A 252,011-nucleotide genomic window follows, 5' to 3' on the forward strand; every position below is an offset into this window, starting at 1 on the left:
TGTATATGTGTGTATGTGTGATGGAGGCGAAACGCAAAAGGCGCCCGTGTGCTGCGCGATGTCAGTGCATGTTAAAGATTACCAGATGGTCGAAATTATTGCGAAGCCCTCCACTACGGCACCTTTCACCCTTCTTTCTCTCATGGTGTGGTTGCGGTGTCCACCAAGAACTGAGGCAGTTACTGTGCCCTTTCCATTCCTCAAAACCATATTTTCTCTTTGCCAGCGAACCCACGTGTTTATATCTGCATTGGATCCGTGCGGTCGCGACAGAGAAACGACAGTTAGCCTTACAGGCTCTCTTACACTTTTGTGGTTAAGGGGTATGCGGTGTGTCCCGTCGTCGTCCGCATGTTATGTACTGTTGGTTCAAACCGACTGGTTTTTCAACAACTTCCGGCTTCAAACAAACCTTGCATAACAACATCAGTCCGTCCTGGTCCCCAATTCAGCCGAGAAGATAACAAAGCCAAAGAGTTATGCAAACGCTTCATTTCCGGGTCTACAAAACTTTGGCAACCTTCAACGTCACGAGCCCAACATTGCCCCCACTTGAGTGCTACCGCTCCAAGTGTCTGAGCAACGGGAGCGATGTCAACTAGAGTTACGCCGCATAGCGATAGGACTGCTCTACAAGGGCATAGCGATGAAGGCAAACAGTGAAGTTGCCTCATCTCCCTCTGTCAAAGATCGTACGAATCGCAGTCTCTAAGCTGAATAAAGAAGACAAAAAAGTTTCAGCCACACACACGAGAAACGCTGGACGCAGAGCTGCGGAAATACATTCCCAACCGATTGCCCAAACAAGCCTCTGTATTCCTATCGAGATTATTGTCTTCTCTGACGACCACTTCTTCGGTTACTCAAATGCTTGGTTCCACCCCACGTGTGTTCATTACGGTTGGTCTGGGTGCCCGGGCACAGAGGAATCCATTTGAATGAGGTTGCCGATACCCTGGCGAAGGCATCTCTTCAAGGCCCAGTCGTATCTGTGCTTCCACCCAGCGCATATATTACGGCGGCCAGGTTTCGCAGGTATCTGCTCTTGAAAGAATTCGCAGCATCAGCTCTGACCTCCTCTCCCGAATTCCGGCATCTCCTTTACCCGTGGTGCAGTAAAGGATGGCGATCACGCAAGCTTGAGGTTTCCTTCACGCGTCTACGTTGTCGCGTGCCTCACTTAAACTTCTACCTTTATAGATCTGGTCTGGCGGTCTCCCCATTGTGCCCGTTCTGCGGAGAACCCGAAACGATAGATCATTTCTTGTTGACCTGCCGCCGTTTCTCATCTTTACGGAGCCGCCTGCTGGAGCTTCCGTTACGACAGCTTGGTCTAAGTCTGTCAGCCGGGGTTGCTCTGTCTCTTGGCGCTTCCTCCCTTGGGCACAGCAACTGGGGTGTGCTCTCCGCCATGCAAAACTTCCTTACAGACACTAAACGGCTGCCGTCTTAAGCTCTGCTCTTTCTCATGATCAATATTTCTCTGGAACGAAAGCTTTCTGAAACGTGGAATATTTAGCCCCGTTCTCTATTTCAGTCACCGATCTCACAGCATTTGTTTAGCCTATTTCAATTACACATCTGAGAACCTTTCATTTATTTCCTAATTGCTATTATTATCACAATTATTTTATTTTTCACCACCATTATTTTCTTGTTTAACATTTTGTGCACCTATCAGTTGCCGCCTGTGTCTTGGCCAATCCCCCGCAGTGGGATTGGCCAAGACAGAAACCACATGGATAGAATAGATAATCCGCCCTCAAACCTATGCGGCCATGTATGATGTGCATTTATACAGTTTACGGTTCTGAAAAAATTGGCGGTCATTACTGTTTTCCAGGTGATTTATGCAGTGCGAACGTAAAAAGCGGTTGAAAACGTAGCTTGCATGCCTTAGAATGCTATCAAAAACCTGCAGCACCACTACTTCATTCATCTGAGTCTGGCTGAGAAACTAAAACTTTGCACGCAGAATGCAAGCCTCAGTTCCCTACGCACTCATCTCTTGAGGAGATGGACTTAGCTGTCACGTCCTCGCCCTTGTAATGTGTGGACGCATTGCCGCTCTGTAGCACCTGGTGTGCATATGCGTTATTCAGAGACCACCACATCTGTTTACACCACTCAGTTAGCATATATTGGCTTTAGAGCAAAAACGGCGGCCGCATTCCACGCCCTCTGCACACTTTTTCTCAGCATGGTGGCAGCCATTTTGTATTACCTCTCTAGAGCCAGCCGCTACTCTGCGTACCAAATGCAGGGCGTCATGGAAGGAAAGAGTCTAGGTGAGGCTGTTACGTCACATTTTTTGAGACCGGACGTGAGAGCTCCCTCTCACTAGTTGGCCTCCGTCTGAGCGCGCGTGCGCAAGTGTAGCAGACAATGTAGCAGACGACGCCACTGTGCCCAACGTTACTATTGGCTGCGCCCTCGGCCAAAGATTCCCAGTTGTCTTTGCGAAAGCACGTGACTTGCGGCACACTTTTTGGAGTGCAGCTTGGATAGCGAGGGCCTCTCCTAAGCTTTCCTTCCTCCATGCAGGGCGTATTAATCGGGTAACATTTATCTTTGTACACCCCATGATTCCAGCCGGTGCCGTGACGGCCGCTACTGCAATACATGTGAAGCGTACAGACCGCATTCCTGTAAATTTTTTGGAGATCAGAGTGATTGAAAGTGCAAAAACATCCTCTTCAAACAAATGACACGGCTTTTTGAGCCATTAAGTCTTCGTCTGCATCTCTTTTTTTGCAGACGCTCTCGGCGTATAATGTCGCCACAGAGGGTTAGCAGCAGAGCTCTTTGATCATACCGCCTGCGAAGCTCCCTTCGTGTAAGTTAATACACGGTGGCGCCGCCTATGAGCTGGGTTCTCAGCTACCGGTGGCGCCTCGCAACTTTCATTTCTCTGCTATGGCGACTATGGTCGCATTTTGAGCAGAGCTGAGCAGTTCGTATGAACGCCATAAGTGGCGCTACTATCCGCTAACCTCCGGGTTTTGGGCCAATCAGACCGCCGGATTTCAATACATGGGTTCAGTGGGCAGCTTTGCACTTGGTATTAACCAAAGAGCTCTGGGTAGGCACGACCTCACCCTCCGTGCTTTTCCCATTCGTTCACAGACCTTGATGGGGAGCCTCCCAGTTCTATCATGACTGAGATGCTGGGGTCAAGAAAGAGAAAAAAGGTGTCGTGCTGTTGAATTGACCAAAATGCGTGTTCGCTATCGCCAAAATGATAACCACAACATACGCTGCCTGCCCCGTAACCTACGCCTGCAAAACTATATTTGTGCTACACAGCTCTCGTAACTTCCCAGTGGTACTGAAAGTACTTTATTCTTAAGTACTCGCACAAGTTTGCAACGGCGAAGTGCATGCGTGTTGGAAGTTACCGGTACAAGTTCACAACAGTATACATTTGCCCATGCAGCGACGCGAGAACAATAGCACCGTTCTACACGCCCGGATTTGACGCCATTAAACTCTCGGAAGCTTCTGTGCCCTACTCAACGGTGCGGCTCTAGCGACTATAGAGCGGGAAATTCAAACTGTCAGCGCTTGGAGGACTACGCTCCACGGCCTAAAAGCATACCGCGAGACGAGTTAGATCGTTCAGTAGGCTTATTTTTCTTCTTCCATGCGGTCGACAAGGAGGGTACACATTCACAGCTGAATTAAGGAACTGTAAAGGAGGGGGGGAGGTTGCACGGAAACGGCGACGACAAAGCTTTTTAAAATAGGTGGCGAAGTCCAAGCCCATCGACGCCTGCAATAAATGGCGAATCATGGACTGAGTTGGCTCTCAGCCCGACTTCGTTTCATCGCAAATATATCTTTGGCGAGATTTGACGCCGTAGTGAAGGGCTCTGGAAATTTCGACCACCTGGGGTTCTTTAACGTGCACTGACATCGCACAGTACACGGGCCTCTAGAATTTCGCCTCCATCGAAATTCGACCGCCGCGGCCGGGATCGAACCCGCGTATGTATATATATATATCATTCGCGACTCAAAATAAATGTCTCAAGGCACTTGCAGAGTGTCCAGGGCGCAACAGTCGTGCACTGGAGGAAGGTTAATATAATGATAACGGGGACGATTCACATCTCTCATCTCTAACTGAGCATTGCACAATGTTCACAATTGCCAACGGTAATATTCGCAAAGTATCAGCATGAAAAGTGCGAACAGTTAAAGTGATACCATTATTTTTTTATGATTGTTCAGTGAACTCCAAGGCTTCCTCATGAAGATACAGTACCATCCAAAGCTTAAATGCGATAGGTAAGAGGACATCAGTTAGAAGTAAGCCAGTTTCATAGCGTCTTAACTGCTGGGCATTGCAAAGCCTTGCCAAATGTCATTATAAATGGACGGCTGTTAGCATTGAAACATTTTAATCGTTCGAGAGTCGTATAATATACTCCGGTTGGCGCGCCACTGCTAGTAACGTTGTCAAGATCTAAGCGCGTCGTGAACATTTTGCAACCATCGAAGAAACCGAAACTCAATTTCCTGGCACGCAACTTTTATTGCACGGACTTCATTCGTTGCCAAGAAAAAAATGGAGAGACGCGATACAGGTTTTCCCCGACTGGGTGCTATTAATATGTCAATGATAACGTGACCTAACAATAGCTCAACTCAGCCGCAAAGCTTTGCAACCTGATACGTGCAGAAAACCACCAAGACAGGGCTGAGTTAAACAGCAGTTTCACAATAATGCGAAACAGGACCGATATTTGCATAAACTGTCTGCAAAAAAAAAAAAAAAAAAAACAAGAAACATTGTACAATTGTATCACAGCTGGAACAGCATGCCAGACAACCAGAGTTGGCAGAAAATAAACGTAATAAAACAGCCCGACTAACCTAAACTCAGGATCCTGACGAAAATGGTCTCTCCGCGGTCATTACTTCCCCGTTGCTGTCATCCAGGAAGACCATTACAACCAACACACACCTTTATTGCATCAGCTTGAAATATAGATGTAGCAGAGGCCATATGCAGCTTCATCTATGTTGTAATGTGCGTCTTCGGGTGTTGTCATCTAGCGCAATTAATAACTCGTGTATAATAGAGTAGCGCTGGCACAGTAAAAGCTTGATTTTTTTTTTTCAGAGAGTTTACTTCTTGAGCGACTTGACATGAGCAGTATTGCGGTTCACCGCTGGACTATAAATTATGAAATTAGCGCTCGGTAAACAAGATCCTGAATAGTCGGACAGTTAATATGCATACGTGACAGCTGACTAAAGCAGTCGCACCCGCCTGCGAACTGCGCAACCAGCTCCGTTAACTTTCTTTTCGGAGTTTTCTAGCTTCGCAAGCCGCGCTCGGACGTCCCGAAGCGGCAGTCCAGGAATTAGCTCGAATACGGATCGGAGAAATGTCGCTCGCGCAGAGCCGCACGTTTATTTGGCACGGTCGGCAGCGTCAAAGCGCACGGCGCCGTTCTTCGCGCGACAAATACGTCCGCTGACACCAGAGCCGTCAACGCAGACGACGCGGTCGTTTTCGTCTGCTGGCGGCCGAGTCGCCGCGTGCGAGAGTGAGGCACCGAGTGGAGATGCACGTGCGCCGCACGTAACTGTTGCTGCGACTCACCTCGAAAGGGGCGCCGGCTTCCCCGAAAGGAAAGCGTCGCGACTTGAGGGAAAACCGCGAGCAGGAGGAGCAGGCATGGGCCGCACGCGGCGGCCCGGCATCGCAGCGGCAGTCGCATCGGAGACGCCGGTCCAACGGTGCGCGACTGAACGGGCGCCGGCCGGCGGGACGCGCCGACGCCGGCCGGGAGAGGGTCGCGCCGCGGACAGAGCCCGGCCAACCCCACCCGGTGGTGGGAGGGGCCGCGCCGACGCAAGCCACTCGGGTCCCAACAATGGCGTCTGTGACGTCACAGCCGCCGAGACACCTGTCGGAGGCGGCGGCCGAGCGGGCGCCCGCCCGTGGCGCCGCCGTCAATCAAGCGGCGCGAGGGGTAAACAGTTTCGGTTTCATGCGCCGCCGTCTGCGCGGAGCCATGGCGGTCGCCATGCTGCTCCAGACATTCATTACGAGCGTGCGCAAGGGGCGAGAGAAGCAATTTCCTGCGCCTGAGCGCGCTCCCGCTGGGCCAAGTTCACTCATCCGCTCAACTGCTCGCCAAAATAAACGCGGTCCAGTCCAGACGGGGCCGCGGCAGCGTCGGGGACCGACGACGCCTGGCCCATTCCGCGGCGGCGGCGGCGGCCGCCGCCGGCGAGGGCCGTGCAAACATCGCGATGATGACCCAGTCGGGCACCCGCAGGCGCCTACGCGGCCACTCGTGCGGCGTCACGAGTGCGCCGGCCGACGCAACGCCGATGATTCCCCCGCCCCCCTCGGGGCAATCGGGCTCGATTCGGCGCCGCTCGCACCTCGAGTCACGTCCCGCACATTCTTGGAAAGGCTCCCCGCCAGGGAACCGCGCGTCGCCAGTTAACTGCGTGCTCGGACTCGCATAGCAGAAGCTGGCCCGCTCATTATACGCACAGGTGCCAGCCCTGCCCGGCGATAAAGTTCTCGGGGTTAACCTAGTTCAAGGCAGAACGCAACCGTGCCGAAGCCAAAGGCGCCGGGATGGCTGATGAGGGCACTTAACTGGCGCCACTGAAATCGAAAGCAAAACCTGCAAGCTCCGGTGGGCACCCTTTCTCACTAACCGAAAATCCCAACATGCGCAGAAAAACTATCCTTACGTGTGCCTACGCTGGTACCCCATTTACATTTTAATGAGATTTCAGCATACCGTTTTTTTTTTTCTGAGAATCTAGCGGCGCATTTAGACTTATAATTTTTTCTTCATAGCCCTTCCATGCCGATGCTCGTATTTCCCCCATCTTATTCTCTGATGCGCTCGGAATTTCAATGGAGTGAATTTTCCCATTGGCACTGCACATATCTACTTCCGCAAGCACATATTACAGAATCTCGCATATTAAAGTATGCACGAAAGGTGCACTTCTATCCAGGAACTTCCACTTTTCAAAATGTAATGCTGAATACCACAGGTTTCCAGAATTATATGCAGACTGTATCAATCAAGTGGTTGGATTATGAATCAACTACGTTATTAAAAAGCAGCCATGAAGCACTGAACAGGAATCTCAAGACCCTTCGAGCTGCCTCTATGGCAGAGTGAAGACTTTTCTCACATGGAAACAAGTTCACAGGTCCATGATGTAAAAGTAATGAAAGCGTTCCAAGCAGATGTGCAGTTATCAATGCTTGTTGCATGCAAACGTTGCAGAGCTTGTTCCTCTACCGACTCTAAGAAGTCCAGCGAAACGTTACCACTACATATGCCACAAGTGCATGTTCTGAAAGATTTGATCTGCACAAACTAATTAGCTGTCTGCACACTGTACTTTCAGGAACTAAGTGCAGACTAGTAATTCGTTTTCAACCAAAACGGTGCAACAGGATCATCAAACATGTCACTATGCCTCGCAACATCCTGCAAGATTATTCAAAAGCAAGGCACGTGGAAAAAGTGATCCATTGCATAGTTAAGATGCACGCTCATTTCATTTTTGGAGGAGCTCATGATTGCCCTCCAACTACCACTAATGAATGAAACATGTGGGATGATCTAAATGAGAGTGCAAAAAAGATTTTAGTTGGAGGTCAATGACACAGCAGTCCTTGCTCACCAACTGTAGTTGTTGCACACTGTAAGAGAAAAGCAACTGTGCCAACACATGCCTAATTATAGCTTTTTGCTTCTCAGCTGCATGTGCCTAGGTGAACAATGTGATTTAATTCCATTAAATGTAAAGTTTACTGAAAGATCACAATGACACTGAAGAAAAGATTAAATAATGACACTGCAGCGCACAACATTTCATTCTTGTCAACAATCTCATAATCTTTGAAAGCTGAAAAACTTCGGCTGAAGAAAGGTGCTAGAAATTGACTGGGCAGTAGCTCATAATTGTTCTCAAGCAATGAAACAAGTACTAGCACTTCGACACTAATGCTGGTCGAGGTCTTATTGTTGAGAAGTCTGCTGTCGAGAAGTGTTTTGGTATGGGCTAATTGGTTCACAGCTAAAAATGACACTGAGGATGGCGCAAATGATACAGGGACAAGGAAGACACATGAAGACACACTTTTATGTGTCTCCCTTGTCCCAGTCTCTTTTGCGATGTCCTCAGAATCGACTTTAGTTACTTGCTGTCGAGTTATAATTCTCAACGTACCCTAAAATTCTACCATGTAACACCATTCCAAAAGAGACCCTGAAGGCAAATGTGTCAGGCAACATTTTCCATAACGTCACAGGCGTTCTTCAAGAATTATTTGTTTTACAGGAACAGATAGCTTAACAGTGGAGGAAATTTAAATCCCATGTAAGTTCCTTGTAGAGCATTTGTGCCCCTAGCAAAACTCGACAGATGTCATCTGAGCCCAAAGCTGAGAGATAGTATTCCCAAAAGCTTGCACCTCTGGGTTTGAGCCCTGTGAGCTGAGCTAGTAGTGCACCATGCCAGCCACAGTTTGCACTTCCATATCACACTAAGGTTTTCAATGGACTTACTGGTTCTACTGTAGTATGCGATATCAACCCCAAAATTTAAAAAGCTATTTTGACTTCAAAGGGGCCTCAAACTCGTTTTACCATGCGGGCCGCGCTGACAAACTTTTGTCACCCATGTGCCATTAGCCAGAAAGGGGAGAGGGGAAAGAAGAGTTCTAGGCAAAAATAAAGTAACAAGTGCAAAGTGAACAAAATTATGAAAAACTAAATGCTAATGCAAGATATTAAAACAAATAACCACAAGCAGTCAAAGAAGGCAACTCAAAAACTAAATTTTTTTTCATTTTCCCTTTTAGTTTTCTTTTTTTTTTCTTGCTGTCATACTGAAAATTGCTAGGCCCTTCATACAAAAAGATTAGTGAGGTAGAACGGGATAGCTCAAAGTCGTACAACTGTCATCAGAAAATAAAAAAGGGTGAATGAGTGACATTCTTTCCTAACAGGGGAAGTATGTATAGGGTCAGTAGGCTGTATACGGCATTTTACTATCACCGGCATAGAGCAATAATGCCCCTGATGGCAGGGTTTTGTTTGGTGTAATTAAATAGGTTTGCCAGCCCATCAACCAAATTTAAGTTAAAAGCCGCATGCATTGTAATTGAGCAACATTTCAGTTATGCCACGAGCAATCTTGCCAAAACCTAGCTTGTACTGCGAGATAACTATACACACACAAACCCAATGTACCCTTAAGTTCAGCATTGCAGATAAACAGTACTTATTATGCTTAACTGAAAGTAGAAGGAGCACTTGCCACAAGACTTTTTGCAGAAGGAATATGCTTGCTCGAGAATGCGGAGAAATCAATAAAAATCATGATAAAGCGAATAATTCGCCTCAGCATGGATGAGACGATGCCCGTCAGTAAGTTTGGTGCCATAATTCAACTGTCATGGTCCAGTTAAGTGCACTGCTATGGTTTAAAAGGTTTTCCACAAAACCTTCAGCACCCCACAACAGAGCTCAAGGGCTAGGCAACTTAATAAAAGTTATTTCCATTTAAGTAACCTTGTAGCCAATGCTCTTATGTCTTTTTATAACCAGTTAACTGGCATATGTCACAAACTCAAATCTGCTATAAGTCCACTTTGCATATCTTGTACATTGAAAACTCCTGTATTGTGTTAACAAAGCCCATTTCTGATTGCTGGTAGAGTACTAACTGCAGTTTACTTGTTTACTGGCAGCTTCCTTGAAAGCCTTGTGCAGCCAAAAAGATATCAATATTCTTCCTAGTGCAAGCTGTATTTCCTTTATTCATACAAAGGCAATGGCAGAAGCCAACAGGCATCATTAATTCATTGAATTAAAGGGTGAAAATAATCACGTCAAAATTTTGAACCGCCACGCAGGCCTGCTACTCTGTCTACATTTTCAAGTAACAAAGAATGCAAAAAAAAAAATTGAACAAGGAATCTTCAGAGCGCAGGAAAATAATAGCTGTATGTATGCCCATTTATTCCATCAACCTTGGAGCACTACTCTGCTTTTAATACTGAACTCTTTCTAAACTCTCTTCAAACACAGCAGGTATCACTGCGGAAGTAGTGGGTCTGCAAAACCATATCACTCCGCCACGTATCATTCGTTCCTCTTCAAACTCTGGTGAGTGTTTGAACGAAATCCGACAGCGGTAAAAAATGATGTGGCAACACTGAAAACCACAGCTGAAGCTGTGAGGCACTGAGTGTTCGGGCCCTCTGGCCATAATTTTCAAAGAGCTGGAACTACTTCGAGCGCGGATTGAGTAAAAGAGATCCGCCCTACCAGTCACATATACTGCCACATGCAATTCTTGCTTCGCGAGGTCTCGATCAGTCGCGGGATGAAAATGTGGCAAAACTTAAACGAAGTCCAGGAGGTGCCGGTCACGGCACCCAAGGGTTGTCGCAATGAAATATGCTTGTTTACTTTGGTTGTACGACGAACTACTCTTTGGGTGCAGGCTTAGCCTGAGCAAACAGGCGCACTACCTTTGGCAACGTTGCCCATGTGTGAAACGACAGTGCAGAGAAGGCCTGAAAATGTTTCTACGGAAATGCATCTGCGACAAAAAGTGTTCTATAAATTTTTCATATTTTTCGCAACCAGCAACTGCTTTTGCTGTAAGAGTATCCATGAAGTCCACTTTTCCAAGGCTAAGACATATATGTAGCTGGAATAACCACAGGAAACGAAGAAGTAACATGCATATACCAATCAGGTGCCTGCCTTTGTAACTTGTCATGCAAACCAGCAATTGCAAGTAGCTAATGACAGCCTAACTGCTATTTAGTACTAGTATGCATACATGAGAGCCCCCCCCTCAACGTGGGTGGATGAGCTCCAGTAAAGACACACAAAGGCAAGCTGGCATATGGAAGAAGAGGAGCTTTAATGGCCGCTCAGGCAACGAGGGCAGAGGCCGTGGAGGACTCGTACCTCCAGGTGGGGGCCAGGATGCGCTTGGCCTTGTAGTAGCGCACCAGTCTGTGGATACGGCTCTCCACCAAGATGAGACGGAACTTGGAGTCCCGGTCCTTGCGGTTGCGCTCAAGGTGCTTGCGGATGGCCACTGCCTTCTTGATCAGCGAGTACAGGTCCTCGGGAAGGTCGGGGGCCAGGCCCTTGCCCTTGAGGATGCGCAGGATCTTGTTGCCTGTCACCCAGCGCACCTGCAAAGGAAATCGTATCATTGTAACTACCGTATTTACCCAATTCCAACGCGCCCCCGATTCCAATGCGCACCCAATTTACGGCACCAAAAAAAAAATTTCAAGCCCCGATTCTAACGCGCGCCCGATATTGGTAATGAAAAAAAAAAAATACTAGCCCCGCTTCTAACGTGCATGTGACTTCCATGAATGAATTTGCAACCGTTTTTATATTTTAAGGAGAGATGCGGGTGGAAAAACCGCGATTTTTTTCGATAAGTCGATTGTGTATTTTGTTGCGTTTTGTATTCCCCCAAGCCTCTTTTATGTGCAAAAAAATCAAAGCCGATAATCAATGGGAAGTTAGTAAAAAATGCAATTAAAACACTCGCGGTGGCTCGCGAAAGTGCAAATTTGACAGAATTTCGGGAACGCGGCATTTCGCTCCACGGCGTTGCCCGCTCTTGAATATTCGCGGGGAAGTAGGCCTACTCATCTTCTGCGAGAAGCCACTTCGGCAGCGGCGCATTCTTGATAAAAATACGAAAAAAAAGATCGTCGCGCCCGAGTCTAGTGTCGCGACTGGCCCTTCAAATCACGTGGTACGATTGGAGCCCTTCCATTGGCTACGAGCATTCCACCGCACGGTCGGGCGCAGACGCTCTTCGTTCTGCCGCCACCGAGACGTGAACCAACGCTTCTGCCCTGGTTTTTCTCCTTTTTCCGCTATGGATGTGACTGAGAAACGAGATCTTCGTTCACGCAAGTTCCTGACAAAGCATCAGTATAAAGGAAGACGACCCAAGCTCAAGCGGAGAGCTCCGGCTATGGGAGGTTCGTCTGCTGCTAGGCGTAACTGCGGCAACGGCGATGCACCATTTGGATCCTTCAAGCTTTTTGCGGAGCATCCATGACTTCGTCAGTGCATCTCAGCGAAAGATAAAGATCTTCGGCGGCGAAAACAAGCGTAAAAACGAGCGCGGAAACGCTGTTATCTGTGAGATCTGCATGATGCACGACCTCGTCAGCGGCGCGGCGTGCCCCGCCTGCGGATGATGTAATCTGTGTCAGAATCGGCCGCAAAACAGAAAGGAGTCTCATTGTTTTTGGAACTTTACCGCCGAAATGATGCGTTTCCGACAACCGTTGTTTCATCAACATATTCTTCGAGCCGCGTATCTCGATCGTGCAACGGCAGTGATGAGGCGTCCGCCCGTGGCAGTGCACGGGATACCGTCGCCGTCTACGTGGTCGTTGAGCACGCGACCAATGACAAGCGCCACACCGGTTGAAAACGGCTCCTGCGACGCAGAAAACGACGAGCAAACGTGCTCCCATGTTTACTAGCAGTACCAGCAGTTAGTGAGCTCCCACATCGTATAATGGCGATGACGATGGGCAGCTATGGGGCAGTTTCGGTTTGCACTCGAATCCAACGCGCATGCGATTTTGAGACGTATTTTCCCCGAAAAAAGGTGCGCGTTGGAATTGGGTAAATACGGTACTATTCGGAGACACACAGCATCAGAAAAGTGAACTGGGCAGTTGACAGAATGCACCATACCATTTGCTCTTAGTAAAAATCAGCTGTTTGGCTCTTGTGGCTATACAGATGGCATCAAAAGAATGCATTTATTGGTGAGAGAACTGAATTCCTCAAAATAGCACTTTTTTCTTCCTCACTACTGGATTAATACCCCTGTCACACTGGCATTTCGAAGGTCCTCGAACCAACAGTCTATCGACTCAAAGGCCATTCACTAAGTGCTGCTACACAGGCGGTTTCAACAGCCATCGAGTCAACGGAGCAGCGAAGGACTCTATCGAGATTTTGAGTACCTTCGAGCATTGCCCAATGTTGCTAGCGTTGCTTCGAGCGGCATCAACGCGCACTTTCGTGCAAGGTACAAAAGCATGAACAAACATTATATTCCTAAATTTTAATGCAAGCATTAAATTAATAGTTAGTCCAATAATTTTAAAAATGTATCGGTCTGGTTTAAAGCGCATTAATTTTATACTCTCCATCGCAGAAGACAGAAACACCAGTGGCATCAGTGTAGCCAACGTTTTACAAACTGCGAAAGCAAATCATACTAAAGGCAGTCTCTTTCAAGACAATGCAAATGGCCTTTGATATGAAATCAAAACATCCTATGAATATAAAAAAGTGCATTTTGACATAATGTTCAGATTCATAAAAATATTTTTGTTAATTGTGCAATATCAAAAGTAGCGATTGCGGCGCCACACAATCTTGGCATAAAACATGAGAACCATTTCAATGGGCACTGAGATTTGCCGTCTAGCAGCGACACAATTCCTTCGAGTTCGATAGTGATTACAAACCTCGAAGGCTCTCGACTGAAACTGGCCATGCGACAGGGCTATTAAACTCGCGTCAAGACAAAAAATTTGTAACCACTATTTGAAAGAAAAAAAGCTCTGCACAAAAAACAGCCTTGGTATCAATACAGTTTACTTGTAAAAACAGCCAGCGACAGTGGAATGTGCATTCATTTTAGTGCGAAAGCACTAGTTCACGAGGTCCAATCGGCTCATCCGAGTCTATGTGAAGCTTCACACCTGAGGCTTGAACGTGGCAAAACCTAGAATAGCAACAGCCCATGCAGAAGTAAAATAAACATTGCCGCGATTGGGTTTGGATCCCGTGGTGGAGCGAATAGGTCAGCTTCGCTAGCCACTGCACAAGGGCACTATGCTTATCGCCGCAGCCGATTACGCTGCGTGTTTAACTGCAACACACTCTTGCACTGCTCCAAGCACTCCTCCAAGGGGGGGGGGCAAGGGGGCCCCCCATGAAACTTAGCTCATCACCCCCCCCCCCCCCCCCTTTTCACATTTATATGGGGCCCGCACAACAGCTACGTTTTCATGTGCTTTCCGGAAAGATTTCAGTCAAAAAGCTACCCACAAGATCAAAACCATTATGTTGCACAGGCTGTAGTTGTTTCTCAAAGCCTTCCAGGTTATTACTCGTATCAGGTGCTGCTTTTTACTGTTACTGCAGTGGCTCAGTGATTATGGTGTCTAGCTGCTAGCTGCTGACCCAAAAGACGCGGGTTCAAATTCGGCCGCAGAAGTCGCATTTTGACAGAGGCTCATGTATTGTTCAATGTCAGTGCACATTAAGGACCCCAGGTAGTCAAAATTATCCAGAGCCCTCCACTGCGGCGTCTCTCATAGCCAGAGTCACTTTGGGACATTACACCCCATAAACAAACAAAACTGTTGCTTTCAGGTTTACTTTGCATGACTTCAGCACAAGAGCAACAAAACCACGAAAGACTTGTGTAGGAGCTGTACAAAATGCCAAAGTTCTGCTACAATGTAATGCACTGAGAGCAACAGCAAAACTGTGCAAAAAGCTAAATACAGCAACGCTAAATGTAAAAATGAAACCTTATTCTTCCTATGAAAGGCACCCCCCTCCCCAAGAAGGAGAGTGCATCAAGACATAGTATACACAGTTTTCACTATGTCATAGCTCCTGCCATCTCTTGGTCCAGAAAGCACAGCGAAAGCCTCGGCCTTTTGTTAACCCGCCCATCGCAAACCGGTTCCCGCATACACTGTGGAAGCTAGCCACAGTACCCAAAGATGGCGCCCTGACGTCACATGGAAACTATCTATTGAGAAACCATGGATCCAAAATAATAAGTTTTTGAAGTGACATACCGGTGCCAGCTGCATTAGCCTAGTGCTTCCAAAACAACCGAGAAAATCAAAGAAAAAAAAATGAGCGGGGATTGGAAAGTGAACAGTGGGGTGCGTGACAAACTAAACTTGTCAACTGATATCGACAGACCTCAGCCTTTGACTGCAGTGCAGTCAAGAGAGAAAAGTACCCAGTCGTCAGCAAGAAGGAAACAGCAGAATAAAACTAAGCTGTGAAACAAGTTGCCTGCAATGCTGACCTGTGTAGAGACATGCCCCGCAATAGATGCCACACAACCTGAAGCAGTCGCTACTCTTCACATGCTGGAAAGTGCATGACACTGCTTTGTTGCCTGCCAAGTTACGAAAAATCCAATAATGAACCACCCTGGACAATGTGCCAGAGTTGTGGACTGGTGAAAAGACAGGCCAAGAGCATTTGGGAGCAGGTTTCACAGAAGGCAAGACATACTAAGTCATCTGCCAAGCGTGAAAATGCGTGAAATGAGAGCATGTGGCCACCCTCTTCAGAATGCCAATGCGACCATCACAGCCACGCATTGAAGAGGAAGTGGCAGCCCTCACAAAGCACCACCTCCAGGTCCATCCTCACCTGCTACACATTTCTTCGATTCGTGGCTGTGTCGAACGTACTGGCACTCCACAGAGCATAGCCACGGGCTCACACCTTTACAGTAAGTGCTGACGACCCTGTACATATGCAGCAGCTTTCTAGTGCTTGGAACCACAAGCCCAATACTGAGGTCGGGATGAAAATATGTTTTTATACTAGAACCACAAACTCAAGTACCCCACAGCACACAATATGCAAAAAAAGGAAACCTAGGTGCCCAAACAGAAACTGAAAGGAAAATAATGCGACAAGGAGCGTATCAGCTGCAAGCACCCTGCCAGTCACATACTCTCTCCCCCTTTTCATTGCCGCTGCAGGTCAGTACTTATCAGCCAGAATTGAAAAAGCAAGGGGTTCGCGCCCTTGGGCCCTGCTGCCCTGAAACTAGTCATGAGGATATGGCAAGAGAGTGAAGCTTGCAACGTGCTGCAAATGCGGGACCCAGAGATCAAGAACTAAGTGTAGTGGCAGTAGTGAATGTTAGATGGTAATGAAATGCACTTGGCCCACAAGGAGATAAAATTGTGAACGCATGAAGTTTGGGGGGAAAGCACAACTTCTGGATGCAGAAGCAACAAGAAAGAGAGAAACCCACAATGACAGGGAATGGACTCAAATCTAGCGCAATCCGAAGGTTAACTTCAAGTGGCACACGAGGCAGTGAGAATGGCAATATGAATGTGACAACCAACAAATTAAGCTCCTTTTAAAAGTATTCAAGTGGGTCTATCGCGGAGACCTTTTTTTTCCTTCACACATGTGCACTTATGTTTGTTCTGGATAACGATGTCTGCTCAAGAGAAGCAGAGGGGAATTATGTGCATACACTGTGCAGACCTTCAGCAAAAAAGTGTGCAAAAGTGGAATGGGGATGGAATCTGCTGAGCACACCCTTCTTGTCATACATAGGAATAAGCCAATGGACCATGCACATACAATAAGCAGTAGCCCTCGCAACCTGTCTGACTATGGCTCCTGTTGGTTGTTGGATCACACTTTAGCAACACGGCTGCTACCTACTGCCACCACCACCAAACATGGAGTAAATTAAAACACCGGCCCGGAACACTCGCGAACCATACAGGAAGCAAATGTCTTGAATATAAGCTGTGCACACCTGTGCCACTCCGTGGGAATCCCTAAGGATGACGCCGATCTGGGAAGGTGTGAGGCCCTTCTTGGCGAGCTTGTAGATGTGCTCCTTGACGTCGTCAGGGGTCAGCTTGAGCCATGTGGGCACGCTCCGCCGGTATGGCAGCGCTGACTGGGAAATACCCTTGCCACTGCAGTGCATACGCCCCATCCTGGATACCTTGTGCTACGCAACCCTGCAAAACCAATCAGAACACACATGTCAAACGAGCGCTAAAGCGAAATCCAGCACCAAATCGAAGACTAAAACATGAAAGCCTACGAGCAAAACCAATTGCAAGTCAAGAAAGCAAACATCTGTTGAGTATCCACATCTGGGTTCAACGCAAGCTTTAATCATTCCTCGCAATCGTAAAAACCGTGCCACATGGAAAGGAAAAATGTCTGCAGGGTTTACAATGTTTCAAGAATAACGAGATTCAAGCGACATGGTCATCAAGAAACTGCTCACACACGACCGGGCGGGATCACAAACTAACTCAGCAACCTTGCAGACTGATCGAAAGCAAAAATGCAAAGTTAGGCTGTTCAGGACAGCTTTCCAGCTTTACTTTCAAAGGTGGCGGGCTGCCGACATGTGCAACACGCAAAAATCGTGCTAGTCGGCGCCGACGGGCCCTTCAACATTTGCAGCTGCTAAAATGAGCTGGATGTTCCCTTTCAGATAACATTATCGAAAGGTTTAGTTTAGCTGAGGAGCTAATCGAACGGAGGCTTGTCACAAACGCGGTTATGGTAAGAAACCGGCATTGCAGCGCAAGTGCGGCCGGCGTGAGCATTAGGGCTAGCTCAAAACACCGACTCTGCAGCTCAAGCAAGGTAAGACGCTGTTAGAGCCATTCCACGCCAGGTATTCACAGTTATTCGATGTCTCCCTTTTCAATAACCACATACTAGCTTCAGACTCGAAAAAACTAGTCCAGCACCCGACCACATGTGGCCGTATTAGCTCCGGACATCACTACCAGGCCGAGAGCCCAATGCTGCTTAAGCCTACCCAACAACACGTCCGTAAAACAACTAACAACATTTAATACACAATGCCTTTGGTTTTAATGCGCGCAGGAAACACTAAAAGCAAACCACCAATATTATTTTATGCTTTCGATGAGGTTCATAACATGCAAGAGGCACACTTACAGGCTCCTAAAACACGCGTGGCCGCACTCGCGAGAGTCGGTGAAAAAGGAAGTTGCCAGACGAGCAAACTGGACAGTGCCAAGTTGACCAAGTTTAGACCTAAGCCGTCCAACCCATAGAAACTCTATGGTCCAACCAAAGTGCCGAGCACGGTGCCGAGCTTACGGGTATTCTTTTTTGTCTTACGCTCTAAAACATTACCAAACTTGATTAAAAATATATTTATTTATTTGTTTACAAAATACTGCGGACACTAAGTTCAGCAGAGTGGGCGAACAAGTCAATAAAGCCACAAAAAAAAAATGAACTGTGAGCACTTCGCGTGACATTATCATTAATTAGTTTCATATAAAATTAACGTTATGGCACTGCATAGCACACAGCCACCTTTCGCGTTTAGCTTCGCGTTTCGATGGAGGTAAAACGCAAAAGGGGACCGTGCACTGTGCGATATCAGTGTACGCTGAAGATACCCAGGTGGTCGAAATTATTGCGGAGCCCTCCACTAAAGCACCTCTTTCTTACCTTCTTCTATCGCTACCTCCTTCTATCGCTACGACCTCACACCTCAGTGCATAGAGTTTCTTAAGAAACTCTATGCCTCAGTGGACACCTAAACCGTGCCGTAAGGTACGGAGGAAGGTGGGAATGAGTAGTGTGGAGAAAACGAAAGATGTAAGAGGTATCTTTCATTGCCGCAGTTACTCGCGTAATTTGCGCATTCCTAATTTATTACCCGGGTTTATCGCGTATTTTACGCTCCCTGCTGCGCCAAACCACTAGCATTCACGCAAGGCAGGCTTGGGAAGATGCTGCCGCTGCGTGCATGACGTGGCTGTGGGGGTAGAGGAGTGGCGAAGGAACGCTTCTCAAAAAAGAAAAAAATGGAAGGACGCTTTGCTTCGCCTTAAGAGTAGACGCGATAGCCGTTACCGAAATCACGTCTCAATTACCAGTCATCATCATCATCAGCCTGACTCTATGGCGCCCACTGCATGACCCAAAAGACGCGGGTTCGATCCTGGCCGCGACGGTTGAATTTCGATGGAGGCGAAATTCTAGAGGCCCGTGTACTGCGCGGTGTCAGTGCACGTTAAAGAACCCCAAGTGATCGAAATTTCCCCAGCCCTTCACTATGGCGTCTCTCATAGCCAGAGTCGCTTTAGGACGTTAAACCCCATAAATCAAACCTAAACCAAACCGCAGGGCAAAGGACACTCCCATGCCTCTCCAATTAACCCTGTCCTTTGCAAGCTGTGGCCAACTGCAAACTTCTTAATCTCATCTTTCTGCCGCCCTACGCTTGCCTTCTCTTGGAATCCACTCCGTTACCCTAAAGGATACGCGGTTATATTGACTTCACAATCATAAAGAGCATTTGATTACCAAGTACCAATTCCAATTATAGACTACAATCATCGATCCCCAATCATTAATTACCAACCACCATTAGATATCACGGTCATCGATTACTGTCAGACTTACCGATTACCAATCACAATTATCAATCACCAAACACCAATCACTATCTAGGTTATGCTGCACGACATACTCATACATATAGACACACCACTTGTTTCAGTGCAATGAAGCACCATAACAGTGCCTTTTCATTCCGCACAATTTCTGATGCTTAATTAGTATATTTATTCTTTTTTATTACTGTGCACATTAGTACACATACAAAACACGTTACTAAGCCATACACACCACAACACATCCACTAGGTGCCCCTCCAACACGCTTCACCCTTCCTGCGTCGAGTGGCCACCTGGCACGCAGAGGGCCTGGGTTCAAACCCCATTGTCGGGTAATTTCTTGTAACGAATTACTTCTATATTTTGAAATACTCTATTAGAGGAACTTCCTCACCAAGTTTGGGTTCATTTGTTTAATTTGTTAGCTTTATTTGAAACTTATGGGATTTTTTCGGACTGACACGGGATAACGGGCTATGCCAGGTTTTCAGCAGAACTGAGCTCCTTACACTTTCATGCAAAAATGCTCGAAGATCCAAGGATGCGTGCATACCGAAATGGTGCTTGTCGAGTTCCGAAGGAGGGCTAAGTGCCAGCGAAAAGCCAAAAGCTATCGCATTTGGCTTCCTAAGGGCTGGTTTGGAGTTTGCAATTTTGTCTCCATTTATCCGACTGGTGCCTTTGCAATTGTATAGATTTTTTGCCAAGCTAGTGGCAAGAGCTGAGGGGTCGACGTACAGGTGGCAATATATGGCATGTATTATGTGTTATGACCTTTGCAGATTTTATAAGGACACGTTCGCGAAATCTCTGCGTAATTTGTGACCCCCTTTTTGAAGCCTTAATTTAAAGAAAAAGAGTGTGCAAATTATGAGAGTAAATACAGTAATTGGTTGTATTTCCACATCCTGTATTGGTACACAGTGTATATTGCTGCCCTACCCTGATCCTTTCTTACTATCCCTCCCCGCTTTCTTTCCCTCTGCTTGTCCTTTTATTCCCGCTAGCCGCAGCTCAGGTGCTTCAGGTTTCGATGGTACATGCCACAGCTAGCACCATCTGTTCCTCCCATTGTTGTTTTTATTTTAATAATAAATAGCCACTAACAACATAACAGCAATTGGCACACCTGTACAATATATAGCACAGGTCATTATAAAACAGGACAATGAGCAGCAGTGAAGATGGTTCTTTAATGATTCCCTCAGGCACGCAATGCAGCAAATTGTTGGAAAACCTCCAGCACGTGGGGGTCAATGTCGCTGGTGAACAAGAGTGATTCCAGTGTGGTTACATATTTGAAGACATGTTCATGGTGCTGCAAGAAAAGGAGACACACAACCAACTTCAGTAAACAAGAACAGACGGCACAGAACGCTAGTTAGCACACAAGCCGTAGACTTCAAGACGCCAATTAGAATTGATAATGAACAGGAACTTGAATAAATCCACTCATACAAGTGCTAAAACAACATCTGAAAGCGGAAAAAGGAAAAAAAAAACAAAAAACTTGCATGACGCTTAATCTATTGCATGACACTGGATTGCATGACAATGCAATAGCAATAGAGATCCCTCCCATGAAAGCACTCCTCTTTCATAGAATCACAGATAGTGGGCAGTCCTCATACCACTACTCGTGCAGTGGTGCAGTGGTTGAAGGGGTATGCAGGGCGAAAAATGTGCTTAAAATAAAGAAAAAAAAAACTTCTGGATTTTCATCAGCAAGGTTATAAATTAGGGACAAATCTTTCAAGTTTGGTCATGATCTGCACAGTAGAAATTTAGAAAATTTAGTCTTCTCTGCTGAAGGGTGCCGCGTAAGGTGTCGCCGGCAGTGCATAAAAACGTTTCTAACACTCTGCACATTGGCAAACAGGCACATAACAGTTCATTTTTGCCCTTTGTGGACTTTTTCAGGTGTTTTGCAAAACTGAAGGAGAAAAGCAATAAAAACTTGAGCATAAACTACATAAACCTGGCCTTGCTAGCCGTAACTGGTAGGCAAAGTGAAGCTAACTCAGTGATTAGCGGAACCACATCACGTGACACTTGAAGGTGAATTTCTAGCCTTTACTGTTCATAAGGCCTCTGTTTTATGGCTGCCTTAGCTGCCTATATTTACTAGTGTTCAGCGTATCTCTGCGGGTTTTTGAGCACAAAATCGCCCACAGTTCAAGAACAGAAAAATAAGCCATAAAAGTGGCAAGTGCTTGCTACTGAACCGCATCACATCGAAGGAGGGGGCCTTACGTATACAGCATGGGTTTTAAAAAAAAAAAAAAGCGCGTCAAACAAAAGCACAGGTGCTCACCCTTTAAAGTCATTTTACTCAGTTCACAGTTTTGGGCATAACTGCAGATTTAGGAACTCTTGTTTTCAAACTGTGCAGGCAAAATTTACTTTCAAGATTCTTTCTGAAATCGCTAGGCCTTTATGACAAAAAAAAAATTTATAAAGCAGTGAGTTCAAAAAGCAAAGTTGCTTTTGAGTTGTGGGATATTTAGAAACACTGGCAAAAAACAACACTGTCATCCCTTTATTCTGTACGAGAGGCTTTTCTGGGGTCATTTATGCAAAAAAGTTAGCAAATTAAAGAATTTTTAAGTCTTCCTAATCTCCCAAGTTTCTTACTAGTTTTCCTAATCTGACGCTCTCACTGGCTTATTCTGTAGTCAACAACTTTTGTCACACTCAAGATACAGCATTAAATTTCGGTTCTGTTTTAATACCGTAAGGATGCAGCATCCCTGTAGAGTCAAACCAAGTGGCAGCATTATCAATGAAGAGAAAGAACAAATCTTAAAGCAATAATGGCAAAGTTGGCAATTAAACTTGCATGCCTTTCATGTTCCATGAAGTGACATCCTCAGGCAGTGTGAATGACGTCGCATGAGTGTGCTCAACAAAATTGAGCGGCTTCAATTGAGCATAAAGGGAGGCTCAGGGAGTAACAGACTTACGGTAATAGACTTAAGTGATATAAGCAATAGACATGAGTAACAGACATTGTAATAATTGTCTAATACTCAGAAGTAAATTTCCATTACCTTTGAAGAATTCAAACCTTGCCATGTTTTTGATCACACAAATTCTGGATGATGCAGACATTTTGCAACAATGTGAGAAATTCACACCACTGAAATTTTACTTTTGCCAGGTGAGTGAAAACCATGCAATCTTTAATACATAATAACCTGGACACTGAGTTAACAAAGCATAAGCATTCACTCAAAACATTCATCCACTGAAATCAGAAGTTCAAATTACCAAAAAATTCCACACTCCACTCTACTGACTGCCTGCATGAGCAACCTCACCTGGAAGAATACTTCCTGCAGGCGACCCAGCGTCCAGCGAAACCAGTACGTCTGGAAGTTGGTGCCTTCAACTTCACACTGGCCAATGTGCTCGGTCAGTGTCATGATGAATCTCTGGAGAGAAAGAGGGGGGCAAGCAATGATGCAGACTTGATTACGATACTTGTGCCACTAGCTATCAAAGCGGACATGCTAAAGTAATAACTCCAGAGTGCAGGGGTCCTACATCACTTTAGCCTCGGGGAACCCCAACAGCTTTCACAGGAATCTCGCATGTTTCGGCTTTTGACCCTTCCTACCTAACATGCGTGCAAACGAGCATGCAAATGTACGGCCCATGAGAAAATGTGGCCAAATTAAAAAATTACGCCTGGCTCTATAGTAAAACAGCCTGTGATGAGCAAAACAGTATGCTTAGTCACAAAATTAAGTGGGTAAAGCAACAGTGGACCTGAAGGCCAGGAGAGCATACTGCCAGCATGCATGCATACCGGGCATGCAGGGATTTAGGTGCTTGGGGAACCAAAAAAGTGCTTCAAGGAGCCCAACGGTTCTGCAGAACTCTGTTTAGGTTTGGTTTATTGGGGTTTAGCGTCCAAAAGCGACCCAGGCTATGAGGGACAGAACTCTGTCTAAGGGGGATACTGGTCTTAGACCTGTTTTCCTTATTTTTAGTCCAATCCTAATGAAACTGTACCACCTTGCTCAGTTTTTTATACTGATTTCAGCAATGAAATTACCTTTCTCATAAATTAGTCGGCTCCCAAGATAATTAATTTTAATTAGTCGTTCATTAGTACCTCGGTGCAAAAAGAACTGCTCAATAAAAAATCATTTTTAATCCATGGCTACATAGTATGGTGAGTAAAGAGTGCAATAATCAAAACCATTTATTGCTGTATTTATTGCACTGATCTGAGGTATTGTTATGCCACTTTGGTTTTTCTTCCTTGCGATTTAATCTGATGAGGATTTTTTTTTCCTTCATGTAACATGAGTCTTGTGTCTATTTTGTTCTCACCGTCATACTAATTTGATGTCCGTTATTTTGAATGTGTTTTTTTTTTTGCCTGTGTGTATGTCTGCGCGGTTCCGCTGCCTGTCGGGCTCTGCCGCTCAAGCCCTATGAGGCTTTGGCAGGCCGGATTTCTGTACATTTTTTTAAATATTTGGCGCAATAAAGAATTATTATTATTATTATTATTATTATTTTTTCATTTTACCCTCATTAGTAATTTTACAGCACTTGGAATATCAGTGTTCAAGGTTCGAAAGTAATGCATCGATAAACTTTGCGAAATTGTAGATTTTTAAAGTGCGATTGAACAAATCTGCTTCGATTATTGCACACACTGTGCCTTCAGCTTCCCATAGCAAGCAATATGACATCTCTGTCTGTCCTAGATGTTGAGATATCGACATATTAAGACAGCCAGATATCCGAAATTTTCATGCCATTAAATTATCTGCTCCTGCATAAATTCAGCCCACACAATGATCTAAATCGAATATTATGGTAAAAATGTTGATTTCTTGAAGGAAAAAATTGTTACAGTTGGAAAATAATAGCTGTAGATTCCACAAATCTCATTTTTTGAAAATCGATTTTTTGGTCTCAAAGACCAGTGTCCCCCCTTAAGAACCACTGCTTTTGCAATAGTAACTACAAACTATAGTAGGAAAGGTTTTTCATTTCACATTGTGACATGGCCAAACACCCCAAGGACAGCAACGATACCAATCCTATCTGATCAGCTTTCTGAATGTCAATGTAATAGCAAGGTGGTAGTAATGGGTGAAAAAAGTTCAATCAGATGTTTCTGATTAAAAGGGCACCTGCCCACATCGCACCTGGAATATGATGAGAAACAGGTTCTTTAGGTCACTTTGGGTTGCTTCCAGCTTCTCTTCCATCCTCTCCACCATCTCGTCTGTGGGCTGATCCTTGTCACCTGAGTCACCCTGTGCATAACACACACACACACACACACATCACCAGTTTGCTCGATTTACTAGCTTTAACTACAAAGCAAGGCAGACAGGAGCAAACAGCCAGTGGCGTGGCAATATATGTCAGCACTCTGTAAACTCATCAAATGGTAATGTGCAAGCAAAAAGAGAAAAGAACAGCACCACCTTGTAATGGATAAATGCAATCGTAGTCTATCTACACACAGAGAAGTTCTAGGTGAAACAAATAAGGTACGAATGTCATGTCAGCTTGAGCTAATGAAGTAGCACGAATTAATGTTGGAACACCAACCTTGCTGAGCTTGCTCTTGGCATCCTCCAGTTCATACTCCAATTTCCTGACATGCTTGATCATCTTACGAATCGTGAGGTGGAGGATTTCCCATACGTAGGGCCTGAAAGAAGAGACAAAGAAATAAAAATGTAGCATGTAAAAACGCTAAGCATACACATACTTCTATCACTGAGATAAGTGATTACTATTGCTGAAAGAGGCTGCTGTTTAACAGTAAACTTGGATGGCGACGATGAGCCAGCCTCATTACAAGAGAGTTGCAATGTTACAAGTCAGCTGCAAAGCTTCTTGCAGCAAATGAACTGTAAACTGAATGCATTGACGACTGTACAAAGCACATAGCTAGGAGAAGTGACAGGTTTGCACAATGCTCGCATCTGAAGCAACTAGCTCACCTGCACTAAGTGAAGCTGAACCCCATAGAAGGGTGCAGTAAATTATCTCACACTGACATGAATGGACTGCCCACAAGTGTATTTCACTGCTACTAATATACCGAAATTTGCCACAAAAGGATTAACTACTATAAAAGAATGGGGAAAACTGACAACAGAGACTTGCACCTCTTAACCATTAATCCGTCCGCTCTAGCATGCACGTAAAGCAGCATGGAAAATGTACATTCTACAAGCAATATTGCCAGGAGTCAAATCAGCAATAGCATATTGTCACGTAGCAGTTGGTACAGGTAGCGCCGCGTCCAGACGGCAGAGGAACGCCAACACCGAGATGATGCCAGCGCACACCGAGACGGCCAGGATGGAACGTCGAGCTTCGTCTTCTTCAGCAGCGAACCGTGTGGCGCACGAGCTGCGTGCCGAACAGCCGCCGAGTGGCTATTGTTGTAGACGCGGCATTACCCTCCCTCTCGGAAAGAGCATCGGCCCGATGCTTTAACAAGAAAATAGAGAGAAAGAAATAAAAAAAAACACAGTAACACACAGCACTTAGTCACTGAATGTCTCGCGAAAAAATAGGGCTTCATCCGCACTACATGAACAATCTCTGGTCTCTGCTGACGGCGAGTAGTCTGGGAAGCCCCATCCGGGAGAACTTCATAGGTTACGTCACTTAGCTGACGGAGAACTCGGTAGGGGCCGAAATACTGCTTGAGCAGTTTTTCGGAAAGACCACGGCGTCGAATGGGGGTCCATACCCACACTTTGTCGTCCGGGGCGAACGTCATCAGTCTGTGGCGGCGGTTGTAACGTCGGGCGTCACGGTCTTGTTGGTTCATGATGCGCACTCTTGCAAGTTGTCGAGCTTCTTCTGCGCGAAGCGTGAACTCCTGGGCGCCAACGTCGGGGTCGCGGCCATCAAGGGGCAGCATTGCTTCCAACATTGTCGACACTTCGCGGCCGTACAACAGACAGAAGGGCGTCTTCCGCGTTGTTTCCTGTTGAGCCGTGTTGTACGCGAAAGTAATATATGGCAGGATATCGTCCCAAGATCGATGCTCAACGTCAACATACATGGACAGCATGTCGACGAGAGTTTTGTTGAGGCGCTCGGTCAGGCCATTCGTCTGGGGATGGTAGGCGGTTGTTTTCCTGTGAGTAGTGCCACTCAGCCGCATGAGGGATTCCAAGAGTTTGGCAGTGAAAGCGGTGCCTCTATCTGTGATAATTAGTTCTGGAGCGCCATGGCGGAGGACGATGCATTCCACGAAAAATTTCGCAGCCTCGGCTGCTGTGCCGCGCTGGAGGGCCTTGGTTTCAGCGTAGCGCGTAAGGTAATCGGTGGCAACGATAATCCACCGGTTTCCCGAAGATGATGTTGGAAAAGGGCCGAGAAGGTCCATGCCAACTTGCTCAAACGGGAGTCTGGGCACTTGAACGGGATGCAAAAGTCCAGCTGGCTTGACAGGGGGTGTTTTTCTTCGTTGACAATTACGGCACGTGCGCACATAGTGTCGTACAGTCGCTGCAAGCTTAGGCCAGTAATAGCTCTTTTTGATCCGAGCCAGAGTGCGGGCGTAGCCGAGGTGACCTGCGGTGGGCTCGTCGTGACACGCCTGCAAGATTTCTTCACGGAGATTCGCTGGAACGACGAGGAGGTAGTCGCTTCCGGTTGGAGAAAAGTTGGCTTTGTACAGCACGTTGTTGCGCAGACAAAAGGAGGACTGGGTTCTTGCGAAGGGCTGGGGAACCTCCTCGGTACGTGCTTCCAGGAAGTCGATGAGAGGTTTCAACGCCGGGTCTTCACGTTGCTGACTGGAAATAGTCGCTGTGTCTACGGCTGCGATGAGAGGAAAGTCCGGTTCGTCGTCGTCGAGCGCAGCTTCGACTGGATATCTGGACAAGCAGTCGGCACCGTTGTGCTGGCGCCCTGATTTATACACGATGGACATGTCAAACTCCTGAAGGCGTAAGCTCCAACGCGCAAGGCGGCCAGAGGGATCCCGTAAGTTCGTCAACCAGCAGAGACAGTGGTGGTCGGTTACAACTTGAAAATGCCGGCCGTACAGGTAAGGTCGAAATTTTGTCACAGCCCATACCACGGCAAGGCATTCTTTTTCGGTCGTGGAATAATTAAATTCAGCACGAGACAGAGTGCGGCTGGCGTATGCTATTACACGCTCAGCGCCGTCCTGCCACTGGACGAGTACAGCACCGAGACCCACGTTGCTGGCATCTGTGTGGACGAGAGTCTCCGCACGAGAATCGAAATGACCAAGGACAGGCGTGGATTGCAAGCGTCGCCGTAATTCATCAAATGCCTGCTGCTGCTGTTCTGTCCACGCGAATGGGACGTCCTCTCTTGTAAGATGCGTCAACGGTGCAGCAAGTCGGGAAAAGTTGGCAATGAACCGCCGGTAATACGCGCAAAGGCCCAAAAAACGCCGGACCGTTTTCTTGTCCGAAGGAGTGGGAAAGTTGGCGACGGCAGCTGTTTTAGCAGGATCCGGCCGGACTCCACGATGGCTGACGACATGGCCCAGGAAAAGGAGCTCCTCATAACCAAAGTGGCATTTCTCGGGCTTCAACGTCAGGCCGGCAGATCTTATAGCCTGTAGCACGGTCAAGAGGCGCTGGAGGTGTTCTTCGAACGTTGGCGAAAATACAACAACGTCGTCCAGGTATACCAAGCATGTCTGCCATTTCAGGCCCGACAAAACAGCGTCCATCATTCTCTGAAATGTTGCCGGAGCTGAACACAAACCGAAAGGAAGGACCTTGAACTCATAAAGGCCATCCGGCGTCACGAACGCTGTCTTCTCGCGATCCCGCTCGTCAACTTCGATCTGCCAGTAACCACTTTTTAAGTCCAGCGAAGAAAAGTAGCGCGCGTGCCGCAGCCGGTCAAGAGAGTCGTCAATGCGTGGTAACGGGTAGACGTCTTTCTTGGTAACCTGGTTAAGCTTCCGGTAGTCAACGCAAAATCGCAGACTACCATCCTTCTTCTTAACCAAAACCACAGGCGAAGCCCACGGGCTCCTCGACGGCTGAATAACACCATCCTGCAGCATCTCTTTGACTTGTTCAGCTATGGCTTCACGCTCCCTCAGTGAGACACGGTATGGGTTTTGTCGAATTGGTCGGGTACTGTAGTCCGTAATGATGCGGTGCTTAGCGAGAGGCGTCTGACTGCCGACGTAGACGAGAAACAGTCTTGGAACTGATGCAGTAGGCCGACTAGGCTCTCCCTATCGGCTGGGGGTAAGTCTGGGTTCACGTCGAGGATCAGCTGAGGTGTGCAAGAATTGCACGTTTCGCTCTGGAGGGCAAGGCAGTCGTTAATTTCAGCGATTCCCTCGAAGTATGCGACCGCAGTGCCCTTGGCGATGTGTTGCCGTTCGGTCCCGAAATTCGTTAGAAGGACATCTGCCAGGCCGTTCCGTAGCGTGACGATACCCCTCGCGATGCAGACCCCATGAGAGAGCACAAGCGCAGTGTTCTGTTCTGCTACGCCGTCAGCACTGCACCGGTCGTCACAAATGACAGTAACGAGGGCACAGGATCGCGGAGGCACGGTCACATCGGCGTCGATTATGCGCAGGGCCACTCTGCGTGGTTCGGTGTCGGCTGAAATCGTTCCAGGGGTCGAAAATGTTACCAGACGATCAGGAAGGTTTATGATGGCACCATGCTCACGCAAGAAGTCCATTCCGAGGATCAGGTCTTTGCAGCAGTGCGGCAGAACAACAAAAGTGCAAACAAAAGCAGAATTGGCAATGGTGACTCGAGCAGTGCATCTTCCGACAGGCGTCATGAGGTGACCGCCAGCAGTACGAATTTGAGGTCCATCCCATGCTGTCTTTACCTTGCTGAGGCGATCCGCGAGGTGCTTGCTTATTATCGAAAAGTCCGCGCCTGTATCAACTAAAGCAGTCACTGGGTGCCCGTCAACGTGAATGCGGAGGTCGGCGCTAACTGCATCGGTGTCAGGGAAACTCGGGTTCACAGAATCGGGCTGCGGCGGCATCGGGATCTCGGCATCGCGCTCCGGCGGCGTTCGGGGGTCTTCGTTATATCCGCTGTCAGCAACCTTCCCCCCTGAGGTCGCCGCTTTCAGTTTCCCCGGCGCGGGCTTGGAGACCGGCCCCGCCGTCCATCTGGGAAAGCCTGGCGGCTGGGCGACGTGATGCGTGCGGGAGACGGAGATCGGGGTCGGCAGGTAGAGGTGGTGTCATGGGCAGCAAGGTACTCCTCTATTTCGTGGGGTCGCTCACCGAAACGGGGACAGGGAGCGTCACGTGGGAAACCCCGGAGGCCGATTTCACGGTAGGGGCAACGGCGATACAGGTGGCCGGCTTCCCCGCAATGGTAACAGAGCGGCTGCTGATCAGAAGTGCGCCAAACAGCCGCCTTCCGGGCCGGTGGACGCATGGCAGGTCCTCGCTGAGGCCGCTGGTAGAATGACGGTGACGGAGCGGTTGGCGGCGGCGGGTGGTACGGCAAGCGTTGCACAGGTGGCAACTCGGAACGGAGAGCCGCGGCGTAGCTCATGGGGCGTGGCTCCGGCATGACTGGAGGAGGCGGTGAAAATGCTTGGCGAATCTCGCCGCGCACAACCTCGGTAAGAGCCGCAGCCGTCGGATCAGAAGAGGCAAGGGTCAGGTTCTGCAGCTCTTCACGGACCACCGCGCGTATGAGCTCACGCAGCGACGCATTGTCGCTGGACACGCTCAAAGAAGCCGCACTGGCGCTTGGCTCACCGCACAAGGAGTCATTTCGGCGGCAGCGCTGATGCAAGGCCCGCTCAATGGCGGTCGCCTCTTTGATGAAGTCGGCTACCGTCTGCGGGGGATTGCGGACCAAACCAGCGAAGAGTTGGTCCTTCACACCTTGCATCAGGTGGCGGAGCTTCGTGGATTCCGCCATATCTGGGTCAGCGCGCCGACAAAGACGGGTCACGTACTCGGCGAACATGGCAACGCTCTCATTAGGCTTTTGGACGCGGGCGTCCAGGAGGCGCCGCGCACGATCCCGGCGGTCCGTGCTAGCAAAGGTGTCCCGGACCTGCTGGCGAAAGGTATCCCAGCTTTGGAGATCGGCCTCCCTGTTCTCGAACCAAATCTTGGCTCCGTCTTCGAGGGCGAAATACACGTTCCGCAGCTTCTGCGCAGGGCTCCATTGGTTGAAATCGGCAACCCGCTCAAACTGGTCAAGCCAGTCTTCAACGTCTTCGAAGGTGACGCCATGGAAGCTGGCTGGCACGCGGGGTTGCTGGAGCGTCAAGTGTGAAGCGCTAGCCTGCGCCATGGTGGTATGCTCACCAGGTCGATGAGTGCGTGCCTCTTTTGGGAGAAGACCAAACTCTGGGACCAGTCCCAGGAGGCGGCGGCTGCTGCGGTGAACGGGCGTGCAGACAAGGGGTAGCTGGTCGGGACTCGATGAGCGGCTGTCTGAAGAGGTGTTGGACATGGGACGTCGAGCCCGCAACCTCCACCAGTGTCACGTAGCAGTTGGTACAGGTAGCGCCGCGTCCAGACGGCAGAGGAACGCCAACACCGAGATGATGCCAGCGCACACCGAGACGGCCAGGATGGAACGTCGAGCTTCGTCTTCTTCAGCAGCGAACCGTGTGGCGCACGAGCTGCGTGCCGAACAGCCGCCGAGTGGCTATTGTTGTAGACGCGGCAATATTCACTAAGGGTGTGCGAATAGTGGTTTTCTGGTTCGAAGTGAATTTGAAGCAAACAGTAGATTTCTTAGAATATTTTGGATACTTCTACTGCGCAAAAAAAAAAGTAGAATGGCACAATAAGCATTTTCAAAATCATGTACGTTTCTAACGCATAAGGCCATTACACGAAAAGGAAAAAAAAAAGTGTACTGAAGCTTTGCAAACTCACTGAAGTAATATTTCTTCCAAAAATTGCGAATCGGAAATTGGGGGGGGGAGTTGATCTACTTGCGGTGCTAACATATATACTACTATTAATGGGGTGTAAGATCTGTCTGTGGGACCTTCAACTGCTGCTCTTAACTGCGAGTGCGTCACTGCGCAGCTGTTGACTTTAAGTGGTGACTGGACACCTGCAAGTTGTACACCACATGCCCAGTGCACTGGCCAGATCATTTGGTCTCAGTAACCGTGTGCGCGTCCAGCATTCCGGCTTCTTGGAAGCACAGCTATCATGTGCGCAGCAACACTACGTCATCTAAAATTATGCAACAAACTGTGGGAAGAACAAAGAGCCACCTGACCTCATGAACTCAGGTGCCAGGTCTTTGGAGAAGATCCAGTTTGCCACTGCAGAACACTCGACGATTTGCGTCTTCAAGTACTTGTCCACAAGCCCAATCATCATCTGGCAGCACAAAAAAGTGGCACTCAAAAGCAGCACTTCTTTTCTTGAAAAAGCTTTAAAAACCATAAAAGTCACACCAACTCATTATGTTGATCCAACCAAAGCCACAAGTCAGCAGATGCTTTCATTGTTCTTTTTTACTTTATCACCCTTCGCTACAAGTATTTGCTTGTTTCAAAACTGTGGGCTACATAGGCTTCCACCCTTGAACTACCAACCAGCATCTACAAAAGAGATCAACCACGCTTAACTATCACGGCTAACCTAGTTGGTGAATACACATAGCATACGGAAAAGACGTCTGTCACAATATACTTAAAAGGGATGCCAGTGAACCAAAGTGCAAAATTTCATCAGCCCACAGCACTGCACAATTGTGTTCAAATTATAGAGGAGCTCCCCAGTACAGTCGGGGACAAAAGTCTCCGGACCACGTGTTCCTCAAACGAAGCTTATAGCTCTACTATCAGACAGCGGCTGGAGACCGCACTTGTAGAGATGAAAGAGGAAAAAATTAACTTTTACCTCCACAAGTGTGGTCTCCAGCCGCCGACTAATAGCAGAGTTATCGGCTTCGTTAGAGGAACACGTGGTCCGGAGACTTTTGTCCCCGACTGTACATCTGGTCTGGATGAAACGTGCATGCATAAAGTGTGCAGGGATAGCACAGAGAGCAAAACACAACTAATAGCAAAAGTGCAGAGCAGTTTGACCCTTAATTGGCCTTAATTTCTTGGTCTTCTGATTCACATTAGCAAAGAACGGGCATGGCGCCCAGTAGAATTACACTGCAATATGTCTTACCACAAAAATGTCATTAACACCTCTATCGAGGTCTACCACATGCTTGTCATTAACATGAGGTACACTGAAGCCAACAGTGCAACCCATACTGTGACATCATATTCTTTCTGGACACATAAGCAAACACGCTGCTAATACAGGTTCATCAGCTGCTTCAGTTATTCATAAATGCCTAAGTTAGAAGCCATCAGGTCCCAGCAAGTAAGTTATTCTCAGCAAAGAATGCTCTTAAAGGGATACTGAGGCGGTTTTCGAATCAGCTAACCTTCTAGGGTTTTGAAGTAGTATCATTGCTGATCACGTCTGTGAAATTATTTTTTCGATTTTGGCTAAAACAGTGGCGCAATCACCAATTAAAAACGCGATGTTCAAATTTCCCGCGCCCCGCGCGAGCGCAGGAGAGGGGAACAGCGGAGAGGGAAACCTCGTCCATGTCGGCCAGCGTGACGTCATGTTGAGGAGCCGGGGATGCTTCGGCGCACCCGAGCGCGCTTTCAGCGCGCGTTGTTTCTCGTGCTGCGTGCGTTGCGACGTACAAAACGTGTCAGCCGATCTTGAGAATCAGATTCAACAGGTACTACTCTGCGTTCGTGTCCACGAACAACTACAGCCGTTACTGTGTCGTCTTCCAGTGTTTTCCGCAATACCACAAGCTCGCAGCACAACCGCTCGCTGCTGTGACGAAGAATTCAAGCCGACTAAAGCAAGCTTACTCTGCTCGAAACACTGTCGTAAGAGCGGCTACAGGCAGAGCTTGTCCTAGTGTGATCTCTGGAGATTTCTGTCGAAAAGGCACGGCTGAACCATGACACAGTTCCATCGATTTCCTCGCTTATAAGAGGCGTGTCACCATTCCGAAGAAGCGCCTCTTTTAAAAGTAGAAACATGCTCACTTAGCCCCTGAAGAAACCTTATAGAGGCTTAAGCATGTGTCGCTCTCCTCAGCTTAGGTGCGGCCAGACCACCTGAGACGTGCTCAGCAAGGCTCGGTTAGTGATTTTATACTCGGTTCGACGTGTCCAAGCAAGCAAGCAAGCAAGCAAGCAAGCAAGCAAGCAGAGCAAAGCACAATAAAGCAAAGCAAGCAAGCATCAAAGCTCTTCATATGCGGCATCTCGTTTAATCCTAGCTAAGCAATTAATATGAAATATGAAAGCGTTCCACGTTGATTTCGGATGCAAATTTATGAGAGAAATGAATGCCAACCAAGTTTTTGCAAAAAAACACCGCAACCTTACTCGGTTTCTTCATCAAGTTGTGGCAGCGGGCGAGTTGCAGCTAGCTTGGCTTTTAAACATACATATAGTTGGCAACTACTTCACTGAACCTAAACTGCAAATCTAGGAAGGGCAAACGTTTCCGAGGCAGCGATTAATATTTTCTGGCATCTAGGGTGGTATTCTCCCGGTGTCGCCTTTTGCGACATGTCGCAGTCGCACTTCGCTGATTGGCTCGAGCCGCGGTGACGGCGGCGTGACAACACGGATCCGCCTTCCTGCTACGTCGTCGTGACGTCGCCCCAATTTACTACGCTTAGTCGAACAACGGAATGCGCTGAAGCGATTCGCGCGGGCGACGGGCTACCGTTAGCGTACGAACGCAATCGGCAGTTGCGGCTTTTGCGCCCTTGGCGTGAAAACATGGCGACGTCCTTTCAAGCGAGAGCCGCCCGCTTCAGCCAATTCAGCAGTCCTTGCGATTCCGGTCGGCATGTTTACCGGCAACTACTGGTGTTGTTACTTTTCGCTATGACTTACCTTGCTTCGACGATAAAGTTTAAGCTGCAATTCAGCCTAGTTTTTTAGATACGCTCTCGATTCTGGAGCGCGCAAGCCTAATGGCACCTCCAGCTATACTGCTACCGTCTGCAACTGCCCGAAACGCAGCCTGAACCTAGCACAACCGTCCGGAACGAAAGAAAAATAGATTTGGAGCTTTTTCGCGGTGTTTTATAGACTTAAATGAAGTAAAGCGAGTTTATATTAAATTTGCAAATCTTTTTTTGAACATTAGACGTCATGTGATGGCAAATATTCTTGCTATAAAAGATACGAAACTACTGCTGCTAGCGAATCAGCAGTGGTAAATTGTCGCTTCTCGGAGTGAATGAATGCACCGCAGACGAAAGTGCCGGCGGCTTTTTCCGTTTCTTCGAGCATCTGTAAGCACTTTTTTAGGCCCCGCCCATATGCGACATGTCGCAAAAGGCGACACCGGCAGAATACCACCCCTGCTGAACGCGCCAGGAGTGAAGCGTATTTGTGCGCGTATTTGGCTTGGTTTCTAGCGCACCATGATTGCGTCACAATCTTGTGGTCACATGCCTCGCAGTGCTTGGCCACTGCGCTTCGCTAATTTTGACACCAACTTTGTGCTCCTTCATCGTTCACTTGAAATACTTTCTTGCCCCAACCTGCAACGCCGGGCACTGAGAACAGGATTTACACAGTGCTTTGGGCCTTTTCTTTAGGATGACGCTCTTCCGGGCGAGCCAGGAGGCGTCCGGTGGTGGTAATTGACTTGAGTATTGTTCGCACCCCTTCCTTTCCGAGAATACGAGCCGATGTTGTGCTGGCACCTTTTACGCATGGTCTGTATCGCGTCTTTGACGCTGGCGTATGCTTGTGCTAGGCATAGAATTTTTTGCTTGTGTCTTTTTTGGTTTCAGGCGATACGTGGAATGAGCAAACTGTAGTATCCTTTACTTCGGTGGTCAGTAAAAAAAAAAAAAGTCGCCGTATTCGCTTTTACAACGACATGGAAAGCTGCGATCTGCCCTCAACGCAGCGCCGGATCCGCATCGGCAGCTTCTCCAGTCCTCAAAGTGACGTCACGACCTCTCTTGACCAATCACGGGCGGCGGCGCGCCGCGCGGCGTGCCCCGCGGCACAGGCAGCATGTTTCGGCTAAAAAAGGCAATTCGCGCTTGTTTTTGCCTTATTTGGATGCAATATTCCAGTATACAGCATGAAAAACTATAGGATGCCGCTGCCAGCCCGATTTTCAGAAAAAGTGCTTCAGTCTCCCTTTAATGCACACGTCAGAGCAAAGCAAAAGGTTCAGCTGCAAAGAGCAAAAAAGGTGAGCACCGACCTGCTGATGGTTGTGCCAGAGGTCATAAGTACTGCGCAGGACACATATCTGGGCCTCCTCTGTTGAAGCTAGCGTCTTGAATGCATAGTGAAATCTACGCAACAGAAAAAGAAGTTTTGACTTGAGAACAAAAAGTTCCACATCAGTACACAATAATACCCCTGTCACACGGGCAAGTTTAGTGACACTTTAACGAAGTGCACTTCTCCAGAACGAGTGACACTTTCGGGGCGTGCTGCTATACGGAAAAATAAAGTGTCATTCGGAATTGATGGTGGTGACGATGGCTTTTCAAGTAAGGCACAAAAAATATTACTTTTCGCGCTTCAAAGCTTTAATGTACAGTTAATGTACAGTAGATTGCAAACTGCAAGCATTTTTTTATGATTATCAAGGAGCTTTGTGCAATATTGTGACTGTTGCACCGTCACACCGAAACGGTTGCAGATGGTTGCTACGGTCGCCATGCTAGCCGCCATAGCCATACCGTTGCGGCTGCCTAAAAAATTATTTCAGCTGAAAACAAGAATGTCGGAATATGTGCAGTATATATATTTAATGGCAACGCAAATAAGTTTACATGAACAAGAGGGCAAAAAAAATTAGCTGCATTCAATAAAATGCCATTTTTATTGCCGACGTTGTATATTCTAATTTCGAAACGCTGCTACCGAGGCTATACACTTCGCCCCTCGGGAAAAGTGAAGTGAGTTCCCCAAACTCACTTCTTGCCGAGTGCGTTCAGCAGCGAGTGTCATTAAAGTTCATCGTGTGACACGATGCGAATGACACTACAGGCAAGTGTCACTCGTTGAAAATGACACTAAACTTGCTCATCTGACAGGGGTATAAGGAATAATGTAACACACAGCCTCACCCCTGCTAGGGTGGGTGATGCAGGCGAGGCTGAAGTGACCAAGCCAAAAACTTGACATTTCTCCCCTGACAATACCACACAGTGCAAAGAAGGCCGAACTTTTTTCAAGTACTACCGCTGTTGCATGTCCCATCTTGACACACTCTTGTCGAAAGAACACACGTTGGTAGCAACACAAAACTAAAACCAGAAAATCTGAACACAGACTTGTCCGTTTTATATTTCACCAAGCTGCAGTGAACTGAAATTCACTACAAATATAGAGGGCTGGTCAGATATGACATCAAGTTCACAAAATCTACATGCAAGAACAAACGGCTCAACTCAGAAACCAGTTGTTCGGTATGCTACATAGCATGTATGAGAAGAGTTGCTTATCCATTTTCTCCAAATCGTCAGCAAAATATATGCGTAGAGAAACGAAGAATTTTAAAATTCGCCTCCACACAAATGGTGAAAGCAAGAATCGAAAAAAGAACAGCAATACTTACTTGGCAATGCCTGCGAAGGAATGAGAGAAAGATTTGCTTGCTATGAACAGCAAAGTCTCCACAAAAACTTGGATCTTGAGGGGGTTGTGCGCAGGCTCCACTGCAACCACAATATGGAAACAACAGCCCCATTTGAACCCTGGTGCGACAGCAAGCACTCAAACAGCGCCAGGAAACATGTCACTACACCACAGACGTATTTATCACAAACAGGCACTGTTCTGTGTCCCTTTGGCACAGGAAGTTTCAATGATTATTAAACCTGACAGGTATCAAACACACGAAGCTCACCTACAGCCTCACTATACATTCAAATTCAATGGCCACTAAAAGTTTGCAAGACACCAGATGGAATTAGAGATGCAGCAAGAACAATGTGGAGTCTTGGCTGCATCGCTCTGTATGGAAGACTGAAACAGCAGAATGTCATTACAACACGAAGTTGTACGAACGAAAGCTCTGTTAAGCATGGTCTCCACTGTCTCAAATCAAAGGTCAAGGTCAGGTACCCAATGGTCATAGTCATATGATCACGTGGTCATAATACCATAGCTTAGGCCATACCACCACGCAGTTAAGTTCGGATTGACCACTGAAGGTCATTCTCTCATCTACATTGAAACTGGAAGTTGTACCCCGAGGAGCAGAGCTTTCACTTTAAAAGGAATAAGGCAAACACTCACATAGGCATTTGGTCCAGAGACGGTTGTCAACAGTCAGAGAAACACTACTCTTCAAAGCAAAAGCTGCCTGATTCCCAAAAGTCTGTCACATATTATTATGCTTATAGGCGGCCGTCACACTAGGTCTTATCCAGCTTTTTTCTTTCAAAATGCAGTTTACCTTATACCAGGTGTCCCAACTTAGTTTAGAAAAAAGATTAAAAATATATTGAGGCAAGACTGTTGCAGGCAAGTTCAACAATGTTGCTGACCATTGTATGTAATCACTCAGTATTTCTGTATTTTGTTCAACTAAATAATGAAATAATGTAAAAAAAGTAATTGAAAGCGCCTGAAATATGTAAAAAATCCCATTTGGCCATGTAAGCGCACTCTCAAATGCGGAATCCACGAACGTAGCCAGGTTCGATAGTGCCATGAATGTGACGAGGCAGAAACAATCAAGGGAGCGCTGCCACCAAAACTGAAAGTAACACTTGTGACCTCGCCACGCTCAGTGCAGAAATAACACCGGGTGCGCTAGTTAACCGCAGCTATACACAGGCTGAAACCCTACGCTGTGCTACATTTAGCGGACAGCGTTTTGCGTCTGGTACCTCGCATATGTCGTCTCTGCATTCCAACACAGTGCTGTGCTCCTGAAAGTGGCAATTTTACTCCACAATGACAAACGAAACACCCAACCAATGACTAGGAATGCTGCTTCGCTTTGGTATGCATATAACTACCAGCAACTGGCGCACCCACTGTTCTCTACACAGAACGTGGTCCGGTCATAGGTGCTCCGAAATGCAAAAACTATAAAGTTAAATTTTTTCAGCTTATTTAAAATAATTATTCAATTGAACAACAACATACAAGAATACTCTGAATAACCCCATATAATGGTCTACAGCATGGTTGAAGTTGCCTCCACCTACTGTGCCTCGGTATATTTTTAATCTTTGGCTAAAGTTAGTTGGGACACCTAGTATAAAAGTGAGACTAAACTATAATAACAGCCAGAGCATGACAAGTGCCACGGCAACACCAGCGAACAAAGGCACCGACAGATTGGTTATATGCAAAAAGTTTAATTTCTTGTCTTTCTTTACAGCTGTCCGGCAGGTGTTTATCCTTTTTTTTAACACAGCTTGCAACATGCAAAACTTCTGCAACATGCAACATTAAAACTTCGGTTGGGCCTAGTTGGTACATGTTACTGTTAAGGTGAAGGTTGCGCAGGTGAAGGAAGGTTAAGGTGAAGGAAGCGCCTGTGTGTGTCTCTATGTCTCTTCACTGTGGATCGTCCTGTATTTGTGCAACCTTCACCTTAAAGGGGCCCAGAAACACAATCTTAGTTGACTGTTTTGCCCGTTGATCGCATACAGTGAGTTATAATGGTGCTATTAGCGTCGGTAATACCGCGTATATTCTGTATTTTAATATTTTAATGTCCTCCCAAAAACAAATTCATGGCTCTGATGGCGGGTCTTAGCAGCGGATATGACATCACCTGGCGCGAGCTTGATGATTGGACAAACAGTAAATATACTGCAAATTGTGTGAATAAATAGACACATATTCTGTCACCTGTCTGCGTTTTATATTAGATCAACAAAAACAACTTGTTTGTCTTAGATAAAAGCCCTGCAAAGCAAGCAAAATAAAAATACGCCACCAGGGGCTCTGGCATGGAAACGACGCTGCCAGTCTCAGCAAGAACGAGTTACAGAGAGCAGGCAACCTTGGAGTGGAAACTTCCGCGACGCGCTCTGGCAGGCTGTTTTGATTGGTTGCGCAAGGTGCCGTCATTGGGAGAGCGAAATAGGAGTGGGAAGTCCCACCAAAATCGAGTTGAGGGCAGCGTTTTGTTTGCTTGTATTTTGAAATTTCTTCATTGAGTAACTCCCGTTCCTGTGCATCGATTCCTGTAATTCTTTTTTAGTCAGCATCTGTGTGACATAAAGAATCCACCTGAAGTATAGCCGGTATCCCCCCCAAGCAGTGTTTCGCAGCCCCTTTAATAGTAACATGCAACATGTGTGGAAACAAAATTTTTACAAGCAACCTGCACGAATGCAGGCTTTTTCCGATGTTCAATGGACTTACTGACATCGTCCTCCTGAAGAGGGTTGGGTAACTCAGCAAGCACTTCGAGGGCTTCCTCTGGGGTGCACTTGTTACGAATGCAGCTGCTGAGGCGAGCTGCCACCGCCGCTCCTGGTAGGCTGTCTGTGTAGCCATAAGAAGTGTAAGAATCAATTTTGTTTCGTTACCACCCTCTGCCAGTTCTGGCAGTGGCATGACATACCGGATATTGAGGCAATCCAATTGTAACTTTCTATACAACACAATGCACCTTCTCCATTCATGCAAGACCACCCCCCCCACTTCCCCCCTTCAAGTAAAGTTGTAACAAATCTTTTTCATCCCAACTTCTTGCTTTTGTAGTCTGCTAACCCGGACGCTATGGGCTGCCACAAATGCTTCCACAAACAAAGTGGTCAGTGGAAACATCCTTTACATATAGCACTTGCCACTGGTGTGCCACTCTCACTGTATGAATGCAGCCGATCCCTCAAACATATCCCGTTGATGTTGCTGCCTTCCATCAGCTCTAAATGCAGCGCCCTTTTACTGGTAACACTGCCAACAACACAGTTTGCAATGCTAAACATACAGCGGGCAGCATCTTGCCAGATCTGCAAAGCAGGCAGCCACCTTTCTGAAAGTGAGTGCGAGATGAACCGGTTTTCAAGCATGTGCTGCAAGATAGCACACGTAGGTGAAGCATTGCACTGTTTATTATTAGTTAATTTCAGGTTCATTTCCTAATTAACCAATTTTATGCTACTTTTATTGGCTCTCTAAAAAAAAAAGGAACAGTACCTCCTCTAATAGCACGGTGCAACAATGCAACAGCTTTCTACTTGCATTCACGACACAGCCATGGCACAATGGGCATGCCACGGGCTATCTGGTTTGATTTCAGCTACAGCCAAGTAAGCTGCGCTTTAAAACACTAAGTGCTGCCTCCCTAGCAATGTGTGGTCTGCCCCTCGTTCTTCTACGGCACTAAGCATTTTCTGTTTGGAAATTTGGAAAAAGCAGGTGCTGATCCTTAGTCAATCTCTTCCAAGGGCTTTTTTCATTGAAGCTTCTGGCAGCTTACAGCTTTCATATAAACTGATTTTCATCTGGAGGTGCAACTAGTCAACGTGACAATAGATAAAAATCGGCACAAAATAAAATATTAGAGCAAGCAGGTTGGCAGTTTATTAAGTAGAAACAGCTATCCCCATCTTTAGCAGCTATAAAAAAATCAGCATGGCGACAACTAGTAAGCCAAATATATAATGATACCTGGCATGAGGTTGATGTTTACATGCACTAATGTGCTCACACCAGTCAAGAGGCGGAGTTGTGTTGCAGCATTCTGAGATTGATAATCACCTGCTCCTTCCTTGTCGTAGCGGTAGTCGGGAACTGGCTTTGCAGGCAGGAAGGGGGCAAACGAAGGGGGCACAAGTTCCACCACACGCTGGTGATAGGACAACCTGATGTCGGATGAAAAATATTTTCAGGAATTTTAGACACACAATAAAGCAGTGCCCGTCAACACTAGTTCCACTAGGATTTGCCAGCTTGTAGGCAAGCCAAAAAAATCAAAATCTGTTTTCAAGACCAACTACAGAACAATGAATGTAGGAGAGGCCTGCAACAGTCACACTCCTATCTCGATCCTTCACGATTATGTGCAGTTAAAATTAACATCACAAATGATGAACAACACAAATTATGCACAAAAAAAAAAAACAGCCCCTTCGCTCCTTGGCTTCGCTGACTGTTGGCTTCCGTCATGTACAGTAATCCCTCGTTATAACGAAATCGCTTTACTCGAAATATCGCTTTATTCGAAATTTCTTCCGGTCCCGACCCAAACGCATGCATTTTAAGCCGCATTACTCGAAGCGCACGAAGAGCTTGACCCGCTTAGAGCGAAGTGGCGAGCGGAGGCATCGCCGCCGTGGCGGCGACCCTTTGCGCAAGCAGTGCCAAATATATGTCAACAACGGGCCGCCCGCGGCCGGTCTCGACGCGCTCGCTCGCGTCGAAGACCAGCCGTGGCCTGCCAGCCTTGATGCCGGCCGCCGGCGTTTGAAAACGCGATAGTATTGTTTGTTCAGTTCATAGCAAGCTTTGGGGGTAGAGGTGATAACTGCGATACAAGCAAATTTCATCCAATAGCCGCTTTGGTGCTGCTGCTACTTGGTACGGTTTGCCTGCCGTCTGCTAGCTCCGTTGCTGAAGGCGTCGCAGAAATCTAACGTACCTTTTATTATGGGACTGGTTGACAGTAAAGGGATGCCAAGTATAGCGCCTTTATTTGAGTGCTGGCCAGTCCCGAAGCGCTAACAGCTGCAGCATCGATGCGAAACCGGCTAGGCTTAGCGGCGACCAGGGCAGTCAGGGAGCAGCGCGCAGTCACCCGGCGTTCCTGCAGGCGGCGTCGTTGCCGAAAGCTCCACTCTTGCACAGGCATGCTGTCGTTGCTCGAATCTAGGAGGCAGACTTTATGGTAGCGTGGCTGCTTTGTATTTTTCTTGTGCGAACGTGAAGTAAGCCGAAACTGCCGGCCTGTCGGTCAGCCTGGATCCCGTCTGGATCACAAAAATGAGCTAAAGCTTGTTCTTGATATAGATAATAAACTCTGGTATAAGAAATTTGAAAACTGTATCACCTTTGAGGTTCGCTGACCATTACTGAGTCGGTGGTAGAAGTAAAAAATGTGCTACGAGAAAATTTTGTAGCGAAAGCTACATTGGCCATGAACTTGCGATTTCGCTGTGGCAGTGCTCCGAGGAGGCACAGAGACCGACCTTGAGCCGTTGCCTAGCAACCGCCGCAGCTGGCGGATGCCGCGCGGCGTCATCCGCCAGCTTCCTCGCAGTTGTGGCGCAATTAAATCTCAACTGTTCCAGTTTTTTTCCGAGCGGTCGCTTATATCGAATTATCGCTTATAACGAATTTTTCCGCCGTCCCGCTGACTTCGTTATAACGAGGGATTACTGTATGTCATAAAGAGCCCCTCTTTTTCCTTCCCTTGTCAGTTAAAATTAGGAGGAGCATTTTAAATATCCCTGATACTGACAAGACAAAACTGTCAGTTCAAATAAAGCAGGTCTTAATTAATAAAAGTCTATTGCAAGAACCTTTCACTTCGCCACCCTCATCAATACTCAACGAAGAAAAGTCAAAGCTGGTGCACATTTCTACCTATGCTTGCATCAAGAAATGAGCATACAATACTGTACATTAGAGCTACCCCTTTGTTTGAAGCTGATGTCATCTTATCTGTATACCACTTCAAATTCAGCAGGTGCTAAGAGGTTCCAAACTCCTTGCCTGAGGCAACGATGCAGTGCCTGTCTCAAGAACACAGCTTTGGGGTGAAGAAGATCCAGAGAGACGGCATCAGCCCAGTCGTCCCATGTCCACCGAAACTGGAAGTTGCTCAGATGATAGGCAAACCAGCTGCAGAACCTGCAGGAGGCAACGAGAATGAACAAATCCTTGTTTGCCCGCCTAAAAAAAGCAACTTACAGAAGCCAAACTCTATCACGTACTAACTGACTGGTGTACACACCATGCTGTACTGTGTGCATGCACATGTGCACTTCCAGCTGAGTTGATCTCAGAGCTACTCCTGCCTTGTGCACAATAGAATCCAGAAGAGGCTGATCCTTGATGTGCTCCTGACGAGCCCATCATGACAATAGGCGATGTGGGCAGGGCACTGTTATTTTTCTTTCTTTTTCTAACCCTCTCCAACGTATGTTCCCCTGATGTGCACAGTTCTTCTCTCCTGAGCATCACCTGCTTTGCTAAAAAGCTATGAGGTTTCCTCAGGCATTTTTAGTACATTAGATTCCCATATCAGGGCCAACACTGTTAAAAGTTGACTGCCAGCTCAGCGTGCCCAGTTAAAAATGCAAAGGACGGTAGCAAACAGCACAAACATTCCTAAAAGGAGCCCACATTACCCCAGGAAAGAAAAAGAACATATAAATTTGGGCTACACATGAGGCACAGTAGAATGCAAAGCATGCTCACCAAGCCACTTCGCCTGTTACTTTTCAACATGTTCAAGTGTCAGCAAACATTTGGTAGCAAACTCCGCAATGTCCAAACTATTTCTTCATTTGCCCAGCATCAGCCGCGAACCGTAAACATCAACAACCCTTCATAGCAGGCACTGCCCTCATTCCATATTTGCTTGCGTTCTGAACACTATGTGCTATGGAACAAAGGCTTGTTCACGGTGAAAGAGAGGCCTCTTGCAACATGCCTGGGAAGTAAGGGAAGCATCAAAAACTGGCTCACCTGTCTAAGCAGTCAGTATTCATTGTGTCCAACTGCTCATAAAGAAGCTCGACAGCCTGTGCAAGCTGAATGCCAATAGCGTTAAGTGCAAATAAAATCTCACAATGGACAAGACACAGAGCACACACACTGCACACAAAACCATCGTCCTTCTCGGAAATGAACGAAACAGCTTGAGAAAGAGGAGGTTGTTAAAGGTGGGCGACTAGCCATGCAATGCAAAGCCAATGACTGCTCCAAATACAGTGGAACCTCGATTATACGACGTTCAGGGGACCGCGCGAAACCGTCGTATAATCCGGGTGTCGTATAATCGAAAATCAAAGAATGCGGCCAGTGGCGCTCGGCCTTGCGCCGAAAACTGTTGACCGGCTTCAAGCCCGTGGCAAGTACGCCAATCAGATTAAAAAAGACAAAACCCAGCATTTGTTTGAAACAGATTTGCAAAAAAATCTTTATTACCGTTTAAAAAAAATCGGTAATTTTTTTTTTGCACCTTTGCCCAACCTCGGCGCATCAACTTTTTTCAAGGGCTGCCACGTTGGGCAGTAGGTCGCCAACATCGTCGCGCGCGCAAGCAAAGCGCCGGATGTTGTCGGCGCTCTGCAACACGTCCGCGTAACTAGGAATGGGAGCGCAAACCTCTGCATCGTTGTCCACTTCGGAAGTTTTATCGTGGGGCACAAGCATCCATTACTTCCATTACAAAAAGCGCCGTGGACGCCGCTGTCCTCGCTTGGGCGAGCGCGGCCTCGCCCGCTTATCTGTTTTTTCATCAGCGTCGGCTCCTGCAGACGCATCTGTTGCTGGGACCCGCGTCTTATCTTTTCTCTTTATCTTTCCTCTGATCTTTTAACTCTCCTCGGCAGCGGTGGTGGCTTGGCTCACGCCAGTAGGCGGGCCCGTGCGCTTTCCTTTTCATCCTTCTCTCAGTCACAACGACAACACGCAGGCCGCGCCTCCTTGGGACTCCGACTGCACAGGCTCGACGAAAAAGAGAGCAAGTACACTTGGCGGCCTCGGCAACGCTCTCTTCCGCGCAAAAACGGGGGTGCTTAGATTCGCATGCAAAGTTTTTTTTTTTTTCAGAAATTTTTTTCCGAAAATAGGGGGGGTGCTTAGAATCGCGAAAATATGGTACATCCCGGCCTGCGTTTGCTGACGACCTTTTTTGACGGACGGTACGAGCCAGCCGTCGTACAAGCGGGGTCCTTCTAAAATTTGCGTCGTATAACCGAGGTTTTTAATGCATTGTCTCTATGGGGGTTTTGCCGGGACCGCACAAATTCGTCGTAAAATGCGGGTCGTCGCATGACCGGGGGACGTATAATCGAGGTTCCACTGTAAGCACAACAACTTTAGCCACAAATTATTATGTGGCAGATGAAGCAGATGCCCACACTAAGAGGTGGTATAAAAAAGTTTTGGGACAAGTTTTGTAACATGCTAACAGAGGGAAGCACAGGGCTGCATACACAGCCACAGAAAGCACCCACCTTCATAAGCCAGTGTGTCAAAAGAGATGTCCAATCTATATCGGGAACTGTGCAACTGTTGCTATCCTGACCACGTGTATTATCACGTCTACAATTTCATTATGAAGAGCATGTTAGAACAAAGAGTGAACATGAAATTCTGTATGAGAGTGGGCAAATCTCCCACATAGACGTCTGGCATGATTCGGCAAGTTTACGGCAACACTACAATGGGTCATGCAAGGTATTTTGAGTGGGACGCGTGGTTCAAGTACGGCAGAACATCGCTGGAAGACGACAAGAGGTCAGGAAGACCTTCATGTTCAATCCTTGGAAAAGTCGAAACCATTCAGCAACTTGTGCATAAGGATTGCCGGACAAAAATCCACAACACTGCTGCCATCTACGAGGTGTCATACCGAACAGTCCTGGCAATCCTCACACGTAATTTGAACATGCACCGTGTTGCTGCCAAGTTTGTCCCCCGACTTCCGACCCAGGACTTCAAAAAGAAGACTTCGAGGGCACATTCCAACAGTGGCAGAAACACTGGGAGCATTGTACTGCTGTGCGAGGGGGTAAATGCAGATAAATAAAGCCCTTCCTTGTAAACAGAGCTAGTCTCGAAACTTTCTGACACCACCTCGTACAAGAAGTGGTTTGGTTTGGTTTATGGGGTTTAACGTCCCAAAGCGACTATGAGAGACGCCGTAGTGGAGGGCTCCGGAAATTTCGACCACCTGGGGTTCTTTAACGTGCACTGACATCGCACAGTACACGGGCCTCTGGAATTTCTCCTCCAAAGAAATTCAACCGCCGCGGCAGAGATCGAACCCGCGTCCTTCGGGTCAGCAGCCGAGCACCATAACCACTGAGCCACCATGGCGGCACTGACGCATATTATATCCAAAAGTTATTATAAGTTAGTTATACCAGCGAACCCTTTCATTAATGATGCAACGAGGGACCTAACTGTAATTGGAATGAGGTATTAGTTAAGCAGTCAACTAATCAACGCGTCTTGCCGCTTTCACCCTTCGCGGTGGCGGTGGCGGGATCGAACCCGCGTCTTTCGGATCAGCAGCCGAGCACCATAACCACTGAGCCACCATGGCGGCACTGACGCATATTATATCCAAAAGTTATTATAAGTTAGTTATACCAGCGAACCCTTTCATTAATGATGCAACGAGGGACCTAACTGCAATCGGAATGAGGTATTAGTTAAGCAGTCAACTAATCAACGCGTCTTGCCGCTTTCACCCTTCGCGGTGGCGGTGGCGGGATCGAACCCGCGTCTTTCGGGTCAGCAGCCGAGCACCATAACCACTGAGCCACCGTGGCGGCTCGTACAAGAAGTGAAGGCTGGATGAAACCCAAGCTAATAACTTGCACTTCACTCAGTCCAATTCCTACCAACTCACCAGCACGTAGATCCATTCAAGCAAGCTAATCTTTCCTGAAGCATCTCATGATGCTGTACAGGCATCCACTTTGAAATGATATTTGTTTACAGTCACCCTCTCAGTGGATGTCACACCGGCAAGAGCTGCAGGCACTTCCTGCTTTCTTTCAAAAGGATACCACTTGGGGCATTGTGCTCGGTTGTAGCTTGCACAACTCCAGCAGAAGCGAGCCGTAGCAAATCTCCAAGTGCCTGGAGGTGGGAAGCCGTAGTAGCTCACCGAAGATCACCTGTGACGTGGCGACAAAAGAGAGGACATTCTCTGATTCACTTACAAAGAACTCCAAGCAAAAGATGAGTTTTTATAAGGCGGGTCATTCCGTGCCAAGTGATTCAGCGTTTCCTCAACCATGATGGATTTCACTGGAATAAATGTCGCAGGTTTCCCCACACTTAAAGGGATACTGAACCAAACTTTTGGAGCTGCTCTTTTACATGTAAACAAGAGCTTGACTGCTAAAATTGATAAATGCGACAAGCATTTTAGCGAAAAAGGCGGATAACACATTTTTTTTCGCGATTTATTGCCGTATCGTTGCACCTGGCGGCCGCCTGTGGAAGCTACGACTTGACGTCATTACACCCGCGCGCCCACTATACCCGCAGGAGCGCGATTGCCATCGCTACTCGCGGTTGTCGTCTGCTCACGGCGCACACAGATATGTCAAGTTGTTAATCGATGCTGTCAACATACCATAACCGTATGCACGCTTACGTCCGCTAAATGCAGCTATTTTCCCAGACTTTACGCCATTTCTAACATTCTTACTTTCAAAACAGAGGCATGACGATATTTAGACTGGTGGTGCCATCTGGTGGTTACGTGGGGAACCATTGTTGTCAACAAACCGACGCCCCTCTTAGCCATAAGGGGGCAGAATCGTCACTCTAAATCGAAAATAAAGCAAATTTATTACTCCTACATTTTCTTATGGGCGACAGGAGACGAAGCGAAAGACCGGTGGCCTATTTATAGCCACTGAATGCGTTGAAGAAAGCAGTAACAACGACGAAACCAGTTCGAAGCGAGGCTTCATGCATCGATGGACGCCGCCATATTTGTCGCCGCGGGAGGGTGCCATGACGTCACGCTCCTCACCTCGCGCCGACGGGAGGGCTTGGTACGCGCTCATGAAACATCGAAAATAAAACCATCCGCTGAAAAATATGCGCAGTGACGACTGGATTTCGGCGTAATCCCATTCCGAGAATGTATTTTCAGCGTTTTCGTTCAATTTTAAGATTTTGCTTCAGTATCCCTTTAAAGATTGCACTTACCGGCTTAATATTTTTAAAAAATATTTTCGCATCTTGATGGCACTTTTATTTTTCGATTTAACTGGTAGAGGGTGCACTGAACAACATTTTTCATATAAGTTTTTTTGGATAGCTAAATACTTTTATTGGTTATTACAGAAGGCCAGAGGATTGTAGAGGCTGTCGGAAAACATTTTATGTCAGATTCGGTGATAACACAGAATATACCTCACATAAAAGCATTAAAAAAATTGGAACTTTGAAATTTTTTGCTCAAAAAGCTCCAAGGTGCAGAGGCAAAATTTTTTACATAGGCTATGGTGCATGAAAGAAAGAAAACAAAGAACATGTTAAAAATATTTCTGGTTAAAAATAATCAACACGGTACCAAGGAAAAACTTCCAAACCATGTAAGGTATCAAAAATGTCGCTTGGTATTCGAAGCAAAAATACATTAAAAAAAAATGCCTTCGCAAACCTTAGGCTTTTCCCAAGAATAAGAAAAGTTCTGAAATGGCATCAATTTTTGACTGTGAGAAATCCTTTATTGTTAAATTTTGCAACACTGCCGCACACAGAGCACGCCACAAGTAGTCTGCACCCCGGAGACCACAGACTAAAGTGAACTAGAATTAGAGGTAATGGAAAAAGTGGAAGCTGCGGGGAACCAGTAAGATTTTTCCTAACGAAATCTGTGGTGTGTGTGGTCACAAATAAATCTCGTCAGCTGCAAAAAAGTCTCTGAGAATGCAGTTCCTGAGCTTCTACATGCGGATTTTGCTTGTTTTGGATGATGCGAATACTGTATAAACTCATGTAAAGGCCACACATTTTTTAATTCAGGCGTGAATTTTGAAGGTGTGGCCCCTACACAAATAAAAAGAAACAACTTATAACCATACTTTTCTTACTTACCTAGTCCAAAACAGGGGGCGCAGCACATACACAGAGGTGGCTCTTACATGAGATTATACAGTATTTGTTGGGACCCTGTGAGATTCATATCATTGAAATTTCACTGTATATAAACCTAGTCGTGACTGATTCACTGAGTGCACCATGAATATCTGAGAATTGTCATAGAGGGTGCTCTGCAGCTTTAGCAAAGCGTCTCATAATAACAGCTACACTTGCCAATATTCTTGTTCTTTCTACCTACACACCAATAACCACTCCCACATGTGGCGCATTCTCAAAGCTGTCCGCTATGCTGTCACCAGTTTTGTTTCTTGTGGCAACCACATGGTGGTGCCACAGGGGAACACAAAAGGGCAGCACTCAAAATACGAACGCATGTCTAAAACCAAGGAGTGACCTGTGCTACCAAATGCTGAGAAGAGTCATTACTGTGCAGTGCTAAGCCACACGCCTCTATATGACACCGCACAGCCTAGCAAGCACTCTTCAACTTTCAGCCATAAGATTGTACCGATGTTCCTCCCATCAAAGCAGCCAGACTCGAGAGCTTCTCTGCCAAGGTTCACTCACCTCAACGATCATGTACTCCAGGGGCACCTTAAGCTTGCCTTGGAAGCTCAGCAGCTGTGCGGCGCTAACAAAAGGGGTGGGAGAGAGAGTCATGAATGGCAAAACTTGATGCAAACCGCTTGTGGTAGGATAGGACAGAAAAAAACAAAGGCCAAAGAGAAGCCAAGAAATAAAATAGGTTCAAATAAAGGTACAAATGGGCAGGTTTTCCAGATGCCGCAAACCTACTGCGCCGAGCCCGAGCTCGAACCCGGATGCGGCGGTTGCGTTCCAATGGACGTGAAACGCTAAAGGCGCCCGTGTACTGTTCAATTTCAGTGCATGTTAAAGATACCGGGGTGGTCGAAATTATTCCCAAGCCCTTCACTAAGGCAAATCTCTCTTCTTTCACTCCCATCTTCATCACCACCCTTACAGTGGGCCCCAAGATGTGAGACAATTACTGTGCCATTTTCTTTCCTCAATAACCAATTTCCTGGATTATGCGTGCATGTTTAATTTCTAGCGGCGGCAGCAATACACTTTTATGGTGGCAAAGCTCAATAGCATTTCAGTGCGCACTTGAAAAGCCCCCTTTCCCAAGTCGCAGCAGCATTAGATTTCATAGCCGATGAACTGATGACTTGATGTGCTTGTGCTGGAAGAGCTGCTCTGCTATGTGATAGAAGTGCGGAACAATGGCTACACGTCGACAGCGGACATGTTGCACGACTTCTTGTGGGATGAGCGTGCACCCATAGAGTTTCTTACTATTACCTAGAGGGAAAGCTGGCGGCGCTGCACTTCAGCCATCATGGACACCCAAAGCATCATGGGGCGGTGAGCTACTTGTTGCGGCACAGTCGTAATTTTTCGGAAACATGGAGTGGCACTACTAAGACGTTTCATTCCGAAAACTCTGTTCGTGTGTGCGCAGACGACTTTCCCGCGAACGCAGTGTGCAAAACCCATAGTAGTGAAAACGCGATGACACACGATGCCAATAAAAGGTTTCACTTTTCCAAAATGCTATTAAAAAACCTCTTATAGTATTTAAGCAACAACATCTTTTTTGAAAACATATTTACTTTTAAAAGTGCGCCTGTTAATTAAGAAATATTAGTTTTTATAGTGTTCATTGCTAGGCCAATAGGAGAGCGAGTCGTCTCTTATTTTGGGCAAACTTTGCACTTAAATGCTTTTCTGCTCGTTTGTTGCAATCATTAGACAAGATATTGAATGTTAGGACGTTTGTAGTTATCAAACAGCTTTATTTTTCTATTATTTTTTGGCCAAAAGTTGCAGTTCCGCAACAAGTAGCTCACCGCCCCATGATGCTTTGAGCGCCCATGGTGGCTGAAGTGGTCTCGAGGGGTCGCCATGCAAACTCCCATAGACGAGCTGCCAGCTTTCCCTCTAGGTAATAGTAGGAAACTCTATGCGTGCACCAGAGCACAGCAAAACCTCGGAGTCAGAAGACCGCGAATGACGAGTGGACGTAGAATAAATGCCATTTTTTTCCTGATCGCTGTGTTTTTACATAAGAATTTTGTTTTTCACACATCGCGTGCATAAGCTGCACCCCGAAATTGGCCCTCGAATACGTAAAAAAAAAGTGCGACCCTTACACGCGTTTATACGGTATTAGCAAGACTCTGCTAGCAAGTGAAAACTTGTACTACCACACACATGTCCTACAGTAGGCAATACATTGCCTAAGAACAGTTCCTGAAGCAGTGCAACCTCAGCAGTGCTGAAACGTTACCCATTCAGACTATGGCTCCTCCTCGAAGTGTGTCTGCATGTTATGTGTTGTGCATCACAGCGCATTCATAAGCTTGAAGACCAAGGTGTTGTAAATTGTAAACTGTTGGGTTTAACAAGACGAAGCGATACACAAGCTATTACATATGCCATAATGGAGGGCTCCGGCTTAATTTAGAGCACCTGGGGATCTTTGATATGCGTTTACATTGCACGCACAGCAGTTGGGCACCTTTTGTGTTTCACGTCCATCAAAACGCGTCAGCTGCAGCCGAGATTGAACTCTGGACCTCCAGCTCGGTAGCTCAGTGCCCTAATCATTGTAAGTGTTGCAGGCCATATTGGTCTTACAATAGAGTACACTGTGAACATTTAAGGTATCTAGAATGTGTAACAAAATCACTATGAAAGTAAGCATTTTTGCCCCTTGAAATCAGATGTCAGCATCTTTGGCTTTGGAATCTCTAAATTGATACTCAAAACTGAGTGCAAGAAAACCTGGCCCATTTTATGAGGCAACACTTTACCTTATATTCACTTCTCTTATATCTCTGGTGTAAATTGTCAGCAATTGTGAATAATTTTGAAAATTTACATCTATTTCTGAAGGAGTTGCAAGGACTTAGGCACCTGATGTTAGACAGCAACGTCTTCCTTATAAAACCACTTTCAGCAGCAGAAAATTTTCTAAACACCTGTGTGAACTTATTACAGCAAACAAAAACGAACATGCAAGAGCCTAGTATAAATCAGTTCAGCTTATCAGAACAACCCCGAAATTGCGCTTGTGCTAGAGCACGTGGATGCTATTAATATTAATCAGTAATAGATGCTATTAATTTACCAGTAACAAGAAGTAGCTTTTGGTGCAGGTACTCTCAGCACAATAACTGTCATTTAGAAAGCAGGAAACAAAAAGACGGTCGGCTTACCAAACTTTGCGGTCAGCATAGTTGCGGTCAAGAATTTGGCGCAGCTGTTCTTCAGCCAAGAAGCGCTCAATGGAGTGGGAACCAGGTAATACAGGGCCCTGAAAAACCACAATAAGTGAGCAGAGTTACCTTTGTTTGATATAGTATATATAAAAAAAGTAACAACATTCTGCTGTGCTTTCCTTGGTTTCAAAATTTTGTTGGCTCCCAAGTATACATGTCCTAATAACATCTGACTACTTTATTGATACTGCAAGCTTTCACAGTCTAATTCAGTTGTAGGCCACAAGAAAACAAGTGAAGCAATGGTCATATGAAACAAGAAAATATAACACAACTCATCATAAAGCAAACACAGCAGACACTCAAACGAAAACAGTGCAAAGGAAACAAAATGAATGATATGAGCAAAAACAAAATGCAAGGAACTACGGCACACCTCATAGTCCATAAGTTGCTTCTGGACAGTTGTTCCAACTTCTGATATAACCAGTATAATGGGGGAAGGGGGTCAGTAGTTATGAGCACATTCTGAAGCGTCACATCACTCAAAACCTCACAGCATGTCATGTGCACAGACGAGGGGCAGTGATTGCTTTCATAAATACAGCTTTAGATGTTTGTACTGCTGTTGGCAAGTTACAGACGAACGCACGAGTTGGGACAAATTTCAGACACGAAAGAAAATATACTGCTACAGAATTCCGCTGTGCCTGCCGTACGAAGGACCCAAAACGAAAAGGAGAAGATGGCAATAAAGGTAACAAAAAATCAAAAAACGGCCAAAGCAAGCATTTCGCTGGCATTGGTTTTCCCTATAACAACTTGAAAATGCAGAAGAAGCTCGGCTTTCCAATGCGCCTCAAAGTGGCATACATTTGCCAGCTAATCACAACAACCCCACGAGGTGACGCTGCACGCCAGTGAACTTCTTTCAAAATGGCTGCTCACACTTCACAGTGTGCCGTTACCTTGACTACTTGCTTAGCGTCGTGTTACACTGCACTAGCTGGTCTCATCGTGCACCGAGGCCTCAGCGGACAGTGACAACTGGGCAGCCATGCTTATTATTTCGTGCCATTTTTTTTATAGATGCCAGGTGGGGTACACATGGCCAGTCTATATTAGCACCATGTGTAAGCGTGCCCTGCGTGTCGATGTCACCAATAACCCGCGTTCACACCGATGACACTGCACACAGTGACACGGAAGTGTCAAGTTCTCTAAAGCATGTCGCGTACTTGGCAATGTCTTGTTACTTCTGATATAATGGTTGAAATAACAGCTTTAATTCCATTGAAGATAACTAATTTTATTTCAGCTGATGATGCAAACCGTGCGCGTTCGATTTTTGCCAGGAGTTGATCGCTCAGCTGTTCCACACCAAGCTTTTATGGAACGAAACTTTGTGTTTCTGTTACCAACGACATACGCTCATGAAAGCATTCTGTAAATTCTGCAACTTCCCACTTGTCATTATGAGCACCTTCCAGGCATGGAACTTTTTCTGCCTAGCAGTTGTTCAAGAGACGCTTCCATCTGTCGGAGAGCCGGAAAGGTAGTAGAAAGTCCGTGGAGGCGAAGCCTCTGCTGCATTCACAAGTTGTAACCGACTATGGATAGTGGAGCCAAGAATCAACCTTGGAACTAGTAATATGTTTCATGTATCCACGCTACGGTGGCTTGTTTGTACTGAGAGGCATTTTTGCCTGCAATCAAAACGCCAGTTCTGATGGTTTGTGACAGAAAAGTCAGGGCTGCGGTGAATGTGGTCATGGGCATGAGCTCCTAGTTTTGAAGAGCAGTGCCATTTTCTTCTGCTTGCAGTCTCCAGAAGCTGTATGCCTCCCAAGCACTTCACTGCGGCTTCTTCACTAATTCGGGGCAAAAGGACTCAGAAAAGGTGAGCTATGTGAACTATGATCACTATTCCAAGTTTGTGCAGCGGATGATGTCCGCAAACAGTACAAGCTCTCAACAACGAGTCCACAACGTGTCACACTGCAGAGAATATCAGCTGTGCCATTTAAGACACTTTTAGCCTGAATTCTGATCCATTAGACCAAGTTTTAACGTGATAACTTTAAGGAGCTCATGTCGCAGAAAATCCGGCGTCGCCTTTGACCACGAGTGAAAAGTCCAAGAAAAATCCACGGAAAAGCAACCCAGGAGGTAGGTGGGCCATCTAGGTCACATGACCCTGTGGCATCATCGCAACCTGTTCACTGGATTGTGAGCAAACTGCGCACCATGGCAGGTGGCAGTTAAATTAATGACTGGCCATAAAAGGTTGCTGGGAAGAGCAACATAGATCGCACAAGTCTCATCATTGGCAGCACGTGATATCGAGGGCAGTGACGCATTGCACCTGGAGCGATATGAGGACCCCGATGGATCAATGAACGTTAATTAAGTGAAAAATGACCAATTCTCCATATACGGACATTAACCCATTAGCTATTGCGTCATACCCTTAAGGCGAAGCTAAGCGCCCCCTCCAATTTTTCAAACCCCCTTAGAATTTGAAGTAACATGGTTCTACTGTACATATTTCAGTGCAGAAGTGAGGTCTGAAATATTTAATTATCGGTTGCAATGCGTTCGAAATTTCGGTTGCTCTTATACACTGGCTTTATGGGGCATGCCATGGTGCCGCAAAAAAAGAAGTAAGAATAATCAACCATGTCCAAAAAATCAGGTGTCTGAATGTTTGCTCCACAACATTAATCACATGCAAAGCTATTCGTGCAAGTGCGCACAAATTTTATTTCTAAATAAATTAAGAGTCAGTATTCTCAGCTTTTGGAAGGCGATATCATTAGGCAGTATTATGGTAACACTCAGCTCATAATCCTGGCTCAGGGCCAGTGGCTATAGGCAGTGGCCTAGTATATACGGTTCAAAAGTTGGGTTTTGATGAAGGCGAAATTCTAGAGGCCCGTGTACTGTGCGATGCCAGTGCACGTTAAAGAACCCCAGGTGGTCGAAATTTCCGGAGCCCTCCACTACGGCGTCCCTCATAGCCTGAGTTGCTTTGGGACGTTGAACCCCATAAACCAAACCAAAAGTTGGGACACAGCCTCCACTAGTAACCGACCTCGGGACAGTCTGTGTAGTCGAAGAGGCGGAACACGACGGTCGGGAACGGGTAGGAGAAATGTGGCTGGTGGGGTGGCGGGCTCAGAGTGGGCAGGTTGTGCTGCAGGGCCTCGCACAGGACCCCATCAAAGGCCAGGTAGGGCCGCACCAGGTGGCGCTCCACCCACTTCTCCGAACGCAGCTTCGACACCTGCGCCCAGAGGCAGTCCAGACCCTGCAATGCACACAGAGAGAGAACGATCAGACCAATACGGCACCCATGCATGGCACAGGGGCATTTGCTTCAACAAAGCCTAATATAGAATCAGAATTTCCTTACAAGTCAAAGTCCCAAAGACCTCCTGTACAAAGAGAAGGAAATTAACAGCAATTTCAAGCCAGATAATACAATTTGATGAATTGGTAATAACAGTCCAAAATGCCTGTTACCGCGAGTACTGATATTGATGAATTGAATTTAAGGGGGGACATGGGTCTTAGAGCATTTTTTTTTTTTATTTACAGACCAAATGCAATGAAACCGCACAGACTTATTCAGTTTTTTTCCACTGATTTTAAATATGCAATTTGTTTATTTCTAGGCCAATTAGTTCCTGAGATATTAATATATATATCATGCCATTGTCTGCTCAAACAATAGAAAAAAAATAGGCCACCAGAAATTTAATTTTGATATGTGGGTAGATACTACAATGTGTGAGGAATGCAATGCTGGAAGCAATTTTCAGTTTTTTGTCCGTGTGGACAAATGGGCTTAACAGTTAGTTTTCAAGTGAGTTAACCAGACATACAGTGCCAGAAAACACATGACACACATGAAACTAACTATAAGCCCATTTGTCCACACGGACAAAAAACTGAAAACTGCTTCCAGCGTTGCATTCCTCACACATTGTAGTATCTACCGACATATCAAAATTAAATTTCTGGTGGCCCATTTTTTTTCTATTGTTTCAGCAGACAATGGCATGATGTATATTAATATCTCAGGAACTAATCGGCCTAGAAATAAACTTATTGCATATTTGAAATCAGCAGAAAAAACTGAATAAGTCTGTGTAGTTTCATTGCATTTGGCCTGTAAATAAAAAAAATGTTCTAAGACCCATGTCCCCCCTTAATGGCGCAAGGGCAGCGCAGACATGGGAGTCAGTAGCCCATTTTTCCAAGCATTTTAGCTAACAGAAGGCCAAGGGAAAGCTTTTATCCCCTGACAAACCCTACACTTCCCTGGGGAGGGGGGGCTGAAATGCACTCGAACCACTAGCCCCTCCACTGCAGACACTACTACTGTAGAAGTGCAGCCTTGAATATTCATAAAATAGTCACTTGTTAGCTGCCATAACCCTATACTATTTACAAAGAATGGCTGGGTTCAAATTTTCCTACAGCATCAGGTAGGCTGAATTGGCTGCAGTGCCTTAGAATACCCCCCGATGTCGATCTGTGCCAAACCTGAGAGAGAAAAAGAAGAGGGCACTAGCTGCACTGCCGCTCCCCTATACTACTTGCCTCTACACGTACTAGTCAATAATACATCCCATCAGCACACACGGTTGGCAACAATGGCAGCTGTTGTCCACATGCAATGACCAACACAACACTGTCCATGCCAGCATACTAAGATTATCTGCAAAACATGCAGGCCAAATGACGGAAGACCAAAGAGAAAAAAGTCAAGCAAGTAAAGACCAAACCTTCACTTGAGCATCGCTAGAGGGCTACAGGAAAGCTAAGCAACTTTCTTAAATACACTTTTTTAAAAGACAAACTCATCCTACCAATTTGGGACTCAAAACCCAGCACCACCGCCTCACCAGAACAGTGAGGCTGGAGTAGCCAGAAAGTGGCCGGGCGAAATTGCACTGATCAAAGTCTTCTTCATTCCAACCAAGTAGAATAAAAGAATGCCTAGCTTTCCTTAGTAGTTGCCCGCACCAATAACTTTAAATATTCTTTCTTTCCTCGAACTATAGCAGAATGGAACAACCTACCCCCTCATGTGTTTGTATCAGAAAATGTGCTTTCCGCCACTGAATAAGTACTTGACCGTTAACTATTGTCTGTTGTTTGTTGCGACTTGTTTTATTTTCACGCTCCGTATTTACTAGCACATCGCTTCTACTGAATTCAGCTGTTGGCGTCGTCTTCTGCTGGTCGTCGGAGTTCTCTGTATGTTTATCCCACTCCTGCTTGGGCCTTAACGGCCTGCAGTATTGTATAAATAAATAAACAAGACAGAGCTTTGTTATTCCCCCACCAGCTTACAGGATTTTCCAGGAACACGATATCCTAAGTTTGGTAGGTGACCGCTACTGGCCTTGGCACAGACTCAGCAACCAGCAGCGGTGATCCAAACAGAAAACACTGGCATGCGGGAACTGTGGGGCCTGCGACTCACCTCTTCCTGGGCATGAGGAACTTCAGCTTGCCAGACACGCAGTGCTGGGGCATGCCTCTTCTGACGCTTGCTGCATTCACATGCACACCAGGTATGAAGTGAGGCAAGCCATTAAATAAAACAAGGATACAAGTAAGAGCTTCCAAATCCTTGCATTGAGTAGTCAGGTGCAACTAAAACAATGCAGCATGATGAGCATAGAAATGACACCCACTTCTTCTGAGATGAATTTTAAATAGGGGTGTAAGGATATTGAAATTTTCAAATATGAATATGAAAAAAAAAATTCCTTCAAATATTCAAATATCTGTTCGGTATGAAAAATATCTTCAGAAAAACATAGTCAAATGCTGTTGGCCTTATTATTTTTTTTTTTAATATTGCATGGTCTTTGCAACCAAAGTATACAAAAAAACTAGACTGACTCAGTACGAAATAAAAAAGTACACAAGACTTGCGCAGGAATGTACACTGATTAGACAGAGTAACAACACGCTACTTGCAATGTGGTCATGCAAAAAGAGTGACAAAATCAAATTCATGATTTGACGCTCATACTGGCAACTTAAAATACAATGACGGGTAGTAAAGCCTCATTAATTTGTACTTCAATGGACCAGAGAAATATGCCCGAATTGTCCGAAGGTCGAGCTGTAACCTGTCCCTTTCCCTCAGAAAAAAAAAATTAAAAATAATAATAAAAATGCAAAAGAACCTTTTAATAATCATTAAAAAAAAACCTCAAACTGGTGAAAAAGGAACACAAGTATTATTTTCGTTATGCTATGTTAAAATATGGGCCAAGGAAACAAGCGCCTGCTGTAGAATCTAGTATTTCTTCCATTTATATAAGCTGACAGAAAATGCTTTTTAAAGTGTGGTGAACAAATTTCTCCAGAAAAATAATGAGCACAAATTAGTGCAGCACCACAGAAGCATTTACTTGTCTTTTTTCATTTCTTTTTGCCAAACAGCATCACACTGCATTGAACATAATACATAAAATGCTATACTTAAAGGAGTGCAATACTGTTTGGCCGAAGGAAATGAAAAAAAGATAGGGAAATCCTTCAATGGTACTGAACTAATTAATGTACTACATTATTTCTGCAAAATCTGTAGTCTATCTCGTCCTCCAGAGTTTAAGCAAGCATGAAATGCATTGCACAAAAGGCATAGCACATTCCAGGACAGCCGGTGATAGAGCGCCCAGATATTGGCCAGGTCCTTTGGCAGCTGAACACGCCCTTTTCCTGAACACGTCACTCAAGAGGCTGCGGAAATGGCCCGAGTTGTCTAAGGCACCAGGAAACAAGGTTGCTCTGCCTGTGTTGCCCCTGGCTCAAAGCCAGCTCAAGGATACATTACGGTAAGCTTTTTCCTGCTGGATACTAGTCAGATGTGTAAAGTTTCACAATGTTTGAGATAAGTTCTGCTTCACGTTTGCACTCATGTTTGGCTTGAGCTTCACCACGGTTCCTGGACAATGTTCGCCTTAGTTTGCCAAGAATGGGAGCTACAGTTATTTCATGCTTAAAATGCTACGAAGTATGCCGACTGCATAAACCTTCAGCCTAAAGTTCCTTCACATTTTACACTTAGCAAGCTACACACCTGATATAGTCATCAATGTGACGCATGATTCTGTCCAGTTCTTGGTCCTTCTTCTCATAGAGCTCCCGTCCAACCTGTAGCAAAAAACAAGTGAAAGATGAACAGAATGAACAGCACGTTCAAGATTATTTTGAAGCACAAAATACGTCACTCGCAATTCTTAAAATGGGTACAGAAGAATGCACTTTAACGCATTCATTGCTGACATGTACTCAGCAGATGTTGTGAGAGAGGAGCGCCCAAGAAAAAAAAACACCCCCAGACCCCCAGGTAGTATTCGATGTACAGTCAAACCTCAATATAACGAATAGGGATAGGAGGGTTGATATCGAGGCAGTAAGCCCACATTCACGTCTCTCACACCCATCAAAAGCGCCTGGGAAGCAGTGAGGTGGACAGCTGTAGCCTTGCAGTAACCATCCTTCGCTTGTGTTGGCTGCTACACGGAGGTGGTGAAAACAGCGATAGCTTTTGCTGCGACGCCCTATTTCTCACTCAGCCAGGCTGTTACGCTGGGAAGCCACTCTAGCAGATGCGTGGCCTGCCATCATTGAGCGCCTGCAGTGCTGTGCGGGGAAGAGAACCTAACTGGCGCTCGGCCTTTTACAGCTTCTCAAAACAGCACTAAAAATTGAAGGAGACACTGAAGATCAACCTTAAGTGCATGACGTGAAAGCGTAATGGGTTAACGCAGGAGGTCATTCTCTACTTTGCATTCATAGATCCCTGTGAGTCCTCATGCCCCTCCTGGTGCAGTGAAGCACCATGTAAATGATGAGTCACTGCCCATCGATGGCAGGTGCTCCATGCTGTGGACCATGTGTGGTCCAGGCTGCTCTTCTCAAGCAACCAATCATTAACTTACGGTGGGCAGTCTGCTCGTCATGCTTGTGATTATTCGCCCACAACACCAGCGCTAGATTTTCTGGGTAACGCCTTTAATGCTGTCACGTTTCTTTAGTCCCCTTAGTTGCCATCCCTTCACTGAGTAAATTGCACTGCTCTTGCATATCTTTTTGATAAAATTTTGTTCTTCGAATTTCAGCTATGCCAAACTGTTTTGCAATTTTTACCTGTTCACTATAACAAGGTCTGACTGTACCCTTTGATACGTCATTTTGACACGATGCATTTTTGAACTTTGAACAGAGAAATCAAGTTTCAGAAAAATAAAATGAGTCACATAGTCTACAAAGAAGGACAAATGTCTTTGTAGACTCAACGCAAAGCTTTAAATGATTACTGTGTTGGTCACACAATCATAAGAGATTGCATCTGTTGACATTCAGGCTGCATGCTTAGCCACGTAAAAACTCAGCCTTTTCTCGATTTTGCACTTCTGAAAGGTTCCAAATGTGGCATAGGCACACACTTTCACAACTTAAGTAATTACTTTAAAAGACCAATACCAGTTAATATTCAGATAATCTGCATAATTCTCTCAGTTCAGCATCACACACAGCAAACAATACTATACAATAGCAGTGAGCACTGCCCTAAACTTAGTTGAAATCAATTTCGAAAAATCTTCCGTAACCAAAATATTCACACAAGCCAAATTTTACTGTTTGTACTCAGCCAAATGACATGTAGACAAATTTGTAAGAACACTTACCCATGGCAAAGCAGTCAGCACAGCATACACATACCAATCTGAGCGAACCTGCATTTTTCCAAAAAGAAAGTGGCAATGAGTCAATAAATGAGAATGATGACTGACAAGTTGGCACACAGGAATGAATTAATGTTCACCTGTGGCTACAACCATGGCGAGCAACTTGAGCATCCCAAATGCAATGCATGTCGTGATGTGCCAAGCAGTGTTTGAGTGGCTTACCTGAGGTGTGTTTTCCTCCAGGGTGACCTCCAGCATGCTCTCAAAGAGACTGACGACTGAGCCAACCGAAATGACATGGCAGTTAACAAGGTCGGCAAAAACTCGTACCTAGAACAATGAAAGCGCATTGTTTTCAGAACGGCTTTCAATAGGGAAGGGAGGTAAATCCACAACTTACGATGATCCTCGCATCTTCAAACTTGCACTCCTTGAGCCGTTCCTTGTAACTCTTCACCAGAAGCTCCAGAAACTGCACGGCACACAAAGGCATTTCAATGCACGCATCTAATAAGACAAACGCAGTATGGCAAGCCACAGGCACATAGGATTTGACCATCTGGTAAGAACCATTCAAAGATGAAAATTTCCATTGCGGCAACTTCTTAAAGGGACAGTGAGGAGAGCACTATTAATATTTTTTTATAGCAAAATCCGATAGTTCAGCATGTCATGGCTTTGTTGCCACTTGGCCGGCAGCGAAAGATGCATTTATTTCTAAGAAATTTGGATTCGAAGTTGAAAAAGTTTTTCCCACCACTCTCATTCAAACTTGGGATTCTCCTATGACGACACAGGACTAAGTGACGTGAAACATGACGTAACACAGACTCCCTGATTTCTAGCGGCCAGCGCTCCCTAGCAGCAGCCGAAACGAAAGCTACCGCAGGCCGCACGTTGAAGGCATCTATCGGCTATTGCGGCCATCGTTACAGTCGCTTCGCTTACGTTTGCACTGGCGTTTTGACAGCGTTACGATGGATCTCGTTCTCGAAGTCGTCAACGAAGTTCTCGCAAATAGACACCTTTAGCATACCGTGTACCTTGTTACTGCTAGCGGAATACCGGGAGCCCCCCTAACGCCGGTGAGCAGGCGCTGATTGGTCCCGATGCTTCAGGAGCGCGCGCGTAGCTGCCGGGCACGTGGCGCCATCTGGCGACGTCAAGGAGATTTGCGCATGCATTGGCTGCGCCTCAGTGATTTGTGGCTTCTCGGGTCCTAGACTTGCTAGAACCATTGGTTCTAGCAACACTGTTTTGTCCTATGACGTCATCACGCTTGTACTTGCGAGTTTGGCCTGTGGCGGCGATACCTGTATTTTGGTTCTTGCTCTTTTCTACGTTACAAGAGCTTTGTTGTCAGTATCAGTGGCATTTCTGTAATCAGGAGCTGGTATTCTGCCGATACAAGCCAACTTCAATTTCTCCTCAGTGTCCCTTTAATGTCTTAAATGACAAGGCAGTGCGGTGAAACAGATTCCATGCTGACAGGCTTCAGTGGAATGACAAGTACCAAAGGACTAACCACATAAAACACTGGCTAAATTATGTTCCATTTCATGCCTGTTCGCACTCATGATTGAAAATTACTGGAAGGCACCACCATACACAGAGGAAACAAACCAGAGGGTTTGTTAGTCTAAGCAATTTTATGTGCCACTTAAACGCAATAACACAACATCAGCTGATGTCCACTTACGCCTAAGCAGGCTGAACATTGTGCAGTGCATGCTCACCTCTCCTCCAAAGTTGTAGTTTCGAGCATTCAGCAGTCCAATTAGTGTTGTATAGATTGTTGTCTTCTCTGGCATGTAGATGGCACTGCAGATGGAAAGTGCGTAAGCATCAGCCATAAGATTTTCCTCCATAATGCACACAGTCTTGGACAGAAAATAAGCTGCAAGCAGTTGACAACTGAAGCACTTTTCAATGTGATACAACATGCTGCCCTGAGCTAAAATTCCATCCCTCAGAGCAATAGCTGACATGCACAAGTCATCAAATCTTGATTTTAAAGAAGCAAGCTACTTGGTGGACCTTATTTTCTCTGTGCCTAGTTACACAAAGAAAATGCAGGGAGTGAAATAAAACTACTGACTACACAATTTCCGAAATGGTGCACTGCTGCGGCAACCGCTTCGGAGTAGCGCAGGAGCTATAAATACCTAATATCAACAACTGTAGATTCTGAGCAGCTATTCAGGAAAAAAACTGAGCACTTAGGTGTGTACATTAAAATTCAACAGTTCTATGGAATATCTGCCACTGCAGGCGTTATCAAACAAAATCACCTACTATCCCAAGCTTGACAGTCTGAAAAATGAGGAATTTCCTATTTGACAAACAATGCCCTCACTGTTCAGCTTAGCTGTTCTAACATCTCAGTGAACCATAAGACTAGAAATGCAACGCCAAGCTTAGGCCAAATAAAAACTAACTACTAAGATATCAGATACTAGGACAATGAGGCCTAGATATACCTTTGAAGGTTTAGCTACCATTTGTGCACAGCTATGCAATAATGAATAGACGGCTACTTGCCCCTCAAAGATTACAGGTTGATTGCAAAGCATGCCCTTGCACAAATAGCACAGGTTGCCATAAAAAAGAAAACTCCACCTCTCAAGCAAATGCAGCTGATGTTATTCATGCTGATGTTATTCAGCCAGACGAGCTCCCATTAATGCGCATATGAATGTTAGCCAAACGATGAAAACAAACACAAACAAAAGACAAAACTGTGCAAAAACCACCAGAACTGCTACAGAACCAAAAAAAAAAAACAAGTTTTTGTCAGCATCAGTTTTGCATAATAGAAAGATTAGATAATGTGCTTGGGTTGAAAAGGCAGCAAAGGCTAAAAAAAATTTAGGGGGGCATTTTGTTAACCTAAAGTGTGGTGAGGCAAAAGCGTTTAGCGCGGTGCTGCTGCTTATGTCACTGATGTGCGGTTAAGATGTTAATTAAGTACACAATTGTTTGTGAATCTTAAATGCTGAGACACTGGAGGGCGTTTGAAAGGCATCCGTCTGATTCAACGCCTTTCTGCAAACACTCACCAGCGACCTAGACAAGGAGAACAACGTATGTGTTGGTAGGAAGTAGCGTAGCCATTAGCACGCTCGGCTGCGGAACGGTAGGATGGTGGTTCGAATCCGATTGTGCACAAAGATTTTTTTTCTGGTCTGACAAGAAAAGCGAGACACCTCTGCTGACAACCTTCTGTTGACAACAATGAGGCATTAAAGGTTTTCGCCTTAATATGCTGCACAGATAGGTCTTAGTTATTTTGTCGTGTTTGCAACCCACGTTCACTGTAGGCAAAGAGGAAAATACGTTCGCCACCCTCTACTCAAAGCCTGAAACACCTCTTAAGCACAGGTAGTAATGAAAGCTACCCGTTCACAACATCTGCATTTGTTCCCACTTCGCACAGCAGCGTTTTAAATAGGGCCAAATATGCAATCAGATCGAGCACATTAATTACATAAAAACAATGCTTGTACCATTCCACCAAAATGTTCAAGATGTTTCCCTTGTAACTTGGAAGGTCTGCATCCAACACTCCCGCCAATCCTTCCAGATTGCTCTCCAGTGATGATGTGCTCTGTGAAGTACAAATATATATAAAAAGAATGACCACTGATGGTCACAAACACTAATCACATCCATCTGTCACCAGAGGCAGTAATTCCCAGTGTAAAGTTGCTTTTAAGAAGGCAAATACAACTATAGATATGCAGGCAGTTTTCAAATATCAGTGCCACAAGAATTGTGCATGCACTGTGCCAGTACATTTTTAAAGGAGCTCGGCTACTGACCCGAAAGACACGGGTTCGATCCCGGCCACTGCAGTAAAATTTCTATGGAGTGAGTGAGTGAAAAACATTTATTGTCCAACAGAATGAGACTAACTCATCCAGACCTCCCCCATCCTATACCCTCAGTTGAGGGAGGAGGATCAGGAGAGAGCCGGCCGCATGGGGTAGTTGCGTCAGATGCTGGCCAGGATCTCTTGTATCCCGGCGGCCTCTTCAGCCAGTCGGACGGCGGTGAGCTGGAGCTCAGGGTCCGAGCTCCGGAGCAAGGTCTCCCAGGCGTCTCTACTATTATTGTTGTTTGCCCTGCCTGGGGATTGGCTACACTCCCATATTATGTAGTTGAGGGACCCTCTCGCTCCGCACTTCTTGCATTTATCGCCCTCTATTTCTGGAATGATATTTTTGCATAGAATTGGGTGTGGGTAGATATCTGTTTGTAGACGCCTCCACGCCACCGCCTGTTGATTGTTGAGTGTTATGCTAGGCGGGGGAAAGTACCTGCTATGTTGTCTGTAATATTCTGTAACTTCCTGACAGGAGATTAGTCGCCCTTCTCTCCCGTGATTTGCGAGCGGTGGACCGTCGTGTGCAGCTCGGTGGTAGAGATCTCGAGCCACCTCGTGGGCCGCCTCGTTGCCACGGACAGATTCGTGCGCAGGGGTCCAGATTATATTGATTGTTCTATTCACTGTCGCTTGTCTTAAAATTTTGGCAGCGAGGGGAGAGACTCTCCCTCTACCAAAATTTTGGAGTGCAGCTTTGCTGTCGCTTATGACGTATTTAGCTTTGGAACCGACAAAAGCTAGTGCTATTGCGACCTCCTCCGCCGTCTCAGTGTTTGTCCCTAGGATAGTTGCGGCCGTAATGAGGCTACCAGCTCCGTTCACTACCGCGACGGTCGTGTACTGACTATGTGTATCACCTGCTGCGTCTACGTAGGCGACCTCCTCCTGAGGCTTGTCACCGTAGATGCGGTCTATCACCTCTGCCCGTTTTTGTCTTCTTTCCTTGTTTATTTCTGGGTGAATGTTCTTGGGTAAGGGGGGAATCCTGAGATTGCTCCTAATCTCCATGTCGATATCCTCCCTCTGTCTAGCTCCCCTGTCTGTTTTGAGTCCGACTTTGGCTAGTGTGGCTCTTCCCGCATGTGTTATGCTGAGTCTCTCTAGCTGTGATGTATGGACTGCTTCTGCGAGCTCTGTAAGCGTGTTATATATGCCCAGTGATAGGAGTTTTTCCGAGGATGTGCACATGGGCAGGCCTAGAGCTTTCTTGACGCACTTCCTTCTGAGAGCGTCGATTTTGTTCCTCTCTGCTGCTTTGAGATTTAGGTATGGCGTGGCGTAGCTTGTATGAGCCTAAGTAGGTTTTTTTCTTTAAGACCGCCTCTTTTGCTCGATACACGTTTGATGAGATTGAGGGTCTGCATCACGTGGCTCTCAAGCTTTTTGATGGTTATCATGTTTTTTCCATTTGACTGCATATAAAGGCCTAGGATTCTGATTGTGTCCACTTTGGGTACCTCCTTTCCTCCTACAGAAATCTGAATTTCCGAGGGTGGTTTGTTCCTCAGAGCCTTATCGTTATATATGAATATTTCAGATTTTTCGGGCGAACATTCTAAGCCCCTTTCTTCTGCATACGTCGAAATTATATTGGCAGCTGCCTGTAGGGTTTGATTAATCTCTGCATCACTTCCTCGGTTGATCCATAGATTAATGTCGTCCGCATACAGGCTATATTCTAAGTTTGGGTTGCCAATTTTCTCAAGTTCGCCCAGGAGTTCTCTCATGGCCATGTTAAAGAGAATGGGTGATAGCACCGACCCTTGAGGGGTTCCCTTGCTTCCCAGCTTTATTTCCCCGGATTTAATCTCCTGGAAGCTCATGCTCGCAGTTCTATCTGTGAGGAAGTCTCTTATGTAGCGATAGGTTTTGTGGCCTACTCCGACGTGGCTGAGTCCTTTCAATATTGCCTCATGTTTGACGTTATCAAATGCCTTTTTGAGATCGAGACCTAGGAGGTGAAATTCTGGAGGCCCGTGTACTATGCGATGTCAGTGTACGTTAAAGAACCCCAGGTGGTCAATATGGCATCCCTCATAGCCTGGGTCACCTTGGGAAGTTAAACCCCATAAACTAAACTAAACTTTTAAAGGAGTATAGACACCAGATTTTGGCTGCATGTGTTCTTTGCAATGATGCATAAGGCATTAGTATAGATGGATCACCACATGGTATTCACCTATGACATCTAAAAAATTTATAATTGAATTTCTTCTGCCATGCTATTTTAGTTACATTTCAATAGCCGAATGATGGCTGCGACATCAATGCTTAGCAACAGTTCACGTTAGGAATGAAAAAACTACGACAGCATCGCTGCTTCTTCATAAGTTGTCATTATGCCCCTTGGAGCAGGCTGGTTTTAGTGTTGTCATGAATTAAAACGACAAAGCAGTGATTATATCGCAGTTTTTTACTTCCTCACGTGACCTATACTGAACACTGACATCATGGCCATCATTCGGCTGTCGAAAGGGAAACAACACAAGAGAACAAATTCAATTATGAATTATTTAGCGGTTGAAGACAAATACCACATGATGATCATGTACACCGATGTCTTACATATAATTACAAAGAAGAAAACACTTAACGAAAAATTTGATGTCTATACTCCTTTAAAGAAGATTACCAAGATCCACATATTCCAAATGCTGATGCAAACAAGACATGATAATCAGGAGCAAAACTAATCTAAACTAAATAAATGGTACCCACATTTTTTTTACAAACTAAGCTTCTTGTTCATGCTGTAGCTGCACAGGTCAGGCTACAAGTTTTTTGCACCATCAATGATGCAGAATGACTGTGTCCCCTGGCTCCGTCCTACGTATCTACGTGGTTCTTTTATATGCCTCATTGCAGCTAGGCGTAAGACGGCCCATCTTTGGGCCCCATACGCGGCTGCATGTGCAAATGCAACTACCAGATAACGACCCCAGACAAAGAGTGATGAACTAGGCAGCTGACAGAATTTGATCACACATCGTAACACAGCTGTAGGCTGGCACCAGTCTTCGAGTCACGCTTTATGCATTCAGCAGCTGCAATCACGGGGATGAATATAAGGTACCTCGTCTTTTCAACGTCACAGCACGGCAGGCTGTCTAATGTCTGTCAGCTTCCACTTGCACTCAATGATAGGTACCCTGCTTTATTCTAACGCACTCCGAATCGACTACACCCAGCAGTAGACGGCATAGCTCGTTAATTAAGGCTGACGTACTTTAATTATAATCCATCACAATGGCAGCCTAATCCTAATTTAAACGTTGAAAGGAAAGCGTAAGCGACCTGTCGCTCGACGTTTAGCTCACTATGTTCCGGTCAGAAAATATAGTCCAGCGCACTTTAAAAGTAGTAAAGAGTAAAAGAATACACAGGGTGAAAACTGAACCGAACTGCAGGCACGGTGAAAATGGAGCACTCACCTTCTCACCGACCCTCTCGATTAAAGATTTCAGCCGGTCCTCGATCTCCCTGGGCTCTGAACTGACCCTTCGTCGCTTGCGAACGCGGAAATCTGAAAATCAACGAGAACTTAGTAGCGGCAACCATGTTCTGAACCTTGAAGGGACTTGAGAGGAATAGATGAGCCACTGAAATAAGGTATGAGTTCAAAAGCTGTTTGGCAGAAATAAACACACGATGCCAAAGGTGCAGTGAGCGACGGTCAACACATGCCGGCGTTTGCACGTCAAATGAGCACGATGGGCAAAGACGCTAGCGACGGCCCAAATGGCAAACCATTAATCTATCTTTTTCAGGACAACTCTTACCATCCTCATCGTCGTCTTCATAGGCTCTTCTTCGGCTCATACTGAAGCTGCCGCAGGTATATTAGCAAAAGCAGCTACTCTGCTAATGCTCGTCCACGCAGGAGACCGAAATAAGCGACGCCATAGTGACCCAAGCCGGCTGCGCAGACTGTCAACAAAACTGGTTTTGGATTGATGCTCAAAAATTAGTCATTTTACATCTAATAATTAAATAAAAAAATTAAACAAAATTAATTATTTTTTGCATAATATGATTTGCTGAAATGCTTTGAAACTCATAAATGTTGCTCTCTGCACGTCTAAATGTAACCAAAACCAAAACCATTCGGACATGTGGCCGGCTGCATGTCGTAGACGCGTAGTGATCACTTGTACCCATATGCAACAAACGTGGTTAACCGGGCCAGTACATTAATCACATCTTATTAATGCGTAAGCATTAATTAGGTGGCTCATATACGCGAAAAGCCGGCGTCCCTCCGAAAGTGACGCCACAAAAGAAGGGAAAATGCGAAATATCCCCCTGAGTGGGTATGTGCCATTCTGTCGTAGGCTACAACCATAGAGTTAGTAGTAAGAAACTCTATGGCTACAACTATCGACTGTTGCGGAAATATACGCGCCCCGTAAAATGATTCTTTCAGCTAAACGGGCGCATTGTTCGAGCTCAAATTTCGCACAGAAATGGCATTTGGTCGGCAGAATTGTTTAATACCACGTTTGCTTGGGGCACTTACCTGATTCGAACAGAATAAGTCGGATATTCACATCGTCTGCGGCGACGACGAAGGAAATTAAGCCGCTCTGTCAGCGATCACACTGGTGGCGCCATCTCGTTTGTTCGCCGCGAAGTTTAAGCAAATGTGGGGGATGTTTGCGGGAAGTTTGAAGGCTCTCTTTCAAATGTTTTTTAATTGGTCACAAAAAACGCAGTTTGGCAAAAACTGCGCGAAATTCGCAACGTTTCGAATGCCTTTAGCAATAAATCTTTTCGAGCTTCGAGTGTCGTCTGCTTTCGTCTGTTCGCTACCGACTGCAGCTTCTGAGTCTGTGCTTTCAGTCTTGCCTTCTTTCGTAAAGTACGGAAGCTTACTACCGACAAATGAGACCGTACACTGACGAAGAGAAGGCCATGGCCGTGTCATGGATGTGCGCATCCAATTCCATGCGCTTCGTGCGTAAGAAGTTTCGTGCGGAGTTCCATCGTCGACCGCCGCATCGAGAATCTCTGAAAAGGTGGGTCGACAAGTTTCTGTCAACTGGAACTGTCGGAAGAACGAAAAGATGCGATGTTGGAAGCTCCAGGAGTTTTATTGCTGATGCAATTGAGGGCGCTTTCGACTCAAACCCACGGCTTTCCTGCCGACGCGCAGGTTTGCTATTCGGCACCACAGCGTCAACAGTGAGCCGACACCTTAGGAAGAAAGGGCTGCGTCCTTTCAAAGTTCGCGTGCTCCAAGAGCTTACCGCCCAGGACCTGGCACAACGATTGGAGTTCTGTCGCGCAGAACAGAGAAGAATTGCTGCAGACCCTGGACATCTGCAGTTCATACTGTTCACTGATGAATCTATTTTCCATCTTGACGGCGCAGTGAACAGGCAAAATACGCGCCAGTGGTCCCGGGAAAACCCCAGGTTTTCAACAACACGTCCTGTTCACTCTCCAGGTGTGGCAGTTTGGTGCGGGATTTGGAGAGAAGGGGTCGTAGGACCATTTTTTTTCAGTGATACTGTCACTGCCGACTCTTACCTGTCGCTGCTGCAGAACGATGTTCTGCCTGAACTGAACGAAAGACACATGCAGCAAGAGGTGTGCATTTTCCAGCACGACGGTGCCCCAGCGCACTACGCCTCAAAGGTTCGGCGTTTTTTGGATGAGAATTTCACGCGCAAGTGGATGGGCCGCGGGTCCGAAAACATGCCCTGGCCTCCGAGGTCACCTGATCTCACCCCGTGCGATTTTTTTGTTTGGGGCTTCATAAAATCTCTTGTATACAGCGCCGGCACACTGACGAGCATCGCTGCGCTCAAGGCCCGCATTGAGGACGCGTTTGACCAGATCACTGATGAAATGCGGGCAAACGTGTTCAGAAACTATGAAGAGCGCCTGGAGAGGTGCATCCAAGCCAACGGCGGCCACTTTGACGTCTGAGCTGCACAGGATCTCAAGAACAAGTCGCGAAACGGCCCTTATCAGGGCCACCAAAATCCTGCCTGGTGGGAGCTAACGCACCGCCGCTACTCCTTACCCGATCCTCTGCAAATAAAGGAGAACCAAATGGTATCTACACAGATAGCATAATGCAAAAATGCTTTCAGGAGGGTGTCAGAGCGCTCATAGCGTTTATTCTGTGGCAGTGTACGACATCAAACCGCACCGGTAGCGAACAGACGAAAGCAGACGACACTCGAAGCTCGAAAAGATTTATTGCTAAAGGCATTCGAAACGTTGCGAATTTCGCGCAGTTTTTGCCAAACTGCGTTTTTTGTGACCAATTAAAAAACATTTGAAAGAGAGCCTTCAAACTTCCCGCAAACATCCCCCACATTTGCTTAAACTTCGCGGCGAACAAACGAGTTTATTGCTAAAGGCATTCGAAACGTTGCGAATTTCGCGCAGTTTTTGCCAAACTGCGTTTTTTGTGACCAATTAAAAAACATTTGAAAGAGAGCCTTCAAACTTCCCGCAAACATCCCCCACATTTGCTTAAACTTCGCGGCGAACAAACGAGATGGCGCCACCAGTGCGATCGCTGACAGAGCGGCTTAATTTCCTTCGTCGTCGCCGCAGACGATGTGAATATCCGACTTATTCTGTTCGAATCAGGTAGGTACCCCAAGCAAACGTGGTATTAAACAATTCTGCCGACCAAATGCCATTTCTGTGCGAAATGTGAGCTCGAACAATGAGCCCGTTTAGCTGAAAGAATCATTTTACGGGGCGCGTATATTTCCGCAACTACAACAACAACATCTTTTTCTTTCCTCCATTGAAATATCCCTTCCCTTACGGCGCGGTTCAGGTGTCCGCCGATATATGTGAGGCAGATACTGCGCCATTGCAATAAAGTAGAACTGCAGCAATAAATAAATTGAAATGGAATTTGAACGCTTTCGAATTATTCGCGCGTAAGTTCGTTAAGTGCCCCTGGTAATTTCTGAAGTGATTGCTGATCAAAATGAAAATGGAAATCATCTGGTTCTTTCGCTACCATATCCGCTTGTGAAGGTGTCGCACCAAACCCGAGAAAAGTTCGACGTAATCAGCCAGCTGGTTCAGGCTCGAGTCTCGCACAAAGGTAGAATTTGTCAAAGGGGTCTACTTGCCGGTCTTCTGGGGGACAAAAAAAGTGAAATTTTGCAGTTGGCTTGAAAATGCCCAGGTATGGCACTGTACTCATTAACTATAATGCTAAGCAGCTTCCAGGAGCCAAGTTTTTGAACAAGAAACATCTTGCAGCGCTCACAGGAGCAGCCATAAAAACTGGCAGCAAACATTCTTGCAGCTTAAAATTAAATTACCTTCTGATGTTTTGAACAAAAAGGCGAACAGGATGGTAAGTGAAGTGCTCCTCAAACTCAATGCAGTTTTGAATCTCTTGCAGTATGGTACACACACAAAAAGAAACAGCAGCTGGTCATTATCATTCTGCTGGCTTAATTCCTTCATTGAAAACACAATTAGTAAAATATCTATCTGTATTGATCAAAATGTAAAATCTGCATTCAGTACCATTGATACATTTTTTAAGCTGTTGCGCAAGGCTCAGGAAAATGGCTCTACATCGAGTTCTGACACAAACTGCCTAAGACAAAATAATGTGCAATATGACAGAATTGCAACCCTGCCAATCTTCCTTGTACCTGTACTAAGCACCACTTTATGATCAATATTATCTGCACTTTGGCACAGTTATGCTTAACTCGAACACATAGCAGCACATCACTCATGCTGTATTGTACCTGTTTGCCAAAAAGACCAGCAAGTTAAAAGGTAAAACGTGATAGGTTATACCTTTGCTAATAAACCAAAGAACTTGTAAGCAGAATCACAACACTAAGACAATAACGCACTGTATTTATTTACAACAATCGAGGAATGGGCATGACAGAAAAACATGTCAGCTTGCATACAAGCACCGTTCTTACATTTCCATGAAACCACTTGACAATTCAGGTTGATAACAAATGAGTGGATGTGACAAAAAAAATATAAAAATTAAAACTTTTCAAACAAGCAAATCCACGCGAGGAACCAGGTAACCACAACAGCTGACCAGTGAGAAATGTTATAATACACAAACAAGAACAATGTTTTGGCATCGATGAGGACCTAAGAGATGATAAAGTATTTCATTGCTCTATTTACAATCAGCAGAACATAAGAAGAGTAGAAATAAAAGTGACAAAAACACGACTTCACAGCACAAAGTCGTGTCTTCACAAGGTGAAATGGTAAACTTAGAAGACTCTTACATCCACGAAGTACTATCTGAGCAAAATTAAGAGACCCCTTGCCTGCGCGTGCTGACCCATGCCAAACTGCATGCGAGCACCACCTGACGACGTAGTTCTGGTTTCGAGACCAGCACACTGGCGCACGCTGATCTCGAGCAACATGAGCGCTGCGCCGGTCTCATAACCGGGAGTGCTTCGTCAAGTAGCGCTCGCATGCTGTTTGGCGTGGATCGGCGTATGACGGCAGCGGTCTCAATTTTGCTCTCGATAGTGCAAATGATGCCATTTGTGTTATTGTCATGATACTGGTTCGCTTGAGCTGATCTTCAATGGAGGAGCTGAAGTTGCTCGTATTGCTCTTGCTGTGTCTCATCCCAATATGAATAGCTTTAAATTAAATTTCACTGTGGCCAAATGCATTTTGTATGCCTCTGATGGCACAGCTTTGCAATCAATTAAAGGAGACAAAGAAATGAAGACAAATTATGCACACAAATGCCACATTGAACCTTCGATGGGATCTATCCAGAGCTCGTCACAGTCCAAAAGGTGAGGCAAGAAGATCTGCTGCCAACAATAAGATGGTGTTACTCTAACAGGTACAAGAGCTGCACAGGAAACCAAACTCAGCACATTCCACATACTCCCATAGGGGCACCCCTGCCCCCACTGCACCGCCACGCCTGCGCGGCTGAGAAGCGAGATCTTTGATGAAGGGACAAAGAGTGGGCATTCTTTGGTGATGAGAGGAGATCCAAGACTGCATCGCGTGGTGCTTGAACAAGAAAGGCCATTTCACCTGCCATTGAGACAAGCCTGTAGCCTCTCCAAAGTCATTCTATCCAGTGCACACAGGTCAAAGTCAAAAGATTCCTCGGTCATCTTGTAGAGACCGGTGCCCTCTACGAGGTCCACAACTGCCTGCAGCCGGCGTGGGTCGTCCAGGGTGAGAATTTGATTCTTGAGTTCGCGCAGCTCCTCCAGATGGTCCGTGGCAGGCGCTGGTGCTTTTGCGACAGGAGCAGGGAGTTCCCGAGTCGGCCTGGGTGATACTGATGGGCTTGACAGTGGTGAGAGCAGATCTTCCTGTTCCATTTCCAGCATGAGGGCATTCAGAGGGCCCCTCACTGGGGCTGCTGCCTTGGGGCTGTTCGAATCCTCAGACGGGACGGGTGGAGGGGCAGCCTGATTCATCGTATGCACGGGACTTGATTCACAAGTTGGCAGCACGGGTGGTGGGGAAGCAGGCAGAGGCAGCAGTGGTGACGGAAGCTTCTCGGGCGGCTCAGGCGGCTTCCGATCGAGAGGTTCAGGTGGCTTCCGATCAAGGGGTTCGGGTGGCTTCCGATCCAGCTGCTCTGGGTGCTTCTTGGGCGAGTCCTTTGGCCGGTGCAGCTTGGAAGAGTCTTTTTTCTTTCGTTCTGGCTCCTGCAGTCGTGGCTTCTTAGGAGGAGGTGGTGATGGGGGGCGGCGAGGTGCCGAAACGCTCTTTGAACTTTTTGAAGAGCTAGCTTCCGCAGGTGCAGGTGGTGGCAGTGAAGGCGCCTTGTGGGATGTCTCTTTCTGTGAATTATGCTCCTTCACAGAACGCTCCTTAAAGCTTTTGTCTTTGGACTTATCCCTGTGTTTCTGAGATGACTTCTCTGTTCGCCTCGACTCTGTCTCCGACGGCCCCTTGGCATCAGGTAATTTAGGCTCGATAGGCTTTGCCTCCACCTGTTTTGGTTCGGGAGGCTTCGGTTCAACTGCCTTGCGCTCAGTCTTATGTTCAGTTTTGTGTTCAACTTTGTGTTCAACTTTGTGTTCAACTTTGTGTTCAGCTTTATGTTCAGCCTTGTGCTCAATCTTGTGTTCAACCTTGTGCTCAGATTTGTGTTCTGCCTTGTGTTCAGATTTGTGTTCTGCCTTGTGTTCAGCCTTGTGTTCAGCCTTGTGTTCAGCATTGTGTTCAGTCTTGTGTTCAGTCTTGTATTCAGCCTTGTGTTCCGCCTTGTGTTCAGCCTTGTGGTCTTGCGGCTTCTGCTCTGGTGCCTTGACATCAACCTCTCCTGTGGAAGGAAGTTTGGTGTCCCGTGACTTATCTCTCTCCTTGTTTTTCTCCCGTGAAGGGTCTTTATGCCGCTCCTTGTCCCGAGAGCTGCTTTTGTGCTCTTTGCTGCCAGATGAAGACAGCTTGTGTGAACTGCCACTGCTGCCACTGCTGCTATGACTTTTACTTGACTTGGATTTAGACTGGCTGCTTTTTTGCTCCTAAAGCATAAAAACAAAAAACGAAAAAAGAAACAGCATTAGGAAAATGGCAGCCAAGCTGGCATTCCGTAAAGTGCCAGTCGATGCCCATCATAGAAAAAAAATCTATTGGACACAGTTGTCGTCTGAGGCACACAAGAACTGAAACATCAGGCTTTTCTTGATGCTAAAAGCAAACAGAAAAGAATTATTACCTGTTGTCCTACAACAGTCTCTTATTTTCTCATTTCTCCCTCTGATCTCTTATTTTAAGACAAAGCCCAAGTTTCTCGAACAATTTCAGCGTCCTGAGCAAGCTTTATGAGAACCAGATTGAAACTTGAATTCTACCGGACAAGACGCCTTGGCAGAGTAGTGAGTTGGCAATGTTTCTGAGGGCAAACAGCTGAACAGAGGGCATAGAAAACAGCAGCTACAATTAGGCCTACTAACAGATATCTCCTCAGATATTGCACATGATTGCGCACCACTTTCACCTTTTGTCAAAATGAGTTAGTTAGCACTGCTGCATCAAGCATTACCCCATGCTAGCAAACACTGTCTTAATGCCATTTTACAGAGACATTTGTTAGAGGCTCACATCATCTGATTCCACCCAGCACTGAAGCAGGAAAATCTTATGAACAGTTGATCGATTCTCCTTCACAATGGAGAGAGAATTCCACTGATAAACAGGACCATACATAATGCATGGGCTTGTTAGCTGGCGAGTGACAGTGCCTTTGCTGTTCTGACAGCCGTTCACACAAATTGTAGGCAGCAGTACCTCAAGCAAGCATAACCGTTCATCATTACACGTTTATTTTAGGCTTCTTTCAAGTGAAAAGAACAAACACCATGTACAACAAGCTCTGTAATACAGTGCACACAATTACTGCGCCTTCCAAGAAGAGTGCCGAGTGCTCAACACGAAGAAAAAGCGCTGCATTGTTTGAGAAGCAAAGAGCCACAAAGTCAACCTACGTATGTTGTTGGAATGCTAAAGAAAAACGGCACCGCATCACTAAAGGAGTGGAGGTGTGAATTAAACACTCGTCAGAATCCCACTGATGCGACCAAGGAGCGGTACAGCCAAGAGTAGTACTCCCAAGGTCACTGGCCGACTTAACCAGCAGTTCACGAGCAATTAATTTGAAATTTGCAGATGTTGACCAATTGTCGGCATTATTTTTGTGTGATAGCACATGGTGAATTTCAATTGCTGATTCAGAGCGGTGAGCCCACCCCACAACAGAGCACCTGAGTCCTACAAAGAGCACCTGCCCCAAATCCACGTTAGGAACACCTCTCTCTCCGTAGCAAGCTGGGAGCGCTCGCAAAGTAACCAGCATTCCTTGCACTCTCCTGCATGCATCGCCTGCTACGGAACATTGAATCCGCCATTTTCGATGGAGCAGTCTGGTCTGCTTCATGGAGCCATCTTGGCTTGACAACTGCTCCCAATCTGCCGCCAGAACAAATGATCCCCAATCCCAATCTACCATTGGAATAGAACGGCTCTGAAATGAGCCAAAACATGACCTTGAAGCGTTCCAAACCTGCGACTGGAATTTCCCAATATTTTTTCATTCCAGATGGCAACTGCAACTCTGAAGGAATGCTGACAAGGTTAGAGTATGTACAAAGGCCTGACAGGGCAGCAGTCGTACAGATATGTGTACAATGAAGACGGCAATGTGTACAAAAAAGAAACGGTTCGAAATAAAGAGAAAAGTGTAAAAGTTAGAAGACGTTACCTCAGTGCATATTGTCCTTTAAAGCGCCCTTGGGAAAATTAAGTATTTTATGCTCCACAAAAACTAGTTCTCGTGGGCAATTCTTTTCTACACCACAAACTAGAAAACAGTAAACTCTTGCAATGGCTTCTAGAAGAATTCAATATGTACTTTAATCTTGGGTTGGAAGAAAAGCGCCCAATTTCTAACCCCTGAATTAAAAAAAACGAACAATAAAACTGCAACTGAAGGGTCCCAGTAAAGCAACTGAGATTTAATATGCCATATTTCCTTGGCAAGCCTGTTTTGTTTGCTACAGTAAGTGCCTTAGCTTGGGTGCCCCAGCCAGATTATAACTCGAAAGAAAAATTAGTAACAGAAGAACAATCCCTGTCTACACACAAACTACTAAAACATAATAAATCAAGGATTCCCAGGAAATCAATGCTAATCCATGCTACCTTCATCAAGAAGTGTGCATGCTAATAATGCAGAAAAGGCTGGAAACAGCACTCATAACTGTGCTCATGACTGTGCTCGTAGGCAGCGAATGTCTAAATAGCTACTTGAAAGCAACAGCCACATGTGTAGTGTGGCAAAGTCTGCCACATGCTATTGGAGCAGGCACTGCTTGGCACTGCAGAGTTCAACATACCCCATTCTTTGGATTGGTTATTTTAGGACGAAAAAGTCCATAATATTAGTTTGGATCCGTTTTTTTTTTCCTTAATGTGGCCAAGTAGTTTCTTTTCAACGGCATCATGAACACCAGGCACCAGAGGGCAGGCATCGAGTGGTACGCATGTTTCTATCATCCACCATGGCTTGAGAAATTGTTCACATCACCCTGAACCTTAACATACAGTATAAAATGCACTCTGCCTGCGACATATTTAAACTTCGTATCATCCCGAAATTTGGATCAACCGAGACAGTACCATCGAGATTCTACTGCATCACTCCTGAAGAATTACAATATCCATTCACCACAGTCCTTATCAACGATTTTCATGATCTAGAAGAGGCGTCTCAAGTGGCCAATTATGGAAGACTGCTTGAGAGGTCGGTGTAAGTATAATTTCTTGTTATAAAATTGCATGTTAAACTCGTGCTTCTTTGCAGATGCTGGCAACCTCACGTGAGCTAGGTGGTCTTAGTTTTCTCAAGGGTGTTAAATGCAAGCTGAAATGCTTTTTTGAGGATTCGAAGAGATTCACGGATGCTGCTTGTAGGCTAAGCATGCCAAGTTGTTTGCTTAGTTGTTTAATTAAAATCACGACAATCTTCAAGCTTTTCTTCAAAGCAGTGGAGGTGTGGAGAAGCCTGAACACCCCCACAGGCTAATTCAAATATTACGTCATCACTTTAAACGTTAACACAAAAAGATTTAAAATTTGAAAACCTCTTCAGATGCCCTTTAACGAATAAATGAGAGAAGAGGAAGAAATCGCTGCATGGCGTTCAAAAATGAACAGCATGAAAGCAGAGTGAGAGACTGTCCATACGCGTTTTGGAGGGATTTAAAATTCTCTCCCAATGACATCGACGATGACAACTTTTGTACACTATGTGAATGATGAAAAAGAAGCGCGATTTTTTTGCATTCAGCATCAAGAGTAAGCAAGACATAAGCAAGACGCAGCATATGTCAGTTTGTCAGGTTGCTTTGCAGAAAAGAACTTTGTGAGTAAATTTCCCTTAATTTTGAAATTATAAATATGTGCTTTTTCATGTTTTTTGCTGGTGGTAAATTTTTTTACCCATAAGCAACTATGAGGGGGGAAGCTGATCCTAGAAAAAAAATTTTACGCAACAGTGTATACAGCTCCTTCCATCCAAAACTCGCCGTCCTAGTATTCATGAGCACATCATGTCGGAAAAAATCGTATCATGCCAACTGTTTGCCGCAGAATGTTCCGGATGGTGTCATAAGATTCAGCGTTTCGTGCAACATAAACGTACTAGCAAAGTTAGAGCCTAGCTCGCAGCAGGGATTTGAACCGGCGACCTATAATCTGACCTATAATCCGGGGTTGCTTATCATGTGCAGTTCCATTGTCCATCAAGACAAGTGAGACTGTTACTGCGTCATTTCCTTTCCTCAAAAAAACAATTTTCGATTTGTGCAAGGGCAAAGCATCCTGCCAAATGATGATGGCGTTCCATTCCGTGGACTTTCTGGTGTTCCACTCTTACAGCTTAAGCGTCCTCGAAATTTTTTTATTAATGAAGGCACAGTTATGAAAACATCGGGAAATATGTATGTTTGCACGCTGATTTTAAATATGTAATTTAATCTTACATAAAACAAGTCCCTGTGCACTTATATAATGTATTATATAACTTTTTACCGAAAGCTTTCAAGAAACTTTGCTGCAGGGAACTTGTTAGAATGCATTCCATTGGCTCCTCTTAACATCAAGCTATGCAATAAGCTGCCATTTCACAAACAGGAAGAAAAATTTGTATTCCTGTGCAGCAAATTTTCTTTTAAGCTCTCAGCAAAAAGTTACACAACATATTGAATAAGTGCACAGGGACACGTTGTACATAAAATTAAATGCCACATTTGAAATCAGCACGAAAAAATACACATTGCCTGAAGGTTTCACAATTGTGACTTCATTACTAAAAATTTTTTCTAAGACCCTATTCCCCCCTTAACTATGAATATAGCTTTCTAATCGTGCGTACAGCAGGCAAGCGAGAAAAAAATTATGTCTCCTTTTTTCGTGCACTGTCTTCTCAAAGCAATTAATGGCACCTTGTGCTCTGAGTTTATTTGTAAGCAGTGGACAGAAGGCATGCAATGAACGTAAGACCATTAGATACTATTCTTTTCGCCCAATTCTATTCGATTCTTGTCATCCTCCTATCTGCCCGACTCAGACAGTGACTCAGTGACACGGCAGCGTGGGCATGAGGCAGTCAAAGTGAAAGAAGATTCAGAATGAAACAGAATTCAAATAAAATCATTTTATCACCTCGCTGCCCCGTCTTCATTGTTAACAAAGCACCATATCACTATACAGCATGCCGTAATGAGGCCTCCAATTACAGACAGTCAGGCACAAAGCACCTTGCATTCAAAATGTGCTTGCTAGTCATGCATGCTCAGCTATGCTGCTTAACAAACAGCACTTGGTATTTGCGTAGGCCCCGCTATTCCAGGTGAATCATCTCTTTAGAAAATGCAGAGTGGGTGCCTGATAAGAACTGAACTGAAATGGTCCTGCAGGCTGCAGCATGGAAACTTCCTGCTCCCACGATTTCCCGATTTCCCTGTACTGTTGGCAGCAGGATACCTCGTTAACAAGCAAACATCCACGTAATAGTTAAGATGTGTTTCTACTAAACTCTGATAACAATGACTGATGTGCTACCAAACCATTCAAGCAACACACAAAAAAAAACGTGATGCGATTCCACGCGCACCAATTCTTATTCGACTAGCTCACAATGCTGTCGCAGCATGGCTTCGATTTCATGAAAAATTCAGGGGGGCACTTTGATGACCTAAAGTATGGTGAGCCTTAAGCGCGGTGTTGAAGCTTGTTTGGTTTGGTTTACGGGGTTTAACGTCCCAAAGCGACTAAGGCTATGAGAGATGCCGTAGTGGAGGGCTCCGGAAATTTCGACCACCTGGGGTTCTTTAACGTGCACTGACATCGCACAGTACACGGGCCTCTAGAATTTCTCCTCCAAAGAAATTCTAGAGGCCCGTGTGCTGTGCGATGTCAGAAGCTTGTGTCACTGATGTGTGGTTAAGATGTTAAGCTTCACCTCTAAGAGTGGAATGCGACAGCGTCTTGCAACGCTGCCAGGGAGTCCACAGAACGTCATCGCCCGTTGGGCTGTATGCCTCGCTCGTCGGTAAACTGGTTTTTGAGGAAAGGAAACGTATCTTGGTTTGGTTTGGTTTATGGGGTTTAACGTCCCAAAGCGACTGAGGCTATGAGAGACGCCGTAGTGGAGGGCTCCGGGAATTTCGACCACCTGGGGTTCTTTAATGTGCACTGACATCGCACAGTACACGGGCCTCTAGAATTTCTCCTCCAAAGAAATTCAACCGTATTTGTCTGGCATATCTTGGTAGACGACACAACTGGAAGGGAGGAAGATGGGAGTGAACGAAGACACCATATTCACTACACACGCCTTAGTTCATTCCAACCATCAAGCTGGCATGGCGGAGTGGTTAGCGTGCTCGTCTCGCATTCCAGAGACCCTGGTTCGGTTCCCAACTCGATCAATTTCCTACTCGGTTTTATTTATTTCTCTGGTCTGACTATAAAGGTTAATTAGGCTAATTGGTTAATTAACCAATCAACTAAACTCTGTCCCACTTACTTGGAGCATCACTATACGATCCCTTTAATTGGTTGCATGGTTACTAGCCAAAGTACAATTAGCCCCGTTTGAAATTCGCGCACTGTGACGTCACAACCATTTCGACCAATTGAAAAGCGTGACATTTCTGTCTACAACTCCTGCTTACAACGATGAGGCATTAAAGGCTTTCCGCCTTAATATCGCCAACACCTGCCGCCCCCACAGACAACATCCAGTCCCCACTGGCAATAGCCAGTCCCCAGACTGAAATAAGACACAAAAAGAAAGATGGGCACTAGTAGCAACCCACACACCTTTCCTTTGGATGGCTTCTCAACTGGTGCCTCCTTTTTAGCAGCCGGAGCACTGAATAAGTCGGGAATGGGGCTGTGAGGTGATGGATGAGTGGAGGACGGTCCTGGTGGGTGTTCCATGGGTGGGCTTTTGACCATATCCTGGATATAAACCAAACAGAAGAACACAACCCCTAAGCAAAGAGTTAATCTGATCACACACAAGGCTTAGCCACTAAATGCACAAATACGTTTAAGACCTTCCAGCTCAGAACAAAAACCCAAGTGGCTGTAGGATACATGAAGACACAGCACTACAATTTTGCAGCAATGCAGAACAGAACCCGCTTTCTTCGTGGAACAGGATTTGACGCAAGTTCTGCGTCTTTCAATGCTTCTATGGTCCCGATAGAAAGGCACAGATTAAAACAACAAAGGACTCCTGCATCATTACTGCAAACTATATTTCACTTCAGTGAAGCCCAGATGTATGGTTACATACTTGGATAATGCAAGAGGGTATCGTCGAGCACCAAGTCCAATGACCATGTGTGTTCCGCAAGAGAGAGTACACTTCGACTACCTCTTCATCTATGTGCCACCTGGCAACTCATTCCAGAAGAAAAAGAAGAACATCAGCATAATATTCATGGAACGGGCTCCCAATTACCCACCATAGGTATGTGTTATTCTTTCAGAGGCAACAACAACGGGCTCTCAGAATAGGGCGACCAACCACCAATTTGAAGTTCAATAAAGAATGTTATCATCATCATCATGGAACTAGGCAGCTCAAGTAGAAGAGGAAAACGAGGAAGGTATAAAGGAAGAAGCAAGCTTAACTGCCCCACAAAGAAAAAAGAAAAAGATTGGTGTATTGCTTAAGAAACACTGTTTCAAAAGTACAATATGCACAATCTCGGTGAGGCTGTATCAAGCTATAGGCTATAAGGCACCCTCCATAAGAGCTTCACGATTCCATCTGCTGATGTGGTGCAAGATTTGTGCGGTCCAAAATAGCCGCCAAGCAGGTATTCAGACAAGCCTGCGAATAAATGACGATCTACACCCTGAACTTGCACACCTGGCTGATAGTCAGTTCATTCGCAGGGACGGTTATAGTGATGCTGATCTGCATCTCAATGCTGCATGATCATAGTTTATTTATAGCGCATTCTATATTCATTAAGTCCACACTGCACTATGCCTGTGCGATTGCCCAAGCTTATCAGTAGCACCTTGTCAAACGTTAAGGGGGCCAAATCAATCCACTGGATTTGTCAATAGTTACTACAGTTGACTTGCAAATATCTCAGAAATAAAAACCACATCAAGACTGAACTCAGACTGAAGCTTCTCCATCAAGTTTATTATAACAAGCCTGCTGTCAGCTGTGGCCACTATCTGTTGAAGCCAGAGTACCTGTCATCTTGTTGAGACAGTACACAAAAAAATCTTTGGACAGCAGTACAACCCGAATACTGTTGCTTGTTTATTACAATGAAATACTAGAGGAAAAACCAAAGATCTGATTATTATAATCTACATTAATTTCTCTATTTTTTCTATAAAGTGGCACTTCACAATTTGTGCTGATAATGAGTTATTCTTCCCGAATCCTATTTTTGTTTGTACACACTGTACTACTTATTAAGCGATACTTTTGCACTGTTTCCTTTAAATTGTAGTCTACTTTCTCGTGCGTAACCTAATGTAGCCTGTTTGTTTAACACCCCTTGTGCAACGTTTCTGAGGCAATATAGGCAGTAAAAAATTAAAATGAATATGGGCAATCTGACAAGCTTCCTCAGCAAGCTGAGCATTTTGCTCAGTGTGTACGGTGATGACAGAGTAGGTTTCACACGGAAAGACAAGATGAAATGGTGCGAAGTGCTGCACCACGGCCATGTTACAAGGAAATCTGGTGTACAATAGGACCACATCTGAAGCTTCGTGCGGGGCACCAACATACACCGAGAGCACACCAAAGACGGTTCTATTTATAGTCTTTCTGTCAGTGTGTTTATGTTGAAGTGACAGGCCGCTGTCCTGAAATCCACGCAGCCCAGCTTGAAGGCGTTCGCCAGCTGTCTGTAAAAGCCATCCGTCTGTCAGCTGTCATGTATTATGAGCATCATGCTGCAAGACAATGTTGGCACTTAAAAACTGCACACACTGGGATGTTGAGCCAAATGGTAACACTTTAGCCTTTGCTGAATGAGGAAAGTATAGTCACTCATGGATATATTATCCACATATTCACAGCTGGCGACAAAGGAAATGGTCCCAGAAAGTCCAAGAATACGAATGCTGGAAGCAGCAGCCCTTGGCATATTGTTTTGATGGTTGCAGCAAGTTGACATCAGCAGCACGTCCAGTGTCCATGAAAAACCCCGCTGCCAAAGATGGGCTTGTCTTGACAAAGCAAAGCATAAAAAAAAAGTAATCACAGACGTTCGTTGGTATAACTTGAAGGTAGGCTTTGTTGTCTGAGCTTGCTTTTCCTTGTAATATTAGTTGCCCCTTCTAGGAGAGGAAGAGGTCATGTTTAGAGGCATTTTGGCCCTCTAAATGATCGATCACGAAGTGCATTTCCATGTCAGCTAACAGCTTTGTAATCAAGTCTGGTTCTCCCATTGCTCCAAGGATGCCACTGTTGTCCTCCGCATTTCGAACACCAAGTTCAAGAGGTGCGAGAGATAGCATGCTCGTGTGTTCGTGCTTACGCCCTCGGCAATGGCTGCCATTAGCTGGTACTCTTTTTTTTGCTGCCAGCTGCACAACGCATGAGGTGATGTATCCTCTCTGCTTGCTTGAAAAGGTGCATCATGTCTTGGACAACATCTTGAGGTTTTCTTTCTGCACCTGAACACTCGACTTGATCACATGCTCAGCTTGTTCACAGCAACCTGTGCAGGCGTAGGCTGCCAGAAGTTTGAGCACCGTCCTCAAGGCTGAAGTAGATATTCATCCATTCTTGCCGCACGTCCCGATGGATGAATGCAGCAGCACGACCAAAGTGATTCAGCCAGTTTTCAAGGTCCTTAAGAAGATAGCCGTGGAATGCCCTCGGGATCTGCCAACCCTGGGGAACGTAGCGGGCTAGCATTGCACTGTCCACAGCTGTTCAACCAGTAGTCGACATGGTCCCTGGGAAATATACCAAGCTCAGCGAACAGTCCTGAAATTCTCTGACAGGTGTGATGAACCTGGCTGTCAAACGGCGCACGGCTGGCATTCTTGACTCACTGAGACGCAGCCAGCAATCCCACCAGTTCTTTCATGCACCTGGAGCACACAAAGGGATAATTTAATGCAGAGTACCAAGCACGACGTTTGCACCCATTTGAAGGTAAACAAATGCACACTATTGCTACCTCTTCTTCTAGGCACCATCTGGCAAGACCACATAGCAATATGTGGGCAGATAAAACGCATAAAGAAAAACATGATAAAAAAAAAGACTAGGTAAGGCAGAGAACAGTGCTCCATTGCCTTTTCCAGTATTTATAAATACTGTGACCTTGTACAAAAACACTGCAGGGTGGGTGCATAACAAACATACACACATACAATACACAGGTGAATTCATCAATTACACTGCAGCTGCAGGCATTTTTCAAGAAATAAAAATGTATTCTGTGTAACAGCCCCATGAATAAGGTTATGTCAACCTACAATTGCCCTCTGAAAGAAAAAAGAATGCATAAGACAGTTATTTCGGGCATTTAACATGCCTGTGTCTCACTTTATATCTCGACAAATGAGTAAAAATATGCGAAGTAATAATGCTAGTATAATGACTACTGGCTAAATGACAAGCACAAATGCACTTAAGACACCACAGATAATTCAGTGCATACAAATAGTTTCCCTACAAATGTTTAAGATGTGCGAAGTTGACAAGTTTCAGACAAAAAAATTCACACCTTCATAAAACCCTGAGCCTTTCGTCGACCTAGTAGTATCATCCACAAGCTCATACAAGGTGGGACATGCTGTCATTTCTGCCACATGCCATGGACCTTGAGAAAAATTATTTTTGGGTGGTTATATTCCATGACCTTTAAAAGCAGCTGAAATGAACTGCAGTCAGTAAAAAAATAAACTAGCATGCCATGAGGGATGCTGCATCATACATAACACCTGGATATATCAGTGCGAGACTGAATAACGCGGCAACGCTCATAATTTGAGTGTTTCTTAAGAAACCAAGAGCAGTGAATGTTGAAAGGGACAAGAAGCATCAGGGGAAAAAAGGCAAATGGCAGCTTTCACAGAGTGAAGCTGCTATGCAGAGCCCTCCCAAGTGGATTTAGGGTGTAAACCGTCAACATCCAATCACTTGACCGTCCATATGAGGTCACCTGTCATCCCGTGACTGCACACCTGTTGCGACTGTTGTGGTAACCCAGGCTGCCACAAAGTCTTTAATCTTAGCCACCTGGCAAAAGATAACTAGGAGCACAGTGAGAGCTCTCGCTGAGTTTAGTGCGTTACACAACAGAGTGTAAACAGTTCGCAAGTTTTTTTCTTGACAGCAATTTGTGCAGCAGCGGCTACTTCAGGAAATCAAAAGAACGAGTACAGTTCGATGTACAGCAAAACCTCATAGCCTTAGTTGCTTTGGGACGTTAAACCCCATAAACCAAACCAAACCAAAGTCATTGAGACCACGAAGAATATTTAAATTAACGGAGCGAAGCGCAGCAAAACAAAATGGGACCCAGGAAAAATATTTGGTATAGAGAACGTGCTACCTTCAGTGGATGAACTTTGTGATTATTTTAGGAAACATAGATGCCGGCAACCTACCACTACAACCATGCCGCACCCCACAAAGAAGCAGCACAAGGCAGCAATGCACGCAGTCAACTTCTCAGAGGCACAGCGCAAGAATGGTTGCGTCGTGAGACATGCACTGTCGTTGCTAGAGGTGGGAGGCACTTTAGCATCGGCATTGCTCTGCACTGCTGCCTCGTGGGAAAGTTATTAGAATTATCCAGGATTTCGCATTAACCAAGTCTGAATAATTGAGGCTTCACTATATATTTGTTTACTTGCCAGTTAAGTGACTAAGAACCACAACATGACATTATCCCATATCACCCTGCCGACAAGAGGGGAGATGTCATCAGGAGAGGACTTGTGTGAGGCTATTCACCCACCTGACTGTAGGTAAAGCAAGGCAGGTACAGGACTATGGGTAAAGCAAAAGCGGTGCGCCAGCAGCCAAAAATGCGTTGAGAGCCTACAAAGGGCTTAAGGAGGAGGTCTGTTAAACACACTACTAATGCTGGCTCACTGCATAAAATACCAGGAGAGCACTTGAAAGAAGATGCAATAGTCAAAAATGTTCCTTCACTGATGAGTGTGCTCAAAAGTTATTCGACCGTCGCACAGTAGGGTATACGATTTCGTAACCTTGTGTCTGCGCATGCTTAACAGTCAGCGCCTGAACAAGCAGCTGAGAGAACATAACAGGAAGGCAGCAAAAGGAGCTAATCATTACTTGGAACTTGGCACAAGAGTGAGTGATGTCCATTCCTCACTCAGAGTTCTCTGAATGGTGCACAGGAGTCCTGCAGCTGACATCAATCCCCATGTCAGGGCTCCATTGGCTTTTATGCTGGCCCCTGTATCTTCCTTTACTTCTTCTTTGCACTGCGTGACCGTTTCGAGCATTTGACCCATAAAATGTTTTCTTCAGCTGTTTGTGTGATCAAAAATGTCCACATCATTACGAGTTAAAAATCACTGCTTTTAAAGAAGAGCAGCGTTGAATCATGTTTACTACTCTAAGCCGGTAGCAGGACAGATTACTGCACCCATCACTGAAACGGTGAAATGGTGTGTGAAAAGCCTGCAACAGTTCTGGCCCACTACTTCTCTACAAGTATAGTAGTTTCTTTTTTGCCTATAAGGTTCTGCAAGTAGAGCTTAACACTACCTGAATAAAATGATTAAAATTTTCAGTACAGCACTTACCACAGCCTCAAAATTGTCGCTACAGTATTAACTCCTCAGCACACATGCTGTAGAACTTTACAATTCACTATAAAGGAAAAAAATGGTTCTAAAACTAGCTTTTCCACGCAAAGCACATGAGCACCCAAAGCAAGACGAGGCACACATATAACTGCCTGGCCCGCTCAAATAACCACACAGCTATGCCCTCAGAGAGAAAGCACAATAAACTGATTGATAACCCAAGCCAAACAGGTACTCATAAACTACCCATCACAGTCATAAACAAGGGTGATGTAGTGGGGCACATAGTGTGTACTGAAATGGAAGTGCCCTGCTAAGCTACACATCAGACTTGGCCATACGTCAAACTCCGAACAAACCTAAGAGCTGAAGAATTAAACTTACTGGACTGGATATTGACACAAAATTTGTGGAGAATGAATGAGCCTGGGAGAGGCTGTGTATCGTAGGCTTAGCTCAATTCTGCAAAGCCTTTTTGCGCGCAGCTCTGGCTGAACTTGAGACCAAAAAAAAAAAAAAAAAGAGAAAGTCAGTCAGTGTTTGCCAATTTGCAATGGCAGAGTCTGTCTTTTTATAGAAATGCTTAGCATACCTTGCATTGAAACTGCAGCATCTGGGCAATGCACCCAACAAACATGAAGTAGCCATGGGTGTAATGGCTTACGAATGACAAAAATTCAACACTTTTATCGCAGAGTTCAAAGCGATATAGTCTTCGTGTAACCGAAAATTCATGGGGAGAGGGGGTCATCGCGATTTTCTTTATTTGTCCACACAACTGCAAAGCACGTTTCCAAAGAAGCAGAGAAATACTGGGCAGCTGGACATGAATGGATTCAAAAAGGCAAATCTGTACTTGCACTAGCACAGGCAATCCTCATACCTGCTCAGCAGAACATATTCCACTAAAGATATTGAGCATCACGCATTGAGCATGCCTTACCAAAGTTGTTTTATTCTGAATTTTCATTTAGAAAGCTTCATACTAGCTGCTCTAGTTTAACCAAACTGAGACTCCTCGTTCCTTGAACAGCTACTGAATAACCCGTTTAAATTCAGGCTAGGTCAGAGACAACTCTCCAGCATTGGAGAGCTATATGAGACCAACCCCTTACATGTTATCAACAGTCCACTTGCTGTTAGGAACATTCAGCCAATAGTTCGCACAATTGGTCACATAAGTTTAGTTTAGTTTAGTTTATGGGGTTTAACGTCCCAAAGCAACTAAGGCTATGAGAGACACCGTAGTGGAGGGCTCCGGAAATTTCGACCACCTGGGGTTCTTTAACGTGCACTGACATCGCACAGTACACGGGCCTCTAGAATTTCTCCTCCAAAGAAATTCTAGCCGCCGCGGCCGGGATCGAACCCGCGTCTTTTGGGTCAGCAGCCGAGCACCATAACCGCTGAGCCACCGCGGCGGCGGTCACATAAGTTTGAAAACTACTTGTTAGGATGCCATTCTACAACCAACTTTCCTGTCATCAGTCAACCATACAGAACATCAGTATGATTGCACGAAAATATATAAGCATAACTACATACAAAGAACTAGGACCATTATGAGAATTAGAATGTTATACACACTATTCACTGCACGATAGAGGGCAAAGGGTGCTTACGCTTGCCATCCGTGGTTTCTTGTGGCCTTCACTTTTTGACCGGGCAGGTGGACCACTGTTGCGTGTAGGACTGCTGGGAATGCCGCTTGGAGGTGCGGGTGATGTGTTTGCGCCAGCACGGTTGGCCTCTGTCTGGGAAACCAAACCAACTCTAGCATTAGTTTAGTGACAAGTTAAGCCAATCACATTTTGCAACACGATAATCTCCATGAGGGTCGTTGATCGCATTAGTTGGTGCTCAGTCGACACCAAGAGAAATGAAAAAAAAAAAAGATTTGTTCAAGTCTGTCATCCTTTAGTCTATAGCAAAAACAAAAGGCGCATGCAGCAATGTACAGACAGTTAAACCATCTACCCATCACTGCTACACAAATGCTCAATTAATAAATCGAATTTTCTCAGTAATAAGTGTCTTTTGTTGCAGAACAAACATCAACATAGCTACAAATAGCCAAACAAGCAATTTCTACTGAGATCGAAAATTGAATGCAGTCGTCGTCAGTGTCCCTTTACGCCAGGCCAGTAACTGAAAGGTACAATCATAAGCAGCACAGCGGCAGCAACACAGCTTATCAGTTGGTGCTCACCCCTCCTGCTTTGAGCAGCTTGTGACAGAAGTCATCCGGTGGGTTGTGGAAGGTGAGCTTCTCGCACCGAATGTTGGAGATGGGTGTGCCATCCATGGAGAGGTACAGGTCGTACACAAACTTGACCTTCTTGGGGTCTTCCCGAGTGCGGAAGTACACCTCCACGGGCATGTTGAAGCCTGCATAGCCGCTCTCGGAGACTTGGTAAGGTGGCTCCTTGAGCACTGCGTAAGGGAGAAAACAACACAAGTGTTTCATCTTTCTAGACCATTTTGCTTACTTTGCAAAGACTGCGTGCAAAACTGTTGCACTTGCAATGTTCAGAGCCCTACTAAAAGCAAAAGGGAGAAACTGATGCCCACTGACATGAAAGGTGTGTGTCAACACTACCTCACTCTTTTCACAACAGCAACTAAGGCCAGTTAACCAAGTCAGTGTTATCATGACACTCTGCTAGCACTGAGACAATGGCCAGGTACTTTCAGAAACAGTCATTAAAGCTATGTGCAACCTTTTTCCTTCGATAACAGAATGAATGACAAATGCAGATGCTTTATTTATAATTCTTTAACAGATGCATTCTTTTTTTTACTGTCACTAAGTGCTTCACTCGGGCAGTATTTCAATCTTCACTGAATTTGAGACAACTACACACACTAGTTTATGGATACACAGCTGCAGCAGAAGCAAAGGAATTCATAAAGGTGCATTTTTCTAGATTAAAAAGAAATGTGGGCAGCTGCTGCTTATTCCACTAGTCCTCGTCTCTTCAGTGCCACCTGACTGATAAATTAATTGACCGAACACTCTAGAGTAAAGCTCTCAGGCGGTAAAGTAGCTGCGGTGGCTCAGTGGTTATGGTGCTCGGCTGCTGACCTGAAAGACATGAGTTCAATCCCGGCCGTAGCGGTCGAATTTCGATCGAGGCGAAATTCTAGAGGCCTGTGTACTGTGCGATGTCAGTGCACGCTAAAGAACCCCAGGTGGTCGAAATTTCCGGCGCCCTTCACTACGGCATCTCTCATAGCCTAAGTCGCTTCGGGACGTTAAATCCATAAACCTAATCAAACTAATTTCAGTCTCAGTTCATGTGAGCATGAATCAAACACAGTGAGGCTCCTCTAAAGGAATATTTACACCCAACTGTTCCAAAGCTGCGGCTATAGTTCATAAAACTTGAAACATGTTTTGGTGAGGACACCATGTTACGCAGTGTTCCAGGAGGCAAGAAAATATCAGGTACTCTGATTCAAAGTGTTTTTTTTTTTTTTTTCGAAGTTCCGGACTTATCAGTGGCAGTTGTAATTCACTTTTCCAGTGATCACAAAACATGGGCTCTGGTCACGTCGGCTGGGAAGGAGCAACCAGCGCGAAGGAGATAAACGAAACGGCCAACATAAACAAGAGTGACGCAGGCCATGAGGAGATAAGGCTAGGTGAGAGGAGAGCAGAAGCAGGCGTACCTCGCTTGGGCTTCGGGAAACTTTCGTGCAGCAGGAAGACAACTTTGTCAACGAAGTGCTGGATGTTGCAGCCCTCGGGTCCACGCACGAACACAGTCCAGTCGTGGGTGAAACCCTCGGCCGTCGGGCGAGCACGGAGCACGGCCCTGTGACCCAGTTCCAGCTTCACCTCGATAGACTGCAAGTTGGAGAGCGCGCGCTTAGTTCGGCCCGCTCTGACGCCATAGCGGGGCGTCTGCATGAGCTCCACTGGATGCCGCCGCGCCGCCTCGGCGTCTCGGAAGCGATGCAACGAGAAACCGCGCTACGTGAGATGCGCGCCGGTGCTACGAACGGAGAGAGTGAAAAGGTGGCGTAGCCAGCAAGCACTGAACTGACGTTTCAAGGGAGCAGGTCTGAACCGATGTTCGCATGCAGGTAGCGCGCATAATACCAGGCATTAATTACTTCACACCAACGTATCTTAATTTTCTTTTTCGACAACAAGTCATGTTTTGCGGGAAACATGCGAAGCACGATAACGTGAAATCTTAGCCGAGATGGGCGTTTCATGTAACGTTTTGGCAGGTATGCATCCGGGGATCTCAGATGCGTTAATTTAGACAGCGGAAATTTCCCGCGAAAAACCACTATCCGACTGCTGCACATAACTCATTCATCGGAACTCTGAACAAAGCGTGCAATGTTTAACTCAGTTAAAAACCGGCCGGTCTCTACTCATTCTTCGAGAAAAGTAGACGTCGGCTCTGTATTAAGCAAGGAACTCATTTTAGGAAAGCGGTGCCGCCAAAATACTGCACGCGCCTGATGAAAAAAAGCTTGCAGTCAAATTGTGCAAACAGCGATTACTACAACCAATGATATATATTCCGCACCATTTAAACGAACGACTAAAATGAAAAACGGCTAACTGTCGAAACGGTTACCTTCGTCGGAGATGTCATGTTGGCTGCAAACTTACGCTCACGACGCGGCCCGAGCCGACTCACATGAGGAAATGAACAGCCTTCTTTTTTGTTTGTGCGGTTCAACCCATCCGGGTCCTCCCTAGGTTTGACTCCGCCCCTTAGAAATCCCTGTCCCTAGGGGTAATTCTCTTCCCCTGTCTACGTTTGTTTGTGTTTTTTGTCTAGCTGAAATAATATTTTTTTTTTACTATATTTACAAACAATGCATGTCCGAACAATGCTTATTACTTTTATAGAAGCTTTTTACAGTTTTTTTTTCATGTAAATTGAATTTGGGCTTTTATTTGTGCATGATCACGTGACTTCATTGTTTTGCACACTTCGATATTCTAACGGTCCTCTCGTGTCCGTTGTGCGAGCGTCTTCGCTGGTCTTTTAGGCTGTAGGGCTGATTGCACTGTTTTATTACCTCTTTCTGTCGCAGCTCCGTTGAGCTTTCTTTTGGCCGTTGCCATATTCATAGTTCCTAGTTGTTAGCGCAGTTGCGCGTTCTCTGTTTCACGCTGTTTTATAACCGCTTTGTTCAGTAGCAGCTCTGTTGAGCTTTCTTTTGGCCGTTGCCGTATTCTGTGTTGCGCTGGGTGCGCACTTTTCTAATTGTTAGCGCCGTTGCGCATTCTTTATTTGGCAATGTAAATTGTGTTTGTGTCTGTCGATGAGGTGCCCTTGTAGGAATGGAGGGACCAAGTGCACCACCCGCCGAGTCACCTGCGCCTGATAAGTATCTGTGCCCAGTGTGCCAAGCTAAGTTTGCTTTTGAGAGTTCTCAAAGGAGGCATTTGCGAAACCAGCATCCCGAAGCTATAAGCGCTCTTTGTTTCGCGAAAGGCTCCTATTCTTGTGACCAGTGTACTAATGTAAACTTTGCCCGCCGTGGCGAATTGTTGCAGCACCACGAGCAGAACCATGGGTTCGTGTCGAGGCTAAGTACGCTTCAGTTTTCTTCCTATTCAGGTGAGGAAGATGCACGCGTTCTTGGCGTTCTTTTTTTGTGCATGCACGAATAAATGTTAGCTTGCGTAGACCGCTCGCGTAGTGTTCTGCGGAGGAAAAGGGAGCGAAATTTTGACAGCTTAAAGCGCTTCCAGGTACTTACATGAACGACAGAGGTCAGTGCATTGCGAATTATATTGCTGGGTAAAGCAAGGAATAAGCACAGCAAGCGCAGGACGACTCCTGGTTAATGCTATTTGCAGGCACAGCAGAAGCACAGGATGCGTAAAAAAAAATATCGTGAGAAATGCATACGAATAAGAAGCATTATGCGCCTCATTGCTTCTGCTTATCTGTTGTTTATAGCTCTCTCCTCTGTAATTTTAATGCGCAATGTGGAGCAACAGTTTACCTCTTCTTTCTGCTTCGGCAAACGTGCAGTATTCGGGGGTGAGAACTTGGACACAATGGAGCTACAAGCTTGCACGTTCTTGCTTAGAACTGGCGAAATGATTATCTTTTCTTTCTGTGAACAGTTCACGTAAACTGTATTATTCACTAAGAAGTCATCAGTGCTGTCTCTGTGCTCTCAATAAAGGAGCATGGCTCCTTTCTGCATGATATTTATATTGCATGTGCAGGGTACTAGTGCAAATACAAAACTAATTTTAATGCGCAAACCTTGCTTGCCTCATTGAGCGAAAACTCGTTTGTGTGTGTGTGTTAACATTCAATGGTACCCGTAAAACATGGCATTCTCATGCAACCTGGCAGGTAGCACTTAATGATTGGCTGCGGGAGCAACCTACGAGGCAGGTGGCCCACCTACGTCACACGACCTTGTGGCGTCCTCAAACCCACCCATTGCAAACTGTCCAGTGGGAAAGGTCCCAGCTAAATGAAAGACTGGTATTTGGGAAGAGCAACGTGGGTCATATAGAGCTGCCGCTGGGGAGCACCTGCCATTGCAGGGCAGAGGCGTATGACTTATCCGCTGCACCACTGCACCAGGAGGGGTATGAGGACTGTCAGGGATATAAGAATCTAAAATAGATAATGACCTTTTGCATATACGGGAATTAATCCACATGCTATCGCGTCATACCCTTCTGGTGGAGTTTGTTTCCTCTCCGATTTTTTGTACTGTAATTTGAAATGTCTTCGTGTGCAGCCATTGTTAAAATTCCTTATTGTCTACAGTATTGTGACCGTCAACACAGCATTTCCTAGCCTGGGGTAGCCCGCAGTTGTGTCATTCCAATAGTCCCTGACTTCAACACCTGTATTTGTGGGGCTTGCTTCGCTTCCATCAAGTACTGGTTCAACTGCTTGTAAAAAGGGTCTGCACCGGTCATGAACACGGTGTAAAAATAGTTTCGGTGTTGACACTGGCTGTCTGCCACTGCGGAGAGCACGCACAGATCATGTTTGCCCTCTACTATATGCGCACACTAGCGCGGGGGCTCAGCGCAGTGGTGGCCATTCACTTGCAGAGTGGCGGACGCGGGTGAACGGTTTGCACGGCTTTCGGTCCCATTTTAGGTTTTGTTTTTCGGTGTTTTGCACTGCAAGAGTGCATCACAAGGTGTGGACGTTTAGGTTCATGCCTTCGATGTTGTCGTAGGCACTGTGCGCGAACAAAGTTTGGTAGAACTAGCTTTTGTGTTGCGGTTTGGGACCAGCTGCAGTGATTGTGCAAACCCACGTGGTGGTGTGGGCTCACACCTTGGACGGCTGTTGCGGCCTATGTACATGGCAGCAGAAGCTGACCATACGTGATTATACTTAGTATCCAAGTGCAGATCAGGCTACCAGAGTTGTCCAGACCAAGTGTCGCTCTTTAAAGCTGCGTTTGAGCCCGATCGCCTGGAACTTTGGTTCTAGGCGAGGATAGGAAATAAATATCCCATCTGCCCAGAACAGGTAGGATAATTCGATCTAGTGACCACATCTGCGCGAAGCATTTTCCCGAGCTTACACTATAAAATCGTACTATGCCAAGTTTAATGGCAAGGCACTTTTAAATGCACCCAAGAAACCGATCCTTCTGGCTGATGCTGTGCCCAGTATTTTTCCCAGATGTCCCAGTCTGACAAAAGAGGCAAGTTCAAGAAAGCCTCCTAGATTGGATTGTTAAAACGTTTATTTGGGGCCTGCAGTAGAGCGCACGCGCGCTTCGGACGGGGCCTTTGTCATCCTCTGGGCGCCGGCCGCGCGGCCTGGGTCCCCGCTCGCCGTTGCCGGCTCGCTGGGTCCCTGCCGGGCCAGCGCCTCGATGACCTGCTGGACGGCCCAAAGTTGTTCCTCTTGTTTGTCGCTCCCTGCGGCTGCTTCCAGTCGTGGCGGGATCCTCCCAGACTTAGCTTCTTCCTGGTACTTGCTGCAATTCCACAGAATGTGTGCGAAGCCGGCCGTCTCCGTTCGGCAGACTCTGCATTTGTCTGTCGGGTGCGTCTCGGGATACATTCTGTGCAACAGCGACAGGCTGGGGAATGAGCCCGTCTGTAGCTGTCTGAATAAAACGGCTTGCTCTCGACTGAGCCCCGAGCAAGAGGGTGGAAGGGTTCTGCGAGCTAGGCGGAACGCCTTGGTTATTTCGTTGTATTCGGTCATTCGGTCCTTGGTGCTGAACCACAGCGGCCAGTCGACCAAGGCGCGGTCCGTTAGCGCGCGCGCCTCGGCGTGTGCCGTCTCGTTGTGGTTGGCGTTGCGGTCTGACGCCTTGCCCGCGTGCGCCGGGAACCACTTGATTCTCACTTGTTTGCTGCCATCGTCGTTCTTGGTTTCTTGCAGTATGTGCACCGCTTCCTTCGCTATCCTGCCTTTGGCATAATTTCTCACCGCCTGCCTCGAGTTGCATAGCACCGTGTGGCAGTCGCGGTCGGCGATGGCCACCTCCTCCGCTTGCTCTGCCTTGGGGCATCTCGTGCTGGTGGTCATGCGAACGGTGCCTGTGTCGTCGACGACGACTGTCGTGAAGCCGTGTATCTTGGCGTACTCAGCCGCGTCAACGTAGCGTGCGTGTGTGTGTCGGCCGCGTGCTGGTCTATCAGCGCCTTGGCTCTCGCTGCTCTCCTCCCTCTATTATACTCCGGGTGCATGTTGTTCGGTACCGAGTCCACTCTGATGTTGCGCCTGATCTCATCGGGGACGGGGAGCTGCGTCTGCTCCCTGCCTTGATATCCAATTCCCAGGTTGTCCAGGATTTTCCGGCCGGCCTTGGTCATAGACAGTCTTTCGAGTTGTGCGGCGCGTTGGGCCTCCGCTATCTCCTCTAGAGTGTTGTGCACCCCCAGCTGCAGGAGGCGTTTGGTGCTCATTGTTTCGAACAGTCCCATTGCTGTCTTGTAGGCTCTGCGGATGAGTATATCTATCTTGTTTCTCTCGGTCTTCTTCCACTTGTGGTAGGCCGCCCCGTACGCTACGTGACAATGACGAACGAGTGGATCAGTCTGATGAGGCTCTCTCCCGTCATTCCGCTTTTCTTGTTCGTGAGTCGTTTGAGTAGTCTCGTGGCGTTCGCCGCTTTCGCAATGAGTCGGGTGACGGTCTCGCCGTTTCTGCCATGCGTCTCGATCGTCATTCCCAACACTCTGATCTTGTTGACTCTTGGGATCGCGTTTCCCTCTCTGGTCTTGACTTTGATTGCCTCGCACTCTCTCGGGCTGCTCTTTGGTTTGCGGTGCTTGACGGGCGGGTAGACGAGGAGCTCCGACTTACTCGGCGAGCATCGGAGCCCCGTTCCGTCGAGTTGGTCTTCGATCGCATCAACGGCCACCTGTAGAGTGGATTCGATGTGGGCATCGCTGCCTTCTTCCACCCACAGCGTTATGTCGGCGGCGTATATCGTATGTCGGACTTCCTTGATGTTCCTGAGCCTTTCGGCCACTCCTATCATCACGAGATTGAAATGCACCGGCGAGATGACCAATCCCTGAGGTGTGCCTGTGCTTCCCAGCTTCTTTTCCTGTGCTTGGAGGTCCCCCCGCTCTGAGCTTGGCCGTTCTGTCCGTGAGGAAGTCTTTGATGTAATTGTATGATCTCTCTCCCATGTTGTTTCGAGACTTGGGATAGGATCGCCGAGTGCTTCACCTTGTCGAAGGTGCTCTGCAGGTCGAGTCCCAGTATTGCTTTGTTGTCGCCGGTGTTGCCGTCGATGATCTGGTGCTTGAGTTGTATCATGGCGTCTTGGGTACTTAAGATGCTGCCTGAAGCCAATGGTTGTTTCCGGGTAGAGATCTTCTTTCTCGAGGTATTCTTGCCACCTGCTGAGCAGGACATGTTCCAACACCTTGCCCACGCAAGATGTGAGCGATATGGGTCGGAGGTTATCCGTGTCGGATGGCTTGCCCGGCTTGGGGATCAGGATGATCTTGGCCTTCTTCCACTGCGTCGGCAGCGTTCCCGTTTTCCAGCATTTGTTGTAATAGCTCGCGAGGCTTTCTCTGGATTTGTCGTCGAGGTTCTTAAGCGCCTTGTTGGTGATGCGGTCCAGCCCGGCCGCCGACCTGCTGTTGAGGTCCTGCAGTGCCGTGCGATCTTCTTCTACGTCTATATCTCTGTCGAGATGGGCCTTGGGCAGCCCCCCGTGGCACTCCGTGGGCGTAGTCGGCAGGTATCTGTCGCTGATGCGTTTCGCCACCTCATCAGCGCCGTGTTTAGTGACTTCTCGATGGATGAGTTTCGCCAGTCGGTCCCTTTGGTGTGACTTAGTCTTGGTTTCGTCGAGCAGATGCTTTAGCAAGTTCCATGTTTTCCTCTTTTGCATCTGGCCATCGGCGGCGTTGCATATCTCGTTCCACTGTTGCGCACATAGCGTGCGACAGTGGTCCTCGATTGCTCTCTTGAGTTCTGCGACTTTCTTTCGTAGCCTACGATTAAGGCGTTGTTTTTTCCATCTGTTGAGAATGGACTGCTTGGCTTCGATGAGGTGGGCCAGTCGGCTATCCATTCTGTTCGTTTCGAGGTCTGTTTCTATGTCCTTGGTTGAGTTTCGAACGTCTTGGAGGATCTTGTTGGTCCACGTGTCGATGTTGTCGATTTCGATCTCTTCCGCCTCCTGATTTCTGTTATCTCTGAAAGCGGTCCAATCGATCCACGTATGTTTCCTGACGTTGGTACTGCTCTGCTCCGGTATGCCGATTTCCACGATCATGTGGTCGTTGCCGAGGTACACTCCCGTGTTCCTCAACGTGATCGTAATCGGTTCGTTGTTCTTGACAAACGTGAAGTCTGGGCTGGTATCTCGGGACACAGAGTTGCCAATTCTCGTTGGGTAAGCCGGGTCGGTTATGAGGGTATAGCCGAGTTCTGCCGCGTCTTGGGATAGGTTTCTGCCTTTCGCATTGCTCTTGACGTAGCCCCACGCCGGATCCATCGCATTAAAGTCGCCGCATGCGATCAGCGTGCTCTGGCCGGCCGTCGTGCTTGCCTTGTGAAGAATGGCTTTCAACTTCTGCAGTCTCTGCGATGGGTTACTGTAGATGTTCAAAATGAAGATGCTGTTTTTTCTTTGCTTGGTCGGTATGAGTTCAGTGAGCATGTGTTCGATCCTGACGTTGCTTAGCCGGTGTTCGACGAAGGTGTGTCCCTTCCTGACCAGGGTGCACAGGCCTCTGCCGTCGGGCGGGCCCGCGTGCACCCTGTAGCTGGGGAGGGATGGCTTGTCCGTTAGTGTTTCTTGGAGCAGGAGCACGTCGGGCTTGCGCGCCGCGTGCTCGATGTGTTGCTGGACGACTGCCCTCTTCTTGACGAAGCCGCGGCAGTTCCACTGCCACACTGTTATGCCTGTGGAGTTGGAGGCCATGATTGTCCTGTTCGGAATTCTCCGAGTTGCTGCGCTTGGTTGACTTGCTGCTGTACTGGCATGAACAATGGGTTGCTTAGTGTTAGTTGCACACTGCTTTCCAGATTGCTGAGTCTATTGACGTTCTCCGTTTGGAAGGCTTCGATGGCTTCCTTCATCGATTTGATCATATCCTCGAGGCTGTTGAGTTTGGCCTCGACGTTGTTGTTGCTGCTGTCGGTGCTGCAGTTGCTCATGTTGTTCTTGGTCTTGCGCGATTCGACGGCCCTCTTCTTCGTTGGCGGCTCCTTGTCTGTGCCGGCCGTAGTTTCTTCGGCCTTGTTGTTGCCGCTCGGGCTGGATCTTTGCTGTATGACGTTGCGGAGGGCGTTGCGGATCTCCGCGATTTCCTTGGTGAGGTTGTTGATGGTGGCTTGCAGGGTCGCGTTCTCCTTTTCCAGGGCCTCGTTGATCTCTCGTTCCTTGGTTGAAGCGTTGTCTTCTGTTTCAACGTTGTCGCTCGGATTGGTCTTCATACCTCGTGCGGCGTTGACCCAACAGACTCTCTCGCGCGACGGTGATCTTTGGGTTTTCGTTTTTCGCGCGTCTCTGCTCTGGCTCCTGCAGCTGGTATTTCTCGACTGCGCGCGGTTTCTTGATGGCGTTCTTGACTTATGGGCAGCTGGCTTATCGAGTGACTGGAAAACGCTGTCCGACGGCAGCTGGTGGCTGACCTTTCGGCGCTCCCACTGACACTTGCGAACGACGTAGGGAACCTTGTACCTGGCTTTACATTCTGTGTTGGCGGTCGGGTGAGCGCCGCCGCAAAGTTTGCATTTGGGGGTACATTTGTGGTCTTCCTTGGGGTTCGCTTGGCCGCAGCCCCTGCAGATCCGGTTGGTTGGCGTTGGGCACACGTCCTTGCGATGCCCGACCCGACCACACTGGTGGCAGACATCGACTTGCTTTCTGTACAGGTGGCACGGTATGAGCGTGACACCATATCGGACAAAGTTTGGTACCTTTGGTCCTCTGAAGGCTACTATGGTGGTGGTCGTGTTGCCACCTAGAAAACGAAATGCCACCTAGCCTCCTAGAAAACGACAGTCTGCGAGACTGTGGTGAAGCCCGCCTGACGCTGGCCATCCACTGACGTCCCTGATCCCCACTTGTAAATAAACCCGTTCCCGTCGTCACAACTTCGTGACAATATTTTAGGAGTCAGTATAGTTATTATATATGCTCTGAGCATTCGTGTGGATGGATGGGAAAAACTTTGCAGTGAATGCATTTCGTTAACGAGCTCGGAAGGATTGCACGGCATCGTCCTCGCTGCTGCTTCACCCATTCACGCAGTCCCAGCAAGTATAACACGAAGTTGCCCAAAATTATTTGGTGTCAACAGCAGTTTCAATCCTTCGGTGCCTTGCTGCACTTAAGAAAGCGCACATACTACATGCCGCGGCACCAAACGATTGCTCAGCACCTGCATTGTAGCTGCCGCAGCTCGGCGACTAGACAAGCCTCCATCGTATGGTGCCACCTGCCTGCGTTCGATAGAAGCGCAAGGAGCAGCGAACAAGGTCTGGCCGCTCCGCCGGGCGCAGTGTCAGCACCTTAATATATTCTTACACGTTGGTCACGGAAATCAAGATGTCGGTAGTCATTGGATGACTGACTCAGCAAGCACTTCTAGAGTAGATCCAGTACGGCTGTCAACTTCAATAATGTTAGATTGTTTTCTTCGTTGTCTGTCTAAGGGCATTGTAGTTCAGAAATCGGGGGAAAATCACGTTTCACCCAATCTTTCAGGAGCATATTCGAGGTGTAAAAATTTTAATGTGGTAAAGTCCGGTTTCACCCAAACACGAAAAACCCTATGTGTACAGGGTGGCCAGTTTTTCTAGCACCATCTCCCCTCTCACCTTCCCAGCATATATGGACCTGATCCTCACCAGCTGATTTCCTCCTTTGCATTGCTCCTAAGGCTTCCTTCACTTCCTCGTTCGCTACTGGCGGGATGTCAGTGCTGTGCACTACTGCCTTTCATTATTGTCCTGATTCCATTGGCTACTATATAGTAGAACTCTGTGCCTACTTTGGAAATGACACTGCCCTCTCTCTCTTAATGAATACATCCGATTTTTCTCTCTGCCTAGTTTCCTCTTCACCGCTTTTAGGCTATCTCCATTCTTGAGAACTTGCTCGATTCTCTTGTTGTGACATGCTTGTTGACGCAGGGTGCTTTAATACCTGGTGTTGGGCAAGACTGTGGTCGATTGGTGGCCGATGCATGACAGCGTGAGCGCTGCATCGTCGTCTTCCAGCTCAGCCACGTGCCACCTGGCAATACTATAGTCTGATACAACTCAAGTCTGGAGTGAAGCTTCGCCCACATTCAGGACCTTTGCAAAGAATTCTTCCACAACTAAAAGTAATCTGTTAAAACTTTTCTTCTCACCTAAAGAAAAAGCCGCTTACAAGAGAAACAATTATATGCTCTAGAATTTCGATCCCTGGCTTGTTTGCTGTACTCAAATAGTAAAAAGTTGTTCCACTTTTTACTACTGGGATTGGCCAGTAGAGTCGCGGATCGTGGCCCACTGCTAGCTGCTGCTTTTTTTTTACATTTTGTCGGACTGTATGTGGCATTATTTCCCCTTCCGAAAAAGAGAAGCATTGTTGTGATGCCGACAGCCTCGCGGTCAACGTAAGTTTAATACCGAAAATAAACGTTGGGGGGGGGGGGGGGGGGGTTAGCAGAGCATTCCAGCTGAAGCACGTTACGACTTCAACATGTTTGCCATTACCGTGTATAGAACGGTTTAAGCCATACACAACGCGCACAATGTCTGAGCTGTCTGCATCGCAGTTGCACTGCATTGTCTGGAAGCATTTCATAGTCGACATCGTTAACGCACTGTAACATTCTCTAAGGGCCAAAATAGCGGCATAGCAGTTCTTCAGACAAGCCTTGGCAGCTGACAGGAGTCCATGTCGAGATTTGGTCACCGGGTTTGTTGTCAACCTGGCAGTGGCGAAAGTTGCGCTTAAACTTCGCATTACCACCAATTGCAACCGTCTGTAAATTTTTTGCCAGTGAGTGCCCGGATGTGCGCCCACCGAATTGTGCACACGTGTGCATACACATGCTTAAGCGCCCACATGCATGGACACACGCGCGTGCATGTACACACACACACACCACGGAAATTTTTGAGAAAGGAGACTAAACTGCTAACGCAGTAACGAAACCACCTACAATGCTTTAACCGTAAGTGGGAATCGAGCCAGTGGCGGCGGGCGCAACAGAGAAGCTTCGTTTACTGATGCCGTAGGCTACTCGGCCATCTTCAAAGATTCTTTTTATTGTTGCCGCATGGAATATCGGGAACCTCCCTGACCTTGTCTTGCTTTACTTGATTGGGTCGAATTCCGCGACCTCGGCACACGGCCTCATGCCACTATCACTTCCTTGCTCTGCCCGCACATAAAAATTCCTGAAGGTGCACACGTCAAGAAAGGGCGATCAGTCAGGAGGTTTAACTTTCGCAGCATAAACGTTCCGAGCTAAAATGAGAACTGTTCTGTGAACAGTGACCTCGCCGAAAGTGGCGATTGTGCGTGTTTATCAAGCATAGAGCTTCTTCACACGCTAAGCAGTCTTATTAGCAGGAAATGTTCACACGGAATTCTGGTGTCCTTCATTACTGGCACAAATCTTATAGTGTAAGGCATGACCTCAGTGTCCTTTTTAAGAGACTGCTGAAGTGAGCTGTGTCTCAAACGAACATAGCGTCACAAATAATTTCTTTGTTCAATAGTTCCTCCTTGCTTGCAGATGTAGCAATTCACTGATCATGGCACAAACGTCCGCTTGGCTCGATGGCATGTCCTAATACGTAAAGTCGACGTTTGAGGTCTAAGAAAGGTTTTTGGGGCCTATTGAATGTACATCCTCTGAACTCGTCTTACTTAATATAAGACCGTCAGCAAAGGCTAGGTAAGGCTGCACGTAGAGGAAGTAATAACCGATCAGAACCTTTGTCAGCTGCCTTCTGGAGAAGCCGTACAGGTTCTAAGAAAAAGCGAATATTTAGGAAATCGAGTGTGTCAGCACAAAATTCCCTCGCGACTATGTACATAAAAGACAGATGAGCATTTAGTCACCTAATAATTATTAGCACAGCTGCCAGGAAGCGGTGGCTTTTTGGGTTTCGAAAAATAAGTCATGAAACAGGTTAGTGGACAAAAACTGCACGAAAGGCTCACCATACTGTATCAAGGTAGCATAAAATTCTGTCCACGCATGGGCTCCCTTTGAAAGCGACCCAGAAAAGTAACAAAGATTCTATTTAACGAATTTACGATCGTCCCCTTGCAATGCACCAATTGCAACATCTTCACAGCGCAACGTCGCATCTAAGACGTCGCAAGTTTGTGTCCGTACAGACACGAAGAGCCCCCAACCAATGCAAGCCTGCTTTTTTATCATATTCTTTTCGTCAGAGCAAGAGACGGAGACGACATCAGCATAGGACAAAATCTTAATTTTACACTGTACTAGCGACATGCCACGATTAGCTGTGTTTTTGAAGAAACTGAGCTATAGGTGGTCGAGATAATGCGAGTTACAAAGGCAATGTAGAGCAGGTGATGAAAATAAAATATTTTTGGTAAACTCTCAAGATGTATGCTGCAGGTGTGCCAGAGTGGGTGGGTGGGGGGGTGTGACTGGCAAGCCGCTTTTGGGGTGACAGAAAGATGTCTTGGCTTTATACACCTGCAAATACAAGGCAACTTCCGCTCATAGTGGGCACATGCAGTGGTCCTGACGGCGCCTGCTTAAGCATTTTGGGCTGGAGAAATTCCCGATTGACACGAGCTTCAAGAGAGACCTATTACTCGCCTGACGGGGACTTCGAAACTGCTGAAACTGAAAGGTTTTGTAGATGAATAATCCATCACCTTTTCTTTTTATGTAACTCATCAGATAGTCTAATATACATAGCTGGTGTACACTAATTCTGAGTTCATTTGATTTCGCGGCTCTTGCGTAAATTTAGGTCTTTTTGCCGCGAACAGTAAAACATCTCGCAATGAGCAAATTTTGCAGTGCTGTTTTATATGCTGATATCACAAAGAAAAGTAAACAGCAAAACAAGGTTGAATAAAAACCTACGTTCAGAATTTTTTATAGCCTGAACCCGTTTGAACCGGTTCGACGCTATCCGGAGCGGTTCGAACCGGAACGAAATGTTGCTCCGGAGCCGAACCCGGAACTGAACTGAACCCAAAAAAATTCCGGTTCGACAACCTGGGCGGAATTATCTGGTGAAGCGCTGCATAGGCTTCCTTCTGTGCTCCTATATTTGGCAGCAACGGCGTGGCTACGACGGTCGACTAGGTTGACTTATAAAATGAAACCGAGAAAGCACGAGGTATACAGGTCTGCAGTCTCAACGTTTGGGGCGATACAGCATAACCGATCGCTAAGTCCAAGAAGAAGGACGGCGGGATGCAAGACTCGAGGCAGCTTTCTCACATGACGAACCTTTGTGATGTGCCTGCTCTCGTCCAGCCACTTCAGTGCGGAGAACGCCGAACACTACTGGACATTGAAGCCATGCAGTTACTTTGAATGAGTCATGCAATTGCGATCTTCACTGGTAATGTCTGAAAAAATGCTTTTTTATTCGCTTGGCTTTAAGAGAGGTGCACAGGCGAATGGATAGAAGTTTACGTCGAGCTACAACGAAGTTACGTTTGCTCTGCAGAGCTAAATATTTTAAGTCATTGCAGGCCTTATTCTGCTTGATAACTGGTTTTCGGTCCGGTATTAGCTGTTTTCGCCAGGTTCTGATTGACCAGCAATAGTAAAAGTCAGGTAATATGAAAAGTAACTGCATGATTTTGCCGATACCTTAGCGACGTTTTATCCCTTTCTAGGATAGGTGGTGAAGAAAATGTACATGTTGAAGCTCGTGGAAGCGAAAAATAGAAAAAAAACGACTCAAACGCTCAAAAACGCTCAAGCGTGGCATACCCAAGGCACACGGTACCGGCTCTTGCCTACATAACGAAAGCCACTGCTGACTCCAGCAACGCCGCATCTCCGTGACGTCACGGCCTGACGCTTGTCTATAGCTTGCATTAGGTTGCTAGCCTTGTGGAATATATGGCAGCCATGCCTCACAAAACTGTATTGAATCGCTTTTAAAGGGCAAGGTAGATTAAATTAGTAAATATTAGAGCAGTTACAGTGCGTCATCCATGAAGTGTTAGCAGAACTTGGGGCAGGTGGGCCTCATGCACTAAGAGTGCTTTACCCTTGAGCGATCACATTTGAGAAGTCTATAGCTAGTCCATGTTGCTCTGATGGCTGCCTTACATCTTGAAAAACTTCAGTTAAATTGTTCGAAACATAGCAAAACAAGTTTGACCATTGTGTAATATGTCTCCATTAAATACGTGCATTTGTATTTTTGTTTGTAGATTTTGCAGCATGGAAGGAAATAGAAGAAATGAAGGAGCAAGTCCAATTCACAGCCACTACTGGACCAAAGCGTTTACCCTCAGGAGCAACGAAGAGGTACCTGTTTTGCCACAGGTCAGGAATGGAGGTGAAAACTGGAAAAGGTAAGCGGCAGCCAAAGTTAGTGGGCAGTGGGAAGTGCAACAAGCACTGCTTTGCAACTATGGCTGTCACGCAAGAAGGAGAGAAAGTAAGTGTTGAGTATTAGGCGGAGCACTACGGCCATGAGAAAAGTGTGAAGCATCAGCGCTTGACATCCACTCAGAAGAATGCCATAGCAGCAAAACTGAGCCTAGGAGTTCCTAGTAAAAGAATTTTGCTAGATGCACATGCAACTGGTGGAGATGAATTGAATGTGCTCCACACTTTGGACAGGCACGATGTTTATAATATAAAGCGAAAGTTCCATATTGGAAATGAGGAGCAGAAAGACCCAGATGAGTTTGTCAGCATGAGTATGTGGATTAATGAGCTCCAAGAAACCTCAGTTTCGCTCTATGCTGATAGAGAGTTGCTTACGGAACAAGGCATAGGGAAGTTTAAAATGGCTCTCATGAACAGCACTCAGGGAATTCCTGCTCGAATATGGTAGGAAAAGTGTTTGTATTGATTCCACCCATGGAACGAATTCGCACGATCTTCATCTGACAACACTGCTAGTAATTGGCGAAGACTTGTCAGGCATTCCATGCGCGTACCTTCTTTCAAAAAGTACTACAGAAGAAACTATGGTTGTTGTTTTTTCAGGCAGTCAAGGAGAGACTTGCTCAGGCACTTTGCACCGAGCTCTTCATGTCAGACGATGCGCCAGCATATTACAATGCTTGGGCAAGGGTAATGGGGAGCCCCTAGAAATGCTTGCTCTGTACTTGGCATGTCAAGCGTATTTGGAACTTGAATGTCAGTAAAGTTAGTAGGAGAGAAAATCGGAAACTTGTCAGGGAAACTTTGCAAACTTTGACGCTTTGCCCAAGCGTAACAGAAGTTGAGGCTGTCCTTGCGAAACTTCTGCCGTCAAAGTCTGTGGAGGAGCTCAGAGCCTTCGTTGAGTACTTTGAGAGGGTGTTTGCAAAGCGCCCACAGCAGTGGGCACTCTGCTATAGAGAAGGCAGCGGTCTCACTCCTAATAACCATTTGGGGAGCTTACATAATGAGCTCAAGACGGTCTACTTGGAGAGGAAGCAGTGCCAGAGGTTAGACAAGCTGTTGATTACTTTGCAGAGGTTCACTAATGACCGGCTCCTGAAAGCAGCTTGCTTCTGAGGTGAGGCCCAGGACAGACCACTGCACAGCTGATAACTTCAAGAAGCACTGTGCAGGTTCCATAATATTGAAATCCGGTGTTAGCAAAGCACCTCATGGTGGCTGGCTTATGGAGTCTGAATCTTTGCGGCAACATCAGTACATAGTTGTCAAGGGGAGCACAGCATGCACAGGTTGCAGGAAGAGCTGTCATGAATGCCGAATTTGAATCCACAGGTTCCATTGTACATGCGCTGACTTCAGGAACAGCTTGAATTTGTGCAAGCATATTCATGCTGTTGTGCAGTGGGAACTAGAACAAAATTCTGGGTTTCAGAGCCCACCTCATAAAAATGAAGCTCTTCCCTCCACTTCAGTAGGTCATTTCCATTGGGTGAGCCTGAGGCGCTTCTTGCTAGCATTCAGGCTGGTTCTAACCCTCAGTCACAAAGTTTGGAAATGGAAGGCTTTCGCACTCTGACTGCAGCTCTTCTGCAGGACCTCATGAACGTAAAGGACGACTCGGCTGATCCATGACGTCACAGAAGTGGTGGCAGTCTGTAAATTACTTTTGTTTGTAAAAAACTGATGCGTACGCGTTTCTTTGTATGCGTCTCGGGAAGTCAAAAATACATGCACGCTGTTTCAGTTATTATTTATTTATTTATTAGAGATACTATCAGTCCGGTCAGGACCAAGATAGGAGTGATACAAGGTACAGATTACGAAAGCAATAATACGGTAGGTTTTGAGCCTTCAGCGTGGCACTGCGGTAGTTACAGTTGACCTTTCGCGGAATGACGTCATACCAGTTGCGAAAAAAAGGGCCCCCAGCTCGATCAGTCGGTGCAGGGCGGCGGTAGTCACGGCGGTGAGCCTCGCGCTCCTCTCACCAGTGGCATTACAGTTGTGGGAATCTGGCGATGTGGGAATCCTGGCTTTGCGCCGTCGCCTTTGCGCGGCTGTGCCGGCCGCCCGCGTTGTTTCTCCTCTTTCCCTTGCCCCCGCCTCAGGCGGTGGAGAGGCGGCTGGGTGACTAATCACTGTCATTTAGCCACAGCTCCGCCCCGGCTCCCCAAGGGCCTTTGCCATTGGCGCCTTTTGGCGGGAATTCGGGACCCCGCTTTGGGCGGCCGCGCGCCGCGCGACCGTCCGAGCGGGGCCCAGAGAGAGAGATCCCTCCGAGACAGCGTAAGGTGCGTACGTTACTGTTTGTCCGTGCCGGCTTTGCCGCTCGGACCAGTGCTTACTCGAGCTCGCCCGCACGTGTCCTCTGACCTGCAGCGGCTCGAGCCTGTCCAGCGGGGTCCAGCGACCTCTGACAGGCGTACCTTGCGTTGAATGCCCACTCTCTCTCGCAGCCGGCCCAACGGTCGACACGAGAGAGAGATCACAGCACTGCCGCGGGGACATTCTCCTGCAGCGGCGTGCTAGCGGCGCACATTGCTCGAGTCGCTTCGTGCGCGCAGCGGAGCCTTGCTCCTCGCGCGCCCCCGGGACGGGGTGACTACTGAGTGCGTGTGTATCAGCTGGAGGACGACGTGAATAAACGTCTCCTTTGTGAACTTGGAGGCTTATTTCTTTGCGGCGAATCGCTCTCCTCCCACCGGAGGTTGAGTGCGCTGCAGCGGTGTCCCAGTGTGTGTGTGGTGACGGCTGATCGGGGCCCTTGGCTCGCGCGAAGCTCGAACCCGCGGTGGGTGGTGGCCTGTGTCCACTTAGAAACCCACAACTATGTGGGTTTCTAAGTGGACACAGGCCACCACCCACCGCGGGTTCGAGCTTCGCGCGAGCCAAGGGCCCCGATCAGCCGTCACCACACACACACTGGGACACCGCTGCAGCGCACTCAACCTCCGGTGGGAGGAGAGCGATTCGCCGCAAAGAAATAAGCCTCCAAGTTCACAAAGGAGACGTTTATTCACGTCGTCCTCCAGCTGATACACACGCACTCAGTAGTCACCCCGTCCCGGGGGCGCGCGAGGAGCAAGGCTCCGCTGCGCGCACGAAGCGACTCGAGCAATGTGCGCCGCTAGCACGCCGCTGCAGGAGAATGTCCCCGCGGCAGTGCTGTGATCTCTCTCTCGTGTCGACCGTTGGGCCGGCTGCGAGAGAGAGTGGGCATTCAACGCAAGGTACGCCTGTCAGAGGTCGCTGGACCCCGCTGGACAGGCTCGAGCCGCTGCAGGTCAGAGGACACGTGCGGGCGAGCTCGAGTAAGCACTGGTCCGAGCGGCAAAGCCGGCACGGACAAACAGTAACGTACGCACCTTACGCTGTCTCGGAGGGATCTCTCTCTCTGGGCCCCGCTCGGACGGTCGCGCGGCGCGCGGCCGCCCAAAGCGGGGTCCCGAATTCCCGCCAAAAGGCGCCAATGGCAAAGGCCCTTGGGGAGCCGGGGCGGAGCTGTGGCTAAATGACAGTGATTAGTCACCCAGCCGCCTCTCCACCGCCTGAGGCGGGGGCAAGGGAAAGAGGAGAAACAACGCGGGCGGCCGGCACAGCCGCGCAAAGGCGACGGCGCAAAGCCAGGATTCCCACACAGTCGAGGTGACGTCATACCAGTTGCGAAAAAAAGGGCCCCCAGCTCGATCCGTCGGCGGAGCATGGCGGGTAGTCACGGTGGATCTTTCTCACTGCGTACAAAGATAGTTTGCCATGCCGTCTACTGCCACACAGAAGGAGAAGGCAGCTCGCCAGTGTGAAGCCAGGAAGAAACAACGAGCTTTCGCAACCTACCAGGCTTAACCAAGCTAAGCCTCTGCCAATTTTTTAGACAACCCCCTCGCATTGCGAAAGCAGAGGCGGCTCAAGGCCGGCCCCCATACTGCCGAAGTCTTGAGCTGACCATTAGCAGGAAAGAAGTTGCGGGCGTATGCGACTCCCTTTTTTGGTTGTTTTAATTCTTTGTGGTTCCAAGGTCCCCGAATCCAGAGTCGAAGCCTAGGGCTTCTTTTTAGTCGTCCGTTAATTTTTTCCTCCAAGATGGCGGCCATGCAGTGTCAAAAGTGTAGGTGCCTACGTGTTCTTGTTGCGCTTTTTGGTGTTTGCTTTCTCGACACCGACTGTGTGGCGCCGTGAGTGCCTCACCCGCTAGTGGCCGAGGACTTTAAAAAGGGGGCCGTATGGGCACGAACTTCAGTCCGCTCGTCAGTGGAGACACTGCCGCCGCGAACACCCGGGACTCCGAGCCGCCGCACCGCATCCGCGAAACCGCAAGCTGCCCTGGAAGGACGTCACCTTCGGGGGGCCGCACTGACTGCGTGCTTGAGGATGGACTGCAGCCGCGCTCCCCGATTGACTGTGTGTTTGTTCCCCTTCTGAACTTTTATCGACTGTAGCTAATTGGACTCTCACTTGTGTTCTGACCTGTGTAGACATATTCAATGTATAACTTGAGTGTATTTAATGCTATTTTTTTTCTGACATTGTTTTGTAGAATGTATATTACGCTTCTGTGAAAGCAGCCGCATTCTTCAGTTGAACTATAAATGTTGTTTTGTTGTTGTTACCTCGTAGCACGCCTCTGTCTCATTCACTACGTTTGCTTACCGGCTACGCCGGGCATCAAACGGCCACCCCCTCATTGTCAGGACTCTGTAATGACGTCGCGTAATATTTCTACACATCACTGGTACAAGTAGTCAAAAAGAATGTTCATAATGCTACCCAAGCTGCAAAGCAAATGTTAGGCAAGCAGCCATCACTACTGAAACACACTGCTAGTACGAAAAACCTGGAGAAGCAGCCAGATTATTGACCCAGAAAGCACCGCACCTCTGCATCTGCTGCGTCTACGCGCTTTCCAGCACCTGCGGTTTTGCAGCAGGACTACTTGAAACACATTTCATTTATTTTAGCCTCAGGGCTTTCGCATTGCAGGGCTTTCGCATCATTCTGAATGATGCGGAGGTTCCTGTCATTCATACCGATAGCAACCATAAATTTTAGTGTTTGGTGCAGTTATCACACATGGTGCAGGAAATGTAGTCCATTGCTTCTCCTGCAGGCTGCCCTTGTTAAATGTTCTGCATAGTGTCATGCATAGTGGTGGTCTGCTCTGGATGCTGGTAGTGTGTGTGTTGCTAAACTAGTCATCTCCAGGTCTTCAGGTAGGTGGCTTCGGTGTTAGCTACCATTGCAGTATTTTTTCTGTTGGCAGAACCAGGCATGAAGTAATAGTGCAGTGTGGCTCTAGGCTTTCTGTTTCGCTCTAACCATGAACCGACTAGCCCAACATCATGTCTTACTAGGCTTTCTGTTGCAGTGGTGTGCTCTGAACCGTAGGTATTCATGTGTGCTGCTCGAACAGTCGTCTCGAGGTCTTGCTGTACCATGTACCTGGATAAGTGCTGTGCCTGGCACAACCAGATGCAGCACTTGTAGTACCTGCTGAAATCAAAGGCACACAAGTATTTTAGACGCCTTACTGAACACAAATGAGGTGTCTCCGTAGCTTCCTGTGTGGCGAGGTATGATCATTGCTGTTCAGTTATTCTCGAAAGTGATGTGCTTTTTTTATAGCAGGAGTCCGGCACACTTCTGGGGGGCTTGCTGTCCACCCGGCTGCAGATAGTTGGACGTGCCCAGACATGTATCCTTTGTCCAATGGTCAGCTTGGGAACCAACATCATATGCAGAACAAAGACTGATTAAGCCAAACCAGCACACATTTTTCTCTCGGCAGAACCTGCCTGCTAGAGAGCGCGGATCCCAGGTGGCGGATAGGGAAGCGCCTATCGCAGTCGGGCCCTGCTCCTCTGCATTTTGTAGTCACTTGCAAGACGCTGTTAGCAGGAAAAACCTTGAAAAAACTGATTCATTATGCCTGCAGTTAATTCCCCATGACTGGCATAGGTGCAGTTGAGGCTAGTGTGATAAGAATGGTGCTTGCACCCGCGGACCAACAGGTGTTGATTTCAGCAGGATCCCGCCTACTTGCCAAGCATGCACCGGGAGGATTCTGCAAATACACCTATACAAGACAATAAACTGTTTTACAACTGCTATGCTAAGTGGCCTTGTGCATCTTTTTGTATTTTGCCACAAGGGTGAAATACAGAGCTATATGTTAAGTTGTGAAAGAGCAATGAAGCCACCAAACTTGATTTTGAGATGTTGCTAAGCAAATATATTTCCTATGATTCAGTTGTGTATGGCAGTTCGATGAACTGCAGAACAAAACTTTGTGATGCAATTGGAAGGTTCATACCTTGAGTTAGCTGCAAGATATTCGTAACCATGTCAGTATGTTGATTCACACATCAGCAGGGTAGTTGAATTCTGAAAGTTTTGGTCCACCACCGCAGTTCTATAACCCTTTTAAACAACTTATAGAGCAGTTGAATTGCAAATAAGCCGCTACTACACAGAAACTGAAGCACATTCCAAAAAAGTGGTCTGGATGCATTGCAAGCAAAAATGGTCCGAGGTGGTACAGTACTTTACCCTGCCAGTGGCAAGCTGAAATGCTGTTTTGGTGCACGTGATGTTTACCTTTGGTCACTTGGACGATGCACAAGCTTGTCCGTCAGGAGAGACTTTGTAACCTTAGCAAGGCAATGTTGTCAGCAAATCGCAGAATACTATGATATTGTCCATTAATTGTTTTCCCTGAGTGTTCCGACAATAATTCTTGCATGCAAGTGAACAATGGAGAAATTGTCTTACTGTACACCATCATTCTTTATTCAACTTTTATTGCTTTCTCTATGGGGCCTATTTAGTTGCACAGCCAGTGTAAATATCTTGCAGTACTTTCGCATATGCCTCTTCTGCACCTTGGTTCCACAACGTCTTGATGACTGCTGGTTAACAGTTAGCTTTCTCAAAATATATGACTGCTATATAAAGGGGTTGGTTTCACTGCATCTCTCTACCAGCCGGTTGATAGTGCAGACATGATCTATTGTCAAGCAGTGTTGTGCGGTACATGGCTACAAACCGTGGCATCCTACAAGAACGGTTTGCTCAACGTGCTCTCTTCACCTTCAAGCCTCGTCTCTCAAGTTCTGGGATGCAACCCGGGCACCATACTGCAAGAGGCAAGTACCTCAATACATTGACAACAGCAGTGCAATATTGGAATGCTTCCATGCAAATCTGGGCTACCACGACGGGCAGTAAAAGACGCAAAATATCAAGCGCCAAAAACTACTCAATTCATGCAGGCAAAGCAAAAACGGCCACACGATTGCAAAGAACGAGAGAGGTGCCTCTTTTTTTTTTTTTGCTGCAATCCATAAACTGCAGAAGTTTAGCATATTGGGTAGCGGTCAGACCAGATATGTGCAGTGCTTCAACGCTAAACAGGCATCGTAAAATGATTCCTTCGGTGAACCCGCTGCATAGGCGCGACCAAAATGCAGAGCACACTTCGACATGCTAACTCTTCTCATGCGTTCCGCAGTCTGCTTTCAGCACTCGCGCCAGCTACGGCGGCCGCACTGGTGCTTGAATGAAGAATGATAACACGTAAGGAATTCAAGTTTGAATAACATAAGCAGTTACTAAGAATAAGCAGTGCAAACGCATCGCAAAGTTGTCAGCATGCCACCCAAGGATTTTTTACGTTCTACATCACTCACGTTGACAGCCGCCACCACCGTCATCACAATCGCTCGCATTCCATCCTCTCGGTGCTCTAATCCTGAGCCACCAGCTGGGTAACAGTAGACACACTCGCTCAATACTCGCAAAGTCCACGACAGCTTTTGCTCTTAACCAGAGCAGTTAATGCAAATAAAACTCGGCGCCGCTACTGCTCCGCCATATTTGAATTCGTTTACCGGATTTGTGCTAGGCTTGTGGCCAGTCTTGACCCTCGATGGATACAGGCTCGTAAATTCGCAACGCGGAAGTACATTTTTTCTTTACAGTGATTCCGAAACTGCCTTATTTTATTGAACAGCACAACTCTGAAGGCGCACTGCAAGGTTTTTTTTTTTTGCATTTTTCCACTGAGATACGCTGGTTGTTGCCTTTACTACCTTTACCTATGAATGAAAGTGATCCTTGCGAGGCGATATAGAAAAAAAAAAATTTTTTCCCCCATATTCTTCCTGAGCGATGCAGCGTTGGCCCGTCAGGTTGATGCCAATTTTACAGGTCTAAATTATCAGCTAGTGCTTTTGCGCACCTCGAATTCTGCAATTCTGTGGTCCTGCTACCTCCACGTCATTTTGGTAATAAGACTGCCGAAAAACAAAAAGCAGATTTATGCAGCTGGTGCCGTTCATAAAGCTCATTTACAGAAAATCACTGCTGGTTCCGACGTGACACGCTATGTCGCTGCGTAAAATGAGACGCGACGAGGCCGGCAAGGAGGGACGAGGCGTAGCCTGCAAAGTGTCACTTAGTTTATTAGGTGTAACTGACCAACGCCAAACGACACAAACGGCAAAAATGGGAGTCCTCGCACGTCAATTCTGGTGGTAAGGCAGCAAATTGTTGAAAACACAAGCCATGTGATGGCGGCACATAACACTTAACACAACACAGAACGTTTGAAGAAAATGAAAGAGATAGCTTTAGTTTACAGCCATACTTTTGCAGGCTGTGTACGCCCCTCATATTATCAGGGTAAAATGAAGAGTTACACACAGGCACTGCACGCTGTAATACTGACTTCAAGGAGGTCAAAGGAACAGCCGGGACTCCATGTCAGACTTGCAGCTAAAACCTCATATAGTAAGATATAAGTTAAAAAAAAACAGCAGTTCCCAACACTGGGCCGCAGTCCGCGGCGTCCTGTATTACTCCGGTGGCTAATTGCAACAGTAAACGAAATCAGCTTTTTCATGTTTGACTACGTCAACCAATCCATGTATCAAAATTTGAGTCAATTTTTTTGTTGTGATGAGCTTCTTGTTTAGAAAACAAGAAACATTTATCCAGTGGACTACTTTTTCATCGTGGAGGAATTCTGTGGGCGGAGGCTGAATGTGGGCGGAGCTTTACTGCAGACTTAAGTTGCATCAGACTATAGTTTAAGTTGTCCTCAAATGCCTCCACTGACAACTTCTCCGAAAGGTGTGCCTCCACCACTTATCTGCATATGTTTGGACATACCCATGCTTCTCATTTTTTTTTTTATGTTCACCTACAACATCCTGTTTCCAACATATCCTTCATCCCTCATTATGAAACCAAACCAATGATGCGTCAACTTGTGTGCTTTACACCTGCATATGCCACCATAACCATGCCCCTTATTATGATCTCAATTTATCATAGTCACTCCACAGATCTTTCTGAGCAATCACACCTGACATATGCTGAATACGTGATAATTACAATACATCGCAAAAAATACAATCGCACATTGCACCACCGTTGTTCCTTTGAGGAGCTTGGTTGGTTGGTTTTGGTTTATGGGGTTTAACGTCCCAAAGCGACTAAGGCTATGAGAGACGCCGTAGTGAATGGTTCCAGAAATTTCGACCACCTGGGGTTCTTTAACGTGCACTAACATCGCACAGTACACGGGCCTCTAGAATTTCTCCTCCAAAGAAATTATAGCCGCCGCGGCCGGGACCTTTGAGGAACTGGACAAAATTATGAGCAGGTACAGTGAATTACCAATTCATTTTAGAAAACAAAAGACATCTGTAGCCGAACAGGAAAAACTAAAAAATGTTGAAATTTTCAAGTCTTGTCATGCAACAAAGTCACTGCAAATACAAAGCATTGTATAAAAATATGCATCTACATGAACAAGCACCAAAATAAAGTTGACCATTCATGCCACTTAAGAAATTACACTTCCATAAACTCAATTTCTAAAATTTGCACACTGTCCTCACAAGGCACACATTTCAGTTTACCTCCAACTAAAACTATTTGAAAGTATGTCAAGCCATCTAAGGTTTGACTAAGCTGACAAAGGCTTCCAATTGGAACATTTGCTTGATTTATTCATGAAACACCCCCAAAATTTTGCACCTTTTGAAAACAAGCGAACACAGAGCTGTCAATTTCAACACATCACACAACAATGTGACTGGGAACAAATCATAGCATAAAAATGTGCACACACATGACAGAACAGCAATATGAAGATAATTCACACTAAGTGACAGGACCCATTTTTATACACACAAGTTCTAAACCATTTCACATTGGTAGCACCAGGCACACACTTCAGTTCGCTACCATAAATAACCTTTTAAAGAATGTGTAACCATTCAAGTTTTACTAACCTTACACAAGTCATGAACATCTTAACATACCCAACTTTTCACTTTTTTTTTAAACAACCAACGAAAGGACCACTGCAGTTTGTCCATTTTGGAGACAGTATATCTGAATGCTATGCCCCAGTAAAATGTAATGGTCACCAGAGTGAGCAGATGTTGCTTCCCTTGGAGCCTTACAGTTGAAAGACAGAATTGAACAGTATGCCCTAAGACCATGCTTCCATGGTCCATGTGGCCCATGCTCCACTACATGGGGCCGCACGCATGAACAGTCCTTACATTAGGGCCATATCAGATTTCGAGAAGGCATTCACCGACCACTTCGTACATGCACTCAAGCTATATGAATATGCCTGTTCCTACCGCCGGATGGAGCAACCGGACGAGACCGTTTGTTTTTAGCACTGCTCTCCATACCATGGTTAAACACTGAGACTACGCACCACCTACTACTGAAGATATGCTTGTTTCAAGAATGCTTCATCATTGGTTTGATTGACTGCAAGCTTTCAGACCAGCTCTTTTACAGCCCTAAGTTAATGTTGTGTGAGGCGTTCCTACAGGGCGCTGCTCAGTCCCACAAAAACGAACGCTGGCTGAAATAAAGGCTCTTAACTTCTGGCATTGAGAGTGTCTCGGTTGCTGTGGCTCCGTCTGCTAGCCTGGATCACGGCTAGGCTTGGCTAGGTCACCTCCTCATGGTGTTATAATTGCTTGGAATCCAGGATCAAGTTCCTTCAAGGCACGCTAACTCAAGACCATCTTCGTTGTGAACTCTCATGCTTCTGAGACACAACCTCAGTTCGCCAGTTTGGTAGGCCCAGCGCCACCACCAGCGTTCAACTTGTATGAGCTGGCTTCCTGGTCATCATGGGTCGAACAATTTGAAGATTTTTCTGTCGCTATGGCAGAGTCTTTGGCAATGGATGAAGTCAAGGTTCGTACGCTGCTGTAGTGTGTGGGAGCTCAAGTGCGCCATGTTCTCAATTCACTTGCGCACTCGGAGGTGGAATGTGTGTCGTACGCATAAGTCAAGCAACACCTCACAGCCTAGTACATCCATCCAGTGAATGAAGTTCACGAAAGTTTTCGCTTTCATAAGCACATACGTAGCAACTTTCATAAGCACATAAAGAGCGAAGGAGGCTTCGGATGCAGGCTAGGCCGTGCTTCGCATTGAACTCTGTGATCAAGATGAAAGTATCAGCCGATGGCAGCTCCTTTAGTCTTGGTGCCATCCTGCTAAATGCAAGTCTAAATGCAAAAGTCTAAATGCAAAAATGCCTCTGTGCTGGGCAATATCAGTGAACAATAAAGAGCCCCACGTGATGCTGCAGACTCAATGGAGCAGATACAGCTCAGAAACACATAAGGAACAGGTCTCACTGCCACCAAGTTACTCACCAAAACCTTACAATGATTGCACTGTCCATTGCTGTAAGTACTGCAGACTGTAGTGCAGGTCCTATGGCCTGCAGTACTCGTCCCCAAGCTGGTGGCCCTTGGACCCGCAGTGATGGCACTGGCGGATGATATACCTGGCAGGCACACCTGAGAACGGTGCCAGGATGCCCACTCCACAGAATCTTGCGAGGCCCCTGGCGAAGACCTCTGCCAGCTCCTGGATACCTTCACCAGCCGACAGGTGACAGCCATCGGTGGCGAAAAGGTGCCTCTTGGGTGTCTTTATTGCATCCAGGAAGCGATGCTGAAAACAAAATGCGATATGCTGATAAATAAGGTAAATTGAGCAATAAATCCCGATAGCATACAGCTGCAACAAGTACTTCAGCTTTCTGGCAGATCTCACCAGTAAACAATGCATAAAGAAGGCAGAAAGAATGCATCCACACAAATGCAGTGCTCACTGAAAACCAAATTAAAATGCCTTAATTATATTCAAGGCAGGTAACCAAGCACACAAGGATAAGAATAGAGACCCGGATGTCCCCCTGTGCTAGGAGTGCTTTTTGGCAAGATACTGGCATATATTGATACCTGTATCTTCTCCTACTGCAGTCTTCTCAGCTACTATAATTTTCTTTTTTTTTTTTCAGAATGAGTCTGTGAACAAAGGTTCACAGGAGTTGTTCACAGGAGCTACAATGTGCAGCCGTGTCCTACGTGCACCGGTTTAGCTGAGAGAAGCATTCTACTGTGGTCGTTTATTTCCGCAACAGTCGGTACAAAAGCATTTACCCTAGTTGTCACTGTGGCCACTGCCGTGCCACGACACTTAGCTACAATCTGAGCTGCCAAGAGATGTCCAAGGTAGCTGACCAGACACTGGAGAATGTGCAGTACATAACAAACAGTGGCATGTTTGCGCATGAATGCCTGCATATCTACACGTTACAACTTGCCTACCTGGCCTTTTGGAAGACAGATCTGCCACTGTTAACGTACCAGAGACTCACAGGCAACTGGACGCTGCATGCTCAATCATATGCTATGCATATACACTCCCTAGGCTCTTGCGATAATGTCATGCCCCACTCCAGGTATCAGTTTCGATGTTTGCTTGTCTTGCAATAAACTCCGCATTGTGTTTTGTGCAAGCTGTAAACAAACTGCTTTTAAAAACAGCAATGTATGTGGGTGATATGTGTGATATGTGGGCACATATCGCCCACACACATAGCTGCTAAAAATGTTTAGTATTTTTTTGACAAATTTCTTCAGATAATCCAAACCATAACATACATTTCACAATTTTTCAGTGGTAAAAGCAGCCGTGCCAACGCACATTAAAATTGGCACCATAAAACTACTGGAACTCATCGCATCACTCAAATTCTCGGTTTGCCAAAAATTTCGCTCATTCATCGCCCAAAAGCAACTCGCAAGAGCAGCCAATCATAGAAGCATGTGCTGATTTGCAAAGGAAGTATTTTAGCAAGGTTTCAGCGAAGAAGCTGCCAATGCTCGCCTCATCTGAGCTATAGCTCGTTGAAATAGTCAAGTGAAAGCTTGGTAGGCATTGTCTAGTGTCTGACAGAAACCCGTCTGGTCGGGACGGTACATGAAGAAAACAGAAGGCACCGACCAAAAGAAAGGATGGCATGACGTTTTGGCTCCCCCACGGGAGTGTAGATTGGGGGCAAGTTTCCGTCATTCCGATTAAGCGTATGCGCTGTCGTGTGAATAATCAGCGATTCCAGATAAAGCCGTCACTTCTCGTCCCTTACTTTTGTGATCACACGTGCTTCTGCCCAGTTTATGTTGTGTGCGGCGGACACCGAGTGCTCGGCAAGCACATTTTGATCTGCACACCGGTCTCTGACATCACTCTGGTCATCACGTGTTCTTCGCTCAAGTCACCCAACTCGCCGATGTACACAGATGAGCAGTCCGCACATGGGATCGAATACACAACACATGGGGAACTTTTCCTTCTTCAGCTTGTCTTTGGTTTACACAAGCTGACTCCTCAATTTTCGAGCTGGCACATGTGCGGTCTTTACATCATAGGACCGCAATATGCGCGCCAAAGGTTCGCTGATGCCAGGAACTTAGGGAATTAAGACCGAATGCTGAAGATGTGCGTGTACGGCGTGACTTGTCCACCTGTGGCTATCCTGTACACGTCATGGACTCTGTACAGCATCAAAAGGGACGTCCCAGGCTCCAAGCTGATCCCGCTACCCAGAAACGAGCCGTGATTCCCTATGTTCCTGACATCAGCGAACCTTTGGCGCAGATATTACGGTCCTACGATGTAAAGACCGCGCATGTGCCAGCTTGTCACATGTAATAAGAAATTGGAAATAGAAGTATGAACTAAAGAAGTTTGGAGAAGACGAGGATGACGATAAGCATTACTTTTATTAATCCAAGAATAACGAAGATGAAGAAGCATTTGGTGAGGTGGGAAGAGATGATTGGTGGAGAAGAGAAGACAATGACGACGATGACAAGGATGGCGTGTAGCAACGCCAAGGCTATAAAAGCGCCAAAAGGCTACTTGGAAGAAGCTTCTCCACAATCAGTGTCCCAAAAACTGGATCGATTACAAGTTCATTGCTGCTACGTTTAAGCGCACCGTATCTCGAGCAAAGGAGTTGTACGATACTGAACACTACGAATTCCTTTCGAAATCAGGTAATAGGCGTGCTTTATTCAATTACCTAAAATCCAGAAAAGTAATCTCGACCACCATGAGCGCTGTCTCCCTAGTTCAGTCTCCGACTGAACTTGCTCAATCTCTAGAAGAGATAGGCAGAGGCCTTGAGCGTCGGTTTACAGCTCTTCTTCCTTCTCCTCCGAGATTTCTTGCCACATTGGACGATTTCGAGGACGTCACCCTCACTGAGCTCTCGAACACTGTATCCTGCCTTCCACCCGTGGCCCCTGGCCCTGATGGTGTCACTTCTTCTACGATTAAAATTTTGTTCGAGGAATCTCCCACCGACTTACTGGCACTTATAAATTACTCTCTTAAGGGGCCATGGATTCCAACTGAATGGCGTCTAGCAAAGATCATCCCTTTGCTTAAAAAGCTGGGACATGGTTATGTGTTAGACAATATAAGGCCAATTTCTTTAACTTCGAATCTCGTAAAGTTAATTGAGAGGGTGTTGCATGGTAGAATAATGTCTGTTATTTCAGAGACTGGGTTGTTGAACCCTTGCCAGATAGGTTTCAGGCCAGGATGCTCTATATGGTGTGCCCATACTGATCTGGAGAGCCGCATACAGTTAGCTCGTCGCCGAAACCAATACGCAGCGCTTGTTACTTTAGATGTTTCTAAGGCTTATGACAGCGTTCAGCACAGGACGCTTTTGCAAAGACTACAGGCAGTAGGACTTCCGAGATACTTTGTGGCTTGGGTTGCTGAATTTCTTGCTGACAGGGAATTTTACTGCTTCCAGAACGGTATTTCATCAAGCAGGTTTCGACAAGCGAGAGGAGTGCCCCAAGGGGCGGTCCTCTCCCCTGTACTTTTCAACATCTTACTCAGCAGTATTCCGTGCAGTACCAAGGTGTCCATCTATGTGTATGCTGATGACATCGCCTTTTTTGCTTCAGAGAACGACATTTCCTCTTTGTACCAGTCCTTACAGTCCTACTTGAATGTCCTGGACCAATGGTTAGGGGTCATTAATCTGTCCCTTAATGTCAATAAATGTGCTTTATTGGTTTTTCCACTCTCTCGTCCAGTTAATATCTCTATTGTTTATCAGAACCATGTAATTCCTCAAGTGCAAAGTATCAAATACCTCGGAGTAATTTATGATCCTTCTCTTTCCTGGCGGGCCCATATAGAGCACATCACTGCGAAAGGAGTCCGAGCAGTCGGTATGCTGCGCAGGCTGAGCAATGTTCGTTCTGGCATGAGAGGACACTCGCTTCTTATGATTTATAGAATGTACGTCCGTCCTGTCTTAGTGTTTGGCTGTGCTTTATTCTCTGGTGCGCCAGCGTATAAACTTCGCCCCTTGATTCTCTTGGAGCGGGAGGCGTTGCGCCTCTGTTTGGGCCTTCCAAAATTTGTGACGAATTCCGTTTTGTACCTGGAAGCGCGTATTCCATCATTGCCTTCAAGATTTCGGCTCTTAAAGGTGAAAACGTTTCTAAAAATGTGTGATTCATCGCTTCATGCCGCCAATTTGATCTTCCTTCGTCAGCCTCGGCCATTTTTCAACGAAACCTGGTCTCGTTTCCGCACCCCTCAGATTTGTTGTGTGCAATCCCTCCTTGACACCTTAAACGTCCGCATTTCGGACATCCTTCTCCTATGCGCCAATTCTTCATCTATCCAGATTGTCTTCGATGACATCTTTCCTAAACATGCAAAGTTAATGCCTTTTCATTTACTGAGCGGTTTGTTACAGGATTACTTGCTGCGTTTTAAATCTCATGTGCTCATAGCAACAGACGCCTCACAGTGTGAAGAAAAGGCCGGTGTTGGCATTTTGTCCATCTCCCTTGACTGGCCATTCTCTCTCCGCCTTCCCGATTACACCCCCATTTATTTGGCCGAATTTCTAGCAGTAGTCTTGGCCTTTCGCAAATTAAACAGCTCTTTGTCTTCTGTCATAATTATGACAGATTCATTATCGTTGTGTTCCTCTCTCAACGCGCTTACAACATCTCAGGCTCTACACTTATTCAAATGCTTGATTCCTCCCCACGTGTGTTCGTTACGGTTGGTCTGCGTGCCTGGGCACACAGGAATCCATTTGAATGAGGTTGCCGATACCCTGGCGAAGGCATCTCTTCAAGGCCCAGTCGTATCTGTGCTTCCACCCAGCGCATATATTACTGCGGCCAGATTTCGCAGGTATCTGCTCTTGAATGAATTCGCAGCATCAGCTCTGACCTCCTCTCCCGAATTCCGGCATCTCCTTTACCCATGGAGCAGTAAAGGATGGCGATCACGCAAGCTTGAGGTTTCCTTCACGCGTCTATGTTGTCGCGTGGCTCACTTAAACTTCTACCTTTACAGATCTGGTCTGGCGGTCTCCCCATTGTGCCCGTTCTGCGGAGAACATGAAACGATAGATCATTTCTTGCTGACCTGCCGCCGTTTCTCCTCTTTACGGAGCCGCCTGCTAGAACATCCGTTACGACAGCTAGGTCTAACGCTGTCAGCTGGGGTTGTTCTGTCTCTTGGGGCTTCCTCCCTTGGGCACAGTAATTGGAATGTGATCTCCGCCATGCAAAACTTCCTTACAGACACTAAACGGCTGCCTCTGTTCTTTCTCATGATCAATATTTCTCTGCGCCGAAAGCTTTCTGAAACATGGAACTTTTAGCCCCGTTCTCAATTTCTGTCACCTATCTCAAAGTATTTGTTTAGCTTATTTCAATTACACATCTGAATTTCTTTCATATATTTCCTAAATTCAATTATCATTATAATTATTGTTTTTAATCCATCATTTTCTTGTTTAACATTCTGAGCACCTATCAGTCGCCGCCTGTGTCTTGGCCAATCCCCCGTAGTGGGTACGTGCCATTATTTAGAGGACAACAACAACATAAAAGCGCGAGGTGGGTCATGAACCCGATTGGAAGACAGCAACGCCGGCTACTGCTTCTCGAGTTCTACGGCGTCGCACGGTAGACTTCCTGCCGTTCCTGAGCCCATTCCGGCAGCTGACTTAATCACCTGCTATGGCCAGGGGAGCTCGAACGACACCACCAATAACGCTGCCAGTGACGCCAGCCCAAGCACTTCGAACGCCACCTCGACGCCGGCTACCGAAATGCCACTGACCGGACCTATAATGCATCTTCAGCACTGAACCGTGAGTACGAACACCGAACGCTAGTAGACTGGTTGTTCCCGGGCCATGTGTATTGATAGTCTTTGTGTTTTGTGCTAGTTTTGTTAGTTTCATGTGCTATTGTTTGTGTCGCATAGGTGTATTAAATGTGCGTGTGTGTGGGTACATCAGTCGCCTAGTCCATTCTTTCGGCCCGAGTGTCCTGGGGGGATCCGTGACACAGCTCGAAAACTGAGGAGTCGTCTTGTGCAAATCAAAGACAAGCTGAAGAAGGAAAAGTTCCCAGGTGTTGTGTATTCGATCCCATGTGCTTACTGCGCGTATGTGTACATCGGCGAGTCGGGTGACTTTAAGCGAAGGATGCATGAACACCAGGGTGACGTCAGAAACCGACGCGCAAGATCAAAATGGGCTTGCTGATCACAAAATAAAGGGACAAGAAATCACGGCTCTATGTGGAATCGCTGATTATTTACACGACAGCGCATACGCTTAATCGGAATGATGCAAACTTGTCCCCAATCTACGCCAGGTGCCTGGGTTCACTCATGCGCCGTGTATAAATAACCGACCCAGCTATGTTATGCCTCATTGTGAACAAGGCTCCCGTGGGGGAGCCGAAACGTCATGCCATTCTTTCTTTCGGTCGGCGCCTTCTATTATCGTCTTGGTAGGCATAATGGAGCAAGGAAGGTCATTTTGGTTGGTTTGGTTTATTGGGGTTTAACGTCCCAAAGCAGCTCAGGCTATGAGGGACGCCGCAGTGTAGGGCTCCGGAAATTTCGACCACCTGAGGTTCTTTAACGTGCACTGACATCGCACAGTAGATCTAGAATTTCGCCTCCATCGAAATTCGGCCGCCGTGGCGGGGATCGAACCAGCGTCTTTCGGGTCAGCAGCCGAGCGCCGCAACCACTGAGCCACCGCGGCGGGGCGAAAATGAAAGTAGCTATATTATGCTGGCGCCAGACCGAAGACACGTTGGCATACTATTTGTCCTGTCAACTGCGCTGAGCCAATATTTCACTTTTTTGTTCCTCGGCACACCGCTCCAGCGCTCGGCAGGCTTGCTGACTGCACTTGCCTTCCTCTAGCTGAAAGGCGCACAACAGTTAAGGCAAGCATGAATCGGTACTCACGTCTGGGTTCAAGGTGCCTACACACCGCATCCGCTCAAGTGCAGCCGTCAGCTTGCGGTGAAGCACGCGACGGCTTGCCTCGATCGGGAGTCCGTCGTGGCAAAACACCGCGGCAAGACCTTCGCCACGAACACGACGCGCAGCAGGTGCAGGACAAGGGCCTGTGACGTGAAATATATGAGAATTCCGTACAGAAATGAACCGAAATTGAAAGCGTTGAGCAACCACGCACCTACCTTGATGTTATCGCAAATCGCTTGCGGAGTGGCATTAGGGCCCGTGAGGTCATTACCTCCGACGTACACCACGGCAAAATCACTATGCTTAAAATTAAGTCGCCGCACAGCGCTTCGCACGGCGTCGTAGCCGCCGAGGCTAAATGTGCACGTCTCAGCCGACGGCCTAAAACGCAGGCGAGTCCTGCACAATCGCTTCAGTTGGCTGTTGCCGACCAGAACGCCTGGTTGAGCCATTGCTAAATGCACAAATACCGAGGCGAATACCTGCGAACGACCACTTTTTGTGCCTAGGGACTGTTCAAGCGCTACGTTCCCTAGGTTTAATAAACTGGCGAACAAAAAGCTCTACTTTTGACGCGCTAGGGACATTACGGGGGTTGGTGTCCCTAGGTTCATTTTCTCATTTCAGTCGGACCCGACGCGGCCATGTTGTTTTATGCGATGATTGTTTGGATTGTATAAGCCGCCTGAGCGTATTTTAGCACTGCGGCTTGAAGCGCGTTGTTCAAAGGCGGTTTTGCATTGAGTGAGGCGTTTAAAAAAGTATCGTAATTTTAATTTATCTCACAGCGCGTGCCTTTGCTCTGCAACATTTTTCATGCTCATGCTCTCGAATACACTCATCGCAGCCGCGCAGTCGCATCAACCTTGGCATCACGGCCATAGTCACCGGTGGTCGTGATTTGTCAGGCCGGATTGGCCGCAGTCTCCTGCAAAATCTCGCCGCGTCTTTCCTGCACAACGCAGGCAGTACGATGCTCTTGAGCTCCGCACGTGTTCCCATCTTTCGGCTAGTGGAAACCACGCGAGAAGTCTTATTTCACCATGGCCGGACGTGGAAGGGGACGCGGTCGTGGCAGTGGAATGTCCTTCAATGTTGAACAGCTGGGTTTGACACGGCAAGAAGCAGCGCTGACACTGTGCCAACAGCCGCCGCCAGCATTCCCGGTTTGTCTGAAGAGCGTATCTTGTCTGTGCCATGTGATTGTTGTTTGATAAGGCGCCTGTGGTGTGCCAGTGCTGCTCTGCGAGGCGCTCACATTTAGCTTTGGTTCACTCTTTGCAGCCTTTGGACTTCTCCCCGGCACCGCTAGTTAATTCGGGGGAGAACACTTACCTGGCCGTCCTCCTCCGTGAGCAGCGCAAGAACTTGCGCGAGTCCAGCTTCAACGTCGCACCTTGCAAGCCGCCTCAAATTGTGGAGAGGTACTCTGACCGTTACCAGGTGCCGAAGGCGCCTGATGTTGTATTTGGTAAGAATACTCGCTCGCCAAATGTGATGTTCAGGCGTGCGGCCATCTATGCAATCTGTACTTAAGCTTGTATGCATGCAGTTTACTACGCTTTTAAAGACATGGGCGCAGTGCTATCTATTGTTGTCTACCAGAGGTTGGGCTTCCATCGTTTACCAGCTCAGCGCTGCGGTGTGGACGCAAAAGTGGGTGAAAGTCTGGCTTACAAGCCGTAAGGTTCATTTCTACATTGTAAAGATAATCTGGATTAGTATAATGCTTTCCACGGTAGCCTGTTCTTCCGAGTTAATGGTTTATATACCAAATCATACTATCTGTAGTCTTTGTGTGACGCTGGTCACTGCATGACCATTCTGATCAGCGGAATTGCTGGTTGTATATATATATATATATTTTTTGCAGACTTCTCTTACTTCCCGTCTGAACTCAAGGTCGCTAAAAAGGCTAAAAAGACCAAAAAGCCAGCCAAGGCTTCCAAAGGACGCGATGCCATTGCCACCGGACTAGACATACAGAAAAAGCTGCAGGTATGTGCTGAGACGTTAACATATAGGTTCCTGACTCACGACCAATGCAAGTTCCTGCTTGGGAAGCACGCTGATAAAACAAGTGTTTCATTCCAAAGGACAGGTTATCCAGCTCAGTGAGCCCGTAACTTATGCACGATGTATGTAGTACAAGACAGGAATCCAAGCACTACTGTGCCGCCGCGGTGGCTCAGTGGCTATGGTGCTCGGCTGCTGGCCCGAAAGACGCGGGTTCGATCCCGGCCGCTGCGGTTGAATTTCTTTGGAGGAGAAATTCGAGGCCCGTGTACTGTGCGATGTCAGTGCACGTTAAAGAACCCCAGGTGGTCGAAATTTCCGGAGCCCTCCACTACGGCGTCTCTCATAGCCTTAGTCGCTTTGGGACGTTAAACCCCATAAACCAAACCAAACCAAGCACTACTGCAATCTTCAGGTTAGCGCGCTATACTTAAGCACAAGGACTATATTTACAAAGAACAGGACAAGACAGATATGTGCACGAACTTTCAACTGTTTAGCCGCCGTGGTGGCTCAGTGGTTATGGTGCTCGGCTGCTGTCGGTTCGATCCCGGCCGCGGCGGTTGAATTTCTTTGGAGGAGAAATTCTAGAGGCCCGTGTACTGTGCGATGTCAGTGCACGTTGAAGAACCCCGGGTGGTCAAAATTTCCGGAGCCCTCCACTACGGCGTCTCTCATAGCCTCAGTCGCTTTGGGACGTTAAACCCCATAAACCAACCAACCTTTCAAGTGTTTATTAAATGTACTGCCCTCCTTATACTCACATACAAAGTACAAATGTGCAAACACGTATGAAAAACAAGATGGAAAACAGACTGGGTGGGTATCGAAGAAACTGTGGCAAAATCAACAATCCAAACAATCTCGCCAAGCTTGTAGCTCGCTGCAAAGAATGCATCCCAAGATTCGAGGAAACCACTATAATCGGGAATTTTACAGACCGGAATGAAAGGTTAGTCTTTGAAGCATACGAAATGGCACGGGCCGGTTCCGCGGAATGCGTAAGCGATCTGTCAATAGTGCTGACACACAGCGAGGTTCACTGGTTAACAAGCAGCGCGATGGACAGCGGTGATACACGGGTTACGGTTTCATGAGTAGCACTGAACATCTTGTATCTCATATGTGTTTGTACGTTTGTACTTTGTATGTGAGCATATAAGGAGAGCAGTGAATTTAATAAACAGTTGAAAGTTCGCGCACATACCTGTCTTGTCCTGGTTTTTGTAAACAGTACTTGTTCAAATATAGCGTGCCAGCCTGAAGATGACAAACCAACTAGCTGCCATTACAGCATTGCTTACTACTGCAATGTTTCATTTTTTTAGTGTATCGATGCATTATGCCACATTAACTCTAGGCTTTTAAACAGGTTCACCTTAATTATACGAGTCTCTGAATAGGCATAATTTAGTGAATGTCATACTTGAATCAACACACAGCTTGATTGGGTCTTGTGGTCTATACAAGAAAATGTAAAGGGCTTCAGTAAGAAGCAGCACCTTTGGAGACCCTGTAAATGTAAGGATCACACAAAGTTCTTGGAACCTCATTTGAGAACCTGTGTGCTGGATCACTGCAGCTGGTAAGACACATGGTTGCAAGTCGCAGGTTGAAGAGTAGGCCAGGGAGAGGTTAGAACTGTGTAAATATTTGGTTATTTCTAGTGCCAAAAGACATTAGTACTGATTAAAAGCATGCTATTTGGTATTGATGCAACAGTACCGCATAATAGGATGCTCTGAGTGAAAATTTGGTTTGTTCTGCGGTGACCTGAAGCATTTCAAATGAAGGTGCACTTTCATGGCATCCTTAAGTGCAGGTTTGAGGTAATTTATGAGGACAGAGAAAAACCTGCGAGACCAGTATCGCATGAGGGTCGAGAAATCTTTCTGATATTTTGCCGCCGCCATGGCATTTGAAAAATTTCTTCACTGATGTGAACTGGTTGGTATGCCATCTCCAATATGGAACTTTAGTTGGATACAACTCAAGAACAAGGTGACAGATGCCCCTCAGAAGAAGCCCTCCAGCCAGTGGGGTGGATGGATATTTTCATAGCCTCGTAGTTAATCTGTTTAAGTGTGATTAAGCCCCTTTCATCTGCCACCCCCTGGGATTTCGTGTTAGCAGGCCTAAGGGGATTGACCGTGATGTCATGAGAATCCGTCAATGCTACTGGCTGGACAGCCTCCTAAGTTGACACTGGGTGAACTACAGAATTTTTTTATTTGTTAAAAATGTCTGCACTTCTTGCTTTGTGGATGTTTTATGCCAATAAGCAGTGGAGAGCTCATTGCATACCCTGTCGTCCTGGGGAGGTTAATGCATGCACTTCATATGCCATTACAGGCTCTGGAAGAGACGGAGGCAGGTGGTGAAAGTGGTGAGGAAGGTGATGAAGAGCCTGGTGAGAAGAAACCCAAAGAGGGTGAGGAGGAAGAAGAGGAAGAGGGAGCTGAGGAATTGGACGAAGAGGAGCTGGAAGAGGTAAGGCGCTTATGGCCTCGTTTCAAAGTTGCCGTTACGGGCGTCATGCCTTGCAGCTGTTGCGTGTGCATGCATTCAGCGCGGTGCTGTCCGTAAGATGGGAAAGGCAGGCTGCCGGCGCTTCAGAAATGTTTGCATCAAACCAGTCCCTGTGCCACTTGGTTGGTGGTCATTGAGCATGCACATCCTTGAAGTAATTAAGCTAATGCTTTGCTTCTCGCTGATGGAGTATCAAACGCATCCGAAATGTTGCATGGCTACTAAATGGCTGCTGTAGCACTTTAGCATGAATTGCTTGTCCATCTTTGATTGTTTGTGCTGCATTCAGGTAGTTAGTTTCGTAGAGCATCCCATATGTGCATGCGAAGTCGCACTGTCAAAATGTACAGTCAACACTGGCCTGATGCCCCTGCAAGCAGTAAGCATACACAGACTGCAGTTGTGAGCAAGGGGTCAGGAAGGGGTCAAGTGGGGTCAGGTTGAAACTCCATGCTGTCCTGAGATAATGTTAATTAACCTATATATAAACAACCCAGCCTTCTCTCACCTTTCTACACCCCAAGGGGCCAGCTTTATGTGAGGCATGATACTTTCCCCTCAAAAAAAAAGATAAAAACCTAGCTACACGACTGGTTGGGAGTCGTATCGCCATTTGTCATGTTTCCATGTAAAGATGCTCTGTTTTAGGTTTCTGGTAGTGTGAAGAGAAAGAAAAGCACACCTAAATCACAATTTACTCTGGAACCTTGTGTGATACACCAGCCACACTAGCTTGTTATGAAAAGAGCCCACAGAATGTATCCATGTTTTTGAAATTTGGTGTTCTCTTTTGCCCAAGTGCTGTGACTTTTTTATAAATTCAGCTTATGAAGCCATTGTTTTATACTTCATTGCTGTTCACGTGCAAAGCACATCTTGTGTTAGCCCTCTATATTTTCTGCTGTCATGCTTTCAGAGTTGAGTGGTATGGTCTTCTTTTCATGTCCTCCATTGCATTTAGCCATGCCACTTAAGACATCTGTGGAACTAAATAACAGGCATGGTCATGTTCTCGACTTCACAGGCTGTGTTGAATGACATAATATGGAGCTCTGAACCAGTGGCCTAACCTAGCGGTCAACCAGTCGTCACTTTCTTGATATAAGTTTCGTTCATTCACTGTGTACACAGAAAGCCAGTTGATGTTTAGCTGAGAAACTCATTTTTACTGAAACTGTAGAGGATTTTGCGGGGTCGCAGCGGAGCACCAGACAGAGACGACCAGCGTGGCAGGCTTCTAGTTCCGGACTGCGCGTGCCGGGCGTGCGCTCCGAGCACGCGCTGTCGTTCTTTATTTTCTTCTGTCGCGGGAACGCCGATCGCAGCGCCTGCGCTTTATAGCGTCGCCGGGCGCTACAGGGCCCCCCGCCTAGACGGAACGTCGAAATATACGCGCCGACGGGGCAGAGATGGAGTAGCCACGGCAGGCAAGCAGGCAGCTGGAGTAACAGTGTCCCCACGGGGTCGCTACAAGGTCCGGTAAGTTCATGTCGGGGGCCAGGAAGAGCTGCCGGGTGGAGTGCACGGGCTCAGGTGGACGAGCCTGGCTGCTGCGCAACGGGCGAATGAGGCAGAGTGCCGAGCTGACAAAGCATATTAGGGCAATGGAGGCCATGGTGGGGCCGTCACCGACTGTAGTGCTGCCCGCTGGCACAAGTGTCATTGGTGCTGGACCGTTGCAGCTGATGTCGGCGGGAAGCTGGCACACAGAGTACGCCGTCACAAGCAAGGGAGCGGTCGAAACGGCTCCGTGGACAGATGTGGTCTTTAGCGTGGTGTCGTGTCGCTGCTGTAGCGCCAGCTTCAAGTCGTCCAAATAGGTGGAAATGGCTGGCTTACATGGCTCAGGTGCCCCTGATGTAGGGCGCGAGCAGTGCGGTCCGGCCACTAGGGTTGGCACAGGTGTGACCGACGAGACAACGGTGACAGCTGTGGTGATGACGGAGGAAGTTGCTGGGTTCAATTCCAGGTGTTGGGGTAAAGCGGGAGTGGCCGTCAGGAGCGACTGGCCAGTGCTGATGCGCGTGTGGGCATGGGCGGGCTTGAGAGCAAGCGCTGACACTGGGTCAGGAACTGTTTCAGGCAAAGTGGGGCTGGAGGCGATCGCCGGGCTTGGTACTGCTGTCATCGGGTTGGCTTTCTCATCCTGCTCCTGATGACGAGTAGTGCTCTGCGGACCTTCTGAGGGGCTGGGAGTGTGACAAGCAGGTTGGGTCGTTGTCGAGGGCTCTTTAGCATCAGCAGGCGACGGCTTCAACCTCACAGAAGAGGCCTGCAGAGCTGTTGGCGGTAGTGACGAGGTAGATGGAGATGCCGGAAGCCTCGGCACGGCTGCTGCCGCAGAGTCGTCTTTGGCTGCAGGAGGCTCTGGCGACAACGCCACTGAAGCGCAAAGAGGCAGGGCCAGAGACGCGGGTACGATAGTAGTGGGAGAAGGACGCGAGGCGAAGCTCGTGCGGATCCCACCTGGTGTGGCGTCGAGAGAGACAGCCGGGCTGGAGACGCTGGACGGGAGTGGCGGCGATGCGGCGAGGGGCTGCTGAGGCGGGCCGGGTTCTGATGAAGGCTGCGTGGGCGCGAGCGAGGCCGGTGCAGGGCCAGAGGCTGGCGGCGGCGAAAACGGGTCCGCTGCGTCGTAGAGCGGCGGCGGAACGTAGTAGGCGCCGAAGAACGCCAAGACGGCCGCACGCAGCTCATCGTATGGCCGGCCGCCGAAAGCAGAGTAGGTGAGCCGACGCAGGAGGTCGGCCGGGAGGATGTCACAAAGGACTTCGTGTTTGAACGGCTGGATGGTGATGCCGTTCAGGTACATCGCAGCCTCCAGTTGGGCGAACCACCCGCCGACGCCTGCAGGCCGGAACGCCGGGAGCGGCGGGTCGAAACTTGGGTGCTGCCAGTACGCCATGCTGGAACGCCGCTGAGATAGAAGGCACGGTTCGCCAGGTCACCACTGTAGAGGATTTTGCAGGGTCGCAGCGGAGCACCAGACAGAGACGACCAGCGTGGCAGGCTTCTAGTTCCGGACTGCGCGTGCCGGCGTGCGCTCCGAGCACGCGCTGTCGTTCTTTATTTTCTTCTGTCGCGGGAACGCCGATCGCAGCGCCTGCGCTTTATAGCGTCGCCGGGCGCTACAAAACTGCCCTGAAACCAAACCCCTAAAAACCCAAGGTTGTAAATTTTGTCTATACAACACTTGCCAACAAGGTGTGTGTTCAGTGATCAGTGTGATTAACTTTTTGCCAAAATGCTAACTTATGAGCGAATGTGCTGTTAAACTGTCACTGTTTTCTATTTTGTTTTTAGGAGACAGATTATGCGTTCAGTCATTTCGACAATGGTGAAAGTTATCTGACAGATGAAGATGACAATCTGGATGATGGTGCTGTGTACTGACACACACCCGTCTGCATTATTTATTGACATAGTACTTGTAATATAAAGTCTTGATTTCTGACGCAGCTGCCTTTGTACAGCATTAAAATATTTTCTCATTTAATTGTGTTGTGTGCATTCTTATCTGGTGCAGTCATAGACAAATGTTTGTGGGATGTGGATTAAAAAAAAAATGATTTGTGTTGCCTCGCTAGTCAGTCAGCTGGTATTCATTCTATAGGATGTAGGTGCAGCATGCTTTTCCCTTCGAGCGTTTATGCTTTTTGTTTACGTGCCTTGCCTGATTACGCAGAATTTTTATTTTTTTTTTGCAAACCCACATTCCCCAAATTTGTCAATTGCGTGAATGTCAAGAATCTCAAGTGACAGCGTCACATTCAGAGTTTAAGACTGTTAGGCATGGTTTACAAACTTCTTGACACAAAGCAAAATTTTTTTTCAGAAAAATTAGGTGAAGTTAAACAAGGCCTGACAAGTACCCATGTGCTTTTCCTATGCACATAAAAATTGATATTTTGAATTAAAAATGTAGAACATTGGAACAAATGAAACAATTTTTTGATGCAAGCTGTTTTATATTATGCATGATTATTTCAAGTTTATGATGCTTGTTTTTTGTTGGAATCTTTGTCCAATTCATAAGAGGGATACCCCTTGCAGTTTTTAATTTTGAGACCTCAAGTGGTATTACAACCCATTCACAATCGTATGTAAATCCTGATGTATTGTAGACTCTAAACCAAACTTTAAGGGACTTGAGATTTTTGTCTAAATTATCAGAAGTGCACCGTAGTAGTATTATAAACTTTTTTATTGATGGCAAAATAGTGTCTCTTCAGGTGGTGTCGCTAGTATAAGTCAGGGCGAAATGTGTTTTGCTTTATGCACATCTGAGTATACAAATAGTAATTTGGACCATTTTCTCTACACTGTAAGTGGTAACACAACATAAAATAGTGAAAGCCACTGATTTGTTTAGTCAGCCAGCAGTCACAACATGGCTGAAAAAAAAAAAGTTACTATGAGTTCCCGCTAGAATGAAATATCATTATAAGACACCTGAATTGCCTGAAAGTCCAACTGTAAAATGTCCATAAAAATGCTGCCAAAAATAGTCTCACATCATAAAAAATATATAGGGGTGTGCGAATATTCGAAATTTTCTAATATATTTCAAATATTATATTTTTAGTATTAGATTCGAAATCCAAGTATTCGTGTTCTTTCGAATATTCGACCCGACGCGAATATTCGTACCTAGCCGAATATTCATTGTGAGTACCGGCGTTCATTTTGGTCCAAAAGCCCTATCGACAGAGACATAACAACATGGCGGTGCCCAGAGCAACGCGCATAGATGAAGTAAAATTTTTCCTTCGAATTTTTCCTTCGAAGAAGGAAAATTTTTCCTTTCCCCAAGGGCCGTGCCGTAGCTGACTGCGCTGGTGAGCTTTTTTCTGGCTATACCTGCTAAGCTGCTATGGTCAGAGCTGCGCACGAAGTACCTCGCAATACGTGCCAGGTCAGTGCCAAGTGAGAGGGCATTTTCTGTGGCTGGAGGAGTCGTTTCAGCTAGAAGGGAACTACTTCTGCCTGACCATGTGGAGCAGCTGGTTTTCCTTCACGACAACCTTTTATGTTCATCCCAGCAACGCGCTTTTGTGCTGATGGAAAGCTAACTTAATCAATGCTGTGTACTAGCCATCCTCTAGGATATTTCCACTCTTCTAAGAATAATGTTCAACACTTTGATACTTTTTGTGCAGCCACACACACCTTTTGTGTTCATTTAATCATCGATAGTTGAACTGTGATGTTCTTGGGTAGTCAAATAAATGTTTTGTAGTGGTTAAATGCGTCTGTCCTTGATTATTCGATATTCGATTCGATATTCGGAATCAAGTATTCGATTCGTATTCGAAAATTTTGATATTCGCACACCCCTAAAAATATAACTTGTGAAAAAAAAATGGTTCAACGGTTGTCGATTGTCTACTTCCGACTGAAAACTGCACGGTGACGACGGTTTTTCTCCGTTCCATCAACGCTTCATTTCGTGCACACTGTCGAGAGCTAGTGTCGAAGCAGACCTGGGCCACCACGGCCTCTTTCACGGTGCGATGCGGTAGCGGTGTAGTCATTCAGAAGTGGCGGCATCTATGTTGACTCGGAGGCTTCACCGCACAGCGAACAGCTCGTGACAAGCGCGCAGGTTTGGCGCACAGGAAGATCCAGGCAGAAGTGAGGGGAGCGCATGATCAGTTGGTGCAGTTGGCGGCAGAACCGCGAGACACCTTTTAGAAAAGAAAAACAACTAGCGAAGCGCCAATCAATGTCTGAAAGGGCGTGCAGCTGGACCGCTGGGCTTGCAAGGGTAGAGGTTCGCGCAAGTCGTTTGTTCACAGCACGAAAAGGATAGCCGAACACGAAAACTGGACACAAACAGCATTGACGATATATCAGCTCGTAAGTTCATTTTAAAAAATTGTGAATTTGCACAAAAATCACAGCATGACAATACCATGATAGGGAAGCATACAAGAAAGGTCATCTTGTGACATGAACGCAAGATATTTATAATGCCCACTGATGCATGGATAATATGGTATCTGGAAAGTACTTAGCTATAGCCCTTGTCAGTGACCCACCAGTTTCTTTAACAAGGAAAGAAACAGAATACTTATCGGATAGAATGTAATTACCTCGATTTCATGTCACATGGTGACCTTTGCTTCCCTATCGCGGCTTTTTCATGGTGTTATTTGTGTACAAATTTACGATTTCTTGAATAAATCCACGAGTTGATAGCGCTGGGCTTGGCTGAGCCATACATGGCCAATAACCGCTATCGATGCAATCACCACCAGCTGGTAGCGTAGCTCAGAAAATGAAACTATACCCAGCAGGGCCTGCCGATCGTCATCACGCCTGCCATTGAGCGCACGTCAGGGCATGGCAGGCAACAGTCTGCGAGGGGTATTTGAACGTTCACCTGTCGTGTCGAGGTACGTATACGAAGGATGAACTTGCACCTGACATGGCGCTGCTAGCCCGAAGTAGCCAACCTCGGACGCAGCTCTTTCAAGTGTTTGGAGTGTTGGCTTTAAAATGCATTTAAAATATTGCCAGCCAACCGAAATTTTGAAATTTGCTTGAATTCACTGACAGTGTGAATTATCCAAGTTTGAATTATTGAGAGTCTACTGTAAATCTCAAATCTTGGAGAGAGTTTCATTGGCCTGGCCATATTGTGGCCACTGCACCTTGGTACTAACACTTAAAATAACTTTTCTGTTCCTGTCACGGAGGCAGTGCTGATATCAGAACAGATTGCATCTGTTCGGACTGGACACACTCCAGGCATCCAAACACCATAAAAGCTTGGCAACTCAACATGTTGCTGTGCATGCACACAGTTCCTGAACAAAGACCTTCATGGGCCAGGATAGATTGAGATTAAAGTGAAAACTGCTCTTAAACTTGCACATGAAGACGATGTCAACCAAGCATGTCTGCATTGTAGGATAGCCTGTACAGTGTCCTTTCAGTGCAAGTGCTTACTTCACTAAACGTATATGTAAATTCAAGAAAACTTAATTCACCCTTTTTTTTTTTAATTTGGATAATCTGGACTGGCCTTGTATATCATTGCTTAGTCTAATTAACATTCCAAGACTCTACATATGAAGGGGAATTTCCAGCTCGCATTCTGTTCAAGACTATATGTCCCACGCCATTTTTCCAAGGCCATACAGGCTTTTCTTTGTATCTAAAGCTGTAAATAAGTGAAGCTGCCTGCACAAGAAAAGTGAAAATGTGTGCCCGAACATTTCTCTGGATACAACAGAATGAAGAAAGCGTTAAATTAATTTTATTTTTTTCCGCCAAGCTGCACAAGGTCAACTCTTCTCAAAAAATGTCACTCAGATGAGGTGGTTTTTGTGTTTTGCTGTTCAAGCTTGCCCGTCAGAATGGAGTCCCAAAGAAGAAACTGCTTTGATATTGTGTTTACCTGAAAAAGGAAGCCTCTGTTAGTCGGCGCTAGCGACACAACATAAAAAGTGTAAGATTTTATGTCTCCATGCAACATCCAAGCTGTAAACAACAAGCAGGAAACTCTGAAATGAACTTAAATATACTCCATGACAACTTTTCTTGGCAATGGAGCGAAAGCTACAGGGCCAAAGCATGCTCGTTCTTCCTAAGCAGCACAAAATACTGCCCGGTTGCAGTTAAAGGGCCACAGAAAAGGGTGTTCAAGCTTGGCTTTAAAATGCTTGCACTATGTAAACTACAAGACCTCGAAAGTGAGGGGGAAATTTATAATACATCTTTGAAAATTCCCGCTTTCGCACTTCGTAGCGACATACGGTGCCAGATTTTCGCGCGAAACCTGGCATAATGTTACAGTGCATAGTTGCTAGGCGAAGACGATGTTGTTTTGAACGTTCGGCAGTGGACGACGACGAGGACGTGGCAATTTGTGCTGGAGTGATTTAGCTCGGTGTGCCTTCTGACTGTGGCCTGTCCCGTCTGCTGCTGGGCTAACCCCCCAACGAAGACGTGTGACGAAGACGAAGCTGGCAGTGGCGCGGGACGGAGCGCTCGCGCTAGGCCAGCGGCCATTAAATCATCTCTGCTCCATCGTTCACCACGCCTCATTCTTCGGCTGGCCGCCACGTTACATTTGGTGTGAGGTGCTAGGGTCCCTTCATCACCATCCTGGTCACGGAGCTTCGGTGTCCTGCGCCTGCCGTGGACGTCGGCAGTGAGTACCTGGTCCGCCCCCCACGGCCGTGCCCCAGCCCGCCTGACCTGAACCGACCTCGCCGTTCACCCCAGCCCCGTCCCCCGCCCGGACCACAAGACACGACGAACTGACAACGTTGCCGCGACCATAATGACCCGACCGACCCAAGACCCTGCCCACACATGAGGACACCACCCCCCTGCCCCTGCCGTTCGGTGCGTCCGAGGGCCTCGGCCGTCAGCTCCTGGCACCCTACAGCCCGGATGCTTCGTGGACCGGGACTCATTCTCTCATCTTTCTCATCGTGGCGGCCAGCACTGCACCATCTTCTACATACTGTTCGACCCTCCACACCATAGCCATTTCGCGCGTCTGTTCGTCACCTCATAACTCATCTTACACAGAACACATTAAAAAATTCTTGCTAGTGGACATTTGTGAAGCAGCAACCTTTAACGTCCCAGACATACCGAAACTTTATTGAGAGCCCCTTTCTGAGGCCCTTTAATAATTTCCTCTCAAAACATGGTACATACTGGTAATACTCGTAATTTAAGACACATCTCTATAACCTTACTGCCAAGTTTCAATGTTGGAAAGCCAAGGCAAAACACTGTCCTTGATTACACAGAATTTCCTCAACATGCCTTGTTAAGAGAAACTTCCATAGATCGCACCACCTACATCAGCGATGGAGCGAAACAACCGTGCAGGCAGCAATATCCTACGGCAAAGCTACTTCGTGCAGTGACTCAGTTGCGGACGCTCCACCCCTGTAGCCTTTCTTTTGTTTCCAAGAAAAGTTGTCACTAAGTGTACCATATCTTCTTTGAAGGGACAGTGAGGACAGCTCCATTCAATATAGGTTTTTCACAAAAATCTATTGTTTGGCTTTCTGTGGCTATAGTGATGCTTGTTTGGCAGCTAAAGACTCATTTAATACTAAGAAAATTGGATTATAGAATAGAACATTATTTCCCAACCACTCGAAATAAACTCATGACATCAGGATCGAAAGGATTCCATGATTACGGTTTGAGAGTGAATGGCAATTTGGCCTAGCCTCAGAGATCTGCAACAAGAATTGATGCCATCACAGTTTGCTTGTGAAAATGTCATAACCTCCTCCTTCCATGGTAGCCACCCTATGGTTGCCCACTCCTCCACTCTCGCCATAACCTTCCAAGCTACTATACTCCGTTTCATACATAGCAGGCAACATTGCGGAGGTAGCTGAAGAAGTGCGTCCAGGAAACCGTATTACTCCGCCCCGTATCATTTTTTCTTCTTGAAACTCCGGTCAGTGTTTGGACGAAAATAAAGAGCAGTATGAAACGATGTGGTAGCACTGGAAATCATGGTCAAAGCTGTCAGGTGCTCAGTGTTCGGGCTCTCTGGCCATAATTTTCACGGAGTGTGAACTATTTTTTTCGGTGCGGATTGAGTAGGAGCGATTCGCCCTACCAACCGCGCATCATATCGCCACGTGTGCATTTTGCTTCTCAAAATCTCGATGAGTCGCAGGACGAAAGTGTGGCAAGAGATAAAATAAGTCTAGGAGGTGCTAGTCACGGCACATAAGATTTGTCGCAACGAAATATGCTTGTGTTCGCTTTGGTTGTATGGCGAACTACTTTTTGCGTGCGGACTTAGCCTGCGCAAACAGGTGCGCTAGCTTTGGCAGCATTTCCTGCTATGTATGAAACCGAGTATAGGCCACCCATCGCCTCCCACCCTCTCTCTCTTCCCCTCCCCAAAAAGTAGAGAGGGCTTTCCCTCTCTCCACTTTGCCACCTGCCATGGTTGGGTTGACAGGTGGCAACTCAACTGGTAGGGGGCAAATTCAATTAAACTGGAAGATGACAAGGAAACTGAACTTAAATAAATTAAATTGACTAAAATCAAACACCATTAATTAAGATAAATTAATTCACTAAGTAATTAAGGTCTAACAGCTGACACTGCACATTCCACAATAGAATGTGGGGCTATATGGCTAAACCAAAGCCACAACAGCTTTTGCTGTACTAAAAAAAGAGACTATCACAAGGATCAACACCTAAATGTTTACTGCAACGAATATTAACACTGCACAGGTAAGCTATGTTCAATGCTATGGACAAATCAGCAGATTTAAATTTCAAGAATCAACTTCATAATGCTTTGTCAATTAGTAGTAGCACTTTTAGTGTGAAAGCACTCCTTCACTAGCAAATCTGAAAACCTGAGGTATGTGTGAAGCCTTAACCTTTGATAGGAGCATATATAGGCACACTACTGTATTTTCCGGTGTATAAGACGCGGCTTTTTTTCAAAAATATTGCTGGTGCGTCTTGTACGCTAATGTTTCGTTTTGCGAGTTCAGAAACTACTCGGGTTCATGTTCAAGCTTTTTTCACAGAAAAAATATCACTACCAATGGCGCAGTTGTAACACAGTTAATACTTCAATACAGGGACCGTTGTGCATAACTTTTTTAGGTGAACTTTATCATGAAACGGCGGGGATGATGACTTCTGGGTTCATAACATGCGGCCGTTTCGGAGGCCCCAAGCAAAAGTAATGTGAAATGCCAAATGATGGCGACAATCGCGCTTTCTCGCCATTGTGAAGACAAGCCAAGACAAACCGGCGTTTTTTTTATTCACCCTTTGCAACTTTGTTTGCTCCGTGTACGTAGCCCGAAGAGAATGTTTCAGCCGCGTTGCCTCCAGAAATGGGCGAACGATAAGATCTTGTGTGCGGTTGCCTTTGAGGCGGTGTTGCCTCAAGTGGTCCTGCATGCCCTACTCGGTTTAACCAAATTAAAACCCTGCCATTTTTTTATTGAAACTTCCTTTCTACATCACTTTCAGAGTATGACAGAAACCCACATAAACTATGTCTATGGAAACATTCAGCAGTTCATGGCAGTCAAAATACCAACTGGCTCAAAGGGCACTGAGTATGACAGTACGTTTCGCTTGCATCACATTGTAGGAAAGCTGATCACAGATTGAATTGACTGAGGATTAAAAGTGCTCGCGTGAATGGTGGATAACACTGATTTCTTTGCAACAGCTCAACCCTGGAGGCCTGTTCAAGAAGTTCCAGCTTTAGCCAGAAATTGGACTTGCACTCTATCAGTGAACAATGCATAATTTTAAGCTATCATAAATGGCCATTTCATTCGTGCACAAGTTTGGTACAAATTACATGTTGGAGAAGACAATACGTGCATACCAGATCATTGTAGGTTGCTAGCAGATGGTGCAATTTCCTGGTCTGCTCGTCAGCCTGTTCCTACAGGGTCAAAAAAGTAAGGTCAGCCCAGACTGCATGAAAAAAAAAGAAAAGCTACGCAAACTTTTAGCAATGGCAAACTTAGAAATGCATTTAAACAATTTCAAGATGCACATAAATTTATGAACACAGTAGCTGCACACAAATACAAAAATATTACAGCTAATATCTAATAGAAAATGACAAAAAGAGAACATTGGGCTCCAGTGAGAGCTTGCCCTTGGGAACTGTGATAACTTAAGCATCTACTACATAGCAGTAGTCAAAGCCTGCTCTCAAGAAAATTATTTGTGATGTACGTACCTGCTGTTCAAGTTGAATAGCAGCAAGCGCTGAAACCTTGCCAATGTGAGATGGCGCATCTGCAGATTAAAAATGAAACGTTAGCAGATAGGAATGTGCTACAAATATGAACATTAATGCATAGAGTACGAAATACTCACCTTTAATGTGAGTGCTGTCAAGGACTGGCTTGAGGTCCTCCATTTTTTGAAAGGCGGCTATCACCTGTCGGATTCTGTCTTCCTCTAGAATGCAAGGTAAATTCAGCACAGTTTCTTAAAACAGACCCAGCTCAAAAACAAGTTTTTTCTTTGCACATACAGTCACTACTATACTACATTGGCTGGCTGTAGCAAGGAAGATTGAATGCTCAGAACCGAAAAGCTAAACTGTAAATTGTGGGGTCTAACGTCTCAAAGCGTAGGGCTCCGGATTAATTTAGACCATCTGGGGGTCCTTTAGCGTGCGCTGACATTGCAGAACGCGGCCTGACTGCGCGCACACTGAGTACAGCACATAGCATATTTTCATCGAAGCGCACAATCTACATGACCAAAGCAAAACTTGATACATGCTTCAGATAGAATTATGATAATCAGGTCTCTGGCTATGCTACTTTCATTCAGCCACTTCAATTAATTACAATTATTAGGAGTTTATATGACCTATATAATGCACTTTGTTACATGCACAGTGTCTAAACATCAGCATACGCGTCAAAAAAGTTGTGTACAACTCGCCTGCTAAAATCAGCTGGAGCTTAGCACCCTCTGTCAAATCGGCTCGATCCTGGAATTCAGCATCCAGGTACTTGTCAAGCTCGTCAGCTGAAGGAGTGGCAAAAGCAGCATTGTTACGTTGAAGCAATCATTAACAGATCTCGCGAGCACGTACTTTTTTTGAGCACTGACAGTTTCTCCCGAGAAGCGACGGCAGCTTGTATTTTCGAGTTGACGTTAAGCAGTACTTCCTGCAGTGAGAGATAGTTAGTGGCAACCCGCAACGAATGACACTAAAAGGGGTTCGTTACCGTTATGCTAGATTTGTTAGGCGGTTCTTTCGTTGGATCGCAATCTGTGAGACGCCTCTCTAATGCTTCTATGCGATCCTCGAGCATCTTCAGCACTTCGGGCGTCGCCATGTCCACAGCTTGCTAATAGACAAACCGTCTACAAGACGTCAGCTGCTCGAGGTTTTGAGTTGGCAACATCGCGTGCGCCACCACTACTCTCAGCACTTTGGCTTCATTCTTTTAGCTCGTTCATCTCTCTATATCTTCGTTGTGACGCGCATGGTAACGCATTTAGCGCGGTAGGAGGTTGCGCTCGCGGCTCGCGCCGTTTTTGTTTGATGAGCTGTATTCTTGTTACCAAAATCGCGTAAAGATTTAATGCTTACGGCGGCTTTTTACATGCGAATGCGTCGCCTTCGGTACCTTTGGTAGCTAGGCTTACGGACTTCCTTTACCACTGCCGTTGGAGCTTCGGCAGCGTCGGTCTGGCGCTTTTAGTTAATATTAGTTGATGAAACCAAGGGGTGAAGGTCCACAAATTTTAGAAGTCATTTTTCTGACTTTAAATGTGCCCAATTATGATACAATATGTCTGCTGGACAGACTAAAATCACAAGTTTTTTTGTTTCCTCAAGCCCTACCAAGGCAGCTGGAAAAAGCGTGAAACCTTCTACACCGGTGACAAGAAGAAGAGGTGGAAAACTATCACTTAAAAATAAAACTACCCGGTTGAGTGGGAACAGCCCAAGTAAAAAGATTAAATTAGACCTCTGCCGCTCGGTAGTATTGCCCAGCGGAGATGACAGTGACGTCGAAGTCGTGAAAGTTGTGCTGCCGAAAAGAAGTGAGGAAAGTTCGCAAGATACGAAACAGAAAGAATGCATCCGTGAAAAGTTTGAAGAAAATAGACCACCAGCAGTTAGCGCTGTGTCTGCGATTGTAGAGCGCGATACAAGTTCGCAAGATGATACAAAACGGAAGGAATGCATCCGTGGAAAGTCCACGAGTGTTGGTGCTGTGTTTACAACAGCAGAGCGTGAAAGATCAGTCAGTCACTTAAAGCAAAGTGTTCTGATAGAACGAAAAAAACGTGGCATAGAAAGCGAACCTTCAGATTCGGCTGCCCAAAGCTTTACTAGCCCAGTGAAAACAACAGCTGACTGTGGTGGCGTGTCTGTGCGGACAGGTGGTGTAACGAAGCCTGTGCCGAAAGAACCAGCCGCAGGTGACAGCATTCAGTGCCAGCAGTCAAATTCAACTCACCAAACTGTGTCAACTCCAGTGGAGGAATCTGCTGATGGTGGTGCTGCTAAGAGTCCCTACTATTTAGACAACCTTGTTTTAATTATAAACACAGTAAAAGATAGCGAAGACTGGAATCTTTTCAGTCAGCAAGAGCAAGATATGTTTTTTGAATTCCTAGAAGCTGACGGTGAGTGTTGGTTCTGGCAGTGTGCACTGTAAGATGGCCTACTGTTAATCATTTTGCTATAATTTGCTTGCAGCCTCTGAAATATGTGTACATCGTGAAGCCCACTAACAGAACAGTGTTTACTTATCATCGTGGATACTTCTTTTTGGCAGAGAAATGTCAGAAGCTGCTTGCTCGACTTCTACAGCGAAAACACATGTGGAGGAGGACATCAAAGATTGGGTACCCCGACATTGCGCGTGACATCTCCCCAGTACTTCTGGCCTTACGAGACAAAGGCTACATTGAAGACGGTAAGCCCAGAAAGCTTGAATGTGCATGCCATGCAACTGATGATTACTTGCTCATTGGCAGCAACAAGCCTGAAGGATTTGGGCGTAGCACTCCGCCTTCTTTCACCTTATGAGCTCAAGACCTTAGCCCAAGTGTTTAAACTGAAGACTGGTGGCCAGGGCAAAGGCAATCTCGCAGATTCATTGCTAGACCACTGCAGCAAACAGCAGCCTGTGCTCTTCGGCTCCAGGAAGACATCGCTTCAGCAGCTGGTACTGAAACGGTGGGAGGCTTTTATATCGAATATTAAAAACAAGCTCGCCTGCTGGTGTTGTCAACATATTGCATCCACTAGTTGAGTTAAGGATTGTCTTTGGTAGAGCCATTTAATCTTAATGTCTTGAAGTGATGTGTTCCTTGCGTAATGAGGTTTTGCACTTAATTAAAATGCAGAAATTGCTGAATTGATTGAAGAATAGAAATGAAAAAAGATGGTAAATTCATGCTGGTATTACAGCGCTTGGTTTTTTGTGCAGGAGATGTCAGCAATTTCGGTGAAAGCTAAAACAGCCAGATCTATATTTGTGAACATAAACTTCACATAAACTGCACATAAACATAAACTCCACATAAACATAAACTGCATATATTTCAAAGAGCATGGTGGCTTTTGAATGCAGTGTTTTATATTTGCACTTACATTTTTGCTTTGTGACCAACACGTTCTTCAATTTCAACTCCGAAAGAAATACTGTACGCTAAAACTTGTGTTGCAGGTAACGGATTTTAGACTGTGGCTACAAAAGATGACAATGCTATTACTGTAACTTTTCTGCATTGGATGATTCATTTAATCTTTATTTCTGTGCTACAAGTAATTTCATGCTGATTAATGCACATAAACAAGAGGACATGCTAATTTGAACTTAATGGACACCTTGGAGCTCTCTAAGTCCTCTATATAGTGCAGGTCTGAGGCAAACAGTGCCACAGTTGAAGAAAACAAACATTCACTGAGTCTGTGGATTGAACCTGCTCCAGAGTCTGACATCTGCACCCTGTCAACACTGAATCAATGTTATGCACACCAGAGCACTAGATATCCTTGGTCCTGCATGGCGACTGTGTGATGAGCCAAGAGATGCTTGGAGACGCTTACTCAGACTGTTCTCGTTGGGAACACCATGGGACATGGAGGAGGCGGGAGAGACTCCTCAAGTGTGAGTAATGCCCTCCACCTCTAAACTGTAGCCACTGACCCATTCAGAATATGCTACAAGCAGCGTATATGGTCCGCTTGCGCAGGTATGGCCTGCAACTAGTTGCAGCAGGCAAGATGGCCTTTCCAGAATACCAAGTCACCAGGGCACATGCTGTTTTCTCCTCACGGCTGGACTTAATAAGGTGGGATTTGTGCATATTGATATGCAGACATAGTGGCAACATTGGCAGTTACCTCAGTTTTCTGCGATCATCAGGAAACTGTTGTTGGCTGGGACTCTTTTCTCTTGAGAAACAAGCTGAGCAGTGGATTTGAAAGGCGACGCCACCTGCCGAGCCAAGTAGCAACTGACACAAAGTGCAAACGAACTAAGTGGATGGGCAAGTAGCATGGTTGCTTCTTTTCTGGAAGATGGTACCACCTGCTGAATCCACTGCTCTGCTTGTTTCTTTGCAAACACGAGTCACGAGCAACAGCAGTTTTTTAATGATCGAGACAATCCTGGCAAATAACTGTGTTAAATTACTTCTCAAGCAATGTAGACCGTAATATACTCTTGGTATGTGCTGTGTGGCTGCGAATAGGAGAGTAGTTTGTACAGAGAAATTTTAAAAATGCATCAGCCAAATACAGGAGACTTTGTATATCAATCCGCAATTTCACCTTTTTAGATGTGGTCACCTCTGCTCTGCTTGCAGAGATGGTAACTGGCTAATAAAACAATACAATGCGCAGCTTGATATAAAACAGCACAAGTGCTTGACAGTTCAAATAGAATCAGCAGCAGCTGATAGGTTATGTATAGCTCATAATTACGTGTAGCTCGTAAATACTGCTGAGTAAAATAACCAAATATTTTTGTCTTTTTTGCATCACTCATTTTATAAATCAATCACATCTGAATATAATAGTGACAGATGCTGAACATATGAACCCATTGCTTTCTTTGGTAGCAGTACTGTGTTAGGGGTAGTGCAGCACTATCCACCTTATTGTAGTCATCATGTGATGTGGACACTAGAGAGATTCTGACCATTAAGCACAATGGTGATTCAAATCACAGACTAGTGTTGTATTACAGCAGAAACTATGAAGTTCTCTTGCTAACACATGATTACAGCAAGTGGAAATAACCTTCAACTTGTTTCCATCAGCAAACTCTCTTCATCAGAAAATGTACTGGCTGGCATTTAAAAAACCTTTGGAGCAGCTTGACAGCTTTGCCGTTGATGTATTTAGTTGGGCTGTTGATTAGAGAAGAATCTTTTTTTTTAATCAGAATGCCTTTCACAACTCCTTTTCACTCATGTGTAAAGGTTTCAAAGACTGCAGTCGTGTAGTGTGTGCAGTAGTTTCTGCACACATTACGTGAGTGCATGATTGCAATGTTTCATATTTGAAATGTAGACCCCTTCCTTCAGGTATGAAACATCGAGGATCCTGGAAACAGAGCTGATCCAGGCCACTGCTGAAAAGAAGTGGGACAAGGCCAAGCAGCTCTTCTACGACATAGAGAAGCTTGCCAAAAGCACGGATGCATTGGAGCGTCAGGAAAGGTGACGCCTGCACCAGTGGTGTCCTGTCACAGTGCTCTTCAAATGGGGCTCTTGCAGGGATCAACAGCTGGCGCCATTCTTGAGGCACTTCAGCATGTGTGGTGTCTACACGCGGTGCCGTTGTCTGGGTGTTGACGTGCTGCAACGCCTTAAGGAGCACCGGCATGCCATCAAGGTTCTTCAGGACCTTCTTGGTCAAAAAGTGGGTAGATCCTCCAATGCACCTGTTTGAGGATTACTTGTTCAAGCACTGGAGTTTTTTCAGCTTAGATTGTCTCACTCGAAACTTGGTTCAGCGCAAAAGACAAACACAAAGAAAGGAAACGACACACACGGAGCACTCCGTGTGTGTCGTTTCCTTTCTTTGTGTTTGTCTTTTGCGCTGAACCAAGTTTCAACTATGTCCCACCAACAAGCCCAACACGAAGTTTTGTTATTGTGTCCCTTGTGAGGTTGTGTCTCTTTGGGAAAGAAGGCAGTGTTAATGTTTAGCTGTACATGTTTATTTTGTGGAAGTTTGTCTTGTTTTACTTGTTTGCATGGCATTACCAATATTTTCCCCTCAATTTGAGTTTTTAGTCAAGGCCCACCCAACAATTAAATGGCCACTAAATTTGAGAATGAATAGCCTCTACAAGTTGAGCTTATAGCTCTTAAATGACTAATATTTTACACATTTGAATTTGATAACGGACTGAAATTGCATGCAGTTTAGTTAGTACTGTAGACAAAGTTACTGATGTCAGATACTGAGAAAAATACATCATATATCACACTTTATTTCCTGCATGCATTAAACTTTAGTATTGTATGTATTACAGTCGGGCCCACTTATAACAATACTGGTTATAACAATATATTGGATATAACAATGCTCAGTCGTGGCACCGTCAGCTTTGCTATGTGTTCTATGGTAAAATAAACTGCTTACAACAATGCTGTCAAGGCACATTATTGGTTATAACAATTAAATCTGGTAATTGAGTGTCAACCATTATAGAAAAAAAAAACAAGGAAATGCTACAACCACACGAGCAAAACTATGCTTACAACACAAAAACGTGCGCGTGTGGGTCTGACCAATGGACTGCGCCGGCGCAGCGACGCCACGCAAGCAAAAGAACTCGTGACCACGCACTCAGAAACAGTGCCACCGGGTGTGCCGAGAATGCTTGCGTGTCGCAAATACACAGGCAGGAGAAATGACGGATGCATTCGCTTGAGCAAAAGATCCATGCACAGAAGAAAGTAGGGAGCATGGTAGGGAGGCATGGCGGAGCAGTCCATTATTAACGTTTCTGAGGGGTGCACTGCTCACAGAAAAAAATGCGCAGACACATTTTTCTTTGTTTTTATCTACTTTCTGAGCTACAGCCGACACCGGCAGCGGTTACGTTGTCCCATCTTCCGCTGTTCTTCGCTAACTTCTCCACGCTCCCAGCTTCACAAATTTCACGCGTCTCAGGGGCAGAAGTCATGACGTCAGGCGAGCTGCTGCATTGCTGTATTGGCTACGCGTGCCATGCGTACTCCCAATCAGTCGGTGCAGTGCGCATGCATGCAGCCAGCTCGGTTTTTCTCTTGTTAGCTGTCACCGCACCCTTGATTCTTGAATTTCCCATAAGAATCACTTGCGAAAAGCCAGCTTTATTTCTGTGACGTGGAGGTGCGCGAAGCTCCCACCGGTGCAGTGATGGCAGTGCTTTGGTCATCGGTGAATGGCGAACATTTTTCCGGGCCCCTGAAGTTCAAATTAACGAGCTTTTACAGGCATTAGAACAATCAAACCCCTCCGGGTATTTACTGTCAATAAATGCTATGAAGTTTGTCATCTTTTCTCTTTTTTGGCACAACCCTGTTATAACAATTATTGGTTATAACAATGGTATTTCCATGGCACTTGAATATTGTTATAAGTGGGCTTGACTGTATATCATTCATGTAAGCATTAAATCACTAGTGGGCCAGCAGGCTTTCCAGAGGCACACAGTGCAGTTATGTAAGGTGGCAAGGAATTACTGCTAAAATGTTGTGCATAATTACAAGGATAACTGGAAAGCAAATTGAGGGCTTTATTCCTTACACCACATTCCCAGTTCTTCAAAGAATGGTGCGATGGTTAAATTTGTCAAAGATTTTTATAAATGTCTGCTGATATTCCTAAGGTAATCATTTCATTTATCTGTCATTTTTACTCAGTGACTGTGTAATCCTTAAAAAATGTTTTCTTTTGCTTGTGAATGAATGTGTATGAATGGTGACCAATAATTGTTAAGATTGGAGTAATGCCTGAATGAACTTAGTCAAATCCCCTCATGTACAGACTGGGAAAAAGTATGAACTTAATTTAGTATATCACAAATTGTGTGTAAGCGCATTACATATTTTAATAAACTAAATGTTGAATATGTTTTAATTATATAGTAATCGATAAATTGGTTGTCCTGGGGAGTTATCAGTAAAGTAGTTAAAAAATCTTATTCAGAAAAATTTTTGGGAAGCAAGAGTCATGACATAGAAAAACAAGTTGCTGTGCCATGTGCTTGCTGTTCTATGCATGTCTGCTCGTAATTTGTTCCTTTTCTTTGTGCTGAGTGCTTGCACATCGCAAAAGGAATGTATTTGGGCAGTAATTCGCAGTGAGTGTTGCTTTTGTTTGCTGGTTTTGAACAATTTAATTGTCGTTCTAGTCCAAGGGTTCTAGTCTTTTCAAAAAGGCCTGTGGTAGCACCATTGGTATCAAAGGGTACCGAGGAACCCATGTGCCCTGTCTCGTGACCCTTCCTGCTTAATATTTATGCAAATAAGAACACGCAGGTGCAGCCTCTAAATAAAATGACCAAAACTGATTAATGATGACTGCCTGCATTTTCTGCAGTAAGTAGTTACAGTGTGATTAGTCTCAAAATAAAGCATGTAAAGGAAAGGGTGCAATTTAGGCATGCATGAATTTAGGTACACGGGGAAACCAAAAAGTTCTCCAAGGAACTCAAGGGTTCCATAGAACCGAGTTTGAGAACCCCTATTCTAGTCAAACAGACAGTCTTAGACTCTCAAGGGAAATTAGAAAGTTGGCATTTTATGACAGTTCATTACCACACTACTGAAACTGCAGTTATCTCAATGAAAGTGTCAGCTAGCTGATATCACGTGCAAAAAATTCATTTTGCAGCTGTACTGCCAGAGCCGCAGAGGTCATTGGTGGGATCGGCTGGCGCTCAACTTGGAAGTTCACCTTGGAAAGCCCAATGAGGTACAGTTGTTTTGCATGCTGATTATATCTTTACTTATCCAGTAACATTGCTGAAAAAAAAAATTCAAAAGAGAACGCATATTATGTGTAAGGCCCCTAACTTTATGCGGTGGAAAATTCTAAATTTTTTGGATGCAGAGCAAAGAATATATGACATTCTGCGGATGCAGAATTAAGAATCCTCAAAATTAATTGGCAAGTGTAACATGCATGAAAGAAACATGCTAATTTATTTTTTGAGCACATGCCTTACATGCTGCAGAGGTCCCTCTTCTAAAATTGAAGATGGCTGTTGGAACTCAGCGCATCAAGTGATGTTTCCATTATCTTCACTCGAACAGTGGTGCTTGTTTGATACCAGAACTCCATAACGACTGAAAGATCCCCGTGCATCAGTAGAGTTGATTGTGATAGGTAAATGTTTGAGAGCAATGCAATGGAAGAGAATGTTGGGTCATTTCTTCCAATCCAGCCTAGAAAGACAGGATGTCAAAATCTGCACCTTTTTTGTCTTGCATAGAATGAAACTGTAGAAGGTCCCTGTCACTCGATTTCAGTTCTCGAGCAGTTTTCTCGAATTCTCGAGCAAGTACACTTGCCTCTCAGCAGCTAAGCTATTCTTGACGAAGTCCAGGCACGCTTGCAAACTGCATTCTTTTTTGCTGGTAGAAACCTGATCTGCAGCTGGTCCGCTTTCATCTATAGTTAGCCTGAACTGTTCGGGATTTCTTTTTAATCATATTTCTTTTAAAATTTTCCTGAGGCCTCATACTCTTCCTCATGGTATGTTTGTGTAGATAAGGTAAATAAGTCATTTTTCCATAGTTATGTCGTTCCTACTGATGTTCGTAACATCAGTGGTATCAAAAAATGAGAATTTGGCTGCCAATTCTAGATTCTGCGGAATATACACAAATCCGCGATTTTTTGTGGGACCACAGAATGGTAAGCTAAGGGTCCTAATTATGTCCTCTGAATTCTCTCTCTGCATCTGCATCGAGCTGTGAAGGAGGAGAAATGAATGGAATTGTAGTGGGCCAAAGCAGCAAAGAAAAATAAGCATGATATGCTCCGCAACATGTTCAGGTTAACCCATGGATCTCTTTTTGTGATTGTCTTGAGCAGAACAGAACTCGAAATAGTAACATGTTCAGCCAGAAGGGGTTTGCATTGTCATTACGTGTTAGCTGTTGGATGAGTTCACTTATGCCTGTGAAACGTCATTAAAATTTTCCCAATGGTGGGAACCTACTGCAGGCCTTGAAAGTTCTGCACGAAGCCTTGGACGATCCCAGCATCAGCCCTGCTGCCCGTCATGCCCTGGTGACTCGGGCGAATCGATTAGCGGTCAAGATGCCCAAGAACGTGTCACCTACATTAGAATCACTCTTGAAGTTGGAGAAATGGGACGCACTTCCACAGGTGAATCCACATTTACCCATATAAAGAAAGGTTAACTGATGTTTAACAGCTTAAGGGTAACGGAGTGGATTCCAAGAGAAGGCAAACGTAGCAGGGGGCGGCAGAAAATTAGGTGGGCGGATGAGATTAAGAAATTTGCGGGAATATGGCGGCCGCGGCTGGCGCAGGACAGGGTTAATTGGAGAGAGACATGGGAGAGGCCTTTGCCCTGCAGTGGGCGTAGTCAGGCTGATGATGATGATGATGTGTCAGCTATTGCAGGCGACATGGTAGAACGCTTTTGTAGAGGGCCCAGTGAACAATAATAGCTGTGGGGTGCTAGCCAGTGTTGTTGAGTCTATTAAGCATGAGATGCGCTGGTGTGGTGTTCTGTGAGTTTTTAAATAAATTAATGAAACCATAACAAATTTTATCACGGAACTCAAAGTTTGCCTACCCCTGGGAGCTTTAAGTATCACTCTTTAGAGGGTTTCGAGTGAAAGGGTCAATTAGGTAGCATGCAAACTAGATTGCTTTCAATATTAGACAATTTACCGGCAAAACCAATCTTTTGCTGGAGGCGTAGTACGCAGCGAGGTTTGTAAAGGAAAATTGTAGGTGTGACGTTGAGACAGGAAGAGAGCAGAGTGGGTCAGGGAACAAGTGCGAGTTAATGACATCATAGTCGAAACCGAGAAGAAGAGATAGGCAAGAGCAGGGCATGTAATGCGAAGGCAAGATAACTGGTGGTCATAAAGGGCAACGGACTGAATTTCAAGAGAAGGCAAGCGTAGCAGAATGTGGCAGAAACTCAGGTGGGTGGATGAGATTAGGAAGTTTGTGAGGAAAACGGGGCTGCAGCTGGCACAGGGCAGGGTTAATTGCAGAGATATGGGAGAGGCTTTTGTCCTGCAATGGGCGTAGCTAGGCTGATGGTGACGAAGTACAACTGTTGAGAGTGGTGTCAAGCATGGAACTGCTGAGTTCCTTTGTTTAGTTTGCTGCATGGCATTGAAATTTATGCAGTAAACATTTTGCGACTATGCCTGACGATGAGGTAATGTGGAAATCTCAGTTCAGCTTCTAATGTTTGCACCATATTTGGGGTCCCTTTATTAGAGTTTGTAAAATTGCCAGAGCCCTACTTTTCATCATTTCCGTTTTAGAATTGCCTAACCTTTGTCAGCTAGTTCAACATCACAGGTTGTTTCTGCACATGTGCTTTGCTGTTGGCCGCCTCCATAGACAAAGAGAGAGCATTGTCGTGGGCCGCACTTGGAGTGCACCGGTGTGGTTTTGCCATTTCAGGTGGAGATTGAGGGTCAGCTGGCTGAGCGCATGGTGCCGGGGCGGACCAATCTTTTTGCTGCGCGAGATGGGAGCACAATGGAAGTCATCTCTGTTGAAGAGGTGGCACTGCGACACTACAGCATGCAAGGATACCCTAAAGGTAACCTAACATTCTGGCCGGTGAAGTGTGTTAAAATGTAAAAGCATTAATGTAATGGACTTCATGCACTGGAGGTTCACTCTGGTTTATCAGGCATCCTGTAGTGGAGGGCTCCATATTAATGTCGATTGCCTGAGGTTCTTAGCTTGCTCTGAAATCTCGGTACACAAGCATTTTTGCATTTCACCATTGAATTGCAGCTGCCTTGACTGGATTCAAACACGGACTTGTGTTCTGTAGCAAAACACCATAATCACCAAGCCACTGTAGAATGGTAAAAAAGGCATTACAAGTGCAGGTAGCTTCTTATGTTTATGAAGGCAAGGTACAGTTTGAAGACAACAGTTCTTTATTCTGGGACAGATTATCAGACCCGAGGGCTGCAGATGACACCTTCGTGTGGGTGCAATGACTGACAAAATACTGTCATTAAATTGTAGATAGGGCCTTTTACGATATTCATAACTAGGAACCACCACTGCAGTGTCTGTTTCTTCTGGGTGGATGTCAATGAGTAATTACTCCCTTATTACAAATCTACTCCACCTTGGGGGATTCCCCTAAACATCTGACCAGCAGTTTTTAGTGTGCTTGAAACAGGAGGAACTGCTTACATGACAAGCTGAGTAGGAACTGCATTTCTACTTGTTCATGAAATGCAAGATTGTTATGTCTCAGCAATGTTCTGCTGAAAGCGAAGCAAGGAAGGGGGAAGTTATCTATGTAAGGGAAGTATGCTCCCTTATGTTCATGTACCTTATGCTGTTTATCTTGAGAAATCAAGCATATCCATGTCCACAGTGAGTAGTACAGATGCGGACATAAGCGAGCAGAGCACGCTATTCTGTTCTAAATGTAATCACTATTGGTGATCAAGAAAGATTATTTGTCCATGAGAAAGTGCACTAACTTCCATTAACAGCATACACATGTCATAGCTCGCAATTTCAATTAACCAATGCATGAAAAATGTTGGTAGACAGTAGCATGCTCCAGTTACTTTTATCTGCATCTGTACATAGTGGTGATCAAATAATCCAACATGGCACACTTGCATTCACTGTTTTGAATCCTATGATTGTGAGATGGTGGTGACCAATAGTATTGTGAGACATTCCAGCGGCTAAAAAGACAAGGACGAAGGTAGACACGACAGGACGAACGCCGGACTTCAACTGGTTGAAGTTCAGTTCTTGAAGTTCAGACCTTCGTCCTTGTCTTTTTAGCCGCTGGAATGTCTCACAATAGTACTAGCAACCAACTAGCCCAACTTTCTAAGCTTAAAAACTAATAGTATAACTGAAAGTATTGCAATGCAGTGCAATGTGTTCTAGCCCCTGGATCAGCAGGGTCCTGGTCAAAATTTTTCGGTGCCTAATTTGCTGTTCATGCGACACCATCCGGATGGCATGAGTGCCAGGGATGGATGTTCGTGGGGTAAGCTGAGCCATTTTTAATGGCAGATGTACAAGAACACTATGAATCTTCAGTGAACAATTTTGGTAAGAATATCATTACTGGTCCATGCCTTTATCCCACTCCTCAAACATCGCATGGTCCTGTCAGGCTACCAAGCACCAAGATACAACTTAGTTATGATATCATACTGCATTCATTGTTTGTTATGTTCGTGGAAAATATACCGAAATGGCAAGGTGCGTTTTTTAGTGCTGTAGCAATGCAAATGCGCCTCTCTTTGTCTACCTTCAGTTTTTTTTTACTGAGGTGGTTTTTACCTTTGTCCACGCCCTTTGGCAGCTCTGGCAAAAGGTGACATTTCTTGAAATGCGAAGGTTTGTTGTCTTTTACATTTTAAATGTTTTTCTGATGATCTGTTTGTGCTCTGCAGATACCTCTAGGGTTCTTTCATTTTGTGTGTTTCCTCTAGGGGTCCATGGTGAAGGCTCTACATTTCGTGCGCTTTTTGGCCTTCTCTGCTGGGATGTGATCTACGTCAGTGGTGTACCAGATGCGTTTCGATCTGCATACCAGGCCCTGCCTTTGGACCTTCACTCAGATTGCTTCTTTGCGAACCGGGAAGAGCACTTCCTGAAAGCATTCAAGGCTATCTCAGAAAGCACAATACAGGTAATAGTGACAACTCTGGAAAAGTGGAGCAGTTAGGTGGCAGTCATTTGAGGGCATTTGTATCTGCCTGAGCTCAGAATTGTAGACCTGCAATTTTCTTGGCTCTATCTTTAAAAGATGGTGACCTCAAAGCTCATGTTAAACGATGTATGTATTTCTTAAATCAGTCTATATATTAAACTTTATATTTAAATTAACTTCTGCCTACCGTTGTTAGTACCCCGAGTATAAAAAAATGGAATACTTATGCATACTTGAAACTCTGTAAATATTCTTTCTTTCTTCTCTGATCGTTAGCATACAAGTGACTTTTTGAAACGAATGTTTGTTGCAATACTCAACATTTGAATATAGTAACATCATATTTTTCAGATATTTTAAGGTGTCCACAGTTTGATGTGTCTAAAAATTTTATTTCACATGAAAGATATAGTAAATAGAGTTCCACATTCTCAGTGGCTAAAAATATTTGCCCTTAAATGGCTTACCATTCTTGGATTAGTTGAATGAGCCATCTAAATGTCAACCATTTGCTCGTCAGGGTCAATCATTAATTCACACTGCCAGTTTAAACTGAAGGTTTGATCCCATCAGCTTCAGGTGTATTTTTACGAAAGGGCTTCTTTTAATTGGAACTCCGAATATTTGAAACAAATTTTTGGTGACCTTTGAGTTTATTATTGAGAGTTGACTATCCAGGGTGTTCTGAAATCAATTATGCCTATTTTTACAGGAACTTGAGGAGAAGGTTGCAGCTACCTATGGCGCCCACTGCGGGAAGTCCAGCTTAGTGCAGTGGGACTGGTTCAGCTGCACTGACATCCAGGTACCCAGAGTCATTGGCTCATGCATTTGCAAGAGTGGCACACGAAGTCTACTGCTTCAGTACAGATCACACTGTCGCAGTACTACTTTGTGCCGACAGTAGAAAGCATCCAACCCATTGTCTGTCTGCATGTACCTGTGTGAGTGCGTGTGTATGTGTATGTGCATATGTGAGAGAAAAAACCTCCGGAAGATGCCTCCTCCAGGGCACCCTTCAGAAGTCTATAGCAAAATCAGATTCATATACCGTATTTTCCTGTGTATAAGATGCACCCTTGTATAAGACGCACCCGCTATAAATGCAGGTTGTCATTGAAAATTTGATATATGAGACGCACCCGTGTATAAAACGCACCCCAATTTACCCAGTTATGCTAGCGAGGCTTAATTAAACACGCTTGCGCGACCATTGCGAAATGCACCGTACCTGTGAGAAGTTGTTAAGGAACACTAAGTGACCGAAAAAGGCAACACTCGCGCCATAGCCGCCCATGTTTTAGCAAAAAAGAAAGAAAACGAAAGAACTCTCCTTAGATCCATACAACATTTTATTTTTACTTAAAACCTTCGAAGTCTTCATCTTCAGATGCGCTATCAAAAAGTTCGCCCGTTTCTGGAGGCAACGCGGCTGAAACATTCTCTTCGCACTACAGAGCAATGTTGCAAAGGTTGACTAAAAAAGAACGCCGGCTTGTCTTAGCTTTTCTTGACAATGGCGAGAAGCGCGATTGTCGCCAACTTTTGGCATTTCACATTACTTTTGCTTGGGGCCTCTGAAACAACCATATGTTTATGATCCCGGAAGTCGGCATCCCCGCCGTTTCATGATAAAGTTCACCTACAAAAGTTGCGCACGGCCGTCCCGGTATTGAAGTATTAACTGTGTTACAACCGCGTTATTAGTAGTGATATTTTTTCGGAGGAAAAACTTGAACATGAACGTGAGTAACTTCTGAACTCGCAAAAAAAAAGAACCGAAAAATTCGCATATAAGACGCACCATTGTATAGGACGCACCAGCAAAATTTTTGAAAAAAAGCCGCGTCTTATACACCGGAAAATACGGTAAGTGATAAAAAGGCGTTCAGTGCAGAAAGTGAAACGTATAGACAGTGGTGCTAGCTGAGATTTCTCACATCGCCTAGTATAATCACCTGTGCATTTTTATTTCAACTGAAGTGTGAAATGTGTAGAGGAACTTACATACACATGCATGCATGCACACACACACACACACAGAATGAAGCAAAAAAATAAGGCAGTTGTAAAAAATAAGAGTTTGCATACCACTGCAGTTGCGTTTACCTATATTACTATCCATCCATGAGCGGCTGGGCCAGTGGCTATGGCATTTGATGGCTGAACCATGCACAAAATTTTCTCATAAAAACAAAATTTTTTTCAATACTTGTGACCTGTTTTTGCGTTTAAGTAGTACAACCAAAATTCTATTTCTATGCCAACAATTTCACTAAAACATTCCATGCTTTTTTCTCTAACATATCAACTATAGTAGGATACAACTTAACATACAGCAGCAGTTGACACTAGGCCATGATCCACATCCTGTATTACTCCTCTAGTCAATCACAACTGTCAACGAAATCACTTTTTTAATTAAACAATCCAGATATCAGAAGTCTAGAGCTTATAATTTTTTTCTTGTGATCAGCTTCTTGCTTAGGCAGCAAGGAAAGTTTTAACTATGGACTACTTTTTTGTCGTGGAGGAATTCTGTGTGGCGGTCCTGAATGTTGGCGGAGCTTCACTGCAGACTTAAGTTGTATTCGACTATAATGGATTCAAGTTAAGTTTCATTTCTTTTCTTTTATGATGAGTGCCAATTTCAGGCTGGAATAGGCTTAGAAGCTGGTTTGCACAGCATTGCTAGTTATTAAAAAACTGATGTTTTACTAACTTACTTTTACTTACTCTAAATGTATATATTGAGACAAAGACGAAGCTGGCAATGGCGCGGGACGGAGCGCTCGCGCTAGGCCAGCGGCCATTAAATCATCTCTTGTCCATCGTTCATCACGCCTGATTCTTTGGCTGGCCGCCACGTGACAATATATATATATATATATGTATATACAAACACACTAAATAATGGACTAACGAGAAGGAAAAGCTAACTTTTCCTTCCATATTATGAAATGATATTAGTGCAGCACTTGCCGTTCAGTGTAGCACATCTTTTTGACACAGTTGACTTCAACACATGTACCTCAAGTATTTTTTGTTAGTTTTCTTTACAGCCACTTTGACTGTAGCATTGTTCTTGTGCCAGCCATAGAGTTCTGGCTTCTTAGATTCGCTCCTGCATACTTTTTTGTTTGTGAACTGCAGAGTAAAAAAAGGCAGTCTTTCACTTAGCTTCAATTACATTAATTTTAAATGATATATTCTTAATGTTGAGCTTAAATACTGAGTTCCTTGGAAGATCCCAAGCTCAGATTGCCGAGTCAGCTTTGCAACACTGTTTCCCTGAATTTAACCCAGCACCACTGCCTCATCAAAAGGCCGAGAAGCTTGGCATTTCCGAGAGCTCATGCGAGCATGCTGGACTAACCCTGCGAATACATTTCAGGCTCGGGTAGCCTGACTTTCTTCTTTCTTTCTATGTTTGGGTGTGCCAAACCAACACTTCTGCATGCTGATTTGTGCAGTCTGGTATCACTTGCTGTGCCAGTGGCACTGTGCCGGAAAGTTTCTTGGGTCAGTTCCTTTTTTCACAAATAATGAAGCATTTGTTCACATGTGAACTGTAGGAATAATACACTTGGTAATAGCCTTTCTTGGCAATGGAAGGAAAAATACAGGGGCGGAGCCTCTGACCCTGTGTCACTCCACCATTAGTAGTAGTACAGTACAACCTAATTAATTCAATCCCCCCTTAATTCAGAGAACTGGATAATTCGGACACCCTGTTATGTAAAAAATATGCACTCTTCTATGGCATGAAACTTATTAAATCAAAGAAATTAGACCTCGGTTTAATTTGGACGGCCGGCGGATATCACATGTGCACAGGGCACCAGGCATGAGGTGGTGACTCAGTTATCTCGCCACTATAGCAAGAGTCAAGCTTGTGTCAACCCGACATGCAGAGGCATTGTACACATAGCCACAATTATTGAGGAAGGTAAACACAGTGCTTCATTTTGTGCAGTTCTCTGCCATTTTCTTTGTTTTTGTTGCATGCACTTTGAGGACTGTGCTGTGAATGTTCATGTTATCGCAGAGCCTGTAATCATTTTACATCATGTCCTGTGCACGTAAGCAGAGTGTGCTTCTTTTTTTTTTTGCAGGGTATTTGTGCGGGAGGGGGGGCGAGGTTGTTGATTCTCCTGGTGTGCGAGAGTACATGTGTGTTGAGCCATCTGACAGTATGTGCACACTACACCATCAGGCGGATGTGCAGGAAGTTATTTCCACGCAAATTTCTCACACCAAGCAATCAGTGATTACAGTTCTTATCAGGAAACAAAGGTGTGTTGATGTGGGACACTTTGTGGCGGTTTTTACCTGTGCCCCTGATAATCTGACGTTCACTTACTTCGGACATTTTTTGCCAGTCCCGTCAAATTATTGATGGGCTTTAACTGTAGTATATGGGGTTTAAAGGGACACTGAGGAGAAATTGAAGTTGGCTTGTATCGACAGAATACCAGCTCCTGATTACAAAAACGCCACTCATACTGACAACAAAGCTCTTGTAACGTAGAAAAGAGCAAGAACCAAAATACAGGTATCGCTGCCACAGGCCAAACTCGCAAGTACAAGCGTGCTGACGTCATAGGACAAAGCAGTGTTGCTAGAACCAAAGGTTCTAGCAACTCTAGGACCCGAGACGCCACAAATCACTGAGGCACAGCCAATGCATGCACAAATCTCCTTGACGTCGCCAGATGGCGCCACGAGCCCGGCAGCTACGCGCGCGCCTGAATCATCGGGACCACCGGCCTGCTCACCGGCTCCCGGTGTTCCGCTAGTGGTAACAAGGTACACGGTATGCTAAAGGTGTCTATTTGCGAGAACTTCGTTGAAGGCTTCGAGAACGAGGTCCATCGTAACGCTGGCAAAACGCCAGTGCAAACGTAAGCGAAGCGACTGTAGCGACGGCCGCAATATCCGATAGATGTCTTCAACGTGCAGCCGGCGGTAGCTTTCTTTTTGGCTGCTGCTAGGCCGCACTGCTGGCAGCCAGAAATCACGGAGTCTGCGTTACGTCATGTTCACGTCATGTTTCACGTCACTTAGTCCTGTGTCGTCATAGGAGAATCCCAAGTTTGAATCAGAGCGGCGGGAAAAACTTTTTCAACTTCGAATCCAAATTTCTTAGAAATAAACGCATCTTTCGCTGCCGGCCAAGTGGCAACAAAGCGATGACATGCCGGACTATCGGATTTTGCTATAAAAAAGATATTAATAGTGCTCTCCTCACTGTCCCTTTAATGTCCTGAAGCGACACCTAGGCCATGAAGAACGCTGTCTCTCGGTTGGTTTATACCATCTGGAGTTCTTTCGCGTGTGCCGGCATCACACACCACACTGCCTCCATCAAAATTTGGCTGCTGTGGCCGGAATTCAATCCTGCAACCTTGGGATAGTTATAGGCTAGGTAAAGAGCGCCAGGTCCCATATTAGTGTAATGCAGTTTGTGGAGCTGGGATGTGCACTCTCGAGTCGTGATGGAAGACGCACCATTTCTTTGAACCAGAGCACATTATATTTTAATGTTCACCCACGTGAGGAGGTGTTCTGATCCTTGCTTGAGCTTTAAGGGTCATGTGTAACGAAAATTTTCCAACTGATTGTGTAGCAACATAGTATGAAGGGCTTCATGTTCTTCAGGCTCTATTCCACCTTGATGTGCACTAAAGTTATTTTTTTGGCATGGCACCATTTCAGCCTTCTTTATTTTATGTGATTGTGTAGTAAATTCAAACACATTGCCAAAGTGTTTTCAAGATGGTAGTTGTCAGTGGCGTGACACGTGCAGGAAATAGTACGTTGTCTGGGCCCCACTGTGCTTTCAAGAGTCTGCGAGCTGCTGGCTCGTCAGTTTCGTCATCGTCGCAGCGGCCTCCCAGACTTGCTTGTTTGGAACCCAGAGACGAACAAGGCTAAGGTGAAGGATGTTTCTGCTTTTATGCCTGTTGCACAGAGTAGTGGCAGAGATCTTTGCGGTTTTTTTTAGTGTAGTTTATCAGGTTTAATGTCCCAAGGCGGCTGAAGCTACGAGGGACACCGTAAAGGAGGGCTCTGGATAGTTTCGACCATCTGGGGTTTTTTAATATGTGCTCTGACAATGCACAGTACATGGGCTTCTAGCATTTCGTCACCATCAAAATGTGACCACTGCAGCCAGGATCGAACCAGTGTCTTTTGGGTCAGCAGCCGAACACCATAACCGCTGAGCCACCATGGCGGCTTTTTAGTTTTTTAAAGCAAATGTCTGGAGAGCTTCAGTGTTCTACATTACTAGTACATTTGATTTTTACTTTGTCCAGCACATTTTTTGCGGACCTCTATCTAGAATCAAGAAATTTTAAAAAAACTGCACGGCTTTTGGTACGACAAAGTATTTGTGTGCTGGGGACGGTTGCATCTGCTTCTTCTTTTCGTGATTTTTAGTCTATGCATCTTTTTTGACGTACTTATTTTTTTTTCTGTGCATCAAGGCAGCAGAAGTGAAAGGACCTGGGGACACACTGTCCCCAAAGCAGGTTGTTTGGCTACGCGAGCTCTTGGCTCTGGGTGTGGACTGCGAAGTCTGTCGCGTCACAGGTGAGCTTTCCTCTGGCTTGGATGTTTCATATGTCATAACAGAGGCAGCTGAAGACTGGCCAAAAGTACACGATGCCTCGATCTGACGACTGTGTGTGGTATGACTGTAATGACCGTATGTGAAAAATCTTTTCTCCAACTTTCAGCAACAAGCTCCAAAAGGTTACAGAAGAGAAAGAAGAATGGAGCAGATGAGAGAGAATGCTCAGAGAAAATGGACTGAATTGAATGCCATCTGAAAGTGCCTTTTGCAAGTTGCATTGTGTAATATACAGCTTGATTTTTGTAACAGCCTCATGACTTCGTTACTTCACCATGCTTGCAAAGGCTATGGCTTAGAGTGCTTGTTGTTTTGCCTTCAGAGCATTTTCAAGTGGTTGGAAAGACCAACTTATACTCCTATAACTGGGTTATACTATGACTGACTTATACTCCTATAACTGGGTTGTACCATGACTGACCAGAAGTCTTTCTTGCCAACTGCTTTGGCTAGGACACATCGTAGGGCAAAGGGCTGCTGTTTTCACTTCGTCAGCTGCGAGGTTGTAAAACCAGGACGGCATTTGTTAGGACCAAAAACTACAAGGATTAAGAGAAAGCTACAACATACTGCAGCAAGCACTGCAAGAACTGAACCAGAAAGAAATGAGGGGTCACTTACCTGACACAGCGTCTACAAAGTCTTTAGTGATTTTGTGTTTTGCAAAGCTGTTTACGCAATGAAAAAGCACAGGTTAGCTTACTGGACTGTTTATTCTCTGTTAAGTACGAAAAAAAAAAAAAGAGGGGTCTCACAAACATCTGGGCATAAAAAGGTGCAAGTAACAGCAGATGACTGACTTCTCTGAAAACCGGTTTCTCCAAAAGTTAGCAGCAAGGTGCAAAAATAGCAGCTGGCACAACCACCTCCATGCATAACAAGATCTTTCAAATTTATAAAACTGGCTGCATAGCATGTCTGGAAGTTAACTAAGCTGCTATGCAGCATCTGCTGCAGTGTAAAAATGCAACTGCATCGTAGATGGGCAATAAAGGCACTGACAACCAACGTGCAAGACTTGCCGAGAATTTGGGAGCTTCTTCCACTTGCATGCCATTGTTGTTTATATTCAACCTGACCTCAGATTGAAAGATTCTTCTAAGTATATTGGCTACTGACCAGCAGGCATTTGACTTGCAGCAAATACAAATATTCAGGCTGCAATACACTAATTTGCTATAGAAGCTGCTTTAGGTGGCTTTCAGCACTAAATCAAAAACACAAACATTCACCAAACTCCAGTGCTTCCACTGAAGAAAGACAGCCAGCCGTAAAGGTTAGCACAAGATTATGGCACTGCTTAACTTGGTACACAGATGACTAAAAGGCTTCCCCATTGACACAGGTGACTGGATATTTTGTTTGTCTGTTTTGTTTGTTTGTTGGCCCGGTGAGAGTGAAAGTTATGGCAAACCAAAATGTTAGAAAAAACAAAAAACACAGCAAAGAAAAATAGGGGCACCATATGGAGTACGACATTCAGTCCTGCTAGTAAACCTGTAAAACACGACTAGAATAAATGGTCGTAAGCAGGCTTTTCAATAACAAAGTGAGGCTGTAAACAGGCAAAACTTCGGTAAGAGGTTAAAAAAAAAAGAGAGTAAAGAAAATACCATTTGTGCGCGAAAGGTAACGTCAGAGGAGCATGTGTCACAAAAGAAAAAATATATATATATTGCATGCATGCAGGCTGTTCAGTGCCCATTAGGCTTTTTGAGTCCGCAGCTCTTCTGAAACATGGAAAATAAGAAACTGAACAGTAAGCACACTATGAATATGGCAATCGTTTGCCAAACTGTTGATTGTCACTTGAGTTACTGAGCAAGATCTTTTTTTTTTCTGTATGACAACACCATGTCCATATAGGTGACACCAGGCAACCATCCAGCTAGGCAAGAGGGACATGCGATAATACGAGGCGAGGCACACATATCAAGAAACTTTGAAAAAAAAAGAGTCAAAGTTCCACAAGTAGAGCTGGGTCGCTCTGGTCAATATGCTGTTGGAAAATGGCTAGCCAAGACAAAAAGCTTTGCTTCCGTTATGGTTAGCGGTATCACAATAAATAAATATTTGTTCCCCAGTACCACTTACGGCATGGCAAGACTGCAGAGAAAGTGGTAGATCGACTAATAAATGATCATAAAACAGCACACAAGAAAGCATGGAGTAATAGACAGTTAGCCACTCCAAAATCAACCACAATGAAACATAGCAGCACTTTCGGGGATGCAGTTGCAGACACTACGGTACTCAATAGACTTTCGCTTGATGCGACAATGACTTAGGCACTTATTTATAGACAACAGCGACGAAATAATGCACAGGCATATTCAAGCAGAAATTGATGATAAAGTCCCCTTCCACCCCTTTTTTTGCATGCGTGAAGCTAAGTAGGTATCAAAAATGTGCACATTGCTCAGAATTGTACGCCAGACTCCATAGCTGACAAACACAGCTGGCAGCATAATGCACCCTGTTGGCCACATGTGTAGTGTCACAGGTATGCCGAAGACCTGGCATAATAAGGCACTAAGCACATTAATCTCCAATGGTGCCAGGGTAAATTGTACTGAATCAGGAGGCCACTTAGGTTTCTAAGAGACAGCTTTGGCTCCGGTGCTTGTATAATGTATATGGCAGTGCGTACATTTTTTAACATTACTACTGTGTCTTTTTGTTCGAAAGAGCCACTGTACTGCTTTCAATGAAGTCTGCTGCTCTTACAAGCATTAAGTACAGTGCATGATGCAGCCATACTTTTACATGAAAGGGATGCTTACATGTTATTCACAAAAACGCAGTCACGAAATTGAAATCTTCATCATCTCCGAGACTTGAGCATTACACTGTTTGGCATCAGCATTGAATACACATGTAAAAACTGTTTCTGTTCCACAACTTTGTTCAAAATGAGGAAACTGCTGTGCTATCAGTCTTGTTTCTTCGGCCAACGCGATTTATTCCTAATGGTGCAGCTCTGGTGGCTAAATGAAACCCATTTCCCTGCTGTCACTGTTCACTTGTGCATAGAAGCGTTAGCTAACGTTTCTGATCAGATAAGACAGTTGGCAAAAACCAGCTACAGCATTGGGCATTTTTCGCTTGCTTGCAATCATCCTCAGTGACACTCCACTAACAAGACGCTCTACAAACATGCCAGTGTTCTGCTCTGTGGTAAACATTTAACCTTTTTCAACACATAGTGAGTGAGTTAAGAAGGTAATGAGTCAAAATTTGGTTTCTAGCATCCATGGTTCTCCTTAGACACCGTCCCATTTTGGATGTTCTGTGTGTCCCACCGGGCTGCAGATGACAGTATAAGCCAGTTAAAAAAAAAAAAAAATGGTGCTGTACCAAGTCTCTCTGAACACCAAGTGCAGGCACAGTTGCGTAGTGGGTAGCATAACTGACTGACCCTCCTGTGCACATTAATTACAGACATATAAGAAAAGGTACCTCTTGCATAGAAAAGACCAGCGCCTTGGAAGGCACAAATCTAGGCACTTTCCAGCGCATCACCAGGTATAAGTAAAACAACCAAATACATTACATGGACAGTATAAGGACAGTGGGTCACCCTTGCATAAAGCACTTTCCTTGTTCTTTGCTCCAGGTGTCTCCACTCTCCGTTCCTTTTCCCATTAGTTACAGTGAGCATTAAAAGAACAAACCTGGCTACGAGCACTCAGATGGAATGCACGTACAGTCTTGAATATGCAAAGGGCAAGCGCCATTTGAAAGCAAACCTGCCAACCTTTCGGCAAGGAGAAGAAACTGGCTGGCTCCTTTTCCTTAAGCCTGTGCGCTGTGGTTACGTTTCGAAGAGACACGTGCGTTCAAGTGCACCGAGTAAGGCTTCACCATAGTGCAATCTCTACCCAGGCAGATGCATAAACACCAGAGGCACATTTTCCTTTTCTGCCAACCAGCTTTCCCCTCAGAGGCTCTCTTTGTCCAAGGCTTCGTGTAAATCTTTGACGACTCTTCCCAGGCACTCGCGGTGCGCACTGTCGTTTCCAAACACCGAGTCCAATGTCTCAGGTTTTCCAAAGAAGCCAAAGATGTGCTCGATCCGACCCATTGACTTGGCCGTCAAGTGGGAGCGCACAAGGTCGGCAAGCAGAGCTCGACACTCGTCGAAGGCGCCAACGAGGTACCGCCGGTCGTATGAGAACTCCATCTCATAGAAGCTCACCACAGCCATGGCGAGAGCACGCAGCTTGCGCTGAAGCTGTTCAGCCACCTTTACCTCGTCTGGTGAGAACTGGTTGTTTCGGTGCAGGACACCAACTTTCACCACAATCTGGGATGGGAAAACGGGTTGCAATGGTGATACCAACAGACAAAAATAATAGGGAGAAAAAAGTGGGTTCTGACAAGTGTGTTTTATCAGAGGCAAACATACTCTCAAGACCGAGTACAAGAACAATGCAAGAAAACATAAGAATGCATGCTTGAATTGGTAAACCAGTTCAAGCTTATGATCCTAAGGTAAAAAAAAAAATCTGCACGAAGTGTGCAGAACCAGATTTCTAGGTTTGTTCTTCAGACCTGCACAAGACATGTCAAGAGCAAAACAATCCATATTTAGACCGTTCACTATACTTATACCCATAACATATTTTGTTCCGATACTGGAGCGTTCAGAAATCAGTACATCTATACCGGAGTGCATTTCATGTGTCAATTGCATTAGCCCAAATACGCCTGATGTGCTACATGTAGGATAGTTTTTTTTAAAAGCTTGTGCCTGCTTTTTTGGTTTATTGGGGTTTAACGTCCCAAAGCAACTCCGGCTATGAGGGACGCCGTAGTGAAGGGCTCCGGAAATTTGGACCACCTGGGGATCTTTAACGTGCACTGACATCGCACAGCATACGGGCCTCTAGAATTTCACCTTCAAAGAAATTCGGCCGCCGCAGCCGAGATGCGCCTGCTTGTGTAGGTTCAAGAGGCTCTAACTTTCCTGTGCAAGCAATGGATTTGGAGCGTTGGAGCAAATGGATTTTCCAGTTGCGTTTTTAGCCATCCAACCAACTGGATCCAACTGGACTAACCAATTAGACCCACTAGACCCTAGGCAGTTATTGCATCCACAAAATATTCACAAAATATACCTCACAATTAGGTTGTGCAAAATACATAGTACAAGAAATATTTATATAATTTAACATATTATTAACATGCAAAAGGATAACTGATTTGTGAGGACTGCAGGGAGACACTCCCTGGTGCCAACCAACATTTTTACTACGGAATTGAAATCCACATGCATTTATAGAAATCAAGGCCAATAGACACGCATACATCAAACACAAGAAACACTACACTAGTAGCATATATATTAGCTCAGTATGTACATCCAGAGAACACACTTCGACTCCAACTTCTATACCCCATTTATGAGGCTCTCATGCTGGAGCCAGTGATGCTTGCCCACTGAGTGCAGTTATTTAACTTTTGAACGCAGTGGTGATGCAAATGATGAATGCAATTTAGTAGGTTAAGCTGCCGACTGCTCTTATTATAAGAACCGTATTAGTTCTGCCTTGTTTGTCAAATACGCAAACATTCACATGGATTTGGACAGACCAATTGGATAAAACAGCTAAGACCAATTGGGCTCACCAGTAGAAACTCAACTGGCCCAACTGGATATTCCATTTCGACTATCCAATTGGAATTTGGAACCAGTTGGAAATCCAACTGATTCCACTTGCGTTTCTTTTTTTTTTACTGGGTTCTGAGAAAGCTGCCAGTCTTCTCTGGTAGCAGTGAGCTGATTCAACCCTACCGACTACATTATATGAGTCTGCAAGAGAAGCATGCAAGATTTTCATACTGTCATGAGAAAACGGCCATACGTGATGAGAAATGTGACAGAGATGAGTTAAAATGTTTAAAGCCTTATTAAACATACGCAACAGACAGTGCATTTGCTTAGCGCCCCTATTATAATATGGCTCAAAAGTCGGTATTGAGAAAAATATTTCCATCAATAAAAGGGCGATTCAGTCTGAAACTGCCACTTTACTACTTAAAACATTTCCTGAAGTTTGGGTATATATGGGTTAATGAGGCGAAACAAATCTACTGCAAAACCGAATCGTTCAAAATCATCCTTTTTAAGAAAATTACACTTTTGAATGCGAAACGCGCAAGTCAAATGCACTGTTGATGTCAGCTGTCAGTATCGGGACAGAGGCCTGTGGACTGACGTTGTCAAGGCCGCCAGAGAGGGTGGTGCGACCGCACATGCAGCTTACCGAGTCACAACGTTCTCCGCAGCTTGCAAGCACTCACCTTAATAATATTCTTGGTAATTTTTTCTGCATCTTTTTTGTTGCCCGACACATGCTTTACAAGTTTGTACAAATTATCCAGGAGACTTGCGGAGACATCATCGATGAACGCCTTGGCGACGCTCTTGTTGCTCACGCGACTAAGCAGTTTTTTCTGGACGCGCAGGCCGATGTCCTTCGCGTGGAATTCAGCCACTGTAAAAAAAACAATGCGCGCAGAGTCATGACAGGTTTCATATCGGCCACGTAAAACATGTATGTACTAAGCCGTTTTTCTGGTTGTTATAACCACTACAAACACCATACAAGGCAAGAACTAGTTTGACTGCCCACATAGCAGCTGCCGTAAAACCTTTTAATGGGTTAATCAGACTTCGTCTTCCTGCGAGGTGCTTGCTGATAGTGAACGCATGCAAAACGGAGCGTGTGGTGACCGAACAGCGCAGTAACGCCGCTAGTGCGAACATAAGGAACGGAAACACGAGGCCAGGAAACTCCGCCGCCAACGCCTTGAAGCGCAAAAGCAAATGTTAACAAAGACAAAAGGGTAACTTACTGTTCTCAGCTTGAAACGGGACCCGATTTACAGCTGTCGGAGAGCATACAAGGAGATGCAGAACCGCGGACGCACCGTTGATACACAAGATGATGCGTTCAAATCCCAGCTGCTCAAAACCGTTCAATCGGAACTGCCAATCTCTAGTCCGTGAGTCACCTGACCTCTTTCCTTCGCCTGCTACAGTTTCGCGCAGCGTTACAGTGGGTGTAGAAGCAAACTAGTAAACTTAAAAATGGGAAGTCCGCTACGGCAGCACAAGAACGGTGCGTAATATTCGTTACTACCACGCTACGCTGTCTGTGTCATACTCGATATGCTCGATTGGCTCGGCACTCGTTCATTCATGCCAGTGCTATCGTTGGCTGGAAGCGCTAACTCCTGTTGCTCAGTTGAGTAAGCGTTTGTTTATGGTCAATCTGGGCACTGATCTGGGTCGTCGTGAGTCACTGACATAAGACGCACCCGTTGGTGCCCTCGTTAATATGTCCGAATAAAAAAGGAAAAAAACAAGCGTTTCCTGTCCCGAACGTTGGATGTGGCGACCTGACATACCGATTTAAAAAAAAAAAGCTGAACACCGCACCGACCGCATTGACAAGAGAGAGGGAAAAAGAGAGGAGAATGAACTTCGAAGAGAGAATGGCGACAGCTTTGTGGTGAATTTTATGCTTATGCTGCCTGTAATTACAGAACACTGGAATGATACAAAAATTGCAAGATGGCACTTCACGGGTTCCAAAATACGCGCTTTTCACATATGTAGCAAAACGCTCAGCTGGCGTGTATGCGAACTGCGTGCGTCCTTTCATCACCTTTTTATATAAATAATGTACTCAGTCATTTATTATCAGTCTGTACTTTAGTTAATCCTTTATTACTAACTATCTTTAACATGACTCATATCGGAGCAGCAACAAGCAGTTGTCGACAATTTCGTTGGTTTCGTTAACGACGGCAGCGCTGGAGCGGCCGATCCACAGCAGCGGCCTATCCAAAGCCAGTTAAGAATGCGGAGCCAGCTGGCTAAATGCTGTCAGCGCCCCCTCCTCGGGTGCGCCAAATAAGGGAATCTATCTGCGGCCGGCGCATTGTCACCACCGGCGGAGCACGAGGTATTCGTAATAAGGGCGATTCAAAGCTCGCCTTCGCAATTTATCGAGTCGGTAGGACTCGTTAGAGGATTTGAGACTTCCCGAAGTATCTCTGTCAAACAAGGCTACGACTATGTCGTTCCGTGGCGGTGCTCCGACAGCCCTTTCGCAGATGCTGAAAGAAGGTTCGCGACATTACCAGGGCGTCGATGAGGCCCTCTTCCGCAGCATCGAAGCCTGCGTGGAGCTCGCTCGGAGTCTTGCCTCGGCCTACGGACCAAATGGACTGAACAAAATGGTGATCAACCACTTGGAGAAGCTGTCTGTGACCAGCGATGCCGCTACCATTCTAAACCAGCTCGAGGTGCAACACCCCGCCGCCAAGCTACTCGTCATGGCGTCTCAGATGCAGGAGGCTGAGGTAGGCGATGGTACGAACGCGGTCGTTCTGCTTGCCGGAGCCTTGCTAGAGAACGCCGAAGAGCTCGTGCGAACTGGCCTTACGCCTGTGCAAGTTGCCGAAGGCTATCAGCTTGCGCTGAAAAAGGCCCTTGACCTGCTGCCCGAATTGAGCGTCGATGAAATACAAGACATCCGCAATCCAGAGCAGGCTGTGAAGGCAGTTCGCACGGCAATGTCCAGCAAGCCTTTAGCCGGCGCCGACTACTTGGCCAAGCTGGTGGCCGAAGCTTGCCAGGCAGTGCTGCCTGAATCGGGCGCTCTCAATGTGGACAACGTGCGTGTCTGCAAAGTCCTCGGTTCTGGCCTCGACCAGTCTCAGGTTGTCCTCGGCATGGTTTTCAAGCGGCAGGTCGAAGGCGACATCACCAAAGCACGCGACGCCAAGGTTGCCGTCTACTCGTGCGCCGTGGACACAATGCAGACCGAGACCAAAGGCACAGTGCTCATCCAGTCGGCGCAGGAGCTGCGGCACTTCTCGCGCGGCGAAGAGAACCTGCTCGAGGAGCAGATTAAGGCCATCGCTGACGCTGGCGTCAAGGTGGTGGTGAGCGGCGGCAAGGTGGGCGACATGGCACTCCATTACCTCAACAAGTACGGCCTCATGGCGGTCCGGCTGCCGTCAAAATTCGACGTGCGCCGCGTGTGCCGCGTCGTGGGCGCCACTGCCCTGCCAAAGCTTGCGGCGCCACGACCCGAGGACCTGGGCCTGTGCGACTTGGTCTACCTGGACGAGCTGGGTGACACGCCGGTGGTGGTCTTCCGCCAGGAGGGCCACCAGACCCGCGTGGCTACGGTGCTGCTGCGCGGCTCCACTGACAGCCTGCTGGACGACGCCGAGCGTGCCGTGGACGACGGCGTGAACGCCTTCAAGGCGGCCACCAAGGACGGGCGCCTGGTGCCCGGCGCTGGCGCCGTCGAAGCCGAGCTGGCTCGGCGCCTGGCCACCTGGGCAGACACCCTCCCGGGGCTCGAGCAGTACGCGGCGCACAAGTTTGCCCAGTCGCTGGAGTCTCTCATCAGGACTCTGGCACAGAACTCTGGCGCCTCCAAGCCCGAAGAGCTTGTGGCTCAGATCCAGGCAGCACACAACCAAGGCGATGCCAATTCATGCCTGAAGGAAGAGGGCGTCGGAGATGCGGTCAAGAATGGCCTGCTGGATCTTCTCATCACAAAGCACTGGAGTCTCCAGTATGCAACCAATGCTGCTTCCACGGTTCTGCATGTGGACCAGATCATCATGGCCAAGCCAGCTGGAGGGCCAGCACCAAGGTCTGGGGAAGGGGACAGGGATGATTAGTTAAAAGTGTGACCAATAAAACCCGGTTCTGTCTGTATTGTGCTGCCATTTTTACGTGCATTTACTGTGCCACTGTGCAGAGCTGACCTGACTCTGCTACATGGCTTCAAGCAAATGCACATGATACTTTGTTGCCACTTTAATATCCATGATAAATTTTCTCACCTTTGTAGGTATGCTGTCATGTCAGCAGTGCAAAATATAGCAGATTGAAAATTAAACACATAATGCGAAACAGCAGCAACATGAGATTTACTGAATACAATGGCACTAAAGTTAAGTACACAGCAAGACTTGCGGAACTAAGTGGAAATGCCTATCCCTAAGTAGCTATGCATAAAAATGTCTTATATTGGTAGTATTTATTCCTTTCAGGCACAAGTTATGATCCAGTGGAAAGAGAATTCTTATAATTTCAGATTTTTGCAAGGAGCATACTTGGATTATGCATCAAAATGTCTTCCCCAATGAGTAAATAATCAATTTCTGTAGTGTCCTTGTGTGTCTGCATCATGACTCTGCACTTTTGAAAATCTCGTTTATACTTCGTCATGATGATTTATGTAAATGAATCAATCTGTTTTAAGCACTTGTTTATGCTTGCAGAACAACCAAGCGAAAACTGATACCACTGACACTCTGCAGCTACTGTAAAACAAGGTAGGCTGCTGTCCCGAAGGATACTGGCTCTAACCCGGCTGCGGTCACATTTTGATTGAGGTGAAATGCTAGAGGTCCGTGTACTGTGTGATGTCTGTGCCTGTTGACGAGCCCCAGGTGGTCGAAATTATCTGGAGCCCTTCAATGCAGCGTCCGTCATAGGTCAAGTTGCTTTGTGACATCAAATACTATAAATCAACCAAACCAGCATAAAACAAGGTGGCAGGGATTAAGAAAAAAGTGGATTCCTGCATTAATTTCATATGCCGGACTCTCTCCCTTTCTACGCAAGGTTTTTCAGACTTCAGCACATTTTATTGCATCCACATTTGAGGACATTGCGCTATATCATTGTGGTCGCATCCACATCTATGGATATAGCACCCGACAGGATTATTTCAAAGGCTTGGAGTTCAGTAAATAAAGGACTGTGCCCAGTCATTCCCAATTTGGACTTTCTGTAGTTCTCATTTGTGCATTCTGGTTCTGAGCTTAATTTTGTTAAATGTATCATGAGTCATGGTGAAAAAAGAGTGTCAAAGGAACACGAGGGATGGAAAGGGAACTTTCGGTTTTGTATCATGAGTCTTCCTTTCAGTATACACACAAATTGCTAGATTATGCTTATTATAAAGTTGACCTGTCTCAAGGAGCAGGTGCTGTCAAGTTGTTTATTTTTATTAAGCTTAAATGTCATATTAATCCTGCTTGGGTGTGGTGTGATATTCCAGGCTAGTGACAGTGCTGTAGATGAGAGCAGGTCAATAAAAATGCAAATAACACCTGTAGAGCTTACTGAAATTTGATTTCAGTGAGCTTTCAGCCTTGCTGCTTGTGATACTTTCAGCAAAAAAGTAACATGTTCATTCCGCAAAAAAAAAAAAAGGAAAACACAGATAGAAACATTACAGTGCATTGCATTACATTATCACCAAAATATATATCATGGCTATCAGTAGGTGCAGTAATGTAAGGCACTAAACAGTACTTAGTTTCTAGATTAAAGTAATTAAATCTTATCTGTTTCTATAACTCACTAGCCATATATTTACTCTTGATTCTAACTTCGGCTTGTTTGGTTCCACAAAAATATTTGACATTGACATAAAGAACTGCTTTGTCTACAGAGAGTATTAGGTGTATTAATTACAAGGGCAAAATAAAGTGTGGACCTTAAATAGAACTTCGTTGTGTGCTTCTTGTTACTGATGGTCTCAGGATGCAACGTCTTATTCCTCCTTCAGCTTGTCCCATTTGTCTATGTGGGGTCACTGTTTCTAATTAACGTCCTCCACTTCTGCCTTCCTTGAACTGTGTATTATACACAGACTAATTATCCTGAAGAACTATCTCCACTAGCTCTCTCCACCTTCTCTTTGGGTGGACCCATGCTGTCTCCCTTTGGTGCCAATTTCTAATGCCTTTCTTCCAAAATATTCTTCATTTTTTTTTTATTATTCGAGAAGTCTGCCATGAGGCATCTCCTCATTGCATGACCAAACCAATGGAGCTATGACCTCCTGTACATTTGCCACTCACATTGGGGTTGTTCCTATGTTTGCAACCTTACCCATGCTCCTTGAGTGGTCATTCTATACTCGATCCTTCCAGGTCACTTTTGATCTGTGTTCTGATCTCAGTCACACTTTATATTTACCCAGTTTTACCCTAGCTTCTGTGTATTTGCCTTTCATTTGGGAAGAAGAAGGGAATATTGGTGTAGTGCTACTGCATGTTGTAGAGGTGGATATTTAGTTGCAGTGCATTCTGTTATTTCTGAAAACAAAATAGTTAGCATGAAGATGTAATGGTGATTATTTACAGACCTTTTTGTGCCCCTTTTATTAATGTTATTTATGTGGTCCCTAGTTCACCTTTAAAACATTGTTCAGATAAATATAACTGTGTGCAGGATTAAGTGGCATTGCAATATCTGGTGCTATGGAACTAGACCTGCCTTTATTCTGGCCCTTGTGCACACTATGCATGTTCAGAGATTCTTTGACATTTTGACGTTCAGAATTAACACAGGGGCTTCAAGGGGACTGTACTCTGCGTATTATTGCAGATGCGGCTCAATTGCAGAGCAACATTCCAATGCAGTTGTGTTCTGAAATTTAGCACATATAAAATGCAAATTCAAATTAGTGGAGTATACCCATATCCATATATCCATACAACCATTTCCTATAACCATATCATCGTCAGTAGTATTAGTATCTATTTAGGGCTGTGTGTGGTTGGGCTATAGTTGATGCTTGCATGAGAACATAATATGAAAACAGCGCATTGACATGAGACACAAGAAAAGGAGTGCTCTGTGTCAGTATGCTACCTTCTCATCATGTTCACAGTACGTGTTATTCAATTCCGTGTGGTTTGTCAGCAATTTGAAATTTGTGATTCTGATAAGCAAATTATATATTTGCATTTTATCTTTGCCCTTACTTTCATGGGTTTTTCAAAGAGCTTGCTTCCTTCTTTCATGTGGTTGTAAGCTTACACATGCAATTTCATTTCATTTTGTGCTTCATCCAGAAGCACGTACTGAAATGTTTTAAAGCTCAGATCAATACTGTTTTCTCATAAAAACAAAGAAATGAAAAATTAGACTCTATCTCATTCAGAACATCAGAGCAATTTGTACTTCCTACAAGAGCCATGAATGTAGCCACAGTTTCCTCATAAAATTATGCACATAACATTAAAAATGAAAAATAAAGGTAATTAATCACTCATATTCAAAGCCAATGAAGCAGACTCATTTTTGCTGTTTTTAGCAAAGGTACACATCATTCAAACTCTTGGAAGGTAGTGTAATTTAACTGTGAAGCACAGCATATCAGCTAGGTTACCACAGCAATAAAGTAACTGGCAGAAAAATACTCTGTTTCAGTACACCCACATGAGTTTAAAAGTGTATCGCATACAATGAGCATGGTACATGGTACTAACTAATCTTGGAAACACTATATGTTGCTTAACAGTGGCTTGTGTATAGTACCACAATTATTGCAGTTTCATCACAGCGTACAGTAAATATCTCATAAGTGCTGATGGCCAAAAGACACTCAGGAATACAGGACAATGTTAGAGGTGTTACCACTTTTCCTCTCTTTTCTGAATAGGTTGAAGTGTTTCTTTGGCTGATGAGAAGACATACCTGGGTGATGAGAAAAAAAAAATTCCTGTTGTGATACTTTATGTACGAGTTTACAATCAGCCTGTAAGCAGACAGTATCCTGCAGAAGTGTTTGACCTGTACAAATGCATTAGGATATTATTCATCAATAAGGTTTTGCTTTAAGAGACTAACTTATATTGAATAGACAATTTTTTTCATTGCGTGAGTACATTTTTTTCTCCCCTAAATCCCACCTCAGTGCATCCAATAAAGTTTTTACCTACCTCCAGCCTGCACATGTTAAAAAGATGCTGGAGATGTGTTGCAAGTTCTTGATAGATCCAGCCTTGAGCACTTTCAGTAAGCTGTTGTCAAGGTAGATTCCTGACATATATTCACGAGTCGAATATAACGAAACATCTTTCTTGGAGTGACAACATCTCTTAAGAAACACATACTTAAGACATCTATACAGTGTCATATACTAGCTGCGTTCAGTCAACGGGCATGTCGGTCATCCACCTTTATTATACATGTCTGTATATTTAATTGAAAGTGAGCTGGTATAGCATCCCAACATCTGCTGATATGGTCAATTGCTTGAGCTGTTCAAAAAGGCACCCCTACTTGCATGTTTGTCTTGTTTATAAAGGGCATGGTTGTGCCAGTAGTGGTGTCACTACAAGGACATGGAAAGGGAAAGCCTGGAGAAATTCTCTCATCCCCACACATCTTTGAATACGGGGAGCTGCGAGCTACATAATTTCATCTTCTCGCTGTTTACATTTCTGTATCAAACATTTATTATGATGACTGTCGTTAATACGCAGCCTTAACAAGCACGCTACTTCAGAGGTAAACTAATCGAGAATGTGTGACCGATCCACACCTTTTAATGATCATTCGGTCTGATGCAGAATTATGAACGCATTAGAGAATCGTAATGTCACAATTAAAAATTTTTGTGACTATGCAGGGAAATAAATGTACTCTCAGTTATTTCTACATGGCTGTCTTCCCTAACACTCATTTAAATGCAGTGGGCTAAGGCCAAGAGAATGTACAATTCAGAGCACATTTGTCTCTTCATCAAGCGAGCACTTGGTTATAAATATATTTACTAAGTGACGCATACGTTACATATGTGTCGCCCATTAGCAAAGTGCATATTTGACACTAATTGACTTCAACGGGCTTCTGACAAAGAATAAAACTATCACAGTATTTTCAGAACCATCATCTTTATTGAACAAGGTGATGTGTATTTTCGAACAGAGAGTAGGCTAATAAGAAATTATTCCTGTGAGCTCATGTCCATATACCGGTCTGTTGGGTGTGGTAGCACATTGCAGATAATCATGGTGGTGGAAAAACCTGTTCACAAAAGAGAATCTGAAAGAAGAGCAAGTCTGCAATGCTCGTGTGTAGTTTCTTCTCCTCTTTTATTGTGTATAATGTGTAAAATTTGCTTTTGTTTCCTGTTAAGACCGTAGTATATTTGACAGTCACATATGTTTTTTGAAACATAAAGCATGCATTGTAGCATCATTGAGAGAAAAAAGAACACAACAGCCTGGAAAACTGATATGGGATGAAGTGCCATGAGTAAGCCGAGTATGCAGAATTCAAGCATTATGACATCATCAGGCAAGCCAATAATACTATCAGATGGTCCAATTTGAACCCAGTTGTCCATCTAGATCATATGCTCAGCGTGTTGTATCAAGATAATCTTTTCAAATTTGGCGCAGTATTTTTCCCACACTCGATGGGCATGTGATAGAGAGTTCCACTCTTGCTATGGGCTGTTACAGTTCAACGACATCCTCGTGTGCATGGAATTTTTCTGGAACAATTTATTACCCATTGTGTTACATTTGGGCTGTGTAAAGTGCTTGGCCACAAAGTAAACACTCTTCTGCGTGTAAACTTTAAAGCAATAAGCCTCAGAACTGCAGCTTCTGTAAATCCTCTACTGATAAAAGGTAATTTGCACTGTACAATCGTTACTGCTGTTTTACTTAAGCCCCTAGTGTACTTAGCTTGTCATGAGCTGACTGTCATTTCTGGCTCTTGACGAGTCCAGATTATTAGTGAGTTTTCTGGCACTGTGTGTTCGGTTTAAGGTGATCAGGGCTTATCAAAAGCATTTTGCCCACAGATGTCACCATGGGCACTAAAAAAACCATATTGTTGCCAGTTTAAAAAAAAAAAGTGTCCATTAGCAGTATAATGTTTCTACATTAAGCTCTGCTAGCTTCATTAACTGCGAGGCGTCGAATCAGTGTTAGGCACATGTGTGGCATTATGTTAGCTACACAATATTTTATATCTTACAGTATGAATGATAAATAGCAAAGGTAAATCCAACACAATATATATATATATATATATATATATGGTTTGGTTTATGGGGTTTAACGTCCCAAAGCGACTAAGGCTATGAGAGACGCCGTAGTGGAGGGCTCCAGAAATTTCGACCACCTGGGGTTCTTTAACGTGCACTGACATCGCGCAGTACACGGGCCTCTAGAATTTCTCCTCCAAAGAAATTCTAGCCGCCGCGGCCGGGATCGAACCCGCATCTTTTGGGTCAGCAGCCGAGCACCATAACCGCTGAGCCACTATATATATATATATATATATATATATATATATATATATATACGAGGGGGTACCCAAAAGAAACCGGACTAATTTTTATTTGAACTTATTTGTTCACATTTTCAGCACAGACCTTCAATATCCTTCAAAGTACTCTCCACTTACAATGATACGTTTGTCGAATATTTCATTCCATTTTTCAAAACATTGTTTAAATTCATCTTTTGTGATGCTTGACAGTCCCTCCGTCGTTTTTTTCTTCACCTCAGCAACATCAGCGAAACGCTTTCCATTCACCTGTCTTTTCATTCTACGAAACAAAGAAAGTAGCACGTGGCAAGGTCGGGTGAGTATGAGGGTTGAGGAACAGAGGTGATGCCATTTTTGGTCCGAATTTGTCGTAGAGACAGGGCTGTGTGAGCAGGGGCATTGCCGTGGTGGAAGAACCAGTCACCCGTCTGCCACAAATCAGGCCGCTTCCACCGAACACTGTTGCCCAATCTTTTCAAAACATACAAGCAGAAAGCCTGGTTAACTGTCTGACCCTACGGAAAAAATTCTGAATGGACGACTCCTCTCACGTCGAAAAAACAAATCAGCATTGTTTTGAAGTTTGATTTCACCTGACGAGCTTTCTTGAGGCGAGGTGAATTTGAAGTTTTCCATTGGCATGACTGTTGCTTTGATTCAGGATTTAATTCAGGAACACTTGAGTTGTCCCCATAGCATCGTCCTTGAACATCTTTCTGAATATTTCAAGAGTTTCCGTTCCACTTTTTTCGAGAAAAAATCTGACTTTCACCGGCGCATGCTGTTCACGAAAATCAGCCATTGCAAAAACGACACTCACACAAAACAGTCGTCACTCTAAAACTCTGCCTAAACTAGTCTGACCTCCATTAGCGACGGGACTCGGCTTAGTGACTTTGAAATGTTCGTTCTATGCACTCCTAGCGGCAAAATGCGGTACCACAGAAGCTGTGCCGATTCAAAAAATTATTCCGGTTTCTTTTGGGTACCCCCTCGTATATATGTGCACTTTGTGAAACATTCACAGAGACACCTAATTACCTTATATGTTGGCAATGCGATGGCATTAGAATCTCTTGATGCCTTTACCAGACGTGATGTCACTTCAGATCTGGTGGCGTCATTCCCCTCCAGCCAATGAGCAACCTTTATGACACATTTTTTTCCCAGTGAGGCATTTAGTGCTATGACATCAAAATATGGTAGGTCAGATGGTTTTACAGACATCTGTGAAGGTGTCTGTAAACATGACAAATTGAGAAACTTGAGTGCACGGGCAGATCAAGCCACGTGCCTGCACGTGGTACAGTACATGGTAGAGTAACTGGAAAAATTTTCAAAGCTTCCAGCCACTCTTGCACTTGGTGCCTCTGAGAAGTCTGCGCATGCGAAGAAGCAGTGCATCACCTGTGAAGTTGGTTGCGTCGCAATGAATTGGAACCTTTGATGTCAGCGGGCCACATGATCGCCGAAAATAGTCGCGAAACTCTGCTCCCTACAGAATAGAGTGCCCTGCGCGGTAGTAGAGACTTCTGCACTTATTTAAAAAATTCATGTGCACCTAATCGAGAGCCAATGTTTTGTCTCCTCGTTAAAATCAAAGTTTAAAGGAAGCACTATCATCAGGGACTTTGGAATGTTTTCTGAGTTGGGGAGTGGGGGGCAAGTCTTTGAGTTTGTTTTGTTATTTATTATTTTTTTCGTTTTGTTGACATATTAAATTGTATATATATTTTTATATCTCTATTTGCACTGCAGTTCAAATGGGCAGCTTTATAATGATGTACAAATGAGAAGTAATCAGCTGCATTGCAAAACCGAGCATATAGTCAGTTCCAATTCTGGTAATCTTGCTCATGATTGTTTCACTGAAACGAAACGCTTTACTACTGGCTATGAAGCTAACTAGCTGAGCCCCACTGTGCCTTATATTAATAACATCCTAGAATTGAGGCGTTTGTCAGAAATCTGATATGAGTGCAACAGTTTGGTACTGGGGAGTTTCTAAACACTCTATGGAGACGGGGAGCACTTCCCCCTCTTTAGAAATGGTCCCTGGCTAAAACACCACAAAAATACAACCATATGCATAAAAACAAACATGCAACTCGCCCATGTACTGAGCGGGGCTTTCTGTAACTTTTTCGTCTAGCAGGTGGGGCTGCTTGGCTTGTGTGGCTTGTGTTTGCAAAAACTGCTTGCAGCCAACAGTAGTTTGTTCTTAATTCTAGAAAATGCAGGCAAGTATCAATGTTTAATTACATATCTGAAAGAACGTAGACTATAGTATGCTGATTTGTGAGCATTACATGTTTTCTCTCGATTGGGCCAGTAGATGGTGCATAGGAATTTTTCAAAATCCGGACAGATAAATATGGAAGAAGGAAGTCTCTAACTACATTGGATAGTTGAATGGAAGATTAGTGTGCCCCGTTTGGAATGCGGTTGTGGCAGTTGTGACCATGGTTGCGACCAACATTCTTAGTCTGTCCTAAAGATAGCTGATCTATAGGACTTTAGTCTGTCCAAGACGACCAACATTCTTAGACAGTCTGTCCTGAAGTCCTGTAGGACTTTAGTCTGTCCAAGAACGTTGGTTGCCACCATGCTCAGCTCATTTTTTATACAGATCGAGTGTCCCATATTTATCTGTCTGGGTTGCGAAAAATTCTCCTGTGCAAACTATTTGCCTGTTTGGGCTCAAGCACAGACCACAGGGTAGGATATGGTCTGCGTTCTGCAATAAATAATTTAGATTCAAGACATTGCCTCTTGAGTTATCATAGAACGATTCCTTCCTGATTTGACTTGGCATGGCAGAAAGTCAGGTGGACGGATGAGACCAGTTCATGGCGATAGGGCGGCGCAGCTGACACAGGGCAAGGTTAATTGAAGAGATATATGGGAGAGGCCTTCCTGCAGTGGCGTAGTCAGGCTGATGATGATGATAGAGTTCTACAGCTTGCTTTTTGAATTGGTCCAGTTAAAAAGAATTCTTATGCATTTTAGAGCCCGTTTCTTCGTTGAGCGGCGTGCCTCGGCGTAACCGAACGCAGAGCACAGAGGAGGACGAAAGACTGCGATGGCGAAGACAGCGCGAGGAGGAAAGCGGCAGCGTGAAGGCATTTGGTCACGCGGCGGCGACCTGCGGAAAAAAAAAAAAAGCAGCGATTGTTCTGGAGAACAAGACTTCGGCTCCCGCTAGCGCGTCTCAGATCACGGTCCAGGTCCTCTTCTCCCCGCGACCTTAGCGCAGCGGCGGGCGAGGACCTAGGGTTCGAGATGGTTCGATCCCTCTAGAGAAGTCAGGTGGAGGGAGACAGCTTGACGCGGGCTTCTAGGAATTTTGTGCTTTCAAAGCAAAGGCATTTGTCACCAAAACGTGTCCGCAAAACGTGTCTGCAGAAGTTGTGACGTTCTGAGAAGAGGTATCAAACGAGTGGTTGTAATCGAAAGAAAATGATGTGAGGATTCTGTGTAAAAAAAACAAACAAAAAAACATGTCGCTAGGATGATAGGTTAATTAATTATATCCAAAATGTCGAAAGAGAGCGGACGTCGATATAGTGAGCAAAATAGCGCAAAAATAGGCAAAGAAGTGAAATTAAAGTTTGAAATGAATTAAAATGTATTTTATAAGTGATAATTATTCAAACAAAAAGTTTAATTGGCATAGATTAATCAGTTAATTACTTATTAGCACTGATCTCCACTAGGTGGCTGGATGCCGCATTCCCGCTTTCCGAGAAGAGCGCGAGTGAAGCCACCGGAAGTTGGACCGCTTGTCCCGGAAGTCGGGTGTCTGCTGTGTATTTCAATGCAAAAAGTCGTGTCTTTCGCCCTTTCGTTCTCAGTGTTTTGCGTTGTTTTCGTGTGATGTCTGCTGTTATATGAAAGGAAGAAGCAAGCTGAACGCGAGAAATGTGAGCATTGTGTGCAGAACTCTCTAATTTCTGCGAAAGTGAAGAAAACAGGCATGCAGGTCTCACCCTGCCTCGGCAAAGGGGTACGTGCATTAAACACTATGTTCTTGCCTGGTTCTTGTATCCCGAGCGTAAAGGAGAAGTAGTGGAATGACGATGAGGCTAGGTCACCTTAAAACCGAATTTTCGTGCAGCAAAGAAAAGGCACAGCGCGAGAGGAACGACTGACAAGAAAGGCGAATGGTGCAGTGCGCGTGAGAAGCGCTGTTAGAAGTCAACTGCACCAAACACCACGAATTAAAGACCATTCAGGCTTAACTTGCTACAACACGAAACAGTACATGACATCCGTCGAAAAAGCAGTACCATACCTTTTGGAGGCGCTAATGTGAACCAACCGAACACCGTCGACACCTCACAAGATAGTAGCCTAGCCCTCGCTCCGGTTCGGTCTAAACTTAATTCGGTAAAATGGTCGCTGCAAAGTAAGCTGCCTGGTGAATGTTTCAACCTATTCTTTCTTATATTCATCCCCCATCGATAGCATAACTTGGGCTTGAGCGTGGGAACAAGCATCGCAGTAAAGAGCACAGTTGGCGAAGCTAGGCAAACGAGACGACACCGAGCCGAGTAGACGAGCTGTGCGTAGCGGCGTCCAGTCGTCTGCTAGTGTCGCCCCATTGAAATGCAATGGGCCCTTATTTTTGAAACGTCCTTCCCGAAGACTTCGCTGGTCTCCTCGCTCAGTTGGCGGCGCAAAAGGTAGGCATTGTCATGGAAAAAGACGAAAACGGCGAAAAGACGGAATGCTAAGTGGGAAAACAAAACTGGAACTGAAAAACCGTGCTGAGGTCGGATTTCATGCACTGCCAAAGGCTGACTTCCGGGACAAGGCCGCTTACTTCCGGTGGCTTCACTTTCGGGTGCCCGATGTAAAGTCACTGGAACTCTGAAAGTACCGCAGCTGTTTTCTCTTCGCCGCCGCGCCGCCTATTGGCCAGTTGCGATCACGTGATTAGGCGCCTCCATAGATGGTCCACACGCTCTAGGAGCCGACGGGGCGAAGTGCTTCCGATGGGGTTGGACTGCGTGTTTTACGAAGTAGCACGTTCAGTATCGCGTCTGTGTGCGTGTGTGTCTGTCTGTGTGCGTGTGCGCGCGCGTGTCTGTGCCTCTATCTGAGCGATGTCTGCGTGCGTGTGCGTGTCTCTGTGCGCGCGCCTGTATCTGTGTGCGCGCAGTGTGCTGCGCGCGCGTTTGTCTGTGTTCGTGCGTGTGTCTGTGTATGCGTGTCTCTGTCAGTGCATGTGTCTGCGTGCGTATCTGTGCACCGCGTGTGTCTGTGTGCGTACGTGTGTCTGCGTGCGCATATGTGCACCGCGTGTGTCTATGTGCGTGCGTGTGTCTGTGTGTGCGTATCTCTGTCAGTGCGTGTGTCTGCGTGCGTATCTGTGCACCGCGTGTGTCTGTGTATGCGTGCCTGTCAGTGCGTGTGTCTGCGTGCCTATCTGCACCGCGTGTGTCTGTGTGCGTGCGTGTGTCTGTGTATGCGCGTCTCTGTCAGTCCGTGTGTCTGCGTGCGTATCTGTGCACCGCGTGTGTCTGTGTGCGTGCGTGTGTCTGTGCATGCGTGTCTCTGTCAGTGCGCGTGTCTGCGTGCGCGCGTGTCTTTGTGCACCGCGTGTGTCTGTGTGCGTGCGTGTGCATCTCTTTGCGTCGTGTGTCTGTGTGAGCGTGACAGCTATAAATGTCTTCGGAGACGTTGCTTTACGAGATTTTGGAGAGCTCGTCGACTTTAGGGTCGCCCAACTGCCTCCCACAAGCCTCCGACCGGCTACTGACCACACGGAGGGAAGAACAGGCGGCAGGAAACAGTAAGCGTAAAGGGAACGTTTTATACGCAGCATACTTCCAGGTGAACCGATTTACTAAACGTTTTGTTATATACCGCTGGTAAGTACGCAGCCTGCCGGCTTTAAAGTTTTCCGGGTCCCGAAAACATGCATTTGCGAGCCTCTCGCGGAAGCGATAGGACAAGCCTGCTTCTTGCGTTGTTAGCTCACACCCATGGGCTCAAGAATACGAGAGGCTGCGCAGCTGTCGTGCAACGCTTTCAAGGTTTTCGAAACCCTCACCTCATCTAAGCTCTCAATCATGAATACTTTCATTAATTTTTGCGCAAAACCGATGAACCAGGCCGCCGCAAGGGAGACTTTCTTCGCCTAGCAGACGACGCGCTCGCCGCGCTGGACCACCTCTGGCAACAACACCCCAATGTTGCCTGCGCGCCGCCCGCTGGTTGCGGTACTTTCAGAGTTCCAGTGACTTTAGCCCGATGCGGCATCCAGCTCCCCTAGTGGAGATCAGTGCTTATTAGTAAGCTTATCAGCAAAAACCATAGAACGGTTGAATGGGCTGGACGGGGATATAGTAAGAGGAGAAAAAAAAGCAACCACGGCGTCAAATTTGAAAAACCGAAATGGTTGATTGAGGTAAAAGAAGGTATTATCAGAGTAAATAAATCGATATTTAATTAAAGAATGATTCAGTAGTTAATTAACAAATAAAAAGAAATTGATAAACAGAGGTGACGAGTGTCGAGGAGGCGTCAATGCTTTCGCATTCCCCCAATGGGGGTCGCCGCACTGATCTCTAATTTTTTTGACAGCGCTATATGGATCGTACACACGCGTCGACGGCTTGATTAATGTTCCACCCCCCCAGTATGTCTGAATGGACTGCTTATCGAAATTATATAGCGAATAGTGTGTAGTATGGTGCGTTGTGAGCATACTGCTCCGCGATTAAGCGCTTACCATAGAATGTTTTTCTCAGCTAAAATGGCGACTTTTTTGAGCTCAAATTTTACACAGAAATGGCAATAAGTCTGCAGAATTGTTTTGTGCAAATTTTTGGGGGGTACTTACCTGAACCGAATTCGTCTGCGGCGACGACGAAACAAAACGCAGTTTTCTCAGCGATTGCACTGGTGGCGCCATCTAGTTTGTTGGCCGTGGAGATTCGGCAAAGGAGAGGGGTGGGGATGCTTTGCGGGAGGTTTGAAGACGCTTTTTCAAATGCTTTATCAATGAAAAGAGAGAAGAGGAAGAGGACGGAGCTGTGCTGACGTGTCTCGCATGGGCTCCCGCCTCGAAGCCACTTTTCGGCAGAAAGAGTCAGCCTTCGGGCTCGAATATTTTGGACGACATCCGGGCCATTGTCCAGTGCCTGCTGAAGCCGGATTTTACCAATCTACGGACACCTAGGCATATTGCCGGCTGACTACCGGCCTAGCCATCGAGCTCGACCTAGCTCGTCACCTCTCCGCCGGGAACTGAGCTCCCAGGGACCTGCAAAGATGGAGTACGCCGTGGAAGGCGAGAAGATATCAGCGTCGGAGCTCGAGGACGGAAAATGGGAAACCATTCTTCGGTACCGCGACCGACAACGAGGCCTGAAGAATAAAGGGCCCGCATCAACCGACGACCAGCCTGCGCAGGGGCACGGCCAAGGCAAGTCTAATTCCAATTTTCCATCGCGAAAGAACGGGAAAAAGCTACTTGCACTCAGCAAGAAAGCACTTCTCCCGCGCTTACCAACCGATGATTACAAAATCGTCTGCCGACCACAAGGTTGGAATCTGAGGGACTTTGCGCCCGGACTACTACTCTTCTGCGCCTGCGAGGTGTCCAGGCTGCCGTATGATACGGTGAAGAATGAATACATTATCAGAGTCAATACGGCCAACAACACCTTCACGCTATGCACGCCCGATCGTCAACGGGCGACTGCATACGCCAAGATTGAAAAACTGAACCTCCAAGGTCAAACCTACAACGTTACGTCGTACGTGGCGGCGCCCGAAGACTCGGTAAAAGGGGTCATTTACAACGCCTACGCGGGAGACTCGCCCGAAGCGGTTCGCCAAGGCTTCGGAAACAGAAACGAAGGAATAGAAGTTGTGGATGCCCGAAGGATCGGACAGTCCAGAACAATACAAATCACCTTTTTTGGAAAGAAGCTACCCAGCCAAGTAATCTATCAGTGCGGCGTCTTTCGGGTCCACCCCTTCAGGGAGCAACATGAAGTATGCTACAACTGTAGGAGGGTAGGACACCGGGCCGACGTCTGCTACAAACCTACAACGAACCTTTGCCGCCGCTGCGGAGAAAATCACTCGCCTCCACCTGAGGGAGAACAGCCAACCTGCCAACCCGTCTGCATCGTCTGCAACGGGGGCCACAACACAGGCAGCCGGAACTGCAAATTCCGGCTGATCAACAGGAACAAACAAGGAACGCCCCATGGCAACCAGGCACCCAAGCAAGGGGACAACGACTCATCACTACACGGACACCAGTCTAGGCCCAGGAAGAAGGAACAGGGTGCTACCGGAAAAGGAGGCAGCCACAGCCGGAACAACTCCAGCTCCTTCCCGCCCCTGGGGAACCCAGCAGGGAACGACAAGCGAAGCTCGAGCCGCGGACGCAGCGATAGCCGCTCCAACAAAAAGGTGAGCTGGCCAGCAGAGGCCTCCCAATCTATTGACGCTCGAGAGAAGGAGTTTCAGATACAACTACAATCCCGAGACAGAGAAATTGCCAGCCTTAAAAAAGAGTTGGCTGACATTAAACGCCTGTTACAAGCGCATCAGGTACAGAATGCCACTGCGGCTAGAACGCCACCCACCGCGTCCCAGGCTTCGACCAATATTGCGATGGAAACAGACGCCATTTGCCACACTCCCTCCACCGCGTCCCAGTCTTCGGCCCATAACGCGACGGACACAGACGCCAGAATAGCAACTAAAAGACCGCTTCCTACAAAAGAAGGTGAGGAATCCAAACGAAAGGCCGAGGCTTCGGAAGCCGACACCCCGCAGCCATCGAAAGCGCCTACCAAACTCAGGGCAGACATCAATACTCTGTCAGAGAGAACTAGCGCTATATCAACAGAACAAGCAACCTTCCAAGGCCTCGTTACTACCAAATTTGCTGAGATAGATATTCGCTTTGCAACACTAGAGGGACAGGTATCCCAAATAGCCACGTGTATGCAGCAAATAATGGATAGGCTTACAACTATCGAGGCCCGCCTACCCCCCATCTTGGATCTGTCCACGACGCCACAACCATCTATAACCCAACATGGCACCACGCCAAAAATTTGAAATTTGGCAATGGAACTGCAGAGGCTTCCGCCGCAAGCGGGCCCACTTGCAGCTCCACATCCAACAAGCACCGTCTGTTACAACCCCAGACGTGATTGCATTGCAAGAAGCTAGCGGCAGGGCTACTCTGCCAGGCTATAAAGCATATCTGCCACCTCATTATGATACTAGTAACGCAGCCGGCTCCTTCACAGCCACTCTGGTGCATAGAAATATCACCGCAATTCAACATTTTATAAATGATTCGGAAGAAGATTACACCCTACTTGAAATAGTACCAAGGCAAAAAGGAGACTCAAATCTCTTCATCCTTAATGTATACAACCCGCCCAGAAACAAAGGCAATGGACTCCCACACTTGTTGATAAACACAGTAAAGCTGGCTGCTAGGGCTCAACTAATAATTGTGGGAGACTTCAACGCTCAACACCCAGCATGGGGATATACCAAAGCAACTCCTAAAGGGAACCTGCTCTGGCAAATCATACAGTCACTAGGGCTCACAACGCTAAACAACCCGAGCGACCACACACGCATGGGTAACAGTGTATGTGTCGACACATCTCCAGACTTATCCCTCTCTAAAAACGTCAAGGACGCAAAGTGGGTCACAACCGGGCAAAACCTTGGTAGTGATCACTTCATCCTTAGCATCACCTTCCCCACGACAAAACTTAAAAACAAAGCAAAAGAAATACGAACCACGGATTGGGACAAGTTCAGGCAACTTCGCGACAAAACAGCTCCAAAGGAGATCTCTAACCTTAGCGACTGGGTTATCTCCCTGAATGAGGATGTCAGCTCCACTAGCGTTGTGGTGCCAGTTGAGAAGGAGGAGCAGATTGCAGACTCAAAACTGTTACACCTGTGGCAGGCACAAAAAGGCCTCCAAAAACGTTGGAAGAAGCAAAAACACAACAAGCGACTACGCAAAAAGATCGCTGAAATCGAGAGGCGAATCGAGGAACATACACTTACTCTCCAAACACAACAATGGAACCAAATATGTGAAAGCGTCAATGGACAGCTCGGAAATAAGAAGACATGGCATCTTCTAAGACACCTGCTCGACCCAGAACAAACACGTCCCGTGCAACAAAGTCAACTGTACAGACTCATACATAAATATGAAGGTACAACTGAAGACCTAATCAAAGAGCTAGCAGAACGTTATCTAAACACGGATGATGGTACCACACAACCAGACTACCGGGGGACTCCTAATCCAAATTTAGACGCAGACATCACAGACGCAGAGGTCTGGTACGCAATTGGAAAACTGCGGACAACATCTGCGGCAGGACCAGACAAAGTAACAAATAAGACTCTCAGGAACTTAGACGCAACGTCGATCGCGGCGGTTACAGACCTTATGAACAAATACTGGCATGCAGGCAACATACCACCAGAGTGGAAACACGCGAAAATCACTTTTATTCCTAAAGCGGGTAAGAAACTCAGCACTGAGAATCTACGCCCAATTTCATTAACATCATGCCTAGGCAAACTCATGGAACATGTCATCCTCAATAGGCTCCAAAACTATGCGGAGGACATGAAACTTTTACCTGAAACAATGTTAGGATTCAGGGCCCAACTATCTACCCAGGACATACTCTTGCAGCTTAACAAGGACATAATTGAAGCTGACGAGGGAACAGGAACGAAAGCAATATTGGGTTTAGACCTTGTTAAAGCTTTCGACAACGTCACCCACAAAGCCATTTTGACAAACTTGTCAGAAATCAACCCCGGAGAAAGGACGTACAACTACATCCGATCCTTCCTCACTAACAGAACAGCAGTGATAACGGTCGGAACAATAGAGTCCGCCCCAATCACACTAGGAAGTAAAGGAACGCCACAGGGCTCCGTCCTGTCCCCTTTCCTTTTTAACCTCTCCCTCATCAAAATTCCCCCCAAACTGGCACAAATACCAGACCTACATCACACGTTCTATGCAGATGACATCACACTTTGGGTAACCAAAGGATGCGAAGGCTACATAGAAGACACACTCCAAGCAGCAGTGGACATCATTGAGGCATGCGCATGGGAATCCGGCCTCACTTGTTCTGAGCAAAAATCTGAACTTTTAGTGATCCGTCGTAAACAAAGAGGTAGGCGTACCACGACAACCCCCCCCGCAAATAAACGTCTATGTTAATGGACGATCTGTCAAAGAGGTACAGACCATGAGAATACTGGGGTTGTATTTACAAACAAATGGAAAGAATACTGACACACTCACTAAGCTAAAACGCACGGTAGAAGCGACGGCGCGATTAATCCGCCGCATAGCTAACCGCAGACAAGGGGTGAGGGAAAGAGATTTATGCCGACTAGTGCAGGCCTTTGCGCTAAGCAGGATACTCTATGCCACCCCTTATCTCAAATTTTCGAAAGCAGAAAAGGACAAATTGGATAGTATGATACGGCAGGCCTATAAGGCTGCGTTAGGACTCCCACTAAATGCCTCAACTGAAAGGCTTATGAGGTTAGGAATACATAACACCTACAATGAACTGAAAGAAGCCCATTTAATGGCTCAAACAGCGCGATTAGCCAATTCCAGAACTGGCAGGAGTATTCTTACCAGGCTCGGAATTAACTTTCAACCTACGAATAACGATGCTAAAGTAGACTTACCCCGCGACTATAGGACGGCCCTACTAATCAAACCACTCCCCAAAAACATGCACCCCTTACACCATGAGGGTAGAAGACAAGCAAGAGCCAAAGCCTTACATAACAAATACAAACAGTGCGCTGGAACACTTTATGTAGATGCAGCAGAATACAAAAATACCAATGCCTTTGCAATTGTGGTTGTGAACGAGAATGGTGACCACATCGTCTCGGCGACAATCAAAACGAAATCCTCTGAAACGGCAGAAGAGGCGGCTATAGCCCTCGCCCTAGCGCATACCCAAGGAAGCATCATCTTCAGCGATTCCAAAATGGGTATCAATAATTTCGCTAAAGGGCGAATTACAAACACCTCCCTTAGAATCCTTAACGCAACCAAATTCTCACCAAATTATTCCGAATTGATATGGGTCCCAGCCCATTCGGGGAATCCGGGGAACGAGGCAGCCCACAATAAAGCCCGAGGTTTCGTCGACCGGGCAGTGGATGAGTCTGGCTCCCTGAATTTCACGAAGGACTCCATGATCACATATCATGATCTCACCAATCATTTTAAACTAGAGAGGAGAATTTCCCCCCCTCCAGACAAAAGACTTAGTAAAGAACAAGAGGTTACGTGGCGTCGTCTACAGACGAGATCGATACGCACCCCATCACTCCTCGCGCGCATTTATCCAGATCTTTACAACCCAAACTGCAAACACTGTGGCCAACGTGCTACCTACGATCACATCCTGTGGGACTGCAAAATAGAGCCACCTCCGGGTGATCTAGTTACAGCTCCTTCTCTCGAGCGGTGGGAGACCGTGCTGGCTAGCTCTGACCCCAGAACGCAAGTTTTGGCGGTGGAGTGGGCTGACAAAGTCGTCGAGGGCTATGTACTCTCGACCACTTAACGCGACCTCTTGCCAAGCTCTTCCCGGCGAATAAAATGTTTTACAATCAATCAATGAAAACAAGGCGGCTGTTATAACTTCGGCAAAGGCCTAAATTCCACGTAGACGGCCAGTCTACTGAGGAAGCACCCGTTCAACCGGGAGGTTTCCGTCATCTGGGTTCTAGCTCATGAGGGTCTACCAGGCAATGAGGCTGCCCATCGCCTTGCTCGAGATATATATACCCGAGCGGCCGTAGAAACCCCCCTACCCGGAGACAAAGACCCCCTCATCACCTACAAAGAGCTCTCTGAGACTCCCAGACTAGGCCGAAGGATCTATCCATCACCAGATAGATCCCTAACACCCTCAGAATGTAGTATCTGGCGAAAAATTCAGGCCAATCGCTTCTTCCCTTATGTTACTCTGCATAATGAGCTTACAGGCGACCCGGAGGCTTGCAATCTCTGCAACGTACCTCTGAGTCAAAACCATCTAATCTGGCAGTGCCCCGAATCTCCGGGAGCTAAACAGACTGATCCCCTTGATCAAGTTGCCTGGGAGTCCTACATCCGCAGCCCAAATGCGGATGTGCAGAAGATTGTCCTACGCCTGGCGGAGGAGGCTTACTCCAAGACCTTATCTGCGGTCACGGCGCAGGAGGGCCGGCAGGAGGGAGACCCTCCCTCTGGCTGAGCCCCTGCCCCGAGGCCCATGTCGGTGTGAATAAAGTCGTCTCTCTCTCTCAACGAAAACAAATAACCTAGTTTGGCCCAAACTCCATCCACTAAATTTCAAGTCTTTCGTGCCAGGAGAGCGAACACTGCGGCACGAATAATAGTACTGGAGAGAACAGTACAGGTAGCTCCAACATGAAAATGAACTTTCAGTTCCCAGAAAAGAACGCACTGCGTTGTTACTTGCGCACAAAGTCCAAAATGCATCATGGGCATTTTCCGCACTGAAGAAAACTATTTATAACAAAGGATAGAGTGCGCTTATTTACACTCATACTCATGGAGTAATCATCCGTTAAATGAGGATAATATATAAAAAAAATCAAGGGGCCTTTGGCTCTCTAAAGTGCTGCAAGGCGAAAGCCTTTCCTGACGCACTGTTTGGCATTGACTGCGAGACTGTTTGTGCTGTACTAGTGCTTTATTTGACTACACACTTTGAGTACACATTACAAGTACACGCTTTGACTGCAGACTTTGTCTGCTTCTTTAGCACGTCTTTCTCTCTGCTTCGATGAGTACGGTAGTATCCATGGCTCTGTTCACAGTAATGCGATATGTAATGTGGTCACCCACGGAAGCCTTACGCCCCCTGTCAGAGCGTACGACAACTTATTTTATTAGTTGCCGTGTGCTCCAAAAGGGGCCGTCAGGCATCCGTGGGTGACCTCATTACTTCGAATCCGCGCACTCTGACGTCATAATCATTTCGACCAACCGAAAAGCGTGACACCTCTGCTGACAACTTTCTGTCGACAACGATGAGGCATTAAAGGCTTTCGCCTTAAAATGAAAATTGGTGTTGAGGAAATGAAATGGCACAGTAAGTGCATGTCTCACATATCTCGGTGGACACCCTAACCGCGCCATAAGGGAAGAGATTGTGGGGACGCCTTCGTCCCCTGCGTTCACTTTCCCGCACTGCACCCCACTGTTGTTAGCTGCCCCCGAAAAGCATTCCCTTTAGTTTGGTTACTCTAGCTAACAGGGGAGGGCGCTCGCGTCGCAGCGACAGCAGCGCCACGGATGGCGTGTTTGGCCGCTCGCGCGCGGGGGAAGGCGAGGTCTCTTCTGCTCCGCATCGGGAAGCGTGTTGGACGTTCACGCGCAAAGCTCCGCTCTTGGCCGCGGGCGTCCTCGGGTGGAAACGTCTTCCCCTCAGCTCGTTCCGTCGGGCCTCGGAGTTTATCCCTTTGCCCTACCGTGGGCGGACGTTCGCTCGTAGCCGTGCTGGTGAGTCGGACATCCTAGATTCCTCAGTGTATTTTGTTGCTAGCTGGCGTTATTGTTGCTATAGCAATAAATGCCTTGTTTGTGTCAGCCAGTGTGTCGTTCCTTTGTTCCCGCAGAGCACGGCCCGCCGTGGTCGGCGTGCGCTCAGTAGCGTACGCGACCACGGGGTGGGGTCCGCGCGGTTTTGAACTGAGTCAGCCGCGGTTAAACGGGGAATACGTTTACCGTATTTTCCGGTGTATAAGACGCGGCTTTTTTTCGAAAATTTTGCTGGTGCGTCCTATACAAGGGTGCGTCTTATATGCGAATTTTTCATCTTTTTTTGCGCGTTCATCGATTACTCCAGTTCATGCTCAAGCTTTTTTCACCTAAAAAATATCACTACCAATAACGCGGTTGTAACACGGTTAATACTTCAATACCGGGACCGCCGTGCGCGACATTCTAGGTGATCTATATTATGAAACGGCGGGGATGACGACTTCCGGGATCACAAACGCGCGGCTGTTTCGGAGGCCCCAAGCAAAAGTAATGAGAAGCGCCAAAAGATGGTGACAATCGCGCTTCTCGCCATTGTCAAGACAAGCCGGCGTTCTTTTTTAGTCACCCTTTGCAACTTTTTTTTGCTCCGTGTACGTAGTGCATGTTTCAGCCGAGTTGCTTCCAGAAATGGGTGAACCTTTTGATAGCGCATCTGAAGATGAAGACTTAGAAGGTTTCAAGTAGAATAAAATGTTATGGACATATGGGGAGCTGTATCGTTTTTCCGTTCTTTTTTGCTAGAACGTGGACGAGTATGGCATGAGTGTTGCCTTTTTCGATCACTTAGCGTTGCTTAAGAATTGCTCACAGGTACGGTGCATTTCGCGATAGTCGCGCAAGCGTATTTAATTAAGCCTCACTGGCCTAACTGGGTAAACTGGGGTGCGTCTTATACACGGGTGCGTCTTATATACGAACTTTTCCAGTGACAGCTTGCATATATGGCAAGTGCGTCTTATACAAGGGTGCGTCTTATACACCGGAAAATACGGTATATCTCCCCTATTTAAACCCCACAAGATAAAGGAGGGAGGGAAAGAAGAAATAAAGAAAGAGGTACTGTAGTGGAGGTCTCAAGAACAATTTCGACCACATGGGGATATTTAACGTGCAATGACATCGCACAGAAAATAATTTTGACCACCTGATAATCTTTAACGCGCACTGACATCGCACAGCACACGGACGCCTTTTGAGTTTCGTCTCCATCGAAACGAGGGCGCCGCGGTTGAGTTCGAACCTGGATACTCGGACTCAGTAGATTAAAAATTGTTGGAGTGCATATCCTGAGCCAGATGAGAAACTCGCAATAAACAAGTATGCCGCATCAGTCGTTGCTTTCGTCTCGAGAAAATTTCAGGCTTCAGATTCGTGATCACAGCCGCCACATGCATTATATCTTCAACACAGCTGATCAATTCCCGCGCGGCGCCTCCAGAATAAGAATATACCGACCGGTCTAAGTACAGCAGCTATGCAGGTCGAAAGAGCGTCAACGGCAGTGCACCCCCAGAGAAACGAAGAGCTCATGGAGTTAGCCATTTGTTAGCGCTGGCCAGCCGAAGGAGCGACAGTAATGGCTGCGTATACTTTTGTGGGAGCAAAGTTACGCGCCGGCAGGTACCATCGTGGGCAAAAGTACCCCCCCCCCCCCCCCCCCCCCCCCCCCCCCCCGTTCTCTCGAAGTTCCGATCTGTGCCACTGTGCGTGGTGACGCCACCTGACAAATCACTTCTGGGGTCGAGATGAGTGCACTTCGGAGGTCTCGATACCTGAAGTCATGGAGGAAGGAAAGCCTGAAGTACTTTGTGAGGTGGCGCCCATACGCAGAGCGGCTGGGGTCAGAACTTGGAGGGGGGTCTCTTGCTGTCGATAACGCGTGCTGATCCGAATTTAATGCATTTTCATTGGGTACACGCAGATGAAAAAAAAACATGTGCTCTCTGTAATGTCGCAAACAGGTGTTTTCGAGCTTGTGCCAGCAGCACGCAACAATCCGGCGAGCAAAATGTCGCGACTTTCACGGGGTGCTTATTGGAAAGGTCTATTGTAACGTTGCATGTGCTGACAATGGAAAGGTTATTGTAATGTTGCATGCGGTGATTGTTTCTGTCCATTCTTCTTTTCCGGAGCAATCATGCGGGCGCTCTCCTCTTCATATGGCGGTGCATGTAGTCCACGTCCCCGAGCCAAATTTTGCCTCGCACAAACTCCTTGATCGTGATTAATTTACCGTACAATCGGGTCTGGGCAGGTCAGACCTCCCATGTAGGACACATTTAATTGTAACACCTTAAATACTCAGATGTCATAGAATACTGCAAAAGAAAAGGCATACGCGTCACGAGACCGAAGCGCCAGTTATAACGCTTAGAGCCACCATTGTCGTTTGCACTGAAGATCCAAGATGTGACATCACACAGATATAATAAATCATGGGCATATATGTATATATTTTTAAAAGAGACGAGCATCCAGGCTTCCGTCGTCAGCATGTTCGCGTAGTGGTAGCGGACCTGGCAACAAAAATGAAGGAAATAGTAAGCATGAGTACCACACTGACCGCAATGTCGTTCGTGCTTGTTCTTAACAAATATCAGTAATCCTGATTTGTGAACATCCTTTTTGGCGGTATCTCTATGAACCGCGCGTGAGACGGTAGGTTTGAGATGTCACTGCCAGTTTAACTTTGTTCTTGAACAAAGTAATGTGAGATTCGGTACTTTGTCACCCGGCATGGCCGATTATTTAAACGAGAAAGCGGTTGGGAAGAAAACTGAAATACCGATCTGCATGTCGACACCCGCCAGCACTTCAGTTTAAACTGAAAGGCGACGCTCGTATCATCCATTCACTCATCTGTTCTTCCGAGTTTTTGAGAGTACCGTCCATCGCGCTACCTAGCCAAGGCTGCGAACACCTAATTCTCGTCCGCAATACTGAGATTCTGTTTACACTATTCGAAACTCTAAGCAGAAGCAAAGCGAAATTCGGTGCAGTCACGGCGCCACATGCTTCTCAGTGTTAGGCAATGAGCGCATCGGTTCGTAAGATGAAAAAAAAAAAAAATACTGTAATGAAGCTCCGCAAAATTCGCGTCGGTAACCTATAGATGGATGTCCATTTGCCAGCTAGCAAGCATGGACAGACTTATACCCGTTCCACACGGACAGATTTAATGCCATTAAGTGCTTACTGCCTTAAGTTTTAATGACATTCGTGCGGTGCCACACGCGTAAATTTAATGGCATTAGCCTTACTGCCATTCGCGACCTACTGAGTTCGCCACAACTCATTCGCCCGTGCAATGCGTACTCTCGTTCCCATTCAACACGCAGAAGAGCATGCAGCTTTGTTAGTAACAACTTCCTAACTAGTAGGAAATGGTTAATTCTTAACATGAGGCATCTATATCGCATTTTCGATCCGAAGAGCGCCATTTTCACCAGCCTTATTGACAGTTACTCTCGACTTGTGTGATGACACGCGAGTTTATGGCTACTTTTTCGACTTGTAAAGCAGGAACAGCCGTATTTTCTGGAAAATCGTTTTTACATTAAATTTGAACAAAATTCACGATGTATTATGCCAATTAGCAATGTTTATATTCAGATGAAACTTTTGACTACCTTGCAAGCGTTATCGTCATCGCCACTTTCGATAATGGCATTAAATGTGGACGTGTAGCACCAACTCCGAAAATAATGGCATTAACAAACTTAAGGCCTTAAGCATTTACTGCCATTTCTTGTGCGCGTGTGGCACGGGTATAAGTTCTCGATGAAATGGATATTTCAAAGCAGGGGCCGATTTATCGGGAATTCTTAAATGGGGTGGTTTGCGTGGGATGGGGTGGGGTTCCTGTTTGCACAACGCCCTTCCTGACCCTTCTTTCTTAAAAAAAAAAAAGAGTTTTGAAGTCGTCGGGAGGAACCTTCGTGGGGCAGTGAACTCGTCTCGGGTGATGGTGATGGTGGGGGTGATGACGGTGATAATAGAGGGAATTGCATCATGCTGAGAATAACTCAAGAACGCAACGGGCAAAAAGCTCTTCAAAAGAGGCCGTCTAGTAAATGGCGTCGACCGGAAGTCATGACAACGCAGTTATTCCCGCTATTCAGAGGTTAATCTCCTCTGCCAGCGCCCTGCCATTTTACATTAGCAGATGCAAGATGATGAACCGCGACGTCGTTCACTATAGTGGACCTCCTTTGAAGAGCATTTGCCGCTTCGTTTTGAGTTGTACCCAATGATTGGGACTTTATAACTGCCGTTATGCAAGAGACAGCGCAATACAAACATGGACGTGAAGAGCACAAGGACAGGTGCGTCCATTTTACAGAAGCTTGGTTTGGGCTATATATATATATATATATATATATATATATATATATATATATATATATATATATATATATATATATATATATATATATATATATATATATATATATATATATATATATATATATATATTTAACGAGATTTGTTGCCTCAGGGCATCAATGGCTAGTTGGGCTAGTCGGTAACAGCTCTTTGAAAACAGCGCAAAAAAGACAGGCACGTCTTTTTCCACATCTGTGCCGTCCGTGTCTTTTTTTTCGCTGTGTTTTCAAAGAGCTATTTTATTGCGAAGCCCCTTGCTTAACGATGTACTACAACCAATTTGCCCAACAATGTGCACTCGTTGTACGTGTACCTTTGCGTATAAAGCATATCCCATACAGAGCAAGACCTGCAAAATGAATCAGCTTAAAGGGCAACTGCGTCACTTTTTGAGAATTTCGCGATAATAAAGGATTCAAATCTATATAGGCTGTAAGTGAAGCATGCCAAGTGTTTTTGCACTAGCATTCAATATAGGGACGTAATCAACGATTGAATTTTTCCTTCTCCTTAAAGCCCCGGAAGAGTGCGGGGAAGTTCAGTGTGACGTCGCGGAAGGTATGATTTCAAATTACCGCTGCCGTCAGCCACACCCTGCCGTGCCTCGTTGGATGCTGTCAAACAACGCTTGGCGGGCTTTGCCTTCTGTGGCGTTGGTATTTTTCCTTCAAAGCAGGAGTTTAGGCGTTGAAATGTACCGATACTTTCGATGACATAACCAGGCGCCCCCTAAGTGGCGTTGCGCGCTGCGGAGAAGCTTGAAGGCCATCGCGATTTTAATCGGCGATTACGTCATAAATGCTAGCCCAAAAGGACTTCGCATTTCACATATTATACCATTTTAAGCTCATCGATTCCGGAAGACGATCAGTTGCCCTTTACGGCAACGTGACGTGGTGCGCCGGAATTTAACTATTGGTACAGACGCATCGCTTCAAGTTCAAACGGAGCGAAATTCGCACAGGTCCGCTATAGAGTACAGCGATCAGTCCTCGGGTAGATATATGCGTGACGTACCCGCCACTGTGAGGAAGGCAGCGTGTGCCATCCCAGCCGCAGAACGGGTCCATCACGCAAGACGAGCACTCAAAGTGGCGCTCTTCGCACGCGTCCAGGCGATACTGGCGAACCGCGTCGTCACTCAACACGTACAGGCTGCGGCGCTGCGAATAACAATACAGGCGAATCTGGTTTTAACGGAACCGCTTATAACGAAATAATGGATATAACGAAGGGATGACGGTTCCCCTCGGAAGCTCGGTCAACACGGGCTATAATGAAATTACGGCTATAACGAAGCGATCACCGGGCTCCTTCAACTTTGCTATAACGATGTTCAACTGTAATAATTGAAAAGACGACGACACCAATAATAAACCTTTGTTTGCAAGCCGTTAGATGGGAATATGTAATGGTGGTGGTTGGGCCATGGTGTTACATATACAGTGCCCTTTTTCGACACAACGATGCTATTCACGCACTCGAAAAATGAATTACATAATGCCTCGTTACTTTGCTTTGTTTACGCTGGGCGCGACTCAGCGCGTTTACATTTTTTTTTTTTTTGAGCGAAAAGGCTTAGCTTGCATACGTACGTTCAGCGACACCAGCAGCTTTCTTATTGGTTCCGCAGTGACTGTAAACTTGTCCACCAGGGCGGCAGGGCTCGGAACCTGTCTGCCGCCGGTGTGTTCTTCGGCCAATTTCATGATCGTGCCGTCCACTGAAAACAGAGGACTGCGTCATTAAGTGCTTCGCGCAGGCAGCTTAGCAATCTGTCAGTAATCATAAGCACACATGTTGTCGTTTTCTGCCTTCGCAAATGTTTTGCGGCCACTGTAGGAATGTTGTTCAATCCATCTTCCATACACTGGCTTGCCATGATGGCGTTGAGAATAAGCCAATGGCGCGTCCACTGAAGTTCGGATTCCCCGCGCGGAACCGTCCTTTAAATTAGTTACGTTATTATTCAAGAGAGGGCGCTTGCGTCGCCTTTGCGCTAAAGCCCCTCGCAGTCTTTCGCGAGCTCTGCCTAGTTATAGTGAACTAGAATAGCCTAGTCGTACACCGTCTTCCCTGCCCTGGCGTGGGCGAACCCTCGCTCATAAGGACTGCATATGTTATACCTCTTACATCGTACAACCCTTGCAGCCTTTACGAGGAAGTCCTTCGCGTCAGTTTCCACCCTGTCCTCTTGTTTTTAACAGTAATAAATACCAGCTGTGACCATGGCCGGCTTGCATTCTGATGAGCTCGCGGGGTGGGGTGGCGGCTTGATTGCATTTTACAAAATACACTTACTAACGCTAACGCACTAAGAAAATGCAGTTAATACAATGCATTAAATGTATTTTGTTGGTGCGTTAGCGTTAGAGACTTTATGTCGGCAGGAACTGTCTGTCGGTGTCGTTCACTGAAGCCGCTGAGAAAACGCGAGGAGAAGATAACATGTTACAGCCTCGAGCGGAATGGGAACCCAGGTGCGAACAGATTACCGTTGCTTTCTGCTGCTTTAGGCGACTCGGCTATTTCCGCATTTTTTTTCTTTCTTACACTCAGACATATTTCACATCACGTTTTAAAGTGCCAGACTCTCGCGCTTTGTTTTGGATATTGTCGTCTTCATGAACTTTCATCCGCTCCCAGCCGCAAGAGCACGCGGGCACTTGGACTTAAAAAAAAAGAAAGACGCAAGGTTGCGCCATCTGACGAGCATAGCAAATAACATGGGACGGCGGGAGATTTGAATCCCCGCAGCAGGCTAACAAAGAATTAATCCAACCAAATCCAAGAGGGAGACCAGGCTAAATCAAACCAAAATCAAGCATAATTTCAAAGGGAGTAATGAGGACCTGCTAGATAAGATCCGCAAAACCTATGTTTGTCAAGACCCAGGCTCACCACTACCGGAATATGAAGGCGGGGAAAATAGAAGCATTGATTCTCCATTCGACGTTGCGGAGGTGTGGGCAGCGTTACAGAACCTGAAAAAGAAATCGGCTCCAGGCCCTGACGGGATTACCAACACCACTCTGAAGAACTTGGATGATAATTCTATCTCTTTTCTAACTGAGCAAATGAACAATATTTGGAACGGGGAGGACTTACCGGAGGAATGGAAAATCTGTAAATTAGTGCTTATCCCTAAGCCGGGAAAAAGTCTTGATCTGGGCAACATGAGACCCATCTCTCTGACGTCTTGCTTGGGCAAGCTCATGGAAAAGGTGGTGCGAACAAGAGTCTCGCGCTACATGGAGAGCGAGGGACTCTGGCCTGTTGAAATGGTAGGTTATAGACCGCGTCTCAGCGCACATGACGTTATGTTAAGGCTTAAACATAATATACTTGATGATCCTGACGGAACTAAAGGGGGCAGGGCAATCTTGGGGCTGGATCTTACAAAAGCCTTCGATAACGTTGAGCACAGAGCGGTCCTTGAAGGCCTCAGTGAAGCCGGAGTAGGCATCAATTGCTTTAACTATGTCAAAAGATTCTTAAGTAATCGAAAGACCACTATAAGCTTTGTAGGACTTTCCTCGAAGCAGATTGGGCTCGGAAATAAGGGGACCCCTCAAGGTTCAGTCCTCTCTCCAATGCTCTTCAATTTTGCCATGAGAGGACTATCCCACAGACTAAATAAAATTGACGGGCTAAAGCACAGTATTTATGCTGATGATATAACTATTTGGACAGCAGGGGGAACGAACGCTGACATCTCATACCGACTGCAGGTAGCGGCAGAGGTAGTTGAAAACTATGCTCTGGAGAGAGGGCTTTCCTGCTCCCCTCAAAAATCTGAGATCTTCTCGCTTAATAACAAAGACCAGATGAAAAAAGAGACTCGCTTCCCTCACCTATACGGCTCGATAGAGGTTGTCGTTGGTGGTAGGTTAGTACCTAGGGTTGACACTATCAGAGTCCTTGGATACTTTCTCCAGACGGACGGGCGTAACACAACCACTATCAAGAAGCTTAGTACCTATGTCACCCAGGTCATAGGTATCTTTAGGCGGATCTCCCTCAGAAACAAAGGCCTGCGAGAGCACTGTCTCCTGAGATTAGTACAAGCATTCATAGTGAGTAGGATCGCATACGCGACTCCATTTCTGAAGCTTAGTGAGCAAGAGGAGGAGAAAATAGACAAGTTAATACGAAATGCATACAAAAGAGCTCTCGACATCCCACCGAACTCCTCAACGGAGAAACTTCTTAGCATGGGAGTCCACAATACCTGCGCGGAGATCACCAGGACAGTAAGAGAAGCGTAAATTTGGAGGCTTAGCTCCTCAATAGCAGGCAGGCAGATCCTCAATGACCTAGGGGAGAGCGAGAGGAAGCCCCCGTATACTGCAGAGCTAATCCCCTTAGACATACGGAAGCATCTCAAAATGGCCAGTATACCTAAGAACATGCACCCGGAGCATGATAAAGAAAGGAGAAGACACAGAGCTCGAACAATAATGAACAATCTTGCCCGGGACCCGCCGTGTAACATAGCCTTCTGCGACGCAGCCTGTGGGTCCGATGGCGCCTCTGTCATTGCAGTCGTTGATGGGAATGGGCAGAAAGTGACTGCAGCATCGATTAATACTAGCAGTGCATTAGTGGCAGAGGAAGCTGCTATGGCTCTTGCGTGCGTCAGTACCAAAGCCAAGATAATCTTGTCTGACAGTAAGGCAGCTGTTCACAACTTTTGTAAGGGGGTGGTCTCCAGTCAAGCCACTAAATTACTAAGAAGATACCCCTCAAGCAGAGAGGTCTCCCTCATATGGGTTCCTGCTCATGAGGGCATTCCGGGGAATGAGGCTGCTCACAGCCTCGATCGAGAATTATACATCCGAGCAGCTCTGGAAGTGCCCCGTAGAGGGAATAAAGAACCTCTCATAACGTATAAAGAAATTACTGAAACACCAAGACTGGATAGGAGAACACTCTCACTTCCGGATAGGTCACTCACTACAAAGGAGTGCAGGGCCTGGAGGAGGCTTCAGGTCAACAGATTCTTTCCGTACTTTATGCTACACGATGAAGACACTGGGGAGCCTGAGCTCTGCAGCAGCTGCCACAGAATCACTTCGCAAAATCACTTAATTTGGGAATGTCAGGAGTCTCCTGGGGCTAAAACACAAATCATCCCAGACCTTGCCACCTGGGAAGCGCTGATCCGAAGCCACGACCCGGATCAGCAGAGACTCATCATCCGTCAGGCGGAGACAGCTTACCACAAGACTCTCTCCGCGGTCTCCGGTGCTGAGAGCCGGCTAGGAGGCGCCCCCTCCTAATTGCTGCGCCCCGACCGTAAGGCCCCATGATGACGGAAATAAAGTTCATTCATTCATTCATTCATTCATTCATTCATTCATTCATTCATTCATTCATTCATTCATTCATTCATTCATTCATTCATTCATTCATTCATTCATTCATTCATTCAAGAACTCCCGCACATTTATCCTGAATTATACAACCCGAACTGTAAACACTGCGGCAAACGAGCCAACTACAATCATATCTGATGAGATTGCAAAATAGAGCCACCTCCGCGTAATCTAGATACCGCTCCTTCTCTCGAGCGGTGGGAGACCATGCTGGCTAGCTCTGACCCCATAACGTAAGTTCTGGCTGTGGAGTGGGCTGACAAAGTCGTCGAGGGCTATGTACTCTCGACCATTTAATGCGACCTCTTCGCGACAAGCTCTTTTCGACGAAGAAAATGTTTTACAGTCAGAACTCAGGCTGTCATTGGAGTGATGGATTCCGGTTCGTCAACACAAAGCTCTCACGAAATCCGAAACCACATGCTAACGCATTCCCCTCTGGATCAAGTGCATTGATTACCCGTCAATTTTTCTTTTCTAGTTTACGAAAGCTCTCTATTTAGCGAAATTAGCCTCGTTTTTACTAGAATGCGGTTATCAGTCGATACAGGTCAACTTCACTTTACCCTCAGTGTCCCGTTAATGCATCAACCCGCTTTCCGCTTGCAAACCAACCATTCTCGGGCTTGTATTCGGTCATAATTCAAACATTTTACAGACATTTAATGGGTGGCGTCATCGTCAGCGCGCTGTATCAGTCGATGCAGAGTGGAGATTCTCACTAGTTGGTTCATGGCTACAAGGAATGACGGCAGCGTTTGTGTTTCTCCATTTTTTCTTTGCGATGCCGTCGTCCCTCGTATTTCAGCCGTTGAACGCGTGCACTAAGGTTTTTTTCAATGATGTGAAGTCATCACTGCATCACGCGAAGCACTGCCTTCAGAAGGGTTGAAATGCGGGCCAGTTGGTACATTGTAAACACTCTTCTTGTCCGTCGTCTTGTGTGATTGGTTTTTTCTCCGTTCACTGCCTTCAGCCACGCAGCGGAATTTCGTTTTTGGTTTCGCACTCCTGTTGCTATAAAATCGTTTTACTCGACTGTTTTAGAAAAGATTTGTCCCAACAGAGAGAGTGGACTCCAAGGAATACTAGGCAAACTCACAACGTTGACCCCCCACTCTCTCAGGAGTTGCCTTTTTTCTTTATTGTTTTCTTTCTACAGAAAGAGGCAGCCGAGACAAAAGGCTGAAAAGCCTGACGAGGCCTCGGTACCCTAACAGTTTGAAAGAGAAGACGGGTGAAATAATAGAAGCAAAACATACATCACAGCACAATTAGTACATACATGTGTAGAAATTTACACACGCAAGAGCAATCAATTGCATGCATACAATAATAAACTGCAGACGTGGGTGGATCGGGGCCCTACTGTCACCCACGAACAAAGTCGTCCGAAGGAAGTTTTAGAGGGAACAAAATTCAACATTGTTGGCAATTGGGTATTGTTTAATGTTTCTTTTAAATGTAGCATTGCTGGCAGAAAAGTCAATGTCCTGTTTGAACCTATTGTCCTGTTTGTCATATTATCCTGCTGACAGAAAAGTCAATGTCCTGTTTGGCCCCGATCCACCCACGTCTGCAGTTTATTAGGTTCATCAAGTTAGTCGAGAGGGCGACAATATAGTTATAGGTACTTGTAGCCACGTAGCAGACGATCCATGTGCCCCATGGGGTTTTCAGCTCGAAGGTCGCCAGGCTTACGAACGCGGAGCCTTGCCGAGTGAAGAAGGTCCGGTTGTGGCGCTGCGGGGCCGGGTTGAAAAGCAGCGGGTGGTTGGCCAGGAACTGTGGCCCCTCGAAGCTCTGGCCCCGAGAGTTGGCCGGGCACCCGGCTCCAGGACGCGGGGACGGCACGTTCGCTTCCTTCCTGCTAACCCTGTTAGGCCTGGCCGCGTACGGCTCGAAGAAACCGCCAGTGGAGAAGACGCGCTCGAGGTCGGCCAGTCGGAACGCGCACACAGCCGAATCCGGATAGCCGTGACTGCGGGTGAAAAGCGTGGCGCTATGCGAACGAGGGGTTTTCTAAGCCAGATCGATATAAATAATCGAACGTAACCTTTCGATTTCAACATCGCTCCCACGTCGCCGTGAAAGCCAGGGGACGGTCCCCTAAGAGCTACGCTCTAAAATGCTGACCCAGTACAAAGACGACTTCTCGAGCCCTGCACTAGTCGTTTCATCGTAAAGCGCACTGCAGTTTTTCAACGCTTAGAACTTCTTAGCTGAAACAGTCTATTTCTTTCGAGGAGTACATGAAGGATGCTTATCCATCACCTCAGACTGCATGCCGAATCCATCCCCAACTCAGCGGTATTTTTCTGCATATATATATTATATAGCCACATCCATCGCAATTGTTGGGTCTACGCAGACGTGCGTGGTCTCTCTATGTCCTATGCCTCACTATACCTTCATTAAATTATCGTTCTTCAGTTCAACTGTTGAACACTGCCCAACGTTTTTTTTCTATTAATTTGGAAGCATGCCGTTATACGTCGTTAATTCAGGTTCTTAACCATACGGAGTAGTTTATCTCCCGAATCGCAGGATATGACCCTATAATCTTTAGATTGGGATTGGGATTTTAATTACTTCTCGCAGCGTGTAATTAACAGCAACGAACAGATTAAGTGTTTCCATCTGAACCACTTTCTGACTGGCATTTTGTCACTGCTCTTATGAAGCACTGTGGTTGCTCTGGGGCATCTGTAGAAAGTTATCAACACATTGTCACGCGTCACGCAGCAACCGTGTTGTAGGAGGACGAGGCTGAAGACGTGCGAAGGACGTTCGCTTGGTTGCCTGCTCCGTTTCCCCTTGTCCGCCCCCCATTCACCTGCGAATAAACCCATTAAGTCCTCAACATTTACATATGCTTATTATTGTTTTGATTACGCAGTCCCTGTTTCTTTACTTTTCCCTTTGTAACCTTGACCACCTTAGCTTAGAAAGCGCAGCGAACTACAGAAACTACTAAGTGTAATGCTACACTTAATAGCCACTTAATGAACTGCTTTTTAGGGAACCTAAGGTACAGGAAAACAGGAAAGTGGTTCAAGGAACAAAGGCAAGTCATGATATCCCAGCTTAAATGAAAACTTGCCCCAACGGTTACCAAGCCTCGGCTACCTCGGCTATAGCGAAATGAAGCGGTCTCGATTTCTCCATGCGGCGCAGTGCTTTGAAAGCCGCTGCTCACACAGCATGCCACGAATCCGAAGGGCGGCGGTCGGCGGCGCGCAAGCGCTGGTTTGTGCTGCTGAGCACAGATGGAGCTGCGGACCTGAAAGGGCCACTCAGATTGGTTTTTGAGGAAATAAAAGGCGAGTGACTGTCTCACTTCTAGGTGGACAGCTGCACTGCGCCGTCTGGGGGAAGGGAGGAAGTAGGGAATGAAAGAAGAAAGAGATGCCTCGTGGAGGGAACAGTGCAGGTTAAAAAGGTGATATTATCCCTTTCAGACACGCGTTATGTTCTACTGTAGAGGAAACTGAAAATTTCTGTGTATACTTCCAACACTCTGATTCACAAAAAATATTACGGCGGACTGAAAGACTAAGCAATCAGACGCATCGCACACTTTCACGCACACAGAATGGCAGCCCTGTTACGCCCAATTACTTTTTTTTGTCATCCGAAGCAGCTTCCGCAACAAAAAAAATCAGCTACATTGTCCTGTAGTAAAACATTCCACCGCTTGAGAGAAGACAGAAGTTACAGCGCCAGACAGCACTTCCTAGGTGCACCATTAAACTTCGCGACGTCCATATTTATGTCTTGTTTACGAAAGCGAATCTTTTTTCTACGCTTGAAATGGCCATATCATTCGGTTCAGAAGGGACTCCAAAGGTTGCCAGCATCATTGACTAAGTGAAAACCGCTCTAGATGCTTCTAAAAAAAAGTTTGAAAAAGTCGCGTGCACAATCGTAGACTCCGTGCCGCAAAGAGAATATAACCAACGGCTCATTAGGGCAATGGTGTGGATTCCAAGAGTAGGCAAACGTAGCAGGAGGCAGAAGAGAGGGAGGTGGGCGGATGAGATTAGGAAATTCGTGGGGCCAAGGTGGCCGCAGCTGTCAGAGGGCAGGGTTAATTGGAGATATATGAGAGTCCTCTGCCCTGCTGTGGGCGTAGTCAAGCTGATGATGACGATGAACTACCTCAACGAAACAGTGACTAAGGATCGTCCACACTACCTCGTTCCGCAAAAACGCAGTGCAAACTAATAGGTGCACTAATTTGTTCATACGTAACAGTGACGAAGACTCCAAACAGCAAGCCGCCCTCCAAGTCTGGAACCCAAGAGGTATCATCTGCGAATGCCAATAAGAAAGAGAGAAAGAATAAAAGAGAGGAGCTATAATGAAACATACGGTATTTACGGGAATAGTGAGGGTCCTTTTTCGACAAAACAGCCTGGTGATAATTTGGTTAGACCTTTATTATCCTGGTTAGATAGTGGTTAGGTAGTTGCGCTGTGGTCAATTAAATTTATGTTGTAAATTGTGGAACCTAAAGATGCCGTAGTGGAGGACTCCGGATAAATTTAGGTCACGTGGGGTCCTTTAACGTGCGCTGACATCGCACAGCATGCGAGCGTTATTGCATTTCGCCTCCATCAAAATAAGGCTAGCACGGCTGGAATCGAACCCACGACTTCGGCATCAGCAGCCGAATGCCAAAGCCACTGAGCGACTGCGGCGGGTTGGTGAAGAAAAATGTTCTCAGTCGTTAATGATGAATGTGGGGGATGAGTTTAATATGTGAGTGTGTCCACTGTGCGAGTATATACGGCATAGTGCTGTTTCGAATGATTGACTAACTGATATCCTTCACTGATATCAGTGCAAACGCGAGAAAAATGGACCAGAGAGTTGTTGCATACCACAAAGGACAAGCCGCGATATAGCTGTGACTATTTTCGAAAGAGCAATAAGGACGACGACGAGCTCAAAACTAGACAAGCACCAACTGAAGCCCACGTTCCATCTCTTGTAACTATCGGTTGAAGTCGCGGGCACTGGCGCACGGTTAAAATTCCGCCTTCGCCGCTTCGACGATGGCGCTTCGGAGTATAAGTTTGTTAGTTAAGGAAGCTTTAGCTTACACAAGCCATGGTAGCTCACTGATTCCGGTGTCCTCTCGCAGGTTAGGTTGCGTTTTTTTTTGTTATGAGGAATGGGTAAGCGTGGTTACTGTATCGAGGGACGCATGAATCATGCCCCGAAAAAAGCGTAGAAGTGCCGCGGTTTCGAAACCCATTGGAAATTGTCGAGCTTCGGCGGTGGTGAAGCGCAAAAAAAAATTAAGCGTGGTTTAGCTCTGGGTAAGCCTGGTCAATTGCGTTAGCTGCGACGCCTTTCGAGTCGTGCAGCGCGTTCTTCTGCTGTCTCTAGAGCGCGTTGTCTCTTTCTAGCTTGGTCCTGTCGCCGTTGCTTCTCTTTAGGGCTCTCGGCGGAGAGCACGCATCTGGCGGCAGCGAGCGACTACGCGTGCGGCAGCGGCGCGGCGCGGCGCCGGCGACGCGACACCACCTAGCGGAGCTCGGCTGAAACGATTGCTAGGCAACGGCTGTTCAATGCCATTCGTGGTTACCGGCCTCCCGCTATGCGACGAGGCGAAAACCTGGCGTAGTGTTGCTAACGCAACAAAATGAGGAGCCCCCTGAGTGATACGCATAATGATGCCTTCCGAAGGAACTTGAGAGGGAACGAAAGGCGCAGAAACTGCCGCGCGAAGCGTAGCATTCCTCCTGCAGCAGCTACCCTTCATCACGTAACCTGGCGGTATCGCGGCAGAGACACTACATGTGTACGCGGCTCGCTGTCCTGATTGCTTTGGTATGCCCGGTGCCTTCGACTCGAGTCCTATCTTTTTTTTCATTCTTCCTCCTTTGTGCTCTATACTCTCCCTAATGTTGGCGCGCGGCAGTGATGGCGGTGCGGTTCGTGCCAGTCGACAGGTGCAGGTGTCCTCTCTCGGTGGTTCGCGGCGCGACCGCTAGGAAGCGTTGCGGTTTCACGTTTGCACACCCAACGCCAAACGCCAAGGGTAAAAAGCCGGCCATGTTCCTTACATTCGATGGAGGTTAAAGGAACAGGAGTTCGGAATTATGGGAAAGGGTCGGAATTATGCCGGAGAGCTTCACTACAGTAATCTTATAAAAATTGCGACTTTCGGTCTTAAGAATGTAACTAACTAACTAACTAACTAACTAACTAACTAACTAACTAACTAACTAACTAACTAACTAACTAACTAACTAACTAACTAACTAACTAACTAACTAACTAACTAACTTAGCTCGCTGATAACTCGAAATTCCAGCAGAAATGTATATTACGATTCCCAACGTGATTTCCTGAATGCTGAACGATCTGCTCATTCGTACCGGACATAATCTGGAGAAGCCGCAGTGAAATACATTTCTGTTTCGTCGGCGCCTCTACTTTTGCTACAGCATTGGGCTAGAGTACACGGCATTACGCAGCCATTGGCTCGAAATTTGGGTAAACTTCAGCAAATCGAAAGTCGGGCGGCTGTTGCGCAAGCGCTTAGTTATGACCTGCCCACGCTCAAGTAAATCTCCGTAAGCTGACTTGCCTTCTTAATCCCCATAGCGTATAAGAATCCAGTGCAAAAAAAAAAAATATGGTTCACTCTATTGGGTCAGCTTAAGGGGCACAGTATTAGCTGTTCCCAATATCGAAGCTCTAATGATACTGCGTTCGAACTGAGAAGCGAGGTAACCACACGTCTCATGATTGGACGCACGAAAGGCAGAGTTTTAGAATTTACTGTCGGTTACTGTCGTAGCCTTGGCTTACAGAAAAAGGAGAAGGTCAACAGGAGATCATGCTCAAATCGGCCTGCCTTCAGCGTATAAGTATAGACATGAACATTACTATACTTACATAATCCGTCGAAGCTGAAATATTCTGGGTAATATCTTTCGCGCACTGCCGTGTCGATGCACTGCAGGCGGAGTTTCATGAACGAAGACCACAGTTTGTCGTTGGTGGGGCTACCAAGGTCGTTCTGTTCACGCGGAGAGATATATGGAGTTCAGCTTCCATTGGAATTTCATCTTAAACACGGTGAAAACAGAAGTAGTCGTTGTCAAAACGTTAACGAGCTTTTGTCAGCGTCAACCAACTTACGCTAGCCTTACTGTTCTTTGTGTGTGTTTGGCAACTTCGTTGCTTCATCGGGAGACAGGTGGTTATATGCGTGAAAATGCGAACTTCTAACTCGGGTACAAAAATGAGCAGGAGATTGGAAGAGGCCTTCCTCTAAATTCCAGATGTTCACACGTGCTAGTTTGTCAAACTGAACAGCCGTATTATAGTCCCTCTTTTCACCCGAGCAATAAAGGCGACTCTATTCCTTAGGCACGCTATTCCTTAAAGTAATACGGCGCATAAAAATGGCGACACCTCTTGCCGTATTTTGTGAATGATCGTGACAGTTTGAAGAGTCGATTTTTGTCAAACACATTGGGGTTATGTAGGGAAATTTTATAATCGGTCGAAAAAAAGATTCTTGTCATAATCACTTGAACGTAAAAATCAAAAGAATATATATCAACCTTTCCCATTGCAGTTCTGTCATCAAAGTTTTCACAGATCATTTCATATGAAATGTTATTCGAGATACGGCAAACAGTTGTTTACCGGATGAGTTCTAGGTTTCATGTACTCGGGTCTTAGATTGATATTCCATACCATGGCGCAGTTGTCCTAAAGCGGTGAATAATAGTTTGCATAGCGTTATTGGACAACTAAACCTGAACTTGTACAGCCAGGCAGATGCAGTTCTAAAAGAATTAATGACATATTCTATGGAAGTAGCCCACAACACATGTTCACCAAAGTTAACGGCGAGGTATTTAACAGATTACAAATATAACATAGCTACACACTTAGAGCCAGCACACATTGTTCCATGGGAACGACAGTTTTGTTCAATGTTATATTTTTATGGGGTGTTCTCGAAAATATTCACCACAAAGCATTCACGGTGTGTCATTGTTAAAACCGTACCAACTGCATTCTGAAAAAGTTTAAGGTAAGTGAAACTGTTAATTAACTTAAAAGTAAATAGTAGAACAAAAATAATACACTCAACAATAAAAGATAAAGTATAGATCATTGTGGGTCCACACACCTGAATTTCATCAATTCACTGTAAATGTTCTTTAGCGAGACTGTTTGAAGAAGATAACAAAAATAATTTGCACGCAAAGGTCACCTAAACGCTACCTATTCTGACCTGTATATCAGAACAATATGAACAGTTAAAGAAATTTCCAAGAAAAATTTAATAGTTTTGTTCTTGCCGTTCGACCAGCCTTTCACGACATCCGTAGCGCCCAGCTCCACTCGAAATCCACACTGGATGGACTACTGAATATTTTTTGCGAAAGGATTTAAAACTGTTGTAAAGAATCTTCTCCAAAGTAGCTGGTAAGCATGGTTTAAAGTCCCAAAGCTGTGCGTGGACTCTGCGAGGCGCCGTAGTTGAGAGCTCCGTATTAATTTCGGCCACCTCGGGTTTTTAACGTGCCATGTTAGCGCACAGCATACAGATGTTATTGCGTTTCGCCTCCATAGAAATACGGCCGCTGCAGCTGGGATTCGTTCCCCTAACCTTGGGATCAGTTGTCGAACGCCATATTCAATTGATATGAATAAACAAATAAAAAAAACTACTAATACTTTAAACTGGCGACGCAGCTATTGGTCCGTAAGTTCTTTTGTTCTTTGATCAGTAAATTACAGTAGAATTTAAGTAATATTGATGAGGCAAGAAAAATCACTGGCATTGCTGCCCCGCTTTTAAACCACCTTCGTAAGAAATATGTTTTCATCATCACTGAAACCACACACACACCGCTCTAGTCTAGCTATTTACTTTGTGAGCTGATTATACTTGGTCCCTCGTTAGCTCTGCACCCATGATATGTTGTACAAGTCCTGTACAAATCTTGCATATTTGAAGAAAAAAGTGCCTGTATGACGTATTTGGACAATGCGTCGTCACGAAAAAAGCCAGTATGTTTCCATCATACGCTGCGCATTTAAATTTCTACTGATTGTGCTGTTAGCCTCATTGTGAACAAGGAACCTCCATGGATTCCTAAATTTCATTTTCACTTTGATTTGGCCTCGGACTGTTTCACTTTTTCTCCAACTAATGCCTGACCAGAAGAGCTTTCGTCGAACCCTTGACTACCTCCCTTGCATATACGTTTCATTTTATGAAAAAATAATATATGACGATTTTTATTCATTTTGAGTGGCATTGGAAGAGGAATTCGCCCTGCAGTGGGCTTAACCCATGTGATACTTGTACGCTGCATTAATTTTAGTTCAAATTAAGCTTCGGATAATCGCGCACCTATTGGTTTTTGTGTCTCTTATTTCGTCCTTTCTGCCAGCAGCGTGGCACTGTACCAACTGCAGCCCAAACTTGCGCGATGGCTTTGCTCGCACCTTGCATATCCGTGCCAGCCTCGAGGTGGAGCGGATGCCGCAGGCCTCACGCTCCAGGGCATCCTCCCGGAAGGCGAAGTACATGTGCTCCTCCAGAGACAGGGTGCCCGCCGAGTGAGGCCCTGCGAACGGAGAGAGTGGGAACTGCTATTAGACTGACAAACTTTTGACCCCTCCTCAAACGTTAGCTAAAAAATTGGCAGTGGTGTAGCTCTGGTTATACCTGGAGGATTGCGAAAGCAACGAGGAGAGAGAGAGAGAGAGGCGATGGAGAGCGCGCGGTAGAGGCGGCGGCCCCGGCACGCTAGCTATGCGTCGCTACTGCGCATGCGCAACTGGCGAGCCCGGTGGCGACACCTCTGAGTCACCCGCGCAGCGACGGCGGCGGCGCGTCAACGGTGCGCCGTGTGACGATTCACTGCTCCTCGCGCATGCGCAGTATGTCCTTTCCTCAGCTCCGCGAAATGGCTCGGCGACTCGCGTAGTGTTGCTTTCGCAACAAAATAATTATGGACTGAGTGTCAGTGCCTAAAAGACATGGATCACCATGTGAAATTCGCCTGCGCTCGTTAAATTATACTGATTTGTCGAAGAAAACATACACTCGCCAAGGTTCAAAGAAAAATAAAAAAAATTGACGTTTCGGCCCCCGTACGGGTGCCTTGATCACAAAGAAGCGAAGGACGGGCAGGTGACCTATATATGGACGGTTTTTTGAAGGGTGCGCAGGTATATCTCTGGGAGATTGCCACGGGTCCAGTTAATCGTGTTTGGTGCGGATTAAATGCACAATGATTCTATGAGAAGGTAATGATTTTTCCTTTGCAATTACACGTGCTGCGTCCCAGTCGATGGTATGGTCAGTTTCTTGATGATGTTGCGCTAAAGCGTTTCAGTTAGATTTTCCTTTGGCGACGTCATTTTGGTGCTGTTTGAGCCTCGTCTTGAATTTTCCTGTTTCTCCGATATAGGAAGCGTTACAATCACGACAGGGGATCTTGTAGACCACACCTGGAAAGATATCGAGGTCAAGAGGGTCCTAGACTCGCAAGAGTCCTTGCCGAAGTTTGCACGACGGAACGTGGGCCACCAGTATGAATTTTCCGCGCCAGACGGGATTCCGTCGAACCCTAGACTTCTTTAAGTTAGTTGTAGTTAGATTTTCCGTCCCATGTAGTTTCGGTGTCCCATGTAGTTTCGGGTCGCTCACTCACTCACTTAAATTAGTTCTAGTTAGATTTTCCGTCCCATGTAATTTCGGTGTCTTTCAGCAGCCGAATGGGGGCTGCGACATTACAAGTAGGTTTGAGATCACGTGAGGAGTACGGAAACTGATATTTAATAGTTCTTGTTGACACGCTTTCATTTAGAGCAAGAAACAGCGATTATACCGGAGTTTTTGTGTTCCTAGAGTTATTTCAAAATTCACTTCTGGTGTCCCAACCACAGTTTGGTCGCTGAAAACGAAACTGCATGCGTGGAGAAAGTTCATTATAAATTATTTACTGAGCGTTGGATAATTTAACGCTAAGATGCGTGTTTAGTGATACCTACGCATTCTTGCAAAAAAAAGTACGCAGCGAAAAATTTGGTGTTTACGCCCCTTTAAGGCTCCTGACTAAATGTTTCAAGAAAGGTGGCGTCTACAAGTGCGAAAGCTTACATGAGCACTTGGTGTGAGCAGGAACATTCTTGAGGCCCGTGATCCGCACTCAGTACAGTTATCTTTATTTATCCAGATGCAAAATAATAATACTTAAGTTAGGATACGTGCGAAAAACAACTATTGCGTGACTAGGCATGGGCATCCGATTTATCGCAGCAGTTTTGGTGTCCAGTCTATACGATGAAAAAAAAGTAAAAAATAGCACGTCTAAAGAAAAAGTGAACACCAAAGTATAGGCAAGCTTAAGTGGTACGCAATGCAGACAAAAATGAGTTCAAACCCCATTCTTGTATCTCTAAAAGACCGAAACATTCGGAAGAAATGAAAAACAAACTAAAGAAGTTGTTAACTCAAAATTTAATATTTGCTGTCAGCGCAAACCCTTTCATCATTGTCAAGCCCGTTTTATCTCAATTCTGGTTGCCCATCTAATGGCAGAAGAGCAAAGTTTTTGAAACAAAATACTACGTAGCCGTGGTTCGTACGTTTTACTGAGCGAAGCACGACAACGTAATTACCGTGACAAAACCATGTACACCTTTCAAGCACCGGCGTGCGTGCGTATCCAGCACTTTACCCTCGCTTAAATGCTCACAGAAGTGAGTGACGCCATTCTTGGAACAAAGTGCAACGTGGAGAAGCCTACCTTACCGAATTAAGAAAAGGGCCTTACATGCTCATGGCACGTTATCACTGATGCAATCGTTTTTTTTTTTTGTTGAAAGGGCTGTTGTCCTAAACACATCCGGGGCAAAACTGGGTCAGGTGGAGCACACCGTAATAAAAGCGCCAAAATGCATGAAAGTGAATCGCAGATGTGAAAAACTACTTCTGAGCCTCCGGAAACTCACTGCTGAGCATGCCTATGCCGCCATCCCGGCTGGTCAGGTAGCCATGGAGGCGCGCTCCCGATTTCTGGTCGTAAGCGTCCGTTCTCGTGATGTAGTAGTTGTCTCCTTGCATCTCACGCGCGTGCAGCGCCACCACGAACGATGTACCGTCCACGGGCGCGTCGTCTGCACAGAGAGGCACTTGTGAGGGCTTCTAAGTCTGCCTGAGGGGGCTATTAGCGCCACAGCATTACAAACTCCAGAGGGCCAAGATGCGTCGTCGGCCATAAAGTACGCCCATTGGCTGTAGAAAGTGCTCTCACATCCGGTAAAGGCATAAAAAGCTGCCAATGCTATTGCACTGGCAACACATAACGAAATTAGATGTCCCTGTGCATTTTTGTTTTCAGGCTCGTAAATGGTGCGTACAGGGTGTGTTCCTTCAGTAAACAAAGAATCAGTCAATCAGTCACTCGATCGATCGATCGATCGATCGATCAATCAATCAATCAATCAATCAATCAATCAATCAATCAATCAATCAATCAAATCAATCAATCAATCAATCAATCATGTCAGTCAGTCAGTCAGATTATGAGTCCGGGTAGTTTTGCACGCCTGTAACAGCTGACCGTCGACAGACTCACCGATCCACATGGCCGAGGTGTCCTGGTGGAAGTAGAAGGGACAGGCCTGAGGCCGACCGCGGCCCTGTTGTCCAATGTTCACCTGCTCTTCCACGGGCAAGAGAGCGAGGTCTTCAGCCTGTGTGAGCCACAGAAAGCTGCGTTAAACGTGAGGTTGGGCGCTTCGTAACATCGATGCCATGCCTTCACAGTTTACGTGGGTCCCAAGTGATCGAATTCATCGAAGCTTCAACTGACTCAAACTGCGTGCACCATGGGCCTGGACACCGCAGGTGTGCTGCAGGCATCACATGACCACAACATGGAACATACAGGCCCTCAATTGTAAGAAGCTGACGACTTGAGTACCAGAGCACGCGATGTGCATGGCCTTCAAATGTTCCCCAAAACTGACTGTCATCCATTCTTGTCAATAGAAGAACTATTGGGCGTAGAAGAGGCATATGTAAACACACTGGATGATATCTATAGCAGGTGATGATAGCGATGATTCTCAATAGGCCCACCAGTTTCCTAGAATAACCTCGAGTCGAGGTATTTGCCTGTGTTGTACGTTAGTGCCGCAAGAATCTGCGTATCATTTCACATTGGGGATTACAGCCACGTGGGGATTACAGCCGGTCGCAAGACAGGTCGCAGAGTAATCCTGAAACAAACTTTAGGTTGTGTGATAACTGCGTAGTCTCTGTAGCCTGTCTTGAGGTGATACAGCCCTTTTACAGAGGGCTGTGGTTCTCCCTAATCATTACTAAAAAAAAGATCTCTCACGCTCTGCTTTACTTAAAAATATGTGGCAGCGTTTATTTATCGACACCTCCTATGTACGATGTAAAAGGTAACACACGAGGAATGGGCTGGTTAGTCAAAGAATGAACGTCGTGGAAACAATACTCGGATTCAGCAAACGAGGGACTTAACTCTCGAAACCGCCCGCACGATAAGTGCGGCTTGTGAATGGGCGGCACTACGGCTATTGCGTTTGCTAACGTCACGTGCGTGAGTTAGTCACGAATCGCTTTAAGGTGAGTAAGGTTTTAGCTGTTCGGTGTGCTGGTTTTTCTGACGTCAGTTGTAGCTTTCACAGCACTGCTAGCATTTAATGAGACAGGTCGCATATTTGGGCCCAGAGAGCCTCAGACAAGCATCAAAATACGGGTAATACAAGCTTACAAGCATAGAGCACGTGCCCCTTTTTACGATATTAACAACGCCTTATATTGTTTTTCTGGATTTAGTGGTTACATGGTTTGTAACATTGTTTATTATCCCTTTTCCCCCGGCCACTGCTCTAGTAAGCGTGCTCACCTCCACTTGCCAGTCGGTGGGAGCCGCCGAGTTGGTTCCGCAAATGTAGAGTGTTTGGCCGTCCCTTATGGGGTGCACTTCTCGAATATGGTTGCGGCAGTCCTCATCGGGGCCCAACTGCGTCAGATGACAGCTTGGCATCTCGGCATCTCGACAAGTAGACTTGGCATGCAGTCCCTCCTCAAGCACTTGACGCATGCTGCCTTGTTAGCATTCCACTGCCAGCTTCCCGAGGCACTTACCGCTAACTAAGTCTTACTAGCCACGTCGGCCTGACGGTGTCGAATTTCCAGTAAGCGAGACTCATTCCCCTCCCCCTGACAACGAATCATGCAAGCAAAAAACCGCATCTGTCTTGACTGAAACACTTTCTGAACCAGGTCATGGTGCACATTATTCACGCAGCTTCGTTACTGCGGACAGCTAAGATTTTATTGCCAGAGCATATACATATAAAAAAAAAACGATGCAGGCCTATGAAACTGGACAAAAATGCGCTCCATTTTTGAGGAAGGAAACATACACAATCTAAAGTAGTTAAGGAAAGAAATATATTTTATTTAGGAGTCGGTAGCATGGGCTTCTGGCTTGCGAAATACACCGTGCATTCGCGTGAGAAAAGGCAGGTTTTGCGTGAAACGTCAGAGCGTATCAGACGTGTTTTGTTTATTATTATTCACACATACTATCGGTCTGGCCAGGACCAAGATAAGAGTGGGACATAAACATCGAACTGCTGTAAGTACTGTCTAGCACGAGCAAAGTGAACAAAATAAGCCATCTTTTATGTATTATCTTATCTTAATATTATCTTAGTGTTACGGTAGTAGTTGAAGGCGCACCGCATGAAATTAGGCGCTTTCTTGGCGTTATAATTGTCCACACCGAAACTAGAGTATCATGCAAAAGGGTGGAAATTTGGGCAAGTTGGCAAAGGTTCACAATGTTGTAGCACCACAAAACGAACCCACAGGAAGAGAAGGACAGGACCAAGTGCCCTTCTCATTTCGTCCTTTCCTCCTGCGTGTTCGCATTGTGGTATCGCACCATTATGGATATACAGTAACATATCTAGAATACTCATGAAGGTAAGAAGAAGCGTTAAATAGGAATGACGGGTGTTTTTTTAAATATCGCGAAAGGGCAGGGCTTCCTTGCTAGTTGACAGTAAGTAAAAAAAAATGAATAAAAAAAAGACAAGCAAAAGCGGATGTAGATTTACCATACCTCAACGGCGATGAACGTTAGAACGTGTACTGAGGACAACGTTGAGCAGAAGAGTATGATTCGCCAGCATAACAACTACTAGACATTGAATTTTTGCCAACAAGCTTACTTCACTGCATTACATAAGTTTGTGAGAAAAAGCGTCACTACTAAAATACAAGGAACTCTGTGCATTCTTTACGAAAAATTGAGTAAGCAATTTTACGAGACGACCATGGCTTGTCTGCCTGAAATTATTTGTCAACTTTTTACTGGCATAAAAAAATTAAAAAGTAAAACAAGCGGGACCGCAAGCAATTGCCATGAAGGCGACTACGCCAAGTGATAACTGTTGAATTGCGATAGCGATTCCTGATGTTCACGATCGAAGTTTTCGCAAACTGATAAAATTCTTCAATATTCCTGCTTTGGCATTTCTTCCTTTCGCTGAAGACGTTACGCAACAGACAGGGGCATTCTCAGGTCTCTCACCGGATGGTTTCCTTTGCGTTTACAGTTTTCCACTTCATTGTGTGGAGCCGGCAAGTGGAGTTCCTGCAGAAATGCGTTCGACAAAAGAGGCGCTGCTTTTTAATTTATTCTCGCTCTCGGTACAAAATTACCTAAGACACTTTGGAAATTCTAAAGTGTGCTTGGCAAAAGCCTTGTGGTCAACCCACTGCCGCTTCCCCGAACCGCTTGGCGCGGAATCCCTGGGCCGCTTCGGAGCCATGCGTCTCACTTGACTGCAACATGACATACATATGGTGAAGGAGCGGCGGTGCAGCTGCCACCGCCTACGCGGGCGGGCTCGTTCTACAGCTACTGTGTGACGTCACGCTTGCTACGCACAGCTGCGCCCCCCACCGGCACGCAGATTGCTAAGGAGGAGAGGAGGTTGCGTCGCTGCGCAGAGGAGAGGCCGCAGTTGGCACGATTCCAGCGCACGAACGGACACCGCGAGCATGGACCATTAAAGGCTTTCGCCTTAAAATCTTGCGCACTCAAACTGATGATCTGATGTGATTGAAACTGCGTGGTGAACGGTGCTGGTGTAGCGATTTCGTCGTCCAAATGAGAGCACTCTTACGCCTTACTACTGCTCGTTTAACTTTGTTAATTCGAACTCGCTTAATTCGAACTTCCGGTTTCTTTGAGCTGATGAACTAGTCCTGTCGACATGACGTATTGGGGAGGGAGTGGGGGGGGGGGGGGGGGGGGGCGAGGTCGATCAGGTTCGCCTTAAGTCGAACATTATGGGCCCCCCATGAGCTCGAATTATCGACATTCTACTCTATAAGCAATACTACCGCAACACAACTGCCCGCTTCCTACTACCACGGCTGCATGAGTCCATATTACAGTGTTGAGCTCAGCGCTTGGTCAGAAAAGAGCTAACTCTAAACAACCGTGCTGATGAGTTGCGATTCAAACAAGGCCAAAAGCACGGTTAATTGACCTGCTGAAGCAGAAGGAACAGACACACCTCGTAACAACTGTTACAAAAACGCCTGATAGCTGCGACCTCCTTGCTTCCTCCATTCTTGAGCTTCTGTCCTCGTAAAAATACCCATAATGCCTTCTTTCGAGCTCAGAAACCGCATCCAATTTCTGTTTTTCTTGTTTTGTTGCGAAGTTACCAGACTGCAAGAGATATATTTATATCGCATTTAGCCTGGGCAGTCTAATCATCTGGAGTGGTGTATGAAAATCTTCTGCTTTGGGGATCTAGTTACATCGGTCAAGCTGTCCGGCATCTGAGTAAATGAGGTACGGGAGCACAAAATGAATGTAGGAAATTACAGGGATGGACATCTTTAATTCCGTTGTCATGAATCTGATAAAAAAAATGAAAAACAATCTCCAATTAGCCCGGTCCTGTGCCAGATGCGGCTGTCTTATCCCAGCAAAATTCGTAATCTCATTCGCCCACCTGACTTTCTGCCTTTCTATTTCACTGACTTGCACAGAATCAACATTTAAAGAGCGCTTGTGTTGTCAATGTCTCTCCTCGTCCCCGCTCTGTGGGTGCTCCTTTGTAGACCGAAGAAATGCAACCACAAAATCACTCAATAGTCCATGCTCTTCAGTCTAATCAAACTGGCTTACACGGGCAACTTCTTTAAGGAATTAATTACTCACTAGCATCCACCCGGGAGCATACATTGGATTGACCAGCAACTGTTGCTTTTCTTTTCACTTAGAAGGTGCGAAAGGAAAACGCAAGAGAGGGAGAACCTTTCCGCGCCAGCGCTTAGCTATATGCTGAGGAATGCACTGAGTCAAATTTGCATCACGTGGCCAATCCGCCCCAGTAAGCACCGAGCAGCGATACCTTAGAACATACCTTGATAGGATGGCTACTAATGTCATCAAGGTTGAGCTTGAACAACTTGTCCCTGCAATTGAGCCGGAGTTTTCCGCAAAAATTGTTAGAAAAGCACGTAAACAAGCCACTCAACCTGATGGTAACATCACTGCAGAGATTCGCGCGATAATATGAGCTGGGTCAAGCACTTACTTTGTTAACTGATCTTCACCAAGAAAAAAAAATATTGGTGGGGGTTTAACGTAGTTAAACCGAGGAGAAGTGCGAAAGCAGGTGTTCATTCTTCAATTGTAGGGGACACTTAAGCTCCGCCTTAAAGGGACACTGAGGAGAGCACTATTAATATATTTTTTTTTATAGCAAAATCTGATAGTTCGGCATGTCATGGCTTTGTTGCCACTTGGCCGGCAGCGAAAAATGCATTTATTTCTAAGAAATTTGGATTCGAAGTTGAAAAAGTTTTTCCCGCCGCTCTGATTCAAACTTGGGATTCTCCTATGACGACAGGGGACTAAGTGACGTGAAATATGACGTGAACATGACGTGACGCATACTCCGTGATTTCTGGCGGCCAGCAGTGCGGCCCAGCAGCAGCCGAAAAGAAAGCTACCGCCGGCCGCACGTTGAAGGCATCTATCGGCTATTGCGGCCGTCGCTACAGTCGATTCGCTTACGTTTGCACCGGCATTTTGCCAGCGTTACGATGGATCTCGTTCTCGAAGTCGTCAACGAAGTTCTCGCAAATATACACCTTTAGCATACCGTGTACCTTGTTACCCCTAGCGGATTACCGGGAGCCCGCCTAACGCCGGTGAGCAGGCGCTGATTGGTCCCGATGCTTCAGGCGCGCGCGTAGCTGCCGGGCACGTGGCGCCATCTGGCGACGTCAAGGAGATTTGCTCATGCATTGGCTGCGCCTCAGTGATTTGTGCTTCTCGTGTCCTAGCGTTGCTAGAAGCATTGGTTCTAGCAACACTGTTTTGTCCTATGACGTCTTGACGCTTGTACTTGCGAGTTTGGCCTGTGGCGGCGATACCTGTATTTTGGTTCTTGCTATTTTCTACGTTACAAGAGCTTTGTTGTCAGTATGAGTGGCGTTTTTGTAATCAGGAGCTGGCATTCTGTCGATACAAGCCAACTTCAATTTCTCCTCAGTGCCCCTTTAAGGGTATGAACCGATAGCATAAATGGGTTGATTCCAATGTATGCAGAAGGTCATCCTCTACTTCACATTCATAGATCCTTGGGAGTCCTCATACCCCTCGTGGCTCAGTGGCGCAGAGGTTAAGAGATGCGCCACTGCAGGTGGCTGTTTATATCACAGCCACCGGTAGGGATTGTGCGACAGATGTTGCCTTGCCCCGCAATCTCTGGCGCAACTGGCGCGACGCTGATCCGAACTTGACCGAACTTCACCGAGCTTACCCGGGTAAGCTCGGGTAGTAACTCGAGTTGGAGCGCAGCTGAAGTGGTTGCTAGGCAACGGCGACTCAAGGTCATTTATAGCCGAACCGCCACGAGCATACGCGACGAGCCGAGCTGGGCTCCAGTAGTGTTGCTTTCGCAACAAAGAAGCGTATTGATCGATCCAGTAAAGCACAAATGGGACAGGAGGTTGATTCCCACTTGCGGATGTGCCTACGATTATTGACGCCAAGCTGTCAGCTATTTATCTTTCACCTAAGAATCGACAGTGCTTGCAATTGGATTAAAACGAGTAAAATAAGGCGTTGCTAAAAACAGCAAGAAAAACTGGACCATGACAGAATATCAAGAGGCTCTCTGCTAAAAATTATAAATAGTGCTTCATCAAAGTCAAACAGTAATTAAAAAAAAGCTTTTTCAAGTATACAGGTGGCTTTTGGGGCATGGTAATCAGTAGCGGCGGACATCGAAAACATGCGAAAACAGTAAGCTGGCTAACTAAATTTTATAGTTAATATTCGAACCTTTAGCGATATTACGAAGGAAGCCAACAGTTACCGAAACCAAGGAGCATAGGGGAATGTTTCTTTTTTTTTTGAATTCGTGGTGTTCATCAATCGGAGATTAATAGTGTGATTATTTTATCGCTTAAAAATGATTGATTATAAAGCAGAAGAAAAAACAACCACACGCCACCGGTGGGATCCGATCCCACGACCTCCGAATGCCGCGTCCGGTGCTCCACCAGCTGATCTATACGGCGACGGCTGCCAATATTATGCTTTCGGGTAATTTATGTTGCATGTAACCTAACCTTGAGAGTGTTCATCAGCGCCACCCACGTCCATAGCGGCAGACATAGTACGTCCTTTATCCCCGCGAATGCCATGTGAAACGTGATCGAACGGTGAGGGAGGAGGCCGTGCGAGAGCCCTCTTATACCACCTACGGCATCAAGACTGTCGAACCGGGCCATCATTAAAGGACAAATGCATATGTTTTAGAAATCAACGAGCTTAAATGTGTGAAATTTGCACGTAAAGTATGAGAAGTTTTTTTGGGGTGGCGTTTGAAATAGTGACGTAATCGCTGATTAAAATCGCGATGCTCTTCAAGCTTCTCCGCAGCGCACAACGCAAAGTGGGGAGCGCATGATGACGTCATAGAAAGTATCTGTACATTTCCAATGCATAAACGCCTGCTTTGAAGAAAAAAAAAAAACCTACGCCACCTAAGGCAAATCCCGCTGAGCGTTGTCTGGCAGCGTTTAACAAGGCACGGCAGGGTGTGGCTGACGACAGCTGTAATTTGAAATCATACCTTTCGTGACGTCATACTGAACTTCTCCGCACTCCTCTGGTGCATTAAGGAGAAGCGCAAAATTCAATCGTTGATTACGTCCATATTTTAAATGCTAGTGCAAAAACACTTGACATGCTTTGCCTGCAGCCTATATAGATTTTAAATCATTGATTATTGTGAAATTCTCAAAAAGTGGTGCAGTTGCCTTTTAAGCTGTTGAGCAGACAAGGGAAGGGAAAAGAGGGGCTCGTTGTGACATGCATGAAGGAACCCATGAAGGAAATTGTTTAGAAATCCAAAAACGCGACTACGCCGACTGAAATAGCAAAAAAGGTAACTGTTGGAATATACGTAGCCAGCACACTATAGTTAACACGATTCACTTGTATTATAAAGTCCGCCAGGATACAGTAGCCAGGATGCTGCATGGCAATCTTACTTAAAAAAGTCTATTTTAAAGATAATACTCCTGGGTTTCACTGAAACAAAAAAAAATTTGAGAAAAGGAAATGGCGCAGTAACTGCCTCACATATCTCTATGGGCATCCGAACCGCGCCGTAACGAAACGGATAAAGGAGGGAGTGAAGAGAGAATGAGGTGCCGTAGTGGAGGGCTTCGGAATAATTCCGACCTCCTGGGGATCGTTAACATGCACAGACATCGCACAGCACACGGGCGCCTTTTGCGTTTCGCCTCCAACGAAACGCGGCCTCTGTGGTCAGGCTCATGGCAACCTTTATACCTATAAAGCCTATTTTAAAGAAATTACTCCCGGGCTTCACTGAAACACCCTGCATACTTTTACGCTCCGCAACACCACTTATCCCATGTTTGGAAAATGGTGGCCAGCAGCGAGGCCAAACCGAAAACAACAAAGAAATGACAGTGATTTTGTTACAGAACCGAACGCTGCAGGAGAGAGGACAAAAATACATTCAAAGCAGTGCAGCCGACACGAAGAGATAATTCTGATTGTTTTCAAAGCATTTCTCGGAATTACACAGTGGGTTTAGTCGTACAGATGTTATTACGCGCATTTTGATGTCTCTGTGCGTGGGCTATGATGCGGCCAATTCATAAATAAGAATTGTACCAAACAGGGAAGAGTCGGACTAGTTTGGCATATAGAAATCTTCCTGTCTTGAACCTCACATCTTCCCGTTGTTCTCTTAGTGGTCGCCGCTGTCTAAACAAAATTTGGCAGAAGCGCCAGAGTAAGTCTTTTGTCTCCGTACACATGTTCGAATCAAGAAAAAAGAGATACAGTCTATTAGTAAAATGGGCAAAATGGTACCATTCTCAGCATTATGGCTTCGCGACAAGCATTTACTCCGTGGAAAGAAAACTCTGGTTTCTAGATTGTCGCTAAGAGAGTAATGATGGGCCTTGAAGAGAGTAAGAGGTGTGGCAATGCAGTCAGTCCTCAAAGCACCCTCTCTGTCATTAATGTAGCGAAAGCTACTTTGGCCACGAACTTGCGATTTCGCTGTGGCGGTGCTCCGAGGAGACACAGAGACCGACCTTGAGCCGTTGCCTAGCAACCGCCGAAGCTGGCGGACGCCGCGCCATCTGGCCTGACGTCACACCGCGCTCCTCGCCGTGGAGCCGCCGCTACCGTTTGGTATGACGTCACACCGCTTGCCTCGCCGTTGCTCTCGCTTTCGCTGCGTATATCCTGGCACAGCCGAGCTTAGACCATTGGCAATTTTTTGTTCTGAGCGTACATGCTGCAAAAAGACGCGCAGTAGCGTCGGTACAATCGAAGCCTAAAGATGGGCTCCTAGCTGGCTGTAAAGCTATCCGCGTCTTGGGTTTTATAACAGGCACGATTCCCTCCTACTATTGCGTTAGAAATGATGTTCGTGGCTAACCATCGTATAGATCTATAAAAGCTCCACTGCACAGTATCAAGCAATGCGCAGCACGTACATAGCTCCGACGAAGAGGTGGCCGCCGTCGTCGTCCAAGTATGCCGCTCGGTAGTAGAGCTTGCCCTGAGTGAACACCTTCGCGGAGAGCTCGGGCGTGGGTGGGCGTACTGCGCAGCACGGTCGGTGACATGATCTTTTAAGCACGCATATATCCCACACAGACAGCGACGTGCTTGGAAAATTAGCGAAGAGGAATGAATTATGCCGTCGGCACGTCGATGTCCAGTTTATTCCTCTACATCACATAGTTTTACGTCAGCTTTTACAGAGAAACAGATTTGCACACTCTCTCTACAGAAGCTCGATTAACACACAGTGCTTGCTTCTGGTTCTATTTGTCGAGCTCGAAGCTGTAAGAGCGGAACAGATTTGCACATTCTGTCCACAGAAGTTCGATTAACACACAGTTCTTGCTCGCGGTTCTATTCAGCCGAGCTCGACAACGCGGCTACAAAACATTCCTGAACCGCATAGAAGCCGGTGCCTAAGCGCCACTTGGCTCTGGATTGCTGCTGAAGGCATTTTTATTTAGCTATTATTTTTGTGATGAGCCAGATTTTATTTTCAGAGTGCGCTATTTAGAAAATATGCGATTTCTGAAGCGACAACACGAAGTTTTAATGAGAAGGTTTACCGCCAGAAACAAATTCACTGATTGCTGGTCTTTCCGGCAGTCACAAGATGACTGCGTTTTTTGATTTCGTTGATGCCAGTGGTTCAGGTAGGTGGAATGGGTAACGAATGAAGACACCTCCCGTTAACGAAACATGCAGTTAGGCTATACTTGCTGCTTTAAAAGGCACGTTTCGGCACCAGGTGCATTTCGAGTGGGCAGGTGCATATGTCTTTGCCATCCAAAAATATGCAATCGGAGAAAATTCACTGCTAACAAGCTAGCCCACAAGTGAAGGTATATTCTGTTTGCAACAAACCGAGTTCGAGAGGCAAACATAAGCGCTTTGTGCAAGCACCCGCTGCCTGTGCCTAGCAGTGGATAATGTAGAAGCGAGAAGAGTACCTTTCCTTTGCAGCTTGCATGCTTACAACGGCAAGATCGCGGACTTACCCGCAGTTAATCTACCGCGGGGATCACACAGGGGAGTTCTATCTCGAGGGTTTCAGCAGTCGTTTCCTTTCAACTCGACCTTAGACTTTAAAAAGCAGCACTCGGCAGCGCAGTATTCGCGGTATTTACGCTGCTAGTGTGGCACGCACATGCGGCCCACCGCTTTGGCATGACTTACTATACCTGTAGCCTCTGGCCCTGCGTCTTCTCTCTGCGTTATCCTTTCTGGGATTGCGATGGTCACCGTCCCTCTCTGGCGGCCGTTTCTGTAAGACAGATCCTGAGGGACGTCGAAGGCATCGACTCTGGACCTGCCGCCCCTGTCGCGGTTGCCTACGGCGGTCAGCGTAACCACACATCCGATTACGGCGGACACCAGCAAGCACACCACAACAAGCGCCAATAAGGCCGGGCGCCTGAAGAGGACGTTCCCTCGCGACTGCGTGCTGCTGCTCTGCGCCGTGGACGACAGCGTGACTAATGTCGTGGTCGACTGCGAAGGCATCGGCACAACCTGCAATGAAACAGCCTGCGTTGGCATAGCCTGAATCGGCATTATGTGCCTGGCGGCGGCCTCGGCCTTGCCCTCTATGGCCGGATTTTCGTAGTACACTTGCGCTTTCGCCGTCTGTAGTTGTCATCAGGCTTAATGGCACATACCATCTTTGGTCCGTTGTCTTGGTATGTCGTCGTCGTCGTCCTCTTTAGTGAATGGCGAGGAATATGGTCTCTTGCCGTCGCGATAGCCTTGACACCATATCGCATTTTAGCTACAGTGATAGACTAGCCAGAAATCAAATAGCGAACGAGAAACTCCTTGGGTTTTACTGTTTTAATAGAGGAATTAGTGTTATTTCTACATCCGTGTAGCTTGGCTTCCGTCACGTACGTGGTTTTCTGTTCGAGCACAAAAAAATTCCTAGGTCCAGGTGGCCCTACATGGGGCCTGGAAGAAGAGAAAAATACAATGTTGTACGGGGACATGGAAGGAAATCAATAGGAAGAAGTAATAGACGAAAAAGGAGATAGTCTCAAGACTTGTTCACTGTACCCACAACGAGATAACCTCAGTAGAATACAAAGGCTTCTGTGAAAGCTCGCGTTTTGATACAAGCAGCCCTCTTTATTAATTCAGGAGTGGTTCCCAGCGAGATAGCTCAGCGGCTATGGCGTTCGGCTGCTGATCCTAAGGTCGCCGGATCAAGTCCCGGCCGTTGCGGCGGCTTTTCGATGGAGGCAAAGTGCAAAAGTTGGTTCGAGTTTAACGTAGTTACATTTGTTCATTCTTCAATTGGAGGGGACACTTAAACTCAGCCTTAACGGTATGGCGTGATAGCTTCAGTGGGTTAATGCCCGTATATGCAGAATTGGTCAATCTCTGCTTAACATTCATAGGCGGCGGCGAGTTCTCATATCACTCCTAGTGCAGTGGTGCAGCGGTTAAGCGATGCGCCACTGCTCCGGCAGGTGGCTGTTTTAAACACAGCTACCGGTAGGGATTGTGCGACCCATGCTGCTTTTCCCGAGCAACCACTCGCGCACCAGGCGCGAAGCTCCTCCGAACTTACCCGAGCTTCCTCCCATTGGCTGCAGCTTGCGCGACGCTTCTCCGAACTTATCCGAGCTTACCCGAGTAAAGTCGGGTTAGCTCGGAGCACAATAAAAGATAAGATGACAAGATTCTTGCTTGGGGGTGGTACGTCTGGAGTAGTCCTTTCGCTCTAAAAGACGTCCGTATGCTGTGCACGTTCAAGAACCCCATGTGGCCGAAATTAATCCGCAGCTCTGCACGACATGTGGATTTGGGACGTTAAACTTTACCTACGATTACAGGTGCAGAAATGCAGTAGATGCCGGGGCGGATTTACGGGCAACTCTTGAAAGGTGTCGGTTGGGGGGCCGGTTGCGCTCACTGCGGATGAGAGCTGAAGCAGAGGAAAGGTCACAAGCAGAGCGAAAGCGCATATCAGTAGTCACTCCCAGCATTAGTTGACGTGTCTGGAAATTTTACATTCATGATTTCCTCAAAGTATAGAACAGGGCGTGCGACTTACAAGCGTTACCTTAACTGGTTTGAAGACAAGGTTGTCGGATTAGTTCCGTGTAGAGTTCTGGGTGAAAAAATCAAGTCGCTGGACGAAGTATACCGTGAACATCGCGCACACATTACGATGTACAGGGTTGGTCAAAAGTTCCTAGGCCACAGGCTCTGCTTTTCTTCGGTATATCCTGCCACTTATTATGCCTATAAAGCTATAAAGGTTCTCAAAGTTTAGAACAATACTTCTACCCTCTACAGATATCTTGAGCTTTGGGGGTGTCGTAACTGCCCGACTATACCGCTAGAAAGCAGACCTTGTGGCCTGGGAACTTTTGACCGATCCTGTACGTATCGCTGCGTTGACCGTAGTTTGCTCTTCGCCTCTGGCACATGTAAAGGTTACACTACAACGATTTGCCTGTTTGCCTGCGGTGTTTTTTTTTTCTCGTGTACGCGTACACATGAATATATTTTCTGTGTGAGCAAAATAAGAAAGAAAAGGGAACCCACTCTGAAACACCGACGGAGTCCAAACAAGTGCACAAGCACTCCCTGTACATCGGCACGCAGAATTCTTCACTCTCCACGTAACAGCTGACGCACACAGCTCTCGGCTTGGGTTTTGTTGACGGCGCAATAGCGCTTGCACAAACATGGATATCAAATTCTTGGGTCGTTTCGCGTTTCTGAGCAATGAGGATGAAATTCATGCAGCGAAGTTGGACTTCAGCCAAGGTAGGAGAGCTGCGCTTGCAGCCGTCAACTGAGCCACGTATCCTGTTCTCTGGATGAACAAGCGGGCAGGTCCGCCCCTATCTGAGTCGCGCAAACTGCACGGTGCGTTGAGCTCTAGATCTCTCAGAACGCCGTGAAGAATAGCTGCGACGTGAGTACGCTTGAACCAACCAGCGGTGCGGGCCGGATACCCCGAATTTCATGAGAGACCACAACGCCGGGATGTTTGCCCTGATGAGGCTTCCAATGCTACCGCAATAAAATTTATTATGTGCCACTAAGCCAAACTTGCCACATTTAAAACTCCAATCAAACTTAGTAAGAGTGCTGATGCCCCGCAGTTTATGTCAGAACGTGTTATTTAAACAGATGTCTTAGAGCAGGGGTTCTCAAACTTTTTTGCTTGGAGGAACCCCAAAAGCCTTCAATAAGTTCCAGGGACCCCCCCCCCCCCCCCCCGCCCCCCCGGCTTTCACTTACCAGCAATGTTGTCGAGTGCATTTTTGCAAAGAGAGAGTTGCGAAAGTTAAATGTTTATTGCACAGATTAATACAAATACTAATGTGATGGGTGGTACTGCTTCCCTTTAAAGAGCAAGTCAAAGCGTGGCTCAGTAGCACTTAGAGTCAGTCTCATATCAGCTGCCGGGTCAGGGCCGGTGAGGGTTCTCGCGGAACACAAGAAGACAGCCCGCGGAACCCCTGTGTTCCGCGGAACCCAGTTTGAGAACCCCTGTCTTAGAGAAAGGGCCATCCCTGTTTTCACTGTCGAGGTACAACCGGCAGTTCCTGAACACAGGTGGGCTCGAGCCACGTACCTCGCGCAGGTCCTCCACTGTGCATAGTACAGTGGCGAGTAAAAAAAAAAAAAAGATTAGCATAAGTTGCTGATACCCGGAGCAGCGCAATGGCAACGCTAGCCTCTGCGGTTCTAGAGCGTACCGGCATCGAGAGCTCCAAGCCGTTCCCATTCTTTAGATTTAGGAGAGTTCAGTAGACAGTCATCTCCTGAGAAAAACTGTTTTTATATTTTTCTTTTCGCTGAAGAGCTTGTTTACGCTAAGACAGTAATAAAACACTGAAAACTAGGGACCTTCTTGATCAGATTTTTAAGGAAAAAATACGACAGCATTTGGAATTTGGCCCATCCCCAAATCCTGCAATGGGACTCCCAAATTTTGAAAGTAGGCCCACCCCATGAATGAATTAATGCGAATTAGTGGGTGGATTAAGGTGAATTAGTGAGGATTAGTGGGTAGATTCAGTTGGAAGAGCGGGTCTGGTTTGTATAATTCCATATGATAATCCAATAGTAGGTACTCCAACATTCTAGTTCTCTAGTTTTCGAATTTGGCGCTGTTGATGCCACACAACTCTCTCGACCTATCGGGATGTTTCGTTACGGAGAAATCTGGTGGGTTTTGCAAGACGGCAACCAAAATGCTATCGCGTTAAAAAAAAAAAAGAATACATTGCTACCCATGAAGACAGCGTTAAAATTAAAGGCTGTGAGTGAGTGAAGAACGGCTGGCCAACGTTTGAGCTAGCGCAGTATATAGCACTCCGAAGTGCACCTGGCAGCGCTGCGCGGTGCCATTCCGCCTGCCTGGTCGTCTTTCACTTGTATTAATCTTTTTCACTGACCCCTTTACGCACCTGCTTTTCTCTCTCTTAGACTTCCTTTGTCACCTACATCCTTTCCCTCACGACGCAGTTCAAGTGCTCTGCCAGTGGATGACAGTTACCGTGCCTTTGCTTTCTTCGCAACCTCGTCCTCTTCGTCGCAGCGGGCAGTTACGCATGTACGTTGGAAAGAATGAAGCCTCAAGCAAAGACTAAGGCAACAGCTTGGAGGCATGTACAGTCTTTGTCAAAAGTAACCAGGCTGCATGCTTTGCTTCTAGCTCGTACAGTGGAGCCCTTACAGCTTCCCCGGAGCTGAAATGGTCGTTAAAGGTAAGGACAGGGGGTCTTCTTACCTTCCAACAAGTTTTGGCCTTTAGGAAAGTCACAAGGGCTCCACTATACAAGTTAGAAGCAAACCATGCAGCCTGGTTGTTTTTGACAAAGACGGTACATTGCACTGCGTCCAGTTTACGATCGAGTAGCTGCGTTGAAAATTGTTGGCACAATGGGAAGTGAACCTTTCGCAGCTTGTCGTCAAATTCAAAAAGCTGCTCACGCAAGCCGCGGAATTTTGCGAAGGCCTATAACATCCGTCGCTTCCGTACAACTAACTGTACGAGAGGGGAGATTGTTATGGGCCTTCAAAAAATTCCTCGTCATTTACAGTGGTTAAATACATTCCCATATATCTTCCGCTGTATCCTTTCGAAGCTTGTCGTCCCATTCAAAAAGCTGCTCAGACAAGCCGCGGAATTTTGCGAAGGCCTATAACATCCTTCGCTTCCGTACAACTGTATAGAAGGGGAGAATGCCATGGGCCTTCACAAAATTTCTAGTCATTTACACTGGCTAAATACATTCCTATAAATCTGACCACTACTAATGGGCATTCGCTAAAACGCACCCTCTTTTCTCATAGGGCTGATTCGCAACAACATTTTGCTGTTTAACATAAGCAGTATTCCCCTCCCTCCTCCACCCAAATGAACTAATTAGTGTCGAGTGGCCACCGTACAATCCTTCCGCTTCCACTGGTGCCACATGTGTGTGCACCGGAAACCTTGGCTTCAAACGTGCGCACTCGGTAGTCCTTCCTTTTGTTTGCCAGTGCGTAAAGCTGTTCCCCGCTGCATTCCGTCGTTGGAAGGTCGCATCTGTTGTTGCTACGAAGACACAGAGTTACAGGGATGAAATAGAGGGTGGATAACACTTGGTGCTTGGCCACGGGAAACAGGTCGGAGAGCGACGTCAGCAATCACCTTTGGGTTTTACACAACATCGCCTACCTTAGCCTCAGAGACAGCACGTGACCCCCTGCCACAGAGGCGGCAATGCGCAACGTGCGGTACATGTGCCTCAGGGTTGCGCAGGGGCAGAGAAGTCCACTGGCAATTCGCATCTTTGCGACCTGGATGCGCCGCGACAACCTCTGTCGTCTAGACAGCCCTCCCATACCCTTCCTCGCGCCGTTCACGGCGATGAAATCGATGCATGTCCTGAGTAGGCCGCCGCCGCCCGCCACTGGAACACAGAAAACCATGCGGTACTTTGCGCGAGCCCTCCTGGCAGTGACCGTTGGCCTTCGCGAATGGAATGCATGTCGTTTTCTCTCTGGCTGGTGCGCTTTTTGCCTGGCGCTGTGCCTAACAAAGGGTGAAGAATGGAGGAGAATCTGGTGGGACACGGTGTTGGAGGACGCGCTGAAGCCATCAACACGCAATGTCCTCCTAGGATTTTTTTGAAGTGCTCTTAATAACGCATTCATGCTCCTAAAGATTTTGATCATGAAAAGACTGCGAATTAAACTTCTTCAGCATCCCTCATCAGCTATGGGTTTCCCTTAGCAGTGATTAGGCTTTTGGACCACTAAAAGGTCCTCCTGAGTGGTCGAAGATTTGGAAGCGGCCTGTAGTCAAGAGACTTATTTCTGGCTCAGAAGACAATCAAAATAATTTATTGCTGGTGTAATGAAAATCCCTGTGCATCGGTACGAGAACTGAGTTGAAAAGAGAGGCGCGTCTTTAGAAAGTAGCACTGGAATTTTTGCTTTTGAAGTACTTACTTTTTTGGCCATCTTCGAAAGCTCTTGGCCAGGGCAGTGTGGGATCTTGTTACCAGTATTTAGCCCTTTAGTGTGATTTTTTATATATTGTTATTTTTATGTTATTTTTAGAACCGAAAGTCACTGCAGTGCCCAGTTATTTGCGCAGCCTTCCAGCATAGGATATCTGATGCACTGTAAGGAACGACGCTTATATCCAATGAAGGGAAACGCTAGTGCTTTGTATAGGGTCGCCAAAGCAAACTGATAAGTAGCTGCATGAAGAAAATCGCTAAACATAGGAAGAAAAGCAGACTATTGCATCTGCTCTCCGTTTCGTATAACGTACCAGATCAACGAATGGCTGTTAATGAGTCATTAAAATCCCCACTGTTATGCCTGTATGTTGCAGAATGTTCTGCATGAAACACATTAACAACTTTTTGCAGTGCTTCGGAGTTCTTACTTACTTATGAAGCGCATAAATGCAGCACAATACAGACGATTCCTAACAGCGTGAAGTACTGACGGGATATATCCTTGTATGCCATTTCACCCATGTTGGCTTGACTGGTTTCCCATGCCCTTCGTTAGTGAACTTGAGCAAGCTGAACAAAGCAGTCATTTTCTATCGCAACAAGTGCGAGTAAAGGTCGCCGATCAGGGTTTCTGCAATGGATCATTGACGGTGGTGCTGAAGCCCGGAAAACACCAGAGACCACATTGAAAGCGTTTTTCTAGTAAAGAAAATGGTTCTGACCGCGCATAAAGATAAGAGGACATTGCATGTAAAGGCTATGAACTCAAAGTTATTAAGGCTAAAGAACGGTGTACTTTTTTGTCTCTTCAAAGAGCTTTTATTATGAAGCAAACAAGAAACAAAGTGGAGGGGGGCTTGTGGGTTAGGGTGATAATTACGACGTACTCAAACTCAAACCTGTGCTTGAACTGGCTTCAGGCGTGCTTGATCTCTCCTTTGTATATGTGTGTCACCACCACCTTACTGATGACGACCCTGACGTCCTCCCTGGTGTCTTAGCAATACCAATTAAGCTTTGCCGCGACGACAGTCCTCAAGTAGACTCCAAGGTGTCTGCATTCGAAGATGGAAAAACAAAAAGCCCTCAAACCGTTGCGACTGGTTCTTCGAAGAGCTAGGCACACATCTACTCCGTCTTCTTGTACATTCTCTGCTTCCAACCGTGACCGGATTCACTGGTTTATTTTCCGGATCATATGTCGCCCGCAGCATGCTGCCTTTCCAGGCAACATCTGTTCTCTGCTGTTCTCTGCTGCGAGGCTTCTGGTTTGGCTGTGGACAATCTGTTTCGTAATTTGTGCCTGTTTTTAGGCCATTTACGCAAGAACTGCCGTGAACAGTTAGGCATCGGGAGTTTCCCTTGTTAGGCAGCATCTGTCAGGCACTTCTGATTGTCAATCACACCGAAGCCATCGCCAGCAAAGGAAACCATGGTTAATACTGCTTGTTCTTTCAGCTCCTTCATTCCTGTTCTTCAGCGGCGCGTTCAGGCGACAAGATAGCAGCAAACTCCTCGTAGCTGATGAGCCCGTCACCATTCACGTCTGCCGCGAGCATCATGGCGTCTAACTCTTTATCCGTGACAGATTCGTTGACAGAGGACATAACGTGACGAAGATCCTCTGCGGTTATGTGCCCTTGCCTGTCCCGGTCGAAAGCCTAGAAGAAAAATAAAACACAGTATGGTTAGTGGTACCACCTCATGGAATCGAAGCGCAATGAAAGGGCAGCGACTACACAAGAAAAGTTTGGTGTTCAAGTAAAATAAAACGGCAGCGGCCAGCCTTGCAATGGGCTGCTGGTTAAAAGTTTAGTCGTTCTGTTTACGGCTCTATGCGTTCATGCTTAAATTACGGGAAGGAAAGGCGACATTTCGGCATAAGGCCCGTTTACTCATTCGACCAAATATGAAACAGCTATTCCTCAACCCTGGTGGTAACTAGCTTTTTATAATTCAGTAAGATTTATCACTACTACTGTTGCTCCTGCTACTACTACTACTACTATAACTACAACTACTACTACTGAGTTACTACTACCTCTAATACTGCTGCTCCTCCTACTACTACTGCTACTGATACTACTATTATTACTGCTGCTGTTACTACTACTGCTTCTGTTACTACTATTGCCACTTTTAGTGCTACTACTACTACTGCTACAACTACTATTACTACTAGAACTACTACCACCACCACTACTCCTACTCCTCCTCCTACTACCACTGCATTTATGGTTTATGGGGGTTTTACGTCCCAAAGCGACTCAGGCTATGAGGAATGCCGTGGTGAAGGACTCCGGAAATTTCGACCATCTGGGGTTCTGTAACGTGCACTTGTAACGCACAGTATACGGGCCTCTAGAATTTCGCCTCCATCGAAATTCGGCCACCGCGGCCGGGATCGAACCCGCGTCTTTCGGGTCAACAGCCGAGCGCCATAACCACTGAACCACCGCGGCGGCTACCACTGCTTTTAATTTGTTTGCAGTCAATAGCAAACAGAAAAGCATATATAATCAATCCTGTTCAGGCTGTTCAGGATCATTCTCTGAAAGAAGGCCACTGTGCTTGCTAGATACAACCGAAAAGTACTCACCCTGAAAAGCACCTCAATTTCCCCCAGGCTACTTTTCCTCCGAGTTTCGGCTTGGTGCATCAGCATTGCCAGAAACTCCGCAAAGTCGACGTTCCCTTTACCGGCGGTGCCCGCTTCGGTGACCATGTCCTCAACCTCCGTGTCGGTCACTTCGTACCCCAGGGTGCACATCACTGCTCCGAGTTCCTGAGCGGTGATGACGCCGTCGCAGTTCTGGTCGAAGAGCTCGAACGCCCGGCGAAGCTTGGCCGCCTCGTCTTCATCGAGGGACTCGGCCACATCGATGGGCAAGTCCAGGGACACCGACGAGTCACTGCAGACCGATGAAGAACAATCGGAGTCGGCGGCCTTGCAGCTGGGGCGTCGCGCCTCGTACCTATCTGGGCGCGATGGTGCGGAGCGTGATCCAGAAGCGCCAGCGTCCAGCGCGTAGCATCGGTGCCACCCATGTTGAAAGAGCATGTTGAAGACACCTCGGCGCTCGGTCGATTTCACGATCGCTGAACACCTCCGTGCCCATTCGTCTTTACCGTCTGGCAAGTATGGCTTAAACGAGCCCACTGGGAAACTGTCGCTTGTAGGAGAACCGCTCATGGAGTCTCCCCTACGGCGTTCAATCCGCCACGTGCGCATCGTTCTCGCTGGGGCAGAGAAGGGGACAGCTTACTCGAACATCCAACATATGGCGACTGGGGGTGCGAGCGCGTTGACGCTGTCTCTATATACAGACCTGCGCAGCTTCCGGCCGTGTTTTGACGGTTGCGGTCTGGTTTCGACGGCAAGGTAGGTGCACGCTCACTGCAGCTACATGATGCGCAAGCGATGGCGCACGCAAAGCTGTTGTGGCGGTTCGGTGCAGCAGCACCGACGGGATGCTGCTAATGCACGCTTATCACGAAGGTCACAGTGGTGCAACTGCGCTCTACTGCGCGCGCATGGGAGGCCGTACCCGCTGCTGAATCTTTGTTGCGCCGTACGGTTTCACTAGCGGGAATTGCAGTTGGGGCACACGCCTTGACGCTCTTTGACCGTTTTGCCCTAGCTCCTTTAAAATGAAATCATCATTATGTCCATTATCATCAAGCGAAGGTCAAGAGGACGCAGTTAAATGCTATTCCACAAATCGCGCTCATTGGATTTAACTGCGGGCCCCGGTAACCTTTAGGCTTCGAAGGAAAGTGATAGTCGCGCAGATAATAACTATGTTAATTCTTGGAAGAGAGAGGTTGGTCAGATGGTTCTTGATAATCACAAAGTGAACAAGAGAGGAGAAACCTTACAGTGCTTTCCAACACTTCGACAAGAGGACTTGTTTTCGTCTGGGCAAAGCGTTCATCATTGGCGGGGTTTAAATATGGTCACCGCCTATGATGAACGCGTTGCCCAGACGAAGACAAGTCCTCTTGTCGATACGTTGGCAAGAATCCTGAGGTTTTCCCTCCCTTGTTCTCTTTGTGATTATGTTAAGTATTGTTATATTTGCTCATCGCCATATTTGGCGATGGTTCTTCTTCGCGTAATCAAACGATCGCAGGCCATTGGGCGCTGTGCCTCTTAGGCGCACCGTATAAACCTAACAGCTACGTGTACTCGGCTTTTATTTCACTTGTTCGAAGGTAGCTGGCGGAAGCCTCTGCAGCGGAAGGTCCGGATAGGAAGGTCCGACCGAGACTGATAATAAAAAAACATGCTTTAGATAGGTTAATTAAAACGAAAAAGATGCGTTTGAATATCAACCGTGCATCAAGGAGCAGTAACTGATTCCCTGTACACGTAACCTACAGTATAAAAAAAGCAGCGCAGTAATATACAATTAAACGAAACAGCCACCTTCCGCTTTTAGGTAGGTCGTCGCTACCTCAAACTTAAACACAATTCGAAATCAAAGGATTTCTCATGACGAGCAAGGAGACAAAAATGTGAGTTAGATCCCTGGGTGCGCAGTTCCCCGACTGCTAAATGTAAAGACAATCAAACCTGAGGTTTCAACTGCATACTTGCGGGACAGATGTAATAGTTTCTCTTAATGTCACCCACATCGTCCTGCACCGCACCGTCACCGTACAGCCATACTGTTGTTGCACTCTCTGTGCTTCAGGACTGTGCAATGTGGATAAATATTACTAGCATACCAATATTACGTTGTCCGTTCAGCTTTCTAAGCATTAACCTAGTTCATCCGGGCAGCTTGTCCACCTTGGCAGACGAAACTTCAAGAAATGATACACTGTGTACTCACTAAATGAACATACCGCTGATGCAGATAATTCCACTATAATTCACTTGTTTAAATTCTGAAAGTGGATAAACTTAAGATCGAGATTGAATAATTCGATATAATCGATCAATGTAACCGAAAGCTCGAATTAGTCAAAGGCTTTTAGAACAAAGGCATCGTCTTATTAGTGACTGCAGGTTAGGCGAAATGCTCAGTTAGAAAGTTGTTGAGTGCCTAGAAACATCCTGGGCAGAAATGCACAATAGTAAAGAGTTATCCACCCCGCTTGTTTAAAAGCGCCTCAAAAAAATATAGAAGAATGCGAGAATAGATCTAAAGCTGCAAAATTTTGTCTAGGAATATCTCCTCTATTTCACCACTGCTGTGCTTGCCAAGCGGGTAAAAAATGTATGTTCAGCATTCAACACAAGGTCGCGCCAGACTGCCTCATAACGTTTGGCGCTGCGAATGCACACTGATGCCACAAATAGCACTGGAAACCATAACCAGTTACTCTGTGCGACTGCATACTTGCTGTCAGCATCTGTTGCCAGGGCAAGGAAATATTCTGCGGCGCTGCAGCAACATTCTTTCCTGTTTGTTCTTTACGCACATATAACATCATGGGTTGGAAACGTTTTAGCTATCACAGATGCGACTCTTTCGGAAGCGGTGAAAAAGTTAGAACGGCGGCTATGCTCAGCTAAGGGCGAAAGAACCAGCATATTTTACGAAGATAATTGTGTCGGAGTGGCTTTAGGAGCCGTGGCGGCGTTGCTCATGAGCGTAACATGGAACTTGACCACCGCCAATGCAACGACATCGCAACATCACGTGAAGAATCGAAGGCCGACTGCATGCATATGCGCTATGAAGTTCACTCCTGTTTTCCGCTCTGGGTGTGACTTGACATAAATGTTTTTTGAGTGCTCCGTGCAGTTTCAGGCTTTCATGGCAGACTTCTTTGACGCTGTCCTGTCGCGTAGAGATCACAGGAATGAACATGTACAGTGTTTTTAAAACATGACCAGCTCAAAGATATACCAAACCGCGGCCTCCGAAACTGTTCGCGCCAGTGGCGATGGGGGCGGTATAATTTCGGCAAAGACTATTTTAAGCCCTCTAATCTGGAAACTCCGCCTTACTGCAGTATGTCCTGTGGCCAGTTTCTGGGTGTCAACAGATGGCTGCCTGATAGTTCCTGGCAGCGGGTAACAGATTTTCTCTCTCCACCTTAACCATGCGTTGACGGGGCTGAGCAATTGATGTGAGCGAATCAAGTGAATGCCATTTGAGTGCCTTGTGCCGTTCTTTGTCTAGAACCGTTGTTTGGCCGCTTTGGCTTAGAACGCGGAGAGCGTTCTTGCCAATACTGCCTTTCAGGAAATTCTGACAAGCCGCCTGTGGGTCCGAGATGATTATTAGGGATTCGCCTCTTCTGTTGCCTTCAGGTACTGCGAAAGCCATATCAGTCTCCTCTGCTTCAGTAGAGGTACAATTCCTTCAGGTGGCGCTTGCTAACTTCTAGTCGATTGCCACGGCTAATTGCCTTGGGTAGCTGTCTGCGTCTACAAAGACGGATTGTTTTTTGCCAGCGATGTGCTGTTCTATCGCCTGAGCCCTTGCATTCCTTCTGCCTCGGTGCAGTCGTGGGTGCATGTGCTTAGGGGTGGGTAGGACTGTGTACGTCGGTCTGATGTCGTCCGGTACGTCCTCCGTCTCTTGAATCTTCTTGTGGTTGTCAGGGTAGCCTAGTCGTCTGAGTAAGGCCCTGCCCGTGGTCGTCAACTCGGAGAATTAGTGACAAAAAAGGTGTAACGCTCAGAAGGAAGATTTACGTAGGGGGTTCATATCTAAGCACACAGGAACCGGGAAAAGGTCTTGGTCCTTCATTGATGAGCCGATTGGGATGAAAAGTGGTAATGTTAAAAAAGCAAAGTGCGGTTCAGAACAGTTTAGAGGCAGATTTTTGTTTCTAGCTTCAATTTATTTTCACAAAAAATCGCGAATAACCTCGGTACTTAAGATTCTAAAATTGCGTTTTTTTATCTGTGGTTTGGTTTTCAAAAAGCACATATACTGCAATGTAAGCAGGCATTCTGTGGATTACGGCTATTAGAACCCCTATAGTGACATTACGCAAGGTGTAATTTCTTATGTTTGTTTTGTCGGCTTAAAAAATCCGAAGAGGTGTATTTTACGTTATTTTTCGACACTTGTTTCATTGCTACGGATGAACAGAGCTATCAAAAAGCATTTCCGAATTTTGTGAGGTTCGGTACTTTATTACGGAGAAAGGTGGACATGAAAGCGTTTATGAAACAGTGCCTGCAAGCGTCGCTGAATGTTAAGCCATTCCTTTTAAACGTAGCAAAGTTAACCTAAATCGGCGCAATGGTGTTCAAACGAGAGCACTTCAGCGGCCCTCGTGCGTCTGTCTGGAGGTCGTCCTGAGCCAAAGCTTCCTGTCAATCCTTCACTTCGTGACAGGATGTAGATCTCAATACGCATCGCCAAGTGAGGCTGCAATTTCTCGCCGCTCAGACCGAGCCAAAGTTTGTGGGACTGTCTCAATGCACTGACAACGTGAGTTTGAGGGCTGTCTCGCTCTCGAAGAATATCCTGTTCTATAATCAGAGCGTGCGCAGGATTGCGAATAAACCGAGGCCTTTGTAAGGACTTCTGCCATTAGTAATCATATTTATCGCTCTAATGCGTCCCTGTAAAGGAAGGTTTAAGCATCTTTGGTGATAGAAGTTTATTAATGGTCGAGCGTTAAGGAGAACAAGAGACCCAAGTGAAGAGATGAAGCTTAGGGGCTCTAGTTTCGATCTTATAAATTTTGCACTGATGTCGTGCTTACGCATGACTTACCTCACCCCCAATACTCCATCTGGATAGAGATGCTTACTCTCCGGGGAGCACGCTTTAAGCTATAGCATTCAAGAAAAAACACAGACGCTTTAGCCCCAAGCGGCACTCAATTTCTTTTTTCAGTTTGTTAAACTTTGATGCTTTGTGACATTGTGCAAAACTAATGATGGGGAACAGCACGAACACCGATCGCTCGAAAAATGTGCATAAGTGCTTTGCTTTCTCGCTGGCACGAAGGCAATATATCATGCTCCGCAATTAATCATAGCTTAAAGCGCAGTTTCCTCCAGCTTCTATGGAAAAGTACGACAAACATTCAGCCGCCAACTCTAAGGGACATTGGCATAACCACATCCTGTAAGCACTCAGTCCCTGTTGTTTTCTGCGACGAAATTCGTGGAAGCTGGGTCCGCTTTCAGAACATCTCGGGTTGAAGTTTCGAGCACTGCACAGAACTGATGATCTCTTCCGCGAATTTCATTCTCCGCCCTACGGTTGCCTGTCAACAAGACCTGTACAGGCTATCAAGACTGAATTTTATTGCGGCGGAAGCACTGTATATTCAAAGGGCACTGTTCGAACCACGCAGGATGTGGACAAAGACCCATCGACCTCTCACTGTAAATAGAAATAAAAGTTTTCCTCCTCCTCCTCCTCCGGCTTTATTTATTGCTATTCATTCCTCGGTTCAGCGTAACGCTATACTTGCTGCTTGGACGTTTTTTTCATCTTTCGTACGATGTCGATGCGCCCGCTGCCGTGGCTTAGTGTCTAAGGCGCTCTGTTGTTTGGTGCGAGTTATGCGGATCGAAATTTGTGCAGTGGGCGATTTCACTGCTCGTTAAAAACCAACATAGCAGCGAACATGAGAAAGAAGCCTTCCGTTATGACATCTGTTATGGTTTTTGAGTTCATACTCCCTAGCGCTTTCACAAACACACGCGGCAAAACACATAGACTGGGGACTAGCGCCCGACTCTTTCCAACTTCTTGCTTTGCGCCTTTCTAAAAGCGCAGGGAAGAGCGAATCGAAAAGACGCGTTCCAACTAGTATAAATTTCCGGTTTATATCCAGTTCAGATGCAGCTTCGGAATTTTCAATTCCATATAGCATACCTGTACCACCTAGCTTGGCATTGCTCAGAGTTCCGCAAGGGACGCGACTTCCTCGTCGCCAAGCATGGTTTTCCCACCGATGGAGACGAATTTCGTGCACTGACCAGAGCCGCAGCGAACGGCATCTGGGAAGATATCAGCAAATATGCTAAGTGACCTCTACCAAGCAGAGTAAAGCGTGGCTAGACCACCCATGCCGTCCCTTCATGTGTCAACAGGCCCCTACTTTTCCCTTCCTTAACAATCCAATTCCCCACAAACGGCCTTGAGCCTCCATTCTAAATAAAGAGCTCATTAATTAATTAATTAATTAATTAATTATTAATTAGTTAATTAATTAATTAATTAATTAATTCATTCAGCATACCGTTCTGCTGGTTCGATTCCGGCCGTGGCAACCGCATTTCTATGGTCCTTATAAATGGAATTCCTCGTATACTGAGACCTCGGTTCTCTTTGAAGAGCCATGCGTAGTAGAAATTTATTCAGAGGCCTTGATTGCGACATATCCCACCTGCAGCTGTTGGGACATCAAAGTACATTAACGAAAAAGAAAACAACGGCGTTGTTTAACGCGTTTCGTGTATGCCTCGCTGATGCGGTACATTGTACCGTTGAAGTAAAATAATTTTCCCATGGCCGCTACACAGCTGCGCTAACTAACAGCATTAGAGCAGACAAGCAAGCAAGCAAGGGCACGTTTTCTGTTTTTGAAGTGCATTATTTGAAGTTACACCACACATTGACTGTCACGGCAAGAAAACGATCATATTAAATCGACACTGTAAACAAGAATTAATCCCAATGAGATTTTAAATGGTTGACGCCGTCCTTTAAGCTCCATATCTGTAAATATATGCTTCATTAATGAGGAGAAAAACTCAAGTAAATGCACTTTTTTACTCCCTTCATCGCATAATGGAGCGTAAAGGAGGATTCTCTTCCATTGCACTCCTATTTTTTTAAATGAGGTTTCTTCGTCACAATGCACCGCCCTCCCCCCCCCCCCCCCCCCCCCCCCCACTCCCCTGGAAAAAAAAAATGCACGGCTGTAAGACTAAGCCTAGACTGATGATGTATAAACACGGCACCATGTTTGTGTTACATTTCTGTGGGAAGTAAAATTTTTACTCAATCGTACTCATAAATAACTCGTTTGAATGGGGAAATAAATAAGATGCTCCGTATAGATGGAGTAAATCAAATCTCTTTATTGGTGTGCGCTAAAGGACAAGCCATTTACGCTCATTTGGGAGTATTTTTGCTAACAGTGTACTACTACGATCTCTTTCTGACACATCCCATGAAACTCCGGACGGGCTCCCTGTTACTTCTAGCGCTTGTTATGACTGAGAGGAGAGCAGACACCTCAGAGGCACAACAACGACAGTGGAATTAGGTAAGCTGTTTTTGGGTGTCATTGCTGACAGAAAGCATCTGAGTGACGTGTGCCAAGCAGCAGATCTAATCCAAACGTCTTGAAGCGGGCAACGTGCTTGACAACACAACTGTGCGTTCTCACAGACGACGGACAAAGGCCGTACGGCGAAAACGGACCTGATCGTTAACAGTGATCCCTTGAAATGCCTACAGCTATGAATTCATCGAAGCATTATGTACAGAACCAAGCTTTCTGTTTCGATTCCTCACGAATGGTTTGAACGCGAATGGGATTTGCACATATAGGTTACGAAAATGTTTACAAAAGAGAACAGCAGGCGTTAATACCTTCTTTTCCAAGAGCCTACAGGAAGTGGAAATCGAAAGTAGGGTGTCGAATTAAGTCGCCAAACCCTTTTTTGCCTCTGATATATGTTTTAGCTGTGCATACATACACCGTTCATCTCGCCGCCTGCTTTTCATTAAGCGTACTTTTACGACAGGTGTTCCTAAGGCTGACGAAAACGGTTCAGTATTTTCTACTTCGCCGAGAGCAACATTAGACCGCTTATTCCGTAAGGTGTCGTCTGCGTACCATTTCGCCAGGTCTCCACTCGATGGCGGGTTGTAATCGGCTGCTCATGGAAGTAAACGACCTAAGTGATTTCTCATGGTTTAGGCTCCGCGTAACATCTACGAAACTTACCGGCATTGCATGAAGTCCGCATCGTTTTCTCTTACTTTTTAGTCCCATGCAGCGCCCTACGCCTTTAATTACGTTTCAAATTGCGGTAAATGTGCACTTTTCATCTTTCAATAAACGTTTGAGACAACATTCAGATTACAAAGAGGTGCAAATGCGCGCCTCTTTGGTGCGAAAGCACTATTTCGATCGGTAAACTCCGAGCAAGATCTTGCGATGTTTGTTTGCATGATGAGTTTGTGGGTTTGTGAAGTGAAAGAAATAAAAAGAAATCAAATAACTATCCGCGAATGAGATTCGAAACCGTGGCTACGCGAACAGATCAACTTCGTTGACCACTGCGCGAGAGCACTATGGCTATTGCGGCATCCGAACACGCCTCGCGTTAAACTGCAACACACTCTCAAGCTATGCACTGCACAACGTTGTAGCAGAAGAAGCACGACACTAGAGCAATACGCTTTGGAGTTGACAGCATTGCTGCAGAAACGTGGCACTGCAGCATAGGGCGCCGGCGTACATTGGGTATTGATTTAGTGAAAATTTACGAACTATCCCAAAAAGAAGTTTTAATGAAGTACATTGGGTAAAATGGCATTGACGATGAGGAAGTCGAATACGCATATAACTGTCTCCCTGGGTCAGCGGACACCTCAATCGCGCTTTCAGATACGTGGCAGTGGTGCTCATCTGGAAAAAAACTGTGTTTTAATTCCACAGTGTTTTGCGCTTAGCAATGCTGAACCACTAGCCATTTTTTTATTTTTTGCAGCCCCATTCGGTACACTGGGCAGGAAGAGGGATGCTAGGCGTGCTCTAAAGTGCGCAGTTGCTGTCGTCCACAGATGGGGAACGAGGAAAACGTTACAGAGACAATGGAGGGTAGTTAATGGAGCTATTATGGATTCTGTAGGCACCTTCACTTCATTGTTTCAGCCATAAGTTGCAAGCAACAGAAGCCAGCGCCTTTTAGCTCTCCGTGATTGTGAATCACGGATCTGCGGCGTTACCAGCCTCACTCTGTAGCTGTGACCGTCCGCAGAGAAAACCTTGAACCGTGCATTGCGGATGTTTTGTTCTGGCAGCAGGAAGACATCTATCCCTGTCCATGACACCGTTTGTATTGACGGGGTACGATACGACGATTCCAGAAATTGCTTCTCGCCGATGCAATCCCGCTCAGAGTTTCGTTCCCGGGGAAAACAATTTTTTTGGCGCTTCTGAATTTATTCGGCTTTGAAGCTGGGCTAAATGCGGAAGAATACTGCGTCACTGGGAAGCAGTTTTGGGCGAAGCAAACATTAGCGGGAATTCACGTGCAACCGCGGCTCAACAGCTGCCCCATTGACGTCAAGCGGTCGAAGTATGACGGCTTCTGCATCCGCACTTTTCCGGTTTCATGCAAACAAAAAGAATAATGTCGGCCCACATTACTCACAAAATAGACGGGGCGCTGCTTTCTGGGATGGGGTAAACAAAGAGAACGGTCGAACGCTGCATGCAGCTGTTCAGTTGAAATTTAAGTGGTTTAGTTAGCCGGCGACAACTATGCGAGGTACCACCGTCCTGCTGTTATAGGACGGCGGCTTTTGTCGCCAACGGCTGTTAGCGCACGATTCATTCTCGTGCATACGTCCAGTTCATAACTCAGCCTGAGCACTGTTGTGTCCGAGCACACATTCCGTTGGCCTCTGTGGAAACCAGCGCCGTGCGCGCGCCATTGCGCAAAGCAAGCCCGGACTGTCACACATGTCGCGGCTTGCAGCATGATTCATCCTGGCTCGCCCGGCGCAGTCCTTTCCCCCTCCCCTCGCTAGCGTCGGCTCGAGACTCAACCGACGCTTCGCCGGCCGCCCTTTCCGGGCTGCAAACTTTCAACGGCCGAACACCTCTCGTCCATTTGTCCGATTCGAATGGTGGCCAGTGGCGTGACCCGACTGGAGAGTTCGAACGGCTGGCAGCTGCAAACGCCACCGGAGTCTATAAAAACGGAGCCGCGCTGAGCCGGAGCAGCAGACGGGTAGCAGACGAGACACGAGACATCACGCCAGCGAGACGCTCTCCCGGGTATCGACGTCATGCTCTGTGCTAGCCCGTTGTGCTCTCGCCCCTTTTGCAGATTATGTAAAGCCTTTGTAGCGCATACTGTACAAAAACGTCCGTTGACTCACCGTCGCCTCGACCGTTTCTTCTCTCAGTCAGTCCCAACAGTGGTGACCAGGCTCGGATGACCATTCGTAACAGCTCTTACACTGCACAGTCGAAACGGAAATATGCCTAAATGAGAGTAAAAGAGCAGTAAGCTCTCCTAAAGCACACTTTTATGCGAAGCATACTAAAATAGCCCAACCCAGCTCCTCGAGCGCGGCGGTGTCGTTACCATTGACCTTTCGTGACCTCCATGTCATACCACGTGATGCGTGACGTCTAAGCAGATTGTTGTGTCCCCTTATTGCTTTTGTGTGTGTGCGCCCCCGCGTCCTCCTCCTAACGACAGTTCGCATCCTCCTCCTAACGACCACTCAATCCTCCTCCTAACGACCACTCGCATCCTCCTCCTAACGACCGCTTGCCCCTCGTCGCACGCTGTCGCCGGATGCCCCCCCACGGTGCGCCCCCGCACCCTCCTCCTGTTCTGGGAAGCCACTCCCTGCCGTGGACGCTTCTCCACTCCCTCCTTTCTTCGGGCGGCCAGTTCGGCTCCTGCCTCGGTCGACGCTGGTCGCACCCTCATCGGCTTTAAATAAACGAAGTCTTAAAGTACCGTGTGCGTCTTTCGCTGCATTCAACACAGCGACCGGACACGACAGTGGCGACGAGAAAGTGGATTCGACCCGCGCTACGCAACGCTATTGACAAGCCATGGCTACGCGAGGGTTTCCCAATCAGATACCAGAATTCAACGGCTCATCGTGGTCATCGTGGGTTGGACGCCTTCAGTTCTACTTTGAAGCTAACAACATCACAGACCCAGCCTTGAAGAGGGCCAACCTGCTGACGCTGTGCGGGGAGCAGACCTACGATACTGTCTGCGCCCTTATTCAGCCAAGCACACCAGCGGCAGTGTCTTACGATGACATCGTAAAAGCGCTGCAAAAGCACTACGACCCAAGGCCATCCGAGGTCTACAGCCGGGCTCGCTTCCAACGACGAGATCAACTGGGAGGAGAAACTGTGAGCGCCTACGTAGCCGCGCTCAAGAAGCTCGCTGCCGACTGCAATTTTGGAACGCTGTCGACAACAGCTACCGGGCAGGAGGGAGACGCAGCTTCTTCTGCTAACACCACCATGCTTCCCTTGGACGTGATGTTACGCGACAGATTTGTGTGCGGACTGAGTGACGAGTCACTGCAGCAGCGCCTGTTCGCTGAGAAGGACCTCACATTCAGCAAAGCTTACGACATCACCGTTCGAGCGGAGAGCGCCGGTCACCAGCAGAGAGGGATTCGCCGGAACACCGAGCCGGTACACCAGACAAGCAACCAGGTGCGCAAGCCTTCTGTTGTTGTAAAATCGGTCAAAAAGGCACAACGCTGCTGGCGGTGTGACGACCAACACAACCCCCAGGGATGTCGATTCCAGTCAGCCACGTGTAATTTTTGCCACAAGCGAGGGCATATCGAAAGAGCATGCATTACGAAACGGAGACTTGCCAAGATAAAGTCACCTTCCCAGCCTAATCACAGCGTCAGCGCCTCAGAGAATACGCCGCTATCTGATCTCCATGGAACAACATCAGCAACACCATCTGTGTTGTATGACCTGAACACCATGAATCTCGGCACGCGACCGAAGATTTTTACAGAAATAAGCGTACATCACCAGCTGATTAAGTTCGAGGTGGACTCCGGCGCAGCCTGTACTCTGATCAGTGAGGACACGTTCCGAACTTCATGGCCATCTGACGCACCCGCCCTGCAACAAGACGACACGCACCTGCGAACGTGGTCAGGACAGAATCTGCCACTATTGGGCTCTGCCAACGTGCAGGTTAACTACAACGGCCAGACCCATACGCTACCTCTGCTTGTTGTGAAGGGCACAGGATCAAGCCTTCTAGGGAGAAATTGGTTTTCTCCACTAGGCGTGATGATATGCGGCAAACATCAAAACGCCGATGCGCTAAGCCGTCTGCCACTAGACGCAACTGTTGACGAACCATTTCCACCAGGAGACGTTCTGATGTTCGAAGCACTGCCAGAACCTCCGCTTACAGCAGGCACAGTTGCAGCATCTACGCAGAAGTGCGCAGCTCTCCGGCTAGTTTACACAGCTGTTCAACAAGGCAACGTGCATAAACTCAAAGGGGACAACTTCGACGCTTACCGCAGGCGAGCTACAGAGTTGAGCACCCATCGCGGCTGCATCATATTTGGGTCCCGAGTTGTGATGCCGAGAGAACTACGCGCACAAGCTATGTCTCTCATCCACGCCGGACATCGGGGCATCGTTGCAATGAAAAAGTGTGCCAGAAGCTACATGTGGTGGCCTGGCATTGACAACGACATCGAAACAGTGGTGCGAGAATGCAAGCCTTGCCAGAGCAGCCGGAGCGCCCCGCCGAAAGCTCCTGTCCCAGAATGGGAAAAGCCAGACACACCATGGCACACACTGCACATTGATTTTGCAGGACCAATTGAGGGCTGCACTTTCCTTGTGGTCGTAGATGCCTACACAAAGTGGCTTGAGATAAGGCAAATGGGACAGACGACTTCGGCAGCAGTCATTGACAACCTCCGATCACTATTTGCAACGTTCGGCCTGCCGCGCAAGGTAGTGTCGGACAACGGAACACCGTTTGTGTCTGCGGAGATTCTCAAGTTTTATCGCGACAACGGGATCTCATCAGTTACATCGGCCCCCTACCACCCAGCGACAAACGGACAAGCCGAGCGCTACGTAGCCGAGCTAAAACGCGCCCTTGAAAGAGATCAGACAGGCTCGCTGCAGCGCCGCCTTGCGCGCTTTCTCTTCAAGCAGCACACGACGGTTCAGAGCACAACAGGCGAGACCCCCTCGAAAATGATGTTCGAGCGTGAAATGCGAACCCAGCTCACAGCCATCCTCCCCGAGCCAAAGGCAGAGACGTTCCGGGAAGAAAAAGCAATTCCGCGCTGCGGCACGCTTAATGAGGGGCAGCGCGTCCTCGCCCGACAGTTTCTGAAAAAGCCACGCTGGGAGGAAGCTACAATTGTCAGACGCATAGGCCTGCGCTCTTGGCTCGTCAACATACATGGCACAGTAGCACGCCGACATCTCAACCAGCTGCGTAGATTTACGACGCCGTCTGAGAGCTGTCCGCCAGCGGAGAGAACACGTGCACCATCTTCCCACATAGCCTGGCACCTCTTCCCGGAAGAAGAGACTTCGCCCAGGACAGACCTAGGAGACACAGCGAACAACAGCCAGCCTACAAGCGTTTCTCCCCCGAGCGCACAAAGCCAGCGCGCCTCCACGCGTGAGCGCCGACCCCCTGCACGATACCAGGCAACTTTCTAAGGGGGAAGGAAGTGTTGTGTCCCCTTATTGCTTTTGTGTGTGTGCGCCCCCGCATCCTCCTCCTAACGACCACTCGCATCCTCCTCCTAACGACCACTCGCATCCTCCTCCTAACGACCACTCGCATCCTCCTCCTAACGACCGCTTGCCCCTCGTCGCACGCTGTCGCCGGATGCCCCCCCCACGGTGCGCCCCCGCACCCTCCTCCTGTTCTGGGAAGCCACTCCCTGCCGTGGACGCTTCTCCACTCCCTCCTTTCTTCGGGCGGCCAGTTCGGCTCCTGCCTCGGTCGACGCTGGTCGCACCCTCATCGGCTTTAAATAAACGAAGTCTTAAAGTACCGTGTGCGTCTTTCGCTGCATTCAACACAGCGACCGGACACGACACAGATGAAAAACGGGGGCCCAACTCACGCCGTCGCGCGAGGCGTCGTGACCAAGGAGGACCACGTGGTGCGTGACGTCACAGCAGATGAGAAACGGGGGCCCAGCTCGCGCCGTCGCGCGAGGCGTCGCGACCAAGGAGGACCACGTGATGCGTGACGTAACGACATAGGAGAAACAGGGCCCCAGCTCGCGCCGTCACGCGAGGCGTCGCGACCAATGTGTTTCCTGCTTCTGCCGCTAGGTGCGCTGTAGTGAACACGTGATGTTGGAGCAGCGGTATACAAGGGAGTACGCCTGCCTCTGCTAGGCGTACACGGGATAGAGATGCCTCCTGGAGACAGGGCTGCTCGTTGGAATGAGAAGCAAAAGTTGCGGCGTGCTACAGAGACTGATGAAGAGCGTGAAGAACGTCTAGCCAAGCGGCGTGCTCGATATGCAACTCTGCGACAATATGCTTCGCATCTGACTAGGCTTAACCTAAGCTAAGCCTCAGCCATTTTTTAGGAGAGGGTATGCTGCCCACGTTCCGGCGCATCTGTCACTAAATACACGTGATGCTCACTCTTGGCAACGGAGGTATATTCCCTCTGCAAGGCATAGTAACTTAATGCAGTGAGCAATGGGAGGAGCCTCTTAAAAGTCACACCGGAGGTCACAAGGTTAGCAAATAGATGCAATTGAAACCTCGGTTAAAATCTTCTTAACTGCCGTAAGGTCGCATGTTTTGAAGAGGGAATTTGTTTTCAAGGCCGACCGTAAGTATTCCGTATTTTTAGTGATGGAAATCTACCCCAGGGCTTGGGTAGTACACCCTGACCCTTAAAGGAAGTGCGCTAGAGGAGAGCTTACTCACTTTTCACACCTTTTGTGGTTAGAGGGTACAGTATAACAGCATTAGATTTGGCGGGCCTAGCGAATTGCAGGGGAACTTTTTTGGTGCATAGCACGTAATTTTAGTGCGAAAGCACTAATTCACAAAGTGTAACCGACTCACTGAGTTTGTGTGAGGCTTGATCTTGAGGGTGACCTTGGCCAAACAGTAAATAAATATTGCCGTGATTTGGGTTCAAACCCGTGGTGGCGCGAACAGATTAGTTTTGCTGGCCACTGCACGAGAGCAGTATGCTATCGCCGCAGCCGATCACTCCTGGTGTAACGCACTGCAACGCACTCCCGCACTGTGCACTGCACATCGCCGTCTTCATCGACTGATACTGCTATAAAGCTAATATCGTCGCCAGACGTGCCAACGACCCAGCAAAAAAAAAAAAAAAATCATGAACCCACCAGACTAACCACATGCTTTCGCGTGTCTACTCGGTTTATTTACATCAAAACCCTACCAATTTTCTTCTTCTTTTTCTTTTTCTTTAAAGGGGGGGGGGGGGGGGGGAGCGGGTGCATTGCGCGCTGTAGGATTTTAGCGGAATTTTTTTCTCGGTGATAATAGTGGATATAGGAAGACATATTTGAACTGCGCTAAGCCTTGCAGCACTGCCGCAACAATTTCCAAGTTCCCCCTTACCTTGACACGCTTGCGCTAGAAAATCAAAACCACCAGTTTCAGCAGACTTGAGGAGTGACTTCTACAGTGTCAAATTAACTACCAGACTGACTATTGCTTACGTCTAAAATTTGTGGGTTTCTAAGTGGACACAGGCCACCACCCACCGCGGGTTCGAGCTTCCCGCGAGCCAAGGGCCCCGATCAGCCGTCACCACACACACACTGGGACACCGATGCAGTACACTCAGCCTCCGCTGGGAGGAGAGCGATTCACCGCAAAGAAATAGGCCTCCAAGTTCACAAAGGAGACGTTTATTCACATCGTCCTCCAGCTGATACACACACACTCAATAGTCACCCCGTCCCGGGGGCGCGCGAGGAGCAAGGCTCCGCTGCGCGCACGAAGCGACTCGAGTAATGCGCACCGCTAGCACGCCGCTGCAGGAGAATGTCCCCGCGGCAGTGCTGTGATCTCTCTCTCGTGTCGACCGTTGGGCCGGTTGCGAGAGAGAGTGGGCATTCAACGCAAGGTACGCCTGTCAGAGGTCGCTGGACCCCGCTGGACAGGCTCGAGCCGCTGCAGGTCAGAGGACACGTGCGGGCGAGCTCGAGTAAGCACTGGTCCGAGCGGCAAAGCCGGCACGGACAAAACAGTAACGTACGCACCTTACGCTGTCTCGGAGGGATCTCTCTCTCTGGGCCCCGCTCGGACGGTCGCGCGGCGCGCGGCCGCCCAAAGCGGGGTCCCGAATTCCCGCCAAAAGGCGCCAATGGCAAAGGCCCTTGGGGAGCCGGGGCGGAGCTGTGGCTAAATGACAGTGATTAGTCACCCAGCCGCCTCTCCACCGCCTGAGGCGGGAGCAAGGGAAAGAGGAGAAACAACGCGGGAGGCCGGCTAGCCGCGCAAAGGCGACGGCAGAAAGCCAGGATTCCCACAAATTGTACATTACAATTATGCAACGAGTTCAGGTCAACAGCGCATTGGATTGGATTGGAAAACATTTATTCACCGGCAGAAAGTGATTCAAAGTGAGTTCTTCGTCGCGCTAGATGGCCGTCAGCCATCAGCGCAAAAACTTTGCTTTCGACAGACATTCGCCCTGCGGACTGTGCAGCAGGTGCGGACTAGAGAGAGGAAAATACGGTATATATTACCCGAGACAACATTGATATCGTGGCTCGCATTGAAACATTCTGTTTTATGGCCAGTAATTGACGTTTGCTGTTGTTACTCGATATTTTAAAATTACTGAATCACTCCGAGCTGTTCATGGAGGGATTCTACGGCGGTGAAATTGAATGCCGTCTTTGATTCAGTTTGTTGTAGTCGCCGCGAATCGCGTCAAGCGGGGATCGTCTACTAAAATGCCAGGGTAGCGCTGCAAGACTATGATTCTTCGTTGCAACGAAGCGGTTGTAAGCCTCCGCGTATGCGTGGTTAGCAATAGCCTCAGCGAAGGAATCCCGTTTACAATAGCTCAGACAAATTACACGTTATCCGCGGTCCCGCTCACAACAACGAAAAGTCACTAGGCCACCCTAATCACGCAACGGAGCCCGAAGTGAAACTGCAGCTACCTCTGGGCACGCAATAGGTCAGTGCTGCAGCACCACGAACAATCGTGTGTGTAGTTGGGGTTGCGTGTTGTTAGTATTGACCGCAAAGGCCATGCCAACCATTATAAACCCCTTGACTACACAGCCGGCTCCCAGACGTGGCACAGCGTATAATTTAGCCTGTGACTGTCGGGGGCTCCGCCTCACTGCCTCGGACCTATTGTCATTAGTATCGGCTCCATAAGAGAACGCCACGAAGAGGCGCCAACAGAACCGCGCACTGAGAAAGAATTAGGACGTAGGAAAAATACGAGGATGGTGTATCTTCTTGTACCTCGAACACGGTGAGAGAGGAATAGAAAAAGGAATTAGATTTTTCATTTAAGTGCCCACTCACTTGCCCGCTACACGTAGTGGTTACTTATCCAGTGGTTAGAAGACGACCCTCGGATAATCATCCTTGTGCCGTCCTCAATTCAATACACAGATATGTTCAATATAACTTGCAACACGCAACACGTGTTCGGAGGTTGCTTCATGAACCAGCAGAAGTCCTGTGGTTGCTGAAACTGGCTTAGATAGGTGCCAGACGAAAGGGTTTGCTTTCTGCAATGTGTATCGTGGCGCATGAAAACGCTGTAAAGTGCACTACAGTCACTGTCGGTGCGTTGCTGGTCATATCAATCGCGTCTGTTCCAGAAGAACGTGTGCGGACATTTCCGGACCCCAAAGTTCTGGTCGAGGCATCGGAAGGCACCAGCGACGTGAGCGTTAGGCGGAAGCCCCTTAAACTCCGCACCCGCTCTACTGACCTTTGCATGGTTCGCTGGCAACGTGTCAGAAGCTTCAACGGCTTCTTGCCGTTCAGAGTTATAGCTATAGCCCAGCCAGAGAAACGGAAGATACTCGAAA

General features: G+C 46.5%; 12 protein-coding genes and 2 pseudogenes across 16 annotated transcripts in view; 4 read left to right on the forward strand and 10 right to left on the reverse strand.

Moving 5' to 3' along the window:
- The window catches only part of LOC149342741 (A disintegrin and metalloproteinase with thrombospondin motifs 7-like), a 120,771-nt gene extending 114,907 nt beyond the window's left edge, over positions 1-5,864 (reverse strand). Inside the window, exon 1 of the mRNA XM_089545214.1 lies at positions 5,615-5,864. Coding sequence (XP_089401340.1) covers positions 5,615-5,732 — 118 coding nt within the window. The 5' untranslated portion in view covers positions 5,733-5,864. The remainder of the gene's footprint in view (positions 1-5,614) is intronic.
- A 5,053-nt stretch (positions 5,865-10,917) lies between these two features.
- On the reverse strand, positions 10,918-17,912 carry RpS13 (ribosomal protein S13). The gene is made up of 3 exons (XM_089545215.1): positions 17,805-17,912; positions 16,630-16,840; positions 10,918-11,221 (listed from the first exon to the last, which is right to left on the reverse strand). Exons 2-3 carry the CDS (start codon positions 16,813-16,815, stop codon positions 10,952-10,954), a joined length of 456 nt encoding a protein of 151 aa, XP_089401341.1. The 5' UTR covers positions 16,816-16,840; positions 17,805-17,912; the 3' UTR covers positions 10,918-10,951.
- Positions 17,913-20,456: 2,544 nt separating this feature from the next.
- Positions 20,457-68,832, reverse strand: LOC149342743 (nuclear cap-binding protein subunit 1-like). Of its 2 annotated transcripts, XM_089545216.1 has the most exons (24): positions 68,694-68,832; positions 68,346-68,437; positions 64,535-64,635; positions 62,765-62,849; positions 61,429-61,500; positions 61,251-61,358; positions 61,029-61,076; positions 59,414-59,487; positions 57,800-57,869; positions 55,397-55,612; positions 52,300-52,397; positions 49,625-49,688; positions 46,999-47,109; positions 43,940-44,004; positions 42,967-43,099; positions 41,009-41,117; positions 39,665-39,787; positions 36,891-36,990; positions 35,523-35,616; positions 31,522-31,625; positions 24,866-24,968; positions 24,454-24,564; positions 22,603-22,716; positions 20,457-20,600 (listed from the first exon to the last, which is right to left on the reverse strand). In XM_089545216.1, the coding sequence occupies exons 1-24, from the start codon at positions 68,731-68,733 to the stop codon at positions 20,487-20,489; spliced, it is 2,349 nt and encodes a 782-aa protein (XP_089401342.1). In that variant the 5' UTR covers positions 68,734-68,832; the 3' UTR covers positions 20,457-20,486. The 2 variants fall into 2 exon arrangements, with proteins under 2 accessions (XP_089401342.1, XP_089401343.1); XM_089545217.1 differs by lacking the exon at positions 68,346-68,437 and having other exon boundaries at positions 68,694-68,823.
- A 3,919-nt stretch (positions 68,833-72,751) lies between these two features.
- Positions 72,752-113,900, reverse strand: LOC149342744 (uncharacterized). Of its 2 annotated transcripts, none has more exons than XM_089545219.1 (6): positions 113,455-113,900; positions 91,405-91,582; positions 89,942-90,165; positions 89,355-89,486; positions 81,763-81,903; positions 72,752-75,401 (listed from the first exon to the last, which is right to left on the reverse strand). In XM_089545219.1, the coding sequence occupies exons 1-6, from the start codon at positions 113,491-113,493 to the stop codon at positions 73,947-73,949; spliced, it is 2,169 nt and encodes a 722-aa protein (XP_089401345.1). In that variant the 5' UTR covers positions 113,494-113,900; the 3' UTR covers positions 72,752-73,946. The 2 variants fall into 2 exon arrangements, with proteins under 2 accessions (XP_089401345.1, XP_089401346.1); XM_089545220.1 differs by lacking the exon at positions 113,455-113,900 and adding an exon at positions 92,331-93,285.
- LOC149342745 (uncharacterized) lies at positions 92,380-107,781 on the forward strand (annotated as a pseudogene). The gene is made up of 2 exons (XR_016283072.1): positions 92,380-93,326; positions 105,586-107,781. The product of XR_016283072.1 is annotated as an uncharacterized LOC149342745 (transcript).
- LOC149342746 (uncharacterized) lies at positions 95,433-96,293 on the reverse strand. Its single transcript, XM_089545221.1, has one exon. It carries the CDS (start codon positions 96,243-96,245, stop codon positions 95,448-95,450), a length of 798 nt encoding a protein of 265 aa, XP_089401347.1. The 5' UTR covers positions 96,246-96,293; the 3' UTR covers positions 95,433-95,447.
- Positions 113,901-114,068: 168 nt separating the features above from the next.
- On the reverse strand, positions 114,069-124,962 carry LOC149342747 (uncharacterized; annotated as a pseudogene). The gene is made up of 3 exons (XR_016283073.1): positions 124,672-124,962; positions 124,436-124,596; positions 114,069-117,772 (listed from the first exon to the last, which is right to left on the reverse strand). The product of XR_016283073.1 is annotated as an uncharacterized LOC149342747 (transcript).
- Positions 124,963-125,314: 352 nt separating this feature from the next.
- On the forward strand, positions 125,315-132,497 carry LOC149342748 (DNA-directed RNA polymerase III subunit RPC7-like). Its single transcript, XM_089545222.1, has 5 exons — positions 125,315-125,622; positions 125,741-125,927; positions 126,330-126,454; positions 128,825-128,962; positions 132,305-132,497. The coding sequence occupies exons 1-5, from the start codon at positions 125,500-125,502 to the stop codon at positions 132,392-132,394; spliced, it is 663 nt and encodes a 220-aa protein (XP_089401348.1). The 5' UTR covers positions 125,315-125,499; the 3' UTR covers positions 132,395-132,497.
- Positions 132,498-136,243: 3,746 nt separating this feature from the next.
- LOC149342749 (dynactin subunit 3-like) lies at positions 136,244-141,886 on the reverse strand. Its single transcript, XM_089545224.1, has 7 exons — positions 141,739-141,886; positions 141,603-141,678; positions 141,449-141,535; positions 140,870-140,953; positions 140,730-140,788; positions 140,367-140,426; positions 136,244-136,406 (listed from the first exon to the last, which is right to left on the reverse strand). The coding sequence occupies exons 1-7, from the start codon at positions 141,847-141,849 to the stop codon at positions 136,314-136,316; spliced, it is 570 nt and encodes a 189-aa protein (XP_089401350.1). The 5' UTR covers positions 141,850-141,886; the 3' UTR covers positions 136,244-136,313.
- An 84-nt stretch (positions 141,887-141,970) lies between these two features.
- On the forward strand, positions 141,971-161,298 carry LOC149342750 (fanconi-associated nuclease 1-like). Its single transcript, XM_089545223.1, has 15 exons — positions 141,971-143,152; positions 143,305-143,445; positions 143,507-143,708; positions 144,517-144,645; positions 144,731-144,829; positions 146,069-146,203; positions 146,261-146,405; positions 149,376-149,456; positions 150,714-150,878; positions 152,166-152,307; positions 154,196-154,395; positions 155,129-155,221; positions 160,226-160,354; positions 160,908-161,013; positions 161,160-161,298. Exons 1-15 carry the CDS (start codon positions 142,309-142,311, stop codon positions 161,234-161,236), a joined length of 2,688 nt encoding a protein of 895 aa, XP_089401349.1. The 5' UTR covers positions 141,971-142,308; the 3' UTR covers positions 161,237-161,298.
- Positions 161,299-161,747: 449 nt separating this feature from the next.
- LOC149342751 (protein salivary glands marred-like) lies at positions 161,748-168,480 on the reverse strand. Its single transcript, XM_089545225.1, has 3 exons — positions 167,915-168,480; positions 167,360-167,553; positions 161,748-165,359 (listed from the first exon to the last, which is right to left on the reverse strand). Coding segments are annotated over exons 1-3 (561 nt in total). The 5' UTR covers positions 167,916-168,480; the 3' UTR covers positions 161,748-164,993.
- A 489-nt stretch (positions 168,481-168,969) lies between these two features.
- Positions 168,970-170,804, forward strand: LOC149342752 (T-complex protein 1 subunit theta-like). Its single transcript, XM_089545227.1, has one exon. It carries the CDS (start codon positions 169,142-169,144, stop codon positions 170,765-170,767), a length of 1,626 nt encoding a protein of 541 aa, XP_089401353.1. The 5' UTR covers positions 168,970-169,141; the 3' UTR covers positions 170,768-170,804.
- Positions 170,805-196,332: 25,528 nt separating this feature from the next.
- LOC149342753 (semaphorin-2A-like) lies at positions 196,333-225,286 on the reverse strand. The gene is made up of 14 exons (XM_089546842.1): positions 224,965-225,286; positions 223,714-223,822; positions 219,075-219,126; positions 217,220-217,282; positions 215,522-215,638; positions 214,217-214,334; positions 213,591-213,755; positions 211,074-211,195; positions 208,494-208,617; positions 205,829-205,892; positions 203,213-203,559; positions 197,796-197,923; positions 197,218-197,363; positions 196,333-196,348 (listed from the first exon to the last, which is right to left on the reverse strand). The coding sequence occupies exons 1-14, from the start codon at positions 225,284-225,286 to the stop codon at positions 196,333-196,335; spliced, it is 1,893 nt and encodes a 630-aa protein (XP_089402968.1).
- Positions 225,287-232,063: 6,777 nt separating this feature from the next.
- Positions 232,064-234,602, reverse strand: LOC149342754 (calmodulin-alpha-like). Its single transcript, XM_089542216.1, has 2 exons — positions 233,861-234,602; positions 232,064-232,922 (listed from the first exon to the last, which is right to left on the reverse strand). The coding sequence occupies exons 1-2, from the start codon at positions 234,491-234,493 to the stop codon at positions 232,725-232,727; spliced, it is 831 nt and encodes a 276-aa protein (XP_089398342.1). The 5' UTR covers positions 234,494-234,602; the 3' UTR covers positions 232,064-232,724.
- Between the last annotated feature and the right edge of the window lie 17,409 nt (positions 234,603-252,011).

Source organism: Amblyomma mixtum, chromosome 5 (genome assembly GCF_055824585.1).
Source record: "Amblyomma mixtum isolate Tamu chromosome 5, ASM5582458v1, whole genome shotgun sequence".
NCBI classification, from domain to species: Eukaryota; Metazoa; Arthropoda; class Arachnida; order Ixodida; family Ixodidae; genus Amblyomma; species Amblyomma mixtum.

Coding starts and splice junctions, on each gene's coding strand:
- RpS13 (XM_089545215.1), bottom strand. CDS start 16,815: ATGGGGCGTATGCACTGCAGTGGCAAGGGTATTTCCCAGTCAGCGCTG. Junction 11,222..16,629: donor ATTCCCACGGAGTGGCACAG/GTGTGCACAGCT, acceptor TTTCCTTTGCAG/GTGCGCTGGGTGACAGGCAA.
- LOC149342743 (XM_089545216.1), bottom strand. CDS start 68,733: ATGAGCCGAAGAAGAGCCTATGAAGACGACGATGAGGATG. Junction 68,438..68,693: donor TGAAGACGACGATGAGGATG/GTAAGAGTTGTC, acceptor GTTGATTTTCAG/ATTTCCGCGTTCGCAAGCGA. Junction 59,488..61,028: donor TGCTGACTGCTTTGCCATGG/GTAAGTGTTCTT, acceptor TTTTTGCTACAG/GTTGGACGGGAGCTCTATGA.
- LOC149342746 (XM_089545221.1), bottom strand. CDS start 96,245: ATGACCACCAGCACGAGATGCCCCAAGGCAGAGCAAGCGGAGGAGGTG.
- LOC149342744 (XM_089545219.1), bottom strand. CDS start 113,493: ATGCGAGCGATTGTGATGACGGTGGTGGCGGCTGTCAAC. Junction 89,487..89,941: donor AGCTGCTCAAAGCAGGAGGG/GTGAGCACCAAC, acceptor TTGGTTTCCCAG/ACAGAGGCCAACCGTGCTGG. Junction 75,402..81,762: donor AGAAGCCATCCAAAGGAAAG/GTGTGTGGGTTG, acceptor TTTATGCTTTAG/GAGCAAAAAAGCAGCCAGTC.
- LOC149342748 (XM_089545222.1), top strand. CDS start 125,500: ATGGCCGGACGTGGAAGGGGACGCGGTCGTGGCAGTGGAATGTCCTTC. Junction 125,928..126,329: donor GGCGCCTGATGTTGTATTTG/GTAAGAATACTC, acceptor TATTTTTTGCAG/ACTTCTCTTACTTCCCGTCT. Junction 126,455..128,824: donor ACATACAGAAAAAGCTGCAG/GTATGTGCTGAG, acceptor ATGCCATTACAG/GCTCTGGAAGAGACGGAGGC.
- LOC149342749 (XM_089545224.1), bottom strand. CDS start 141,849: ATGGCGACGCCCGAAGTGCTGAAGATGCTCGAGGATCGCATAGAAGCA. Junction 141,536..141,602: donor ACTGTCAGTGCTCAAAAAAA/GTACGTGCTCGC, acceptor CCACTCCTTCAG/CTGACGAGCTTGACAAGTAC. Junction 136,407..140,366: donor TAGCAACCTACAATGATCTG/GTATGCACGTAT, acceptor TTCCTTTTTCAG/GTAAACACAATATCAAAGCA.
- LOC149342750 (XM_089545223.1), top strand. CDS start 142,309: ATGTCTGCTGGACAGACTAAAATCACAAGTTTTTTTGTTTCCTCAAGC. Junction 143,153..143,304: donor TGAATTCCTAGAAGCTGACG/GTGAGTGTTGGT, acceptor TCTTTTTGGCAG/AGAAATGTCAGAAGCTGCTT. Junction 144,830..146,068: donor TCACGGCTGGACTTAATAAG/GTGGGATTTGTG, acceptor CCCTTCCTTCAG/GTATGAAACATCGAGGATCC.
- LOC149342751 (XM_089545225.1), bottom strand. Junction 165,360..167,359: donor TTACCAAGAATATTATTAAG/GTGAGTGCTTGC, acceptor TTCCCATCCCAG/ATTGTGGTGAAAGTTGGTGT.
- LOC149342752 (XM_089545227.1), top strand. CDS start 169,142: ATGTCGTTCCGTGGCGGTGCTCCGACAGCCCTTTCGCAGATGCTGAAA.
- LOC149342753 (XM_089546842.1), bottom strand. CDS start 225,286: ATGCCTTCGCAGTCGACCACGACATTAGTCACGCTGTCGTCCACGGCG. Junction 215,639..217,219: donor AACGCAAAGGAAACCATCCG/GTGAGAGACCTG, acceptor CATCTGACGCAG/TTGGGCCCCGATGAGGACTG. Junction 203,560..205,828: donor GGAGTCTTCGTCACTGTTAC/GTATGAACAAAT, acceptor TTTCACCCGCAG/TCACGGCTATCCGGATTCGG.
- LOC149342754 (XM_089542216.1), bottom strand. CDS start 234,493: ATGCGCACGTGGCGGATTGAACGCCGTAGGGGAGACTCCATGAGCGGT. Junction 232,923..233,860: donor AAATTGAGGTGCTTTTCAGG/GTGAGTACTTTT, acceptor TTTTTCTTCTAG/GCTTTCGACCGGGACAGGCA.